Source organism: Rhinolophus sinicus, chromosome 18 (assembly GCF_057876585.1).
Source record: "Rhinolophus sinicus isolate RSI-liver-muscle chromosome 18, RSI-T2T, whole genome shotgun sequence".
In the NCBI taxonomy this organism is placed as follows: domain Eukaryota; kingdom Metazoa; phylum Chordata; class Mammalia; order Chiroptera; family Rhinolophidae; genus Rhinolophus; species Rhinolophus sinicus.
Window position 1 is genome coordinate 33,820,430 of NC_142518.1, and position 288,358 is coordinate 34,108,787.

General features: G+C 38.1%; 2 protein-coding genes and 1 pseudogene across 4 annotated transcripts; 1 reads left to right on the top strand and 2 right to left on the bottom strand.

The window, feature by feature from the left end:
* Positions 1-14,106: 14,106 nt before the first annotated feature.
* On the bottom strand, positions 14,107-151,091 carry MAOB (monoamine oxidase B). The gene is made up of 15 exons (XM_019717754.3): positions 150,935-151,091; positions 97,620-97,714; positions 96,281-96,418; positions 58,491-58,595; positions 57,527-57,618; positions 42,360-42,501; positions 40,978-41,127; positions 39,836-39,995; positions 34,124-34,220; positions 33,165-33,218; positions 32,119-32,176; positions 29,311-29,408; positions 16,645-16,756; positions 16,001-16,063; positions 14,107-14,650 (listed from the first exon to the last, which is right to left on the bottom strand). Exons 1-15 carry the CDS (start codon positions 150,978-150,980, stop codon positions 14,498-14,500), a joined length of 1,563 nt encoding a protein of 520 aa, XP_019573313.3. The 5' UTR covers positions 150,981-151,091; the 3' UTR covers positions 14,107-14,497.
* LOC109438129 (large ribosomal subunit protein eL32 pseudogene) lies at positions 125,977-126,426 on the top strand (annotated as a pseudogene).
* Positions 151,092-216,065: 64,974 nt separating the features above from the next.
* Positions 216,066-242,913, bottom strand: NDP (norrin cystine knot growth factor NDP). 3 transcript variants are annotated; one of them, XM_074323609.2, is made up of 5 exons: positions 242,560-242,913; positions 228,631-228,712; positions 228,092-228,133; positions 227,757-227,949; positions 216,066-217,332 (listed from the first exon to the last, which is right to left on the bottom strand). In XM_074323609.2, the coding sequence occupies exons 2-5, from the start codon at positions 228,687-228,689 to the stop codon at positions 217,105-217,107; spliced, it is 522 nt and encodes a 173-aa protein (XP_074179710.2). In that variant the 5' UTR covers positions 228,690-228,712; positions 242,560-242,913; the 3' UTR covers positions 216,066-217,104. The 3 variants fall into 3 exon arrangements, with proteins under 3 accessions (XP_074179710.2, XP_074179711.2, XP_019573756.1); XM_074323610.2 differs by lacking the exon at positions 228,631-228,712; XM_019718197.3 differs by lacking the exon at positions 228,631-228,712 and having other exon boundaries at positions 227,757-228,133; positions 242,560-242,885.
* Between the last annotated feature and the right edge of the window lie 45,445 nt (positions 242,914-288,358).

Here is a 288,358-nt window from a genome sequence, read left to right on the forward strand (position 1 = left end):
ACTTGTTCTTCTTTTTCTAGTTCTTTAAGGTGTAACATGAGGTTATTTATTTGGGAGTTTTCTTGTTTCTTGAGATAGGCCTGTAATGAGATAAATTTCCCTCTTAAAACTGCTTTCGCTGCATCCCAAAAATTGTGGTAGGATGTATTTTCATTGTCATTTGTTTCTATGTATCTTTTGATCTCTCCTCTAATTTCTTCTTTGACCCAGTCCTTCTTTAAAAGTATGTTATTTAATCTCCATGTATTTGTGTTTTTTCCCGCTTTCTTTTTACAGTTGATATCCAATTTCAAAGCCTTGTGATCAGAGAATATGCATGGTATGATTTCAATCTTCTTAATTTTGTTGAGACTGATTTTATGTCCCAATATATGGTCTATCCTTGAGAATGTTCCATGTACACTAGAAAAAAAATGTATAGGCTGATATTTTAGGATGAAGTGCTCTATATATGTCAGTTATGTCCATTTCATCTAAAGTATCATTTAAGGCTGGTATTTCATTATTTGTTTTCTGTTTGGATGATCTTTCCATAGCTGTCAATGATGTATTTAGATCCCCCAGTATAATTGTGTTTTGGTCAATTTCTCCCTTTAGTTCTATTAGTAGTTGCTTGGTATGTTTCGGTGCTCCCTGACTGGGGGCATAAATATTGATGACTGTTATGTCTTCTTGTTGTATAGTCCCCTTTACCATTTCGAAATGTCCATCTTTGTCTCTTGTTATCTTTTTCACCCTGAAGTCTGTTTCATCTGACATCATTATGGCTACACCTGATTTTCTCTGGGTACCATTTGCTTGGAGTGTCAATTTCCACCTTTTCACTTTGAGTCTATGCTTGTCCTTGTAGCTGAGATGTGTCTCTTGGAGACAGCCTTTGGTTGGGTTTAGTTTTTTGATCCAATCTGCTACTCTCAGCCTTTTTATTGGTGAGTTCAGTCCATTTACGTTTTGGGTGATTATTGATATGTGAAGATTTTGTATCATTCTATCTTTAGTTTCCTGGTAAGATTGTGTCTCCATGGTTTATTTGCCTTTTTGTTGTCTATTATTTCTGTGTGGTGGTATTCTGTGATGTTTCCCTCTGTTTCTTCTTTTGTTACAGTATGTACTTCAGTTCTGGATTATTTTTTTTTTTTTGAGTGGTTACCATTAAGTTTTTGTAAAAGAGAGTTTGATATTTAGAGTATTCCTTTTTCTTCAGCCTGCTTACTTTCTCCATTCCCATTTTCCGGTTCAGGCCTTTACTTTCCCCCTGTTTATGTTTTGGTTGCCATAAACTGTCCCTGTTGATGGTGGTTGAATAGCCTCCTTTAGTAATTCTTGTAATGCAGGTCGTGTATTAGAAAAATCCCTCAGCTTCTGTGTGTCTGGAAAAGTCTTTATTCTTCCTTCATATCTAAAGGATATCGTTGCTGGGTACATTATTCTTGGCGCATAATTTCTCTCTTTCAATAGTTTGAATATTTGGTTCCTCTCCCTCCTGGCTTGTAGAGTTTCTGCTGAAAAATCTGATGACATTCTAATGGGCTTTCCTTTGTAGGTTACTGTCTTCTTTTCCCTTGGTGCCTTGAGGATTCTTTTTTTTTTTTTTTTTATTTATTGGGGTGACAATTGTTGGTAAAATTACATAGATTTCAGGTGTACAATTCTGTATTACATCATCTATAAATTCCATTGTGTGTTCACCACCCAGAGTCAGTTCTCCTTCCATCACCATATATTTGATCCCCCTTATCCTCATCTCCCACCCCCCACCCCTCTTACCTCTGGTAACCACTAAACTATTGTCTGTGTCTATGAGTTTTTGTTTCTCATTTGTCTTGTTCTTTTGTTGTTTTTGGTTTATATACCACATGTCAGTGAAATCATAGGGATTCTTTGTCGTTAATTTTTGACAACTTCAATACAATGTCCCTTGGAGAAAGCCGGTTGGGGTTGAGGTAATTAGGTGTTCTATTTGCTTCTTGGATTCGAGGATTCAGTTCTTTCCACAAGTTTGGCAAGTTCTCATCGACTATTTGCTTGAATATACTCTCTGTTCCGTCTCTTTCTTCTCCTTCTGGTATACCCATTATTCTTATATTGCTCTTTTCTAATCGAGTCAGAAAGTTCTTGTAAAGTTCTTTCTATTTCTTTTAAGTCTCAAGTCTCTCTTCTTCCATTTGTGTCATTTCCAGGTTTCTATCTTCGATGTCACAGATTCTTTCCTCCATCTGGTCAGCTGTACTACCTAAACTGGCTATTTCATTCTTAATTTCTTCTATTGAGTTCTTAATCTCCAGAGATTCTATTTGGTTCTTTTTTAAAATTTCAGTCTCTTTGGTAAAATATTCATGTTGTTTTTTTATTGTGTTTCTGAGTTCATTAATCTGCCTTTCTGTGTTTTCTTGCATCTCGTTGAGTGTTTCAGAACTGCAGTCTTGAATTCTCTGTCATTTAAGTCACATACTCCCATATCTTTAAGTTCATTTTCTGAAAGCTTTTCACTTTCTTTCTGAGCTATCTTGTTTCCTTGGTTATTCATGGTAATTAATAATTTATTATTTCTCTTCATAGACACCCACAGGAATTTTGTTCTGCAATAGGTTGATAGGAAGCGGTCTTTCTTTTGTTTTCTAGTACGTGTTGGTAGAATGTTTTATTTTCTCTCCAACTGCAGCCTTTTTTTCTCTCTCACACTGTAGTGTTATGTCTTCTTTGCACTATTGCAGCTTCTCACACAATGGGGGGATTCTCTGGAAGGCGGGCTTCTCCTCTGTTAACAGTTTACCTGGGTCATAGGGTACCGCGTCCGTGTGGGGATGTGGAGAACTTTTGAAATTCCAAAGCTCTTCCTGCACCAGATTTAGAGCCCGTGTGTTTCAGCAGTTCTGTTTACTCCTGCAGGGATCCGTCCAGATAGGCGGGGACAGCGGTGGGGTGGGTTGTGAGCGGTGGCCCAGAGAAATGATGGAGACCAGCACCACAGCCGGTCCTGCTTCCACAGCTCCCTCCTCTTTGCGGGAACTATTTGGGCTGTGAATCTGTGTCTGTGGACCACAGTTCTCAGAACTGCGAATATTCTGTTGTTTTGATCTGACACTGTTACTGTTCCCATCTAGCACTGGGTAGGTGGGGGCGGGGTGAGCTCTGGGTGGGTAGGGAGGATGCGGCTAGGTTCAGTGCCTAAGGCTTCTGTTCTCTGCTGCACTGAGGGCTTAAACCACCGTTTTCAGCCTTCTTCCCTGAGTCTTTGCTCGGAGGTCTCTGCTGTGAGCATTGAGTTCAGCTGTGTTATATGATGTCCCCTCAGCCCTTTGGGCCATAAGCAGAGCCTTAGCAATCCAAATTCTTCCCTCTCCTGCAGCTGTGATAGTTCTGGGATATAGTGAGGCAGGAGCACTGAGCTAGGTCCACGTCCTGCATCCGTGCAGCCCCGTCTCTGCACTTCTCCCTTCCCTTGTCCCCCGCTCACACAATTTGCCTGCCTTTAGGTTATTTCTGTAGTGTACCTCTTAATCTTGCCTGTCTGCTTCACAGGGAGTGTTTTGTGGAGTTATAGTTGTTCAATTTGTTGTAAATTCCGCAGGAGATTTCAAGAGGCTCACCTCATTCCTCCATTTTTATGACTTCACCCCATGTATTTTCATTGGAGCATTTAATCAGATTACATATACAGTAATTGTTGATAGATATGTAGTTATCGTCATTTTATTATTCATTGATTCATTTTTGTTCTCCTTCTCTTCCTCCTCCTCCTCCTTAAAGAAGTCCCTCTAACATTTCCTGTAATACTGGTTTGGTGGTGATGAACTCCTTACCTTTTTCTTGTCTGACATCTTTATCTGCCCTTCAATTCTAAATGATAGGTTTGCTGGGTAGAATAATCCTGGTCATAGGTCCTTGCTTTTCATCACTTTGAATATTTCGTGCCAACCCCTTCTGGCTTGCAAGGTTTCTGTTGAGAAATCAGCTGACAGTTTTATGGGAGCTCTCCTGTAGGTCACTAAATGCTTTTCTCTTGCTGCTTTTAAGATTCTTTCTTTCTCTTTAACCTTTGGCAATTTAATTATAATGTGTCTTGGTGTGGGTCTCTTTGGTTCATCTTGTTTGAGACACTCTGTGCTCCTTGCATTTGTGTGTCTATTTCTTACACCAGGTTAAGGAAGTTTTCTGTCATTATTTCTTCAAACAGGTTTTCAATTCCTTTCTCTCTCTCTCTCTCTCTCTCTCTCTCTCTCTCTCTCTCTCTCTCTCTCTCTCTCCTACTTCTGGTACCCCAATGGTGCAAATGTTTGGTACGCTTTATGTTGTCTCAGAGTCCTCTTAAACTGTCTTCATTTTTTGGGATTCTTTTCTCGTTTTGCTGTTTGATTAGGTGTTTGTACTACTCTAACTTCTAAAATGCAGATTTGATCTTCTGCTCCATCTAATCTATGGTTGATCCCCTATAATGTATTCTTTATTTCAGTTATTGTATTCTTTATTTTTGACTGGTTCTTTTTTATGTTTTCTATCTTCGTTTTTATGTTTCCTATCTCTTTGTTACAGTTCTCACTGAGTTCATCTAATCTTCCCCTTAGTTTATTCATCATCTTTATAACCAGTGGTTTGAACTCTGCATCTGGTACATTGCTTTTCTCCATTTTGTTTAGTTCTTTTTCTGGAGCTTTTTTCTGTTCTTTCGTTTGAAACATATTTCTTTGTCTTCCTATTTTGACTGCATCCTTGTGTTTGTTTCTATGTATTAGGTATGGTTGCTATGTCTCCCAGTCTTAGTAGAGTGACCTTTAAGAGGAATGCCTGGGACTCCAGCAGCTCTGTCTTGCTCAACTGCAATCTCCATTGGTTTTCAAGTTATGGGGAGTTTGCTTCCCAGCACTGGAAACTTGGGCTGGGGAGCCTCGTGTGGGGCTTGGACTCCTCACTCTTCCAGGGAGGACCTCTGTAGTCAAGATATCTCTCCCGAATTTTAACCATCACATGTGGGTATGGGACCAGCTTGTTTCACATCTCTGCCCACCCTACTAGTCTTGAGGTAGCTTCTTCGATATGTCCTTAGTTGTAGAATTTCTGTTCAGTTAGACTTCAGGTGATTCTCCATGGTGCTTGTTCTGTAGTTTAGTTGTGATTTTGATGTAGTCTTGAGAGGAGGCAAGCACAGTGTTTACGTACTCCACCATCTTACCAGAAATCTTGTTACATTTTCTTGATAACATTTCTCTCCACCGATAGTATTTATGTATTTATGTATTTATGTATTTATTTATTTGCTGTCTATTGTTCTTTAATCTATGTAGTGGAATAGACAAAATAATATTATTAACAAGATGCTGTGGTTAAACTGAGTGGTAAGAGGGTAAGGAAAAACTCTTTTGAAAATAAGATACAGCTAACCCCCGTATAACACGGCACTTCTATAACACGGTTTTGCTCTAACACGGTTTGAGAATTGGGGAAAACCCTTGTACAACATGGCATCCTAGAACACAGTTTCACTCTAACACAGTTTGAGAATTAGAGAAATCCCCAAGAACATGGAGCGTAACAGGAGCTTTTAAGAGCAAAATATATCTCATTTGAAAGTTTTCATTCAAACGTGTATGCCATATCAGATTTGACTGCAGAATTTCCTAAATGAAGATCCTTCCACTGAAAGAAGCACAAAGGTTAAGAGAGAACTTCACAAGTACTTAGCACCGTATAATGAAATCTATAAAGATCTCTCAGCTAAAAGCAAGCAATCTAAAATGACAGATTTTTTTGCAAAAAGTACAGAATAGAAGTCAAGATAGTGCTGAAGAAAGTTCAGAGGATGAAGATATCTTGCCAAAAAGAAGACACTCTCGGTTAATGGTGCTTAGTAGTGATGACGAAGAAAACATTATTTAATACATATTAATATGTCATACTTTGGGTGAAATTGCTTTAATAAACATGTTTCTCTTAGTTATAAAAAATATTATGTTTTTATTTAACCTAACCCCATATTTTTGGTACTAGTTCTTTGTTTCGTATAACACAGATTTGCATAACACGTTTTTTTAGGAACCTGACAACTGTGTTATACGGGGGTTACCTGTAGCTTTGGTAATACCAGAATTCAGAAAAGTCAGGTTCTTGGTATTCTGAATAAGTGGCCCATGGAATAGAGACAGTGCAGAGAACACTCACAGGTTTAGAACAACTCCCAGGTGGGTTTGAAGTCCATGTACACCTCTCACTAGTTTTGAGACCTTTATCTCATAGCTTCTCTGAGATTCAGATTTCTCATCTGTAAAATGGAAATAATGGGAGTGATTTCAGGATAAAATGAGATGATGTACAGTGTCATGTAAATAATACATGTTTAATAAAAGGTAGCTATCATTATAATTAATAATAAACATGATACTAGCCAAAGACAGTCTTGTAAAGAGGTCTTAAATGTTGTCAAGTCAGGTGGGTTTTTTTGGATACTTTGGACTGTAAGTACCAGAAAACTCATATTTAAACTTGTTGAATTTCTCATATGACCAGCCATCCCAAGACAGGGTATGCTGTAAGCAGGGTGCATCAGGGCTGCAATTTGCTTTCTGTGACTTTTTTGGCCCTGACCTATTCTGTGTATGGACCTCATCCTTAGCCTGAAAGTTAGATGGCTGCAGTGATTACCAGTGTCATATCCAGGCATTTGTAATGTCCAGAGGAAGCATGGGATAGAACTCTTTATTTCATAGGCCTGTTTTTAAGAATGAGGGACCCTTTCCCAGAAGCTCCCTCCCGCACACCAAGAAGACTTCTCCTTTTGTGCTATTAGCCAGAATGCATAACATACCCAGGCTTAAGTCAATCATTGACAAAGGAAACAGGCCCACCATGACTGGCTTAGACTATCCAGTACCTGTCTCTTGGGACTGAGGGTGTGGCCAGCCTACCTATTCTGAAGCATAGAAGTAGATAAATAGCTGAACAAACTCAATACATTATCAAAGAGGTAGAAGGATGGAGATTGAGTAAGTCTAACACTCAACATCCTGTCCTCACTTGTATTTCAAAAAGAAATGACCAACCACTGGCAGTGGGAATGGCCTGTAAAACTTAGAGCCCTCTCTGTTAACGCTCTTCCTATACTGCTCCTCTCTATGGCAGGTTTCATTGCCTACATTGTCCTTTGCTTAAGTAGTGTCTGTGGCACTGGGCACCTAAAATAAAGGGGGCTGAAGGATGCATGGAATTGGCAGGGACACTCTTATATTACTTAAGGACACATAATTTATTTCCTGGTTTTAACATTTCAAGTAACATTTAGAAAATATTATTTTGAAGACAATCCTGTCCTTGCAGTGCTTCCACAACATAGAGATGCATTGTCCAAGGGGCCAATATCACCAGTCAATCTTGGGCTCCAAAAGGTATTATATTTATTCAAACCCAGCTTTGACCAGTGGACTAGGGCCCATGCATTTGGTAGCACTGGAGGTAGAGCAGCAGAAGAGGAGAAGAGTAGGTAGAGGACAACATGAGGTCAGAAAAGAGAGATGGGGAGACGGGTCATGGGGATGAAGGGCTTGTAGTCCATGCCAGCTCTATTTCCTGAAACAGCTGGTGGTCTTCCCACTGTTTCCACATAACTCCAGAACTTTCTCCTTGATTTTCTGTAACCTAGGGAAGATTCTGGTATTAAAAAGATTTTTACAGCAGGTTAGGAAAAGTAAAAATAGAATATAATGAAATAGCCTAGAAGTAAGACAGATATGTCAAACTCAAGAGCAAAAGCTCAGAGCCACTCAACATTTTGCCTTGCAGGAAATGGATTTTCAAGGAGAATAAACTGAACCAGAATAGTTAGGGAAGAAATTGTTGATGGTTAGAGATGTAAAGAAAGGTGAAACAAGAGGTCAAATAGATCATGGATGGAGGCCAGAGTTTGAAATGCCATTCTGCTAAAGTGGTATATTACTTTTCACTGACTCATTGCATAGTCTCAGCAGTAATGACAAGAGCAATCACACCAAAAAGTAGCAGCCCAAGATAAGTTAAGGGTTTAATTAGATCAGTTATTTCCGATACAGGAGCATGGCTTCTAGCATCCACAGGCTAAAATGTCAGTAAGATCACTCTCCAGGAGAATTTTCAACTTAGATGAGTCTTCAGCACTTAAAAATCAAACTTAGAGGAAATAAACAAACCAGAAAAGCAAACCCATGACAATATTACCCCAAGTTGTCTACACAGTCCCCAAGAATCCAGAGTATTCTGGACTATTCTACTTCATTATAAGGCTTACTCTACTGTTGAAATGAGGACTTGTCCTTCTTAGTTTTGAGCCAAGGCTAAGAAGGAAGTAAAAGGATCCTAACAGATTGTCCAAGAAACAAGATCCTGTAGGGTGTGCAGTGACAGAAGTCTTGATAATTGGAGATAAGCAGAGTTGAAGTTTGAAAGGAAGCAGATAAGAGGGAGGTGACTGTTAGCAGAGGAAAGACTTCTCTATCAGTTAACTAAACTCAGTTCCCATAGAAACACTAGGAGCAGTGAGGAAGTAGGGGAGATTAGCCTACTGTGGTTCAGTCAAGTCTCATGATGTCCTGGAATGTTGGTCACTGCTGTTGAGATGCCTCTGTAGGTCAAGTGACACAGCTGCCCTCTACTGTCACACCCACAAAATTGAGCATCATTATCCCATTCCAGTGACTTAGTCTGCCCTCTCTTTGTATCCACTTTGTCTTCACTACTGCCACAGAGATGTTTTGGGCCAGGTGAAATCTTTGACTACTGACCACTAATAGAAGGCTGTCCTTGACTCAGAAATCAACCCTAGTCCAATCAATTGTAACCAGGGTAACATATCAGAAAAGCAGATGATCTATCTGCAAGGATCCACTTCTAATCACTTTTTTACAAAGGAGACCACAGACATAGCAAGCACTCAATATTTCATAAATACCCTTCTTGCATGAGACCTTGCCAATAGATGGCAATTACCTCAGCTGTACAGCCTTGAAGATCTCAAATTGGGATGTACTTTGATAACTAAAATATCCACAAGGGTGTCACATGAACAGATCCCTCCCCCCAAGATTCAGAATTTCTCTCTTGAACAAAAACAAGCAAGCAAACAAAACAACCCCTTATCGTACAAAACAACCCCTTCTCTTTTAAGTTGTATATTGGCCCCTATATCTAGGACACCTCTTGGGCATGACCACATCCTCTCAGCCTATCTTTTCACTCCAGCCATTGCTGTAGTAACCAGCAACCAGATGTGCAACTTACTGACATCACCTTCCTTAGTGGCCATTCTGATACATGGGCAAACCTGGAAGTGTAAAGGAGTTGACATTCCAAGGAATACTTTGACTAATGGAAGATAAATACTACCTTCTTTAGTTACCTCAGGTGATATATTCTGAGATGCATTATGCACATCTCTTCAGAGGGCCCCTGGAAGGACTGAGCCCCAGTAGCCCACAGCAGTGACCAATTCGTTAACACACCCTTGGATTGTCTTTCCATCCTTCCTTGATTCACTCATTCCAGTTCCATTTCTTCTTTCTGAGCTCATTTCCCAAAGTGAACTATATACATAAGAGGCCTTGTTTCAAGCTCTGAGTTTGGGGAGGACCCAGCCTAAGACAGCCATGCCTTCCAATCAAGATAGTCTTCCTCCAGCCAATTAGTTCCTATGATCCAGGAAATATGTCTTACTTTTTAATTTGTTGAATTAATGCTTAAGTTTCAGAGAGCAACACTGTTTTCTTTTATTCCAGTTTTTTATAAGCATCTTTTTCTCACCCCAATATAGCTGGGTAACTGCAAAAGAATGGAGACGGAGCAGCAGTCCCGTGAATAAGGCTCAACTCCAGATGTCCAAGCCCTACTATACATTTGAACTAGTGATTCTTAGCCTTTGGCTGAGACCTTCATAGAGAAGGCCTATAAAGACACTTGCCCAACTTGCTAAATTAATCTCTCCAAGCTTAAGCATGTGGGTCTTTCCAAAGCACCCCAGTAATTCTGGAGTGCACTATCAGTTAAGAATCATTGCTTTAGACTCATCAGTCTACCCAAGAAGGAAACTGAATCCAACCAGTCATTAGTGCTACCTCAACTAAAATATAGTCAAGACAATTGATACTTTCAAAATGAGTGTGAAAATTATCTCTCTGCAAAAGATGGCACAGAAGCACTCACTTTACAAATAGTGGGTATGACAGGATTGTCAAACCCAGAATTACAATGAAAATTACAGGAATTAATTCATTTATATTTTTGAGACACTATGATGACTTAAGCACCATAGGAGATACAAAAGATGAAAAGATGAATAGAAAACAGTCTCTGCTCTAAAAAATAAATGAGAACATCAATGCATTGAATAGAATGTAAAGAAATCACAACTTTATCTTCCAATGTTCATTTAAGCCTGCTCAGTGAGGGAAGCTTCTCCCCTTTTTCTGTTTGAAAATCCTGGCAGGTTGATGACTCTACCAATCACTCTTAAATTAGAAGAAATTCTAAAGTTTCTTTAAGTCACAAACCAAAGTTTCAATTCAATAAATTGAATTTTGAAAATTGTGGAACGATCAAATCTCTGAACTTGATTTTGAGTTCAATTTTTCTCCCCTCTTCCACTTAGGACCAGCTTCAGTGGCTGGTGTGCCATCTTGAAGGAGCCTGTAGTCAAATTTCCCTCTCCTTCTCTATTCCTTGCTTAGCTTGTCAACTGTTGATTCTGGGTTGGGCATGGAAACAGAGGGGGGAAAGGGGCTTACTGAACATTCCTAGTTGACTGGTAGTCTTGTAAAAGTTTCATATGTTCGGGGTCTGGTTTTTATGAGAATTAACTCTTATAGGACCTCTTGTCGGTTTTTCTTTGTGTGTGAGTGTGTGTGTGTGTGTGTGTGTGTGTGAGTGTGTGTGTGTGTGTGTGTTTCAGAGACTTTTGAGATAGCTTTTTCTGACTTTGATAACCACAACACAGGCAGTACCTCTCCTTTGGTTAGTCAATTTTGATCTCCATTCAGCTTCTGTTTTCCTGAAGTATCTGTGGCTTTCCTTCACTCTGGTCAAAAGCATTTTAAGCAAGATCCAGGGCTTTACGCTATGGAAGGCAGTGTGAAGGTTCCTCAAAAAATTACAAATAGAATTACCGTATGACCCAGCAATTCCACTCCTGGGTATCTACCCAAAAAATCTGAAAACATTTATCCATAAAGACACGTGTGCTCCAATGTTCATTCTAGCTTTATTTACGGTGGCCAAGACATGGAAACAACCAAAATGTCCTTCGATAGATGAATGGATAAAGAAGTTGTGGTATATATGCACAATGGAATACTATTCGGCAGTAAGAAAAGGTGAAATAGGACCATTTGTGACAACATGGATGGATATTAAGATTATAATGCTAAGCGAAATAAGTCAGACAGAAAAAGCAGAGAACCATATGATTTCACTGATATGTGGTATATAAACCAAAAACAACAGAAGAACAAGACAAACAAATGAGTAACAAAAACTCATAGACACAGACAATAGTTTAGTAGTTACTAGAGGGTAAGGGGGGTGGGGGGTGGGAGACAAGGGTAAGGGGGATCAAATATATGGTGATGGAAGGAGAACTGACTCTGGGTAGTGAACACACAATGGGATTTATAGATGATGTAATACAGAATTGTACACCTGAAATCTATGGAAATTTACTAATAATTGTCATCCCAATAAACTTTACTTAAAAAAAAAAGAAGATCCAGGGCTTTAGTCTCTTCAGGGGTGTGTCAAGCTCTCAAATAGGTCTCCTTGCAACTCCTCTCACTAGACTTGAGATGAGAAGATAGCAAGCACTCTCTCCTTCTCCTTTGGGGTAGATTGGACCCTAAGCATGGCAGCTCTCTCTAAAGAGATTTTTTTCACAAATCTACCCCGTTTAGAAATACACTCTTTTTATACTCTCAAAACTGGTGAGGAGTTCCAACAAAAAAGAAACTGGTTTTGATATTTTTTTCCTTTAAAGTTTCCAATTTATGTCTATCTCAGCATTACCTTGGTAACTGATATCTAATGTGTCTTGGAACCTCAGTCAAATTATATGACTTAACAAGATGGCACAATTGCATTATAAAGTATAAGTGCAGGACATGAGATCTATGCATGTAGCACTGGGAAAACAAAAGGCCACCTCTCTCAACTGGGGGATGAATGGTCCAGATGATTCCCAGAGAAGGTAATTCCTTATTTGACCTTTTCTTTCACTCAATAAATCTTTTTTTTTAGTTGTATTGAGATATAATTGACATACAACATTGTATAAGCTGTACTACATAATGTTTTGACTTACACATATTGAGAATTGATTACCACAATAAGTTTGGTTAACATTCAATATCTCATATAGATTAAAAAAAATATATATATATATATATATATATATATATATATATATATATATATATATATATATATATATAATTTTCCTTGTGATGAGAACTCTTAGAATTTACTCCCTTAACAACTTTCATATGTACCATACAGCAGTAACTATAATCATCATGTTGTACATTACATCCTTAGTACTTATTTATTTTATAACTGGAAGTTTGTACTTTTTGACCATCTTCATCCAATTCCCCCTCCCCTATGTTGATAACTACAAATCTGATATTTTTTTCCAAGAGTTTTTTTTTTTTTTTTTAGATTACACATATAAGTGAGATTATACCATATTTGTCTTTCTCTGTCTGACTTATTTCACTTAGCATAATGCTCTCAAGTTCCATCCATGTTGTCACAAATGGCAAATTTCTCCCTTTTTATGGTTGAATATTCTGGTGTGTGTGTGTGTGTGTGTGTGTGTGTGTGTGTGTGTGTGTGTGTGTGTGAGAGAGAGAGAGAGCGAGAGAGAGAGAGAGAGAGAGAGCGAGAGAGAGAGAGAGAGAGAGAGAGAGAGAGAGAGAGAGAGAGAGAGAGAGAATAAATTACAACTTTTATCCATTGATTTGTTGATGGATACTATGGCTGCTTCCGTATCTTGGATATTATAAATAATGCTGTAATGAACATAGGGGTATAAATCATTTCTTAGACAGAGGGGTTTTGTTTCCTTTGGATAAATACCCAGAAGTAGAATTGCTGGATCATATGGTAGTTCTATTTTTAGTTTTTTGAGGGACTTCCATACTGTTTTCCATAGTGGCTGCACCAATTTACAATCCCACCAACAGTGCACAGTTTCTTTTTCTCCACATCTTTGCCAACATGTGTCTTCTTTTGTCTTTTGGATGCTAGCCATTCTAATAGGCATGAGTTATATCTCACTGTGGTTTTGATTTAATGGATGTCTCTACTAGAGGAAGGTATCTCTTTGGAGGGAACATGCTCAAGAAGACATTGTTATGTCAAGTACATTACATTTTTAGACAGATTCAAAGCACAAAATTTACAAAGAAAGTCTTAGTGGGTTCTCTAATTCCCTCATTTGGTGTCCAAAGTTCCTATAAATTCATAAATGTAAATGTCACAGTAAAATCAGAAATTCTATACTGTTATTGATTAATCCTAGGGGATTTCTTAAATTACATTTATGCTAAGAATAAGCTTCATTTTCTAAGGGAGCGTGTAAGAATGGTTATTTATGGATTTAAAATATATCCTGATAAAAAACTGACCTTAGGGGTTGAGAGGTATGAGTCCTTTGAAATGATGATACTATTTGAAGAGTAGTTCAAATAGAATTTAATGGACTGTGAAACTGTAGTTTTAAAGTAATTAGTGTACCTAATAAAAAGCTTTGCACTAGTAAGGAATATGAAAGGTCAGATGAAATATTGTAATTATCTTAATAGTTAAAGAATCTTGTTTATTAATATGTCAATTATTTTGACAGTATTTTTCAGGGGGTTAAAGCAAGGAGCTGTCTTTTAGCCTCCTTATCATATCATTATACATCGTTTACCAAGTGTTCACACACACAACACCCAGGATGGACAGCACAATCAAAATGCATGCATCACCTGTGTTTCAAGGAAATTTTGACTAAATGCTTTAAAGCCACAATTATATATATATACTCTAATGCTGGATCTTGAATTGATCTGTCAAAACCTTGAAAGTCATTACCCCCCCAAAAAAAAACAACAGACATCTGGTGAATCAACTTTATTGCATAACAACAGCAGAAGTACTATAGTTGTAGTACTTAACAACTTAGTACAGAATAAACTCATACAAAGAGACACCATCAGCAACCATGGCAGAGAGGAGAGGTGGATTATTGGGGCATATATCCCAGGAGTTGGGAAAAGCAATGGACCTGTGTTCTAGTCTCCAAAATATCGGTGGCTTATTGTGGACCTTGAACAATTAAGTTCTACCTCTCTCAGCTTTAGTTGGCTCAACCGTAAAACAGAAGATAAGGACTAGATGGTCTCTAAGGTCTTCCAGCTATAACAATACAGGATTCTAAGGACAAATGCAGAGAACTTGGAAGATTATAAGATAAGAGGAAGAGGGTGTGGTTACAGATGCCTTCTCTTTAGACCCGGACAAGTAGCCCCCTTTTGTGAGCCAGGAAGCCAAGAGCAGTTGCTGAAAAGATGGTAGTCAATCCAATCAGCCTCAGCAGGCCTGGCACAGAGGGCAAATGTCTCTCCAAGAAAGTCGTGGTAATGGGCTGCGCAGGGACATCCTGGGTTCAGAGAACATTTGGTGTCAGTATAAGGCTTGTGTACTTCACTCCAATAAGTCTGTATTTCCTCCAGTTCTCTGAACATGATCCCCTCTTGCCAAACTCTGGGCCATTAAACATAGCATTCCCTCTAGTCATAACACTCATCCCCATACCCGCCTGAGCCCTTTCCTTAACTAATTCTGACTCATCCTTCCAGTCTCAGTTTATATATCACCTCCTCAGGGAGCATTTCCTGTGCCTCCAGGCTAAGATGATCCCTCTTTTTACATTCTCAGCATGTCTTCTTCATCACACTTGCACAGTTTGGTTATCATCTGTTTTCCCAACTGCATGTTGAGCTCTGTGAAAGCACTGCTATTACCCTTATCACAGCAACTCGTGCAGAGTAGGTACACAATAAATAGCTGTTGAGTTGAATGAATCTATGGCCAACTCAGTCCTCAATTCCATCTCTGACAGAAGCACTAAGAGAATGACTTGGATTGGCAGGGCTATCCTTTTTGACTTCATACTTGATAGAGGAATAACTTTGACCTTTTTTGACCCTTGTCCTATACGATGCATTTCACTCTATCCTGTATGTGTCCTTCTGTCTATTCAGGAAGACTTCCTGTTGTTATATGCACTATTATTTTTGTAATAAATCAAAAATGCATTTTTAATCTAAATCTGCTCCATTTCATTTCATCCCTTTGCCGCTGGACAGGGTTATACTGACATATCTTCCTTTAATTTCCTACCTCCTGCTGAGAATCACCAGGTTACACATTTATTAAACAGGCATGTGTTGAGTTCTTAATATGTCTAGAGCTTAATATGTCTAGAGGCATATATATATATATATATATATATATATATATATATATATATATATACATATACCGGGGGTGCCAAAAAATGTATATGAGTGGACACTTTGGTCAACGTCACTCAAACAGTAGTTCACCATAATCAGAAGTGTCTGGACGCTAATGGTAACCACTTTGAAGCACCTCTTATAATTGCAGAAGTCAAACGTGACTTGCATTCATCTTTTGTTATCAGTATATATTGAGTATTAAGATTTTAATACAGTTTTCTTTTCTTAAAATATGTATACTTTTTTGGCACCGTGTGTGTGTGTGTGTGTGTGTGTGTGTGTGTGTATCTTAACAATCTGTAATGAATGTGACAGCTACAATTTTATGAAAATACTTCTAAATCTCTCACCTCTGCCCTAACTCTTTAAACATTCATGGGTTGAATCACTTAGGGAAAGGTATGTGAATATATACAAGTGTGTTATTTTTGCAAATAATTGCTTTTAGAGGAAAGAGATTTAAATTAATGAAATAAAATATAACCTACTACAAACTCTGGTTCAGACTGCCAGATTTCATCCTCTGGGATCTTCCTCATAGCATACAGAATCTGAAAAGAAAGAGTATCCTGATGAATACTCTTAAGAGAAAGTGGCACCATCTTTCTCTTAATCTGCTCTTTAAATAAAGGACTAACTGAGTCTCGGGACATCCATCAAAAATGCCACGGTAAAAGCTAACACAGTCCACTGAACCATTAAAAGACTCCAAAAAGTCTTTTATTGATGTCATAAGAGGCTCTGATCATTAGGCTCACCATAAATTATAATAGTTTGAACATGGCTTAATGGGATGATATCACAGGAATTGTCGGGAAATACATAAATGAATTCTGAGTCCCAATAGCAACATGTTTGGTTCTATAATGTTAGACCTAGGTTATCTTTCAAGTATAGCCATAGTGATCTTTTAGCCCCATGAGCTCTTTACCTTGGGTGACATGATAGATATTTTCATTGTTATTTTTGGGTTAAGGTGCTCGCTTTACCTAAGACTATTATTAAAATTGTGTTTCATGGGTCTTCAGATGGAAGTTATTGGTGAGTTGGCCTCCAGGATATCAGACATCTTTGACCTGTGTCAGGCCCATGAATTGTCACCTTCCCCACAGTCCATGACCCCACACCCTACCTCTCGGGCTGCTCTCTCTCCAGCTTCCACAGCCCCCTCCATGTAGCCACTCCAATGTGTCGCAGTCTCAGTGCCTGCAAAATAAATCCTGCCCACTGGCTGGCGTAGAACTCTTGAAACAAAAGCAGAGAGGTAAAGTGGTCAGTCTCAGAGAACCAGAGAAGAACCTTCCCACAAAGCTGGTCGGTTTCCTCAGATTCTAAACATCAGGAGTATGGTGTCAATTTTGAAATAATGTTCACAGGTTCCTCCAGTTCTTGCATGATCCTTGTCATAGACAAACTGGAATAAAAGTGTAAGTCTACTCCTGTACCAACAGCTTATATGTAAAGGGACTGACATCAATGGGACATGTATGTTTCACTTACATGAAGTGAGAGACTATAAGAGCCCAACCACGTGTAGCTCCTTCAATGGCTCACTAACTCTTTACAAGCTGACACAGGCGCCCAGTTCCCTACCTGATTATTCCACCAATGAACTTGGCAAATCACTTTCTCTCACTGAGCTCTGACTTCCTCATAGCTTAAAGGGCATGGTCCAATGATTTCTAAGTTCTTTTCCATCAGTGACATGTAACAAATCTGTAAGTCTGACTATGGCTCTGAAACTACCATTCATTCAGCACTTACCTCTACTAGTGTTAAGAGTTTTACTGCATTAAATTACAACAGTTAACATTTGTTGGGTGCCAAGCACTCTTCTAAGGGCATTAATCCTCAGCACAGCTCTATGAGGTTGTCACAATTATTATCTCTATTTTGCAGAAGAGAATATAGAGGTAGGGAGACTGTGGTGGACATTGTGATGCATTCCTCAAACCCCCTTCAAGAATGAAAGGCTTATTTTCAGCTGTTGGAAGTGCTGCCAGAAGATTGCCTTTTAATGTCAGCCCTGTTTGGAGATTGCCAGTGCTTAAGAAAATTGCGTTGCTTAAGGTCATGCCTCCTTCCAGCAGCAGCTGCATCCAGTGACTGATCATCATGGGGCCACAAAGACCTGACCCCCTTGTCTCACTTGGAACAACTCTTAAAAGCTCCAGAGCACCCTGTGGGGGACAGCTGAGGCCTTCACTGGAACTGCATCACAGCCCAACCTCTCCCTCTGCTCACCCTTGCGTCTTTCCTTTCTCACAGGTATTGATATCAAGGGATCTCCCTAGTACGTATCCTGTATGCTAATTTTTGTTTCAGAGTCTGCTTCCTGGGGAATCTAACCAGCAACAAAGACAAAGTAATTTACTGTACATCACAGCTAGTAAGTGGCAGAGGTGATATTTGAACCTAGGCCATCTGACTCCAAAAACCACAGACTTAACTTGGTTATACTTCTTCCCTCTATTGAATTACTTCTTAAATATTCTATTTATTTATTAAATTTATTGGGGTGACATCGATTACTAAAATTATATAGGTTTCAAGTGTTCATTTCCATAATACATCATCTATATATTGCATTCTGCGTTCACCACCCAGAGTCAGTTCTCCTTCCAGCACCATATATTTGATCCGTTACCTTCTTCTACCGCACCCACTCTGGTAACCACTTAAGTGTTGTCTGTGTCTATAAGTTTTTATTCCTTCATTTGTCTTGTTTCTTTGTTGCTTTCAGTCTTATATCTTACATATGAGTGAAGTCATATGGTTCTTGACTTTTTCTGTCTGACTTATTTTCCTTAGCATAATAATATCAAGATCCATCCATGTTGTCACAAATGGCAGTGTTTCCCTTTTTATTATTTATTTTTATTTATTTTTTAATTAAAGTCTTTTCTTAAGGCCAAGTACTATTCCACTGTGTATACAGAGGGTGCCAAACATATATATATATATATATATATATATATATATATATATATATATATATATATATATAAACATTTTAAGACAGGAAAAAACTATTAATATTGTAATACTCAATATATACTGATAACAAAAGATGAACACAAGTCACGTTTGACTTCTGTAATTACAAGAGGTGCTCAAAGCGGTTACCATCAGCGTCCAGACACTTCTGATTACAGAGAGTGACTGCTTGACCAAAGTGTCCAATTGTATACATTTCTTTGGCACCCCCCGGTATATACCACATCTTCTTTATCCAATCATTTATTGAAGGACACTTTGGTTGTTTCCATGTCTTGGCCACCGTGAACAATGCTGCAATGAACATGGTGGTACATATATCTTTATGGATAAATGTTTTCAGATATTTTGGGTAGATACTCAAAAGAGGGATTGCTGGGTCATATGGTAATTCTATTCTTAATTTATTGAAGAACCTCCATACTGTTTTCAATAGTGGCTATCCAATTTACAGTCCCACCAGCAGTGTATAAGCGTTGATTTTTCTCTACAGCATCTCCAATACTTGTTATTACTTGTCTTGTTGATCATAGCCATTCTAATAGGTGTGAGGTGTTATCTCATTATGGTTTTCATTTGTATTTCCCTAATAGCTAATGAAGTTGACCATTTTTTCATATATCTGTTGGCCGTTTGTATGTCTTCTTGGGAGAAGTGTCTGTTCAGGTCCTCTGCCCATTTTTAATGGGATTGTTTGTGGTTTTTGTTGTTGTTGAGTTGTATGAGTTCTTTATATATTTTAGATATTAGCCTCTTATCGGTGGCGTTGTTTGCAAATACCTTCTCCCATTCGGTTGGTTGCCTCTTTGTTTTGGTGATGGCTTCTTTTGCTGTGCAGAAGCTTTTTAGTTTGACATAGTCCCATTCATTTATTTTTGCTTTTACTTCCCTTGCCTTTGAGGTAAAATTCATGAAATCCTCACTGACCCCAAGGTCCATAACTTTAGTACTTATGCTTTCTTCAATGTAATTTATTATGTTAGGTCTTATGTTTAGGTTTTTGACCCATTTTGAGTTAATTTTGGTATATGATGACAGACAGTAGTCTAGTTTTATTGCTTTTCATGTGGGTTTCCAATTTTCCCAGCATCATTTATTAAAGAGGTTTTCTTTTTTTTTTTTTATTAAATTTACTGGGGTGACAATTGTTAGTAAAATTACATAGATTTCAGGTGTACAATTCTGTATTACACGACCAAGTGGGGTTCATCCCCGGGGCACAAGGATGGTTCAACATTCGCAAATCCATCAATGTGATACATCATATAAACAAAATAAAGGATATTAAAGAGGTTTTCTTTTCTCCATTGTATGTTTTTGGCTCCTTTGTCGAAATTATCTGACCATATATATGTGGGTTTATTTCTGGGCTCTCAATTCTATTCCATTGGTCTGTGTGTCTATTTTTCGGCCAATACCATGCTGTTTTGATTATTGTCACTTTGTAGTACAAACTGAAGTCTGGGAGTGTGATATCTCCAGCCTTGTTCTTTTTCTTAGGATTGCTTTTGCTATTCAGGATCTTTTGTGATTCCATACAAATCTGGTGCTTTCTTTTTCTATTTCTTGAAAAAAAAGCCACTGTCTATTTATAGGGATTGCATTAAATGTGTATATTGCTTTGGGTAATGTGGCCATTTTAACTCTGTTGATTCTTCCAATCCATGAACACAGAATATCTTTCCATTTCTTTGTGTCTTCAATTTTTTTAAATAATGTTTTAAAGCTTTCAGTGTATAGGTCCTTCATATCCTTTATTCCTAGGTATTTTATTATTTTTGTTGCAATTGCAAAAGGATTTTTTTTTCCATTTCTTTTTCTGAAATTTCATTGTTAGTATATAGGAATGCAATGGATTTTTGTACGTTGATTTTGTATCCTGCAACTATACTGTATTCGTTTATTGTTTCTAATATTATTTTTGGTGGTGTTTTTAGGGTTTTCTATATAAATAATCATGTCATCTGCAACAAGTGACAATTTAACCTTTTCATTCCCAATTTAGATGCCTTTTATTTGTTTTTCTTGCCTGACTGTTCTGGCTAGGACTTTCAATACTATGTTGAATAATAGTGGTGACAAGGGGTCTCCCTGTGTTGTTTGTGATTTTAGAGGAAAAGCTTTCAGTTTTTCATCATTAAGCAGGATATTAGTTTAGGGTTTGTCATGTATGGCCTTTGTTATGTTGCAGTATATCCTTTCTATACCAATTTTATTAAGTGTTTTAATCATAAATGGATGTTGTATCTTGTCAAATGCCTTTTCTGTATCTATTGATATAGTCATATGTTTTCATCCTCTATTTTGTTTATGTGGTGTATCACATTGATTGAGTTATGTATGTTGAACCATCCTTGTGCCCCTGGGATGAACCCCACCTGGTCGTGATGCATAATCTTTTTAATGTATTTTTGTATTCGATTTGCTAGTATTTTGCTTAGGATTTCTGCATCTGTATTCATTAGAGATACTGGTCTGTAGTTTTCTTTTTTGTGCTATTTTTTTTTTACCAGGTTTTGCTATCAGGGTAATATTGGCCCCATAACATGAGTTAGGAGGTTTCACCTCTTCTTTGGAATTTTTTGGAAGAGTTTGAGGAGGACAGGTATTAAATCATCTTTGAATGCTTGGTAGAATTCATTAGTGAGGCAATCTGGTCCTGGACTTTTGCTTTTGGGAAGGTTTTGGATGATTGTTTCAATTTCCTTACTGTTGATCAGTCTGTTTAGATTTCCAGCTCTTCATGATTCAGTCTAGGAAGGTTATGTATTTTTAAGAAATTGTCCAGTTCTTCTAGGCTATTGAATTTGGTGGCATATAGTGCTTCATATTATTCTCATATGATCCTTTGTATTTCTCTGGTATCCATGGTAACTTCTCCTCTTTCATTTCTGATTTTGCTTATTTGTATCTTTTCTTTTTTCCTTAGTGAGTCTAGTCAAAGGTTTTTCAATTTTATTAACCTTTTCAAAGAACCAGCTCTTTGTTGCATTAATGTTTTTCTAGTATTGTTTTTTTTCTGCTTCGTTTAATTTGCTCACATTTTTATTACTTACTTCCTTCTGCTGACTTTGAGTTTCATGTGTTCTTCTGTTTCTAATTCTTTAAGATGTAATGTTAGATTGTTTATTTGGATTTTTTTGTTGTTGTTGTTTCTTGAGATAGGCCTGTAATGAGATAAATTTCCCTCTTAAAACTGCTTTCGTCACATTCCAATAATTTTGACAAAATGTATTTTCATTCTCATTTGTTTCTATGCATCTTTTGATGTCTCCTTTTATCTCTTCTTTGACCCAGTCATTCTTTAATAGCATGGTGTTTAGTCTCCACGTTATCTGTGGTTTTTCCCACTTTCTTTTTTCAGTTGATCTTCAATTTGAAAGCTTTGTGTTTGGAGAATATGTTTGGTATGATTTCAATCTTCTTAAATTTTCTGAGGCTAATTTTATGTCCCGACATATGGTCTATCTTCAACAATGTTTCATGTGCATTAGAAAAGAACGTAGTCTGGTCGTCTAGGATGAAATGCTCTGTAAATGTCAATTATGTCCATTTGGTCTAATATGTCATTTAAGGCTGGTATTTCCTTACTGATTTGCTGTTTGGATGATCTATCCATAGCTGTCAATGGTGTATTTTGGTCCCCTACTATAATTGTGTTTTTGTTAGTTTCTCCCTTTAGTTCTGTTAGTAGTTGCTTTATATATTTAGGTGCTCCCTGATTGGGGGCTTATATATTGGTAAGTGTTACATCTTCTTGTTGTATTGTCCCCTTTATAATTATGAAATGTCCATCTTTCTTTCTTGTTACCTTTTTTATCCTGAAGTCTGTTTCATTTGATCTAAGTATGGTTACACCCACTTCTCTGCATAGCATTTGTTTGGAGGATCGATTTCCACCCTTTTACTTTGAGTCTATATTTGTCCTTGTAGCTGAGAAGTATCTCTTGGAGGCAGAATATGGTTGGGTTTTGTTTTTTGATGCAATCTGCTACTCTGTGTCTTTTTATTGGTGAGTTCAGTCCATTTACATTTAGGGTGATTACTGATATTTCCTATCACCATTCTATCTTGTTTTCTGGTAGCTTGGTGTCTCCATTGTTTCTTTGCCGCTGTGTTTCTCTCTGTTATTTTAGTTTGGTGGTATTCTATGATGTTTTTCCCTCTGTTTTCTCTTTTTTTATGTTATGTGTCTCAGTTCTGGATTTTGTTTTTGAGTGGTTACCATTTAGCTTATGTAAAAGAAAGTTTCATATGAGGTGTGATCACAAAATATGGTGACTGTTTAAATAAAAAAAAAATACTAAAAGATACATTGCCATTAACCCCCCTCGAAACACTCCCTCTTGGTTCAAACACACTTATCCCATCATTCTTGCCACTTTCTGAAGCAGTTCTGGAAGTTCGCTTTTGTGCATGTCTTTACGAGTGTTTAAGAAACAATGTGTGTAGGAAACAGCCTGAGAAATGGGCAAATGGTTTCATCCTCCGTCATGGCAATGCTCTGTGTCACACATTGCTTCTGGTATGGCAATTTCTGTCAAATAAAAACATTATCATGTGTCCTCATCCACCTTATTCACCAGATCTGACACTGTGAGACTTCTGGCTCTTCCCCGAAGTAAAAATGACAACGAAAGGTAAACATTTTGAATTGATTCAGGACATTGAGGCAGCCACAACAGCGCAACTAAAGACACTCATGAAAGAGGACTTCCAGAACTGCTTCAGAAAGTGGCAAGAACAATGGGACAAATGTGTTAAAAGCAAGGCGGCTTATTGGCAATGTGTCTTTTACTATAATGATTTCTTAATTTAAAAATTCACTGTACTTTTTATCATACCTCGTATATACAGTAGTCTTTGTTCTTCAGCATGCAACTTATCTCCATTCCTCTTTGCAAATTCAGACCTTTACTCCCTCCCCTTTTATGTTTTTGTTGTCACAAATTATCCCTATTTATGCTGTTAGTTCATTTCTGAGTTGCAGTACAAATTGCCTTCTTCTCTTTTTCTTTTTTTATCTTTTTATCTTCTTTACTTTTTATGTTATGTTTAAATGTATAATGCCATTTTCTGTGTGGGGGTTGCCATTTCCTGCTTCTATCTGTCTGTTAGTAATTTTGCTCATAGTTTTGTATCTTGTTGTCTTTTTGTTTCAGGTTGAATAGCCTCCTTCAGTATTTCCTGTCATGCAGGCCTTCTGGTGGAAAATTCTCTCAGTTTCTGTGTATCTGGAAAGGTCTTTATTCCTCCTTCATATCTAAAGGATAACTTTGTGGCATATATTATTCTTGGCTGGTAATTTTTCTCTTTCAATAGTTTGAATATTTGATTCTACTCCCTCCTGGCTTGTAGAGTTTCTACTGAAAAATCTGATGATAATCTAATGGGCTTTCCTCTGTAAGTTACCCTCTTCTTTTCCCTGGCTGCCTTGAGAATTCTTTATTTGTTGTTATTATTTTTTGTAATATACTGGGAAACTATTCTTTTTTAAAAAATTTTATTGGGGAATATTGGGGAACAGTGTATTTCTCCCCGGTCCATCAGCTCCAAGTCATTGTCCTTAAATCTAGTTGTGGAGGGCACAGCTCAGCTCCAAGTCCAGTCATCATTTTCAATCTTAGGTGCAGGGGGCACAGCCCACCATCCCATGCAGGAATTGAACCAGCAACCTTGTTGTTGGGAGCTCGCACTCTAACCAACTGAACCATCTGGCCATTGCTATTTGTTATTAATTTTTGATAGCTTCAATATAATGTGCTTTGGAGAAGGCCTTTTAAGATTGAGGTAATTAGGTGTTCTGTTTGCTTGTTGGATTCGAGGATCCAGTTTTTTCCATAGGTTTGGGAAGTTCTTATCAACTATTTGTTTGAATAGACTCTCTGTGCCCTTCTTCTTCTCTTCTCCTCTGGTATACCCATCATTCTTATATTGCTCTTTCTGATGGATTCAGTTAGTTCTTTTTTTTTTTTTTAATTAAATTTATTGGGGTGACAATTGTTAGTAAAATTACATAGATTTCAGGTGTACAATTCTGTATTACATCATCTATAAATCCCATTGTGTGTTCATCACCCAGAGTCAGTTCTTCCATCACCATATATTCAGTTAGTTCTTGTAGAGTTCTTTCATTTCTTGTAACTCTCATGTCTCTCTCTTGTTCTATCTGTGTCATTCCCAGATTTCTACGTTCAATCTCACTAATTCTTCCTTCCATCTGTTCAGTTCTATTTCCTAAGCTGGCTATTTGATTTTTCATCTCTTAATGAGTTTTTCAGCTCCAGAATTTCTATTTCTTTTTAATTTCAATCTCTTTGGTAAAATCTTTATTTTGTTCATTGATTTTATTTTTGAATTCATTAAATTGACTGAGTTTTCTTGCAGCTCAATGAGTTTTTCAGAGCTGCAATCTTGAATTTTCTGTCATTTAAGTCACATATTTCCATGTCTTTAAGTTTACAAGTATTTTCTGGAGATTTAAAGATTTTCTTTATGAGCTGCCTTGTTACCTTGGTTATTCATGGCCATTAATGGATTCTTTCTCTTCCTGGGCATCTATGGAAGTGAATTTTGCAGCGGGTTGATATGAAGAGACTTTCCCAATAGGTAGTGCAGGAGCATTTTATTTCCTCTTGTGCTGTTGTGGTTTCTCGCATGGTGGGAGATTTCCTGGGGGAGGTGGGCTTCTCCTCTGTGACCAGGTGGCCTTGGTTTCAGGGCACCACCCTCATGGGAGGATGTGGTGGGTGATTGGGTTCTGAGCCTCTGAAATCCCAGTGCTGCCCCTGTAGCTAGATGCAGAGCTGTGAGTCTCAGCATCCCTGAGTGTCCTTGCTGTGATCAGCTGGGAAAGGTGGGGGCAGGGTGGGCTGGGAAAGGCAGCAAGTGTGTTTGTGGCTTTGTACTCTTCCAAGTAATAGTGACTGCCAGACCACAACTGCCTCATCCCTATAGGTCCTCCCTTGTCACTGAAATTAGCCACACTGTGTATCTACCACTCAGGAACTATCTGTCCAGTTCTCAGGGCAATAGATATTCTGCTCTTTAATTTGACACTGCTACTGTTTTTCTGTGGCTCACTGCATACACTGGGAGGGTGTGGGGGAGGTGTGCTCTGAGAGGTTGAGTGGAGTTGGCCAGGCTCCGTGGCTTTGTTTTCTGCCTGGCAGTGAGGGCTGGAAGACTGCAGTTGTTCCACTTCTGTATTTGGTCTTTGCCCTAAGGTTTCTGCCCTGATCATAGGGTTCAGCCATATTATATGCCAGTCCTTCAGGCAGAATTTCTTGGGCCACAGAGAGTGCACCTTCAGTCTCAATTCTCCCCTCTCCCAGGATCGCAGTGAGATTCAGGCGGTGTCCCGCAGCCCCCGTCTCTGCACTTCATTCTTCCCTCATCCCCTGTTTGCCCTGATTCGCCCATTTCAGATGTTTGGATCTGATCTCTCAGATGTATTTGTGTGTTGCATAGGGAATCCTCTGTTGAATTATAGCTGTTCTATTTGTTGTAACTTCAAGGGGAGATATGAAGGAGCACCCCTCATGCTGCCATATTTCTGATATCACCTCTTTAATATTTTTAAAGAACTCTATGACATAGCTACTAACTATCATTATCTCATTTTATATATGAGGAAATGGAGGCTTGGAGAAATGTATGGTGACTGCAAGAGCGCATTGTTAGAAAATAGCAGAGCTAGGATTTGAACTAAGTCTATCATATGTCAAGACCTCTGTTTTTATCTTCTACGCTTTGCCCAATATATCATCATCACTAGTTAAGAAAGAGTTCTCATATGCTACACAAAGGGACAGAAGTGTCACTGCACTTGGCGTCTAAGAGGGGCATTTTGTTGTTACCCTGACAAAAATGCCATAAGGGAAGCACTGTCAACATGTCATTATTCATCTTATCCCAGGTTTCCATTATATTAAGGGATGGGAATGTCCAGAGCTAACACCCATGCCCTCTACCTTAGTCAACACTGTACACTACCAGGCTTTTTATCAGAAAGCCAAACGGGCTGGCTTGAATGTGTGTGTTTTCCTTCACAGGCCCTTACTGTAGCCATAATGTAGCAATAAAAAAGGAGTAGAAAAGAGTAGAGAAGATATTATAGAATATTATAATACTGATGATAATACATGGAATAATCTGGAGTGATCCATAGCCAGCATGGGCTGGAGAACATAAGGGTATTCAGGAAGGGTTCCCTGGAAAAGAAAGTAAATTTGCTTTTTCCATGTTCATCAAACAATGCTGTTTTCACCACAGGTTGACTTTTTTCAAACAAAGGGTACTAACTCCAAATTGGAAACCTCTTGCACTGAGACCTGGCCAAATCCTAGAATTAAATATTGGAAGAGCGAATAAAGGCTTAGAGAATTAATTGTGCTAACAATTAGAATGCAAAAATGTAAAAACCAAGAATTAATTTCAAACAGAGATATTTTTTCCTCCACTTTTCATTTGGAAATCTTCCATTGGGGGGGGGGGCGGAAGCCCAACAGCTAGAGCAGGAAAATCCCTACTCCTTCTTTTGCAGGTGAGTGAACAGATAATACTCATTCATGGAAAAACATATTTTCCATGTGTATTTCTCATGGCTTGGTAGAGTAAAGCATCACTTTATGTGTTTTTCTGCTTTACTGCTGCAATCCGTTTTTCAGTGTATCCAGAAGTAAAATTCTTTAAGAAATGTGTTTATTCTATACTAAAGTTGTACTGTCAATACTGCTCTCTGTCTTCCATCTGGAAGTGGAACATTTTCTGTATATTTCCAGGGCCATGATGATAAAATTCTTTTCAGTATCCCAAATGTAATAGATCTGAAGGGTCAAGGGAAGCATTGTGGGCAGGTAGTCCTTGCACAGGCTGGGAGTTATGTCACTAAGATATGCTGTGCCTTAGTTTCTACCCTACAAATTATAGCTAATGATAAGAAGCTTGACACGTGTCCCTGGGAAAGAATAAAGATGAAAAAGGGTGTTACCATGTCACCACTAATGCCTGATACAATGAGGTTTATCTTGCTTTTCTCATGTGGTCAGGGGCAGGTGAGTGAGTGTCCTTTTCCTCCCCACACTCCATTGCCTAAAGGCATTTTCCTGACACACCTTATGGCATTGAGCATGAAATTTACCACTCTGTGGTCAGAAATCTAATCACATCACAAACCAAAAACAAAAGTAATCCTCTGATAAGCTTTACTCTGTTGAAAAGTTAAGTTTTATATTCCTGAATGTGCTATATGAGGCAAAGAATCCTATCTACCATTCTGATTCTCCATTCCTTCTTCAATATCACCCAGAGCCCAGCCATGCAGAACTTTTCCCAGACATTCCATGAACTTGTAGGATTTCAAGCATTTACTCATATAGTTCCATCTGCCTGGAGTGCATCCCCCAATAGCGTTTCTCTGCCTCTACAATCCTCAGGTGGTATTGGTATTATGAAACCTTTTCGGATTTCTTTCTAGGTAAGGATAGCCTGTCCCTCCCTGGGTGCCCATGGCATTTGTATGCCCCTTTATTAGAGTACTCACCATAGCGCAGTACAGTCAGTGTTTGATATTCTCTTCTCTCTCCATTCCCACCCCAACTCCCAACACTATCAGCTCTTTCACATCAGAGAGGGCTTTTCTCATATCAAAGTTTTCAGCACAAGGCTTGGCAAATGGTTGGCACTTAGCCAAAATACGCTGAATGAAACCATTACTATTGACATATTCTACCCTCACCACATCCAAAAATTAACTTAATGACCCAGTAGCTGATCAGGTGGTGCCCTTTGGCACCATAATGTTCTCATAGATGATATTTTGCTATCTTCAGGAATATGAGGAAAGTACTACCCAAAGTCGTTATGTATCTTCTCACAAGTAGGTTTTAACCCTTCTTTGACTAGCTTTCATGGACAGATTGATTGGTTATCTACATTTACTCACACCCTCTCTTAATTACTCTCAAAAGCCTTTTACTCACTACTCTACATTTCCTATTTTGTTTAGATTGAGCTCTTGGCATTAAATTATTGCTTGGTTTAGTATTACTTCCATAGTCATAATAATTACTGCTATACCATTAATTCACACCTTGCTGTTATCATCACATAGAATTAACTAAACACCAATGAGTCAGCCATACTTGGATGCAAAACACTGTTAATGCTAAAAATCATTGAAATATGCATTTTGAATGGGTGAATTAAAAGGTATGTGAATTATAACAATAAATATATTTAAAAATTACACACTGATTATTAACATACTGATTATTGTTGATTAAGTGCCATCTTGTGCTTTCTTATACACCTGCTAAGAAAACTGAGCTCCAGAGAGGTGAAATGACCTATCCAGGATGACAAAGTTAGTTATCGGTAGAATCAGGAGTGGAACCCAAGCCTCTTCACATTCAGTCTAGAACTCCCTTTGCTTTCTAATACTGTACCCATGTTGGCACTTACACAGATCCATTTGAGGAAGTTTTACTGAGCTCTAAACTCAGTATAAAGATACTTTTTCTGACAATATGAGTGAACCCTCTGACTAAATTCCTATTGTTATGCTGCAACCTTCTTTGGTTACATTGATTGGGATTGCTTCCTCAAAGGAATTAAGAGTGACAGGTACCCTCATGATGCAGAATTATGACTTCATTCATGAGATTCACAAGATAAAATGGAAAGTGGGGATTTTTTTTTTCTAGCATTTCCAAGAAACAGAAGTGCTACATGAACCTGTTTAGAGTTTGGATTCAGGTTCAGGGCATTTCAGTCAGAGCTTAGCACACTTTTACTATACCTTCCATATTGAGTCATGATCCCAGGGGGGAAGTAGGTCGTGTAGCAGCCTCCTGAGTACTGCTCCTCACACCAGTTCATCTCTTCATAGTGCACCGGCTGCAAGGCAGAGTGACAAAAGCCTGAAGGAAACTATCTATTCTAGAATAAATCAAACACAGTCCAGTAAGCTTCTGGATGAAGTAGAGCCTTATCATCCAGATGTTTTTAGAGATATGTCTTTGGGCAGATAAATGCCCTGGTAATACACTTTTAAGAAATTCTGACTTCAGAAAGTTTTCTCAGTTGGTTCATTCATGTCTCAGGTACTGTCCATAAACTGCAACTGTTTAGTTCCATTTTTAAATTGGTTTTAACTATTAATAAGTTTTAGTGCCTAATGGTTTCAAGACAAGTTTAAAAAAGAATTTATGCTTCTGGAGTGGTTGGAGCAGGAAAAAGCAGAAAAACATGTCTGTCAAGGAAAAGGGACGAGAAGATTCATGTTTTTGGTGGAATTGAGCTTTGTTGAAGGAAGCTAAACAGACAAATTAATGTTTTCATGAGATTAAGACAATTCTGTTGGTATTACTGGTAAACAACTATTGATCTGAAAAATATGTTTTTTGCCATGAACAGACAAAGCATTATATGAGATTTTTATAAACTTGAGCTCTTTGTTAAAATAACTAAACATAAGCATTATCATTACACATGATTTTGAAAAGATAAAATCAACATGACAAGTTTTGAGAGGAAAAAATATTAGTTTAAAAATAGATTTTGAAAAAATGTTTTGTTTAAAAAACTTGCAGTCACATAGGACTTTTGGATAGTCACTTGTAATATGTCCTATTTACAAAGCACTAGGCCCTGCCTGAGGGATGTAAGTTGCTCCAGGCCTCTAGTATTCCCAAATCTCATAGCTAGCCGTCTTCCCTCTTTGCATCTGAGGGGACAACCACCTCATGAGCACTCTTTTCTGGTTGTTTCCTGCTAATCAGAAGGTTGGACTTCATCTTTCACCTTTTCTTGCTCCCAGGACTTGCTTCTTTTCAGACAATAGGTAACAAAGCAGGAGTACAGCAAGTGTCCCTCTCTATGCCAAAAGCAAACAAGGATAGGAGCAGCTCATTTTTATCATCAGCAATTAATAATCCACATCCTTCTTAGGAAAAAGAGACTTTCCCAAATTAAAATGATCAACTTCTTTGGAAGTTTGAGAACAACTTCTTTCCTCTCCAACTAAGGTTCAACAAACAACTACCTTACAGGTTGTCAGAAGAATTTCTATTATAAATTGCTTCAGCCTGAGAGTATCTCAGAACATAACTTCAAAAAAGCTGAAGTATCTACCAGGGTAAAATTGCTTGAACAGCATTTTTAAACAGAAAACCCAGTAATTTTTAACAGATGTTAAATAAGTTTCCTTAGTGTATATATAAATTTGGTTTTGCTACTTCACTCACACTACTCTTGAACTTAGAGGCTATACTTATATTTAAACTTGCTAAATGGTATATGAATGCAAAAAAAAGAAACAAAACACCTTTCTCATTATTATTATTTTTCTCCAAACCAATAAATTACTTATTCTTGTTCATTTGCTGAGAAAGAACTTCAAAAATCCTTAAAAGCATATATTTCACCTATATCAATGAGTAGCAACAAATTTTTACTTGAAAAGAATGAACAAAAATGACAAATTCAAAAGCCACAACTTGACTAGGAGAAAGCAAGTCACTGCAAAGTTGAGCAAGATAAGTGTTAGAATAAAGATTAAGCCATGTAGCTGCTCAACTAGGTCATGGTGCACACTGCAGAAATTTGGATTTAAGAAGCTTAACAAGTTAAACATTCTTAGACCCCTCATTAGATTTTTCTCACACTTTAACTGCTCATTTGTACAGCAGTCTCCATTGCCTTCAAATACTTCATGGACAACTGGATTTAATAATCACTTTCCAAAGATGATTTAATCCATGTCAAAACATAAAAACCCCAGCAATCTGGTAAATGTAATGAGAACACCAATTTATGGCTTTAAATATTGATGAGGGAGGCAGTTATGGCTACTGGTCATGAGCACATTGGGCCCTCTACCATCAAACGTCTTAACTCACTGCCTCCCTACTCCACCTTCACCCCTCCTTTGACCATCTGTGGGGTACTACTAGTTTAACTTGAAGATCAGTTTCCTTAGGCTGCTTCCAATGATGTCTACGATACTCAGCTGACAGGGCTCACTTTGAGTCAATCAGCATGTCTTCCCTGTACCCCTAATGTTCAAGGGTAAAGCAAGGCAAAAAGGGATGTGCAGAAGTGGGGCAGGCCACCCTGTTTTTACTCTCAATGGAATGGGGAGTGGGATGGGTGTTAGGAAATGCTTGTATGCTAGTTTATAAATACAAATGAGACTCTGGTTTGTACAAGGTCAACAGAGAAGTAGAAAACTCTTTTCATCCCCATCCTGGCTGCTAGGATATAGAATCTCACTATGGGTAGCAGAAGCTCCCCTCTTTTTCCACCTGACAGAGCTGAGAGCAAAATGGTCCAATGCCTTGCTCCAGGAAGAGTTGTGAACTCAGAGACAAGCAGGGTACCACCTGAAACACAGCAGTGTTGCAGGGTTCCTGAGCTGCCACCAGCACATCTGGGGCCCATACTCTTTGGGACAACTTATAAGTTGACCAACCCTGTGCAGACCCCTCCGAGAATATATCAGGGGAAACATGAGCTCTAGGGCCCTACTTATGAGCCTATTCCTGCTAGCCCTTGAGGACAAAGCAAGATCTCTCTCTCTTAGGAAAGGGTTGTGAAACAGTCTTACCTGCAAAGCTTCTTTGGAGCCTAAAACTTTTGCGTAGAGCTCACAAAGTTTATTCAACCTATGGAAGAAGGGGGCGGGGAACAAAAGTAAATATGAAGGAAGTGAAAGAAAAAGTGAAAGAGGCACTTATCCTCTCATTCACAAACACTCTGTGAGCCATTGCTTCCACTGGACATTTCATTTCAGTTTTTCAAAACAAGCCACTTTGTTCTATTTCAAATGTCTTAAATCTATGGGGTCATAAATAAATTTAAAGAAAATAAAGTGATGCATTTCTTGAATCACTGGGGTCACCCGGCAATTTATCCATTTACTCAAAAACAATTGTGTATCTCTTAAGTGTCAGTCAATCTGCTCAGTACTGGAGATTTGGGGAGGGTTAAGACCTAATTATAGCTCACCCCTTTCCTCCTCCTACCCCACTACAAAGCAATGGCCAGAGTGAAAAGAGGAAGGAGCAGGAAGAGCTTTGAATTGTGCTTCTGCCTCTTAACTACTGTAAGGTTTTGAGCAGGTTACTTAAGCTCTCAGAGCTTTAGTTTTATCAACAAACTCACATGATTTTTTTCATTAATGATGTAAAACTGTGTGGTCCCAGGAGCACACTGGAACTTGTTATAATTGCACCCGTCCCCAAGTAAATTGTCAGCTCCTGAGCTATATCCATTTTTGTGTTCTCAGGTGGTATGTGTATTATGTATTCTCCCATAGCCCCTTGCATGGTATCTTCTGTACAATAAACTCAATAAATATTAATTTGAATATTTGGTTCTTAAGTTATAAGCACTGTGCCTTTATACAAGACACTTATAATTAATATAACAGACACGTATTATTGGGAACACTCATATTATTAGGCAATATCTATCTTAAAAAGTTAAGTAAAATTGAAAGACAGGCAAGTAGGCAGAAAATTTTAAAAAAGGAGAAAAGAAGAGAAGGAGGGGAAAGGGTTTGGGAGGGAACAGGAAGGAGGACAGAAGTAGAGGACGGAATTAAGGGAGGATGGGAGGGAGGGAAGAAAGAAGAGGGACTTTTTGTCTTACCTTTCCTCTTTGGTAAGACGTGCCAGTTTTCTGGCTTTGTTGGCAAGGATAAATCTAAAATATACAAACACGAAAAAGAGGGGAAATTAGTTACTGCTTTCATCTTGGCTTTATTTCTATAGCTGCATTTGTGCACAAGTTAAAAGTCAACCCAAAGAAACAAATTATGCACTAGCTTATTTTATGTTCAATGTTTTACTATTTACATGTTACATTCCTGACACTAAAAGGCATCTTCTACCTTTAGAGATTCAAGGGACTAAAGACAGAAGACTGGCCATAATTTCTGCCTAGGGCGATACTATGACTGGCCCACCTTCCCCTACATGGCTGGTGGCTGATAGGAATGAACCCTGAGCCTTTCAAATTTCATCCATCCCCTGCCCTTTGGTTGTATTTCCAGAATGGCATCTCCCTAGTGCTCAGCCTTCTAGAATCCACCTCCATTCCTAGCCCTATGATTGCCTTCAACTTCACAAAACTGTCTTTGATCTCCTCCAAGACATTCCCCCTCTGTGCTGGTCTTCCTTGCCAAGCTGAGGATTGGGCTGGTCTTTGCTCCTCTCTAGTGGAACTTGGAAAATCTCAACATCCCACATAAATACCATTGATGTCCACACAAGCCTCCACAAGAAGCCCTCTCACTAAAACACTCTAAGTTAATTCTTCATATATTGCTGTCACAAAAGACAGCTTACCAAAATTGTTCAATCCATAGCACTAAATATAAAGCAAAAACTTAATATAACAAATTATAAAATGTTATTGGCGTTCTAATTCCTTTCTAAATATTTATTCATTGAAAGACACTATTTAAAAGAATTTTCCTACTATTGGATTTAAAGAATAATGCCATTGGGTAAAAAATATTTTCAAAAAGTTTGGGGCACATTTATTAATAGTTTGGGAATACATTGCCAACACCAAATAGCATTCATGCCACTATAACTGTGCTTTACCCCATTATGGCGGCATAGCGGCCATCAGGTTTAGTATCATCCAATGTGTAGGCAACTGGAGCTTCCTCTTCTTCAATAATCATGGTTCCACAGTAATCTGGAGAACAGCAAAATGGGAGAAGATATTCATCACCTTACCAAGCTATCCATAGTGGTTACAATGAGCACACATTTTTCAACTTGAGAAGCTCAAAGGCCAAATATATGATATTATATTCTAAATATATGGAGGCAAAACAAACTGATGTCAAAAGGAAGGCTAAGTAGCCAATATTTTGTGGAAAAAATCAAACTTTAAGCTCCTCTCTGCAAAAAAATAAAGCAACGTGATACTATGCATTAATCTAGGCCACCCTTTAATGAAATCTTGTTTCCTTTGCCGTTAATAGTTGCCTCTTCTATTTCCTCTTTTATAAAAAAAAATCAGATAAAACCAAAAATGTGTCAAAGAAATACGAGTTCATAACTGTAAAATAGAAGAAAATGAACGTTCACATTTTATGGGGAGCCACCTAGTCTATATTAACTAGCTCTTGATTATCTGGAGACATGGGCAGAGAGGACATGGTGCTATTGGGTAAAAAAATATTTTAAAATCTACAGAGTTCCAAACCCTCATTTCAAACATGACCTCCAGAAAACTTGGGAAACAATTTCAGCACTTACATCTGTCTCTCCTCCCACGCTCCTCCCCACTGCACATCCACGAGAATCAAAGTCCCAGTAAGCCACTGGGTTGAGGGGTGCTTGCTTGCCCCTCAGCTGTGTTGGGGCAGGAAAAACATTGAGAAAAACTGAAATGTGGGAAGGAGAAATGTTTAAAGTTCATCCAAGAACTCAAGAAGATTTAATAATATAAGAGAAACAGCTAAGGAATCACCTGTTAGAAGAGAAGAAAGAGAGGAGACAAACAGGACAGGATGTGATAAGAGAAAAGAGAAAGTGCACACTAATCATGTGGGGGTCAGCTGGATTGGATGGAGAGATAGCAGAGGACACCAGGCTGTCCAGGGCAGAGGCCCTGCTTTTTGGGTAGCGGGATTCCTTGGACACATCTTTCCCAATGCAAAGCTGGCCTCTGAGCCAGGCAGGTGCACTGGGCAAAAGTGAAAGCGCAAGTGGCAGAGAGGAGTCATGTTCATGCTAGGACAAACCATGTGGCACCAGTGGCATTTCTATTATTTGTAGGTAGAGAGCTCAGGAGCCCCGCCTATGCACACAGGACTTCTGGGACCTCCAGTTAGCTTGGTCCTGCCTCACTCTTAAAAAGGAAGGAGCATTCAAGGACATCTAGACATTTAACAAAGTCCTTAACAAGGACAGCAAAGACAAAAACAGTAACAAACAAGAAGGAGCTCTCAGGAAAAAAAGACAAGGAGTAGAAGAAGTTTCCCTCAAAGTGGCAAGCAACATCCTCAGGGAGAAAAGAGAAGGCATTGTAGCTATGGGAGGTGATAAAGAGGAATATTAAGAATATTATTTGGTGAGAATGCAGATTGGTGCAGCTGCTATGGAAGGCAGTGTGGAGGTTCCTCAAAAAATTAAGAATAGAATTACCATATGACCCAGCAATCCCTGTCCTGTGTATCTACGCAAAAAATCTGAAAACATTTATCCATAAAGCTATATGTGCTCCGATGTTCATTGTAGCTTTATTTATGGTGGCCAACACATGGAAACAACCAAAGTGTCCTTTGGTAGATGATTGGATAAAGAAGTTGTGGTATATATACACAACAGAATACTATCCTGCCATAAGAAAAGACAAAATAGTGCCATTTGTGACAACATGAATGGATCTTGAGATGATTATGCTAAGTGAAATAAGTCAGAAAAAGTCAAGAACCATATGATTTCACTGATATGTGGTATATAAAACTGAAAACAACAAAAGAACAAGACAAACAAATGAAAAAACAAAACTCATAGACACAGACAATAGTTTAGTGGTTACCAGATGGTAAGGGGGAAAAGGGGTGGTAGATGAGGGTAGAGGCAATCAAATATATGGTGATGGAAGGAGAACTGACTCTGGGTGGTGAACACACAATGTGATATATAGATGATGTATTACAGAATTGTACACCTGAAATCTATGTAACTTTGCTAACAATTGTCACCCTAATACACATTATATATATATATATATATATATATATATATATATATATATATATATATATATATATATATTTGAAGCCCAATGACAAAGACCAGTGGAATAGAATTGCTCCAGAAGAACCCCATGTACATATGAGAATTTAGTAGGGTGAAACCATCATAAACCCATTTTTTTTTAATTAAAGTTTATTTGAGGTGACAATTGTTAGTAAAGTTACATAGATTTCAGGTTTACAATTCTGTATTACATCATCTGTACATCCCATTGTGTGTTCACCACCCAGAGTCAGTTCTCCTTCCATCACCATATATTTGATCCCCTTTACCCTCATCTACCACCCCGCTCCCCCTTTACCCTCTGGTCATAAATGCATTTTTAAAAACTGATACACCAGGAGAAAATATTTGCAACATGTACAGAAAAAAATTAACAAGCAAGAGATAAACAGGTAGTTTACAAAATGATTTCATATAGTCCCTATGCTTTGCTAATGATAAAACTTACAAATTACAGATAAATGAAATATTTTTCCCTACTGATTGGAATAGTTAAACATATTATTAGCTGGGTTTACACAAGTCAATTGACTTCATAATTCCACTTTTATAAATTTAACAAAAAGAAATGTTCCTATACAAATCAGAACTATATGAAGTCAGTGGTTTATTGCAGCATAGTGTGTAATAGCAAAAACGTGGAAATAATCAAAATACCTATCAACAGCATACCTATTGGGTATATTTTGATAGAGCCATAAAGTGAAATTCTGTTTATTCAGTTGTTGAAATGAGGTAGATTTCAATGTACTGATGTGGAGAAATGTCTATGGCATACTGGTAACAGCAGAATGCACATTTCAGTATAATATGTATCATGTTTTTTAAAAATAATGTTTTTGGGGAAATATGTAACATTTATTAATATATATGTCTTTAAGTACGTATTAAAGTATATGTATAACATTTATATCCAAATATAATTTTTATAAAAATGTTATATATGTCGAACTACTATGCTATACACCCGAAACTAATCTAAAATAATATTGAATGTCAACTGTAATTGAAAAATAAAAAAAAGTATATATATATATATATATATATATATATATATATATATATATATGTCGGTATACATGTACACATATATTTAAAGTATTAGCTATATATACAATAACTCTCTAAGGATAAACAAATTTTTAACAGTGGTTCCCTAAAGGTAGGGACAATAAGAGAGGGACATTTTTCTTACACTTTTATTTTTTTGAAAGTTTTATAGTGAACAAGTTTACTTCTGTAATTTTTGTAAAAAGCAGGTATTGCTTCTGTCATTTTAAACAGAAATTTATATAAACTAGATTTAAGAGAAAGTATAAGCGGTATAGATGAGCAAAAGCAAGGGAGACTGAAAGGATTCAAGACATTGGTCACAGCCTGCTCTCTCCAAGTAAGTGGGGAAGGGAGAAAGGGCTATGGTGGACATGATGCTCCCCCCATCCCTGCAGGGACCCCAGGAGGGTGGTATACAGATGGTGAAAGTGCTGGACTTAGGATGGCTTGGTGAAAGGCCAGCAAAGAAGAGGGGTCCCTCTTTGCAAATTCACAAAAATGTTACACACCAAGAGACTGGGAAGCATTTCCTGGGATAATCAATCTACAAGCAATTAAGAACTGGCTAGGGCTGTCTGTATGAAAATGCAAAAAGTTACCTTCTCTTTAATAACCCAAACCATACTGCACTTATAAAACAAAGCAAACAAACAAACAAACAAAAATATTGAATGATTGGCTGCTGAGTGCCCAATATATGCTAGTCACTGTGCTAGGCTGTTTGGGCTGCAAAATTTACTCCCTTTTATCTGGTTAGCTCAATATCCCCTGAGCTTTTGTGTTACTCGTTAATCACAGTGTCTTCAGTAGTGGCATTGAAAGTCTGACACGATACAAAGACCCTGTTATAAGAGTCAGCTTCATTAGATTTTATTCCCTTATTGAATCCTTCAAGATATTGTTATTGAATCAACTATCAATGTAATAGGAATCACTGGATATGAGTTTTGCTACAAGCTATACAAGCTGTAGCCTCCCTCGTGTTGCTACAAGAGCCTCGGGAACCCCAATACTGAACTGAATACACTGTCATGCAATTATCAGTTTACATGACTGTCTTCCTCCTGAATCTGAGTTTTCTGGGCAAGGAAATGTGCCTTTGAATTCCCAGTGCCTCGCATGGCACCTGTCATACAATAGGTGTCCAATAGTGATCAGTTACTGAAATACATTTAGATAGTAACTCAGAGAAATTGAAAATGCTTTAGTGAGGCTTTCATGTCTACAATTATTTTTTAAAAGTTTAACTCGAGTCAGACCCAGCCTCTTCTTAAAGGTGGAGAACTTGGGTTTTCCTTTTGACACTAGTACCCAAGAATGAACTTGCCTAGCACATAGCAGGCCTAAGAAAAATGTTTGCAGACACAAATGGAAAGTTACAGATTCTGTCCACAAATAAAGGCATTCAAGTAATTAGTAGAAAATTCTCTATTCCATGGTCCTAAACACTATCTACTTGCCATCAGCCAGCTACCTAAAATGGATCACCTGGGTCATGAGAGGAAACAGTTTAGCAACAGCAGGCTCTTTATGGTGGGTCACTACACTCATTACACTGTCCTTTGCAAAAGGTCGATTACTTGTTCAACTGATGCAACAATCCAATAATAGTTCTAAATAGCATTTCTTGCAAAGGTAGAGAATTAGGAGGCTGAGGTGTGACTGAAAAAGCGTAGCTACAGAAAGAACTGCCCTAAGGTAAAACTATGAAACTTTCCCCCCTTTGCCTCCAGTATAACCTCTTCTCTTTTCTGCAGTCTAGTTCCTCATTTCAGTCCATCCATCCTTTGGCCCTCAGTCCCAGGTACTGATTTTTCATACATAGCCTCCTCTTGGAAGAGAAGTAGATGTGAGAAGAGTAAATGTGGTAAGACTCTAGCATTGTGCTATCCAATACAGTAGCTACTAGTTGCATGTGGCTTTTTACATTTGAATTTGAAGCAATTAAAACAAAATAAAATAGAAAAAATTTGTTTCTCAGTTTCACTAGCTACATTTCAAGTGTTCAACATTCCGGAATCTAGCACTTTAGTGAGTATCCCTGTAATGTTCTACTCAGTACAGTAACACACTTGTTGAATATATACAAATTAACAAATTGATTTAATTTAATATAGTAGAATCTTGACATAAATAAGAAATAGTCTGAACATTTTCAGAATACTCACCTTTGTGAATAGCTTTATAAACTCATACTTTTAAAAACTGTAATAGAAAATATTAATAAACTATGTTCACAAGATTTTGTGGAAGGATTAAATAAACTTCGTGTTGAATTATAAAATGAGTTGGTCATATTCCAAGGGAAGTCAATTCCATGAGCTTCTGCCAATATATTTTATTTGATAGAATTGTACTTGGAACTTGGACTAATGTTTTATTTCCAGTACTCTAATAAAAACAGTTACATGTAAATGCATGTCTTTACACCAAGTTTCTTTGACCTTCTCCCAAAGATCTTTATTTAAGGAGAGTACTTACTCTTTTTCCTCCAGAAGGGCTCTTTATAATAAACGATACACTTGATGACTGAACCCAAAGGCACACGAGTGATCAGCTGGTTTCTCATCATTGGCAGAGGGGGATTGAAATGAATCTTCATGCCCAGAGTAGGAGGAACAGCACTAATTACATACTTAGCCTGAAAGAAAACAATGTGGTTAAACATTGTTCATGGCTTGTTTTTGCGTATTTCCTAATGTTGTTCCTTCATTTTACCCTTGTCACCTCCTTCAGTCTCTTCTTAACAGAAAAAGTGGAAGGATCTTGTTAAAACCAAAATAAGCCCTTATTGTTCCCTAGTTCAAAACCTCCAATGACTTCCCATCACACATAGAATCAAAACCAAGTTCCACAGTCACTTCCAAGTCCATACATGAAATGGATCCCTGTTATATCTTTGATCTTACCTCTTATTATTCTTCCCCTCAATCCTTAGTTCTGCCACTTTGACCATCTTGCTGTTCTTTCATCATGTCAGGATTGCTTCAACCTCAGGGTTTTTGCACTGGCTATTCTGTCTACCTGGAATATTCTTCCCTCAGATAGCCACATGGATAAATTCCTCATCTCTTTTGGTGCTGTGCTCAAACATCAGTGAGACCTTCCTTGATGACCAATTTAAAAGTTCATGACCAGTTGTCTCACCCTGCCTTCTGGCACACCCTCTCCCCCTCCCCTGCTTGATTTTTTCCATGGTACTTATCACTATCTGGCATACTCTATATTTTAACTATATATTTGGTTATGGCCTTTCTCCTTCACTAGAATGTAAGTCACATAAAGGCAGAGGATTTTATCTGTTTTGTTCACTGTTATATTCCCAACTCCTAGAATAATGCCAGGCAAATAGGAGGCTCTTGATATTTATTATTAAATAAATATTTTCTTTGTTTTTCTAATTATGTAGGAGTCCAATACAGAAGATTAATAATATGTTTTTATAGCCCTCCCCCTCCCAAATATTCTGGCTCTCTTTTTTTTTTTTTTTTTTCAGATAGAGTTGGCCTTTTCACTTTTGGCAAAGGGATTGTCTATGAAGTCTGGAATATTCTTGGCTTTATTTGAGCTTTGGTTATTATGGGACTCTAGTCTCTTCCCTCTAGTTTCAGGCTCTTGGTTACCTCATACACCTCATGATTTAGGGTCTCCACAAGGACATTTTCTCCTGTCTGGTCAATGTGGGTCACAGGCCTCTCCAGCTTCACTCGGTCCCCAAGGAGGTCCATTATCCGCTCACACACTTGACCAGATCCTCCCACAAATTTCCTCTCCTGAAAAAGAAAAAAGGACTCAAGAGCTAGGTAGGAAATATAGGAATGCGTATAAATTATTAAATTAGTAGTTTTCCTTGTAAATCTTCACGTGAGATACACAAAATTTCATTTTGCTGTTGTGAATAGTGTCTTTCACCATTGTTTTCTAACTAGTTATTGCTGGCTTTTGACAAAGTTATAGGTTTTCTAACAGTCACCTTCTAGGCTATGCTCTTGAAGATTTCCAGTCTCCAACCTCAGCTCAACAACCTCAGCCTGACCTCATACCCCACCTGTCTGGTCACTACCCCTGCTCTGTGTCATATCTGTCTCCTTTTGTTGGATTGCTGGATCTGGTGAAGTTCTAACTACAGCTGGGCCACCAGTTGCCTAAGCTTGTTTTCCCCATCCTTGTTACTCAGGCTCAGAACCTCTCTGGCCGGCCCATCCCCAGGCCAGCCTACTGCCTGTGGCCGGCTGCCCATCTCATCCTGGGTCAGGTGCCTGCTGCTTCTGTGGTCAGTGAGGTCATTTTACCTCACTGCACCCACCTGCCCAAGCCCTGCTAAAGCTTCCAAAGGTTCTTCATGATCATGCATACACTCACTGTCTCCTCCTAAATTTTCAGTCCAGTTAATTTTTGAAAGACTATTTCAAATGGGTTTAGGAAGGAGAAAGAGAAGGAGAAGAAGAAGAAAAGGAGGAGAGGAGAAGGACAAAAGAGGGAAATGAGGAGAATTGGGGGAGGAAGAAGAAAGAGAGGAAAGGAAAATGACTATCAAGCTGACTATATAAGAACTCTAATCCACTTCCTACTGTGCCTACCGTAGTGCCTTACATAATGTTGGGGGTCAGGAAACAGGCAATGAATGAATGAATGAATTCCATTTGCTGTGTGTGCTTTAAATTGAAAATGTGTTTCTTACTTTCTAAAAAGTGCTCAAGTTATGTTCATCAGATGATCTACAAACCTATGAAATAATAACCAAATGTATACCTAATTGGAAAATTGCAAAACTACATGTAAAGAGACAAGTCTAATCTTAAAATGACATTGGCTGATGGGTTCTCACATTGAATACCTAACAACAGACTGTTCCTCACAAAAGCCACTTTGAGCTCTCAAGAGAAAATTCTAAAAGCCACAAGCCTGCCTCCTGTTTCATCTGTTCATGATTGAAGGATGATGCCAATCTTTTATATAGGCAGTGGTAGTTTTCTGTTGGAATGGTGGGGGTATGGATGGGTACCTGCCCTCCATTGGTTGTTGAGATGATCCTGGTCGTGCCCCCACACTGCTTCACATACCACAGGAACCAGAGAGCAGAGACTTCATGGGTCTCTGCAGTGACACACAGGTTCACAAAGAGAGTAGCAAACTTCTTTGCAGATCTGCTCAGGAAGAAACAAGAGTAAAATTGCCAAATGCAAGAGAACATCATGGTAATTCTCTGGAAATTATTCAAGCAATAATTTTACTTGGCTAAATTTGGCACAATTTGACAAGTCACAGAAAATTGTCACTAGAATCCTGTATTATAAAAAAAGGCAGCAGAGATTTGGGGAGTATGAGATTTATTTTGCCCTTAACCAAAATACCTTACTCAGATTCAGCTTGCACTCCATATTCTGTGCTGTCATGATTTCTCCCCACATACTTGCTACTCTTCCAGTGACCCCTACCTCACTAAAAGGCATCACCATTCATCCAATTGCTAAGGCCAACACTCTAGAAATCAACCTTAATTTCTCTCTTTCCATCACTCTCCCCCATCCAATCTATCAGTAAGTCCTGTTGTCTTTCAGCACATGACTCCACCTTCATCATCACCAATTTAGCATAATCTCTTGCCAGGAGCATTGCAATTATCTACTACAGACTGGTGTCTACCCCCACTTTCTTCACTTGGTATCTATTCAGTAGACTCAAATTCAGCTTTTTACCTCCCTCTCCTCAATGGTGCTTTTTCTAAAATGTAAATCAAATCCTGTCATTCCTGCTTAAAACGCTCCAGTGGCACCCTATCAAAACTAGAATAAGATTCAGAGACTTCAACATCATCACAATGGTGGCATGAGGTGAGCCTCTATAAATCTTCCCTGGAATTTACAACTAATCGAACGACTATAACTCCAAAAAGGACTCCCTGCACAGCAGACAGGCAGGACGAAGAGGCCCACTACTGAATTCACCTAAAGGAGGGCAAATCACGTGAGCAGGGGAGGAGGGAAGGGAGAAGTGCAGAGACGGAGCCGCCTGGGCGCAGGACGCAGACCTAGCTCAGTGGCCCGAACTCACTGCATCCCGGAACTACCTCAGCGGCTGGAGACGGAAGAACTCAGACTGCTAGGGCTCTGTTCATGGACCACAGGGCTGAGGGGACAGCATATAACACGGCTGGGCCCAACGTTCAAGGCAGAGAAGGGACTGAGGGAAGAGGGCTGAAAATGGTGGTTTAAACCCTCACTGCCAAGCAGAGAATGGAAGCCTTAGGCACAGAGACTAGCCGCCCCCTCCCTACCCACCCAGAGCTCGCTCTGCCCCCACCAGCACGGTGCTAGAAGCAGAACAGTAGCAGTGTCAGATCAAAGAACAGAATATATACATAGAAACAAATGACAATGAAAATACTTCCTACCAAAATTTTTGGGATGCAGCAAAAGCAGTTTGAAGAGGGAAATTTATCTCATTACAGGCCTATCTCAAGAAACAAGAAAAATCCCAAAATAAACAACCTCACGTTACACCTTAAAGAACTAGAAAAAGAAGAACAAGTGAAACCCAAGGTCAACAGAAGAAAGGAAATAACAAAAATCAGAGCAGAACTAAATGAAATAGAGAACAAAAAGACAATAGAAAAAATTAATGTGACAAAGAGATGGTTCTTTGAAAAGATTAATAAAATTGAAAAACCCTTGGCTAGACTCACTAAGAGAAAAAGAGAGAAGACACTAATTAACAAAATCAGAAATGAAAAAGGGAAGTTATCACAGACACCACAGAAATACAAAGGATCATCCAAGAATACTATGAAGGACTATATGCCACCAAATTCAATAACCTAGAAGAAATGGACAAGTTCTTAGAAACATATAGCCTTCAAAGGCTGAACCATGAAGAACTGGAAAATCTAAACAGACCGATCACCAGTAACGAAATTGAATCAGTCATCTAAAATCTTCCCAAAAGCAAAAGTCCAGGACCAGATGGCGTCACTAGTGAATTCTACCAAACCTTCAAAGAGGATCTAATACCAATCCTGCTCAAACTCTTCCAAAAGGTTGAAGAAGAGACAGTACTCCCTAACTCATTTTAAGAGGCCAACAATACCCTGATACCAAAACCTGGTAAGGACAACACAAAAAAAGAAAACTAAAGACCAATATCTCTGATGAACACAGATGCAAAAATCCTAAACAAAATTCTAGTAAATCGAATACAACAATGCATTAAAAAGATTATTCATCACGACCAAGTGGGGTTCATCCCTGAGGCACAAAGATGGTTCAACATCCGCAAATGCATCAATGTGATACATCACATAAACAAAATAAAGGACAAAATTCATATGATTATATCAATCAATGCAGAAAAAGCATTTGACAAGATACAACATCCATTTATGATTAAAACACTTAATAAAATAGGCATAGAAGGGAAATACCTTAACATAGTAAAGGCCATATATGATAAGTGCTCAGCTAATCTAATAATTAATGGTGAAAAACTGAAGACCTTTGCTCTACGTTCAGGAACATGACAGGGCTGTCCCCTATCACCTCTGCTTTTCAACATCGTGTTGGAAGTCCTAGCCAGAGCAATCAGGCAAGAGAAAGAAACAAAAGGCATCCAAATTGGGAATGAAGAAGTTAAAATATCACTCTTTGCAGATGACATGATGCTATATATAGAAAACCCTAAGACTCCACCGAAAAGCTACTAGAAACAATCAACGAATACAGCAAAGTTGCTGGCTACAATATGAGCGTACAAAAGTCCATTGCATTCCTATACACTAACAATGAAATCTCAGACAAAGAAATAATAAAAAAACAATTTCTTTTGCAATTGCAGCAAAAAGAGTAAAATACCTAGGAATAAACTTAACCAAGGATGTGAAGGACCTATATGCTGAAAACTATAAGACATTTTTGAAAGAAATTGAACAAGACACAAAGAAATGGAAAGACTTTACGTGATCATGGATTTGAAAAATCAACATAGTTAAAATGGCCATATTACCTAAAGCAATATACAGATTTAATGCAATCCCCATCAAAATCCCAATGTCATTTTTTAAAGAAATAGAGAAAAAACACATCAGATTTGTTTGGAACCACAAAAGACCCCGAATAGCCAAAGCAATCTTAAGAAAAAAGAACAATACTGGAGGTATCACACTCCCTGACTTTAGCTTGTACTACAGGGCTACAATAATCAAAACAGCATGGTAGTGGCCGAAAAACAGACACGTAGACCAATGGAATAGAATTGTGAACCCAGAAATAAAACCACATAAATATGGACAGATAATTTTTGACAAAGAAGCTAAAAACATACAATGGAGGAAAGACAGCCTCTTCAATAAATGGTGCTGGGAGAATTGGATAGCCACGTGCAAAAGAATGAAACTGGACTTCTATCTGTCACCATGTACCAAAATTAATTCAAAATGGATGAAAGACTTAAGAATAAGACCTGACACAATAAACTGCATGGAAGAAAACATAGGTACTAAACTTATGGACCTTGGGTTCAAAGAGCATTTTATGAATTTGACTCCAAAGGCAAGGGAAGTAAAAGCTAAAATAAACGAATGGGACTATATGAAACTTAAAAGCTTCTGCACAGCAAAAAAAAACCATCGACAAAATAAAGAGGCAACCAACTGAATGGGAGAAGATTTTTGCAAACAGTTCCTTGGATAAGGGGCTAATATCCAAAATATACAAGGAACCCATGCAACTCAACAACAAAAAAACAAACAACCCAACTGAAAAATGGGCAGAGGCCCTGAAGAGACATTTCTCCAAAGAGGACATACAAATGGCAAATAGACATATGAAAAAATGCTCAACATCACTAATCATCAGAGAAATGCAAATAAAAACCACCATGAGATATCACCTCACCCCAGTCAGAATGGCTATCATCAACAAGACAAATAGTAACAAGTGTTGGAGAGGCTGTGGAGAAAAAGGAACCTTCGTACACTGTTGGTGGGAATGCAGACTGGTGCAGCCATTATGGAAAGCTGTGTGGACGTTCCTCAAAAAATTACGAATAGAATTACCATATGACCTAGCAATCCCTCTCCCGTGTAGCTACCCAAAAAATCTAAAAACGTTTATACATAAAGACACGTGTGCTCCAATGTTCATTGCAGCTTTGTTTACGGTGGCCAAGACATGGAAACAACCAAAATGTCCTTCAATAGATGAATGGATAAAGAAGTTGTGGTATATATACAGAATGGAATACTGTTTGGCGGTAAGAAAAGATGATATAGGAACATTTGTGACAACATGGATGGATCTTGAGAGTGTAACGCTGAGCGAAATAAGTCAGACAGAAAAAGCAGAGAACCATGTGATTTCACTGATATGTGGTATATAAACCAAAAACAACAAAAGAACAAGACAAACAAATGAGAAACAGAAATAAATTTAATTTAAAAAAACCCTCATAGACACAGACAATAGTTTAGTGGTTACGAGAGGGTAAGGGGGGCGGGTGGTGGGAGGTGAGCATAAGGGGGATCAAATATATGGTGATGGAAGGAGAACTGACTCTGGGTGGTCAACACTCAATGGGATTTATAGATGATGTAATACGGAATTGTACACCTGAAATCTATGTAATTTTACTAACAATTTTCACCCCCATAAAGTAAAAAAAAAAGATTCAGAGACTTTACTGTGGCCTCCAAAGTTCTAAGTCATAAAGGCCATTCCTATCTTCTCTATATCATCCTAGAGCCTCTCTACTAATTGTAATGTCTCCTCAGAGGTGAACTCTTATATGTATATGAAAATGAACACTGGCTTTCACAGTCACAGCACTTTGTCATTCTCTATCATTTTCCCATAGTATCGTATCTTTAGAAATTTTTTTACTGTCTGAAATTTTCTTAATTATTATTATTTTTATTGCTGTCTCCCCCTCTAGAATATCAACAAATGAGAACAGGAATCTTAACTTTCTTTCTTACCATAGTGTCCTCTTTAATAAAAGTGCCTGGGACATAGTAAGCACTCAATAATTACTTTTTGGAAAATTAATGAATGGTTGATGAGAAATATCAATTAAATATTTTTTAAATTATCTATAATGCACAAAGAATATACTAGGTACTGTACCAAACACAGAATTAGTCAGTTATCTATTCAGATATTTTACTGCCTAATGGGGGACAAGCGCAAAGGATGGATGAGGGGAAAGCAATTAATAGAGCATAGATAGGTGAACTTTTACTTGGAGTTGTCAGGTAAATGGTGAGAGGTTATATCCTACCTACAGGCACACCAAAAAGTGAATGATTTCATGCAATTCAAATGACTCAGTTATATCTAACACACCCGAAAATTCACCAGTAGTAATGTGTACTCTGGAATATATTTAATAAGCACCAATCCCCCTTCTGACTTTGACATGAAGTTTGTGTGTTCTTAACATGGTTATGTCTGAGGCAGAATTTGACACCAGGTAGTGCTGACAATAAGTGAAATAAATAATACTGTCTTCCATTTATTGAACTCTTTCACACTCTTTGTTTTTTCCCCCCACATTCTATGGTTTTTAAATCTATTGTCTTATTGAACTGTTATAATAACTATAAGACAGCAATTATTTTTCCCCAGTTCACAAGCCCCAAAACAATCTCAAAGAGATTAGTAATATGTAATACGCAGCTCACTCAATGGTACAACTTCAAACTACATCATATCTGATTCAAACCTCATGTTTTTAATACCTCGAAATGCTTTATTATTAGTCTACTGACAAGTTGAATCAGGGCATCTCTCTACTCTAGTGTACCTTGACTCTGGAAGTTTGTAGAATCACACTGACACACATACCAGTTACTGACAGTGTTTGCATTAGATTTTCAAACTGTATTAGATTTTCAGCCATAATAACCTCACAAAACTTTTATGACAGCCCCATAATTTAGCCAGCAAATAGTGTAATATATATGTTCAAGTGATTTAGAGTTAGTTTTATAAGGTTCCTCATGATAACTGCAGGGATGGAAATTGCTGACTCAAAATTTCTTTGCAGAAGCAATTTGTGGCATCTAACGAAAGCAAATATCCAAACATTGGTTTAAAACGGTTTCACTTCTAAGTGAACACATCCTTTGCTGTTCCCTGATGTCTTATTTCTTTTATTCCTTCTTTTATAGGTGAATTGGGGCAGCAAAAGGTAAAGGGAGTAATAAATAACTAAAACTTAACGTTGCCCTAGCCAGACAGCCAATATTAAACAAAAATATTGCTGCGATTGCAGTTGTTATTGCTGCTGATTTAGTGAGAAAGATATAATCCTGGTTTGAAATGGAGGGAGATCTAAAGGCAATTTTCTCTGGAGGACCAGTCCATTCCTAATCCATTATTTGATTTACTCTGGGAGCTTCAGCGAGAAAAGAAATGAGAAGAACAATATCTGAGGGAAGGACGGTCAAGGAAGATAGTGCAATGATATTTTTGTACTCTTTGCCCCATTGACTTTTTAAAAGATAAATGTCATTATATTTTCTACATGAAAAATAGATACACATATAAAATTTGGAAAGTTCATAAAATAAAAAGGTAAGACAATGAGTGTCTTCCATATTTCTGCTCCCCAAAAGATAGTCACTAGTATCATTTTGATGCAGTTTTTTTAATTATAGGTTTTAAAAAGGGTATTTACAAAGCTATGACAACATTCTGAATTTAATTTGTGTTTCTGTAAAGTATTTTATAAATAATAACTGAAAGAGTAATCAACATTAGTCTTTGAATGTATGATTATGCTTTAGTTTGAATTATGATTGATTGAATACTCTGGGATTACTTCCTCTAAAACCAGGAAATATACATCTTACCTAGAAAAAGTTACAACATTACATTGTGTTCATATATTCCTAATGTCTCAGAATGCTTTATTTTGTCAGCTAACAACTAGAATTTCACTAAGGCGAGGACTAGGCCAAGGACTATGATAGAAAAATTCAGATTTCTATGACCCCAAAAGTAATATAATTAGTCCTATCTTCAAGGAGCTCTAAAGTTCTCTGGTGAGAAAAGACTTAACTCAATTTATTAAAAGCTTTTCATGATCAAAATGGCGGCGTGAGGTGAGCCTCTGTAAAGCTCCCCTGGAATTTACAACTAACTGAACAACTATAACTCCATGAAGGACGCATTGCACAGCAGACAGGCAAGACGAAGAGGCCACTACTGAATTCACCTAAAGGTGGGCGAATCACGCCAGCGGGGGAGGAGGGAAGGGAGAAGTGCAGAGACGGAGCCGCGGGCGCAGGACGCAGACCTAGCTCAGTGCTCTGAGCTCGCTGCATCCCGTAAGTACTGCAGCTGTGGGAGAGGGAAGAACTCAGATGGCTAGGGCTCCGCTTGTGGCCCACAGTGCTGAGGGGACAGCATATAACACAGCTGAACCCAATGCTCACGGCAGAGACCTCAGAGAAAAGACTGAGGGAAGAAGGCTGAAAGCGGTGGTTTCAGCCCTTACTGCCAAGCAGAGAATGGAAGCCTTAGGCACTGAGACTAGCCGCCCCCTCCCTACCCTCCCAGAGCTCCCCCTGCCATCACAGGCCCGGTGCTAGAAGCGGAACAGTAGCAGTGTCAGATCAAAAGAACAGAATATTTGCTGTTCTGAGAACTGTGGACAGCAGACACAGATTCACAGCCCAACTACTTCTGGCAAAGAGGAGGGAGCTGAGGAAGAAGGACCGGCAGTGGTGGTGGTCGCCGCCATTGTTCTGGGCCACTTCTTACAACTCAACCCGCCCCTGGCCCCACCTGTCTGGGTGGATCCCTGCAGCAGTAAACAGAACTGCTAAAACATATGGGCTCTGAATCTGGTGCAGGAAGAGCTTTGGAATTTCAAAAGCACTCTGCATACCCACACAGACACTGCGCCCTGTGACCCAGGCAAACTATTAACAGAGGAGAAGCCCGTCTCCGAGCGAACCCTCCATTGTGTGAGAAGCCGGAATAGTGCAGAGAAAACATAGCACAACCATGTGAGACAGAGAAAAGGGCTGCTTTGGAGAGAAAATAAACATTCTACCAACAAGTACTGGAAAACAAAAGAAAGACCTCTTCCTATCAACCTGTTGCAGAAGCCACTCCTGTAGATATCTAGGAAGAGAAATAATAAATCAGTAATTGCCATGAATAACCAAGGCAACAAGACAGCTCAGAAAGGAAGTGAAAAGTCTCCAGGAAAGGAACTTAAACATATGGAAATATGTGACTTAATTGACAGAGAATTCAAGATTGCAGTTCTGAAAAAACTCAACGAGATGAAAGAAAACACAGAAAGACAGTTTAATGAACTCAAACGCACAATCAAAGAACAACATGTGCATTTTACGAAAGAGATTGAAATTTTTAAAAAGAACCAAATAGACTTTCTGGAGATTAAGAACTCAATAGAAGAAATAAATAACCAGCATAGGTAGTAGAGTTGACCACATAGAGGAAAGAATCTGTGACATCGAAGATAGAAACCTGGAAATGACACGGATGGAAGAAGAAAGAGAATTGACACTTAAAAGAAATGAAAGAACTCTACAAGAACTTTCTGACTCCATCAGAAAGAGCAATATAAGAATAATGGGCATACCAGAAGGAGAAGAAAGAGAAAGGAACAGAGAATATATTCAAACAAATTGTTGATGACAACTTCCCAAACTTGTGGACAGAACAGGATCCCAGAATCCAAGAAGCAAATCGAACACCTAATAACCTCAAACCCAACAGGCCTTCTCCAAGGCACATTGTATTGAAGCTGTCTAAAATCAATGACAAAGAAAGAATCCTCAAGGCAGCCAGGGAAAAGCAGACAGTAACCTACAAAGGAAAGCCCATTTGATTATCATCAGATTTTTCAGCAGAAACTCTACAAGCCAGGAGGGAGTGGAACCAAATATTCAAACTACTGAAAGAGAGAAATTATGAGCCAAGAATAATATATCCAGCAAAGATATCTTTTAGATATGAAGGAGGAATAAAGACCTTTCCAGACATACAGAAGCTGAGGGAATTTTCTAATACATGACCTGCACTACAAGAAATACTAAAGGAGGCTATTCGACGACCATCAACAGGGACAATTTGTGGCAAACAAAACATAAAAGGGGGAGAGTAAAGGCCTGAACCGGAGTATAGGAATGGAGAAAGTAAGCGTGCTGAAGAAAATGGAATATTCTAAATATCAAACTTTCTTTACGTAAATTCAAGGGATTCAAGGGTAACCATTCAAAGAAAATCCAGAACTGAAATATATACTGTAATAAAACAAGAAACAAAGGGAAACATCATAGAATACCATCTCTCAGAAATAATAGACAACAAAAAGGCAAAGAAACAATGGAGACGCAGACTTACCAGAAAACTAAAGATAGAATGATAAGAAATCCTCACATATCAATAATCACCCTAAATGTAAATGGACTGAACTCACCAATAAAAAGGCACAGAGTAGCAGATTGGATCAAAAAACTAAACCCAACCATATGCTGTCTCCAGAAGACACATCTCAGCTACAAGGACAAGCATAGACTCAAAGTGAAAGGGTGGAAAATGACACTCCAAGCAAATGGTATCCAGAGAAAATGAGGTGTAGCCATACTGATATCAGATGAAACAGACTTCAGGGTGAAAAAGGTAACAAGAGACAAAGATGGGCATTGCATAATGGTAAAGGGGACTGTACAACAAGAAGACATAACAGTCATCAATATTTATGCCCCCAATCAGGGAGCACCGAAATACACCAAGCAACTACTAACAGAACTAAAGGGAGAAATTGACCAAAACACAATTATACTGGGGGACTTCAATACATCATTCACAGCTATGGATAGATCATCCAAACAGAAAATAAATAACAAAATAGCAGCCCTAAATGACACATTAGATGAAATGGACATAATTGACATATATAGAGCACTTCATCCTAAAACATCAGACTATACATTTTTTTCTAGTGTGCATGGAACATTCTCAAGGATAGACCATATATTGGGACATAAAATTAGCCTCAGCAAATTTAAGAAGATTGAAATGATACCAAGCATATTCTCTGATCACAAGGCTTTGAAATTGGATATCAACTGCCAAAAGAAAGCAGGGAAAAACACAAATACATGGAGATGAAACAATATACTTTTAAAGAACGACCAGGTCAAAGAAAACATTAGAGGAGAGATCAGAAGATACATAGAAACAAATGACAATGAAAATACTTCCTACCAAAATTTTGGGGATGCAGTGAAAGCAGTTTTAAGAGGGAAATTTATCTCATTACAGGCCTATCTCAAGAAACAAGAAAAATCCCAAATAAATAACCTCACGTTACACCTTAAAGAACTAGAAAAGGAAGAACAAGTGAAACCCAAGGTCAGCAGAAGAAAGGAAATAACAAAATTCAGAGCAGAACTAAATGAAATAGAAACAAAAAGACAATACACAAAATTAATGTGACAAAGAGCTGGTTCTTTGAAAAGATTAACAAAATTGAAAAACCCTTAGCTAGACTCGCTAAGATAAATAGAGAGCAGACACTAATTAACAAAATCAGAAATGAAAAAGGGGAAGTTATCACACACACCACAGAAATACAAAGGATCATCCAAGAATACTATGAATGACTATATGCCACCAAATTTAACAACCTAGAAGAAATGGACAAGTTCTTAGAAACATGTAGCCTTCCAAGCCTGAACCATGAAGGTCATCCAAAACATTCCCAAAAGCAAAAGTCCGGGACCAGATGGCTTCACTAGTGAATTCTATCAAACCTTCAAAGAGGATGCTGCTCAAACACTGCCAAAAAATTGAAGAAGAGACAGTACTCCCTAACTCATTTTATGAGGCCAACATTACCCTGATACCAAAACCTGGTAAGGACAACACAAAAAAAGAAAACTACAGACCACTATCTCTGATGAACACAGATGCAAAAATCCTAAACAAAATTCTAGCAAATCGAATACAATGATGCATTAAAAAGATTATTCATCACGACCAAGTGGGGTTCATCCCCGGGGCACAAGGATGGTTCAACATCCGCAAATCCATCAATGTGGTACACCACATAAACAAAATAAAGGACAAAAATCATATGATTATATCAATTAATGCAGAAAAAGCATTTGACAAGGTACAACATCCATTTATGATTAAAACACTTAATATAGTAGGTATAGAAAGAAAACACCTTAAGATAGTAAAGGCCATATATGACTAATCCTCAGCTAATCTCATAATTAATGCTGAAAAACTGAAGCCCTTTGCTCTATGTTCAGGAGCACGACAGGGCTGTTCCCTATCACCTCTGCTTTTCAACATTGTGTTGGAAGTCCTTGCCAGAGCAATCAGGCAAGAGAAAGAAATGAAAGGCATCCAGATTGGGAATGAAGAAGTTAAATTGTCACTCTTTGCAGATGACATGATGCTATACATAAAAAACCCTAAAGACTCCACCAAAAAGCTACGAGAAACAGTCAACGAATACAGTCAAGTTGCCGGCTACAAAATCAATGTACGGTAGTCCATTGCTTTCCTATATACTAACAATGAAATCTCCGAAAAATAAACAGAAAAACATTTCCTTTTACAATTGCAGCAAAAAAGAATAAAATATCTAGGAACAAACTTAACCAAAGATGTGAAAGACCTATATGCTGAACTATAAGACATTTTTAAAAGAAACTGAAGAAGAAACAAAGAAATGGAAAGATATTCCATGCTCATGGATTGGAAGAATGAACATAGTTAAAATGGCCATATTACCCACAGCAGTATACAGATTTAATGCAATCCCCATCAAAATCCCAAAGGCATTTTTTAAAGAAATAGAACAAAAATCATCAGATTTGTTTGGAACCACAAAAGACCCCGAATAGCCAAAGCAATCTTAAGAAAAAAGAACAATAATGGAGGTATCACACTCCCTCACTTCAGCTGGTACTACAGGGCTACAAAAATCAAAACAGCATGTTATTGGCAGAAAAACAGACACATAGACCAATGGGATAGAATTGAGAACTCAAGAATTAAACCACATAAATATGGACAGATAATTTTTGACAAAGAAGCAAAAAACATACAACGGAGAAAAGACAGCCTCTTCAATAAATGGTGCTGGGAGAATTGGATAGCCACGTGCAAAAGAATGAAACTAGACTGCTATCTGTCACCATGTACCAAAATTAATTTAAAATGGATCAAAGACTTAAGCATGAGACCTGACACAGTAAACTGCATTGAAGAAAACATAGGTACTAAACTTATGGACCTTGGTTCAAAGAGCATTTTATGAATTTGACTCCAAAGGCAAGGGAAGTAAAAGCTAAAATTAACGAATGGGACTATATGAAACTTAAAAGCTTCTGCAGAGCAAAAGAAACCATCGACAAAATAAAGAGGCCACCAACTGAATGGGTGAAGATTTTTGCAAACAGTGCCTCCGATAAGGGGCTAATATCCAAAATATACAAGGAACTCATGAAACTCAACAACAAAAAAACCAACAACCCAATTGAAAAATGGGCAGAGGACCTGAAGAGACATTTCTCCAAAGAGGACATACAAATGGCAAATAGACATATGAAAAAATGCTCAACATCACTAATCGTCAGAGAAATGCAAATAAAAACCACCATGAGATATCACCTCACCACAGTCAGAATGCCTATCATCAACAAGACAAATAGTAACAAATGTTGGAGAGGCTGTGGAGAAAAAGTAACCCTTATACACTGTTGGTGGGAATGCAGACTGGTGCAGCCGTTATGGACGGCAGTGTGGAGGTTCCTCAAAAAATTACGAATAGAATTACCATATGACCCAGCAATCCCTCTACTGGGTATGTACCCAAATAATCTGAAAACGTTTATACATAAAGACACGTGTGCTCCAATGTTCATTGCAGCTTTGTTTACGGTGGCCAAGACATGGAAACAACCAAAATGTCCTTCGATGGATGAATGGATAAAGAAGTTGTGGTATATATACAGAATGGAATACTATTTTGCGGTAAGAAAAGATGGTATAGGAACATTTGTGACAACATGGATGGATCTTGAGAGTATAATGCTAAGCGAAATAAGTGAGACAGAAAAAGCAGAGAACCATATGATTTCACTGATATGGGGTATATAAACGAAAAACAACAAAAGAACAAGACAAACAAATGAGAAACAGAAACTCATAGACACGGACAATAGTTTAGTGGTTACCAGAGGGTAAGGGGGGTGGGAGATGAGGGTAAGGGGGATCAAATATATGGTGATGGAAGGAGAACTGACTCTGGGTGGTGAACACACAATGGTATTTATAGATGATGTAATACAGAATTGTACACCTGAAATCTATGTAATTTTACTAATAATTGTCACCCCAGTAAATTAATAAAAAGCTTTTCATAACATAAGTTAAAAAACAAATGCAGCTAATTAAATACTGAGTATATTTTGAAAATCTAATGTATAGAATTAAAAAGTAAATTCTGTGCCTTTGTTATAATCAAAATAAATTATATTACAAATTACATTCTCAAAAGAGTGGTGAATAGCATTAGATAAGTATTAAAAAGTATATAATTAATAGGCATTGATTTCATGATAATAAATGGATTTTATTACTCTAGAATTGGTTCCTTTTAACGGTTGAAGACATAGTAGAAGCACAAAGATGCTTATGACAGATAACTCTCTATTAATAATAATAATAATAATAATGAAAAACTAGAAGTAACCAAAATGACCAATAAGATATTAATGGATAAATGCATTATGGTATTCACTTTCTATGGAATATTCTGCAACCATAAAATATTATGTTTGGTGAATTATTTTTAAAGACGTGGATAAATTTTGTATTGTAATATTAGGGGTTAAAAACATTTTGATGGATGACCATTGCTTTTGTAGTGCACATAGTTTCCTTTTTAGAAATGAGAATGTGTATCACACTGTATATACTCAATGCCAGCTTGCTTTTCTATGTGTTTAATACAGTTTTTAAAGCCCTTAAATATTCTTGTATGTTGTTTTGTTCATCTGAAACTAGTAATAAAAACCTTAGAAAATATTCTTCTACAACATGATTTTTAAAAACTGTAGAGTATTCCATTTTTCAGATGTCCAGTAATTAATTTAACCAATCTTGTATTATTAGACATTTACATTTTCCCTTTTAAAAATAGTAATTTGAATCTCTCTCTCTCCCTTTCTCTCTCTCCTTTTCTCCTTTCCGGTGTGTCTTTCTCCCTGTCTTCTTTTCTCTCTCCTTCTTTAAGCTATATTGTAAGAAGTTGAATTTATACTGGGGGTGCCAAAAAAAATGTATGCACATGACTTGTATTCATCTTTTGTTTTCGGTATATATTCAGTATAACAATTTTAATAGTTTTTTCCTGTCTTAAATTGTGTATAGATTTTTTGCCACCCTCTGTATATCAAGTAGTATATAAATTTTATGTCTTTTGATTATTTCCATATCTTAGATTGAGATATTCCTAAAAACTTGTTTTTTATTTTTAGTTGTCAGTGCTCCAGCTTCCCTCCCCAGTGCACAGGAAACGAAGACATCAACCCCTGAGCCAAACATATTCCCAACTCATGCTATTTAGCATGAAAGGACAATCTCCTGGAAGTTACCATCCATTTCTCTTACTTTGTTTACCACAAATTCACCATGTTCTTCTTCCCTCTACAGTTGTGAATTATCCAGAGAACTTTTCTAGAAGTTCCTCTTCAAATCCTTGAAGAGTTGTACCCATAAGGTGTTTCAAATGTATATGGTAATGCACCATCTCTACACTTGACCACCAGTGAAGTTCACAAAAGTATTCCTACATTAACAACTTGGTAAGTTAGATCTTTAAGCAAATGGTCTTTAAGCTGTTCTAAGTTAAGGAGTTGGCACATTCTGGTCTGTTCTGAGGACTTCATGGGATAATACCAGCTTTGTGGTGCAAAACTATTCCAAAGATGTAGGTTCGATGTGTAGATACCTTTAGGGCAGGACCCATTTCCAATATTTTTCAGCATTTTACCTGGCCAAATGGCATGGGTTTAGACACAAAGCAGCTACTTGCCCAATCCATCTTGAATAATATTGCTAAATAAACCTAAAAGAGTCACAATACATGTCTGTGTGTAATGGAGAGTCTTACTCAGTCCAGCAGATCTTGTCTAGCAGCTCCTTCATCGTCATGTGGTCCCAGTCTTCTGCAAGGGGTGCCTTCCACGGAGCATCACTGGGAATCTACATTCAGATAAGGATTTGGAGTGGGGGGAATGTAATTTTCTACTTAAAAAAAAAAAAAACTATTTCAAAAGTACATATTAAAAACTCTAACTTAAAGACGGAAAGTGTAAGTTTTCCAAATCCTCCAATGGTGACTTACTGCACAGCCAATGCTGTCTGTGTAGCTTTCCTATTATAGACCTATAGCACGTGATCAATATTTAATTGATGATAACACTTCCTGCACAATAAATGGAGGCTATATTGTAATTGGTCTGTTCCCAAATATCAATTACTAAGTTACCGTGTTTCCCCGAAAATAAGACCTAACCGAAAAATAAGCCCTAGCATGATTTTTCAGGATGACATACCCTGAACATAAGCCCTAATGTGTCTTTTGGAGCAAAAATTAACATAAGACCCAGTCTTATTTTCGGGGAAACATGGTACTTACTTAGAGAGAATATTTATAAATTCAACTCCTTAACACAGATCAGACAGCTGTACCAAATCATGTCTAAATTGGGGTTTCAGGTCAGGTTCTGTGTGTTTTTACTTATGAGTTGCAGGTTTGGGCATGGTGGTGACTCAAAGACCCAGAAGTCTTAATTTATTATGTCCTGAGGATTTTCTAGATTAGAAACATCATCCCAGGAAGGCTGAGTAACATATGATCTTCTCCCCCTTCATTAGTAGTATACAGCAGTCTGTTGGACCTCTCATTCTCTTAGGAGTTAGAAACAAGTTCATTCATTCATTTCATAAATCATTACTGAAAGTTACTCTGTGCTACACAATGTGCTACACATTGGTGATATGTTGCATCTTCTTTCTTTTAAACGTATTATGAAAAATGCAAATGTAGTCAAAGAAGCTTTAGGAAGCTTTACCTCTTGTCCCATTTCATCCATTGTCCTCCAAAGGTTGTTATGATCTAGGTAGGTAATTGGATTCCACACAGATGGGAATGGGCCCCTGAACGGGTATGATTTGCCCTGTGAGATACAAAATATTTTTAAAAGGAAACATTTACTACAGTGTAAAAGTACTTAAATATGCCAAGTAGGTAAATGCCTGCAAGCAAAATCATGTTAGTCATCAATATGTAATATACACTCAAGTGTTTCAGTTCCTTGTGGCCTCAGAGCCCTACTTAACTTTTCGGAATAGATATTTCAAACAAAATTCTGTTACCTAAATAAATTTGGTGCTATAACAAACACAATTAAAAAATTTCTTTCTGAATTGAAACCCTTACCATGTAAAATTTAAATGCAAGTACAGAAGTGAGTTTACCTAAATTAATCTCATTTGCCAACAATGCTTGCTAATATCTCAGTGTCAGGAGACCCTGTATACCTGGAGCGTCAGAAAATTACAAACTATAAACATTACACAAGGTAGAAGTAGACGAAAAATCAATTGCAGAAATGCAACCATCTGTAGAAAGAGCCACAAAACAGGGCCTAGGAAGCTTTCCCAAGGAATCAGAAGCCCTACATCAACTAAGGAGTTCTCAGAGATCAGCAAGGTCAAAGCAGAAAGAAGAGACTGCTTCCCATCTCTCCTTGGGACATGTTTATTCTACCTGGCTCTCCCAGCAGGGCAGGGACACCTTGACACAGAGATGAAGGAAACACATTTCTCCAAGGGTAAATAATAAGACAACCTTTAAGTCATCTCTGGGAGGCTTAATTCATTGATGACAGTTAAGGGACATGCACAAAAACCACTTTGGGTCCATTTGAAAACCTGAGTCAGAAACCAGGCTGTGCATTCTGACATCAACTTTCAACTGAATTGAAAAAACTCAAGGTCCACAGTTAACCAATCTCACAACTCTCAGTCATTCAGCAAAGATTTATCTCATGTTGATTTTGCAGGAAGAGAAACTAGAGTTGTGAATGAGATATCATGTTTCTTTGTTTTTTTTGAGGGAAAACCATATTTCTTTCTTTATTTTAAAATTTATTTTCAATTACAGTTGATATACAATATTTTATTAGTTTCAGGTGTACAACATAGTGACTAGACATTTATATACCTTATGAAGTAATCTCGATAAGTCTATACCCATCTGACACCATACATAGTTATTACAATATTTTTGACTGTATTCTCTTCTCTATGCTGTACTTTATATCCCCAAGACTATTTTTATAACTGGAAATTTGTACTTCTTAATCATGTTCATTCTTGTAGTAATTCTGTGATCTTGTTCCTCTCTCTCCAACAAGGCCATAAGATTCTCAGGGAAGAGTTATTACACAGGCTTCCATTTATTCTTGCATTAGGGTTCTCCAGAGAAACAAAACCAATAAGATGTGTGTGGTGGGGGGAGTGGGGAAAGGAAGGTTAATTTTAAGGAATTGGTTCAGGCAATTGTGGAGGTTTGGCAAGTCTAAAATCTGTAGGATAGGCTGGCAGACTAGAGACCCGGGGAATAGTTGCCATTCAAGTTCAAAGGCAGTCTGCTGTCAGAATTCCCTTGGGTGAAACCCACTCACATTATGGAGGGTAATCTGCTTTATTCAAAGTCTACTGATTTAAATGTTAATCTCATCTAAAAAATACCTCACAGAAACAACTAGAATGGTGTTTGACGAAATGTCTAATTATTGTGGCCTAGTCAATTGACACATAAAATTAACCATCACACCACTTAATAAACTTTATTGAGGTGTAATTTACACACAATGAAATTATTTTAAATGCATGATTTGGGGAGTTTTGACTCATGCAAGCACCTGTGTAACCATCATCACAACCAACACATAAAACAATCCCATCACCCCAGAAAGTTCTCTCTTGCCCCTTCCCAGTCAATCCCTGCCTGCTTTCTAGCCCCAGATAACCACTAATTAGTGTTCTGTCATTATAGATTGGTTTTGCCTGTTCTAGTTTTTTCTTAAAAACAGAATCATGCAATATGTATGATTCTAGGTTTATCTGTCTTCTTTTGCTTGGCATAACATAATGTTCTTGATGTCTGTCCATGTTGCAGTTTGTTCCCTTTTATTGCTGAGTAGTATTCCATTATATGTACGTACCATGGTTTGTTTATCCATTCCCCTGTTGATAACTCTTTCTAGTTTTGATCTACTGTGAATAAGCTGCTATGAACATTCTTGTACAGGTCATTTTGTGTACATGTTTTCCTTTCTGTTGGGTAAATGCCTAGGAATGGAATGGCAGAGCTGTATTGTATGTGTAACTTTTTAAGTTTCCCAAGGTGGTTGTACCACTTCACATTCTCACCAACAATGTATGTGTTCTACTTGCTCCACATCCTGACCAACACTGTGGACTTTTCTTTTATGCTTTATGTTTTAAATACACTTTTTATGTTAAATAATATTAGATTTACCAGAGAAGTTGCAGAGACAGTATAGAAAGTGTCTGTATATCTCTCAACTAATTTTCTCTAATGTTAACATCGTATATTACCATTGTATATTTATCAAAACCAGGAGATTGACACTGGTACATCACTATTTATGAAACTTCAGACTTCATTTGGACTTCACCAGTTTGTGGACTAGTGTACTTCTTGTGTTCCAAGATCCCATGCAAGATAGCACATTACATTTAGTCGTCAAGTCTCCTTGGTCTCCTCGGGTCTGTGACAGTTTCTCAGTCTTTCCTTGTTTTTCATGACCTTGACACTGGTCAGGTATTTTGTAGAATGTCCCTCTATTTGGATATTTGAAGGTTTTTCTCATTTTTAGATGGGGGTTTGGAGTTTGGAGGAAGAACAGAACAGGGCCAAAGTGCCCTTCTCATCACATCATGATAGCCTCTTGACATCATTAGGGATGTTAATTTGATTCCTTGGTTAAGGTAGTGCGTATCAGGTTTCTCCACTGTAAAGTTACTATTTTCCCCTTTCCATGCTTGGTGCTTTGGAAAAGAGTCACTAAGTTCAGCCCATCCTCAAGAGGAGATAGTGGGAAGTTCTACTTCCTAGAGGGAGAGTATCCACATATTTTTAAAAAATTCTTCTCTAAGGAAGATTTGCCTCTTTCCCCTATTATCTATTTATTCACTTATTTATATCAGTATGGACTTACATATATTTACTTTATATTTTGGGTTATAATCCAATACTAGAATTATTTAATTTTTTGCTCAAGTTGTTCCACCAGTGGCCATTGTGAACTCCTGTGTCCTTTTGACATTCTCCCATCCTTTTGTTTCTTGAGCACTTCCTTCATTTTTGGCACTAGAAGACTCCTCAGGCTCATCTCTGCCCCAGCCCTAGGAACTGCCATTTCTCCAAGAAGTCTTTGTTCCTTTTATCAAAAGAATAGTATTTGGAAGCAACTTCTGGCTGCTAGGTGTATGTTAGCTTAAAAAAAAAAGCTTTATTAATATATAATTCACATAACATGCTACACAATTTGCATGCTGATTTTTATAAACCTCTATGTATGAGGTCAGACAACTAAGTTCATAAACTTATCCTAGAAAAAGCGATACATACCTCATTGCTGAATATCACTATGGTCACCTTCAAAGTTCTCCTTTTGGGAAGCTATGAACTGACGCCAGTGCCTAGTCCACCCTTCAAAGCAATTTTGGAACTCTTTTTCTGGAATGGCCATCAGAACTGTTGTTATATTACCCTTGGTGCCCTGAATGTCATCAAAATGTCTTCCTTTCAATATTTCCTTTATCTTCAGGTAAAGAAAGAAGTCATTGAGGGCCAGGTCAGGTGAGTAGGGAGGGTGTTCCAATAGTTATTTGTTTACTGGCTAAAAGCTCCCTCACAGACAGTGCTGTGTGAGCTGGTGCATTGTCGTGATGCAAGAGCCATGAATTGTTGGCAAAAAGTTCAGGTCATCTAACTTGTCATGCAGCCTTTTCAGCACTTCCAAATAGTAAACTTGGTGAACTGTTTGTCCAGTTGGTACAAATTCATAATGAATAATCCCTCTGATATCTAAAAAGGTTAGCAACATCATTGCAACAAATTCACAAACTTAATTGTCAGACCTCGTATGACTCCATCAGAGCTCAGCACAGAGAACTTATTCAGCAGAAACCTATGGATTGATCCATGGGTCACTCTCAATAAAGAACATGTGGAAACCAGTCCAGCTCTGCCTCTACTAAGCTGATTGACACAGAGCAAGTGAGTTGCATAATGTCGTTGGGCCCAGATAGCAATCTTACCAATTAAATGTCTCTTGGCCCCATTATCCTCCTCCAAGAAGTATGTTGAGATTACTGTGAACAGCTGGGTTAGGTGGCCTTCTCAGTGACCCAGAGCTTTCCATTTACCTTTTACCTGCCAGTAACTTCACTGCACCAGCATCATGTATTTACCATTGTGTGTCATCCATTGGATTCTAAGCTGCAAGAACATGGGCTCTGAAGCCAGTTTACCTGGGTCAAGTCATGGATCTGCCACTCACTAGCTGTGTTAAGTTGCTTAACCTCTTTGTGCTTCAGTTTAATAATATGTCAAATGGGATGACAGTAACTACTTCACAGATGTACTGGAAAGATGAAGTGAATTGAGCCATGTAAGTTACTTTGAACAGTGGCTGTCATGTTGTATGTTCTCAATAAATGTTGTTATTACTGCAGCTTCTACTGTTATAATCTTTCCATGCCTAGGGCCTGTTGGCACAGATTGCTGGCACACAGTAATTTCACAATAAATATTTGATATTATCTTAGCTGTGTGACCTTGAACTTGTTATCTAACACACAGTGTTCTGAATTCTAAAATGATCTTTTATATTTAGGTTTTCTCTTAGTCCATTCAGACTGCTATAACAAAATACCATTGACTGAGTGCCTTATAAACAAAAGAAATGTATTCTGTTTTTGAGGTTGAGAAGTCCAAGGTCAAGGCACCAACAGATTTAATGTCTGGTGAAGACCAACTTCCTGGTTCATAGATGGCCATCTTCTCACTGTGTCCTCACATATTGGAAGAGACAAGGGAGCATTCTGGAGTCTCTTATATAATGGCACTGATCTCATTTAGGAGGACTCTGCCCTCATGACCTAATCATCTCCCAAAGGTCCCATCTCCTAATATAATCTCATTGTCATTATATGCAGATGACATGATACTATATATAGAGAACACCAAAGATTCCACCAAAAAACCTATTATAACCGATAAATGAATTAAGTAAAGTAGCAGGATATACCATGATGAAGAAGAAGAAGAAGACAACATTTACCCTTTTATGTACTTATTTACTGACAGTGCTTGAGGTAACAGCTTACTCAAATTTATAAAAGAGATTATTCTTTTATAAGATTAGGGAAAGCTTCTGATAAACACAGGAAAGAGCTATTGTTAGACCCATAAAAACTCAAATCTTCAAGCTTCGGGGAATAAGTAGAGTAAGGAGGGAATATCTAAATTTATTTTACACAACCAAAGGCACTGTAAGAGTTCTGTGCCTCAGATTTGGCACTTGTAGAAAAACAGTCCAGTGATTGTTACTATTTAGAACACTGTCCAAGGAGGCCTGTTTTCCTGAAGAAATCATCAGAAGACATTAGAGTAAGTCCCCAGTTCAGGGCGCTCCTGTGTTACAAAGTCTAAATACATACAGCATTTTTGTTTTAACTTCACAACAGAGCCCTTTGAGGTAGGCCCAGCAGAAGTTATTTCTTCCTTTTATAGGAAAAAATAAATAAAGCTCACATAAATTTAAAGGACTGGTTCGTGATCTTACAGCTCATGAGTGGAAACTACTAGAGGTTCAATTTTATTTACAGTAGTTGTCAAGGTCACAAGTGGGTGGGTGGGGGATGGGAATGTCTGGCAAATCAGCACAAACCATTCATTAGAGTTGTTAAGCATATACTGGTAACTAATATTAAAATCTCTGTGATATAAATTAAGTGTCCATAGCAAGCACCATGAGAAAGAGATACCAACACAGGGATTCTGGGATTTGAGAGCAAGGTACATTGTCCTATGGGCTCTCTAAAAGAAATAGTGGAAGGAATTTAGGGGCAAACAGGTAGTACAGAGGAGTTCAAAGCAGCTCCAAGCTCTTCAGGGCTCACTTCAGGGAGGGTGGGCACTTGTGGAGAGCCAAGGATGAAAGGCATACATCCCTGCTGGTGGGGAGAAAGCAAAACCTGGAAGTTATTCTTCATGTAAATGTTATATATCATATCATACATATATACATATACACATGTATGTATGTGTTTTATCCTTACAGAAATTTTAGATGACAAAGAAAACTATAAAGAAACAGTAAGCATTCATAATCCCACCAAGTAGAACTGTATCATGGCCATTAACATTTCAGCATGTTTCGTTCATCTTTTCATATGTTTTATACATTGTACAGTTGAGGTCTTATTGTATACACTATTATTGTCCTACTAGTTTCCAGTGAATGTTGCATCCTAAACATTTCCCATGTCATTCATTTATTCATTAGGGATACTTTCCTTATTATTATATACAATTCCATAATGTGCACAGAACAGTAGTTCTCCAACTGTGGTCCGAGGACCCCTTAAGTTACCCTAAACACATTCACGGTGTTTATGAGGGTCTCCCCTTTCCAACCACACATGAGGGAAGGTTTTCTTCATGTATTTCAACCAAAACAACACTTTGCAACACCTTGAAGGCCAATGCAGATATGAGAATCGAGCTGTGTCCTATCAAGCCAGATGTGAAAGAGATATGCAGAAATGTAAATCAATGACACTCACTAATTATTTTTTTATAAACTTTTTTTTCATAAAAATATGTTAACTTGCAATAGGGTTTCTGTTATTTTAGGAGAATTAATAGATATTGTTAACAATTCTCAGTTCCAATTCCTAATAAGGGAAATACAATGAGCAAAAGCTCATTGAGGTTCTCAATCATTTTTTTTTTAATTTATTGGGGTGACAATTGTTAGTAAAATTACATAGATTTCAGGTGTACAATTCTGTATTACATCACCTATAAATCCCATTGTGTGTTCACCACCCAGAGTCAGTTCTCCTTCCATCACCATATATTTGATCCCCCTTACCCTCATCTCCCACCCCCCACCCCCTTACCCTCTGGTAACCACTAAACTATTGTCTGTGTCTATGAGTTTTTGTTTCTCATTTGTTTGTCTTGTTCTTTTGTTGTTTTTGGTTTATATACCCCATATCAGTGAAATCATATGGTTCTCTGATTTTTCTGTCTGACTTATTTCGCTTAGCGTTATACTCTCCAGATCCATCCATGTTGTCACAAATGTTCCTATATCATCTTTTCTTACCGTCGAATAGTATTCCATTGTGTATATATACCACAACTTCTTTATCCATTCATCTATCAAAGGACATTTTGGTTGTTTCCATGTCTTGGCCACCGTAAACAAAGCTGCAATGAACATTGGAGCACACGTGTCTTTATGTATAAATGTTTTCAGATTTTTTGGGTAGATACCCAGGAGAGGGATTGCTAGGTCATATGGTCAGGATGGCTTTTAAGAGGCCAACAGAACTGATTCAAACGGGCTCTGAAAATTGATAGCTGTGTGAGTACTGGCAAGTTGCTCAACATCTATGTATTCTTATATTTAGATTTGGAATAATGGTACCCATCTCACAAGGCTATTGTAGAAATTAACTGAGATTATACCGGGCAAACAGGATGTGCTCACTAAATGGATGTTGCTGACGGTTCTGTAATCATGACGAATGTCCCATCATTTATATACAACTTATTACCCATAAACCATGTCCACATTTTTTATTAATCCTCTTTGGATACATTCCTAGAATCAGAATTCCTGCCATGAAGATTTATGATTGATTTTTTAAAGCAGACTTGCTGAAAACAGCAACCAACTTGATTATCACACAGCCTTAATTTATACCTCGTGAGCCTCAGCAGGCTCAGTAAAAAAAAATCTGAAATCTGCCTTCTGGATTCCCCACCTAGTAAGTGGGCAAGCAGCCCTCAGAAACAGGCTGGCTTGGCGACATGCACATCACTAATGTCAACTTCAATGCTCCAGATTTCCTGCTCTTCTCCTAACCCTTGTTCTCTGGAGCCAGGCCCCACACACTAATTTATGTCCCATATGGTAAGCCCCTTTGCCAACTTAGTCCCAATACTGACCCTTGTCTCTACCAGTATGAAAAAGTAGCCTGGCCCTTCTTAGATCTGATTCCTCAATAGTGGCCTTTGCCTCTCAGGTTTTTCCTCTGCTATTCAAGGAAATCATGCTTTCCTCACTGTGTGGGGCTGGAGTAGGCCGTCCAGAGCTCTAGAACACAATCATTTTTACAGCTATCAGCAAGGACTATGCTTGGGCCATAAAGATTTACTTTTGATCTCTATTTCTAGTTTGGAAGACAAGAAACTTAGTCCTCCCCATGGATGAGGATGGAAGGCAGTCCAGCAAGATGTACTTAAGCAAATGGTTTTCTTCCTCTGTGTTCACATTTCTAAACACCCGGAGCTGGCACTGATACTGCCTTCTGTTTGCATCATCACATGGGTGAAGATGGAGGGAGGGTCAGGCAACAATGGCAATGTTTTTGGAACTGGCCAGTAGCACTGAAGCACATGAAAGACCTGGAATTGTCCATGTAAGAAGAAATGGGCAAAATGGGGGTGGTAGTGACAAAGAAACTAGGCAAAGCCCTGCAGGAATAATAATAACAAACAAAACAACAACAGCTCACACTGAGTGTTTAGTCTGTTCAGGCCTTGTTCTGTGCACTCTACCTGTATTGATTAATCTTCACAACAACTTTTTCAGATGGAAAAATTGAGGCATAGAGAGATGAAATAAGTATTTGCCCAACTAATAAGTGGCAGGAGGATTTAAATTCAGACAGTCAAAGGCCTATGCTCTTGATAATGAAGCTTCCCAGCTTCTGAATTATAATTATCAGTACTGAACATCATTTGTTGAATACTATGCTAAAAGTTTTAATTATTTAATTTTTACAACAACCCAGTCAGTAAACCGCTAATTGTGTGTTTCATTTTACAGATGAGTTCTGAAGCACAGAGAGGTTGAGTAACTTATTCAAGGTCACACAGCTCGTATGTGGTGGAAACAGAATTTGACCTCATGTTTGTGTATTCAGAGTTCAAGTTCTTACTTAGGTCTCTGCTCTATGAGCCACTGATCGGTTGGTTTAAAGACGATCTCTGGAAGGTATTTAAGATCAAGTAACCACTTGAGATTCTTAAAAAACAGGTAGAAGCTAAGGATGGGTTTAATGACCAGCCAGATATTTTCTGTGGCTGTCCCTCCTATTCCCAGGCAAGGACCAGTCCAGCTCATCTTCAGATGGCTGCCACATCAGTTCATTCACTCATTCATTCATTCAACAAATATTTCTTGAGCATCTCCTATGTACCTGTCACTGTTCCAGGCTCTGGAGACACAGTAGTGAATGACAACAGACAAAAGTGTCTGCTGTTAGGTGTAAAACAAAATACACTAACAAAACAAGCACTACACAAAATAAATAAGGAAATCATGTAGTATATTAGAAAGTGATAAGTGCTATTAAAAAAAGAGAGAGTAGGGAAGGCAAAGTAGTGTTGGCGGTTTAGAGTTGATTGCAATTTTTAGTAAGTGGTCAGAGAAGACCTCACTCAGAGGTGATATTTGAGTGAAAAGATAAAAGAGGAGAGGAAACAAACCATGTGACTATCTAGGGGGAGAGCCTTCAGGCAAAGGCCCCAGCAAGTGTGCTGAGATGGGAGTATAAATAGACTGTACAAGGCATGGGAAGGAGGCAGGTTCATCCTATTTCTCCTTCTACAGTAATGCCCCCTTGCTCACTGGAACACATCTAGGCTCTGACCCTGGTTCTCAAGGTTTCCAGAGAAGGTGGTTGCCAAGAGATGGCCTCTGTGCTCTGGTCAGGCAGTGTCCCTGATCTCAGCAAGTCAACTTCACCACTGCATTATTGCTGCATATTCCCTCGAAGGCCCTTTGCCTTTTAATTTCCATCAGTGCAAAGCTTAAACCACTTCCTATGCCCAGCTCAAGACTCAGCTTCTTCAAGAAGCCTTCCAAAATTCACCTCACCCTTGGTCAGTGCTCTAAACATAAAGTTCACTCATTTTGAGTCCCTACCATATTAGCTTGTACTTGCCCAGGTTATCTTGATACTATTCTCTATGTATTCCACTCGTGTTTCTCTTCTCTCTCCAGCTCTTCAGGAAAGAAACCAATCATGTGCATCCTTCCATAATGCTTTAGAGTGTTATATATTTGATTGGTGTTTGACAAGTATTGGATAACTGGATGACTGGATGGATGGACAGATAGATGGATGATTGAATGAACAGTGCTGTATACTAAATGTTTGTGTCCCCCCCAAAAGTCATATGTTGAAACCCAACACCTAGTGTGATGGTATTTGGAGGTGGGGTCTTCGGGAAGTGATTAGGTCATGAGAGCTTCCTCATGAATGAGATCAGTGCCCTTATAAAAGAGACTCTAAAGAGCTTCCATCATATGAGGACACAGCAAGAAGACGGCAACACCAAATCTATTGGCACCTTGATCTTGGACTTCCCAGCCTCCAGAACTGTGACGAATAAATGTCTGCTGTCTATAAGCCACCCAGTCTATGGTATTCTGTTATAGCACTCCAAACCGACTAAGGAAAATAGTATTTAAATAAGAAGAGGAATTCTTCTGGGCCTGAAACAGAGTCTCACTTAATGATTTCTAAACACAATCAAAATAAATTTCTTCTGAAAAAATTTAAATACGTGTTTAAACTAGGAAGCTGAAAATTGTAACTCTTCCCCCAAAAGACCTCATCAATGTTGTTGTCCTCTTTATTATCATAATATGTTGTAAATACACCTGCCATGAGAGATAGGCCTGAATTTCACAGGGGAAAGTCTCCAAAATTAGCCCATACAGTTTCTTCAAAGAATAAGAGTGTGTTGAAAAGGATGCAGGGTTCTGTGTCCCTAATCCTCTGCTGCTCACATCAGCCATTTCCAGTCATACCACATTGCAAGCCATCAGGATACACCATTGATGCCAAGATGTTGTTTTCAAAGCCAAATAATGCCCACAGCTAAAATCCATTTTCCTGTGCCAATTTTTTCATTCTTTCAATTTGTAGACACATCAGTGTTTATTTGATCAAATAGCACAGGCATCTAAAGTATCCCAATAAATATCATCTCTTTATTTAGAGGAGGTAACTTTGAACACCCCCAACATATTGCCCAACATGCACCAGCACTAGTAAAATTCCAGAGAGCTCTGGCCTTGAATAACGCACTTTTCAAAAATAGAGACAGCTACCCGGCAGCTATAGCTTTTCCAAGAGAAATCTTGGCTCAAACAGAAGGCTGTACTATCACAATGCTAGGAATTATAAGAAAGCCGAAACCTTAAAGCGGTGGTTTTTGCCCTTCTCTGGTACAAGCACCCCTCTGATAATCTGTTGAAAACCACGGAATCTCTCCAATAAAGTGCACACATACAAACAACTCTGTACATAAAACCGGGGAGTGTACCTGAAGTTTATCTTGGGCCCTTACCTAAGAGTCCAGGGATTTGAGGATGGGAAAGTTTGATGACAATACCAAGCGTTGGTGATATTAAAGAGCAAACAGTACTCTCATACCCCACTAATGGGAGCATAATGCAGTATAACCACTTTGAGAAACTGTCAGTATCTACCAAAGCTGCGCATGCACATAGCTTATGACCAACTTCTAAGTACGTGCCCAAGAAAATGTTCTCCAAACACATACACAAGAGTGTGAAATGTTCATTAACGTCAGTATGGATAAATAGAGTTATAGTCCCACAATGGAACATTATACAGCAATGAGAGTGATCTGAAACCACCCATAAATAAAAATTTGATACTGTGTTCATCTGAAACCATGTTTAGAGGCCAGAGGAGATTCATAGCAGAGTAATGATGCCAAGAGGGTAGCTATGCCTTAATCACATATCTGGAAGATGTTCGCTGTGAATTCTTTATTTGTGAAGTCACTGTCCCATGGTGATTAACTGAAACACCAGCAAGTGTTTCTTGACAACACTTATCACTGACCACATGGAGTTTCAGGCTAGTGAGAGGGAAGGGACCAGTGTAAAACAGGTGCTTTTTTTCTTTTAGGGTAGGTCCAGGTGCCATGGGGCAGCATAAATGTCCTGGGAAAGGACTGCGCTCACCTAAGTGTGTATACAGATGATTATTAGATTATTAGAGAAGACTCTTGCACCCATGTAGAGCCAGAGAAAGAACTTAAGCATCAGTGCCTTTAAGAATTATGGGGTCTTTGGCATAAAGCAACTGCTGCTTAATTTCTAGGCCATGCCTAATACAACTACATTTTAGTAAGCACTGACCATGTGCATTGTACTTCTCATATATCATACTTAACCCTCACAAGTCTTTTGTGGGATAGGTGCTGTTATTAACCCTATCTTATAATAACAGCTTTATTGAGATATAATTCATATACCATAAACTTAATCTGCTTTTTTATTGCAGCAAAATATACATAACATAAAATTACCATTTTAACCATCTTTAAGTGTATAATTCAGTGCTATTAAGTACATTCATAATGTTGTACAACCATCACTACTATCCATTTTCAGAACTTTTCATGATCCTAAATAGAAACTTCGTACCCATTAAACACTAACTCCCCATTTCCCCCTCCCATTAGCCCCTGGTAACCTCTATTCTATTTTCTGTCTTTATGAATTTGCCTATTCTAGTACCTCATCTAAGTGAATTTTGTGTCTTATTACACTTAGAATAATGTTTTCCAGGTTCATCTATGTTGTAGCACATACCAGAATTTCATTTTTAGGGCTGAATAATATTTCATTTTATGGGTAGACCACATTTTATTTATCCATCCATCTGTTCATGAACATTTGGGTTTCTTCACTTTTTAGCTATTAGAATAATGGTACATGAACATTTGTGCTTTAATTCATTTTACAGATGAGGAGAGTGAGTCTTAGGATAACAACTTTTCCAGGATCACACAGCTAATAAGGGGGGTTCAAATTCACCCCTGCTTAAAGTCAAGCTAGTTCCCCAGCTCATGTCACCTTTCATGCAGCAGGAGATCCAAGATCTGAATAGTCACTGGTGCATGGGCATTAACATGGCCACCTGATAGCCATTCTACTCTGTCTGCTTAAATGTAATTGTGACTTTAAAATCCGTAGACAGAGAGACAAAGCAAAAGATAACTATCGAATTAGCACCAACACTGTATTTAGCTAAACAATGAAGAGAATCAAAATGGTCTTACTGATAGGCTTGGATAGGCCCAGGAAAAAATCTCTAGGCATCATGCTACTAGCACTTGGACAATTATTTCTTTCATTCAGTAAAACTGTATAAACCACAAGGTATGAAACAGGTACCATGCAATGCTCTTAGTTACAACAATAAAATAAGACAGTCCCAGGTTCAAAGAGCTCCAAAGTCTAGTTGGAGAGGCAGGTCCATAGAAACAGACAATTATAGCACCATAATTATAACATGGAACATGGCTGGTTTCATGGCATCACCTGGCTACATGGCTGTGTATTGCAAAGCCCCTTAATAGAACCCCCCCATCTTTGGGTATAAGGGAGCTATTTCATGGAGAGCACAGTCAGCAAGATCCATGACTGCATCTATCTTATCCCAGACACCCCTACACTTCTCTATCCAGAGCCATTCTGTTAGGCGGGTGGCAAGGTCTACAGAAACCTCAATAAGTAAAACTTGGTCTAAAACCACTAAAGAGTGGACTATCCAAGTGGTCAATGTGGTGGACGCTGTGATAAGCTTGCCCATGTCCCCATTCAGAAATAAAGGAGTTATTTCTTCAGCTGCTAGGAGTGTTCCTGGCAGTCATCCCTTGGTTCTTAGCTCCCTTCAGGAATTACCCCAGCAGCAGAAAAACCATTTTGCCCAAGGTTAGGTTGCCTTCTCCCAGCAACCCACTTCCAATGACTGATTGATGTGAGGGGACATTCCATCTTCAGAATCCCTTGCAACGTTGTCTGAGGCTACCAATGAAATTACATTACAGTTTGACTACTCCCTCTGTTGGCTCCTCCCCTTTTCCCCTCCTATCCACAGCTGTTGATCCTCAGAGCACCCCCTAATAACCCTCTTGAATGGTAATCTCCATCTCAGAGTCAGCTTCCTGGGGAATTCCACCACAATAGCCCTTCATTGGAACGGGCACAACAAACTGTAGCAATGTCTAAAGAATCTCAATCCCAGGGCTCTGGAGTGGTCCAAACCTCATGAAAATCTTGCAGACCCAGGCATAATAGGACCTCACATGAAAATAGGGTGTTTTCTTTTGGGAGGACTAGTGGGGAGTTCCCAATCTTCTTCTTCTCCACAATCTTCACCAGCAACTTGCTAAAGGAAATGAGAAATACAGCAATAGCTGCTACAAATATACTCAGACTGAAAGGGAGAAATTGAGAGAAAAATGTTTTGTAATCAAATCTAAGGCCTAAAAGGCAAAGCTCATTTTTACATCATAGGTGATAATTTAAAAATCCCATTAATGTTCATAAAAAGGTTTCTACCAGGAGCAAAAGTGAATTTACCATCTTAAAAATGTCTCCAGGGACCTTAAAAAATAAAAACAACACCAACAAAAAAACCTCATATTATATGTTTTTGAGTTATTTAGGAAAGGACCTTGGATTTCAAATTCACATGATTTCCAAATTCTGATGAATTTTAAATAAGTCTAAATATTGAAATCTTCTCCTCCATGCATTTAAACAAGCTCTGCTAGCTACATTAGCTTACATGTAATTTTAAATTAGAGAAAAGAACACTTTAGTCTCACTAAAACACTTCATAAAATCCTCCATAATTTACACAAAAGATAGTTTCCCTAGTTCTAATATTCCAGCTTAATTAATAAATTTGATGTGGTTTTTCACACACAAAAATATAAAGTGCTTGTTAAAATACCCATTATTAAAAAGTTGTAAAATTTCATGCTCCTATAGATATGTTACAGTTTGGAAAATTTTACTACAGAAGTGTGATACTGTGATAATATATATAATTAATCTTTGTCCCCAGTTCCTGGCACAAGATTTTCTAAAACCTTTACAATTTCCTCAGTGATAGGGGTGGGAGGAGTATCTTTTATTATTTATAACAAGCCCCTTTCAACCCTACCTGAGTTTATAATAAAGTGACTCTTTTTGGGCCCCTAGATGACTTCACATTGGGAGTTGATTGCCAGAGGAACCAACCATGTGATTAGAAGCTTGGAACTTTCAGCCCTACCCCTGTACCTATTTATGCCAACATAATGAAACCTCAATAAAAACCCCTAAACAGGAGAGTTCAGAGAGCTTCCAAACTGGTGACCAAGAATACATCCACATGCCTGGAGGGTAGTACACCCCAAACTCCATGGGGATAGAAGCTCCTGTGCTCAGGACGCTTCTGAAGCTTGTGTTATGTACCTCTTCATCTGGTTGTTCATCTGTCTCCTTTATGACAAAGCAGTAGTAGTAAGTAAACTGTTTTCTCTGAGTTCTGTAAGCTGTTTTAGAAAATTTTCTAACCTGAGGAGGGTGTCCTGGAAACATCCGATTTATAGCCTGTCAGTCAGAAGAACAGGAGACCTGAAATTTGCTACTGGTATCTGAAGTGGGGGAAGTTTTGTGAGACTGAGTCCTTAACCTGTGGGGTCTACACTAACTTTGGGTAGTTAGTGTCAGAATTCAATTGAATTGTAGGATACCTAGTTGGTGTCCAGAGGGTTAATGAATTAGTAGATTGTTGTGGGGGGAAAAAACTACACATTTGGTGTCAGAAGTGTTGTAAGTAAGAAATAGATCATGTTAAGATGTAAAGCGGATGGATGAAAAGGGGGAAGGGATTAATTAAGATGTGCAAATTGCCAGTTATAAAAACAATCATGGGGATGTAAAGTACAACACGGGGAATACAGTCAATAATATTGTAATAACTAAGCATGCTGTCAGAAGGGCACTACACTTATCTAGGTGACCACTTCCAAAGTTACATAAATGTATAATAATCACTATGTTGTACACCTGAAACTAATATAATGTTGTACGTCAACAGTAAAAAGAAGATGTAAAGTGATATTTAGGTGATTGAATTGTGGGGAAGTAAAGAAATAAAACCAAACACAATAGTCTTAGCAAAAACTGGACACTCGGCTTAACCATAACATTGCAAATCGTTATTTTGGATTATTCAAACATCAGGAAATACTTATAAATGATACATTTTTATGCTGACATGCATACTATTAGAGGTAAGAGCACAGCTTGTCATGTTCAACACACCACTAGGTAATCATGTGAACTCAGGCAAACAACTTCAACTCCTGGGCCTCTGTATAAGGTAGATGTAAATAGAATCACTATCATGGTGTTATTGCTGGCAATCAGTGAGATGATACATATATATCTCCTAACAGAGTGCCTTGCACATAGTAAATGTGTAAATACTGACTAATATCATTACTCTTCCTATACTTTTTTTTCTACAAAAGGTATTGCCAACTGTCATTGAGAGGTTGAGAGCATTGGCTCAAGACGCAGACTAAGTGTATGAGCTTAGGTAAGTTACTTTACATCTCTGACACTTTCATTATCTGTAAAGTCTGGGGGAAGGCACAGGGCTGAAGTGAGGATTAATTAAGATAATATATATAAAGTGCTTAGAAAGATTCTATTGTTATTATTTTAACAGATACCACAAAGCCCCTTTATAAACACATCGAGAGCTCTCTGAGTCCTCGGGAAATTCCACTGTATGAGCCCAAGGATGACTGTAGCAGAAGGTGCAAAGCTTTAGCCCTGACAGCATCACTCGGCATGCTGGTATTTACCAGCAGAAAACTCAATCTCCAACTGCTCACCCCTGCATCCCCTTGGCAGGGAAGGTGTTCATCCAGTCACCTTGATCAAGCCCTCTCTGAACCTCCAGGCCTGGACCCTGAACTCCAGCCTCGGAGAGCAGCTCAGCTAATCCCAAACAACTGCACTACTTTCCTAGCCCAACTGTAGTTTCACTGGGGTCACAGGTGCCAGACGACACGTGTTCCCTAGTCTTTAAAATATATTATACAAATACTTTTGATGTCCCTAAACTACATAGAGTAATGAGAAGATGAAAAAGTTTTGTGTAACCTGGGTATAAACATAGTACAATATAAAAGAGGAGAAGGGGATATTAAGACTTCTAAAATAAATGACTTTTCTCAAAATGGGTTTCTCCTCAGCTGTCAATTATTATCATCTTTGGGTTACCAGCCTATCACTTTGAAATTTGAGAATATGTGATGATCTGAGTCTGGAACAATTGTATCTAAAAAGTAATTTATCAAAAAAAAAAATCCGTTCCTAAGGGGTTTCTCTACCACATAAGATTTTTTAAAATGGTGAAAGTACTTGATATTTATAAAGTCATTTTTATATATTGTCATATTTAATTTCCATGGCAACACTAAGAGATAAAAACTAATCATCCCACTTTACAGACTAGGAATTGAGGCTTACAAGAAGCAGTAAATTACATGCCCAGGGTCCACACTGAATGTATCGAAAGCCCAGGACTTCAACAGAGACCTGTGACTCCAGAGTTCGTCTGCCTATCTCTACAGAGAGGTCCTCACAAGATGAAAATTCATGTCCTTGAATGTATCCAACACAATATGTATTCTACTCTGCACTGAATAACTCACCCAGTTCCAAAGTTGGCCTCTGATTAATGCTGGTACAGATACCAACTTTTCACTCCATAAATTGTTTGGGGAAAATATTTACTTTCTCTAATGGTACAAATCAAAATGATAATTCACTTGAATGAGTCAGAAGATTCCTCCCAAAGAAATTCAATACTTTGAAATAAGAACTCCACTTTGAAATAAATCAAAGGAGACTTTATGCATAAATAGAAAGGTTTCCTTGACCTCAGAAGGAGCTTTGCTGCTATGATCATTAATCCTTAGTGGTGAAATTGTGTTGATTTAGGGACAGTCACTCGGTGAGTGGGTGCTGGGTGGATTTTGATTGGAAGAATATTCTGGGGTCTAGTAGAGAAATGACATGGCAGGAGAAATCTGGAGTGAGATTCAGATAAAGGAAAAGGCAAGTCTGGCAAAGAGGAAACTTGTGAGTTTTACATGCTAGGCCCCCTGGAGACACATTAAGAGAATTAAAACTTTGCCAACTGGACTAAGATAAAAGGGATATCCCAGAGGCATCTGCATATTTGAAACAATTATTTTCATGAAAAAAGAATTTTCAAAGAAAGTCAATTAAGGTGTACTTTTCCTGTTTTTAAATTTATTGGGGTGACAATTATTGGTAAAGTTACATAGATTTCAGGTGTACAATTCTGTAATACATCATCTATATATATCACATTGTGTGTTCACCACCCAGAGTCAATTCTCCTTCCATCACCATATATTTGATCCCCCTTACCCTCATCTCCCACCACCTTCCCCTTACTCTCTGGTAACCACTAAACTATTGTCTGTGTCTATGAGTTTTTGTTTCTTCATTTGTTTGTCTTGTTCTTTTGTTGCTTTCAGTTTTATACACCACATATTAGTGACATTATATGGTTCTTGATTTTTTCTGTCTGACTTATTTCACTCAGCATAATCATCTCAAGAACCATCCATGTTGTCGCAAATGGTACTATTTCATCTTTTCTTATGGCAGGATAGTATTCCATTGTGTATATATACCACAACTTCTTTATCCAATCATCTGTTGAAGGACACTTTAGTTGTTTCCATGTCATGGCCACCGTAAATAAAACTGCAATGAACATTGGAGCACATATGTCTTTACGGATAAATGTTTTGAGATTTTTTGGGTAGATACACAGGACAGGGATTGCTGGGTCGTATGGTAATTCTATTCCTGGTAATTCTATTCTTAATTTCTTGAAGAACCTCCACACTGCCTTCCATAGCGGCTGCACCAGTCTGCTTTCCCACCAACAGTGTATGAGGGTTCCTTTTTCTCCACAGCCTCTCCAACACTTGTTACTATTTGTCTTGTTGATGATAGCCATTCTAACTGTTGTGAGGTGATATCTCATTGTGGTTTTTATTTGCATTTTTCTGATGATTAGTGATGTTGAGCATTTTTTCATATGTCTATTGGCCATTTGTGTCTTCTTTGGAGAAATGTCTATTCAGCTCCTCTGCCCATTTTTCAATTGAATTGTTTGTTTGTTTTTGTTGTTGAGTTGTATGCGTTCCTTAGATATTTTGGATATTAGCCACTTATTGGAGGCGTTGTTTGCAAAAATCTTCTCCCATTTGGTTGGTTGCCTCTTTATTTTGTTGATGGCTTCTTTTGCCGTGCAGAAGCTTTTTAGTTTGATATAGTCCCATTCATTTATTTTAGCTTTTACTTCTCTTGCCTTTGAAGTCAAATTTATAAAATGCTCTTTGAACCCAAGGTCCATAAGTTTAGTACCTATGTTTTCTTCTATGCAGTTTATTGTTTCAGGTCTTATGTCTAGGTCTTTGATCCATTTTGAATTAATTTTGGTACATGGTGACAGATAGCAGTCCAGTTTCATTCTTTTGCATGTGGCTATCCAATTCTCCCAGTACCATTTATTGAAGAGGCTGTCTTTTCTCCATTGTATGTTTTTGTCGAAAATTATCTGTCCATATTTATGTGGTTTTATTTCTGGGTTCTCACTTCTATTCCATTGGTCTGTGTGACTGTTTTTCTGCCAATACCATGCTGTTTTGATTATTGTAGCCCTGTAGTACAAGCCAAAGTCAGGGAGTGTGATACCTCCATTATTGTTCTTTTTTCTTAAGAGTGCTTTGGCTATTCGGGGTCTTTTGTGGTTCCAAACAAATCTGATGATTTTTTAGTCTATTTCTTTAAAATATGCCATTGGGATTTTGATGGGGATTGCATTGAATCTGTATATTGCTTTGAGTAATATGGGCATTTTAACTATGTTGATTCTTCCAATCCATGAGCACAAATGTCTTTCCATTTCTTTGTGTCTTCTTCAATTTCTTTTAAAAATGTTTTATAGTTTTCAGTGTATAGGTCTTTCACATCCTAAGTTAAGTTTTTTCCTAGGTAGTTTATTATTTTTGTTGCAATTTCAAAAGGAATTGTTTTCTTTTTTATTTCTTTTTCTGAGATTTCATTGTTAGTATATAGGAATGCAATGGACTTTTGTATTTTGATTTTTGTAGCCGGATAACTTTTTTTTTTTTCTTTTTCTTTTCTTTTTTTTTTCTTTTATTAAATTTATTGGGGTGACAATTGTTAGTAAAATTACATAGATTTCAGGTGTACAATTATGTATAACATCATCTATAAATCCCATTGTGTGTTCATCACCCAGAGTCAGTTCTCCTTCCATCACCATATATTCGATCTCCCTTACCCTCATCTCCCACCCCCCACCCCCCACCCCCCTTACCCTCTGGCAACCACTAAACTTTTACTGTATTCATTTATTGTTTCTAATAGCTTTTTGGTGGAGTCTTCAGGGTTTTCTATATATAGCATCATGTCATCGGCAAAAAGTGACAATTTAACTTCTTCATTCTAAAGGGTATCTTTGATTGATATCCATATGCTAAAAATATTTTTTAAAAAACACCACTGCAAAGGAGAAGTCATGATCAAGAAGAAAGTAGGTAAGAGAAATAAGGACTGTGATAAGCAAGCATCGTAATTACCATCACCACCACTACTCTCTCCCTACCACAATCATCATCATCATCATTTTCATCATCATCATTGTTAACAGTTTCTGAACATTTGCTCTGAATCAAGGACTCTTTCAAAGATTTTACAAATTTAATTCATTTATCTCTATCAACACACAATGGGGAAGGTTTATTATTATCTTCATTTTTCTGATTAAGAAATAGAAGTCCAGATTGGTTAAGAAATGTGCTCGAATCACACAGCTAATAAGTAGAAAGTTGGAAATTCAAATCTAGGCCTGCTAGGTTCTAAGCCTATGATCCCAATTTCTATAATACTACAGATGGACCGGTCATTTTATCTTTTGACTTTACCCCCAAAATACACTTGATAATATATATTTTTCAAGAGGAACTTTGATATGATAATGCCAACATGTCTTCTAGCTGTTGGAAGATATTAGCAAAAGACCATTGGGACAAAGGCTATTTCTGTCATAGCGAGGAGAGACAGTCTTTAAGATGTACTATTAAATTTATAAGCATTTACTTCTTTCTCCTTCTTGACGTTATTTTCAACTCTCTCACCTTTTCCATTTTCAAGCCTATTATTTATGCCCAGGAAGTCTGTCACTGTACAAGCATTTTCTTTTTCTTTGAGCTGTTTCATTTTAGACTCATTTGAAATTAATCTAATTAACTTAGAAGGTTCTTAAAATACCTCCAACACCATTCTTATGCATAGCTTGAATTTTAAAATTCCATTCAGGGATATTGTTTCTTATGGTTAATTTAAATTCCAAAGCAGGCCACAAGGTGCTATCTAACTTATACTGAGCTAATGTAGGTTTAAACAATGACCATGGTAATATGAAACGCAGGGTGGTCTTAAGTGTAATTTCAAAATGTTCCTCTTCAAAATTATTGAATGTCTGCTGACATCCCTTATGTTTCTCATAGGTACATACATCAGTTTGAATAGAATGCTATGATCTTCAGAGTTAGAGAACAAAGCAGGGCTCTAACAATACTGTCATCACCAATTAACGAAATGAAGTAATATAACTAATTGTAATGACAACTTAAGGCTTAACAACGTGTGCTGAATTTCACTTTTATGAGAAGCTCTAGGGTTGAATGAGCCACGGATTCTTAAAAATCATGATAATATATGGCATTTGTATTTCAAAAGGTTCTTGGTTAAATGCCTGAATGAAGAAAGAGGATTAGCCCTTCACAGGAATAGATGTGTATTCTTCTTTTGTATCTGCCCAAAAGAAAGAGCAGAGTGGTAGCTGGGGTGACATGACTTCTATGAAGAAGAAATATACACATATCCAAGCATTTGTGTGCACATATGCGTGCACATGTGCAGAGTATTTATTTGTTCATTAGCAAACTTCTGTAGAATATTACTTTTAAAACATAAGTCAGATCATGTTACTTCTCTACTTAAAATCTTCCAATGGCTTCCCATATCACCCAGAGTGAAAACCAATGGTATAACTGCCTATAGACCCTCTGCCATCTGGTGGTGGATGTTACCTCTCTGACCTTCCAGTGTTGTGCTGGGGCTCATGCATACTGGCTTACAAGACCAACTGATTGTGCTCATCTCTTCTCGTCTCTGCATTAACTGATAAGTTAGTAGGTTGACATGAGCCATGCTGAAGTATTTACACCATACAAACCCTTTAAATGAGAGTTAGGATTTGGATGAAATCTAACCCTCTTCAGTGAGGCCCTACTTGCCTATTCTATTTGAATTCAGATCCCACTCTCTCACACCACCACTCTACCCCCACTTTCCATAGCACTCAGGACTTTTGATAATTGCTTCTCTTTTTTCAAATATTGCTGAGCAGATGTTTTACTGTACATTGCTTTAATGTATATCGGTGATTTAATAGATGTGGTTCAAATAGTCAAACCCTTTGCAGGTGTGGAAAAGTAATAGATTTTGAAAGCCAAAGCTTTTTGCACAATTCACCAAATTGGTGGTTAATGAAATTATAACTCCAAAATATATTTGAACATCAACTCATATACCCATTAGAGTTGAGAGTGTTAAATTAAAAATTAACATTTTAAAAATTTTCAGACAAAGCAGTATATGGATTTTTGGTATATCTGAATTAACCTCATTTTAAGAAAATCCATATTTCATACCATTTTTATTTTGCAGTTTATATATTTCTTGATTGTGCTTGTTACTGCAAGGCAAAGCAACATGAAATCAAACATGGTCAATTCCAATTTTATTTTAGGTATACAAATTGTTTTTTCCTATATATTTTATTTGTTTGTTTATTGCCCATCCTCCCCAGCTACCACATAAGCTCTATAAAGACAAGGATTTTTATATGTTTTGTTTGCTTCTATATTTGTAAGTTGATTTGTAACTTAACTGTGAACAAAGAAAATAGACTTCAGTTGTAGAATCTTAGTGGGAGCTGGTGGTGCATGTGTTGAAATGGGGCAGGGCGGGGGGGGGTTCCTGGTTTCTTGACATCATATGAGGTAGGCACTTGTTTTCCTGTAGTACTAGATTACTTGTAATGAAAATATTTCAGTTTGCTCCTAAAAGCAATACCAAATCAAGGTCTGCCCAATTGTGCTCTAAACGGGACAGGCTAATATAGGGGCACCCATTATTTCAGTCATTAATGCAAGAGACATTTACCCAAAGCCTACTATATGCCAGGTCATTATCCAAATGCTGGAGATACCACAGTGGACAAAACAGAAAAAAATTCTGCCCTCATGGAGTTTACATTGTACCAGTAGAAGGCAGAAAACAAATACATATATGATATGATGTTAGGCATTTGTAAATGCTATGAAAAAACAATGAAGCAGGGAAGGGATAAATTAGGGCTAGAGAATACCAGGTTGTAGGGGTGGAGGGCTACTCCTTAAGATATCAGGTTATCAGGGAAGGCCTCTCTGAGGAGGAGATATTTGAGCTGAAACCCAAGAAAGAACATTCCAAGAGGAGGGAATAGCAAGCATACGTTGGTTATCTCTATTGCTACGTAAAGAAATAACCCTATGTCTTAAAATATTAATCTATTATTATCCCTTATAGTTCTATGGGTTGACTGGGCTCAGCTGGGCAGTTCTTACTTGAGGTCATTTGTGTGGCTGCATCAGAGAGTGGCTAGAGCTGGAGTCACTTGAAGTCTTTACTGTGCTGGAGGTCCAAGACAACTTTCCCAAGTCTAGTGTCCTGGTAGGGATGGCTGGAAGGCTAGATTTAGTTGGGACAGGTGACCAGAGTGCCTCCTACATGTAGCCTCTCCAGTATGGTGGTCTCAGGGTATTTGGACTTCTTACATAGTGGAACTCAAGGCTCCAAGTGTGATTGTTTCAAGAGAGAAATGGAGCCTGCCTGTTTCTTAAGGCCTGTGCCCGCAAACTGAAATAGCATCACTTCTGTCATAGTCTACTGGTCAAAGCAGTGACAGATACCTCCTAGATTCAGAGGAAGGAGGCATAGAACCAACCTCTTCTTTATAGAAAGAGCGTCAAAAGTAAGTGGCTATCTTTAATCTACCTCAAAGTGCAAAAGCCCTGGGGTAGGAATAAACTTGGCATACTAGAAGTCAGAGTGGCTGGACTAGAGTAAGCTGGGTCAAGAGGTCGGTAGGAGTATATCACATAGATACTGGTGGGCCACAATAAAAATTTAATTTCATTCATTTTTCTAAGTTATTTTGTATTGCTTTTTCCTCCAGGGTTCTCTAGTCAAGAAACCTTAGCTCCAGCCTGGATACATAGACAAGATGTCAACAATGATCTGGGAGAAATGCCTGAAAGCAATAACGGAGAAATATAAGGCCCCTAAAACAGCAGCAATACAACTATCTTGGCCTTAGAAAGACAGGTAGCAGCTTAAAAACAACCTGTTGCTTTTAGATGGACTCTCATCCTTTCTAATCCAAAGGATTGATGTCATTAGGTATCATAATGATAGCCTTCAACTGCCAAAACATCTACTCTACATAGGTCACTCTTAAATATATGGTTTTGTCTTCTCTAAGAAGGAAGTTGTACACAACAGCAATGCTTCCTCTAACCTTCTTATGTTTACAACTTGCAATGGAAAAATGAAATGAATATGAGATACATGTATGGGTGTCTACTCATATTTATCTAATATGACCAAGTTCTAGCAGTCTTACCAGAATAAGCAGCTTTAATACTTTTTAAAATTCTTGGATTAAGAATGAAATGAGATTTTTTTTTAAAACAAAAGAATAAAATGAGGCATTTCAATGTCTCTCCATAGCCCTTGATTTAACCAAATAGAGACAGTTCATGTCAGTGTCCTCCATGGGCTCCTAATGCCACTAGGAAATCAGGTGGGTCTCAGGAGGTCAAATGGGGATTTAAAAAAATCAGCAATGGGGCATAAGACAGAAAAAGGTAGCATTAGGGAGTAAGTACCTGAGCAAAAAAGAGAGAGTTGAGTCCCTGCCCCACAGTTTAATCTTCAACACCTCACCCTTTTCCTTGTCTTTCTTGAGACTTCCCCCACTTTTAAGTACAATTTCTGTGTAGGTCAGCACCTCAGCTGAGGATCCAAGTACATGAATTCTGGAGTGAGATGAATCAGTGTTGGAGTCCCCACTCCATCACTTACCAACTGGGGGATCTTGGGCAAATCACCCAGATGCTTTGTGCTTCAATGCCCTCATTTGTAAATAAGGGATAATGATAACCATCAGGCTTTCTGAGTATTAATGAGATAATCCATATCAAATGCATAGAATGGTGCTTTACATATACTGAAATCTCAAAAGGTGTTGGCTGTTTACTATTAATTCGATTTTGAACTGAATCCCCAGTGGCCACAATGCACATGGATGTTTGGTTCAACGTGAGAGCCTAAATTATAGGTTATTATGAGTTGAGATTTTTTTCTTTCTTTGCACGTGACTGACTAGACGCTGTCTGTAGCAGCTGCCCTTAACATTTGCCAACTTAACAAAGGGGAAACAGTAAATGTCAGCAGTAAAAGGCTCCAGATCACTCTGCAGCCCTTTTGTTCAGGGTTCTGCATGGAGCGTGTGTGCTGAAAAGATGAAATGAGTAAATAAATTTCTTCCACTGAACTATAGGCTTATCTTCTCTACAGATCATTACTGTGGGACTTTTCCCAAACTATATTTTAAGACAATCATAATTTATAGCACTTTGAGCCAATTTCTATCGTTTCCCTTAAGTGAAGTCATCATAGTCAGGGACAATTTAGTAACTTTAATGATGCTATATGAGAAGTATTTACCATCTCCATAAAGTTATCCCCTTAAATTTACTTAGCAATGCCATTCAAGGTTTTGAGAAGTGTTCAAAGCATTCTCCATGGGAGCATCTCTAACCATCTCAACCTCATTTAATTCCAACTTGCTGGCTGCCTCATTCATGAAAATCTTAAGGACATGGAATCTCCCTGTAAACTTAGGAGAGTTTTTTTTTTTTTTTTAATTTTTATTTATTTATTTATTTTTTTAATTAGTTTCAGGTGCACAAGACAAAGCAAAACTTAGACGTTTATCATTTATATCCCTCACACTGTGTGAACCCCCCTCCCCCCATCCACTATCCCTCTGTACGTTCCCAAAACCTCTCACCTTCCCCTTATCCCCACCCCCCCGCCCCTCTAGCAACCCTCTGTTTTTTATTTTATTTTTTTTATTAGTTTCAGGTGTACAAAACAATGTAATAGTTAAATATTTATCATTTATATCCCTTACACAGTGATAACCCCTCTCCCCCCATCTACTACCCCTATGACATCGCACACAGCCATTACATTTCCACTGCCTCTATTCCTAATGCTGTACTCCACTTCTTGTAAATATATATATATATATATATTGTTGTTGACATTCATTATTGTTCAGCTTCAGCTTCAGGTGTACAGGAGAGTGTGGAGGTTCCTCAAAAAATTACGAATAGAATTACCATATGACCCAGCAATCCCTCTCCTGGGTATCTACCCCAAAATTCTGAAAACATTTATACATAAAGACACGTGTGCTCCAATGTCATTGCAGCTTTGTTTACGGTGGCCAAGATATGGAAACAACCAAAATATCCTTCGATAGATGAATGGATAAAGAAGTAGTGGTATATATACACAATGGAATACTATTCGGTGGTAAGAAAAGATGATATGGGAACATTTGTGACAACATGGATGGATCTTGAGAGTATACTGCTAAGCGAAATAAGTGAGACAGAAAAAGCAGAGAACCATATGATTTCACTGATATGTGGTATATAAATGAAAAACAACAAAAGAACAAGACAAACAAATGAGAAACAAAAACTCATAGACACAGACAATAGTTTAGTGGTTACCAGAGGGTAAGGGGGGTGGGGGGTGGGAGATGAGGGTAAGGGGGATCGAATATATGGTGATGGAAGGAGAACTGACTCTGGGTGATGAACACACAATGGGATTTATAGATGATGTAATACAGAATTGTACACCTGAAATCTATGTAATTTTACTAACAATTGTCACCCCAATAAATTAAAAAAAAATTCTTAAAACAAATTGTTTCAAATTAAATTATTAAGCCCGGAGTCTTGCATAGTAGTAACCTATATTAGATGTACAACACATGCTGAATGACTGGAATAGAGGGTAGATGCTTAATTAATAGTAACTAATTGGCAAAATATCCACTATATTACAGAGTGTTCTTATGACAGAATATTATTTATCCATTTAAAATGGTACCTACAAAGAACTTTTAATGATATTGAAAAACATTTGTGAAATATTTATAAGTGAAAAAGCAGACCTAAAAACTTGCTTTATGTGAAAGTATAAAAATGGAAATCCAAGAATGTGAAATATAAAAAAATATGCTGTATATGTATATGTATATATAATGTTGAAGTACAAATAACAGAATATTATTCATTTTACTTCCAAACAGGTTTTTACTAAGTATAATTAGGAAAATGAGGAAGATACAGGGCTTGGGAAAGAGCCAGTGGAATAACTGTAGTCAATTATGGAAAATTTTAAAGAAAGGAGAATCTTAAACTGGATTTTTCCAAGATGTGATAGTGTAAGTTTGGCAGGAAGATAGGGAGGCAAGCCAATTGCTGGGGCTCAGAAGGAAATGACAGAAAGCCTCCCATCCAAGGGACATTAGCTCTTTATGGTAATTTCTTGGAACCCGAAGACCTCAATTCATGCTCTGACCCCATCGCTTCCTGCCATATACAATTAATCTGTGTATAGCCTTTATGTTCTCATCTGTTAAATGGGGATAAAACTTCTAATTCACAACCAAATAACTTTCAGTTACTTGGGACTTACATTTGTGAGGCCCAAATAAGATACCATGTGTGAAAGCATTTGGTAGGTTCTAGATATCCATACCAGACTGATGTTACCATTGTTATTATTTTCTGGTTGCAGCAGAAGCCAAGAGAAAGGCATGGGCTCTGTGGTCAACAGACTAGAAATCATGTCTAAGCCTTTCTGTAGGCAGCGGGTGGAAAGGGGGGTTAACACAGTTCAGGCCATCTTGTACCTCCTACCAATCCCTCGGTACTGCAGGCCGCTGAAGTTATTTGACCTGTTACATGGTCGCCTTTATTAGTCACCATCCTTTGGTGAGCTGGGCCCTTCTCATTGCATCTCCTTTGGACTACTTGGCAATACCCCATGATAACACAGTATAGATGCTGTAAAATGTTGCACAAGATTTAACAGGCCTATTTCCTTTAGTGAGTTTTACCATTGTAACTGAATTCTATACATTCTTTCTCTACCCTCCACTTCCAGCGTAATTTAAAATTAACTCTGTGTTACCTACAACTCTATTCACTGTTAAGTTTATCCAGATGTGTGCATATATTTGTACAGAAGATATGTTTACAGATTTTATCATATTTAAAGTTTCAAATGGAAACCTTGGAGACTTAGAATAAGTTTATCTCATATCCCAAAATATTGTTCCAAATCCAGCTGTTGAAGGCATAATTTTCAGCAAATTATTACATGCCAAAAATCTGCCTTATTTTCTAAAGAACACAAATGAGTACTTTGGTTTCCAGAATAACTTAACATAAGTTTCAGAATGATTACTAGACAAATGGGTTTCACTTTTTAAAGAGGAAATTACTGTCCTCCATATTTTTTGGAAAACAAAAATCTCCCATGATAATAAGACATATTTGTTTCCAACAAATAAGAAATGAAATGGGTGGGGGTGGAAGAGAAGGTTCATGAAGCTCACTTATCTCAACTAGGGCAGACTGTTGGAGCTAGTGAGCTCTGTGTGGCTTGTGTGAAGTTCATGTGAAATGGGCAGCTGTTTCTGGGTGCAATACAAGCATTTGTCTAACCTGTTCCTGGAGATTTCTGTCATCATGAAGGAAGCAAGTGCACCCTAGACTTTGAGCCAGGCTTCCCTGGATTAATAACATTGGAGGTAGAGTCATGGAAAAGGGGTTTAGAGCCTTAAGAAGACTGGACATTCTGGTCTGCTGATTTCAGGAGATGTTGGGGTCCTGCATGACAGGACAGTTTCCATTTAATGCAATGATAGTTCTAATATTTTATTTCTCAATATTTTGGCTCTAATTTTGTTGCTGTTCCCCAATACTGAGAAACACTTTAATGCCTGTGATCTCTTCCAAGAAATTCACTGAACTGATCTTGTAGATGGAGATCTAATTTCCACCACTCTCTGCCTCTATGCGCTCCTTCCTTTCTTTTCTTTCTTTCATTTGTTTTTTTAAGATTTTTATTAAAAATATAGCTAACACACAATGTTATATTATACTCAGGGGGTACACCACAGTTATTCAACATTTATATACCTAAAGAAGTGATCACCATGATAAGTCCAGCAACCATCTGACTCTATACAAGGCTATCACAATATCATTGATTATATTCCTTATTTGTTTTATACTGGAAATTTGGACTTCTTATTCCCCTTCACCGTTTCTTCCCTTTTTAATTATTTTCAATTACAGTTGGCATTCAATATTATTTATATTAATTTCAGGTGTACAGAATAGTGGTTAGACATTTATATAATTTAAGAAGTGATTCCCCCGACAAGTCTAGTAATAACTACGTATAGTTCTAGGTGGGTAACATATCATTGACTATATTCCCTATGCTTTATTTTACATCCCCATGACTATTCTGTAACTACCAATTTGTAATTCTTAATCCCTTCACCATTTTCACCGTGCCTCCAACCCCCTCCCATCTATCATCCAAAAAAATCTAGTATCCATCTAACACCATACATAGTTATTACAATATTATTGACTATATTCCTTATGCTATACCCCACATCCCCATAACTACTTTGTAACAACTAATTTGTACTTCTTAATCTCTTCCCCTTTTTTCACCCATACTCCCAACCCCCCCACCCCCATCTGTCAACTATCAAAATGTTCTCTGTATCTATGAGTTTGTTCCTGTTTTGTTTGTTAATTTTGTTCTGGGATTCTACATATAAGCAAAATCACATTGCATATGTCTTTGTCTGATATACGCCACTCAATACAATAACCTCCAGGTCCATCCATGTCACTGCAGATGGCAAGAACCTATTCCCTTCCATGGCTGAGCGTTATTCCTTGTATATATATACCACCTCTTCTTTATCCATTCATCCATTGATGGACACCCAGGCTGCCTCCAAATCTTGGCCATTGTAAACAATGCTGCAATAAACATATGGATGCACACGACCCCTCGAAGTAGCATTGTGGGTTTCTTCAGATAAATATCCAGAAGTGGGATTACTGGGTCCTTCATTGTCTCTTCTTACAGCCTTTGTTTTAAAGTCTATTTTGTCTGTATAAGTATTGCTATTCCAGGTTTTTAGTTTTTGTTTCCATTATCATGAAATATCTTTTTCTATCCCTTTACTTTCTGTCTGTGTGTGTGTCTTTCAATCTGAAGTGAGTCTCTTACAGGCAGCACATGTAAGGGTTTTGCTTTCTTATCCATCCAGCCATCCTATGTCTTCTGATTGGAGCATTTAATCCATTTACATTGAAAGGAATTGTTGATAGATATGTAGCTATTGCCATTTTATTCATAATTTTGATTTTTTTTCATCTTAAAGAAGTCCCTTTAACATTCCTTGTAATACTGGTTTGGTGGTGATTAACTCTTTTAGCTTTTTCTTGCCAGGGAAGGTCTTTATCTATCCTTCAATTTTAAATGACAGCTTTGCTGGGTAGAGTGGTCTTGGTTGTAGGTCCTTGCTTTTCATCACATTGAATGTTTTGCGCCAATCCCTTCTGGCCTGCAAAGTTTCTGTTGAGAAATCAGCTAACATTCTGTGGGAGCTCCCTTGTAGGTAACTAACCACTTTTCTCTTGCTGCTTTTAGAATTCTTTGTCTTTAACCTTTGCCATTTTAATTATAATGTGTCTAGGTGTGGGCCTGTTTGGGTTCATCTTGTTTGGGACTCTCTGCACTTCCTGGACTTGTATGTCTATTTCCTTCACCAGGTTAGGAAAGTTGTCAGTCAGTTCTTCAAATAGCTTCTCAATCATTTGCTTTCTCTCTTCTCCTTCTGTCACCCTATGATGTGAATGCTGTTACACTTGATGTTGTCCCAGAGGTCTCTTAAACTATCCTCATTTTGGGGGGAATTTTTTATTTTTACTGATCTACTTGGGTGTTTTCGACTACCTTGTCCTCCAAATTGCTGATTTGATCCTCTGCTTCATCTAGTCTGCTGGTGATTCCTTCTACCTTCTAGTGCATTCTTCATTTCAGTTATTGTCTTCTTCACTTCTGACTGGTTCTTTTTTGTGGTTTCTGTGTCCTTTTTTATGCTTGCAATCTCTTTGTTGAAGTTCTCACTAAGTTCCCTGAGCATCCTTATAACCATTGTTTTGAACTCTGTCTCTGGTAGGTTGCTTACCTCCATTTTATTTAGTTCTTTTTCTGGAGTTTTTTCCTGTTCTTTCATTTGGAACACATTTCTTTGAGTCCTCATTTTGGCTGCCTCTCTGTGCTTGTTTCTATGTATTAGGTAGCTCAGCTCTGTCTCCCAGTATTGGCTGGGTGGCCTTATGTAGTAGATTTCCTGTGGGGCCCAGTGGCACAGTCTCCTTGGTCACCTGCTCCGGTATTCCAGGAATGTCCCTTGTGTGAGTTGTGGGTGCCCTCCTGTTATAGTTGAGTCTCGATTGCTATTGGCATGTCAATGGGTGGGATTCATGCTCAGGCTTACTGGCTGTGGGGTTTGGCCCCATCTACAGCTTACAGGCTGCTGTGCGGGTGGCTTACCCCACTGAGCAGGATTCATCCCAGCAGGCTCTGGTGCCTATTGAGACCACCCTTTGTGTGTGCCACTTATGGGGCTAATTGGGCAGTGTTCTGATGTGGTCTGAAGCCAAGTTCCAAGTATGTTGATTTGGGGCCCTCTTTGGAGGGTCTCCAGTGTAGGCCCAGGTGACCCACCACCTGTGACTATTCAGGGACTGCCTGATAGGAGCTACAAAGTGATCCATGGTTGTTTGCTGACTGTGCTAAACATGGAGGGGTGTGGGAGAGTCCACGCTATGAACCAAGGATGTCAGCCACCACTACTGATCCTGGGGTAGCTCTGCAAAAACCCAGGATACCCCTAGGCCAGCTGCCACCTGCTGGCTCCCTTTAGGTTCAGCTGCTGATAAAGCCTTGTGGAGTGTGTGAGTTGGGTGAGACAATGTCCCAGGCAGTCACTAGAGTGGGAAGAGTTGTGGTCACCAGTTTATTCTGGTTTGGTGCCAGTTCTGAAGCTGGAGTCACTCAGTAAAAGTCTCAGAACACACCAAGGCCAGTTGCTCTCCACTGGTGGCCTGCCAGACTTTGACAGATTTCCAAGAAAGAGTGCAATGTGGGCAGGGCTGGCTGCTCATGCAGAAAGTGTCTCTGGCATTGGGGGAGTTCGGTGGTGTGGGGTCCCAGTGAGTCAGCAGGGCAGAGCCCCAGAGCTCACCAGGCCAATCAGATTCAGATTTGGCTGTGGTGGGGATGGGTTCAACACAAGAAAGAGGGCGCCTGCCTGCCAGCTGCATGGGGGGAGGACCTCACACAGGGAAAATACCAACTGTCCTCCAGTCCTCTCCAGAAGCCACACACCTGTCTGCTACCCTGTGTGTCTCTGATGCCTTCTGATTCACCATCCCTTCACTAGAGCCCAAGATGAGTGCCTGCGAGTGAGTGAGTCTGTGCATGGGCCATTTAAGAGAACATCTGAGTTTCCCACAGCCTTCTGTGTCACCGGCATGGTCAGAATCCCCACTGTTTCTCACAGTCAGATGTTGTTGTGGCTCCTCTTCCCAGCACCAGTATTCCCAGCTGGGGAGCTTGGAGTAGGGGGGTTGGGGGTCCCTCACTCCTCAGGGGGGTATTTCCATGCCTGAGATATCCCTCCTGATTCTCAACCACCACAGGGAGGTTTTGGGCCCCTTCTGTGTCTCTGCCCCTTCTACAAGTTTCCACGTGGCTTCTTCTTTATATTTTTAGTATTAGGACTTCTGTTCGGCTAGACTTCAGATGGTTCTCCAGGTTGACTGTTCTGTTTTAGTTGTAATTTTAATGTGTTCATGGAAGGATGCAGGCACAATGTTTATCTACTCTGCTATCTTGGATCTGTCTCTTTATGTGCTTTCTGTGTACTGTTTTTTTTTTTTTTACTGGATTTCAGAGTTCTCAACAAATTTAGGGGCAGTACCAAATGCTGCCTCTTCCATGAGGTTGTTTGAGTAATAGCAGTAACAGTGGCAATAAGTAGGCAATATATTTGAGATGTCTCCTTACTCAGATGCCTCTTGAAGCATTGAGGCTGACCACATACAACACAAAAATGACTTTGACAATGAGCTTGGCTTCTGCCCAATGGGAAGCAGACTAATACCAGAGCATCTTTTTTTTTTCTCAGTTTCTCCAGATAACTGAAGTTTGGAAATTATTATCAGCATGAAATTCTTAATATTTCGTCACACTACTTAGTCACACTACAGCGTGAACTCTTAATATTTAGTCACACTACATTTTTAAATTTACCAACCTCTTAACAGTTCAGCCTTCAGGCCTAAAGCAGTTTCACGCATACTTTGACTAGATTTAGTTCCAAATTTAGACTGATAAAAGCTTCTGAGACAGAGAAACTTTATTTGCCAATAGTCTAAATTGTACCAAACTTCAGAATTTTATCCAACTTTTTCAAAGTAAAAACCCCAAAGAACAAAAACCAAACAACAAAACAGCCACACACATGTGTGCATGTATGTATACACACAAGCACACATTAGATAAAAGAGGCATAAGTCAACACATAGCAAAGTTCCTTAAGACGTTTTTACTTTTTGTCTTTTTAATTATGAGATAGTCTCTAAAAAAGGAACAATTTTAGCAAGTTTCTTCCAAGGCATCTAAATAGCTACCTTCTGAATTATACTAGCAGAAATTAGCATGACTATTTGTAAAACAGATTAAAAACTTCAGTAGCTGCTTAACAAATTGTTAAGCACTAATGGCTGTATCACTGTTTCAGAAGTGAGGAAAACACCTTCTAAATTATACAGATTTGAGCTGCAGTGATAATTTTTTCCCACTGATAATTAAATCTCAATATAGCCTGGTATCAAATCTTGTATTCACCAACAAGGTTTATTCACATTTTAGCAACATAAGACAGATCTATAGTAGCACTAAAAATGAATGCCAGTCAGTAGATATAAACATTCCTAACAGATCAGAGACAGACAGTAAAGAAGATTACACATCACAGCACACCAAGGGTTTTCTGTTATGTATCTGGCATGAACACACCTATCTATCAGCAGACCATTTCCCCGACAACTACCAGGGAACTGGACATGTGGGGAGTCATCATTTCTTGAGAAAGATACCCTTCCTTTGGGGTAATCATCAGAGAAATGCAAATAAAAACCACAATGAGATATCACCTCACCCCAGTCAGAATGGCTATCATCAACAAGACAAATAGTAACAAGTGTTGGAGAGGCTGTGGAGAAAAAGGAACCCTCATACACTGTTGGTGGGAATGCAGACTGGTGCAGCCGTTATGGAAGGCAGTGTGGACATTCCTCAAAAAATTACGAATAGAATTGCCATATGACCCAGCAATCCCTCTCCTGGGTATCTACCCAAAATATCTGAAAACATTTATTCATAAAGACACGTGTGCTCCAATGTTCATTGTAGCTTTGCTTATGGTGGCCAAGACATGGAAACAACCAAAATGTCCTTCGATAGATGAATGGATAAAGAAGTTGTGGTATATATACACAATGTAATACTATTCGGCGGTAAGAAAAGATGATTTAGGAACATTTGTGACACCATGGATGGATCTTGAGAGTATGATGCTAAGTGAAATAAGTCAGACAGGAAAAGCAGAGAACCATATGATTTCACTGATATGTGGTATATAAACCAAAAACAACAAATGAACAAGACAAACAAATGAGAAACAAAAACTCATAGACACAGACAATAGTTTAGTGGTTACCAGAGGGTAAGGGGGGTGGGGGATGGGAGACGAGGGTAAAGGGGGATCAAATATATGGTGATGGAAGGAGAACTGACTCTGGGTGGTGAACACACAATGGGATTTATAGGTGATGTAATACAGAATTGTACACCTGAAATCTATGTAATTTTACTAACAATTGTCACCCCAATAAATTTAAAAAATAATAATAAAATAATAATAATAAAAAAAGATTGAAAAAAACCTTTGTTTCATATCCTCATTAGTGTTACAATTGTGTCATTAGTGAGAATTCATTAGAGTTAGCAAGTTAGTATATCAAACATGTATACATATACATATGCATATGAATGCAGTATTTTTAAGTGCATGATATGCCTCATTTCCTCCAGCAGAGGTCAGAAGATAGCAATACAGGAATATGGAAAAAATCTATGAACCAAGAGAATGTTTTAGAGTGATTTTCCCTAGATAGGATTATGGAGGGTTTTTTCAGTTTGTCCTTACCCACATTTTGTAATTATCTTTTTACAATAAATATGCTTTACTTTTGTAATAATTAAAAAGCAATAACATATATTTTAAGTTTTATGAAGAGCACTGTTGGCACCAAGTTAGAGATACTGCTTAATTACCTGTATTTTTGTAACTGCACATACATTATTTGAAATAATCTAAAAAAGCAGCACATTTGGCCATAACTCTGAAAACATATTGTGTAACATCATTTTCATAATTGATGACTGTAAGCGATCTCTTTTAAACAAGGAACTTAATGTCAGCCGTAAGATTACCAGAAAAACAAACATCCTGAACATAGCTCCTGACTGCCAAGAAACGCTGCACACACAAAGATAGAAAAATGAACATAATCTCTAGTCATCTCCTTTGTCTGGAAAAATGAAAAAGGATCCCAGTGTTCAGGGAATTAAGTCTCTGTAAGTCTTAACACATTAGGACAAGGAAGACAGAAGAAATCAGTCAATGTGACCTACATTTAAGTGCAAGGAACCCAATGAAGGATGTTTATTAAGTGCTGCTGATTGATGTTCAACAAATTGCACTACCACCATGCTACATTTTCATTTCTAAATGAGGTGTCTCTTTTTCTGCTAGACACATGTGGAAGCAAAGTGAAAAGTCTTATAAAACAACATCTGAAGTTCAACCAAAACATCTATGTATTAATTAAGAAAATCTTTCACCTGAATTATGCCAAATTAGATAGATGTTTATTTCCTGTTTTATTATATGATTCATAATGTACTGTCTGTTATTTATCCTTCTTGATATTATCACTCACAAATATGTGTGTCAACATTGTTATGTGAATCAAACTGACTGTTCCTAGTTTCTTCTGTCTTCTAAGGGGATGACTTCTACCAGTGAGGAATATGTCTTTATATTGCTTACTTCAACCTAAGAAGGCAAGTGAGGAAGAGAGAAAAGACGGAAATTCAAAACTTCCACCAGTTCTTCTGTGGGACTCCAGGGGGGAGGGTGCGAGAGTAGGTGACTCTACTTGTCAGAGAACATCAGTGACTTCTGGACCAAGATAACAATGTTGGAAAAACAGGATCAGGTAGATGTGACAGGAATCTGAAGGCCAGCAACATGGTGGGAGACTGGAATCCACAGAGAAATGTGGCCAGTGAGAAGTCCCCAGGGACGCACAGGTCTAAGGGCCTATTAGAATTAGAATGCCCAATACTCAATTCGACTGTTTGTGTTTCTGCAATTAACTTCCCTTCCTCTTCCCCGCTCTCCCCATTGCTCAAAATTTCAGTCAAGTCTGTTGCACACAAATGCTTGGGGTGGTCTGAGGAAAATCACGACAAAGAGGTGAGTTTGAACCCGGGTTGGCATAGAGAAAAAGAAAGAAGAGTCACAGGCCATGAGACACGAATGAGCATAGGTGTTGTGGAATCAGGAACTATAAACCACAAGTGATCATGGGAATGTGAAAGACCTAATAAACTCACAGAAATCTTGTGGAGATCAATGGAGCTTCCTCAAAAAACAATGAAATTTGGGGTTTGAACCACTTTTATGTAAATCTCTAAAGGAGAGTAACATTAACTGATATATAGAACACAACGATACAAGTTCAAAATAGTACATTAGACATATTGCAAATACTTTGTATAATGTGATGTCTAGGACAGCATTTATAAAACTATACACAGCTTTCGTATCACATGAAATAGCCAGAGGTATTTAATAAATTAATCACAAGTGTTTTTGCTCTATTAGTTTTGTTTAACTTTTTACTCAATGGCCAACACTACTTCATCAATTACCTTCCCGAATAGGATTAGAATTCTCACCTAATTCCACTTGATAACAGTGAAAAAAATTCTCAGAGTGGCTGAAATACACTTATAAAATACATAGGCATCATTCACATGAGAGAATGATCTGGGAATACTCATGGAGTAGCCTTCAAATCCTTCAAAGGCTGGCCCAGGCTTACCTTTACGTGGTGGATCAAGCACTCTACTTCATTCACTTTGTAGGTCTCCAATCCTAGCTCCTTAGCTAATCTTAAGATACGATTCTGGGTTGGTCCAACATAGGATCCTCCAAGGTCCACATATTTAACCATTTGGTTCTGTTTTTCCATGGAAAAAAATAAAAATAAATAGCTGTGAAAATGTTATTCCTAAATTAAAAAAGAGAATCCTAAAATAAGCAAATTGGCATTTCACAGATTGTAGACACATCTTGAGGTGTATCCATGTAAAACTGGATTCTGTTCTCAACTCCATTTATGCAACTTAACAGTTATTAAATCATTTCTTAATTTAAGGCCAAATTGATTGAACTTTGTATAAGCAGGAGATTTCTGAACCCCATCATTCACCATGTACCACAACATGGTTTGTTTTTTAGTGCCTTGAGTTTATAAGCTATGAATTATTGGTGAATTTCTCTTTACTTAGTACTTAAGGCTAATTTTTAGGCACCTAATGCTAGAAGAAAGGCAAGAAAGGAAATGATCACTTCTTATGTGGTTTGCTAATCCATGTTTAAAAGATAACATCAGGGAATATTTGATCATAATTTGAAACTCTGAAATTGTTCTTATGTTCAATAGCAAGTTTTCTATATGGTTTTTTAATTAAATTCACTGGGGTGACATTGGTTGGTAAAATTACATAGGTTTCAAGTGCAGAATTCTATAATACATCATCTATATATTGTGTGTTCATCACCCAAAGGCAATTCTCCTTCCATCACCATATACAAGTATTTGATGCTTTATCCTCTTCTACCATCTCCCCTTACCCTCTGGTAATCATTAAACTGTTGTCTGTGACTGAATTTTTGTTTGTTTGTTTGTCTTGAATTACCACATCATCTATATGGTTTTGAATCAGCATCACATCCAGTGACTAAGGACCAACCTTTGACCAAGAAGTGAGTAGAAAAGCCTCCCGATGTCTGAACGTGTCCAAGCATAACTGGGTATCTATTAGAGATGCCAGAGAAGGCCCTTTTTTCTGTTTTTTTGTTTGTTTGTTTTTGTTTTTTTATTGTCTAGCTCTCCCACCTCCAAAAAGAACGTAAGTTTCACAAGGGCGGAGATCTTTGTTTTATTCACTTGGCAAGTGCCAAGTGTCATACAGTTAGAAGAGAAAAGGAACAGAAGAAAGAGTTGAAAAGGAAAAAAATTAGGAAAGAGGTTGCAGAAAATGTTTCAGAGTAATTTTCTTTCAGGAAGAGTCTAATGAAATTCAAGACTTTCGGCAAGAAAAAGGAAAAACTCAGCTTTAGTCCCATGTTTCTCCACCTTATCCTTAATGTCTTACCCTAATGGTGTAAGTCCTGCCTCCCACACGGTCCCGGGCTTCCAGAACAGCCACATTCAGGCCATTATCATGCAGAAGTTTGGCTGCTGCCATACCTGGGAGAAAATACAATAGGAAATCAGAATCTAACACCTTATAGGGACTCCAGGTAAGCTCCTCATGCTGACAGCCAATGAGAAAAGTCCATGTTGGCTCACACACATGGTCTACTGTTATGTTTAACTTACAGTGGCTAGGGTTTTTGAACAGAGGTCCAAATTCCAAGTCTAAGAAACCAGCTACTGTTTGTAGAAAGAACAAAAGGGATTTTATTTTTGGTAAATATCTCAAATCTTAAAAAACAGCTTTGGTCACTATATAAAAATGTCTATCTTTAAGGACTAAATTGCATGATTATACATCAGACAACACAGATGAAGGCCACATTTAAGAGAAATGTATAAGCTCCAACAGACACAAGACCAGGTATAACCACTGACTTCATTAACAAGGTAAATCTGAAAAACAAGTAAATTGGGGGGAGAGTGGTCCATCAAAGCATGTGAGAGGACCTAGGATTTATAGTTATAGTGGACTTTTAGAGGTTGATGGAAAGTTTCAAAACCAAGGACATACAATTTGACCCCCTTCTAAGTCCTAATTCTGCATGTGACCCATCGCTGAAGAATGAAATGACTCCATTCATTCATCCATTTAATTATTAATGTAGTCAAAAATACCTAATGAATGCCTACTACATGCTTACCACCATAAATTTAGCTTTCTAAAAAACAGCTTTATTGAGATAAATTTACATACAATAAACTTTACCCATTGAGTTTTGACAAGGTACAAAGCTTAGTATAGAGGTCATGTATGGCCTAAGTTCATCCTCGATGTAGTTTTTGATCTTAGAGGTCTTAAAAGCCTGCATCTTTAAAACCACTCTTACAGGGTTTAGTAAGAGTTTTCTCAGACAACAGAACTCTGACGCTCTGAATGATAAACTGAATTTTCTCAGTTCCAATCACCTTACTCATTTGCTTTTATGAGACCAAACAAAATCAAGGAAATGCCAAGATGTGCCTTACAGATAAATGAAACAGCTTCTATCTTGTCTTTCAAAAATAATAGTTCTGGGACTTTTAGAGCCCACTAATGTGAAAAAAAAGATTCCTATAAAAGTGGTCACATAGTGCTTACTACATTTGAGAAGCTGTTCTAAAGATTTTAATATATTAATTCAGTGAATCTCACAGCAACCCACTGAGGAAAGGTACTATTGATATTCCTACTTTATGGCTGAGGAAATGAAGCAGAGAGCTGTCTAAGGTCATATAAGGTCTTCAAAGCCTGAACATTTTCCTCCAGTGTCATTATTTATAACCACTATGAGTATTGCTTTCCAATGGTCTCTCAGAGCCATTCTCTTTGTAGACCACATATCTCAATTTTTGCTTCAGGGAGAAATTACATTTCAAAAGATATTTTTCACTTTATTTGATCAATGTGTTTTTAAAACATACTTGTATCTTGTGGATTGATAACAATTCATGGAACATAAGACATGAACCCACTGTAAAAGCCATAATGGAAAGCCGAGGCTGCATTTACCACCTATCAGCTAACCTAAAAGAAGAAACCCATTTTTTAAAGAGACTGATTTGACATTTCTTTATTTAAGTTAATCCATAATCTGCTCCCTGTCCTTGAGGGTGGGGCCAGAGCTTTTCAGTTAGTGGCAGGGTAAGGGTCCCAAAGTCCACAGTCCCCGACACAGTGTGCACGAGCATTGCATAACCCTTACTTAGGAATACAGGGCTTGGAATTTTAACTCCAGTTTCCTAATTTTACCTCCAGAAGGAAAAAAAAGGAGAGAAAACACTTCTATTTAGATTCAAAATTGCAGACAATTCAAAGACATTTCTCTTATCAAGCATCGGTTCAACAAATGAAAAATGAAATAAGATGCAGCCATGGCAACAGCTGTTATCAGGGACTTCAGACAGACACGCTGCAATGCTGAGCCTTAAACAAAAGGTTTCAGAATGAAATACAACATCACTCATATACACTACCATTTTATATTTCACAAAGGGTACTGTCTTTTAGTAAGGGCAGTTACCCAATAGTATTTGATACTAAACATAAACAGCTATTAAAACAAGCCAGGGTTTCATCGAACCATTAAATAGAGTTGTACATGCTCATGTGCCTTAAAAAATCATAAACAGAAAAATAGCAAAAATACCTTTAAATAGAGAAATATTGGAAATATCTCACAATTTGTCTCACTAACGTTCACAGGGGGGTATTTAAAATGCTTGTTAGACATCAACTGACAAAAACTGATTTGAAAAATAATTGGCCAAATATCAGTGGCTTAGGGAAGTCACTGCAATTTAGGAGGGGATTTTAGAGTACCCGAGAATCTGAGGAGTTCTGGTATGGTTATGACATGATTAACATTGTTAAGAAGTAGCTCTCAAGGGATTCCTCAGTGATAACTGGTGAAAGGACTAATGGTTTGACTGAGAGCCACCCCAAGAGTTTATTTCTATGTCGGTTGTTTGGAAGTTTTAACACATTTTGCCATAAAACATAAATATGAGAGATAGTGCATTCTCTAGGAAGTCTGGGAACTTTAAAATACGATACTATTGCCAAAAAAATCATAAAGTAGCAGAAATACATTTGCCCTAAAACACTAGACAATGTTATCGGCACTGTTTAAACATTTAAGCAATCATTTCCTGACACGATGCAATAATAGTTAAAAGAAAAAAAAAGAAAAGAAAATATCCACAATAATAATAGCTACCATCAGAAAGCATTGAGCACTTGCTTTGCTCTGTGTGAAGTGCTTTACACACAAAGCACTTCCGATCTTCACCATAATGCTGACAGGTATGATTATCCTCATTTTAAAACGAAAGAAAGGGAGGATTAGAGACATTCACTGATCTCCCATGGATTACATAATTAGTAAATGGCTGAGTCAGAGTTCAGCCCCAAACCTGAACTCTTAGCCACCACCCTGGTACCAAAAAGGGAAAATTAAAAATACAGTAACTAGATACACTGATGCAAAGTGCCTTAAAACATTCTGCTCTCCAAATAAATATAGGAATCTTAAAATATCAGTTCTTCTCTTAAATGGATATTTAACTTTTGCAACCAGTTTAGGATCAAACTTAAAATCACTTTGTACTTTTAAAAAGCTAGTTAAACTTGAGTTTAACATGCAGGATCAATTAATATTTCACAAACGAAGTATCATTTGTCACTTTCAGAAGCAGCCCCTATTTGCCCCTGACAGGCCGCTGATAAGAGTCTCTCATTTGTTGCTTCCAAATGGTACAGGGTCCATAGGATTTTGGCTCAGGGAGTCTGCCTTGGATGAATAATCATAGCATGGCACACAGGAATAAGAGTAGACTAATGCTTAATGCCATAAAATTATAAAAATATTGCATCTCTCTTCCTGAGCTGTTTACTTAGAAAATGTTTCATCAAAGTGATGACTATTTCAATTATTAGGATACCTCAATTGAGATTACACACCCAAATTATTTTAAAGATTGGAAATCAGTGGTGTGTAGCATTATTAGCCGTCTATGCTTCCAATTTTGTGCCATGGAAAATGGCCAAGAGTTAGATGCTGTAGGAGACTGTAAAATACACAGTGCAGGTAATGGAGGGGCCTCCTCAAAGTATCTTAAGAGCAGTTAGGATTTGGAGGGAAGGGAAAAATCAAAATCATCATCTGCCTCATTCTTTGCTTTGTCATTCTGTTTCATATCCTTCATATCAAAAATCTGCTTTTTAACAAAATGTTTTAAAATGAAAAGTTAATTGTCTTGAAAACATGCAACATCTGTACTTCGGTATTACATAAGGACTTCGTCCCAATTAAAAAAAAAAAAAAGTTAACTAAAATTGACAGTGAAATTCACTGTACCTCAAAGCATCTCTAACCCTATCACCCTGGTAAGCTATATAGGCCTTCCCAGAAAGGTGAAAAAGACAAAACTATGCAAATAGCCCTCATTACCTTCTGGTCACTTCTGAGAAAGCAATGGTTTTATGAGGAAATTCTAGAACAACCTAGTGACCTTCTGATCAAACAACTGGAATTCTTTTATGTCTCTAAAGAGAATGCTTTTCAGTTCTTTAACACAAACACACGCCAAAAAAAAGGCTTGGAGCAAAAAGAAAAATATCCTCAATGTAAAATTTAATTCATTAAAGGAAAGTGGTATTTGTAGGCGGAATTCAGATATTAATTATTGAGCTTTCAACACAGAGTAGAGAGGCAGGTAAAGAAATCAGTAAAAACAGCTAACATAGTATGGAGCACTGCCTGCATTCCAGCTTCTATTCTAAGTGTTTCTTATATAAGAATTTATTTCTCCTCCCAACAACTCTGTGAAGTGGTCAGATGCAGAAAGTGAGGCACAGAGAGGCAAAGTCATGTGCCCAAGGTTACACAGCTAACAAGTGACAGAGCCAGTATTCGAATCCAGACAGTCTGACTCCAGATAATAAGCATGCCCAGCAGCCGTCTTCATTACTAAATACTGAAACACTGAAGCCTTCCACTGAACATCACATACCATACAAGCAAGCATCAGGGCCACAGCTAGCACATTCCATGCGTTTGTGTAAATTACAAGAAGGCCACACTCCTGGCAGGTAAATTTTAAAAAGACATCCTTCCTTCAGATAAATGCAGCCTACCTGGTGCAAACGGCTTGGCTGGCAGAGTGTGGACTGGATTGTACCCTTTCTTTCATCAATTCAGCTGGGCACCCTTGTGCAGGGTACTGCCTAAACGGCTTCTGCTGTGGCCTTGAAATTCAGAAACTTATTTCCTGAATGATAAGAATTTAATTAGCTATTCTGTGTCTCCTCAATGCTAACACACAGTTGGCACTTATATGTTTGTTGAATGGATTCATTTAATACACTTCAACAAAGATGGCATTTAATTACTCAGTTGATAAATAAATAAATGGCTGCAATGCTGTTCATATAAACATAATATATTTAATATAGTATAAGAAACTAAAATATTTACACAATCTGGAACTGATTTCCTCTGATAAAGAATACCCTTTTCAAGAGCAAAAGCTGGAAAGAAAGCCAGCCAACCAATAATCATAACCACCTTACATTCATATGGCACTACAGTTTCCAATATTCACACACATTCAGTCCTTAACAATAACCCTGTGAAGCTGAAATTGTTATTCCTATTTTTCATAGTAGAAAATGGAAACTCAGACAGATTCAAGGGCTTGCTTATTACACAGCTAGCGATGGCAGAGTTAAAGCTAAAACCCAGTTCTGTTTCTGTGTCCTTATGTGTTTTTCATGACTCACATTACTTTCTATAACACACAAAAACCTAAGTTGTTAAAAAAAAATTCTCAAAGTGTACCAAGTTTAAAAATTAGAATATTTATTGATTAACTTTCTTGGAAAGAATATATTCATTAAAAAACCACCTGGGCTCAAAGCCCTGAGACCATATCATTACAGGAAAATCTGAAAGCATTTGGAGCAATACTAGGCCCTCTAGGACAGCTCCACTGAACTATTATTCATTAAGAGGTGCTTTGGCCAAACATTTCTTCTTCCTAAGTACAAACTGACTTGTCTTTCCTGAGAACGCACCAATCACAACTTTTTGGAAAATCAAAACAATACATGATATAAACCAAACATACCAGTGTGTACCATCATTTTGATCATTGAGAAGTAAAGTCTAGAATTATGTTATTCACATCTTGCCCCCAAATATGAAAAAGATAGATGCCACGCCTCCTTGGACAGTCGAACTATATAACACACAAACAAATGGCAAAGCTTCTAAAATAAAGGAAAAAAGCCTTAGGCCACAGGATGATTTATGCTCTTGAAAAGGATAAAAACATCAAGCTTTCATGAGTTGCCATAGAAACCTTTCTCCAGATGCGGCTGCTTTGACATACTAGAATGAGATTGCTTTCCAGGGCCTTTCAGAATACATCTAAAACCATAAAAAATTGTTTCTTCATCATGCTTTACATGCAAATTATTGCATTTTCCAAAAATGTCAGCAATCATAATGAGTTTTGTTCCATATCCAAGCTTTTGTCTTTACCCTTTGTTGTTTGAAAGGGGTGGAATATCTTTTGTGTATTGTAATCATGGTAGACAAAATTTGTTTTTGCTTTACCTCAACATGGTCTCCCATGAAAAAAGGGTGCAAGTCCAGAAATGAAAACTTTGTCTTTCTCGAGTTTGTGTGCTCTATTCCCCATTTTTAAACTGTTACACAAAATTAAACTTTTAAACTAAATCTGCCTTGAATCCTTTTGGGAATTTAATGGAATCTGTATAAATAAATAAAAACAAACTCTTTTTAAGAATGCTGTTGGTTAAGTATAGAACATAATCATGATGGTTTCCTTGACTGTGATCTGAGGATGCAATATCTCATTCCCATGATAGTAGCCCTCCTATGGATTACCAACACGATTTTTAGAATCACAAACATCTTCAAGGTAGAATATAAAATTGGAGAGATACTATACTCCCTTTGGCTCACCCACTTCCTAGATCTTAGTTTCTGAAAGAGCTGGGTGTTACAAACGGCCTGAAGAGGGTCAGAAGCCTACTGTAAAATACTTTGAATATTTCTCCATTTAAACATTTCCTTTTACCAAAAGTGAAATGATGAATTAGAAATTCTAGGAGAGGATAAAATGTGGGTGTTGCCAAGGAAAAGAAATCTGCATGAGATGTAACAAGTAGCTGGAAGAAATGAAGATAAAAAGGAGTCATTTGGTGATGCCCTCCATCTTCTGGGAGACCTGTGCAGAGCCTGGCCCAGGAGCTCTACTTTGCCCCTGAAACACCCCTGTGAACAAAAGACTAAGGCAATCAGCAGTGTACAAGGACCAGAGTAGAAGGGAAACACAGCCTGGTTCAAGGACAAGGCAGAACACTGCTGTTCTGTAGAAAAAGTTCTATGCCTAATAAGCCACTGCCTGGTTGTATGACCTTAAGCAAGAGTCCTCACCTTTCTGGGCCTCACTTTCCCCATCTATAAATTGAGGTGATAATGCAACTAATCTAAACGAGACAGGACAATGATTTTAAGTAAGCTGAGATTTCATTACATAGGTGGTATCTTTATAACTCCAAAGCATCTGATCCGAAGTCTGCCCTCTGGAGCATGAAATATGGGTGACATCAATAAGTGTTAATGAAAACTAGTTTTTGTGCTCACGCAGGACAATGAAATGCTGATTTAAACAAAGCTGGTTAAAGATAGGTATGCTGAGGTAATTAGAGGCAAAAGGTCCTGATGTCTGTGATTTACTTTGAAATGCATCAAAAAAAAAAAAAAAAAAAAAAGAGGAAATGATAGATGGAGAGAGGGATGGATACAATGGAACAAAGCAAATAGAGAAAATCTTTAATGGTAGAATCTACTTGGTAGGTATATATGTTGACTGCACAATCTTTTGAAATTTTTCATTAGAAAATTATGGAAAAAACCGTTAAGCCAGATTCCATTCTGCTGGACTTGTCAGAACCTTTAATTAATATATTGAATACCTCCATTAGGGCATATTATGTATACCATTTGCATAATTTCTTAGTCTCTATATCTTGCTCAAGGACTGGGGATGGAAGTGATTTTTTTGAAGACAGAAATGGCTCCTTACACATTTTGGGAAACACTACTTAAAGAAACAGGGACATTTGATCAGTGTGGCTACAACTGGTGGTGGGTTTGTCACAGAACTTGCCTCTCAAGAAAAAAATTCCTCTTCTCTTTCCCCCAACAAATTAAACATTCTCAACAGCACTACACTACCATTGTCCTTAGGTTGTACATTATCAAGGAGTTGATGTCCAAGACAGAACCTGCTCCTGGAAGAGAACAAAGCCTAACAGGAGAGGCACCATGTGGGTAGGAAGAAGGAGACCATAATGTATTTGAAGAGGGAGTTTCCTGGGAGGCTGGAAATGTACTAAGCTCAGTCGAGTTATAGAAAAGTGGGAAATGGTGAAATGAAAAGGAAAAAGAGAGTGTCCCACCAAGAAAAGGACTGGAAGATGCTCTTTCTTCTTTTAGGACATGCAGAGGGATTGCCCAGGGAAAGGCAGGCTGAAGATAGAAGTCCAGGGATCTGGAAAGCCTTGCGGGCAACACCACAGCTGGAGCCCAAAGAAGGGGAAAAGTTGGTTGCCACCTCTGATGTGCTATAAATTAGCCAAAGGAAAACCAAATGAGTACTTTTGGGAAGCATGGTATTATGGGTTGAATTATGCCCTCTCAAATTCTCAGTATGTTGAAGTCCTAACACCCAAAACCTCAGAATGAGACCTTATTGGGAGATAGGGTTTTTCCAGAGGTAAGTAAGTTAAAATAGGGTCATTCAGGTGGGCCCTAATCCAGTAAGACTGGTCTACTTATACAAAGGGGAAATTTGGAGACAAACATGCACACAGGGAGAACATCAAGTGAAGATGAAAGCATAGATCAGGGTGATGCTTCTACAAACCAAGGAAGGCCAAAGACTGCAATAAACTACCAGAAGCTAGGAGAGACGCATGATACAGGTTGTCCCTCACACTGTCAGAAGGAACCAACCCTGCCCACACCTTGATCTTGGAGTTCTGGACTATAGGCAATATGTTTCTGTTGTTTTAAGCCACAAAATTTGTTGTTCTTTGTTATCGCAGCTCCAGCAAACCAATACACATAGGAAATTTTATTTTTTTAATATTTTATTAAAAATATAGTTAGCATACAATATTATATTAATTTCAGGTGTACACAATAGTTATTCAACATTTATATACCTAAAGAAGTGATCACCATAAGTCCAGCAACCATCTGACACTGTACCACGCTATTACAATATTATTGACTATATTCCCTATGCTGTACATTACAACCCCATGACTTATTTTTTTATACCTGGAAATTTGAACCTCTTATTCCCCTTCACCTTCCCCTCCTTTTTAATTTTCCAGTTACAGTAGACATTCAATATTATTTTACATTAATTTCAGGTGTACAGAATATCATTAGACATTTATATAATTTAAGAAGTGACCCCCCTATCTAGTCTAGCACCCACCTGGCACTATACATAGTTATTACAATATTATTGACTATATTCCCTATGCTTTATTTTACACGCCCATGATTATTTTGTAACAACCAATTTGTACTTCTGAATCCCTTCACCTTTTTCACCATGCCCCCCAATCCCCTGCCATCTATCACCCCGATAAATCTAGTAGATGCAGATGGCAAGAACCCATTCCCTTCCCTGGATGAGCAATATTCCACTGTACATATTATCACCTCCTCTTTATCCATTTTTTTATCAATGGACACCCAGTCTACCTCCACATCTTGGCCATTGTAAACAATGCTGCAATAAACATATGGATGCACAGTCCCCTCAAAGTAGTATTTTGGGTTTCTTCGGGTAAATTCCAGAAAGTGAGATTAGTGGGGGTTTCTTTGTCTCTTGTTATAACCTTTGCTTTAAAATCTATTTCATCTGGTATAAGTATTGCTACCCCAACTTTTTTCGTTGTTGTTTCTTTGCTTGTTTCCATTTTCATGAAATAACTTTTTCCATCCCTTTACTTTCAGTCTGTATGTGTCTTTCAATCTGAAGGGAGTTTCTTGTAGACAACATAAATAAGGGCTTTGTTTTCTTGTCCATTCAGTCACTCTATGTTTTTTAATTAAATTTATTGGGGTGACAATGGTTAATAAATTACATAGGTTTCAAGTGTACAATTCTTTTTTTATATAATTTATTTTTTTAATTTATTGGGGTGACAATTGTTAGTAAAATTACATAGATTTCAGGTGTACAATTCTGTATTACATCATCTATAAATCCCATTGTGTGTTCACCACCCAGAGCCAGTTCTCCTTCCATCACCATATATTTGATCCCCCTTACCCTCATCTCCCACCCCCCACTACCCTTACAATTCTATAATACATCATCTATATATCACATTGTGTGCTCACCACCTATGTTTTTTATTGGAGCATTTCATCCACTTACATTGAAAGCAATTATTCATAGATATGTAGTTACTGCCATTTTATTATTCATATTTTTTATCTTTTTTTTTCCATCTTGAAGAAGTCCCTCCCTGTAATACTGCTTTGGTGGTGATGAACTCCTTTAGCTTTTTCTTGTCTGGGAAGCTCTTTATCCGTACTTCAATTTTAAATGATAGCCTTGCTGGGTAGAGTACCCAGGGTTGTAGGTCCTTGCTTTACATCACTATGACTATTTCCTGCCAATCCCTTCTGGCCTTCAAAGTTTCTGTTGAGAAATCAGCTAACAGTTTTGGGAGCTCCCTTGTAGGTAACTAACTGATTTTCTCTTGCTGCTTTTAGGATTCTCTCTTTGTCTTTATTTAACCTTTGCACTTTAATTATGTGTCTAGGTGTGGGCCTGTTTGGGTTCATCTCGTTTGGGACTCTCTGCACTTCCTGGACTTGTATGTCTATTTACTGCACTAGGTTAGGAAAGTTTCCAGTCATTATTTCTTCACACAGATTCTTAATCCTGTGGTTTCTGTCTTCTTCTGGCACCCATATGACATGAATGTTGTTATGCTTGATGTTGTCCCAGAGGTCTTTTCAACTATCCTCATTTTTTTTTATTCTTTTTTCTTTTTGCAGTACCAAGTGAGTGTTCTCTGCTACCTTCTCTTCCAAATTGCTGATTTGATACTCTGCTTCATCTAGTCTGCTGGTGATTCCATCTCGTGCATTTTTCATTTCAGTTACTGTATTCTTCACTTCTAACTGGTTCTTTTTTATGCTTTCTATGTCCTTTTTTATGCTTGCTATCTCTTTGTTGAAGTTCTCACTAAGTTCCTTGAGCATCCTTATAACCACTGTTATGCAGGCTCTCAATGAGTCATCAGGGTGGAGCAGCAGAGGTCACCAGACCAATCAGATTCAGATTTGGCCTGTGGGGGTAAGCTCAACACAGGAAAGATGCCACACACCTGCCGGCTGCACAGAAGGAGGGCCCCACACAGGGAAAATGGGAACTGTTCCTCTAGTCCTCACCCCAAAGTTATATAACTCAGTCTCTCACAATATGTCTCTGACACCCCAAGAACCACGGTCCCTCTGCTGGAGCCCAGGGTGAGTGCCTGCACAGGTCCTCTAAGAGGATACCTGGGTTTCTGGCAGCCTTCCATCCCACCCAGACAGTCAGAATCCCCACTGTTTTTCACAGCCAGAAGTTGTGGGCACTCTTCTTCCTGGCACCATTCCCCTTGGCTAGGGAGCCTGTTGTGGGGGGCTGGAGTCCCTCACTCCTTTGTAAGGAACCTCTGTGGCCGAGATAGCTCTCCCAATTTTCAACCACCACACATTAATGTGGGACCAGCCTATTTCACGTCTCTGCCCCTCCTACCAGTCTCGACATGGCTTCTTTATATCCTTAGTTATAAAATTTCTGTTCAGCTAGACTTCAGATAGTTCTCCAGGTTGATTGTTCTATAATTTAGTTATGATTTTGATGGGTTTATGGGATGAGGCAAGCACAGCACTTTTCTACTCTGCCACCTTGGATCTCGGGAAATTTTACTTTGTATATTAAGGTAATTTCACTGTTAATTGAACTTTGGGATAACATGGTGATGAAACTCCTAGTTGGCCAGGCTGCCTTGGCATTCATGTTGTCAGCAGTGCTAGTAGGTGGGAAGAGGGGTGAGATGGCAGAGACAGAGCAAAGTTTGCAAGAGGTACTCTTTCTGGACATGGGGAATGAGGCACTAGCCCAAGCAGGTGTTGCATGAGCAGTTGGGTGATTCTCATGGTAACAAAACTTAAGGATCTGAGTTTCAGCCTTGGGACTGGAAGCAACATAATAAAAGAGAGGCCTTTTCTGATTCAACAGAGAACTAAATAATAAAGACAGTGAGTGAATGATCTAGAACCTAGTTGAGGAATGAAATCTTCTGAAATTGGCATTACTTTGCTTCATACAAATTCCATAGTATTTTTAGAATGTCTGATGTTTAAGTGTGTCATTAAACTCTACTCAAAAATTAAATGATAGTCAATGCCATTTATGAAACTATTTAACTTATTGAGAAAAACTCTGGCTTCAGTCTCATTGCTTTTCTCAGTGCCAAGGAAAAGCTGTGACACATCCAGATATGAGAGGTTTCATTTTTCCAGCTCAGGTGCTCCAGGTCTCTGGGCACCAAGACCTGGTAGGATAGAAATGGTGGCAATTCAAGGGTGTGAACTTGGCCGGGAATGAGCTATTTGGAAATGTGTGCATAGGAAAATCTGTCCTTTAAGGTTTTAACCACTTTTAATCAGAAGTCAAAAGAGGTGGAGGAAGCAGGTCTGGCATTAAAATATTAGCCCCAATAATCATGGCCATGCACAACCTGTGTTTTTTTTTAATCTAACCTGAAAGTGCCACTTGAAGAGTGTGTAGACTTAGTCACACATAGGAGTACATGTATAGGTCTGACAACAAAGTTCATGAACTTGTTGCATTGATGTTGCTAACCTTTTTTGATATCAGAAGCATTATTCATTATGAATTTGTACCAAGTGGACAAACAGTTAACCAAGTTTACTATTTGGAAGTGCTGAAAATGCTGCATGAAAAAGTTAGACAAAAATGACATGAACTTTCCTCCAACAATTCATGGCTCTTGCATCACGACAATGCACCAGCTCACATGGCACTGTCTGTGAGGGAGTTTTTAGCCAGTAAACAAATAACTGTATTGGAACACTCTCCTGATCTGGCCCCCAATGACTTCTTTCTTTACTCAAACATAAAGGAAATATTGAAAAGACATTTTGATGACATTTAGGACATCAAGGGTAATATGACAACAGCTCTGATGGCCATTCCAGAAAAAGAGTTCCAAAATTGCTTTGAAGGGTGGACTAGGCACTGGTGTCTGTGCATAGTTTCCCAAGGGAAGTACTTTGAAGGTGACCATAGTGATATTCAGCAATGAGTTATGTAGCAGTTTTTCTAGGATGAGTTCACAAACTTAATTGTCCTACCATGTTTCCCAGAAAATAAGACCGGGTCTTATATTAAGGTTTGCTCCAAAAGACGCATTAGGGCTTATGTTCAGGGGATGTCATCCTGAAAAATCATGCTAGAGCTTATTTTCTGGTTAGGTGTTATTTTCGGGGAAACACGGTATCTCACATGTGTGTTCAGTGTCTAGCATATGAATGTGTATGTGTGCGTGTATGTGTGTGTGCACACTGAAGCTCTGCATAGTTAATATACATAACCAGTACAATTACCCAGGGATGGCAGTGGGATGGCAGCAGCAATGCACAAGCTGCCACTGTTCCTGCACTGTCAAAGGTTGTCACCCTTCCTGCTAAAGTAGGGAGAAAACACAAAACCACTATGATAAGTAACTGGAGTTGGAGAAAGAGAACAAGGATTGTGTAAATTCATAACACCAAAGATTAGAATTGTTCTGCATGTTTTTTTTTTATTGACTAAACTAGAACAGATCTTGTATCCTAGATCAGAATTCTAAACAGGTGAAAAAGGGCAATGAAGAAAAAGAGAAGGTATGGCTCTCTTGGCAAACACCATTAAGGTAAGTGTCCTGCAAGGAGTGTGAGATAAGGAAGGAGTGCTGCCAGGAGGGGACAGGGGCAAAGGTGTGCTTTCTGAGAAGCTGCTTTCACATGTTAGCCTTGAAGCAAACCATCCCCGCTTTATCAGCCCCATGCCTAAGGTCAGCGTCTCTGGCAGCAGCCTAGATCTGAGGCGACAAAATATCTCCTCTATCACCAGAGAAATATATTAATTCCATCCAGGGTTCAAGAACTTGCCCTCAGGGAAAAAAACCCCTACATTATATTTTAAGAAGTGTTCATCTATTTCACTTCTTATAAAACAAACTGCTGAAATCCTAGTTTTAAAAATTCAATTATACCAGCTTTAACATCATGTTTATATTTACTTTTATTTTATTTTCTCTTATTTGTACCATTTTGCTAAATTTTTGATTGTGTATTTTTTCCTTTTAAAATAGAAAGCAGTGGACCCCAGGCCTTCCCCACACACACACTAGCATCCCACTATCAACAACATTTACTAGAAAGTGTTCTCTAGCACCTCAATACAGACTGCACATTTTGTGACCATCTTGACATAAAATCAGAACTCAGGACAAGGCTGATAGCCCAAAAGCACTTTCCCAAAAGTGCGGTGTGTCTTTTTCTGGGCTCTGCCTTCCTAAGAAAGAAAAAGCACCTGTCAATCTGGCTACAAAGAATTTTCATCCAATTTCTAGCTGCTCTGGCAAACTACTTCCATCTCACATCTCCCAAGTGCTAGCTGTTGGAAGTGACATTGCCTGGGTTTATCTCTCAGTTACGGATATTGAGGTTCTGGCAAGATCTTGCCTTCACTTTTCATTCCAAGTAAGGGACTGAAAATCCAAAAGCACTGGGGAGCAGGGCAGAGTAGGTAAAGTGTGAAGTGGGCAGGTATAAAACAACAGCCAGGGCAAAGGGCTGTGGAGTACTAAAGACTATGTACCTTGAACAAAAGCACTAAAATAAAATTTTAAACACTGGAAAGCCATTCGCAAATTATGAGAGACTTGGCCTGTGGACCATCAGTTTAGAATACCTGCTCTAAACCTAATCTGGGCCTAATCTCACTAACAGGGCACCATTTTCCTGTGGCTTCATTGATTCGTCAGCTCTCTGCATGGCTTCAAAGATGGTAGCTCTTCCTGTTCCAAAGCAGGGCTCTTCATCAAACCACTAAGGAAATCCCTAGTTTTTGTCATATTTAAATGTAGGGATAATTGACAAACTTAAAACCAATTAATGACAAAATCATAGCCATTTTCCCAGATTTTTGTCCCAGTCATTTATCCAGGAGCTCATTAGGGTCATTAGGGTGGGCCCTAATCCAGAATGACTGGTCTATACCTTGGGCTTCATCGAGTCTTCCTGGTCCCTTGTCCCATCTTACCATAATGTCTTGCAAGATCCAGAATGCCCTGGCCCCTGCCAACTTCACTAGCCCCTTATCCATCTGCTTCCCACCTTGCACCCTATACTCTAGCAATACTGAACGCCCACACCCCTGTGGTTCTTTCCATACCCCATACTAGTTAGTATTTCTAGGCCTTTGCTCTGCCAGTAAGATTTCACCTAATTACACCTCATCCCTCAAAATGTACCTTAATTTCTAGACAACTTGATCTAACCAAACCCCATGGTGTGTTAGAAGCCCCCAAGTTGGAGTTTCCTTATTAGATCACCTACAATAAAAATCAAAAGACCATGGTGGGCCAGGAGAAGGGAGGCTGAGGCAGAGTTTGCACCTAAATCCACAAGCATCTTTTGGGAGCTCCATATGAGGTGTGATCAAAATACACTGTGAATGCTTAAATTTTAAAAAATGTATTACAGTAAGACACATTGCCATTAATGCCCCTCAAAATACCACCCCCCTCACTTCAAACACACTTATCCCATTATTCTTGCCACTTTCTGAAGCAGTTCTGGAAGTCTTCTTTTGTGTCTTTAGTTGCACTTTTGTGGCTGCCTTGATGTCCTGAATCAATTCAAAACGTTTACCTTTCAAGGTCATTTTTACTTTGGGGAAGAGCCAGAAGTCGCATGGTGCCAGATCTGGTGAATAAGGTGGATGAGGACACACCGTAATGTTTTTATTTGACAGAATTGACGTACCAGAAGTGATGTGTGACACAGAGCCTTTCTGTTGTGATCATAAAATATGGTGAATGCTGCCGCTGAGTGCCACAACAGAAAGGCAGGGATCTTCAATATGGGAAGCGGCGTGATGAACCTTAGCAACAGTGTATGACAAGTTTCAACTTGTTCAGTGCAGTCAGTCGGGTGTGAGCTACGGTTGTGAGAAGGTGTGTTTTAAAGTGTGCCATAAATCATCCTCCGTCATGACAATGCTCCGTGTCACACATCGCTTCTGGTATATGGCAATTTCTGTCAAATAAAACATGGTGTGTCCTTATCCACCTTATTCACTGGATCTGGCACTGTGCAACTTCTGGCTCTTCCCCAAAGTCAAAATGATTCAGAACATTGAGCCAGACATGAAAGCACAACTAAAGACACTCATGAAAGAGGACTTCCAGAACTGCTTCAAAAAATGGCAAGAACAATGGGACAAGTGTGTTTGAAGTGAGGGGCGGGGGTATTTTGACGGGGATTAATGGCAATGTGTCTTTAATAATTTTTTTATTTAAACATTCACTGTATTGTTTGATCACACCTCATAATTTCAAACTTTTCACTCAAATTATTTTTGGAAAGAGGCTTTTCCTGTTATTTCTTTTTACTCCCCCTTCTTCCTGTTATTCTATAGCAACAGATTGGAGATATGTTGAAACCTCTCCATGTCTGGCCAAAACCCAGTTTGTAGTTTGATAAAAGATTTAACAGAAAGCCAAAACAAGCCATCAATGTTTGCGAAGACAAGTCCTCAAATGAAACTCAGATGAAATTACTTATATGTTTATTAAATTCAATGCTTTTTATGGAAAATAATACTTTCAAAAAAAATATCATTCTAAATCAGTGAGAGGCACTGGATTCAGTTGTCAAGGTAAATATCAGAAGAGAACCTGCCACACATAAAGTAACACTAGTGCAAAGAGTTCCAGAAAAACAAAATAACTATTGCTGTCTGGGCAAATTATTTCAGAGGTGTCTGCAGCTGGGATACAGTCTCCCCATTCAATTTAGGACAACTGCTCAGTTACCGAAGTCAAAAACTAATTCAGGCACTTTTAGCCAGAATATGTATATTTCACGCTTAGTGGTGGGCTCCAACCTTTGCCAATCCAATTGTCTTAATTCCTTATGTTAAATTGACTTTGTATTACTTCAAGAAGAAAATTTTCTTAAAAGTTAGACATCTTTCATATTCTGAGCCCGTCATTGGTTGGGTAATCAAATTTATCCCCTTTGTTATACCTCAATTTCCTGACCTGTAAAAGAGTGAAAATATTTACCCCTGCCTTCATCGAATAGCTGTGAAAAGAAATTGAGGCAAAATATATAAATACTGAGCACATTGCCTGTTGCATGGTAAATACCCAACAAATATCTGTTCCATGAATAAACAAGTCCAACTCCTTAGGAAGTATTTAGCTTTGAAATTGGAAGAATTAGGTTCGGACCCCACTTTGTCTCTTAAGCACTGTAGAATCCTGGGCTAGTAACTTCTGAATTCCTCATTTCAGTTTCTAAAACAGGGATGATACCTTGCAGGCAGAGTTGATGCAAAGATTATGTGCACAAAATTACTTGCATATATTGAGCCTGCTCTTGCTATCTGGTGATAGGTAGGCCAGGCTTGGGAATTATTCAGGCCTTTACTTCTCCTTCACTTCCATCTCCCTACAAACACTAACAACTTAAGGATTTTTACAGCATCTCTCATCATCCTTTGATTCAGTGTAGGTAATTTTTTTATAGATGTCTTACTATATTGGCATAACCTCCCAGGTTTTAATATTTCTTTAAGCTGTGCATCACACACACAAAAAATGACTGGATCTTAAACTACCTTCTTTTTAACCTATAACAAAACAAATGGATAAATTGTATCATGGATCGGACAAATGCCCACCGACCATAGCAGAGAAGGGTAAAGCAATTTTTTCTCTGTTGGTAACATTTTTATGGACTTGGAGCAATCTATAAAGCACTATCTTTTGATTAATCATCATCAAAAAGAATATTTTAACATCTCTTTACTAAAGTTAAGAACATTGTATTTGACAGATAACTTCATGCAATTAAATGAATGACATTTTTGAACCTTAGTGTGTCATTTCCCATTGTCCAAATGGCTATTTCATACCTTTTCTTCTCAAACTTCCTACATGATATCACCCCCCAGTCCTCTTCAGCTGATGATTCTGCTTCATTTTTTTTAATTTATTTTTTAAATTTATTGGGGTGACAATTGTTAGTAAAATTACACAGATTTCAGGTGTACAGTTCTGTATTACATCATCTATAAATCCCATTGTGATTCTGCTTCATTTTTTATTGAGAAAAACGAAATAACTCATTCATCTTTCCACAATAAATCTACCTATATACCTTCACCTGTGCCTGCATGTGCTGTTTTATTTCCTACGAATTAAATGAAGTGGCTTGTTTAATGAAGCCAACCCTCCCCCACTCTTTTTGGGTCTTATTCCTCCCAGGGCTTTGATCCTCTAATCATATACTTTTTCTTCTGCATCATCAATTTCTCCCTCTCTCCTGGTTCACTGTCATCAGAGCATAATCCTGCTCTTCTATCTCCCATCTTCAAAAAACCGAACTGTGGCTCAACATCTCCTTTTAGTTACAACTGCTTCCCTCTACATCTCTTTATAGCACTTCTTCAAAGAGTTATCTATACACGTTGCCTCTATTTACCCACCTTACTCCAGTCAGGCTTTCATCCCTACTATTCCACTTAGACGGCTCTTGTCAAGGATGCCAGTGATTTTTATATTGCCAAATGCAAAGGTCAAGACTTTGTCTTTAAATTACTTGATCTCTTAGCAGCTTTTAGTCTTTTCCTCCTTGTCCCACTGTCTTCACTTTGTTTCTGGGCCACACACCTCCTTTGGTTTCTTCCTAATTCATTCCTCCTTCTCAGATTCCTGTGCTGGATACTTCTCTTCCCAATCTCTAACTGTTGGAAAGCCCCGGAACTCAGTTCTTGTACCTCTTTTATTTAATCATTCCAAGATTATCTCACCAAATCCCATAGCCCTGAAGCTTCAAGCTTGATATTAATTGTCTACTTATTTGTGCATTCAGCTATTTAATAATCATCTCAAACTTAACATATCCCAAACAGAGCTCACAAGTCCCTCCCTCAAATCAGTTCTTTTCCCATCTTTTCCATCTCAGTAATGGTACCACAGTTCACCCAGTTATTCAGGCCAAAGTCCAGGAATCATCCTTGATTCTTTTTTCCCCCTGACCACTCTGTCCTCCATCAGTAAGTCAACTCTACCTGCATACAACCATTTCTTAGCACCATTACTACTACCTTCAAGGTCTAAGATGATATCTCTCCTTTGGACTTTTGCATAGTCTTGCAACTACTTCCACTCTTCCTTCTCTTAAGTTTTCAATTTGCACAGCAAAGAATGTCTTTTGAAACAAAATCAAATTCACAACAGTTCCCTGTTTTAAATCTTCCAATGACTTACATTAGAAAGAGGCAATTCCAGCACATTACTTAACTAACGAGGCCCCATATGACCTCATTCTTGCCTACTTACCTTGCCTTCCTACCCTTTGCTCATTCCACTCTAGCCATATTGATTTTCTTTCTGTTCCTTGAACATATGAAAGTTGTTCCCAAAATAGGGGCTTTGCACCAACTGTTCCCATTTCTTGTAATACTCTTCCTCCTGATATTTACACGTTCAACATCTCAGATCTGAGCGTACACCTCATCTCTAAGAAAGAGGCATTTCCTGACTCTGTTCCATCTCCTCATCTATTTTATTTTTCATGTGTTACCTACCACTGGCAGTACTTTGTATATATGTATTCATGTATACAGGTAAGTAGGTATTTATTTGGTTGATTCATTGGTTATTTATTGTGTGACACTCCTCACCAGATTATAAATTCTGTGAGGGCAGGGATATTACTTGTTTTGTTTTCTGTTTTATCCCCAATACCTGGGAGAATATCTGACACATCTTCAATAAATGTTTGCTGCTGGCATGAAAGAAATCAGACAAGTGAATTAATTTAGCTGTGAAGGAAGAAGAGAGGCTCATTTTTTTTTCTGTGTATCTTTTTTTTTAAATTAAATTTATTGAGGTGACAATTGTTAGTAAAATTTTAATGGGTTTATCACAATGCAGTTCTACTCAAAATCTGATGAATCACAAAATTTATTTTAATGTCAATGTGAACATTTAGTCACAAATACCCTTTAAAATTTTGAACCACAACTTTTCTGTTCCAAGTATGTTTTTAATTACAAATTTAGTACAAAATTTTTGCAAGGGAAAAATGTACCAATATAAAAATGGAGTCTCCCAACTGGACAAGGATTCAAACAGGTCTCCAAATATTGACAGTACATGTCAGCTCCATAACCTGTCTGCTTCACATCTAGAGTCTACAGAGATTTCTTTAATCAATAACACCATCTTGGCACTGGTTAGAAAATTAAACTGCTTCTTCTGCCAAGCATCTGATGTTTTAAAGGTATTTTAAGGGTTTTGTTAAATATTAATTACTCTATGAAATTTAAATTCTACACTTGTAGCATTGGATTAAAGAACAGAAAGGTATCTGGTCTATGTTGTACTAGCTACTTACAGAAATTTCTTTTTTTTTTTTTTTTATAAAGAACCCAGAGGTTGATTACAATCTTTTTTTTCCTTTTTTCTTTTTTTAAACTGGTTTCAGGTGTACAAAACAACATAGGATTAGACATTTATATACCTCACAAAGTGATATTTCTTATATATTAAATGTCTTAATATTATGCTCTAGCTGAAACCGTGTGTGTGTGTGTGTGTGTGTGTGTGTGTGTGTGTGTGTGTTTAAATACCTTAAACAAACTCTCTGTACTCCCAAGCTGTGGGCATAACCCAAAACTATAATATCAATCAGCATTCCAAGTTGAAAGATGAAGCCATCTCTAACGAGAGAGGGTAATTCCATCTTATTGAAAGGAGGTGTAATCCAGACCTGGGGATCCCGTGAGCCTTCACAAATTCTTCTTAGACAAAGGAGCAAACATAACTGAAAATGCCAATGTCACCATTTACACCAGTGGTTGCAAAAATACATTTAAAAGCCTTTAGTAGCAAAATTCTAAATCTGGAAAATTATGCTGTGATGTTATGTTCTTCTGTGCCCGTTTGTCTTTCTGGATTTCTGTTTGATTCCACAAGGTTTTATTTCTGGGGGTCCTTTACTATGTGTGTATCTTTGTGTATGTGTGTGTAGGGGGAGTTCGTCTCCATGTACATTCTTAGCTCTGTGTCTTACTACATCCATCCCACACTCCCCCAGTTCCTTTTGTTTCTCTTCATTGACCCAAACACAAAGCCAATAATTATTTATTTCCCATTTGTTGACTTTGCTGAAAATATACAGAGATTTGGGACTCATTTTAGTACAAGCAAGTTTTCAAACCACTGAGTTTCCCTGAAGGCTTGTAAAAGTAGTAGAATCACAACACAAACTTTACATAGAATAATACCACAAGGAAAATATGTTCCAGGAAGTCAGTGCTTGAATTAGGCCATTTTAATTGCAATATCAGAATCATCCTATGTCTATGGTCCATACATCTGGGTGTGAAATCTGTACACTGAAAGTGGTAGAGAGGCTCACAGAAGACTACATGCATTACAAGGACATAATGGTTCTCAAAGACAGAGAATTTAAATATCTTGGCTAAAATGTTTCTAGTATGAGTTACCTATCAGTTCAGAAACATAAACTTAAACACTGGTTTATTTAAAAAGAAGAATGGCTTCTACTCATATTCTAGCCACAAGTCAAGGAAAAAAGTAAAATAAACATAGCCCTACCAGAAAATGTAATTGAATAATAGATACAAGAAAAATGTTCAACTTTACTAGTAATTAAAAATGGAAAAAAAAAGATTTTCACCTCTCAGTTTGAGAAACTGAGAAATACCATGTTCACTCTCAATTTGAGATAGATTAAGAAAAGGATGATATTAAATGCTGCTAACAATGTGATGTAACAAAGCTGGCTAGAATAGTAATTGGTAAGATGCTTGAGAAAAGCAATTTGGCAGTAACTATCAGAAACTTTAAACTGTCCATATCTTTAAATTGGAAATTATTACTTCATGATTCAATTCTAAGAAATAATACCAAAATGGAAAAAAATGATTATTCCTAAAGATCTTTAGTGAAATATTAATTATAATAACAACACACACGTGAAACATAAATGCCTAATAATCTGGTATTAGTTAAGTAAGCTATGGTACACCTATTTGATATTAATTAAATTATGTTCATAAAGACTGTAATGTGGAAAATATTTAATTTTTAATTTCAGGTGAAAAGATATAACATTTTTCTGTAATATGACTATAAATACATGTGTGGTGCATGCACGCGCGCACACACACACACACACACACACACACAGAGAGAGAAAAACAAATGCAAGAAAAAAGGCTGGAAGAAAATATATGTTAAGAGTGTTTGTCTTTAGATGACAAGATTTAAAATTAAACTTACAAAAATAGTTAATTCAGACTTAGTAACAAAAAAAAGCTGATTTACTCATGATACCATGTGAGTAATTTCATTTACTGGACTATATCCAGGATTCGCTGTATAAGTGATTGACTTTTTGGTATAAATTTATACTTTCTAGAGACCAAAAATTAAGCACTTAGAGTCACATAAGCACAAAACTTCTCTATAAATCACAGTCTATCTCCCTTTATATTGTCACTAACCCTTCCTATTTCAGAAAAAAATTGTATGCAAGTGAATTGATAGAAGTGTTTTCCCAAAGGTCAACTCTATATCAAATCAAATAAAAATAAACTCAACCACTTGATATTTTATGAAATTTACTTCAATTACAACCTAATGATCAGATTGGGGAAAAGAGAGAAAGATGTACCTTATGTTTTCAAGGCTCAGGAGCTGTTTACCTTAATGGCTTTTTCTTTGAAAACCATCTTTATTAGATTACCTTGTAAATTTTGGAACTTAATAACATTGTTTATATTGTGCTTTCTAAACTGATGAATACAGTGTAATTATTGTTCACCAATTAAGGGATTGAATTTGGCATCATGATCTGTAACTTCAGGCTCATGGACCAACTAAAATGCCCCAACATTTGTATGAAAACTGTGACTAAGGAAAATGCTTATTACATGTTAAATATAATACATAAATATATTCATGTAAATATACACATTTTATGTATACGTATATACTTAAATATGCATATAAGTATTTTCTTTTGTCAGGGTTTTCCTGTAAACATTGGAACATTTTGCCTAAAGGATCTCTTCCAGCCCTAACCATCTGGGAAAAGCATATGGAAGAAGCAGGCAGCTCAGCTACTCAGGCACGTATACTCACATGCCTTTACTATAACTGGAGGCCTCTCCTGTCTCATTCCAGTCTCCTCCACTAATGCAGTCAGTTCCTTCTCTTTCCAGAAAGCAACACAAAATAATGACTTTCTACGTGTACCCAAACCATGTTGTATATAGAAAATCACTGAAAATCACATTTTAAAATCTTAACAAAGTGATTCTCAGGTTAAGCATAGAGTTACCATCTGACCCAGTAGTTCCACTCTGAGGTATATATATATATATATATATATATATATATATATATATATATATATATATATTCAAGAGAAATGAAAACATATGTCCACACAAAAACTTGTACACGAATGTTCATAGTAGCGTGATTCACAATAGCCAAAAAGTGGAAACAACCCAAATGTTTATCAACTAATGAAAAGATAAACAAAATGTGGTATATCCATACAATGGAACATTATTCAGCCATAAAAAGGACATGCTACAACATGGATGAACACTGAAAACATTATGCTGAGTGAAAGAAGCCAGACACAAAAAGTCATATATGGTATGATTCCATTTATATGAAATGTCTAGGATATGCAAATATGTAGAGAAAGAAACTAGATTAGTGGTTGCCAGAGGCTGGGTGATGGTGGTGGTGGTGGTGGTGGTGAATGAAGAATGCCTGCTAATGGGTGTGGATTTCCTTTGGGGAGATGAAAATGTTCAAAAGTTACAAGAAGGTCATGATTACACAACCCTGTGAATTTGGTAAAAACCATTAAATTGTATCCTTTAAATTAGTGAAGTGTAGGATATGTGAAATATACTGGAGGTGCCAAAAAATGTATACAAGTAAACACTTGGGTCAACATTGCTCAAGCAGCAGTTCACCGTAATCAGAAGTGTCTGGATGCTGATGGTAACCACTTTGAGCACCTCTTGAAATCAAAGGTGACTTGTATTCATCTTTTGTTATTGGTATATATTATTATAATTTTTATACAGTTTTCCTTTCTTAAAATGTATATAGATTTTTTTGGCACTGTGTGTGTGTGTATCAATAAAGACTTTATTTAAAAATTTTAAGATGAAATTTTAGAACTTCATAAGGTTTATCATTACTTTTTAAAGTTATTTTGAGGTTTTAGTGAAAGATGTAGCAGGTGTTGTCAATGTACCACCCATATTCTCTCTTCATTCACTTGTACTTGAGCCTATGACTGACTCTGCCTAAGGGCTTATTTCTGTCTGCAGATGCCACCTAACACATTAAGTACCTCATCTGCCTCACACCTCAGTGGGGACAACTGAGAAGTATCCTACACTGTCTCCCTGAGGTCCCCAGCAGGACTGAGCTCTGGTCACCCACAGTGGAAACAGGCTTGATTGAATATGCACCCTCTCTTGACTTCCTTCCCTCTTCTACTGGTGTTTGCTGAGATCACTTCCCAAATAAATGACTTGCAGTCATATCCTGTCTCAGGGTCAGCTTCTAAGGGAAGCCAAGACAAGATATAAGTTACTCTTTCTTTCCTTCTCAAATAATATCCTTATCTTGCTCCACTAGAACAAGCTGAAATGATAAGTTAAGTAATTAAAAGAAAATTTATTTGGTTATATGTTCAGCCAACACAGAGAGATAGATTTAGAATTAGATTTTTTTGACTTGTGTTTACAAATAATGCCCAATTTCCATATATTTCTGTAATAGCTGCAGCCAATATTTACACACTAAGCTGCATGGAAAATCTGGTGGTGTCTGAAGCAGGGGTCTCTGGAGCCACTGCCTTCCCTGAGGGGTCAGAGCAGAAGACTCTGAGGCCTCAGCCTCAGAGATGCTGTAGGAGCAGCATCTCCCAGTGCAATGCTGTGGAAGAGGCAACTACCGCGTCTCCAGCCCATGGGAACAGCAACAAGGGCTTTAGGATAGCACAGCAGGGACACTGGAGCTGGCAGACACTAGCACATGGAAAGTTCCAGAATCAGCCAAGTTTTGGTGAGTTGGGACCACTCCTTGTCCTCTGGGGTTCAGTTTGCATGACAGCCCTACTCAGAGGGACAGAAAAGAAGACACCATGAAAGCATTGTCATAAAGGTATTAAAAGTATAAAATTGGGAAAATTTGTTGGGACTCCTACATATTAAATTTTTGCTGAAAAGTTTGGTGAAAATATCAGGTCTTTTCTGAAAACAACGAACCCTATGAATTAGCAAAAAGACACCAACTAACAAACAAGAAACTCTTAATGCACATAACAAGTGTATGACTGTTTCATTTCAGGTATTATATTTTCCAATATATGCCACCCTCCTAGCTTATATTTTATGATATTTCCCTAACCTGAAGCCGTTGGAGCCAAATGAATTTCAGAACTTTGAATTTTTCAGATTTTAGAGAGACAAAGTAGTACATAGGTATATATTATATAATAGTCCTAGTGACAACTGGAACAACCACACTGACATCATCTGCATTATTATGTCTGCAATAAAACATATGACTAATAGCAAAGTAGACACATCAGTTCTAGTCAGGTTTTGCTGAAAGCTCCAGAAAATACTTTCAATTTTCATAGCTCTGGGTGTTGGGAAATGCAGATAATGGACTGTGGCCTGTATTATGGTAGATTAGAACCATAGCTGCAATGACATAAATGCTGAGGACATGGGTGTTGCAAGTGGAACAGGAAAATTTAGGTACTTTATAATTTTAACTTAAGCTAATATTTACCACTCACACGTGTCTGGAGACCAATTTCTATTAAAAACTATCCCAAAATTCCAGCTAAGCACTAAATGTCAAGACAGTTTGTAGTAAAAAAAGTAATTTGATAAATTTCAAAATGGAGAAATCTGTATGTACGATTGTAATCTAGATCTCTGCATATATGCTCTCCGAACAAAATATGCTCTGGAATAATTCTTCCTGGGAATCTCTAAGATGAGAAATTTGTCTAAGTCCAGGGTAGAAGTTTCAAGGACATTTTGTGTACCTGTGAAGGTATACAATTACGTGAAAAGCCTTCTCCAAAGTCACCCATAGAATATTTTAGAGGTAATCTACTGGTTTTAGCCCTCCATGGTTTTGAAAATGTCAATAAAAATGACTTAAATTAATAATAATAATAATAGAAGAAAATGGGACAGGAAGACTCAGTGAAAATGAAATAACCCTCTTCATTAAAAATATAATTTTCCTAGCCAACGAGGTGGTTTAATAATTATTAACCCATCATACAACTATATTCAAGTACCAATAACCCCTGTATAACCCAGCACTTCTATAACATGGTTTCGCTCTAACTCGGTTCAAGCATTGGGAGGAAACCCTCATACAACACAGCATCCTAGAACATGGTTTCAGTCTAACACAGTTTGAGAATTAGAGAAATCCCCGAACAACACAGAGCATAATAAGAGCTGTTTAAGAGCAAAAAATATCTCATTCGAAATTAGGGAAATCCCCGAACAACACGAAGCGTAATAAGAGCTTTTAAGAGCAAAAAATATCTCATTCGAAATTAGGGAAATCCCCGAATAATATGGAACGTAATAAAAGCTTTTAAGAGCAGAAGATAACTCATTTGAAACTTTTCATTTGAGCATGGATGTCGTATCAGATTTGACTGCAGAATTTTAAAATTTATTAGAATTTTAAACCTATTTTGTTCATGGGGTATTAAGTTCAGAGGATGAAGATACCTTGTCAAAAAGAAAATGCCTTCAGTTAAAGGTGTTTAGTAGTGATGACAAAGAAAACACTATTTAATACATATTAATATGTTATACTTTGGGTGAAAATTGCTTTAATAAAGATATTTCTCTTAATTATAAAAATATAATTCTATGCTTTTTTTTTTAAAGAGAAATTTTTTTAACCTATTTTTTAAATTTATTGGGGTGACAATTGTTAGTAAAATTACATAGATTTCAGGTGTACAATTCTGTATTACATCATCTATAAATCCCACTGTGTGTTTACCACCCAGAGTCAGTTCTCCTTCCATCACCATACATTTGATACCGAATAGCCAAAGCAATCTTAAGAAAAAGGAACAATAAGGGAGGTATCACACTTCCTGACTTTGGCTTGTACTACAGGGCCACAATCATCAAAACAGCATGGTATTGGCAGAAAAACAGACACATAGACCAATGGAATAGAATTGAGAACCCAGAAATAAAACCACAAAAATATGGACAGATAATTTTTGACAAAGAAGCTAAAAACATACAATGGAGGAAAGACAGCCTCTTCAATAAATGGTGCTGGGAGAATTGGATAGCCACGTGCAAAGGAATGAAACTGGACTGCTATTTGTCACCATGTACCAAAGTTAATTCAAAATGGATCAAAGACTTAAGCATAAGACCTGACACAATAAACTGCATGGAAGAAAACATAGGTACTAAACTTATGGACCTTGGGTTCAAAGAGCATTTTATGAATTTGACTCCAAAGGCAAGGGAAGTAAAAGCTAAAATAAACGAATGGGACTATATGAAACTTAAAAGCTTCTGCACAGCAAAAGAAACCATCGACAAAATAAAGAGGCCACCAAATGAATGGGAGAAGATTTTTGCAAATAGTGCCTCCGATAAGGGGCTAATATCCAGAATATACAAGGAACTCATGAAACTCAACAACAACAAAACAAACAACCCAATTGAAAAATGGGCAGATGACCTGAAGAGACATTTCTCCAAAGAAGACATACAAATGGCAAATAGACATATGAAAAAATGCTCAACGTCACTAATCATCAGAGAAATGCAAATAAAAACCACAATGAGAAATCACCTCACCCCAGTCAGACAAGTCAGAATGGCTGTCATCAACAAGGCAAATAGTAACAAGTGTTGGAGAGGCTGTGGAGAAAAAGGAACCCTCATACACTGTTGGTGGGAATGCAGACTGGTGCAGCCGTTATGGAAGGCAGTGTGGAGGTTCCTCAAAAAATTACGAATAGAATTGCCCTATGACCCAGCAATCCCTCTCCTGGGTATCTATGTGGGTTTTTTTTTTTTTTAATTTTTGGAACCTAGCTCCCTTTTTTGTACTAGTTCTTTGCTTCGTATAACACGGATTTGCATAACACGGCATTTTAGAAACCTAACAGCCGTGTTATACGGAAGTTATCTGTTACTCAGAAAAGAGGGCAACACAGAAGGGTCCAAATGCAATTTAAAATCCAAAATTCTAGCTCTTCCTCGGCACTGCCTACGGTGGTGGCAGCCATCTCCTACTTGGCATCATGGCTGCCCTCAGACCACTGGTGAAGCTCAAGATCTTCAAAAAGAGGATCAAGAAGTTCAACCTGCACCAATCAGACAGACATATCAAAATTAAGCATAACTGGTGGAAACTCAGAGGCACTGACAATAGGGTGTGCAGAAGATTCAAGGGCCAGATCGTGATGCTCAGCACTGGTTATGGGAGTAAGAAGAAAACAGAGCACATGCTGCCCAGTGGCTTTCGGATGTTCCTGGTCCACTACATCAAGGAGCTTGAAGTGCTGCTGATGTGCAACACATCTTACTGTGCTGAGATTGCTCACAACATCTCCTTAAAGAACTGCAAAGCCATTGTGGAAAGAGCAGCCCAGCTGGCCATCGTCACCAATCCTAACACCAGGCTGCACAGCAAAGAAAATGAATAAATAGCTTGTGTGCACATTGTATTTCTGTTAATAAAACCATAAAATTCTGCCCAAAGAAATCCAAAGTTCTAAATTTAGTTCTCAAAGACTCAATAAGCCAAACAATATTTACTGTGAACCTACCAGGTGTAGGCACTGTGACAGGTGGAGAAGGACACAGAGTGTCCATTGCCCCCGGAGCTTATAATAGGGGCGGGCAGAAAAGGTATAAAACCAGGTGCCACAGAAAGGTATAACTGGGAAGAGCAGTGTAGCTTGCAAAAGGCAATCAGATAAGGAGACCACAAAAAAGTGAGTTTTAAAATAAATTCTAGAAGATGGTCAAGAATTACCAAAGTGGTCGATGGGAGAGAGGGGAGCTAGGCAGAGATTCCACACGACGAAGAGCAAGTACAAAGGCCAGAGACTGTGGTAGATTATTCAAGGACTTGAAAGTGGGCCAGTATGGCTGCAGAGCAAATGGAAGATAGTGATGGGGGGTGAGGCTTCCAAGGCAGGCAGGGCTCAGGCCTGGGCAGCGTGCTTGGGCCACAGTCTTCACTTCAGACTTTACCTTGGAGTTAATGGGAAACCCCTAAAGGGTTTAAAGCAGAAGAGTTACCTCATTAGCTTTATATTTAAGAAAGATTGCCCTGCCAGGAGAAAAGTCTGGAAGGATACATGCCAGGCTGTTATCACGGGTCACCTCAAGACGGTTAGGATGGGGTGAAGGCCAACTGATAATCAGCTTTGTCTTTGAACAACTTCATTTCCTTCACTTCTGACAATAAACACTTTTTTATATCTTAAAAATATCAAAGTTAACTTTGTTTTCCCATTAAAAACAACCTATTCTTCCTTCAGTGTAAGAAAGAACTGGGTGGATGAAACCTTGAAGACATTATGCTAAATGAAATAAGCCAGACACAAAAGGACAAATCCTATATGATTCCACCTATATGAAGTTACCAAAGTAGTTAAATTCACAGAGACAGAAAGCAGAATGGGGGATGCCAGGGGGTGAAGAGAACAAGGAATGGGGAGTTAGTGTTTAATGAACACAGAGTTTCAGTTTAAGATGATGACAAAATTCTCGAGATAGGTGGTGCTGATGGTTGCACAACAATGTGAATGTATTTAATGCTGCGGAATTGTATGCTTAAAAATGGCTCAAATGGTATATTTTGTACTATATATATTTTATCACAATAAAAAAGGAAAAAAGCAGACTGTAGAATGGCTGGATAGAATGGTGAGATGTAAATGAGCAGACTCTGGGAAGTACAGTGGTCCACATGAGAAACCCCAGATCAGGAGGGGTACGAAAACAATGAGGTGGACAGGTCTGAGCTATATTTTGAAAGGGAGGACATGGAGACAAGGGAACCCTTATATACTGTTGGTGGAATTGTAAATTAGTGCAGCTATGATGAAAAACAGAATGGAGATTCCTCAAAAAATTAAAAATAGAACTGCCATACAATCCAGTAATTTCACTTCGGGGTATTCAAAGAAAACAAAAACACTAATTCAAAAAGATATCTATACCCCTATGTTCATTGCAGCATTACTAGTGATAGCGAAGATATGGAAACAACCTAAATGTCCATCAATAGATGAATGGATAAAGAAGATGTGGTGTGTGTGTACGCATTTTAAGTAAGGAAAACTGTATAAAAATTGTAATACTCAACATATACCCATAAAAAAAGGGTTACCATCAGCATCCAGACATTTCTGATTATGGCAAACTACTGCTTCAACAACATTAACCAAAGTGTCCACTTGTATACATTTGTTTGACACCCCCGGTATATATGCAATGCAATATTTTTTAGAATATTATTTAGCAATAAAAAGAATGAAACCTTGCTGTTTACAACCACAAAGATTGACCTAGAGGATATTGTGATAAGTGAAATAAGCAGGACAGAGAAAGACAAATACCGTATGAATTCAATTATATGTGGAATAAAAACAAAAAACAAAATAAACGAATAAACAAAAGAAAAGAGAAATAGACTCATAGCTATAGAAAACAAGCAAGCTGATGGTTGCCAAAGGAGATGGTTGCCAAAAAAAAAAAAAGAATTTATAAGTAAATAGATGAATACTAATCAAAAACCACTTGAGGAATTTGCATCATAAATCACTTGTATATATATTTTAAATATTAATAAATCTCATATTATTAATTTTTACCTGACTTACCCTGCCAGAACATATAAGAATAATTTACAAGTAGACATGTGCTTTGTATGGTTATTGTGAAAAAAATGTATGTCTTACAGTAATCCATACCATTTTCTAAGATTTTAAAGCAGTAAATTTCTATGCAGAAATATATAAAGCAGGGATTTTGCGAACACCTTGTCTACAGATATTTTGCGAAAGGTTCAGCAATTCCTTGGGGAAAATATTGAGAAATCTTAAAGCAAATGCCAGGTCTTTTACATTCAATGCTAAAGGCTTCAGGATGAAATGTGAATAATATGATCTAAAACATATTCACAGATACATATAACAGCTGTGGGGGGTGGTAGATGAGGGTAAATGGGATCAAATATATGGTGATGGAAGGAGAACTGCCTGGGTGGTGAACACACAATGTGATATACAGATGATGTATTATACACTTGCACACTTGCAATTTATGTAACTTTACTAATCAATGTTACCCCAAGAAACTTTAATTAACTAAAAAAGAAAAAAAGAATATATATATATATATAATGCATGATTTGAAGACTGGCTTAAATTCTAAGTGCTAATATTTTTTTGTCTTGTTCTTTTGTTGTTTTTGGTTTATATACCACACATCAGTGAAATTATATGGTTCTCTGCGTTTTCTGTCTGACTTATTTCGCTTAGCATCATACTCTCAAGATCCATCCATGTTGTCACAAATGTTCCTATATCATCTTTTCTTACCACCGAATAGTATTACAATGTGTATATATACCACAACTTCTTTATCCATTCATCTAACGAAGGACATTTTGGTTGTTTCCATGTCTTGGCCACTGAAAACAAAGCTGCAATGAACATTGGAGCACACGTGTCTTAATGGATAAATGTTTTTAGATTTTTTGGGTAGATACCCAGGAGAGGGATTGCTGGGTCATATGGCAATTCTATTCATAATTTTTTGAGGAACCTCCACACTGCCTTCCATAACAGCTGCACCAGTCTGCATTCCCACCAACAGTATATGAGGGTTCCTTTTTTTCCACAGCCTCTCCAACACTTGTTACTATTTGTCTTGTTGATGATAGCCATTCTGATTGGGGTGAGGTGATATCTCATTGTGGTTTTTATTTGCATTTCTCTGATGATTAGTGACGTTGAGCATTTTTTCGTATGTCTATTTGCCATTTGTATGTCCTCTTCGGAGAAATGTCTCTTCAGGTCGTCTGCCCATTTTTCAATTGGGTTGCTTGTGTTTTTGTTGTTGGAGTTTCATGAGTTCCTTTTATATTTTGGATATTAGTCCCTTAACGGAGGCACTGTTTGCAAAAATCTTCTCCCATTCAGTTGGTGGCCTCTTTATTTTGTCGATGGTTTCTTTTGCTGTGCAGAAGCTTTTAAGTTTCATATAGTCCCATTCGTTTATTTTAGCTTTTACTTCCCTTGCCTTTGGAGTCAAATTCATAAAATGCTCTTTGAACCCAAGGTCCATAAGTTTAGTACCTATGTTTTCTTCTATGCAGTTTATTGTGTCAGGTCTTATGCTTAAGTCTTTGATCCATTTTGAATTAATTTTGGTACATGGTGACAGACAGCAGTCCAGTTTCATTCTTTTGCACGTGGCTATCCAATTCTCCCAGCACCATTTATTGAAGAGGCTGTCTTTCCTCCATTGTATGTTTTTAGCTTCTTTGTCAAAAATTATCTGTCCCTATTTACGTGGTTTTATTTCTGGGTTCTCAATTCTATTCCATTGGACTATGTGTCTGCTTTTCTGCCAATGCCATGCTGTTTTGATTATTGTAGCCCTGTAGTACAAGCTAAAGTCAGGGAGTGTGACACCTCCAGCATTGTTCTTTTTTCTTAAGATTGCTTTGGCTATTCGGAGTCTTTTGTGGTTCCAAACAAATCTGATGATTTTTTGTTCTATTTCTTTTAAAAATGCCATTGGGATTTTGCTGGGGATTGCATTAATTCTGTATATTGCTTTGGGCAATACGGCTGTTTTAACTATGTTGATTCTTTCAATCCATGAGTACGGAATGTCTTTCCATTTCTTTGTGTCTTCTTCAATTTCTTTTAAAAATGTCTTATAGTTTTCAGCATATAGGTCCTTCACATCCTTGGTTAAGTTTATTCCTAGGTATTTTATTATTTGTGCTGCAATTGCAAAATGAATTGTTTTTTGTATTTCTTTAGAAAAAGACATTTTTCTGGACCTTAAATCATGTGTTGAATTACACAGAGGATCATATCTCTGGACATGCCAATTCAAAATGTTGTAACTCATTTAAATGCTATCAATGGTCATTTCCAAGAAGCACAATCAAAAGCTTACCTGTCAAAACTCCACAGCATATTCCCTCACAATCACCTATCCTTTTATTTAAGTTGCTCAAATCCCTTTAATATGAATGTCCTTTAACCAAAGACTCCCAATCTATTAAGCCCTGTACTCAAACACTACCAACCAGATCCCTCACAGTCTTATTTTCTTCTGTGTCTTCAGGATTCAATTGCCCATGTTTACAATCACTTTTACTATCTTCAATTCCCTGTGAAAAATCCTACAGAATGCTGGATAAAATAGTAGTAGGATTAGGGAAAGAATAGAGGTACACATCAACAGCACTATTTTGCCAAAAACCCAGAATCTGAGCTGGACCCAAAATGGTAGCCTGGGATAGATGGACAGCCCATGACCTTCTTTATCTAGTAGTCACAGATCAGGGTTGTCTGTTTCATAATTTATCCATTGCCTGCACTATCACAAATTTTTCCAATAAAGGAAGAAATTCATATTTGTAGCAATTCCAGATCAGAGGCTATGAATTTCAGCTTTAAATCTGCCTGCAGAGTGGTGAAAAAAGAATTAGATTCCCTGGAGCTTGTTTGGGCCAGTGTAGCAGTCAGCCTCCACCCTCCACCCCTGTTCCAAGGGCTCAGGGCACCTAAAAGAGGTTATCCAAAACTGATGAGGCTCGGCACTTTCCCTAGGCCCTTTCGGTTTCTTGAATCCTAAAAGAGGTCAAGTCTTTTAATGGCCTTCACCTCCAACTGACTAAAGTTTCATGGTTAGAACACCTTGTGACATGCAGAACAAAAATGTTCAATTATTATCTGTCTAGATTAGGGTCCATGGTAAGCAGCCTCTAAGACAGATTTGCATGTAGAAGCTTTATTAGGGTTCGACACGTGTAAATCAGTAAGGCTAGCAGTACTGAGCAGAGGAAGGACTTGAACTGAGATGCAGTCAGTCACAACAGAGGCCTCAGCAGTACTGAGCAGAGGAAGGACTTGAACTGAGATGCAGTCAGTCACAACAGAGCTACTATAGGTAGCTCCAAAGCTGAGATGACCCTTCAGAGTCGTCCTGAATCAAGGCAAGGGTCTATGCCTCTACACCCGCACACCTGTTGCAGGGTACTCCAAGGGAAGAGGCATGCCCTTAGGTGAGTCAGATCCCCAAAGTCAAGGGCAATTTCCAAAGAGGGGCTCAGTTGTGAACCAACAGCACCCAACACAGGGGAATAACTTCTGAAGGGTGCTGGGGCAGCCCACTACAGCATCTACTACACAGCCACTTTAGGGCCAACAGTAAAAAGAGTGAAACTGAAATTTCAACACCCTGTGTATATTACAGCATAGATTTCAGTTTCAACTGCTTAAAGCTACATTTTAAGGAAGAATATTTTAATTGGCTGATTATCTCTCCAATAAATCCTATCACCAAATCTTCCTTCAGGTCCTTTGAGGCTCTGAGGTGAAGGTGCCATCCTCTTCTCCTCTGTCATCTGAATCAAATGAACTTTATCAGGTTTCTTTCCCACCACCCTTCAGAGCATTTACCTGTATGCAGTTGTATATGCCTCCCTCTGCTTGGTGTACCCCTCCCATTTGTATATCTCCACACCTAGCCCAATGTTTGGTAAATAGGGCATTTACAAAGGTTCATTGAATGAATGAACAAATGAGCAAATTTGACTTCTTTTTCTCCCTGGCAGAAACAACAAGATAGAAAAACACATTTGATGAACAAGGATAACTCATTTCAGTGTACCCCTTTGTGTGTGCTTATCATCAGTATTTAAAAAGGGCTGTTTGATTTTGACTAACTGGCATAGATTAAAAGAGCTATTCAAGACTGAGGCAGTCAACTGTATCTTACAGGACTCCTAAATAAACTAAAATCTATCATAGGATTTGAATGCAAACAAGAGAGGAAATTAAAATGTAAAACAGGAAACAGCTGTTTGATCAGCTGTTACAATAGACTGTGGACAAAGGCTATATTCATGTCTTATCTTGATGGGTAAAAATAATTAACCATAGAAAATGATTTGTTACAGAGCTATTTTATTTTATTTTCTGCACTGAAACAACAGAATTATCTAATTAATGATGGTAAACTTCTAGAATCACAGGATAAATGGTATCCAAAATTTTTTAAAATACTATAAAAAATATATGATATGTGTTCCTAGTAAACAATGGTAGGCATAAAACATTAATTACAAAAAACCTGTTTGCCTATATACTGTAAAAAGCAGAACTTACTTGCCACCAGTGAAATTTTACAAAACTAAAGATATTTGTAATTTATAGTACCTAAAACTTCACGAAATTACAACTATAAACTGGGAAGAACTATGGTTTTCTCTGTATTGTGCCAGGGTGGGGGTTGCTGGTTTCCTATTGAAGTAATTAAGAAATCCATTTTTTTAAATTTTTATTAAATTTATTGGAGTGACATGGGTTAGTAAAATTATATAGGTTTCAAGTATACATTTGTACAATACATCATCTGTACATTGCATTGTGTGTTCACCACCCAAAGTCACTTCTCCTTCTGTCACCATATATTTGACCCCTTTTGCCTCTTCTACTTCCCTTCTCCCCCCTTACCCTCTGGTAACGACTACACTGTTGTCTGTGTATATCAGTTTTTGTTTCTTTGTTTCTTTGTCTTGTTTGTTTGTTGCTTTCAGTTTTATATCCCACATATTCTGCCATAAAGTAAATTGGTAAAACTTTCTGGGGATAACAATTTTGCAATAATTATCAAATGCCTTCAAAGGATTACCAACATTTGTTTTTAGGAATTTCCTAAAGAAATAATCACAATTATGCACAATGGCTTCGATATAAGGATATTCATAATAGCTTTGTTTAAAATAGCAGAAATTTAGAAATACAGGTGTTCAGTGATGGGAGATTGGTTAAACTAAATATAATCATATGAAGTATTATAAAGTTATCAAGATTGTATGAAAGAAGAACATTTAAGACATGATTAAACATACATTCAAAATATGCTATTATTTATTTTAAAAGGGCTATCAATGTATGCAGTAAATACGATAGATAATTTGCAAAAAGAAAATGTAGGTGGCAATAGTAACAGTGGTTAGTTCTTTTGTAAGATTAATTATGCATAATTTTCATTTTCTTTTTGCTTTTTTCTCTAATGTACAGATTTTTCACAATAAATATGTACTATTCCTGCAATTTACACTATTAAAAAAATGATTCCACCTCTCCAAAAAAAAATCACCAAGAAGGAATATGATTTCATCTTTCATTTACATCAGTGGCCTTTCTTAAAAATTTTTTAGGGAATCTTGGTTATTAATTAATTTGGTTATTAATTCTTCACTGTATCTTAAGTTATCTGAAAAAGAGGCCCTGTTGGATAACAAAACCTCCTCTAAAGAGCTTATTGCTCTTTCCAGTAAAAAACTGGAAAATAACCCACAAAAGTGAGATATAATTAAAGACATATTTATAAAGACACAATTTAAGATAAAAACACAACTGGGGTCACTAGAATAAAAAGTAGCTCCAACTCCAAAAGATGAGGACAGGATTCCAAATTCAATATGAAAGAATCATTGAAGTGTTTTTGAGGTAAACCAAAAGGGGGGATTATTTAGGCTGGAAGGACAGCAAATAAAACTAAGGACCCTAATAGGTCACCTTCACCATTGTGCAATCCTAATAAATGTTCGTAATGATGATGAGGTCAGAGTGGGAAAAGGGCCTTGGTGAGAGATGACATTAACATAAGATGAAGAGCTTAAACTTCTGACATGATGGGGAAATTAATTAGAGTATGACATGTAAGGTGACATAAAAGGAGACTATGGTAACATGGCTAACATTTGAAAGGTCAGGCCTACCCAAAGATGGATTCTGATTATGCCCCCTCTCTCACAAAAAAATAGGTTTCAATGACAACTTTTATATAAAAAATAGGATAAACCATTTACTTTGTGTTTGAGATTGCCCAAAATGTGTGTTTTTCGTTTAGTAAACTGGGTCAAAGCCCTTGGGAGGAAAATCTCTTTGAGGTTTTTTTTAAGCAAAAATTTGAATATAGTCAAGTTCTTCAATTTCAATGATAAAGCTTCAGAGGAAAAACAATATATGTTTTTGGATACTTGTTTTCTGGAAAGGCTCTCAGCAAAATAGAAGAAAGCAACGTGTGCTTTTGAAGACCTTCTCCTTCCCATTCTTGCCTCCCCTCTCCCTTTTCCTTTTGCAACTTACCTAGAGGGTTGAAATAAACCAATTCATTATAAACAGCTGATCACCTCTCAACCTGTTCCTGAAGTTCTACCCGTCTCTTGGCTTCCTTGGCTCTAGGGTTGCCCTTTTCTACCTATCAGGCACATAACTGCACACCTTATTTTTATAGCATAAATTTTCAATGACTCCCTATTTCCAACTCCAGAAAAATCTAACTACTCACTTTGCTTTCCAGTGTCTCATTGTTTGATCCTCCTTCTGTTAACTTTATTACCAGTATTTCCCCATCCCATTATTCTGTGCTGGGTTTTCTACCTTCCTATAAATAGAAATATCAGCTGTGACCTGGAGCCTGTGGCTCTATGACTTATATTATCCTTCTGATCTTTAAAGCCTCTCTATTGTCTACCTACCCAAACCCTGACTATTCTTCAGGACCTGTTCGAATTCCACTCCCTTAATGAGACTTTTTCCAACTCCTTGGGTTTTCATTGATTTCTTTTATCTAACTTAGCCCGTGAGTCCCACAGTACAGAACTCAAGTATATATTATTATGAATCATCCCTTATAGCTTGAATGTGCTGGTCTTGTATCTCCAGCTGCATTTTAAGTTTCCTGAGGGTGGGAATTCGGTCTTACCCTTTTTCTGACCTCCCTTCAGTAAATAAATACATGCTGGCTTTAGAAACATTACCTACTAGGACTTGGTTTTCTATAGTGCCTTTGTTTACTTAGTTAACTGAGGGGGGCTGAAGATGGATCCATTTTGTGAACATGAAAGTAGAAAGTAGAAACACTGCTTTCGAAGTAATAGTGATTTTTACTTTGCACTCAGCACCATTTGGTCATGTTCTTGTTTCAAATTGCATTTACTCATAAAGCTGGGGTTCATCCCCCAGGACAGTAATTTTATTCAAAGGACGTGGCTGTGAGGCCTGGAGCCAACCCTTTGGCCTCTCTTGGTCTGCTTTTCCTTGGACGGAAAACCAGGTGCTCTCACTAGTAGCTAAGAACACTAAAGATGCTTCCATATTCAGTCACCAATGATTCTATTACAGTAAATATTTTTTAGCTGGGAAGAGCTATTTGTGATTTGAATGTTCAAACTCAGGAATGACTTTTATACTATTATGTCCCCTCTCTTAAAGGAAATAATGACTTTTATACAAACATGTTACTAAAAACCTAAGCCTAACAAACTTAGGGCCCTTGAATAATGGTAATGTTGCCCATTTAACATGAGTAAATCTCGAAAGCATTCTGTTACGGGGATAAAAACAGTCATTCTGAACACAGCCTTTCAATTTGGCTCATTTTTGGACTTAGAAGAAAATTAAATCTTGTATATTTCCAGGATCCCCTCAGTTAAGAATTGCCAGTTGACTGGTAAAAATAGCAGACTTAAAATGTATTGAGCTTTCTAAGAATTAGCCCCAGGACCATCACTCTACTTTATAAGTGGGGATCTGGAGACTGAGGAAATAGTCCATGTAGGGACACTGTAGGATTTGAACCATTTAACTCCTATGTTACCTGGCTTCCTCCAGAAGGTGAAAGGTTCGCTCCATTCTTTCAGTACATTTCTGGTTATGGAGTTTACCTTCTCTAAGTCCAAAACCTGAGAAGACCCATGATCCTGATCAAGGGATTCTACCAATTTATTTCAATTTCTAGGGGCTATGTGGATGGGTACCTTGCTAAACACCAGAGATAGATAAATCATACAAAGTCCCAGAATTTGGGCAGCCTATGGTTGGGTGAGGGTTCACAGATGCTTAAAAAGGTAGTTTAAATTAAACATGATAAATGACATGTAGTAATAGAGATATTGAGATATGGAGCACTGCTAAGACTATATGTATAATGCCATCAAATCTAGAGCTGCAACTGAAGTTAGTGGCAGTTCTGACACAGGATCAAATGCAACTCTACAGATGTCATTTGTCCCAGGTGCTGACTGACATCTGCCATTATCGTATGATCTTGTCACCTGTAATAGCTTATAATTTGCTAATTTTAAATGTTATTTAAATAAACTATAGAAGTTCTAAATCAATGTACATCAGTCAAGTGTATATGCCTCCACAGTTTGAATCTTGACAGGAATAAAGAAATGCACTAACATATTAGAATTTTGTGATAACATACTAGTTAACATTTTTGATACCTGGAAAAAATAATACTTGACACTGAATCATTACATGGACTTTACTATGTCAATGAAACATGAAAATGCTAGAAGTCCAAATGCTAGAAGTCCAAAATGCTAGAGGTCCAAAATGTTAGAAAAGCAAGTTAGAAACCAAATTATCTCTTTAAATTCATAGGATAAATTTTTGCTCAGAGGCTATCTATGTATTTATTGTCAAAAATACAGGAATCATTAAAACAGTTGATTTTCAGTTATAAGCTGCAGTATATTTTAAAACAAACTTTGATGACATGCATATCAGTTGCATAAGGTAAACACTTTACAAAAATCTTCTCAGTCTGTGCCTTTGCGGCCATGTGAGTGTGAACAAATGATATCAAAAAAAATTCTTGGAAAGACATCCCATGTTCATGGATTGGAAAAATCAAAATAGTTAAAATGGCCATATTAATCAAAGCAATATACAGATTTAATGCAATCCCCATGAAAATCCCAATGATATTTTTTAAAGAAATAGAACAAAAAAATCTTCATATTTGTATGGAATCACTAAGGACCCTGAATAGCCAAAGCAATCCTAAGAAAAAAGAATAATGCTGGAGGTATCATTCTCCCTTACTTCAGCTTGTACTATGGAGCAACAATGATCAAAACAGCATGGTATTAGCAGAAAAACAGACACACAGACCAATGGAATAGAATTGAAAACTCAGAAAAGAAAACCACATAAATAAGGACAGATAATTTTGGACAAAAGAGCCAAAAACATACAATGGAGAAAAGAAAGCCTCTAATAAATGATGTTGGGAACATTGGAAAGCCATGTGCAAAAGAACGAACAAGAGATCAAAATGGCGGCGTGAGGTGAACCTCTGTAAATCTCCCCTGGAATTTACAACTAACAGAACGACTGTAACTCCACGAAGGACTCCCTGCACAGGAGACAGGCAAGACGAAGAGGCACACTACTGAATTTATCTAAAGGTGAGCGAATCACGCGAGTGGGGGAGGAGGGAAGGGAGAAGTACAAAGATGGTGCCGCACGGGTGCAGGACGCAGACCTACCTAGGTGCTCCGAGCTCGCTGAATCCCGGAACTACCGCACCTGCGGGAGAGGGAAGAACTCGGACTGCTAGGGCTCCGCTTATGGCCCACAGGGCTGAGGGGGCAGCATATAACACGGATGAATCCAACGCTCACGGCAGAGACTTCGGAGAAAAGACTGAGGGAAGAAGGCTGAAAACAGTGGTTTAAGCCCTCACTACCGAGCAGAGAACAGAAGCCTTAGGCACTGAGACTAGCCGCCCCCTCCCTACCCTCCCAGAGCTCGCCACGCACCCACCTGCCCAGAGCTAGAAGCGGAACAGTAGCAGTGTGAGATCAAAAGAACAGAATATTTGCTGTTCTGAGAACTGTGGACTGCAGACACAGATTCGCAGCCCAACTAGTTCTGGCAAAGGGGAGGGAGCTGTGAAAGCAGGACCAGCTGTGGTGGTGGTCGCCAACATTGCTCTGGGCCACCTCTCACAACTCACCCCGCCCCTGGCCCCACCTATCTGGGCGGATCCCTGCAGGAGTAAACAGAACTGCTGAAACATACAGTCTCTGAATCTGGTGCAGGAAGAGCTTTGGAACTTCAAAAGCTCTCCGCATACCCACACAGACACTGTGCCCTGTGATCTACGCGAACTATTAACAGAGGAGAAACCCATATCCCAGGGAAATCCCCCATTGAGTGAGAAGCTGGAATAGTGCAGAGAAAACATAGCACTACCATTTGAGAGAGAAAAAAAGGCTGCAGTCAGAGAGGAAATAAACATTGTACCAACAAGTACTGGAAAACAAAAGAAAGACCTCTTCCTATCAACCTGTTGCAGAAGAGACTACTGGAAATGTCTGGGAAGAGAAATGATAAATCAGTAATTGCCATGAATAACAAAGGCAACAAGACAGCTCAGAAAGCAAGTAAGAAGTCTCCAGGAAAGGAACTTAAAGATATGGAATATGTGATTTAAATGACAGACAATTCAAGATGCAGTTCTGAAAAAACTCAATGGGATGCAAGAAAACACAGAAAGGCAGTTTAATGAACTCAGAAACACAATCAAAGAACAACATGAGCATTTTACGAAAGAGATTGAAATTTTAAAACGAACCAAATAGAATTTCTGGAGATTAAGAACTCAGTAGAAGAAATTAAGAATGAAATAGCCAGCTTAGGTACCAGAGTTGACCAGAGGGAGGAAAGAATCAGTAACATCGAAGATAGAAACCTGGAAATGACATGGATGGAAGAAGAAAGAGACTTGAGACTTAAAAGAAATGAAAGAACTCTACGAGAACTTTCCAACTCCATCAGAAAGAGCAATATAAGAATAATGGGCATACCAGAAGGAGAAGAAAGAGAAGGGAACAGAGAATATATTCAAACAAATTGTCAATCACAACTTCCCAAACTTGTGGACAGAACTGGATCACTGAATCCAAGAAGCAAATACAACACCTAATTACCTCAATCCCAACAGGCCTTCTCCAAGGCACATTGTATTGAAGCTGTCTAAAATCAAAGACAAAGAAAGAATGCTCGAGGCAGCCAGCGAAAAGAAGACGGTAACCTACAAAGGAAAGCCCATTAGATTATCATCAGATTTTTCAGCAGAAACTCTACAAACCAGGAGGGAGTGGAAACAAATATTCAAACTATCGAAAGAGAGAAATTATGAGCCAAGAATAATATATCCAGCAAAGATATCCTTTAGATATGAAGGAGGAATAAAGACCTTTCCAGACAAAGAGAAGCTGAGGGAATTTTCTAATACACGACCTGCACTACAAGAAATACTAAAAGAGGCTATTTGACTACCATCAACAGGGACAATCTGTGGCAACCAAAACATGAAAAGGGGGAGAGTAAAGGTGTGAACAGAATATGGGAATGAAGAAAGTAAGCGTAATGAAGGAAATGGAATACTCTAAATACCAAACTTTCTTTTACATAAACTTAAGGGTAACCACTCAAAAAAAATCCAGACCTGAAATATATACTGTAATAAAAGAAGAAACAGAGGGAAACATCATAGAATACCACCACACAGAAATAATAGACAACAACAAAAACGCAAAAAACCATGGAGACACAGCCTTAACAGAAAACTAAAGATAGAATGACAGGAAATCCTCACATATCAATAATCACCCTAAATGTAAATGGACTGAACTCACCAATAAAAAGGCATAGAGTAGCAGATTGGATCAAACAACTGAACCCAACCATATGCTGTCTCCAAGAGACGCATCTCAGCTAGAAAGACAACCATAGACTCAAAGTGGAAGGGTAGAAATTGACATTCAAAGCAAATGGTGTCCAGAGAAAACCAGGTGTACCCATACTGATATCAGTTGAAACAGACTTCAGGGTGAAAAAGATAACAAGAGACAAAGAGGGACATTGCATAATGGTAAAGGGGACTATACAACAAGAAGACATAACAGTCATCAATATTTATGACCCCAATCAGGGAGCACTGAAATATACCAAACAACTACTAATGGAATTAAAGGGAGAAGTTGACCAAACCACAATTATACTAGGGGTTTAAACACATCATGGACAGCTATGGATACATCATCCAAACAGAAAATAAATAACGAAATAGCACCCCTAAATGACACATTAGATGAAATGGACATAATTGACATATATAGAGCACTTCATCCTAAAAAATCTTTTACATTCTTTTCTAGTGTACATGGAACATTCTCAGGGATAGACCATATATTGGGACATAAAATCAGCCTCAGCAAATTTAAGAAGATTGAAATCATACCAAGCATATTCTCTGATCACAAGTCTTTGAAATTGGATATCAACTGCAAAAAAAAAGCACTAAAAAACACAAACACATGGAGATTAAACAACATACTTTTAAAGAATGACCGGGTCAAAGAAGAAATTAGAGGAGAGATCAAAAGATACATAGAAACAAATGACAATGAAAATACAACCTACCAAAATTTTTGAGATGCAGCGAAAGCAGTTTTAAGAGGGAAATTTATATCATTACAGGCCTATCACAACAAACAAGAAAAATCCCAAATAAGTAACCTCATGTTACACCTTAAAGAACTAGAAAAAGAAGAACAAGTGAAACCCAAGGTCAGCAGAAGAAAGGAAATAACCAAATTCAGAGCAGAACTAAATGAAATAGAGAACAAAAAGACAATAGAAAAAATTAATGTGACAAAGAGCTGGTTCTTTGAAAAGATTAACAAAATTGAAAAACCCTTGGCTAGACTCACTAAGTTAAAAAGAGAGAAGACACTAATTAACCAAATCAGAAATGAAAAAGGGGAAAGTTATCACGGACACCACAGAAATATAAAGGATGATCCAAGAATACTATGAAGGACTATATGCAACCAAATTCAATAACCTAGAAGAAATGGACAAGTTCTTAGAAACATATAGCCTTCCAAGGCTGAACCATGAAGAACTGGAAAATCTAAACAGACTGATCACCAGTAACGAAATTGAATTAGTCATCCAAAACCTTCCCAAAAGAAAAGTCCTGGACCAGATGGCTTCACTAGTGAATTCTACCAAACCTTCAAAGAGGATCTGATAGCAATCCTGCTCAACTCTTCCAAAAAATTGAAGAAGAGACAGTACTCCCTAACTCATTTTATGAGGCCAACATTACCCTGATACCAAAATCTGGCAAGGACAACACAAAAAAAGGAAACTACAGACCAATATCTCTGATGATTAGGGATGCAAAAATCCTAAACAAAATTCTAGCAAATCGAATACAACAATGCATTAAAAAGATTGTTCATCACGACCAAGTGGGGTTCATCCCTGCGGCACAAGGATGGTTCAACATCCGCAAATGCATCAATGTGATACATCACATAAACAAAATAAAGGACAAAAATCATATGATTATATCAACTGATGCAGAAAAGGCATTGACAAGATACAACATCCATTTATGATTAAAACACTTAATAATATAGGTATAGAAGGAAAATACCTTAACATAATAAAGGCCATATATGACGAACCCTCAGCTAATCTCATAATTAATGGTGAAAAACTGAAGCCCTTTGCTCTACGTTGAGGAACACGACAGGGCTGTCCCCTATAACCTCTGCTTTCAACATAGTGTTGGAGCACTCAGGCAAGAGAAAGAAATAAAAGGCATTCAAATTGGGAATTAAGATTTTAAATTGTCACTCTTTGCAGATGACATGATGCTATATATAGAAAACCCTAAAGACTCCACCAAAAAGCTAATAGAAACAATCAACGAATACAGTAAAGTTGCTGGCTACAAAATCAACGTACAAAAGTCCATTGCATTTCTATATACTAACAATGAAATCTCAGAAATACAAATACAAAGAACAATTCCTTTTGCAATTGCAGCAAAAACAATAAAATACCTAGGAATAAACTTAACCAAGGATGTGAAGGACCTATATGCTGAAAGTATAAGACATTTTTGAAAGAAACTGAAGAAGACACAAAGAAATGGAAAGACATTCCGTGCCCATGGATTGGAAGAATCAACATAGTTAAAATGACCATATTACCCAAAGCAACATACAGATTTAATGCAATCCCCATCAAAATCCCTATGGCATTTTTTAAAGAAATAGAGCTAAAAATCATCAGATTTGTTTGGAACCACAAAAGACCCCGAATAGCGAAAGCATTCTTAAGAAAAAAGAACAATACTGGAAGTATCACACTCCCTGACTCTAGCTTGTATTGTACTACAGGGCTACAATAATCAAAACAGCATGGTACTGGCAGAAAAACAGACAAATAGACCAATGGAATAGAACTGAGAACGCAGAAATAAAGCCACATAAATATGGACAGATAATTTTGGACAAAGAAGCTAAAAACATACCATGGAGGAAAGACAGCCTCTTCAATAAATGGTGCTGGGAGAATTGGATAGCCATGTGCAAAAAAAATGAAACTGGAGTGCTGTCACCATGTACCAAAATTAATTCAAAATGAATCAATGACTTAAGCATAAGACCTGACACAATAAACTGCATATAGGAAAACATAGGTACTAAACTTATGGACCTTGGGTTCAAAGAGCATTTTATGAATTTGACTCCAAAGGCAATGGAAGTAAAAGCTAACATAAACAAATGGGAGTATATGAAACTTAAAAGCTTCTGCACAGCAAAAGAAACCATCGACAAAATAAAGAGGCAACCAACTGAATGGGAGAAGGTTTTTGCGAACAGTGCCTCCGATAATGGGCTAATATCCAAAATATACAAGGAACTCATGAAACTCAACAACAAAAAAACCAACAACCCAATTGAAAAATGGGCAGAGGACCTGAAGAGACATTTCTCCAAAGAGGACATACAAATGGCAAATAGACATATGAAAAAATGCTCAACGTCACTAATCATCAGAGAAATGCAAATCAAAACCACAATGAGATATCACCTCACCCCAGTCAGAATGGCTATCATCAACAAGACAAATAGTAACAAGTGTTGGAGAGCCTGTGGAGTAAAAGGACCCCTCATACACTGTTGGTGGGAATGCAGACTGGTGCAGCCGTTATGGAAGGCAGTGTGGAGGTTCCTCAAAAAATTTCGAATAGGTTTCCCATATGACCCAGTAATCCCTCTCCTGGGTATCTACCCCAAAAATCTGAAAACATTTATCCATAAAGACACGTGTGCTCCAATGTTCATTGCAGCTTTGTTTACAGTGACCAAGACATAGAAACAACCAAAATGTCCTTCGATAGATGAATGGATAAAGAAGTTGTGGTATATATACACAACGGAATACTATTCGGCGGTAAGAAAAGATGATACAGGAACATTTGTGACAACATGGATGGATCTTGAAAGTATGATGCTAAGCGAAATAAGTCAGACAGAAAAAGCAGAGAACCATATGATTTCACTGATATGTGGTATATAAACCAAAAACAACAAAAGAACAAGACAAACAAATGAGAAACAAAAACTCATAGACACAGACAATAGTTTAGTGGTTACCAGAGGGTAAGGGGGTGGGGGGTGGGAGATGAGGGTAAGGGGGATCAAATATATGGTGATGGAAGGAGAACTGACTCTGGTAGGTGAACACACAATGGGATTTATAGATGATGTATTACAAAATTGTACACCTGAAATCTATATAATTTTACTAACAATTGTCACCCCAATAAATTTAATAAAATAAAATTTAAAAAAAAATAACTAGACCTTAAGCTTTTTCTTTAAGTTTAGCTGCTGGGTTTCTTACATCATCTACGTTAGCAAATCATATGGAATCAAGAAATTAGGGCTGGGAAGCAGCGTCCCTGTTACTTCATGTGCATACACAGCCAATAACCACTTCCTTAAGCCAACGTTTGACAGTCGAGTCCAGTCAGCTGGCACAGTGGCACTTCAGACCCATTAATGTTTAGTGGCCATTCTGTCAGCCCACTTAACAATAAAGCCAACATGTACTGTGTGCTTGCCAAATGCCAAGCACCATCCCAAGCACTTTACATGCATTTTCTCTTTTAATTCTCTCAACCATGTTTTGAAGTAGATATCATTATTATCTCTGTTTTCCAGATGAGAGAACTAAGGCATGAAATGGTCATCAATATTGCTTAAGGTAACATAGGTACTTAGTAGTGGAACCAGGGTAGACACCAAGATCTTAACCTTCTATGCTGTACCACTGCCCCCGGATGACAGGGAGCCTAGACCTCAATACCGAGCCAGAGGAGAAGACATTGTTGCTAATTGATAATAAACAAGTCAAGCCTTAAACGTGCTCTGGTGACTTCTGAGAATATACAAAGACCTAGAAATTATGGCTTTAGTGGCACCTGGTCTGCCCACATGGCCCGCCAAGCAGGCCCCTCCTATCAATGTGCTCCAGGTAATAGAATCAAGCAGAAGAAACAGGGCTTTGTCATTCTACACCCAGAAAAGTCAAGCTCCTAATGCCTTGCCCAGCATGTAAACAATACTCAGTACACTAGTTTTTATTATTATTTATAATTATTAAATAGTTAATATTAATAAATAGCATTATCATGTATTATTAATACATTTATTTATTATAATTAAGACAGGAGTCAGGTTGCTGAAGCGAGGACCAGGTCAGAATTGGAATAACAGCAAGGCTGGAGTGATGCTGAAATACAGATCTAGGGCTTCCAAAATTTCTCCTGATCAGGAACACAGTAGACCACAGAGCCAGTGTGAGTCTGAGCTCCTCAGGCCCCTTGTAATAAAGGGAAGGGGTTGTGGCAAGGTAAGGCTGGAACCAGGCAGGCTCCTGCTGAAGCCTGCACATATACCTCGCATCCTGTTACCACCTTATAAATGCCTCACAGCAAGAAAAATCACTAGTTGGTGAAAAGGAAGAAGTGGTTACACTAAAATGTCTGCTTCTGCTCCCATAGATAGAAAAACCCTAGAAGCTAAACAAGGATGGATTTTCCAGAATGTACAGCTGAAGCCATAATGTCCACCATGTGCATTTTTTCTAATCCTAGCACTGTGTACAGTCCATAATGTGCATCATTGCTAATCCTCTGCCATAAAGGCATTAGGAGCCTCATCTTAAAGCAAATGCAACTGCAAAACAGGGAAGTAATAGAACTTTTAAGGTGACACAATAGGTAATATGGGAAATGGGATTGACAACACGTCTGTTTGACGCTAAAGTATATGCTCTTTTAACATTACCATACTGCTTCTCCATATCCTCTTCTTTACTGGGATATACAAATTTCCAAGCACTTCTACACGATTATTATTTTTTAAACATTCGGGTGGGTCATAGGAGCCCAGGGATGTTCTCCATCTTTCTTCATCAAAGATGATGAGGCGACTTGGACAATAACACACGGGCCATATCTGCCTATTGCATCCCTCAACTCATCATCCCTTGAAAGCTATCTCTGACACTCCCTGACCAAGCCAGTCCCACCAGCCTGCAGCAGGCTTGCTCTCCTGGCCACACAGTTCACCTGCTTGGTGTTGGTTACAATTTGGAAGGCCAGCTCCAACTCTTCCAGGATCTCAGCCAAGTGTGTGCCACCCTCAGACGGGTGAATCTCCTCTCAAGTCTGGCAGAAACTTTCTCCTTTCTGTTTCAAGTTTCCCTTTTTTTCACTTCTATTTTGAGGATTAAGAAAGAGCCATTCCAGAACTACAAAAGATAGTTTCCATGGTTCCACAAATCCAACACTAAAACCAAGCCTCAGGACAGAAACAATGTGCTGCAGCCCAGTTCCATGTGGAAAATGCGACTGCTCTGGCAAGTTTCCAGATATGACTTTCCTTTGGGTGAAAAGGTATCAATAGGCATGCATATAGATACCACACACATTTCCAAAAAACTGTTTCACAATCGCCTTGGAACTTTTCAAACATCAAAAAAGGAAGTTATATTTTAACCAGTTATACCCCAGTATATCTCTATTTATCTCAATGGGAGTGACTAAAATTTGCTGACAGCTTTAAAAACTATCAGGGAATTACCAGAATGTATCAAGTTTAATAATTAACAAAATTTAAAAATCAGAGTCAAATTCAGATACTTTTAAATGTAAATCATTGGGTCAGTCACCTAACTAATTCTAAAATTCTGATTTTACCATGTTTCCCATTCTCAAAATGATTTAGGAGGAAATACAAATGGGTTGGTAGTAAATGGATGTGAATTTCAGATCCAATCAATTGCTACTTTGTTGGTATAAAATTAATGTTCACTAATTCAACACATTTATTAAGTGCCAACTGGGCCAGGCAGAGCTATGGAGCTGGAGATTGGAGGTTCTCTGGGAAGGAAAAGAGACACCTTTTTGGGCTCTAGAGGCTTACAGCCTAGTGGAGAAGAAAGATATTGAACAAATACAGGAATACCTCAGATGTGTTGTGTGTTTGGTTCCAGACCAGCACAATAAAGCAAATATCACAATAAAGCAAGCCATACGATTTTTAAAATTTTTTTTGGTTTCCCAGTGCTCATAAAAGTTATATTTATGCTATACTGTAGTCTATTAAGTGTGCAATAGCATTGTCTTTTAAAAAACAATGTATATACCTTAATTAAAAAATACTTTATTGCTAAAAAATACTAACCATCATCTGAACCTGTTGAAAAAATGGCACGTATAGACTTGCTTGATGGAGGACTGCCACAAACCTTCAATTTGTATAAAAAACACGCTATCTGTGAAGCTCAATAAAGCAAAGTGCAACAACACAATGTATGCCTGTAATTACACTAATAAGTGAACAATTAAAAACTCATGGAAAAGAACAAGCTGGCAGAGGGGAGTTAAACAGAGGCATCTAATCCCACCTGGGGGGATTCGGGAAGACCACCCTGGGAAATGACTTCTGAGCTAAGATCTAAGGTTAACGAAGTGTTTTTCAATTTCTCGGTTTCTTCATCTCTCTTATCAAACTATGGAGAAAGACTGAAATATCTGCTTCCTCCCGGTAGTGGAGGTAAGCACCCTCTTTTCCAATTCTGTCCTAGGGCTCCTCTCTTCTCTCTACAGTCTTGGTTTGGGTCATTTCATTTACTTCAGTGGCTTCAACTAAAACTTCTTTGTCACACACATCTGTAAGCCCAACTTCTTCCCTGCATTTCCAACTGCTAGACACCTCTCCTTGGATGTTCTTCCAGCACCTCCGACTCCAGATGGCCCATCTTTCCCCTAAACCTGCTCTTCCTCTTCCTCATGTCCCTCTTTTTGCCAACACTGTCACTTGACACATGTCACTCTGTGAATGAAAAATCCTCAGTTGTCTTTCAATGACCATGGAAGGAACTAAACCTTTTAGGGATGACATACAAGACACCCTATAATTCATCCCAACTGACGTTTGTAGCTTGGTCTCTCATCAGACCCCCCCAAATCCCCACACTGAAGTTCTTAAGGTTTCTAAGCATGCTACCATGTTCTTTCACATATATGTGATTTTTTCCTTTTTCAATTAACTAATTTTTTAAAAAATTGTAGTTGACATACAATATTATATTGATTTTAGGTGTACAATATATTGGTTGACATTTATATACCCTCCAAAGTGATCCACAATAAATCTAGTAACCATCTGCTACCACACAAAGTTGTTACAGTATTATTAACTATATTCCCTATGCTGTATATTACATCCCTGTGACATTTATAACTGGAAATTTGTGCCTCTTAATCCCTTCCACTTTTTTTTGCCTACCCCTCCACCCTCTTGCCCTCTGAAGCTGTTCCTTAGCTTAAAATGCTTTCTTCATCTAGTCACCTGGTGGATTCATAGTCATTCTTTAAGACCTACTTCAAATGTCATCTCCTCTGTGAAGTATGCCCAGATTGTCTCAGGCAGAGTTAGACATTCTCTCCAATCACCTTCTCTAAAACTTTTTGCATATGCTACTAAAGCATCTATCATAGGTCATTAGTACTAATTGCTCATGACTCTGCCTCCCACAATAGCTTGTGAGAACCCCAGGGGCAACAGCCCTGTATAATTCACCCTTCATTCTTTTTGGCATAAGATGTGGGACAGGAAGTAAATGTTCATTGAATGAATGAATAATGAATTAATGAATGGATTCTTTTTGTGGCACATACCACTTTACACCTTGTATAGTCTTTATTCGGGTATCTCATCTCCCTTCCTGTATTGACAAATCTTCCATGACAATAACAATGTGATCTATTTTTGCATCGCCTACCACAGCCTACCCTAGTGCCTATTGTCTGAATAAAGCAGCAAAACTCTTGTAGGACCTTGTGTCATATGTTACAATTATAAAGCTATTTTTACACACTGCTTCACTTGCCCTTCACAATGACCCTGTAATCTAGCCATGACAAATTGGTGTTATCCTTATGTAGCAGATGAAGCAATTAAATAAGGCCTTGGAACTCTGCTTTCTTGGTTTTTAGAACAATGCCTATTCCATGTGATGTTCATGAGAAAAGGCAGGTCTACTCCTCAGTTCCTTGTTTGGAGAGTTTGGAATGAATGTAGAGATTCACCACTGCTTGTGAAAACAGCTAAACCCGTATCTGTGCTTCCCATATAAGTCTAACATGAATGATTTGAGTAAACTTGAAGATTTGGAATATGAACCAGAAAGGGCAAAATAAGGGGAGAATAGAAGAATCTGAACCCTTTAGACATACTTTGGGCAAGAAAAAGACTTTGGGGGCCTGGAAAGAGAACCGTAAGATGGGGTGCTATGCAAGGCAGCATCGAGAAGCACTTAGTAATATTTCCTAAAACACCTAGGTAAATCTGCTTTTAAATTCAAGTTCCTCCAGGAAAAAAGATATCAAAAACGCTAAAAGAAAACTAAATCTGTATAGCCTTGACCCACCTCAGCATGCTGTTGTGTTTATATCTATGTATTTGCGGCACTGGGCACAAAACCTAGCACAGGTGAGCTCAGGAGGGCCAGGCAGACAGAAGTGGTAGCCTGAGATCTGACTGAAAAAGGTGAGGAGGGCTGGAGTGGAGTAAGTTGCCCAGGATCAGGTTCAGCACCCAACATCCAACGCCCTGGTTTCCATCCAGGCACAGCAGAGTCAAAGCACCTCTGCCCTGCCTGCTTTACAGGGGGTAAGGCAGACCCATGCTCCTCAGAGCTGGTTAGGGCAAGTCTTAGCCAACATATCCATGGGTGTCAGAATTATTGCTCAAGCACCAGGAGGCCCTGGAAGTTTGGCCAAAACATCGCCAGGCTATTTTGGGAGCATTGCTGATTCCTACTGACCCCACCCCATATAATCCACCTGACCCTCCTCAGAGGATGGGTCCCCCCACTGACCCTATCCTTCCTTCTGATTTCTGTCTTCGGGGGCCCTGCTGTGCGGAACGGGCCCCCACCCCACTTTACCCCTCCCCTCGTCTGAGAAGGTAGTCTATGTCACCATAACTGCCCAATATGGGCTGGGCCAGAGAGCCAAGTTTTTTCCGCCCGCGGCTGGTGATCCTGCGCTGGAAGGTGGGGAGGAGAGGATGAGAAGAGAAGAGGCATTTGCCAAGAAGATCCTGTAGCCTCAGGTAGACCCATGACAATCACGGAACCACAGAGAATCGGGGTCAGGAGGGGCTTTGGCAACCGACTGCCCAGGAGTCCAACCCCTTCTTTGTGAACTGGGAGCTGTTCAAGGTCGTCTTCCTGGTGTCAGTATAACAGCAATATATTGTGGTGCACGCCTGCTCCAAGCGAGGGTGAGGAATGCCCAGGTCAAGTTGGAGCAAATAACTGACCTATGCTTGAGGCAAATGACAGACCTTTGCGGTACCCTCTAGGAGTTTCTCGCCTGCCCACCCTCCTTTCCCGTCGCTTCGAAAATGCCAGCAAGCGGAGGCTTGGCAGCCTTTCAGGGGAATAGTTCAAAGTCTGGTCCCAGACCTTCAACAGACTTCCAGCTCCCTGCTTCTGTGCAGGGGCACACCAAATCCTTCCTCCGAGGAAGGGTTCTGTGCTCGGAACTTGGGAACTTCTAGATCCCGGCCGGTGCACGGGTTGTCTAGGGGCTCCTGTGGGCAGCCCCCTCCTACGGCGCGCCTCCCCAGGCCGCCACTTCTCCGAGCGAGCGCCGGAGGAAAAAGAAGGGCGCACAGCCGCAACTGACCTGAGATGCCGCCCCCCACCACGACAACGTCGTATTTGCTGCTCATGGCGCTCGTCCCTCTCCAGGCCGCCCTTGTGCCTGCTGCTCTGGTCTCCGGTGTCGGCCCCCGCCTGCTGCGCTGCCCCCGCCCACTTCCACCTCAGTGGAGCAGCTATATAGCTCGCCCAGGGCGCGGGTAAACCGAGCCCCGCCCGCCGCCCAAGCGCTGGCTGGACAGAGCTCTGGACTACCGCCCCCACCGGCAGCTCGGCAGCTCAGACCTGACGCCTGGGGGAAGAGGCCGCCTGGGGCCTGCAAAAGTCCCTCCCTGGGACCACCACCCCTTGACCTTCTTCTGCACAGTATTTTTCCATCAGCCTTCCTAGTGTGCCATTGAGCTTGGGGAGTGGGAGGGTGGCAGATTGGGGTGTCTTCCTCCAGCACCCCAATTACTCCCCAGATTGGAGCAATACAGATAATAGCAAATATTAATTAAGCTCTTTCCAGGTCCAGGCATCTTACTAAACGCTTAACATTGTATGATTCCAACTAAACCCTACAATAACCCATTGTACAAATGAGGGAAATGAGATAAAGTAGTTAGAGAGGGGTGAAGGCAAGATAAAAGGCCAGAAAGAAAAAAAAAAAGCCGCCAGTAAGATTCTCCCAGTCTATGTATCTACCTGCAACCAACATATCCTGAGCTTATGCTGTCCTCAGAATAGAACAGAGTTTGGACATGTCTGTGACTGAGAAGTCATTAGTGACAGGGAAAATTTTGATCCAGCTCTGACTTGGATTCTAGAAACTTCCATCTCCTCTGCTTTGGTGTAAAACAGCCCCAGAGCCTGAACCTTGAGCCCATGTCTCCACTGTCTCACCCTGCAGACAGCCTATGCTGGCCTCCTCCGTGATAATCCCTACCTATCCACCTCTATTGACAGGACCCTGAAGCTGTATGAGTTCCTTAGCTGTGGACGCTCTGTCCCCTCACCTAGCCTGCAAGTCAATCACATGTCCAGTGGGATGGGTGGAAATGATACTTGTAAGATCTGCTTGGGTTCTGTTTTGCTTGGCTCCAGCAACACCAAGTCAGCCGAGGGCCTGGATATCTAAAACTTTGAGTCCAATGCAGGCTATTTCTTCTTGATGTTCAACTGGCATCTAGGCCAGGAAAAAAAAATGCAGTTTCATGGTGTCTATGGAGAAAACTCACTAACAAACAGCATTTTCCCCAGACAAAGGTAATCAGTTACCTTGTATTCCATGAGGTCACAAATTTGTTGAATTAGAAATCCAGCCTTGGTCATAAGGAAAATAGGAGCCTTTAGAGGGTCTCCGAGGCCCCCCTTATCCCCACATCCAGGCAGTAGTCCAGGCCTGTTCAGGGTTCTAAGTCTCTTAGATGGAGTAATTCCCAAAGTCTGTCTTCTCCCTCAGCATTGTGTGGCAAGATGAGGCCCCTAGAAGCAGTGCTTCTCAAATTTGAACATGTGTACAGATCACTCAGGTCTGGGTTGGCATCTGAGAAGCTGCATTTTTTATTAAGCTCTAGGTGATGCTAGTGCTGCTGGTCCATGGATCACACACTTTGAGCACATTCTTTTCTATTCCAGGCCTCTGTTCTCCATTAATTCTAGAACTAGCTCCATGCTCCAGAGCCCTTTATCTCAAGATGATCATAATGAGACGAAGTCTATTCATTATACAAGCATTTATGGGACACCTGCTATGCTGAGCCCTGCAGAAGAGACAAACAAGATGGAGGCTTCCCCTGCCCTCTTGAGGCTCACACTCTTGTCAGGGAATACATCCAGGAAGAGTGATCACGAATATAAATCTGAATGTTGCTCTGGAACATGCATCAGGGCCTGATAATGTAGCCCAGGCAATCACAGAGGACCCCCAGAAGAAAATGACTTTCCTGCTGGGACATGAAAGACAAATCAGGGCTACTCAACTACTGAGGAAGAGTTGGGAGGTAAGCCTGAGGCTGGAATATTGGGAAAAACTGGACACAGTCCAGGGTACAAAGAACATCTTTGAACACCTTTAGGACTTATTACAAACACCACAAAACTAATACTGATTAATTGGATAATAACAATGAAAAAATAACAATGAATAAAATGATAGGGAGCACCATTATTGTTGTGTGTATTTGTGTCTTCTCTTCCCAGTCCATAATAAAGTCCCACAGGAAGGGATCATGCACTATCTTGTACTCATCCATTCAAGAACAATTTATTGAGCACCAACACTGTGTCAGGCACTTATAATTGGAAATAAGCCCTTACAAATAAGAAATGATGTTAATCCCAGGAAAACCAAATATGAAAACAGACAATTACAATAAACCTAATTTATGTTCCAATGGAGCAATGCTCAACACCTCTAAACAAGAAGCACAGAGGAATGCTGTTTGCCCTGAGCAGTGTTTATTTGCCTTTTCAACTTGATGAAATCCATGTTTCTCAATTAAAATAAACTTACTTTCCTTTCATTTTTTTATTAGAAGACTGCCAAAGAGATAAAATGTCCTTATTACTTCTTTCGTGCTGTCCAGCTTTTCATTAACGGATGTTTCAGTGAGTTTCTTATGATGCCACAGGAGGTTTCAATAAAGAGGCAGGCTGTGCAGAACAGAGTTCACCTGATATTATCTAAGTTGTGCATTTCATCTTTTTTTTTTTTAATACTGGAAGCTTGACAGGGGATGGAAATCAAAAAAAAAAAAAATTCTCTAGAGCTTATCAGTTTCTTTTTTCCCAACTTCTCTGCTAATCTTTTTTTAAGCATACACAGGGGGATCAAATGATGAAACGGTCAGCCATTGAAGCCAGGACAGCTCTTTAACAATGTTAAATTGGAATTTTAACAATTTAACAATTGTTAAATAATAAGGCCTCTGATTCTGCGCAGTAAAGTATCCATCATCAGCTTGGATCTTAATATGAGAGTGTCCAAATCTCCAAGAAGACAATAGGGGAACTTTCAATGGGCCAAGGCCTTGCTTTTGACCTCAAGGACTTTTTAATAGGGGAATCACATCCTCAAGCAACCTAAGAGTTGAGGGCACCCAGCTTCAATCCAAGCAAAGCTCTTCATGGGACATCAGGCTAGAGACTTGAGATCCAACTTAAATGTCCATAGGCTGGTTTAAGATGCCAAAAGAAACACATCCCCCAGGACCAGGAAACTGGTCAGGAACTGGATCAAAGTAGAGTTGACAGGGAACAAGCCAGGTGACAAGTGGCTGTTCATGACTCACCTTAATAAGCTGACAGCTATGTGGATGCATTAAACTGGCTTAAAGAGACAAGGTTGACATGGTAGAAAAACAACTCTTCCTGCCTAAAGAAGCAGAGTTTATATAGCTCATGCCCCAATGACCAAATTGCCATAGCATGAGGAAGACAGGGACAAAGGGGCACAACACAGAGGGGTGAGCCCCAGAATATATGAATCAGTCAGAGACACCAAGCAACAAAGCTTCAGAAAGATAGAGGTCATACCTAGACATGTTGCATAGCATGCTGAAGAAAAACAAACCCTATTTGCAATGTAAGTGCTAAACAAACTGTACCCAAAGTGACATTTTTACAATGACTGATGTCAAGACTTAAAATATTTCCACAAATCATAAGATTTTCTAAACAAGGAGTGACATATCAGAACAAATAACATGACAAGGACTGTGTTGGACACACAGAAGAAGAGCAAACAACAAATATACAGCTCAGGTAGAAGAGAAGATCAGAACAGACATTTCTTAAGAACAACAAGTTAAGGGTTTTCACCAATTCTTTTGGGAGAGGAAATTAGAAATTAATATTAGAGGTCCATTGTACTCTAATTATTGGTTGTTGAACAGAGTTATTTTCAATTAATTATTCTTATTTATATTATCCTAATTTCATAGTGTAACATCACTGATGCAAAATCAATCCTTTGGTTATTTTTATGTAGTCCTGAGTTAAATAATCTCTCCGTGTTTTCTTATAAATAGAAATTTATATCATATAGAATCCAGATAACAATTGCAATCAATAGTCTGGTAACTATGATAATCAGATGAGAAAAAAGAGCTTCATTTATAGATGGCTACCACAACAACGCATGTTACAGGTGGGGAGAATTACACAATACAAAATGATGCTAGTAGCTGGCCCTTGAGTTGACTTGAACTCTTCTAAATAATACAAATCCAGTTTATATGCAATGAAGGTGTTTAAGAACAAAAATTATTCTTCACACTATGGATGTTGTGACTGTTAGGAGTTTAAACAATGAACAATTATAAAAGTAAGTGAGGTAGAAAATGGGCAATATACTGCAAAAACTTGAAATGTATTACAAAAGGTAGAAAACGTGAACATACCTCTGATATATAATAATATTAAATATAATAATGCAAATATATTACATAAATTAATGTATTGCATATTAATTATAATGTTATAATATATAATGATATATTAAATATGTATTATAATTATGTTATAATGATAATATATAATAATACATATTAAATATATGTAGCATATTACATAATTAGGGTGTTTAGAAGCTCTCACCAAGACCCATTTGTCTGTGGCAGTACAACCAAGATTGTGGATCAGCAGCTGAGTATGGCTAGTGGTACAGGGCCTCTTCAGAATAGGCAGCATCATCATGTTTTGTAAGCCAGGCATCTACAAGGGAAGAAAAATACTCTACAAGAGAGGGAAAACTGGAGGCACTACAGGAAGTTATCACTCCTCAGGAGTGTAGTGGTTTCAAAATTGGACTGAGGTGATTCTCTCCAGTGGTAGACAATAGCCTTGTGCCTAAAGCACGAGGTTGAGGGCACCTGGATTACCCAGGAAGCACATACAAGTGTTAAAAGACAAACTGAGGCACATTAAAATATTGAGAAGTTTATTTGAGCAAACATCTATTTGAATGGGACAGCGCCAAACAGGAAGTGGGTAGGAGTACTCCATGAAAGGAGCTGAGAGGCAAGGCTTTTATAGGGCAGATGTGAAAGCAAGGAGATCATTTGATTGGCTAGAGCTTAAGGCTGCCTTATTTGGGAAAGCCTAGATGACTGTTTGTAATTGGTTGTTCTTCAATTTTGATTTCTCAGATACAAGCGCATTGACTCTGGCTTAGGTTCTGGTATGCTTGTGTAGGCTTACAAGGCATCAGAGCCACCACAGTCTAATGGATTCCTTGTTTAACTACTTTAAGAGAGGTTAGTGAGCTGGAGATTTATTAGGAAGTGCTCTCAGGATCCATGCCTGCACAAGGGAAAGGAAAGAAACAGGAAATTGAAGAAGTTGAGCTGGATAGAGTCCCAATGGAAGCCTCAGCCAAGCTCTGGCACTGGAGCAGCCCTGCAGAGTTGTTTCCCCTTGGAACAGAGGACAGGCCTTTGTACTCTTGCCTCGATCCTTCATTGGATGTGGGCTGCCTGGGGATGGTAATGTGGCTCTCGGAAGCTGAGACAATCCCCCAAGAAGGCTGACATGAATTTATTGAGATCTGTTTATAAAATTAACTTAGGGAGAACCAGTATCTTTAAGATGTTCACTCTTTTTTATCCACCAACATGGAATGTTTTTCCACTTGTTCAAGTATGATCTTGTGTATTGCAAACTGTTTTGTAACTTTCCTCATATAGATTTTGGATCTATCTTGTTAAGTTTATGCCTACGTATTTTCTTTTTTAAAAACGATTTTTGTTTTAAAAAATATAGCTAACATGCAACATTATACCAGTTTCAGGTGTACACCATAGTTGTTCAACATTTATATACCTAAAGAAGTGATCACCATAAGTCTAGGAACCACCTCACACCATACTATGCTATCACAATATTATTGAAAATATTTCCCATGTTGTACATTACATACCCATAACTTATTTGTTTTACATCTGGAATTTTGAACCACTTATTCTCCTTCACCTTCCCCCCTTTTTAATTTTTCAATTACATTTAACATTGAATATTATTTTATATTCATTTCAGGTGTACAGCATTGTGGTTAGACATTTGTATAACTTGAGAAGTGATCCTGACTAGTCTATTACCCACCTGGCCCTATACATAGTTATTATCATATTATTGACTATATTCCCTATGCTTTACATCCCCATACCTATTATAGAACTACCAATTTGTACTTCTTAACCCCTTCACCTTTTTCACCCTGTTCCCCAACACCCCTCCAATCTATCACCCAAATAAATCTAGTACTTATCTGACACCATAGATAGTTATTACAATATTATAGACTATATTCCTTGTGGTATATTCTACATCCCCATGACTACATTGTAACAACCAATTTGTACTTCTTAATCCCTTCCTCTTTTTTCACCCAACCCCACAATCCCCCTCTCATCTGTCAAACATCAAAATGTTCTCTGTATCTATGAGTGTGTTTCTGTTTTTGTTGTTTGTTTATATTGTTCTTTAGATTCCACATATAAGTGAAATCACAGTATATCTGTCTTTCTCTGTTTGATGTACTCCACTCAGCATTGTACCCTCCAGGTCCATCTACGCCACCGCAGATAGATAGCAAACACACAATCTCCTCCATGGATGAGCAATATTCTTCTGAATATATGTACCATCTCTTCTTTATCCATTTATCCATTGATGGATACCCAGGCAGCTTCCACATCTTGACTATTTTAAATAATGCTGCAATGATCATATGGATGCACATGTCCCCTCGACATAGCGTTTTGGGTTTCTCTGGATAAACACCTAGAAATGGGATTACTGGGTCCTTCTTTGTCTGTTGTTATAGCCTATGTTTTAAATTCTATTTTGTCTGGTATAATTATTGCTATCCCAGCTTTTTTTCCCCCACTTTCTTTTTTTTTTTTTTTTTTTTTTTTTATTTCCCACCTTTTTATTATAAGTTTTATAAATATTTTCTCAAGGCATTTGGATTACCTATTCATTTTCTTAATGGTATCTTTTGATAGACAGAAGTTCTTCATTCTCCTTAAGCCTAGTTGACAAATATGTTTCCTTTTCTATGTATTTCTTTCTGCGTAGTATCTGGAAAATAACATTGTCTACACCCAGATTAAAAAGATACTCATTTAAGTTTCCTTCTAGAAGCTTTGTAGTTTATGCATTATTTTTATATCTATGATTCATTTTGAATTACATTTTTTTTTTAATTAGTTTCAGGTGCACAAGACAAAGCAAAACTTAGACATTTATCATTTATATCCCTCACACTGTGTGAACCCCCCTCCCCCCATCCACTATCCCTCTGTACGTTCCCAAAACCTCTCACCTTCCCCTTATCCCCACTTTCATTTTCATTAATTAACTTTTTCCATCCTTTTATTTGAAGTCTGTGTGTGTCTTCCAATCTGAACTGAGTCTCTTGTAGGCAGCATATGTAAGGGTTTTTGTTTGTTTGATTGTTTGTTTGTTTGTTTGTTTAATCCATTTAGTCCTCGTATGTCTTTTGATTGGAGCATTTAATGCATTTACATTGAAAGGAATTGTTGATAGATATGTAGCTATTGCCATTTTATTATTCATAATTTTGATTATTTTCTGTCTTAAAGAAGTCTCTCTAACATTCCTTGTAATACCGGTTTGGTGGTGATGAACTCCTTTAGCTTTTTATTGTCTGAGAAGCTCTTTACCTGTCCTTCAATTTTAAATGATAATCTTGCTGGGTAGAGTACCCTTGGTTGCAGGTCCTTAATTTTCATCACATTGAATATTTTGTGTCAATCCCTTCTGGCCTGCAAAGTTTATGTTGAGAAATCTGACAGTCTTATGGGAGCTCTCTTATTTGCTTTTCTCTTGCTGCTTTTAGGAGTCTCTCTTTGTCTTTAACCTTTGCCATTTTAATTATAATGTGTCTAGGTATGGACCTGTTTGGGTTCATCTTGTTTGGGACTCTTTGCACTCTATGGACTGGTATGTCTATTTCCTTTGCCAGGTTAGGAATGTTTTCAGTTATTTCTTCAAATAGGTTCTCAATCCCTTGATTTCTCTCTTTTCCTTGTACTGCTATGATGTGAATGTTGTTACACTTGATGTTGTCCCAGAGGTCTTTTAAACTACCCTTATTTCTTTTTGGATTCTTTTTTCTATTTGCTGTTCCAATTGGGTGTTTTATGCTACCTTGTACTACAAATTCCTGATTGGATCCTCTGCTTCATCTAGTCTGCTGGTGATTTCTTCTAGTGCCTTCTTCATTTCAGTTGTTATATTCTTCACTTCTGACTGGTTCTTTTTTATGGTTTCTCTGTCTTTTTTTATGCTTGCAATCTCTTTGTTGAAGTCCTCACTATGTTCCTTGAACATCCTTTTAACAATTGTTTAGAATTCTGTCTCTGGTAGGTTGTTTGCCTCCATTTTGTTTAGTTCTTTTTCTGGATTCACTTCTTGTTATTTCCTTTGGGACACATTTCTTTGTTTCCTCATTTTGGCTACCTCTCTGTGTTTGTTTCTACGTATTAGGTAGATCTGCTATGTCTCCCTGTCTTGGCCAAGTGGCGTTGTGTGGTAGGTGCCCTGTGGGGTTCAGTGGCACAGTCTCTTTTGTCACCTGAGCCAGGTGCTCCAGGAGTGTCTCTTGTGTGAGTTGTGTGTGCTCACCTGTTATAATTGAGCCTTGATTGCTATTGGCATGTCAGTGGGTGGGATTAACCTTGAGGCTGACTGGCTGTGGGGTTTGACCACATCCACAGCTTATGTGCTGTTATTCAGGAGGCTTACCCCACTGAGTGGGATTCTTCGCCTCAGTGGGATCTGGTGCCTGTTGAGGCCACCCTTTGAGTGTGCCACTTGTAGGGCTGATTGGTCAGTGCTTTGCTATAGTCTAAAGCCATCTTCCAAGTATATTGGTTTGGTGCCTCTCCAGAGGGGCTCTGGTTCAGGCCCAGGTCAGTCACAGCCTGTAACTGTCCAGGGGCTACATGGTAGGAGCTACAAACAATCCATAGTTCTTCGCTGCCTGTGTTAAAACTGGAGGCCATACTGCAAGAGGCCATGCTGCAAACCAAGGATGGCTACAACCAGTACCAGGCCTGGGGTAACTACAAAATGCCAGGACACCCAGAGGCTTGCTGCCATCTGCTGGCTCCCATAAGATTCAGCCATTGATAAAGCTTTGTGCAATACATGAGTTCTGTGAGGCAGTATCTCAGGGAGTCACTAGAGTGGGAAGAGTTGTGGTCACCAGATTAATGTAGACTCTGGTTTGGTGCCAGTGCTGAGCCTGGAGCAATGCAGAAAAAGTCACAGAGCACACTGACACCAGTCATTGCCCACCTGGGGCTTATGGACTCCAATAGTTTTCCAAGAAAGAGTGCAATGTAGGAGGGGCTGGCTGCTCGCAGAGAAAGCGCCTCCAGCTGTGTGCAAGTTGGGTGGGGCAGGGTTCCAGATGAGTCCGCTGGGCAGAGCAGCAGAGCTCACAAGGCCAATCAGATTCATATTTGGCCATGGTAGGGGCAGGCTCAACATAAGAAATATGGCACCCACCTGCCAGCTGCACAGGAGAAAGACCCCCTCACCAGGAAAATGCTTACTCTCCTCCAGTCCTCCCCAAAACCACACACCTCAGTCTGCAACCTGTATGTCTCTGAAGCTCCCCGAGTCACCAACCCTCTGCTGGAGCCCAAGGTGAGTGCCTGGGAGTGAGTGAGACCGTTTGCAGGCTATTTAGGAGGACGTCTGGGTTTCCCACAGCCTCTGTCCGATCTGCATGGTCAGAATTCCCACTGTTTTTCACAGCCAGGTGTTGTGGGTGTGAAAACTCCTCTTCCCAGCACCAGTACTCTGGCTGGTGAGCCTGGTGTGGGAAGCCATGGTCCCTCGCTTTTCTGGGGGGAATCTCCACAGGGAGGTTTGGGACCCCTTCTGAATCTCCACCCCCTTACCAGTCTCAACGTGGCTTCTTCTTTATATTTTTAGTTATAGGACTTCTGTTCAGTTAAACTTCAGATGGTTCTCCAGGTTGCTTGTTCTATAATTTAGTTGTAATTTTAATGTGTTCATGGAAGGATGCAGGCACGGTGTTTATCTACTCTGTCATCATGGATCTCCCTGTTATTGTTGAGCCTTGATTACTATTAACACATCAGTGGGTAGGATTGACCCTCAGGCTGACTGGCTGTGGAACACAGCTTATGGGCTTCTGTGGGGGGGGGGGGGGGCTTACCACATGAAGCAGTTTTCCTAGCCACCCCCACTTCACCCCCGTGGGCTCTGGTGTCTTTTGAGACTACCTTTTGTGTGCTACTTGTGGGGTTAAATGAGTGGTGCTCTGCAGTGGTCTAATGCCAACCTGCAAGTACGTTGGTTCTGGGGACTCTTGGGAGGGACTCCAGTGCAGGCCCAGGTCACCACTGCCTGTGCCCAGTCAGGGACTACCTGGTAGGAGTTATAAATTTATCCATAGTTTGTCATTGACTATGCTGGACCTTGAGGAGCATGGGAGAGGCCAAATTGTGAATCAAGAACATCTGGGTCTGGGATATCGCTACGAAAAGCCAGGACACACTGAGGCCTGCTGCCAGTTGCCAACTCCTGTAAGTTTCAGCTGCTGATAAAGCCTTATGCAGTATGGAGTTGGGTGGGATGAGGTCTCAGTGAGGCACCAGGGTGAAGCAATAGTAGCTAACCAGACCAATTTAGATGCTGATTTGGCCATGAGCATAGGGGATGCCTCAACACAGGAACAGTGGTACAACTGCTGGCTGCATGGGAGAAGGACCCCATACAGGGAAAATGGTGACTATCTTCCAGCCCTCACCTGCAGCCACAAACCTCAGTCTGCCCCTCTGTTTGTCTGTGAGGCCCCCTGAGTCACTGTCCCTCCTCCAGAGCCCAGTGTGAGTGCCTGCAGGCACATCTGTGCTGGCCTTTTAAGAGGACATCTGGGTTTCCTGAAGCATTCTATCCCACCTAGATGGTTGGAATCCCCACTTTTTTTTCACAGACAGATGTTGTGGGGGCTCCTCTTCCCAACACCAGTACTCAAGGCTGGGGAGCTAGTGTTGGGCTGTGGTCACTTGTTCCTCCTTGGGGAACATCTGTGGCCAAAATATCCTTCCCAAGTTTCATCTGCTACACAGAGGTTTTGGGCCAGCCCGTTTCATGTCTCTGCTCCTCCTACCAGTCTTGATGTGGCTTCTTCTATATATCCTTAGTTATAAAACTATAAAACTTCTGTTCAGCTAGACTTGAGATGGTTCTCCAGGTTGATTGTCCTATAATTTAGTTGTAATTTTGAGGTGTTCACGCAATGAGGCAAGCACAGTATTTATCTATGCTTCCATCTTGGATCTTGTCCCTTAGGTATTTTCTTTTATTTATTTTGTTCTATTGTGAATGAGACCTTTTGTTTCATTATATCTTTGAATATAATACTCCTTTTTTTAAAATGGAGGACTTTCATTTTTGTAGAATTAATTTATAACCTATTACTTTATTAAAATCTCTTGTCACTTGCAGTAGTTTTTCCATTAATTTGAGTTTTACATAAAAGATAATGCAAATAAAGACAATTTTACCTTAGCATAACTAAGAAAATCCTGAAAAAGAGGAGGAAAAATAAAGGGAAGCAGAAAGCTTCCCTTTAGTTTTATACTAACTAGGTATAAAAACATATTTAAAAAGCCTCTATGACTGAAACAGAGTGGCATTAACTCATGAATAGACAAACCAATGGAATGGAATTCATAAATTGACTCAATTACACATGGAAATTTGCTATGTGACAAAAGGTGAATTTCAAATCAGTGAGGAAATGATGTAGGTTGTTTTTCTCCATAACTACGTTATTTTAAACAGTTTCAAACTTACAGAAAAGTGAAAGTACAGCACAAAGAACCTTTATTTCCCTGAAGCATTTGAGAATAAGTTGTTCACATGATGTCCCATCATCACCTCCACAAAATACTTTAGTGTGTACTTCCTATGAACAAAGTCATTCTCCTACAGAACCACAATATGACATGCAAAATGGGAAAATTAACGTTCACTCATAATTACCACCTAGTCTTCAGACCCCATTCAAGTTTTGCCAGTTGTGCCAATAATGTCTTTTCTATCAAAAGGACCCAGTCCTGAATCATGTTGCATTTAGTTGTGCTATTTCCTTGACTCCTTTAATTTGAAACAGTTCCCAGTCTTGCCTTGACTTTCATGACCTTGACACTTCAGAAGACTTTAGTCAAGGAATTTTGTAGAATGTCCCTCAGTTTGGGTTTGTGTGATGTTTCCTTGTGTTTAGATTTGTATCATACATCTTTGGTAGAAATATCACAGAACTGTATCTCTCTTCTTCTAATTGCATCCTTTCGGGTACAATTTAAATTGGTCTGATTACTAGTGATGTTAATTTTGATATCTTGGTTATGATGCCATCTTCCAGGCTTCTACTATAAAGGTACTTTTTTTTCTTTTGTAGTTAATAACTATTTTCTGAAGAAGTACTTTGAAACTAAATAATCTTATTCTTCATCAAACCTTCATTGTATTCACTTATTGTTTATAGCAGTATGGACTGCTATATTATTCAATGGTTTATAATCCATTATTATCTTTATTTATTTTGATGTTCAAATTGCCCTATTTTATTAAATGGTTTATAATCCATTATTATCTTTATTTATTTTGATGTTCAAATTGCCTTTGAATCGGCCAATGGATGCCCCTTCAAGCTGACTTCTCTGTCTTCTTGACATATCCCTCCAAAGATGGAATTGTTAATAAATGGTATTGAAATAACTAGATAGCTGTAAGGTAAAGGAGAAAATTGGATCCGTGCCTCACATCACATACCAGGATACATTCTATATAGGTCAGGAATTTAAATGTAAAATGAACAAAAATTAAACTATACAAGTGCTAAAAGAAAACATGGGTGAAATCCTTATAAAATGGGAGTGGGAAATTTTTCCTAACAATGACTTAAATTCAGAAATATTGAGAGAAAAGATGAATAAATGTGATCAACCTTGCCCTATGGGGTCTGCATGACATCTAAGAACTTCTCTACCTGGCTTCACGGCATCCCTTGAGCTGACGTTCATCCCCCTGCTTTTAGCAGCCCTCCCCACAATTCCAAATGCACAGCCTTTTAAGCAAGCCTCTTTGCCATCACCCAGACCAATTATAGCCTCTGCATCTTTGCTTTTTCCCCGTTCTCTGTCTTTGTCAACCCATCACCAGACTACTCTCTCTTCCCTCTGCCTCCCCCAATTCCTTGCCTCTCCTGCAAGGTCTAGATCAATCTCTCTGTTCCCATGAAGTTTCCCAGGTGTTCATGCCCACTTCATCTCCCCTTACCCCAAATCCCTAAACACCAGTAGTATCACTCAGTTTAAACTGTATTTGTTGAATACATGTCTTTCTTGAGGACGGGGAACACACATTCACATCCTCACAGCTCCTGATATAACCAGAGTGGCTGACAGGTGCACAATAACAATTGCACATGTGTCGTCACTTTAATTCCATGAGGATTAAATACTTCACATATTCATGTATTAATTGAATACCCATCACAGGGCAGACACTCTGCTAAGTGCTAGAAACAGTAACAATGTAGAGACACAGACCCTACCCTTACAGAGCTTTCAGTCTAGTTTTTAACAACTTGCTAAGTCCAGCTATCCATTAGCTTTATCTGAACCCTAAATTAGTGGAAAATCCAAAGAGCTGCCTGCCTTTCGAGCCTTGCTTTCTTATACTCTATATAAGTTGGCATCATGCTTCTTACATTATCACTTTTATTTTTTCCTCTTCCATCCAAGGCATGCATAGGTTGCATTTCCTACTTAGGGACTAGAAAAACTGTTAAATATGCTTTCTGCCTTTGCGTTTCCCAGGAGAATAGTGCCACTCATGTCTTGAGACAATTGGTGCTATGTTGGGGTTTACAGAACTATGCTTTTCATTCCCTTTCACAGTTCTCATATGCTATGAACTGAATTGTGCCCCCCAAAAAAAGTCATATATTGAAGCCCTAGCCCCAGTGTAATGGTATTTGGAGATGGGGCCTTTGAGAGGTGTTTAAGTTTAAATGAGGGTGGGGCCCTAATGATGGGGTTAGTACCCTTATTAAGAAGAGACACCAGAGAGCACTCACTCCTTCTCTCTTTCCCTCACTTCTTCCTTCCCCCTCATTCTCTCCCTCTGCCATGTGAGGATATAGTGAGAAAGTGGCCATCTACACACCAGGAAGCCTCACTAGAACCCAACTTTGTGAACATTCTGATGTCAGGCTTCCTGCCTCCAAAACTGTTACTTTAAGCCACCCAGTCTATGGTACTTGGTTATGGCAGGTTAATGCACAATGGCAGGACTTTTTTGTCTTCTACTGTTAGCCTTCCTCAGGCTACCCCTTTTTTAATTTTTATGCTAACATACCTTTACTGAGTCACTTTGCAGAATCATCTTGTAACTTCTATATTATGCCTGCTTGATTTTTTTCCTTCTTGGTTCCCTGTCCACAAGATTTCTCCATTTTCCCAAGCCTAGCTACTCAGCCACTTTGGTAAAGGCTCTTATTTTACTGGAAATGTTGTGTTTTCTCTCTCAATAAATCAAATGATCCATGAGCCTTTCCTTGAAATATCTTGCACCTATAAAAATCCTGCAGTAGAAATGTCTTCAAATTTTACAGTGATTTTTCTAATAGACAGTCTTGATTTTAGGTAGTGTTTTGTAGGTATTTGTTTGTTTGTTTTTTTTAATTAAATTTATTGGGGTGACAATTGTTAGTAAAATTACATAGATTTCAGGTGTACAATTCTGTATTACATCATCTATAAATCCCATTGTGTGTTCATCACCCAGAGTCACTTCTTCCATCACCATATATTCGATCCCCCTTACCCTCATCTCCCACCCCACACCCCCCGCCCCCCTTACCCTCTGGTATTTGTTTTAAGTTGGAAAATTTTGGCTATAGCATTTGCACAACAAAGCCAACAAAGTTCACCTAAGCCTTTTACACATTTTATGAAAAAGGCAAAATAACAAAGGCTATGGTCTCACTTTGGTTCTTTGTGTATCACATGGAAGAAGTTCTCTATCCCAAAGTTCTAAACTACAGTCTGATGTTCTTATAATATAACCACTTACGGAATCTGGCCAAGGATTCCAAGAGCCTCTGAAATCTTGGCCTGTTTCCTAAATTAACCAACAAAACAGATTGAATATACTCACTATAAAAGTAACAAGAGACCAAATCAAATGCAATGTGTAGACTTGTTTGAGTCTTGACAGAGTAAACCAACTATATTTTGGGGACAAATGGAGAAATTTGACTACAGACTGGCTGCTAGATGGTAGTAAGCAATTATTTTTCATTTTGATATATGCGGTAAGGGTATGGTAGTTATATGAAAATATCCTTATCAGTTAGTGATGTATACTAAATATTCGAGGGTGAAAAACATGTTTGAGAGTTGGTATAAAACATACTAGGAAAAAATAATGGCGGCTGTAAATAAACCAAGACTGGCAAAATAGTGATAGATATTGAAGCTGGATGGTAGGTACATGAGGAATACAATATACTATTCTTTCTACTTGTGTTCATTTATGAAGATTTCCAGAATAAAATATTTTTAATCTATTCACTATAATTTTATTAAGCATATTTCATTATGTTCAAATGATTTGAAAGTTGATAATGGAATGATAAAATTGTGTTAATTTGGAAAATATTGTTCAACTATGTTGGGTAATAGAGGATTTGCTAAACAAATGAACTTTTCCCATGTCCTTTACTTCCTACTTTAGCAAATTGTTCAGATTCTTTCTTCTCCACATGAAATTACCCAGAACAAATACAAATAAACTTTCCATCTCCTCAAAACATATGAGAAGTTAATACCTTTCAATCTTAAAAGAACTGATAATGTGAACCACTGAGCTGGAAAAGACCTTTGGAGCTATTTGGTCTACATCTCTGCCGTCACTTCCTTACAGTGGCCCTTCTAAAGACTTGGGGACAAGGAGTAAGGTCAGCATCAAGCAGGCCCTAACAGTGAGGCAGTAGAACAGCCAGAAGGCTCTAAATAAGAACAGGAAGTAATTTCATCTCTGAAAACCCTTTCTACTGCAAACCACAACACCAATTATATGGCCCAGATTAGAATACAGGATTCCTGGCTATGAAAAACAAGTACGAAAAAGCTGAAATATTGTGAAATTGTCATAGCATTTTCTGTGACTGTAGTCATATAATACTCTGCTGTATGTGAGACATTGGCCAACAAATTCCAGCTAACAGGGCATTATCAAGCTTCAGAAAATAATAGTTGTAGTTGTTGCAAATAGAAACTCTAACCTGCTGGGCTCAGAACAAATGCATTTGGCAATTGTTTTTTGTGCTGATGGGGCATTTTTCTTTTTAATTAAAATTTATTGGGGTGACAATTGTTAGTAAAGTTGCATAGATCTCAGGTGTTCAATTCTGTATTACATCATCTATAAATACCATTGTGTGTTCACCGCCCAGAGTCAGTTCTCCTTCCATCACCATATATTTGATCCCCTTTACCTTCATTTACCACTCCCCTCCCCCCTTACCCTCTGGTAACCACTAAACTATGGTCTGTGTCTATGAGTTTTTGTTTCTCATTTGTTTGTCTTGTTCTTTTGTTGTTTTGGGTTTACATGCCACATATCAGTGAAATCATATGGTTCTCTGCTTTTTCTGTCTGACTTATTTCGCTTAGCATTATAATCTCAAGATCTATCCATGTTGTCACAAATGGTTCTATTTCATCTTTTCTTACTGCCGAATAGTATTCCATTATGTATATATACCACAATTTCTTTATCCATTCATCTATCAAAGGACATTTCGGTTGTTTCCATGTCTTTGTCACCGTCAATAAAGCTGCAATGAACATTGGAGCACACGTATCTTTATGGATAAATGTTTTCAGATTTTTTGGGTAGATACCCAGGAGGGGGATTGCTGGATCATATGGTAATTCTATTTTTAATTTTTTGAGGCACCTCCACACTGCCTTCCATAATGGCTGCACCAGTCTGCATTCCCACCAACAGTGTATGAGGGTTCCTTTTTCTCCACAGCCTCTCCAACACTTGTTACTATTTGTCTTCTTGATGATAGCCATTCTGACTGGGGTGAGGTGATATCCCATGGTGGTTTTGATTTGCATTTCTCTGATGATTGGGGATGTTGAGCATTTTTTCATATGTCTATTTGCCATTTGTATGTCCTCTTTGGAGAAAGGTCTCTTCAAGTCCTCTGCCCATTTTTCAATTGGGTTGTTTGTTTTTTTGTTGTTGAGTTGCATGAGTTCCTTGTATATTCTGGATACTAGCCCCTTATCGGAGGCACTGTTTGCAAAAATCTTCTCCCATTCAGTTGGTTGCCTCTTTATTTTGTCGATGGTTTCTTTTGCTGTGCAGAAGCTTTTAAGTTTCATATAGTCCCATTCGTTTATTTTAGCTTTTACTACCCTTACCTTTGGAGTCAAATTCATAAAAAGCTCTTTGAACCCAAGGTCCATAAGTTTAGTACCTATGTTTCCTTCTACGTAATTTATTGTGTCAGGTCTTATGCTTAAGTCCTTGATCCATTTTGAATTCATTTTGGTACATGGTGACAAATAGCAGTCCAGTTTCATTCTTTTGCACGTGGCTATCCAATTCTCCCAGCACCATTTATTGAAGAGGCTGTCTTTCCTCCATTGTATGTTTTTAGCTTCTTTGTCAAAAACTATCTGTCCATATTTATGTGGCTTTATTTCTGAGTTCTCAATTCTATTCCATTGGTTTATGTGTCTGCTTTTCTGCCAAACCATGCTGTTTTGATTATTGTTGCCCTGTAGTACAAGCTAAAGTCAGGGAGTGTGATACTTCCAGTATTGTTCTTTTTTCTTAAGATTGCTTTGGCTATTCGGGGTCTTTTGTGGTTCCAAACAAATCTGATGATTTTTTGTTCTATTTCTTTAAAAAATGCCATTGGGATTTTGATGGGGATTGAATTAAATCTGTATATTGCTTTGGGTAATATGACCATTTTAACTACGTTGATTCTTCCAATCCATGAGCATGGAATGTCTTTCCATTTCTTTGTGTCTTCTTCAATTTTTTAAAAAATGTCTTGTAGTTTTCAGCATATAGGTCTTTCACATCCTTGGTTAAGTTTATTCCTAGGTATTTTATTTTTTTTTGCTGCAATTGCAAAAGAAATTGTTCTTTTTAATTTCTTTTTCTGCGATTTCATTGGTAGTATACAGGAATTCAATGGACTTTTTACGTTGATTTTGTAGCCGGCATCTTTACTGTATTCGTTGAATTTTTCTAATAGCTTTTTGGTGGAGTCTTTAGGGTTTTCTATATGTAGCATCATGTCATCTGCATAGAGTAACAATTTAACTTCTTCATTCCCAATTTGGATGGCTTTTATTTCTTTCTCTTGCCTGATTGCTCTGGCGAGGACTTCCAACACTATGTTGAAAAGCAGAGGTGATAGGGGACATCCCTGTCGTGTTCCTGAATGTAGAGCAAATGGCTTCAGTGTTTCACCGTTAATTATGAAATTAGCTGAGGGTTTTTCATATGTGGCCTTTATTATGTTGAGGTAATTTCCTTCTATGCCTAAAATAAATTAAGTGTTTTAAACAAAAATGGATATTGTATCTTGTCAAATGCTTTTTCTGCATCAATTGATATAATCATATGATCTTTGTCCTTTATTTTGTTTATGTGGTGTATCACATTGAGTGATTTGTGTGTGTTGAACCATCCTTGTGCTTCTGGGATGAACCCCACTTGATTATGACAAATAATCTTTCTAATGCATTGTTGTACTCTATTTGCTAGAATTTTGTTTAGGATTTCTGCATCTGTATTCATCAAAGATATTGGTCTGTAGTTCTCTTTTTTTGTGTTGTCCTTACCAGGTTTTGGTATCATGGTAATGTTGGCCTCATAAAATGAGTTAGGGACTACTGTCTCTTCTTCAAATTTTTGGAAGAGTTTGAGCAGGATTGGAATTAGATCCTCTTTGAAGGTTTGGTAGAATTCACTAGTGACGCCATCTGGTCCCGGACTTTTGCTTTTGGGAAGGTTTTGGATGACTGATTCAATTTCGTTACTGGTCATCGGTCTGTTTAGATTTTCCACTTCTTCATGGTTCAGCCTACGAAGGCTATCTGTTTCTAAGAACTTGTCCATTTCTCCTAGGTTATTGAATTTGGTGGCATATAGTCCTTCATAGTATTCTTGGATGGTCCTTTTTATTTCTGTGGCATCCATGATAACTTCCCCTTTTTCATTTCTGATTTTTTAAATTAGTGTCTTCTCTCTTTTCATCTTAGTGAGCCTAGCCAAGGGTTTGTCAATTTTGTTAATCTTTTCAAAGGACCAGCTCTTTGTCACATTAAGTTTTTCTGTTGTCTTTTTGTTCTCTGTTTCATTTAGTTCTGGTATGATTTTTTTTACTTCTATAATGATTTATAAAATAGTTCATTTATTTTCAGTTTGATCCATAACAAATGATTTCTGTAATTAAAATCTCCCAAGTTCAGAGTTGAAAGAAGCATTAGTGTTCTTATTTATTCTGCTTGGAATTTACTGAGCTTCCTGAATCTCTGAGTTTTTCTATGATGAAATTTAGAAAACTTTTTGTCATCATTTTTTTATTAGTTTCAAGTGCACAAGACAGAATAATACTTAGACGTTTATCATTTATGTCCCTCACACTGTGTCACCCCCCTCCCCCCATCCACTATCCCTCTGACATCGCTCAGAGCCATTACATTTCCACTGTCTCTATTCTTAATGCTGTACTCCGTTTCTTGTAAGTACATACATACATATATATACATATATGTATATATATAAAATTATAGTTGGCATTCATTATTGTTTAGCCTCAGCTTCAGGTGTACAGTGCAGAGATCAGACATCTACATCATCCCTGAGGTGGTCTCCCAAATGAGACAAGTGTCCATCTGATACCCTACAAAATCTTTACAACATTATTGATTGCATTCCCCAAATTAATTATCAAACCCTGTGGCCATCTTGTGGTTACTGACTGTGCTTTCTAATCCCCTCAGCTTTCCCTTTATCCCCACCCTCCCTCCCATCTAGCAACACTCAGTTTTTCCTCTATATCTCCAAAACTGTTTCTGATTAGTTCATTCACTTATTCTTTTCTTTAGATTCCACATATAAGTGAGATCATATTGTATTTGTCTTTCTCTGTCTGACTTATTTCACTTAACATAATGTTCTCTAGGTCCATCCATGTTGTTGCAAATGGTAAGATTTCATTCTTCTCTATGGCTGTGTAATACTCCATTGTATAAATGTACCACAGTTTCTTAATCCAGTCATCTACTAATGGGTGTTTCAGTTGTTTCCATGTCTTGGCTATTGTGTATAGTGCTGCAATAAATATAGGAGTGTATAAAGTTTTTTTAATTAGAGTTTTGGATTTCTCCAGATAGATACCTAGGAGTGGAATTGCTGGATCATAAGGTAGTTCCATTTTCAGATTTTTGAAATACCTCCATACTGTTTTCCATAGTGCCTGAACCAATCTGCAATCCCACCAACAGTAGTTCTGCTCTGATTTTTATTATTTCCTTTCTTCTGCTGACAGTGGGTTTCATTTGTTCTTCTTTTACTAGTTCTTTAAGGTGTAACATGAGGTTATTTATTTGGGATTTTTCTTGTTTCTTGAGATAGGCCTGTAATGATATAAATTTCCCTCTCAAAACTGCTTTCACTGCATCCCAAAAATTTTGGTAGGATGTATTTTCATTGCCATTTGTTTCTATGTATCTTTTTTTATTAGTTTCAGGTGCATAAAACAAAGACATTTTAGACATTTATATTAAGAAACTGTGGTACATTTATACAATGGAGTATTACACAGCCATAAAGAAGAAATAAATTTTACCATTTGCAACAACATGGATGGACCTAGAGAATATTATGTTAAGTGAAATCTATGTATCATTTCATCTCTCCTTTAATTTCTTCTTTGACTTGGTCATTCTTTAAAAGTATGTTGTTTAATCTCCATGTATTTGTGGTTTTTCCTGCTTTCTTTTTGCAGTTGATATCCAATTTCAAAGCCTTGTGATCAGAGAATATGCTTGGTATGATTTCAATCTTATTAAATTTGCTGAGGTTAGTTTTAGATCCCAATATATGGTCTATCTTTGAGAATGTTCCAAGTACACTAGAAAAAAAGGTATAGTCTGATGTTTTAGGATGAAGTGCTCTATAAATGTCAATTATGTCCATTTCATGTAATGTGTCATTTAGGGCTGCTATTTCTCCCTTTAATTCTGTTAGTAGTTGCTTGGTATATTTTGGTGCTCCCTGATTGGGGACATACATATTCATGACTGTTATGTCTTATTGTGTAGTCCCGTTTACCATTATGAAATGTCCATCTTTGTGTCTTGTTGAAGTCTGTTTAATCTGATATCATTATGGCTACACCTGATTTTCTCTGGATACCATTTGCTTGGAGTGTCAATTTCCACGCTTTCACTTTGAGTCTACGCTTGTCCTTGTAGCTGAGATTCGTCTCTTGGAGGCAGCATATGGTTGGGTTTAGTTTTTTGATCCAATCTGCTACTCTGCGCCTTTTATTGGTGAGTTCAGTCCATTTACATTTAGTGTGATTATTGATATGTGAGGATTTCCTGTCATTCTATCTTTAGTTTTCTGGTAAGACTGTGTCTCCATTGTTTCTTTGCCTTTTTGTTGTTGTCTATTATTTCTGTGTGGTGGTATTCTATGATGTTTCCCTTTGTTTCTTCTTTTATTACAGTATATGTTTCAGTTCTGGATTTTTTTTTTTTTTTTGAGTGGTTACCCTTAAGTTTATGTAAAAGCTGCCGGGGCATTTAAGTCAAGTCATTTCATCAGTGCTGAGATTTTAGAAGCAGTTCCAGGTATTTTCAGTCATGTTATTCACTATAGAAATAGTATAACTTACTGATAGCCAAGTGCTAGAGATAAAAATTACTATTTGGGGTTAAATTTAATTATTCTAATAGCTGAGACTGAAACAAGTTGTTTTCCTGGTTTGTCAAGATGCCAATGTCCTATATGAAACTCAGGCTTGGAATGAATGGGACTAAAAGACAAACTCTCACCCACTGTATTTTTCTGGGGAAAAAATCCCTAGGGCCTGGATACGAACCTCTCCTAACTTGTCATTTCTGAAGTTATATCCTAAGCTCCATCATTCCCTGGAAGCCTGCTCCTAGTTCAGATCACAACTGATTTTGCTATGATATGAGTATAATTAGGACAAATTACTCACTGTCCCTGCCTTTAGAGGAAGAATATTTTAACTTTCTGTCTACCCGAAAAGAAGACAACTGCTTATTTATGTACTTATTTGAGTATTGACTGCACAGCCAGTTCTCTTTCATATGTTCTTGAAGATGTAGAGAAAATATTAGAGAACAGTTGTCCTAAACTGGGTTGCAAGATTTAGCCAATAAAATTACAGGATGCCCAGTTACATTTCAATTTCAGTAAATTATATTTTTTAGTATAAATGTTTCAAGGAGAACTGAGTCTGGGTGGTGAACACACAATGTGATTTATAGATGATTTAATACAGAATTGTGCACCTGAAATCTATGTAACTACTAACAATTGTCAGCCTAGTAAACTTTAATTGAAAACAAATGTTTCCCATGCAACGTTTACAACATAATCATACTAAAAAAATATATTCATTGTTCATCTGAAATTCAAATTTAACTGGATGTCCTATACTTTGGCAACCCTAACCCCACCCCACCCCCAAAAAAAATTTGTTCTGGTTCAGAAGGAGAAATCAACACAAAGAAATCAATTTGAGACTAATCAGTAGCAGGATATGATCCAGTATTAAATTGTGGGGTATAAGGAAAGGGAAGTGTTAACAGAGGTCAGAATTGTTCCAATGAGCTATTCAAGGAACTCTGTCTTAGCAGGTTTGTCCTATGTCCCCAGCCTTTAGCATAGTGGGCATGGTGTTTACTAGATTCTCAATGTGTCTAATGAATGAACAAATAAATAAATACATCAATTACTGTGAGGGGACTTGAAGTGAGTCATGAAGGAAAACCAAGATCCGCAGGTAAAGAGTAGCAGAGAGAAGGAATGGACATATCCTTCTTGGCAGGAGTAGCTGTTACAAAGAATTTCGATAGCAAAAAAGTTCTCGAACTTTTTTGGTTTTTAACTGAGAATGACTTGGGCAGAGCAAAAGATTCCACAGCTGCTGAATCTATGCATTGTCCTTTCCAGTAGAACTTAAAGTCTACGGAATTGCATGTGATACTCCTAGAAACAGGGATATGACATAAAGATTTGTATGTTTAGGTCTGTTTATAGCTCTTCAGGAAAACCCCTGTCACCCAGTAGTGGTATAAGGATTGTATTTTGAGAAACATTCAACTAGAATATAGGTACGTATTAAGATTCTTGAGCTGGAAAAATGAAAAGCAAGAGACTAAATATTAGACTTTTAACATTTTGATACGAAAGTGTTAATACGAACAGCGTATTCTTTGTCCTGGAAGACTTTAAATGCATTTTTAACAGTTAATTAAAATAATCTGAAACCAAAAGGGAGCAAGATTTAAATTCTAGAATTGCTTCAGGCTAGATCAGGGTTTCTCAGTTTCTGCACAATTGCCATTTTGGACAGGAAAAGTCTTTGTTATGGGGGCTGTTCTGTGCAATGTAGGATGGTTAGTAGCACTCTTGGTGTCATGTCAACTTGACGGCCCACAGAGTGCCCACACTAAACATTATTTCTGGATATACTCATATGTGTCTGTGAGTATTTCCAGATGAGATTAGCATTTGAATGAGTGGACTTACTAAAGCAGATTGCCATCCCCAATGTAGGTGGGCATCATCCTATCTGTTGAGGGCTTAAATAGAACAAAAGGTGGAGAAAGGAGTAATTTTCCCCTTTTCCTTCTTGCCTGCAGGCTTGACTTGGCACATCTCATCTCATCTTCTCCAGCTCTCAGACTTGAATTTAAATTACTGACTCCCCTTGTTCTCAGGCTTTCAAATTTGGACTGAATTACACCATTGGCTTTCCTGGCTCTCCAGTTTGCAGATGGCAAATTGTGAAACTTCTCAGCCTACATAATCATGTAATCCAATTTCTCTCTCTCTCTCTCTCTCTCTCTCTCTCTCTCTCTCCATATATATATATATATATATATATATATATATATATATATATATATATATATATACATATACATATACATATACATATATCCATACACATCTATATCCATCCTACTGGTTCTGTTGTTCTGTTTCTCTGGAGAACACTAATACATACCAGGCATCTACCCACTGGATACTAGTAACACCACCACTGCCCCCTAATTTATTTGTGGCAAACAAAAATTTCTCCAAACATTATCAAATGACCTCTGGGTGGGGGATGGAATCATGCCCTGTTGAAAACCATCGGTCTAGATGAAAGCATCCTGTACCAGTTGAATTAGATATCTAAGAAGTCACTAATGTAATTTTTTCCTATCCAACTGAGACAAATAAGGGACAATTTAAACAAATAAAGCCTATTCCTTTGAAAAGCTTGTGTCTAAGATGAATGAAAGTGCTGGCAGACATGAATACTGGATGATGAAAAGACAAATGATGAACTTTATCTATTAAGACCACATACATTCACTTCAAAGCTCCTGACTTCAGTGGTTCTGGGCCAACCTCAGTTATTTCACTCATTGAAATAAGTGTACCTGACAAAGGCAAGTTGTTACTGGCTAATTACAAGGATTACTACATTTAATAAACTTTATTTATGTACAATTTGGGGCAGAAGAAAAATTGCCCATGATAAAGGAAAAAAAAGACTTTGAAAATCAGGAGTCCCTCTTGAGAGGCATTTCTCCTCAGGTGGTAAACACTGTGTTCTGTCAGTTCAAAATCCCTTAAGAAATTTGCACATTCAAAATCATTCTAGCAAATCAGATAGATCCCATATTGTTTGCCTTTGGTCATCCTATGCTAGAGACATTATTTCATCACTTTGAGAAACAATTACTACTTCCAATTACTATTTGGAAGCTCATTAAGAATTGATCCCTATGGAAGAGATAAGCAAGGACATATATTCACAATGTATTTTTTTCTTGTTTCAAGAAATTAATTTTTCTTATGGTGAAATTAGAAAGAATTTTTTTCTGGTAATTTATTAAGTTAAATTTAGTATGAGATTCAAAATATGAATAAAATGGATTTATATTTTGAATGCCCACTGTTTTTATGGAATTATGGACCAAATATTAGAGGAAACTCTCTTATCCTTGTTTTTTAAAAAACGTAAAGCACTGAGTGAAAGTTTCAGAACTCTGACAGATAAATATCAGTCCAAATGGATTTTCAATAAAGTCTGTTAATTTCCTACTCACAGTAACATTAAATAATAATGTGATGTAGTATTTCTGTTTCCAGCAATATGATATATATATACTAGATGTCCTGAAAATTCTCTCAATGCAAAACAGCTAAAAATTCTAGATAAAAACACAACAAACATCACATTATGCTAAATAAAAGAAGCCAGACACAAAAGGTCACATATTTTATGATACCATTTATATGAAATGTCCAGAATAGGTAAATCCAAAAGACAGAAAGAAGAGCTGTGATTGCCAGGAGCTGGGGGAAGGGGGCATGGGGGATTAACTGCTTAACAACTGCAGGGTTTCCCTTTGGGATTATGAAAATACTTCGAAAGTAGATAAAGGTGGTGGCTGCACAACATTGTGAATGCACTAAATGTCACTGAAATGTTCACTTCAAAATGGTAATAGCATGTTGCATGAGTGTGACCACAATAAAAAAATATAGACATAACAAACATTTAAAAACGTATAACCAATTTAATAAGAAAGTGATAGAAATCAAAAGGGGCCAAAACTTAGGAGGCAGATGGAAACACAAGTGATCATCTGAAACTACAGCTATCTGGGGCCTTTGATGATTTTCCTAATGAAAGGAACTGGTTTTTGAGGGCAGCACAGGAAAGGAAGCAATGCTTTGGATTCATGCTGCATGAGATGTTGGAATTGAGACCCTTGAATGAAGCCCAAACACTAGAAGGAATGAGTCAATGAAAGGGCTCATTGGACACAAGCCACTTGCCTGAAAGGTAGAAGAAAAAGAACATAGCTTGGGATATGCATATAAAAAAAAAAGTTTCTGCCTAAAAAACTGTAACAGAATGTTACAATGAATGATGGAAATAATGGGAAAAAGTAACAGTTAAAGACTTATAATTTAAAAAAGATATTTATCATATTAAACTATTAAATAAAATTAAACAAAATGATAAAATGGAAGGAGTTGAAATCAAAAGGTTTGTTAGTGCATTGAAAGTAAAAAGGAAAAGAATGGAAATACATAAAGGTGATTTTAAAAATAAAAGGTCGTATAAAGTGAAAGCTACTCAAAGGGAAGAGTTTTTTAAAAGCATGAATCTTAGAGAATCAAAGAATAAAAAATAGGGTACTAATTCACATAAAAATAATTTCAAATAAGCTACATCAAGTAAGAGTATACGAAACCAACACAAAAACAACAAGCTATGAATACTTTTAGAATAAAGTAAATGTATACCCAAGCACTGTGAGGAAAAATAACAGCCACATAGCTAATAACAGAGTTGGTGAGAACTCCTAAGGGAGAGTCACCACGTCAGGGCCTGGGCAGAGGTCATCAATGTCAGAGGGGCAAGGGTAGCAGAGTCCAAATGCCAGAGGTCACAGCCCTACCCTTTGTCTATTTACAAGATGACTTGAAACCCAAGGAACCCCCTTGGTAAACACATACACACACACACACACACACACACACACACACACACGCACCCACGCAAGTACACTATGTCTACTAGGGATGGGGGCTTTTCCAACATCACACAACTGATAAATGACAGAGCTATTACTTCACCTCTGGTCTTCTGACATCAAGAACATAGATTTCTATCATTTCCCTGAATTTTCATCTTAAAAAAATAGTGAAGCAATTAAGCACAAAATATCCTTGTTGTTCTGTTTTTGTTTTTGACTTATTTTCTTGGTTTTGGAATTTCAGAAATGTTATGTCTAGTTAGGAAAAAGAATTTGATGGGACAGATGCAAATCCTTTTGCACATAGTGAACGCAACAGAGTTGGGTGGCAGCATTGGAAGGGAGTGGGGGGGGGAGGAGTCACAGGGGCCGAAGAGTGTGAGAGAGGAATAGCAGAGTGCACGTAGGACCCCAGAGGAAACAGGTAATCCCTGTACTCAACAAGTATTATCAATCCTTCTCAAAATGGGAAGACAAAGAACACTGCAGTGAAATAGAAAGCAAAAACTATGCTAATTTGGGGACCATCACCTAGTCTGAGATTACATCCTTCCAGCTTTTTTGGCGTTAACATGTCCTTTATTTTATAAAATAATGACAAAAGAAGATATTCTCTAGAATATCTGTATTTTCAGAATTAAAATTTGACAACCTTACACCAGTCAACCAATTTGTTATTACTATTATTATTAGGTAAATTATATCAATCTGTGAAATCTCCAAGTCTGAGTATTCTGCATTTTTGAGACAAAAAATGACTGATCTTAATAAAAGAGTGCCAAAATCTGTGGTGTGCATGTGTAAGTGTACGTGAAAGAGGAAAGAGAAAGACACACAAAAAGTAAAAGAGAGAAATAGGGAAAGCCAGTGTGGAATATGGGGATTTTAGAGGGGAATTCTGGGAACAAGGAAAGGAGAGACTAGGATGGATAAGCCTGGAGACCATTAATTTCTTGTCTCAGCTTTGTATAAATATGGTGCTTTCTTTAGCCTGGTTTGCCATGAAAAGCAGCCTGAGGCAAGAGTGTTCATGCAGATAGTTTAATTAGGGAAGTGAATCCAGAGAATGGTGATGTGGACTGGGGAAAGGGAAATAAGGAAGGAGGAACACAACATGGGCACCTGGGAATTAATTTCACTGAGACCTTCATTGGGAGCTATATAGAATGTGCCTCACAATCATCTGCCAATGGTGCGGAAGAAGGGAACATTTATCCATTGACTCCCATCCTTCATTAGCCATGAGTTGATCGTGGGCTGCTAAGTGTCCCACACTTCCAGTTTATGCATATATGAGTACTAAGAGGGTTTCTGCAGGTATCCCATACAGTGGTGCCAGAGGAACCCTGGGGCAGGAGAAGTGCAAGACGCAGTTGAGATGAGGAGCTGTGATCTTATACCTGTGCAAAACTGGTTGCCACTTCAATGGCTGGGGCAAAAGATGTGCTAGGAGGATGTGAGGCAAGGCATCTGAGGGGTCTGGTATAATGCTTTTGTTAAGTAGAAGAAGAATCCAGAAATAGTTGCCTTATCATAAAAAACAAGGTTCCAGGTGACTTCAATTGGATGTGACGCTATTCCCACTAGTTTATAGCGATTCTGGCTTCATCCCAGTGACAGCTGGGATGGGCAAGCAGGTGTTCCTTTATCACACCATGCACCCAAGCCCACTGAAACTATAGCTGATGTCTTAGGGTTTCTCCCTTCCCAAGGTTCCTCATCTCCACTCACATTTACATAGCAGCTGCAGCAACATGCTTTTTGCATAATTACTTAATAAGTCACTGCAATGGGACTCCTCAAATTCTCCATGACCTAGATTGGCTCAGTTCTAGCCTGAGTCAGGTATGAACAGGCACATTTGTACAGCTTTGATAAAGTTACAGAACGTTTTCACATGATGTTTCTTATTTGACCTTCATACCAACCCTGGAGGAATATGTTTCAAATAGTAGAAGTAGCAGCTATATTCCAGAAGTAGCCTAATTACCGAGGCATAGAATGTTAGAATTTCCAACAATGTTCTTTCTTCCGGGACATTCTACTTCTTGTCCATAATAATTTGGTAACAGGTATTAAGCCAAAATGACTCTTTTCTTACAAAGTGAAACTAGGACATTGCAATCACCAGCTTTTGTCAGTTGTCCATGTACTCCTAGTGGGCCACTTGATATTCTTGGTAGTAAACAACTGAAATTAATCCTATCTATCTTAAGAAAGAAAGAACTTGTTGAAAGGTTACAGGTTGGCTCACAGAATCAGTGGGAAGACTAAAGAACTAGGCTAATAAATAAACTGGAACCAGTTACAGGATTGACTAGGTTATGTCAATAAAGGCTTATTTCTTGCTCAATGCACATGTCTATCTTAGGTTAACAGAGACTTTCTGCTCAATATTGTCACTTTGAGCCCCAGGCTGATAAGGCAGCCACAGTCTCAAACTTTTGCAGTAGCCATGTCAGAAGGAAAAGATAATTCTGAAGGGTCTCACTAAACCAATTAGATTCTCAGCCCTGAAGTAACATTCATCATTTCTAGCCCAATTTATTGTCCATAATTGGTCATATGGCTCCACTCAATCACAAGGCAGCCAGGAAATGAAATTGTGCCATATACCCAGAAGGAGGAAATAACTGGAAATGTTTGACAAACAGCTTTTAGAACTATCACAGTCATGAAGAAGGAAAATTCCCTGGTTACAGTGCCACCACTGGACACTGTTATCCACCATTAGTACCACCAGAATAAAGGCTAAACTGCCCTGATCATTCATGCTGATTTCAAAGCCCTGAATGCATTCTGAATTTGAAGTTCACATTAATTGACTGGACTTGGGTCACTTGATCATGTCCCAGCTACCACTACCTGTTTCCCATGTCATTGTGTAAATTTCATGGCAGATTTCCCAAATGCAAGAGACTCTAGACCCTGGGTAATCAAAAGGGAGAAAAATGTCCACTACATGATAAATGCCCAATACACTTAACTTGCAGAAGAAAATAGAAAAAATACATATATATGGTCTTGTTCAAAATGTCATTTCTATTTGTCCTCCGATTACTGTGGAAATCAGTGCTGCATGGACCATTCACTCATACCTACATCCATATATTCACTTAGTCAACATATGAAAAGTTAGACAATTAAGTTCACGAACTTATCACTATGCACTTACATGGTGGAAAGTTCGCAAACTTAATTGTCTGACCCCGTATGTTCATGGAGATCTTGTCTGCTTCCATGTATTTTGAACATACCAAGTTAAGTAATATATGGTCTTCCAGATATTTGTGTTCTCATAGCAAGATAAACATTAAGTAAATAATTGCAATATAGTGCAATAAGTCTTGATAGAGATTTTAATGTTAAGAGATGGTGTTGGCACAAAGTAGAGAGTAATTAACTTTAATGGAGGTGAGGCACACTAGTCAGGGATGGCCATTCTAAGAAGAAGCTATAGAAGGGAGGGATGAAGCTGTGTAGTACTCACCTTGGAGAGAGACAAGTAATGTAGTGTGTCAGGGGCATAGAAGAGCAGATGGAGCTAAGGCTGGAATTAGGGTTGCCAAGTTTAGCAAATAAAAATACACAATGCCCAGTATAATTTGAATTTCAGATGAACAGTAAATATTTTTTTAGAGTGAGTGTGAGCCATACAATATTTCAGACATATTGACACTAAAAATTATACTAAAATTTTGTTTTTTTATGTAAAATTCAAATTTAACTGTGTGCCCTGTATTGTATCTGGCCACCCTAACTGGAATGCTTTCTTACTCATTCTCTGAGACACATTTCAAATGTCCTTTTCCCCAGGAAGCCTACCCCAAACCCTTGGGTTGTCTGAATATCTTCTAGACCTATGTGTGTGCCTCCATCATAGCATATAGCACATCTTTGTGAAATTGTCGTTTGAGGCAGTATTGTCCTCCATTAGTCTCTAAGTTTTTCCAGGACCTAATGGAACTCTGTATTCCCAGCATGAAGCCTGCTCAATGAATATTGGTTGACCTTAATATCTGTAGCCTTACAAATAAACATCCCGAACATACCAATCCAAAGAGGCTTAAAAGGAAAGATTGCCATTATTCTTTCTGTTTCTCCAGTGATAAAAGAAAAGAAATACAAGACTCTGATACTGAGCCCACACGCTATTCAAACATAAAGAGCAGTTGTAAAGAGCTTCAAGAAATCACATAGTATTCTTTGCAAAACATCAAAATTCAAACAACCTACAAGTTTAGCTTGTCTGTGTAAATATATGTTTGATATGAAACATTTTAAAAAGATGTTTTGCATTTTTCTATGTCAGAGTGTTGCTGAAATGATAAGAAATGTGAAGGAATTAGCGCTTTAAAAGGAAAAGCATTGGAAATAATAAAGACCAGAGTGGAAATAAATGAAATAGAGACCAGAAAACAAAATACAAAAGATGAAATCAAGAACTGGTTTTTTGGTTGTTTCCATGTCTTGGCCACCATAAACAAAGCTGCAATGAACATTGGAGCACACGTGTCTTTATCTCTAAATGTTTTCAGATTTTTTGGGTAGATACCAAGGAGAGCGATTGCTGGGTCATATGGCAATTCTATTCGTAATTTTTTTTAGGAACCTCCACACCGCCTTCCATAACGGCTGCACCAGTCTGCATTCCCACCAACAGTGTATAAGGGTTCCTTTTTCTCCACAGCCTCTCCAACATTTGTTACGATTTGTCTTGTTGCAATTGTCACCTCAATAAATTAAAAAAAAAAAAATTGCAATAAAAAAAAAAGAACTGTTTTTTTGAAAAGATAAACAAAATCAACAAACCTTTAGCCAGACTCACCAAGAAAAAGAGAGACAGGACCCAAATTAATAAAATCAAAAATGAAAGAGCAGAAGTAACAACAGATACCACAGGAATACCAAAAAAAAAAATTATCTTAAACTAAAGTTTATTGGGGTGACAATTGTTAGCAAAGCTACATAGATTTCAGGTGTGCAATTCTATGTATCACATTATGTGTTCACTACGAGCAACTATATGACAACAAATTAGACAATCTGGAAGAAATGGATAAATTTCTAGAAACATACAGTGTTCCAAAAATGAATCAAGTAGAAACAGAAAATCTGAACAGACTGATTACTACCAATAAAATCGAATCAATAATCAACAAGCTCCCAACAAACAAAATTTCTGGACCAGATGGCTTCACATGTGAATTTTATCAAACATTCAAAAAAGAAATAACACCTATTCTCCTCAAACTATTGAAAAAAAAAGAAGGAAGGAAGGCTCCCATGCACATTCTACATGGCCACTATTACTCCGATCCCAAAACCAGACAAAGACATTACAAAACAAAAAAACAAAAAAACAAAAACAAACAAACAACAACAAAAAAACTAAAGGCCGATATCCCTAATGAACACAGATGTAAAAATCCTTAACAAATTATTAGCAAATAGAATTCAGCAATACATTAAAAAGATCATATACCACAATCAAGTGGGATTCATTCCTTGTCTGCAAGCTTGGTTCAATATCTGCAAATAAATTAACATGATACACCACATTAACAAAATGAAAAAAAATCATGTGGTCATAACAATAGATGCAGAAAAAGCATTTGACAAAATCCAGCAGCATTTATGATTAAAAAAAAACACAAGACAAACAAATGAGAAACAGAAACTCATAGACACAGACAATAGTTTAGTGGTTACCAGAGGGTAAGGGGGGTGGGGGGTGGGAGATGAAGGTAAGGGGGATCAAATATATGGTGATGGAAGGAGAACTGACTCTGGGTGATGAACACACAATGGGATTTATAGATGATGTAATACAGAATTGTACACCTGAAATCTATGTAATTTTACTAACAATTGTCACCCCAACAAATTTAATAAAATAAAATAAATAAAAAATAAAAAAAGGATAAAAAAAAAACTTTTTGCAAAGTGGGACTAGAGGGATCATATATCAACATAATAAAGGCCATATATGATAAACCCATAGCTAACATCATACTCAATGGGGAAAGGCTAAAACCATTTCCCTTAAGATCAGGAACAAAACAAGGTTGCCTACTTTCACCACTTTTATTCAACATAGTTCTGGAAGTTCCAGCTACAGCAATCAGACAAGATAAAGAAATAAAAGGCATCCAAATTGGAAAGGAGGAAGTAAAATTGTCATTGTATGCAGATGACATGATACAATATATACAGAACCCCAAAGACTCCACCAAAACACTATTAGAACTAATAAACGAATTCAGTAAAGTAGCAGGACACAAAAGTAATATTCAGAAATCAGTTGCATTTGTATACACCAATAATAAACTATCAGAAGGAGAAACTAAGAAAACAATCCCATTTACAATTGCTTCAAAACAATAAAATACTTAGGAATAAATTTAACCAAAGAAATAAAAGACCTGCACTCATAAAATTATAAGACACTGAAGAGAGAAATCAAAGAACTTACAAATAAATGGAAAACACACACCATGCTCATGGATAGGAAGAATTAATATAGTTAAAATGTCAATGTTACCTAAGGCAAATATAGATTCAAAGCAATTCCTATCAAACTACCAATGACATTTTTCATAGAAATAGAACATATAATCTTAAAATTTATATGGAACCATAAAAGAACCCGAATAGCCAGGGAAATCTTGAGAAATAAGAACAAAATGGGTGGTATCACATCACTTGACATCAAATCATACTACAAGGCTATAGTAATCAAAACAGTATGGTACTGGCATAAAAACAGACATATAGGTCACTGGAACTGAATAGAGAACCCAGACAAAAGTCCATTTTTATATAGTCATTTAATCTATGACAATGGAAGCAAGAACTTACATTGGGGTAAAGACAGTATATTCAATAAATGATGCTGGGAAAACTGGACTGACACATGCAAAAAAAAAATGAAGCTGGACCACCTCCTTACGCCATTTACAATAAATTCAAAATGGATTAAGACTTAAATGTAAGAACTGAAACCATAAAACTCCTAGAAGAAAATACAGGAAGTAAATTTTCAGACATTACCCTTTGTAATATTTTTACTGATATATCCCCTCGGGCAAGAGAAGTAAAAGAAAAAATAAACATATGGGATTACATCAAACTTTAAAGTTTTTTCACACCAAAGGAAACCATCAATAAGACAAAAAGGCATCCTACTGAATGGGAGAAGATATTTGTCAATGATGCATCTGATAAGGGGTTAATACCCAAAATGTATAAAACACTCATTCAACTCAACACCAAAAAAAAAAAAAAAACAATTAAAAATGGATTAAAGTTTTAAATGTAAGATTTTAAGAGGCAGAGGACATGAAGAGACATTTCTCTAAAGAGGACATACAGATGGTGAACAGACATATGAAAAAATACTCAACCTCAGTAATCATTAGAGAAATACAAATAAAAACCACAATGAGATATCACCTCACCCCAGTCAGAATGGGTATCATCAATAAATCAACAAACAACAAGTGCTGGCGAGGATGTGGAGTAAAGGGAACCCTCGTACACTGTTGGTGGGATTGCAGACTGGTGCAGCCACTATGGAAATCAGTATGAAGGTACCTCAAAAAACTGAAAATGTAACTATCTTATGACCCAGCAATTCCACTCGTAGGTATCTGTCCATGTTAGGCACGGCCGGAGGAATGAGGCACGGGAGACCAAAATTGGTCTATTAGAATTTATTTGGCATGTTTGAGCTGCAGGAGGTCAGACTAGAAAAGACCATAACCTCTTCGAGCAAAGAGGGGTATGGAGTTTTATAAGAGGGGGTAAACGAGGCTGTTTCCCCTTCAATGCTTCAGGGGGTTTTCGTTGACAAAGGGTTTCAGGACATGACCAAGCCCTCCAGCTCCCCCCGGCCCTAGGTTGCCGTCTAGACCACCCGAGCCCACTGATCAAAGGCCCCTAGTAGATAAAGAAAGACAGGACCAAGATAAGATGGCTTTTAAGATAAAGTTTCTGCTCCTGGCCTAAATATGGTAAAAATCCAGAGAAATCCAAGATGTTAATTTGAAAAAATATATGCAGCCCTATGTTTATTGCAGCACTATACACAATAGCCAAGACATGGAAACAAGCAAAATGCCCATCGGTAGACGACTGGATGAAGAAACTGTGGTACATTTATGCAATGGAGTGTTACTCAGCTATAAAGAAGAAGGAAATTTTACCATTCACAACAATATGGATGGACCTAGGGAACATTATGCTAAGTGAAATAAGTCAGGTGGAGAAAGGCAAATACCATATGATCGCACTTATATGTGGAATCTAAAGAACAGAATAAATGAGCAAACTAAACAGAAATAGTCGCAGAGATATAGAGGAAAAACTGACCATTGCTAGTTGGGAGGGGGTGGGGATGAGGGAGAAGGTGAGAGGATTAGAAAGCACAAATTGGAAGTCACAATATTGCCACGGGGATATGAAAGAGAGTTTGGGAAATATAATCAATAATGATGTAAAGATTTTGCAGGGTATCAGATGGGCATTTGTCTTATTAGGGAAGCCACTTCATGGATGGTGTAGATGCCTGACCACTGTGCTGTACACCTGAAATTGAAGCTGAATAATATTGAATGTCAACTATAATTTAATATCTATCTATCTATATATACATATATATGTATATATGTATATATACATATATATGTATATATATGCATATATGCATATATGCATATATATATATATATATGAAATCACGGGATATGAAGTACAGCATAGGGAATAAAGTCAATGGAACTGTAGCAGTTATATATGATGTCAGAGGGGTAGTAGATTGGGGGAGGGTTTATCACTTTGTGAAGGGTGTGAATGTCTAACTGTTACATTGTTTCCTACACCTGAAACTAATAAAACAAAGTTCACAGCAAAAAAAGAAAGAAACAGAAAAGCATTATTGTAAGCCATTAAATAGCCTAATGACGAACTCTAGCTCATTTCCTTGATTTGAAATTAGAATCATCCCAGCAAGATGAGAATCTAACTAAGAGTGAAAAGTGTTCTTTATTAATCCAAAACTGTCATTTTGCAGAAAAAGAAATTAAGACACAGAGAGGCTAAGTAACTTGCCCAAGGTTATGGAACTAATTATCTACTAAGGTTAAAGTTCTTCTGATCTCCAGCCCAGTGCTCTTGTAATTGTCTACATAAGATTTTGATGGAAGTTTTCCAAGATCACGGAGTAATCCATTCAAGTGTTTGTCAGAAGATCTTTATTATCAAAAAATCCTTCTTTCCTTTCATACTATCTAAGTTCTTCATTCTGTTAAACATTTCACTTTGCTTCTTCTTTCAATGAAAAGGAAAAATAAGCCTCACTCTCATCAACCTGTGCTTTGTTTATTTAAAGCACTATTAAGTTTACTCCTAAGTCATTTCATTTTCAGACAAAAATAAAAACAGTTTTTTATGGAGCTTGTTCTACTGGGCAAAGTGACTGTCCTTTGAACTTTTACCTAGGTCTTTAGATTCTTCCTACATTAGATCATGTAGAATGGATATGGCATTTTAGTATGGACCTGCCCAGTTTGAGAATAAAGGAAGGACTGTTTTCATCTGTTTATTTTCAAACATCCCTATACATCTTACGATTATATTTCTATTAAAGACAAAAGCAGGTGGAAAAAATGGCTTTTATTTGCTGAATCACGATAATGCCACTCACTTCAAATTTTGACATAGTTTTACTATTATCAGTAGTAAGTTCACTGGGATCCCAAGACCTCTGCCCTGTCAGTAGGCATTAATACCTCATGTGCCCTACACCTTAAAGGGCTTCCTTTGCCGAATATTGGGCTTAAATTCATTCTCTTTGCTGTCCTTGTGCTCTGCCTTAGATGTATTTCACTAAGAATGCAAAACCACTGCATGCAGGCCATAAATCTTATCCAGGGCAAAGTATATTAAATTTCAAAGAATTTAAATCTAAAATTCTTTCTTGGCCAATCTCATTGAATTTCCAATATCCATTTTACTTAATCTCGCTCTTAGCTCTTTACTGTGTATTGTCCTTATTCTTAATCTACAAAGTCTCTAATTGCCCTGTAATAATACAAGCTTATCTTCTTAGAGATATTTCCTTAAGATAGTTTACTTAATAATCTTTAAAGGTACATGATGCTTATATTTTAACTTAAAAAGGATAAGCACAAACATCTACTCATAAACTGTAATATTTAGGAACAATAAATATCAAAATCATTCTGTTTAAAAAAAATCATTCTGTTTATAATCTGGCATAAAAATCTTTGTCTCAACCTTTCCTTCTTGCTTAAGATGTTTGCTTCTTCTCTCATAACTATCCAAATCCTCCCTGTTCTTAAAGCTAGGCTAAGTACAGAGTCCTTGAGCTCCCTGCTGGATACACCTGGTTGACATCAATTCATCATCCTTTGGGTAAAACTGTTCAAATAGCTACTAATCCAACAATTTTTCCCACAAAGATGTAATGAAAAGTCTCATCAAATACCTTGCTGAATGTAAGATTTACTACCGTGTTTGTTTCCCCGAAAATAAGACCTAGCCTGACCATCAGCTCTAATGCGTCTTTTGGAGCAAAAATAAATATAAGACCTGGTCTTATTTTACTATAACATAAGACCCGGTCTAATATAACATGTACAATATATAATATAATATAATATAATATAATATAATATAATATAATATAATATAATATAATACAGTATAATTTAATATAATACTGGGTCTTTCCCCGAGCAACGTTGCTTGAGCAATGTTGACTAAAGTGTCCACTTGTATACAATATTTTTGGCACCCCTGGTATTGTAAATTGTGTAGTTTCCTTCATATTTCTCATGCTTGTAGTTCATAGAGCTTCTTGAATTGTGGGATTATAGTTTTCATCAAAATTGAACTTTATTTTTTACTGTAATTATTTTCTGTTCCCTTCTCTCTCTTTTCTTTTGGAGATCCCAAATACACATATGTCACTTGACATTGTCCCACAGCTTATGTAAGACACTCCCTTGTCAGTCTTTTTTGTGACTCTTTCATTCTGGATACTTACTATTGCTGTGTCTTCAAGTTCACCAGTCTTTCCTTCTGTAAAGTTCAATGTGCTGTTAGTCTTGCCAAGATAATTTTCCATCTCAAATATTGTCATTTTTAGCTCTAGCATTCCATTTCAGTCTTTTCTGTTTCATCATATTTCTACTTAATATGTTTAATCATCTACCTTCTACAACACATGGAATATAATTATCAGTTATAATATCCTTGTCTACGAATTCTGTCTTCTTTGTCATTTATGCATATGGTTTGATCGATTGATTTTTCTCCTAATTTTGGCTCACAATTGCCTGCATTTTTGCTTACCTGATAATTTTTTGACTAGTTATTGGACATTATGAATTTTACCTTGTCAGTAGTTGGATATTTTAGTGTTTCTAAAAATTCTCGAGCTCTATTCTACAATGTAGTTAAGATACTTGGAAACAGTTTGATTATTTTGAGGCTCTGTTTTAAGCTTTGGTACTATGTTTCTCTGAAACTAAGACTTACCCTGAAAATAAGTCCCCATTAAGATCATCAGCCAGATGGATGCATTTAGTACATTATGATGTTCCAGAAGAAGATGACATAACTGTATTTGAATAAATGTACATTGTTGTACATGAAAAATGAGACATCCCCTGAAAATATGCCCTAATGTGTCTTTTGGAACAAAAATTAATATAAGACCCAGTCTTATTTTCAGGGAAACATGGTAGGTGAGACCTGAGTAACTTTTGGTGTAGGTCTGATTTTGTTTCACAATTCAGTCAATATCCATGTGGTTACTCTATCTGATGCCCTGTGAATTATGAGGTTTTCTTCTCTGTCTAGTGGGAATACAAACTATTCTTGATTCTGAGTGACTTCTGGGTATTTTATCTTCTGTTATTTTTTGTTTGTTCTTTCCCCGAGATTCTGGGAATTTCCTTATGCACATGCATGTGTCAGCTCACAGCGAAAGAGTCAAGGGGACCCTATGTGGAGCTCTGGAAAACTCTCTTTGGACATTCTCTTCTTAGGTACTCTGTCCTGCAACTCAACTCATGGAGATCACTAGGCTTCATTGGGGTTCCCCCTCCCAGCATTGTTGCCAGGAAATCCTCTTTGAGTAGCAACCTGGGGCAGTATTAGGGCTCAACTCATTTGTTTATACTCTTTCAGGGATCACTGTCCTGCACTGCCTGAGGTCCAATCTTTGAAAATTTTTGTTTCATATATTTTCTTCCATTAAAAAAATTGCATTATACCACATATCAGTGAAATCACATGGTTCTCTGCTTTTTCTGTCTGACTTATTTCGCTCAGCATTACACTCTCAAGATCCATCCATGTTGTCACAAATGTTCCTATATTATCTTTTCTTACCGCCGAAAACAACAAAAGAACAAGACAAACAAATGAGAAACCGAAACTCATAGACACAGACAATAGTTCAGTGGTTACGAGAGGGTAAGGGAGGTGGGGGTGGGAGGTGAGGGTAAGGGGGATCAAATATATGGTGATGGAAGAACTGACTTTGGGTGGTGAACACACAATGGGATTTATAGATGATGTAACACAGAATTGTACACCTGAAATCTATGTAATTTTACTAACAATTGTCACCCCAATAAATTTTTTAAAAATTGCATTAGGTCCCTGTTATTCAATAAACTGACTCTGGGTGGCGAACACACAATGCAGTATATACATGGTGTATTATAGAAATGTACATTTGAAAACTATGAAGTTCTGACAATTAAGTTCATGGACTTGTTGCAACAATGTTGCTACCCTTCTTTTGATATCAGAAGGATTATTCATTATAAATTTATACCAACTGGACAAATAGTTAAGCAAGTTTACTATTTGGAAGTGCTGAAAAAGCTGTGTGAAAAAGTTAGAAGACCTGAACATTTTGCCAACAATTCATGGCTCTTGTATCACGACAATGCAACAACTCACACGGCACTATCTGTGAGGGAGTTTCTAGCCAGTAAACAAATAACTGTATTTTGTTATGACAGCCCTAGCAAACTAATATATGTCACATTTCATTCCTTTTATGAAAGTAATTAACCTGTTGTTTGCATTGATCCTTCTTGTTGATCAGAGCTGGACCTGGCCACTTTTGCCCTTCTCATGGGGAATTTTTTTTAATAAGAAAAGGAATGGTAGAAATGAAAGATGTGGAAAGAAAGATTAATAAACAAAGGGATTAAACCCTTAAAAAGTAGAAAACAACAGAGAATAAAGTTTAAAAACAGACAGAGAACATAGGGGAAAATATCACCATAGTGAGTGAACTTCTTGAGTTTATGAAAATTTCCTTCTGTTCTTAGAGATGTCAATGCTGGTCTAAAGAGTTTCATCCCTTTAAGCCTTCCTGTCACCCCTATTTTCTTAATCATGGCATTTAATTACATAACAACTCTATATTTTATGCTGATGTTGCAAGTGGAAGAACAGGGCTGTCATGATTCACTGACTATGAAATTGCCAAAAATTCTCATCATGCTTTCACATGTCAACTGAAATATATCAAGGTATTTATTTTGATCCACACTGACATGTCACATCTAGAACAGATAAGCTTGTTCCACCTTTGTATATACAAACAGCTTTAGCCTGCAAATAAGTATGTGCCCATTGTGGAAGCAGGCCACTATCAGATGGCTCCATTTTACCAGTTAACTGGATGTCTGCCCACTTATTATTTACCTCAAAGACAAGATTTATTCCTCTAGATCAAATCTTTTTTTGATATTAGAAGGATTATTCATTATGAATTTGTACCAACAGCACAAACAGTTAACCAAGTTTACTATTTGGAAGTGCTGAAAAGGCTGCATGAAAAAGTTTAGATAACCTGAACTCTTTGCCAACAATCCAGCTCACAGGGCACTATCTATGCGAGAGCTTTTAGCCAGATAAACAAATAATTATTGGAACACCCTCCCTACTCACCTGGTCTGGTCCCCAGTGACTTCTTTCTTTACCCGAAGATAAAGGAAATACTGAAAGGAAGACATTTTGATGACATTCAGGACATCAGGGGTAATACGACGACAGCTCTCATGGCCATTCCAGAAAAAGAGTTCCAAAATTGCTTTGAAGGAGGGTGGACTAGGCACTGTCATCAGTGCATAGCTTCCCAAGGGGAATACTTCAAATGTGACCGTAGTGATAATCAACAATGAGGTATGTAGCACTTTTTCTAACATGAGTTTGCGAACTTAATTGTCAGACCTTGTATCTTATTTTACTAACCAATGTCACCCCCAATAAATTTAATAAATAAAAAGGGAATAAAACTAAAATTTTTAATCTTGAGAAAATAAGAACAAAGTGGGAGATATAACAATATCTGACATCAAATTATACTACAAGGCTACAGTAATTAAAACAGCATGGAACTGGCATAAAAACACATAGATCAATGGAACAGAATAGAGAGCCCGGAAATAAATCCATGCCTATATCGTCATTTAATCTCCAACAATGGAAGCAAGAATTTACGGGGGGTAAAGACAGTTTATTCAATAAATGGTGTTGGGAAACCTGGACAGACACATGCAAAAAATGAAGCTGGACCACCTTCTTACACCATATACAAGAATAAATTCAAAATGGCTTAAAGACTTAAATGTAAGATCCGAAACCATAAAATTCCTAGAAGCAAATATAGGAAGAAACTTTACAGACATTACCCAGAGTAAGATTTTTACTGATATATCCCCTCAGGCAAGGGAAGTAAGAGAAAAAATAAACATGTGGGATTACATCAAACTAAAAAGTTTTTTTACAGCAAAGGAAACTGTCAATAAAATAAAAAGAGATCCTACTGAATGGGAAAAGATGTTTGCCAATGATATATCCAATCAAATTTGGGTTAATATCCCAAATTTATAAAAAACTCACTCAACTCAACTCCAAAAGAACAAGCAACCCAATTAAAAAATGGGCAGAGGACATGAAGAGACATTTTTCTAAAAAGGACATACAGATGGCAGACATATGAAAAACTGCTAAACCTAACCATTAGAGAAATGCAAATAAAAACCACAATGAGAGACCACCTCACACCAGTCAAAATGGCTATCATCTATAAATCAACAAACAAGTGCTGGCAGGGATGTGGAGAAAAGGGAACCCTGGTGCACTCTTGGTGGGATTGCGGATTGGTGTAGCCACAATGGGAAACAGTATGGAGGTATCTCAAAAATGTGAAAATGGAACTACCTTATGATCCAGCATTTCCACTCCTAGGTATCTATCCAGAGAAATCCAAAATTCTAATTCAAAAAAATTTATGCACCCCTATGTTTATTGCAGCACTATACACAACAGCCAAGACATGGAAACAACCGAAATGCCCATCAGTAGATGACTGGATTAAGAAATTGTGGTACATTTATACAATGGAATATTACGCAACCATAGAGAAGAACAAAATCTTACCATTTGCAACAACATGGATGGACCTAGAGAACATTATGTTAAGTGAAATAAGTCAGACAGAGAAAGACAAATACCATATGATCTCACTTATACGTGGAATCTAAAGAAAAGAATAAATGAATGAACCAATCAGAAACAGTTTCAGAGACATAGAGGAAAAACTGAGGGTTGCTAGATGGAAGGGGGTTGGGGATAAAGGGGAAGGTGAGGGGATTAGAAAGCACAGTCAGTAACCACAAGATTGCCACGGGCTTACGAAAGTAAATTTGGGGAATGTAATCAATAATGTTGTAAAGATTTTGTAGGGTATCCGATGGACACTTGTCTCGTTAGGGAGACCACCTCAGAGAAGATGTAGATGCCTGTACACTTAAAGCTGAACAATAATGAATGTCAACTACAAGTTTATATGTATATAGGGATTTGAGGTTGGGAAAGTTTGATGACAATACCAAGTACTGGTGATATTAAAGAGCAAACAGTACTCTCATGCCCCACTAATGGGTATGAGTTTTTATATACATATATGTATAAAAACTTGTAGTTGACATTCATTATTGACATGTATGTATGTATATAGTTACAAGAAGTGGAGTACAGCCTTAGGAATAGAGACAGTGGAAATGTAATGGCTCTGTGCGATGTCAGAGAGATAGTGGATGGGGGGAGGGGGGCTGACACAGTGTGAGGTATATAAATGATAAATATCTAACTATTACATTGTTTTGTGCACCTGAAACTAATAAAAAATATTTAATTATGTAAATGGATGTTAATTTTGATGAAGAATCTGTTCTGTTATTAAAAATTTCCAGCTTACTTCCAAAAAAAAGAATAAAGTTTTTTGTTCAAGAAAATAATAATAAAATAAAAAATTTTAATGTACATCACAATGATGCAATTATTAAAAGCTTTTTGAAAAAACACATGCAAAATTTCTTTGACAGATCAATAAATATGTATATCATTGACACATAGTCATGCAATGTATAATGAAGGTGGCACCATAAATCAGTTGCAAAACAGAGGACTTAGTCAGTAAAATGAGTTGGAAAATTACTTAACTGTTTGGGAACAAAATTAATCTATATCCTCACCACACAAAATACTTGAAATAAATTTCAGTTGGAATAAAGAATAACTGTAAATCAAAAATAAGCAAGTACAAAAAGCAAATACAAAAAAAAAAATAGACATGAATATTTATTTTATCTCTCCATGCAGAGTTTCTAAGTTTAAATTAAAAACTGTTAGGAAACACAGAATAATAGACAGATCTGACTGACAAAAATAAAAAACTGCATGTCAAGAATTATTAAATACTAATGAGAAACGTTGAGTAAACTATTTTCAATAAACATTTATACATTGTGTTAATAATTTTTTGTAAATTAAAGAGAAATTATAATTAACACAAAAATGAGTATGACTCCCAAACACAAATGAGCCCATGTTATGAATATTATTCTTTTCCACCAACACTTCCTAGAGAGGGAAGACAAGACCCAGTAAACTGAAGGAATCTCCCCAAAGTACAGTGTCAGAGGCAGGTCTAGAAGCCAGATCAGGCTTTCTGGTTCCCAGTCTAACCTTCCCTGATGCTATATTTCATGACAAGAGATGGTCCAGAAAGAAGAGAAGGAGAAGGGAAATGGTGACAATGGTGGTGGTGATGCTGCTAAAGAAGAAATACTACAGGCGTAAAGTCTTCTCTTCACCTTGATCTACAGATGGACACTGATTTACAGTAGCATGGGGTTATGGGCTGAATTATATCCCCCAAAATTTATATGTTGAAGTACCTCAGAATGTAACATTTGGAGATAACATCTTTAAGGAGGTAATTTAAGTTAAAATGGGATCATTAGTGTAGGCTCTAATGTAATATGACTGGTGTCCTTATAAGAAGAGGAGTTTAAGACCCAGACAACATAGACAGTGGGCGGACCATATGAAGACACAGTGAGAAGGCAGCCATCTGCAAACCAAGGAGAGAGGCCTCTGAAGAAACCAAACCTGCCGACACCTTGACCTTGAACTTCCAGCCTCCAGAACTGTGAGAAAATAAAATTCTGTTTTAAGCCACCCAGTCTACAGTATTTTGTTAGGACAGCCCTAGCAAACTAATATATGTGACATTTCATTCCTTTTATGAAAGCAATTAGCCTGTTGTTTGCATTGATTCTTCTTGTTGATCAGAACTGGACCTGGCCACTTGTGCCCTTCTCATGGGGAATTTTTTTTAATGAGAAAAGGGATGGGAGAAATGAAAGACGTGGAAAGAAAGATTAATAAACAAAGGGATTAAACCCTAAAAAAGTAGAAAAGAATAGAGAATAAAGTTTAAAAACAGACAGAGAACATAGGGGAAAATATCACTGTTGTGAGTGAACTTTTTCTTTTTTCTTATTTTCTTTTTTTTTTAAATTTATTTTTTAAATTTATTGGGGTGATAATTGTTAGTAAAATTACATAGATTTCAGGTGTACAATTCTGTATTACATCATCTATAAATCCCATTGTGTGTTCACCACTCAGAGTCAGTTCTCCTTCCATCACCATATATTTGATCCCCCTTACCCTCATCTCCCACCCCCCACCCCCCTTACCCTCTGGTGAACTTTTTCTTGAGTTTACAAAAATTTCCTTCTGTTCTTAGAGATGTCAATGCTGGTCTAAAGAGTTTCATCCCTTTAAGCCTTCCTGTCACCCCTATTTTCGTAATCATTGCATTTAATTACATAACAATTCTATATTTTATGCTGATGTTGCAAGTGGAAGAACAGGGCTGTCATGATTCACTGACTATGAAATTGCCAAAAATTCTCATCATACTTTCACATGCCAACTGAAATATATCAAGGTATTTATTTTGATCCACACTGACATGTCACATCTAGAACAGATAAGCTTGTTCCACCTTTGTATATACAAACAGCTTTAGCCTGCAAATAAGTACGTGCCCATTGTGGAAGCAGGCCACTAACAGATGGCTCCATTTTACCGGTTAACTGGATGTCTGCCCACTTATTATTTACCTCAAAGACAAGATTTATTCCTCTAGATCAAATCTTTTTTTGATATTAGAAGGATTATTCATTATGAATTTGTACCAACAGCACAAACAGTTAACCAAGTTTACTATTTGGAAGTGCTGAAAAGGCTGCATGAAAAAGTTTAGATAACCTGAACTCTTTGCCAACAATCCAGCTCACAGGGCACTATCTATGCAAGAGCTTTTAGCCAGATAAACAAATAATTATTGGAACACCCTCCCTACTCACCTGGTCTGGCCCCCAGTGACTTCTTTCTTTACCCGAAGATAAAGGAAATACTGAAAGGAAGACATTTTGATGACATTCAGAACATCAAGGGTAATACGACGACAGCTCTCATGGCCATTCCAGAAAAAGAGTTCCAAAATTGCTCTGAAGCTTGGACTAAGTGCTGGCATTGGTGATTAGCTTACCAAGGGGAGTACTTCAAATGTGACCATAGTGATGTTCAGCAGTGAGGTATATAGCACTTTTTCTAGGATGAGTTCACGAACTTAATTGTCAAACCGCTTATATAACAGTCAGTAAACCCATCCTATTATCTATGTGCTCTTTCCTTTCTCATTCAATGTTTTCAGTTAAACACTTGGCATTCAGAAAGGCAGTTGATATTTTCATACTGATACTTTCTAAAGTAGTTTTTTGAATACTTTACTGTATTTACATTGTCAGAGATAACCATTACAAGCTACTTACTTCTTACCACGATTTTAGTTTTAGATTCTATATTGGTTTTCTGAAGTTTATTGTCTACTAGATTTTTCAGAAAGACCTCATGGGAATAATATTCCCCAAGTTCTTATAGACTCAGAGCAGTTTGCCCATAGCCTTATAATTTACAGTTAACCTCGCTGCTTATAAAAACCTTGGCTCACATTTTCTTTCCTTTAATGTCATATATGAATATGCTAATCCATTGCCTCTGTGCATAAATTGACTAATGTCAATCTGATTTGTGTTCCTTATCAATGACATGGTCTTCTGGCCTGAAAACCCGCGCGTGCGTGTGTGTGTGTGTGTGCGTGTGTGTACTTTAAAATCTGTGGGCAATTTTTGTATTATCTGTTTCTTGGGGTCACTGAAAGTTCCTATTCCTTTCCTCCACTTCCTCCTTCACAGTGGCTGATTCTTCACAGTGGCTGAATCTTGTTGCTATTGGTGTTTTGTACCAAATCTGTTTATTTATCAGGGTTTGTGAAGACCCCTTGCCATTTAGTTTTGTTGTAGATGTTTCTAGTGTTACTATCTTAGTTGCTCTATATTTTCTTTATGTGAGAAGATTCAAAAGCAATGCTGAATACCAGCAGCAGTGTCTTTCCCAAATTCTTTTCAGTAAAACAACATTGATAAATAATAATAAAACCTACCTTCCTAAGCCAGAAAGTTATCATAGAAATCAAATGAGATAATGTCTATGAGAACATGCATAACCACAGAACATGTTACTTTGTGTTGCTGTGGAAGAGAGGGACTAAAGCCCCTTCATTGCTTGGACCACATTGAATGCAACATCCACACACTAGACGTTGACAAGCTCATTTTCATAATCATTGATTGCTCAGTGTCACGGGGAGGTAGGATGCAATCAGACACCATGCAATCAGACACCATGCACTGAAATCAAAATACCTGTATTTCCAGATGATTATTGCTGTTATTAAACTACACACTGGAAACAGATGGAAAGTACGTACTTAACACCTTTTATTCTAATCCTCAATGCAACATTCCAGAAGCAGAACCTGATCAAAAAAGAGAAAAAAAAGGTCTAAGTGAAATAAACTGGTTGAATAAAAGGTGTCCATCGGAAAATGGAAATTCATGTTGCCACAGGTGGATTTTCTCAGAAATGTTCCCAGGTGAAAACTATAGCTGTAAACCCCTATAGTTATTAAGAGCAATTTACTTTAAAACTGATCAAAATAAGTCTTAACAGAGATCGCTAAAAGGAGAAAGATAGAAGTGAATTCACTTAATAACAATTTGAAACTATATTTTAAAGATGCCAGAGGCAAGATTTAAATGCTGGAAAGTGAAAAAAAAATGCTGGAAAGTAATCACCAAAGTGTGCAGTCATATCATAGAACAAGAGAACTCTTATCACTTTCCTGCTTCCTTGTGGTAATGACCCTGAGGGTCAGAGGAGAGTTTTCTTGACTATACAGACTAATGTAAGGCAACAAGTTCTGTTTAAAAGGAAATTGAGGTGGTGGAGAATAATAGGTATGAGTTAATAGGTCCTGGACAGGACAGAGCAGGCCACAGGAGCTCACCACATAGGACTTTTCCATTTCCCCGCCCAGGAATCTGCAAAACACACAGTAGACTTGTCTTGTTGGCTCCATTTATGTAACCTCCAGTCACTGAAGCCCAACTTCCTTGACAATCTATCCTCTTTCCTGTGTACTTTGATGAAACATCTCTGGCCAAAGTCACCAAAGACTCCCCATAATGCCACCAAACCCTCCCACTCCTCACGCAGTCCTTGGTAAGTGATGCACTATTGACCACTCCCTGGATCTTCTCCAACCTCTGCTTCCTCAACTCCCTCTTTTCTGGTCCTGCCTCAGCATCTCTGGCTGAAACCTCTCAGGTGTCTCCATCAGTTCCCCCTTTTCTACCTTCCCCTTAAATGTGGGTCCCTTTTAAGTTTGTTCATTCTCATGGCTTCCACTACTGTTTCTGGACTGAAGACTGCTATACTTGTGTCTGTGTCTGACCCCTATCTTATCCAGGCCAGCACAGCACTTCTAAGGTCCTAGCACCCCATTCCCTCCAGAATGTACAGGGCAACTCACAAAAGGGCTATCCTAGTTCAGCCTTCAACATCTAAATACATCATCTCATCTTTAAGTCACATGTTCCTTTTTTCTGTACTCTTCTTATTATGTCCTCATCTAACCTTTAGGGGATGACAGATATAGCCAATGGAACCTCAGCATTGATCTTTATATATGACTGCATCACTCTACTAGTAAATGTGAAGCCTTTATTCAGATTCTCCCTTCTCTGTGAGGTCTACACTTCCCACTCTATTTCAAACTTCTCTCACACCCTTGCCAACATTTGCAATCCCTCTTACCCTGCCCTACTTTTTTCCTATGACACCACCTTCTGATATATTGTACAATTAACTTATTTATTATCGGCATTATTTGTTGTCTGTCTCCCTGTTAGAATAAAAGCTCCACAGCACAGGAATATTTGTCTGTTTTGTTCTCTGGTGTGTCCCAGCACTTACAACAGTGCCAGGTGCAAAATGGAACCTCAATAATTGGTTGTTGCACAAATAAATGAATAAAACAGTAACAGAAGAACAATTCATGAAGCATATGAGAACTAGAAAAAGAAACAAGAAAAAAGATGCAATTGAAGCCAGAGTACAACATTCAAAATTCCATCCACGTATAGTGTAATAGGTCCTAATGTATGTAGGGCATTTCCAGTGATTATACAAAAGGGAATTACAATCAGAGGGCCAAAAAGGGCCCCAGCTAATAAAATAAATGAATGATTTCAGATCACAAATATTATGCTATGTTATATTATTAGAAAATGAAATTTGTGTAATTGGTTCAGCCCCAGATGACAGGTAAAACGGTAGAAAAAAAGCTGACTACAAAAAAAGAGTCCTTCCCCCCCAAAAAAAAAAAAATTTAAAAAAAAAAAGAGTCCTTCCCAACAGTTGCCTGCTTGATCATGGGTAGGACTCCCAGGGTGTATTAATCATGTTTTTTATATTTTATATTTTATGATGTTTTGACATCTTGGGGTCTTGAGGACTCAGGGAGGAACTTCCCCTTTTCAGGTTAGCTAATTCAGGTTAGCAAACAACTTTCTGAAAACCAACCAATTCTGAGTCTATATCCACTATCTACATCCTTTTATCAGTCTCCTGTAGTCCAGGGCACTATTCCCCTGTCCTAAATCACTCCAAGGCCAGATACCAGACAACTAAGGACCACCTTATAGCCCAGAGCCTGCTAAAATTATTCAAACTATTCAATCCTAAACATGCTTTGTTTTGCCTACCCTACCTCACCCATTCCTTGTGCTACTCCAAGGAGGCTCATTTTTCTTTTTTTAATATCCTTGAAATGCTTAAGATAATTTGATCTATTAAATTTTACGAAGGTTTTTCATGCTAAATTTGTGAGTCTGCCTTTGTAAATGTGGGGAAATCAAATACACTACATTTGTAAGTGCAGTTTGAAATATCTAAAGTAATTTGATTAATTAAACATGGAACTGGTGTTAAATATTTAGGAGAATTTGATCCGTCAAACTTATGAAATAAGTGCACATTAATCAAATAACCAATTAAATTGATGGTTCTTTTCCTTATACAAAAATCACTAAGGTTATAAACATAACTTATAAGTTGAGCTTAAAAGCTTAAAATAGAGGTTTTATGTATATTACTTTGATAAATTAAATAGTAAGATACAAGTAACTGTAAGAATATTTTTGTGTGCATGAAAGCTCCTTGGACAGAAAAGACACTAGCACTTAAAATTTTTCAAAGAGCTAAAATCAAGTCTAAAATTCCTAGCGCAATGAAAAGTCCCTGGAGGGGCAAGTCAGCTACTGCCTGCCTTTCCATATCATCTCCCCACATGGGCTGGTGTCATCTTAACCCTCCTCAACCCTGGCTTTTTCTTGCTCTTCCTTCAATTTTCAGCTTCAATGTCTCTTCTGACTAAGCCCCCCCCCCCCCCACCAAATGAACTCGTATGGTATTCCATTTACTTTGCAGGTAAAATCCATCTCAGAATTCCCACCTATTAATTGCTTTTGTATTAATTGTATTTTGTATTAAAGCAATTGCACTGCTGGACTCTCAGGGCCTGCTTCATTTTTTAAAAAAATTCTTAATTTTCAATTACAGTTGAGAAGCAATATTATATTAGTTTCAGGTGTGCAGCAAAGTGATTAGACATTTCTGTAACTTACGAAGTGATTGCCCTGATAAATTTGGTTGAGGCAGACACAACAGCACAACTAAAAACATTCACTAAAGAGGACTTCCAGAACTGCTTCAGAAAGTGTCAAAAATGATGGGATAAGTGTGTTTGAAGTGAGTGGGAGTATTTTAAGGGGGATTAATGGCAATGTGTCTTTTACTGTAATGGATATTTTTCATTTAAACATTTACTGTATGTTTTTATCACACATCATAGTTATTGCCATTTTATTACTCATATTTTTTTTTAATCTCTTTCTTCTTCTTAAAGAAGTCCCTTTAACATTTCTTGTAGTATTGGTTTGGTGGAGATGGACTCCTTCAGCTTTTTCTTGTATGGGTAGCTGTTTATCTAGCCTTCAATTTTAAATGATAGCCTTGCTGGGTAAAGTAATCTTGGTTGTAGGTCCTGGCTTTTTATCACTTTGAATATTTCGTGCCAATCCCTTCTGGCCTGCAAAGTTTCTGTCAAGAATCAGCTGACAGTCTTATGGGAGTTCCCTTGTAGGTAACTAACTGCTTTTCTCTTGCTGCTTTTAAGATTCTTTCTTTGTTCTTAACCTTTGGTATTTTAATTATGATGTGTCTTGGTGTGGGCCTCTCTGGATTCATCTTGTTTGGGACTCTGCAATTCCAGGGCTTGTATGTCTATTTCCTTTGCCAGGTTAGGAACTTCTCTGTCATTATTTCTTCAAAGAGTTTTTCAATTCTTCTCCTTCTGGTACTCCTATGATGAAAATTTTGGTATGCTTGATGTTGTTGCAGAGGCCCTTTGAACTATCTTTACTTTTTCTTTTTTCTTTTTGCTGTTGTGATTGGGTGTTTTCTCCTATCTTTTCTGCCGAATTGCTGATTCGACCCTCTGCTTCATTCAGTCTGGTGGTGATTCCTTCCAGTGCATTCTTCATTTCATTTATTATATTCTCCAATTCTGACTGGTTCTTTATTTACGTTTTATGTTTCCTATCACTTTGTTGAAGTTCTCACTGAGATCATTGAGCATTCTTATAACTAGTATTTTTAACTCTGCATCTGGTTATTTGCTTTTCTCCAATTCATTTTTTGGAGCCTTGTTCTGATCTTACATTTGGAACATGTTTCTTTGTCTCCCCATTTTGGTGGCTTCCCTGTATTTATTTCTGTGTATTAGGTAGAGATGCCATGTCTCCTGGTCTTAGTGGAGCAGCCTTATGCCCAGTGGTGCAGTCTCTCTGGTCACCTAAGCCACACACTCCAAGTTTGTCCCTTGTGTGAGTTGTGTGTGCTTTCCTGTTATAGTTGAGCCTTGCCTGTTGTTGGCACGTCAATGGGAGGGATTGACCCTCAGGCCGATTGGCTATGAGGACTGGCCATGACTACAGTGGAGGAGCTGTTATGCAGGGGGGGCTGACCCCACAGAGCAGGATTTGCTTTACCAGGCTTCTGGTGCCTGCCTAGTCTGCAGCTTGGGTGCATTGTTTGTGGAGGTTATTGGGTGGTCCTCTAGTGTGGTCTGAAGCTGGCCACACTTTGTGTTGGTTCTGGGTCCTCTTTGGATGGACTCTGGTGCAAGCAAAGTTCAGCTACTTCCTGTGCCCTGCCTGGGACTACTTGGTATGAGCTACAACGTGATCTGCAGATGGTTGTTGTGTTTGTGCTGTGTTTGGAGTAGAGGTGCTTCTTGGGGAAGCATGACCTTCCTGAGTGGTAACTTACCATTTGGCCAGGCCACTGACAGGTGTTTTCTGAAACAACAAGCAAGTCTCTTGTTTTCTTCTGAAATTTAGCACAAATACATCTCAGACTTCCAGGACTAATCCTCAACCACTGAAGTTCAAGGCAAAGGAATGCAATCCCTCTGTCCCTCATATGACCACACCGCCCCAATGCAATGCCCTCTCTTCCCAGATCTAGATCTGGGTACAGCCCTTTGGCCAAATCTCTTCATCTATGAAAGAGACCTGATGATTAGCATGACTATACTTCACTCCATTCACAAAAAATTTTGTTTGAGATGTATTATAAACCCAAATGTAAAACCTGAAATTATAACTCTTCTAGAAGGCATACAATTATATTTCCATGATTTGGGGGCAGGCAAATTTTATACACAGGACACCAAAAGCATTAGCTATAAGAGTTTTTTGCTATTTAGGTTATTTATGTGAATAGGTGATTTATTCTGCCACACATTTATGTTGGTAAGCTCTATGTGATATACTTACCAAGCTGATATTTGAAATTTGATATCTGAGACAGTCCCTTTCATTTCTGAAAATCATAAATATTAAAAAGTTCATACTTATTAACATCACCAGTAATGTATCCTAGTGGATCTTGGATTAGAGGAAAAAATATTGTTGTAAAGGACATCACTGGGGCGATTGCTGAAATTTGGGTATGGAGTGTATATTTTTACTCTGATTATTTAAGAGAACATTCTTATTCTTAGGAAATGCATAGTGAAATATTTAGGAATCTAGGAATACTATAATGCCATTTACTCTCAAGTGGTTCAGGAAAATATATATTCATATATGGAGATAAAGCAAATGTGACAAAATAGTAACAATTGAGGAATCTAGGTAAACAGCATATGGGCATTCTTTGTACTTTTCTTGCAGCTCTCCTGTAAATTAGAAATATTTTTTAACCAAAAAATGTTCTTGCTGAAATTGAACTGAAATCTATCTCCCAAAGATTTCCATCCTTTTGGCTATAATTCTGCCCCTTACATTATCTTTCTGGACAAACTGACTTTTCCCCCATGATAATAGAATTTCTAACATTAAAGAAATGGTATCGTGACTCTCCCAATCTTTGTCTCACCAGATGATCTGGATGAGAACTTCATGTCCCTGCTGACCTTCACCCCTCTTTGCTCCTCATTCCTTCTTCTCTACTCAGGGCAGGTACACACACTCACACACACACACGTACCCACAAGCACCACATACATACACTAAGTGTGATATTATACTTTGGGAACCTCTGTCGGCTCCCACATGTGCAGAGCCATCCATGTAAATGGATAAGGACTTATTTTCTTCCCTGCATAAAAAACCTCAACAATGTCCAGGGCTTCTCAATGTGACTGTGACACAGCCTGTAACCTGCTACAATGCCAAAGAAAAACTGGACAGCGAAGTATTGTCTCTTTTGGCAAGACTATGAGACAAATGGAGCCTCAGGAACTCACAATGTGTGGAAAAGAGAAGAAACAAGACACAAAAGCCTGCTGCAGAAACATTGCTGTGGTGTGATATGTTTTTCTCCACCCCTCTTTTCAGAGCTAGGAAGAAAAATGAATGATTGTAAGTTTCACCAATTCTTTCTTAAGTGAATGAGTGAGGCTTTCCTGAAGAACACTGTCACACAAAATAAATGGCTCCATCACATCACACAATTTAACAACATTATGAACCAAAATTGCCATAAGCTCTAGTCAATGCATAGACACAATCTGAACTCTGAGGATATGTATTCACATTTAAAGTATTGACAGATGGCATAGATTGTATGAGACCTGCCTAGAGTAGGCTGGTACATTTAGTATTACCAAACCTTGCTGTAGCAACAAAAGCACCAGAAATGTATTTTTTATCAAGATCCCTCCAGACATGTTTGTGGGTATGTTCCCAGTGCTTAGCACAGGAGGTTTGAAATATAGTTAGCTGTTTGGGTTCTTTCCACCAATTTGATTCTGAGTATAAAGAGTTCTTACAGATTCTGTGTTATAATAGAACATTAGCACCATCTAAAGGCTACATATCAAATGTCTTGCCAGTGTGAATGATGCTCAAAATGCTGTTTGCTGTGATGACATGATTCTTTGGGAGACTGACTTTGTGAAAAATTTTGCCCACCTATATTGAAGCAGACACATGCTGTGTGTCTGTGACCATTATATTCCTAGAGAGGTTGGTGTTTGAAAGAAGAGGCCATGTTTATCATAAGCTGTGCTGTCTTGCTTTCTTGTGTAGGTATCTGTTATTCTTTAACTCAGAAAGTTCACTCTGCCAGTAGGCCTAGTCTGAACCTGGCCATGAGCATGGAAGTGGGGTGGTACAGGAAATGGTATTAGGAGGATGGGATAGTCATCCAATACCCATTAGCCTTGGCAGCAGAGATGGAAGCTCCAGTCCTGTGTTGCTGTTCACTAGGTTTGTGACATTAATTTTTCTGAGCCTCTCATGCATGAAACAAGGCCATTCAACTAAATTATCTCTAGGGGTGTCTCCTGTTCTTCCATCAGTGTGGCCTCGGGTTCTGGGAAGGCAATGTAAATGGCGTGGTCCCATAACTCTACTTCATATCGTTGCAGGGGGGAAAATAAAATGATCTAGGCAGATTTCTGTTAAGGAGTTTTTAAGCACAGCTGAGTTTCACCCAAATCCTTTGGATTTAAGCCCAAGGAAAGTCTGACTTAAAGTTTCCCTGGGAAGTTTACAGGGCCCTATTGGCTAGCTGGAGTCCCCACATTTTCTAGAAGTTCCCAAGGACCTTTTAGAAATAGGGCCTGATCTTTAAAAAGGCTTGAGTGGTAGGAGGTTTTTAGAAAAGATTGACCTTTGATCCTGACCCAGGCCCTCTGATGCCATAATCCAGTGGAAAAGCATTTTGTCTGAGGGTAAACCTAAGTGGGTGCAACAAAGGATGGATGGAGCAAAAAGAAAAAGAATCTTAAATTTAGCAGACATCTTAATCTCACTACCTTACTGGTAGTGAGACTCTGGGCAAATCATGGGAACTGCTTTGGTTTCCCAGTCTTCAAAATGCCTCTAACAACAAAGTTGTTGAGAGGATTAAATGGGATATTATACCCATCATGCCTAGCACACTGCTCAATGCAGAGCAAATATTCTATGAGTGATGTCATTGGCTTATTACTTTAAAATCACTCCTCTGCTTGAGGCCACACAGTATCCAAAGAAAGGCTTGCATTTATTGCACATCAGCACAGGCCCCAGTGATAGATTGCAGTCTCAGACCTAACAAATGCTTGCCAGGTTCCTCGGACACACAGCTCAGGCTTTTGCTTTTGTCTTTCAAAATGTCTTCTCTGCTCAGTGCTTCCTCAGTATCTGCCATTGGCCCCATGTTTCCCCTGCATGATCCTGCTTCTGCTTTTAGCACAGGTGGCTTTGCTGTCAGGATATTTGAAGTTTTCCTCTGATGGCCCTGCCACTAAGCAACTTAATTATGAATAAGCACTCTGCCTAAAAGCCTGTACTGCAGTCTTTTTAAAAAACCTCAAAGACCCCTGGCATATATCCAGTGTATCAATACACAAAAGCAAAGATATGACTGACCCACCCACCCACCACTGAACGTCCCTTCTCATCAACCTGCTGCTTGCCACTTTTGTTAAAAGGGAAGAGAGGAAGAGTGAGCTAGGAGGAAAAGCAAAGGGAATACATAACATATTTTTTAAATGAAATATACCCTATTTAAATTTTTCAATTCTCAAAATGAATGATTCATTATCAGCAATTCACTATGTTCTGAGATTAGTCAAAGCAATATTTTAATGAGCTTACTCCCGTTTTTTTAATCACTTATATAAGACATCACTCATGCACAACTCTTGTAAGGAGAAAAAAGAAAAATGGAGAAACTTAATAAGTAAAAGTATAAGATTTCTTAGTAGTGAAAACACAACAGAAACAGATTTTTTAAAGCTCATTTACCTTGAGAATAAGTGTTAGAGCAAGTGTGTGTGTGTGTGTGTGTGTGTGTGTGTGTGTGTGTGTGTGTGTAGAAAGAACATTCGTGATATGGGAAGAGATCTTTGCAATCTAGTCTAAGAAATTGAGACATGGAAAGCATAAGGGATTTGCTCTGGATCACACAGCTGGTTAATGGTACAGGCAGGAGTGCATTTGGGTTTCCTGACTATTAGGGTATTGTTGGGCAAAGCCACATTGGTAATAAAGTCTCTGAAATGTCCAAGTAACTATTGCTTTCCCAGGTTCTAAGCTGGTTCACGCATAATTTACAGGCTTACCTGCTTTGCTCTTGTTCTTAAACTTCTCTACCATATTTGCTTTTTTTCTCAGGGATTTCAGTGCATCCATGAAATCTCAAAAATAATATATAGTTCAAATTGATACGCAGTATAAAATAAACACCAGGTTTCAAAGACTTGGTATGACAAAAATAATGTAAAATATCTCATTAATAACTTTTAATATTGATTACACATTGAAATAATATTTGGGATATATTGAATAAAGTAAAATATGTTGATAAAATTAATTTTACCTGTTTTTTATTTTTTTAATGAGGCCACTAAGGAAGTTAACAATAATTTATATGGCTCACATTTAATTTCTATTAGGCAGCATGGATTTAGGGAATACAGAATAGTAATTTTCAAATTATAATTTGATATTCCACCTTTTGTTCAAATCCAAGACTTGCTACAAAGTTTTCTGGCTTTGGGTAAGAGACAACTGCTGTTTTGAAAATAGGAAGTAATGTAAGAGATAAATGATTTGCATGTATTAAACTACGCTAATCAATAATTGTGCTGTTTTGATCGCACTTATATGCAGAATTTAAAGAACAAAATAAATAAACAAACAAAACAGAAACAGATTCATAAATACAGAGAATAAGTTGATAGTTACTAGATGGAAGGGCAGTTTGGGGGCTGGATGAGAAAGGTGAAGGGATTAAGAAGTACAAAATGATAGTTACAAAATAGTCATGGGGAATGTAAAGTACCGTATGGGGAATATAGTCAATAATATTATAAAAACTATGCACAGATACCCAGGAGAGGGATTGCTGGGTCATATGGTAATTATGTTCTTAATTTTTTGAGGAACCTCCACACTGCCTTCCATATTGGCTGCACCAATCTGCATTCCCACCAACAGTGTATGAGGGTTCCTTTTTCTCCACAGCCTCCAACACTTGTTATTATTTGTCTTGTTGATGATAGCCATTCTGACTGGTGTGAAGTGATATCTCATTGTAGTTTTTATTTGCATTTCTCTGATGATTAGTGATGCTGAACATTTTTTCATATATCTATTGGCCATCTCTACGTCCTCTTCGGACAGTTCCTCTGCCCATTTTTTAATTGGATTGTTTGGTTTTCTGTTGTTGAGTTGTATGAGTTCCTTATATATTTTGGATATTAGCCCCTTATCGGAGGTGTTATTTGCAAAAATCTTCTCCCATTCAGTTGGTGGTCTCTTTATTTTGTCGATGGTTTCTTTTGCTGTGCAGAAGCTTTTAAGTTTGATATAGTTCCATTCATTTATTTTAGCTTTTACTTCCCGTGCCTTTGAAGTCAAATTCATAAAATGCTGTTTGAACCCAAGGTCCATAAGTTTAGTACCTATGTTTTCTTCTATGCAGTTTATTGTTTCAGGTCTTATGGTTAGGTCTTTGATCCATTTTGAGTTAATTTTGGTACACAGACCCAGCAATCCCTCTCCTGGGTAGCTACCCAAAAAATCCAAAAACATTTATCCATAAAGATATATGTGCTCCAATGTTCATTGCAGCTTTATTTATGGTGGCCAAGACATGGAAACAACCAAAGTGTCCTTCGATAGATGAATGGATAAAGAAGATGTGGTATATCTACACAGTGGAATACTATTTGGCCATAAGAAAAGATGAAATAGTGCCATTTGCTAAAACATGGATGGATCTTGAGGTTATTATGTTTAAGTCAGACAGAAAAAGTCAAGAACCATATGATTTGACTGACATGTGGTATATAAAACTGAAAACAACAAAAGAACAAGACAAACAAATGAAGAAACAAAAACTCATAGACACAGACAATTGTTTAGTGGCTACCATAGGGTAAGGAGGGAGGTGGGTGATAGATGAGGGTAAACGGGATCAAATATATGGTGATGGAACTGACTCTGGGTGGTGAACGCAGATACATAGATGATGTATTACAGAATTGTACACCTGAAATCTATGTAACTTTACTAACAATTGTCACCCCAATAAACTTAAAAAATATATATGTATAGTGTTAGATGGGTACTAGACTTATCAGGGGTATCACTTCATAAATTGTATAAATGTCTAACCAATATGCTGTACACCTAAAACTAATATAAAATAATATTGAATGTCAACTATAAAAATAGGGATATAAAGTACAGCATAGGGAATATACTCAATAATATTGTAATAACTATGTACAGTGTCAGATGGATAATAGTCTTATTGGGGTCATCACTTTGTGAGCTATATAAATGTCTAATCACTGGGTTGTTTTGTACACCTGAACCTAATTTAGAAAACAATAATTGTGCTGTTTTGGAAAAAATGCATAAATTGTGCTAATCAATAGTTGCACTCTTCTGGAAAAATAGAAATTAAAGTAAACAATAAATGATTTACATGAATTAATTTGTACTATACTATAATCTTCCCTTCCTTGGGGTGAAACATATAGCCCCTGACCCTTTGCTGCTCTTAAATTTAAATTTAACTAAAAATTTGCCTTCATGAGGTTCTTTCAGCAGGCCACTACTCAGAATATATTTCAGATTAGGCTTGTTAATTTACAACTGTAAGAGGAATTATTAAAGGGGCAGGGGTAGAGAAGACAATGTTTCTGAGAATAATTGGATGATGGGAGGAAGAGAAGGCTATACACTTATTTCAGAATAAATTTCCCAGAAAAACTATTGAGAAACTTGCACATTTCATTGCTTTAGTTGTTTCCATCTAATTCTTATTCAGTCATGTAGGAGTGCTAATAAAATGATCTAAAAGGTGTCTTCTGCCACTAGTGTGAATTTAGTTTTAAGGCAGAATATACAAGTTAAAAATTAAGCTATAAAATAAACAGCACTGATTTATTTATATCAATTTAGTACTAAAAACTTAAAAATTAAAACTTTATTGTAGAATAATAAAACAAGAAATCTTAAGAATACATAATTTTTGCTTGGGAAAAATAAAGATAAGAATAATGTTTAGTGTAACTAAAGCTGTATTTGAGAAGTTACAACTTGTTTGAGCAATGAATGCATAATGCAAATGGTAGCTAGTACTTATGAGTGCTACTTGGTGTCAGGCATTGTTCTAGGTTTCTACACATCATACATTAACTCATTTAATGCTCATAATAGCACCATGAAGTCTATACATAAACTCATCCTATGTTACTGAGGTACAAAAAGGTAAAAAAATCCAAGGTACAAAAAGACCAAATAACTTTCCTGAAAGTCACATGGCTAACAAACCTCAGAGCAGGGATGTGAGCTCAGGCAGTCTCGCCCCAGTCTTCATGCTCTTATCATATAATGATGGTATGTGTGCTGAGCACTATAAGTCAGTAGGTAAAAGTGGGGAAATAGCCAAAGAAAGTCTTAGAATGTTGGTTTCGACAATAGGGAAGAATCCTGCTGTGTTGATCATGGGAAGCTGTCGTGCAAAAAGAATCAAGAACACAGCATTGGCTGATAGTATGAACACTGATTGAGAAGTCAGGAGACACAGGATTAAAATCCTCTACAAAATGAGAGTTGAATTGCATACCTTCCATGTTTCTTCTCAGACCAGTGATTTTTTTAGTACTGTGATTTTTCATGGCTCTTCAAACAACAGGTACCTAAAAAGCCATGAATCACAAATGGAGTTGTAGAATCTAATGAAGAAAAGAGAAGGAGACCATCCCAATGTGAAAGAGGAAAGAATCGGATGTTAGGATTATGAGAAAAACACACTCCTGGTATAGACCAAACTTGAAGAGAAGACATTGTTAAGAATTTAGTTACCTAAAAACATAAGTAGGGTTTAGAACGTCAGCTCTTACAGGAAACATCTTACCAGTTTAAAATTTATTTCCATAGCACATGGACATGTGTAGATACTTTGTGATGATGATGACAATATTAGTTTTGGTGATCATTTTGAAGATAATGAATAAGAACTCTGGGATACCAAAAAAAAAAAAAAAAAAGTCTAAGTGATTAGAAACCATAAGCCCTTCTGCGAAGTGGGGATAATATTAACCTCAAGGTCAGTTGGGAGGATTAAATGAGATAAAGCAAAGAAAGTGTTAAGCACAGTGTCTGCTTCATTATATACTGTTAACAATGATGATGATAATGGTGATGACGACATGACTCACAAATCAAACTGATACTGGGGAGCCATGTCTAATTCTCAATAATTTTAAAATAAAACATTCAAGTTAACATGTATGTATAACAGTAGGATATTAAAGCTATTCAAAAGATGACAGCCAAATACAATAAGGTGTTAAACTCATAAGCACAGCAACAATTTCATATATAATTTGTAATGCATTTATTTTCTCCAGAAGTTTATATTAGAATAGCATATCCTTGCCATAAGAAAAGATGAAATACTGCCAATTGCGACCATATGGATGGATCTTGAGATTATCATGCTAAGTAAATAAGTCAGACAGAAAAAGCAGAGAACCATATGATTTCACTGATATGTGGTATATAAAACTGAAAGCAACAAAGGAATAAGACAAAGAAACAAAATCTCATAAACACAAGCAATAGTTTAGTGGTTACCACAGGGTAAGGGGGGAGAGGTGGTAGAAGAAGAAAAAGGGGGTCAAATATGTGGTGATAGAAGGAGACCTGACTCTGGGTGGTGAGCACACAATACAATATATAGATGACGTATTATAGAATTGTACACTTGAAACCTATGTAATTTTACAAACCAATGTAACCCCAATAAATTTAATAAATAAATATTTTTTTAGAAATAAGAATAACATGTCCTCTAAAGTTCTATGGGGCCAATGTCCTGTATGCTTTGTGTACATTCTGGGATGATAGTTTGCTAATGAGACCTAACATACCAACAAAATAGTTTTGTGGGTACTTCTGTCCCCAAGCTTTAGAAAAAACGAAAAAGAAGGTGTTTTGGAATAGCAAAAAAAGTACAGAGTTTAAGGTCAGAAGACAGCCTCCAGTTCCTTATTTGCGAGATTTTTATAATAATTAACTTAACTCATAAGGATATTTGAAAACCAAATGAGATACAACTATGCCAGTGCTCTACAAATGCTAATGTTATTATTGAAAGTCATAGCTCATTACTTTTAAAATGGCTGCTTTAAAACCAAGTACACAAGATCATCTGCTTTGTGAATTATCTCTGCATGTCATCAGTGCACTTATTATAGTTATATCTCGCCTTCTGGAGCCTGTGCACATAAGAAAGCCAGGCTATGACTTTTTTACCTCAGTATCTCCAGCATTTAGCATTCTAGCTGACACATAGTAGATGCTGGCACCTATATTTAAACTGTGCAAAGGAAGCAGAAATATTGATTTGAACCCTACCTATCATGGGCCACATAATGAGAGTAGACAGCTTTGATGTACTTGTTTCCTTTAACAGGCCAATAAAACATGTAAAAGTTAGTGTTTCAGGCTTGGTTCCCAAAAGTCAGACGCTGAAATGGAGACTGTGGTGTAGGGTATTTATTAGGGATCAGCACCCGTAGAATGCCAGGGGAAAGCGAGTTTGGGCAGAAAGATAAGCAGAGCTGGCATGCCTCAGTCAGCCCAGTGGACAGCTCTGCAACCAGGTTTGGCCACCAGAGTTGTCTTTCATAAGTACAAGATAGCCAGGCTCTTATACCTGCACCTCTATCACTCATTGGATATCAACCACCACTGGGAGAGCATGCCCTTGGGCAAGGTGATTCTGCAGCTGAAGGGATTGACAGCTGAGGTGCTTGTACATGTTCACCATAGTCACCAAATTTAAAATGTCTGTCTACTACATGAGAAGGTGGCATTCATATTTGGGAGCACTGAATGACTTTAATCAATGAGAAATTTGGAATTATATTCACAATCAATTTAAAGAAAAGGCCTATGCTCTCATAAATTTTGGTAGAATATGCAAAAATATTTCATTAATGTAGTGAAGACTGACAGAAAGACATTGATTTGTTGGCATGTGATGTCATTTTTCTTACAAAATACTGCCCTTTAATAAGTAGTTGCTGGTATCTGTCCACTGAAACAGGCATTACTAAGCAAAGCCCTCCTCTGGGAGTGTAATAATATATCTATGCAAGGAACCACTTTTCCCAAATCCAAGCTTCTCCGCTGTTCTAGCTCCTGAAGGGAATGAGTATGTCTGTTCACCAGGAAGTGGCTGCACATGGGGTCAGGAAGAAGGCAGCATCAGCAGGATGACTTCCCTTTCTGATCTAAGTCTTCTTAACCCCATGATCCCCAAGCATCTGGTGTTCCATCTTGGGCAGTGCTCTCGCACAAATGTGTATGTTTTGACAGGGCCTGAAGAAGTGACCAAAAACAGACCGTATTTTTTTTCCAAGGTCACAAGGAAAAAATCAACTTCCTCAGACAGTTCCCCGGTCATAATGTGTATGCAACCTGCTGTACCTAATATAAAATAATGTGTTGGGTGGATAAGGAAATACTTGAGTTTAGTAGAAAGTTAACCATTACTTCCTTAGGACCTAAAGGGTCAATCTGTCCTTCATTCTAAGATTTTGGAAAAAGTTCAGGAGCATACATAAAAAAAACTTAAGAGATTTGTCTGGGAAATTGAGATCCCAAGAAAATCAATTCAGTCCATAAACCCTGCTGTCTTCCAGTGCAGTGTTAACTCATTATTATAAAATGCTTAAAAATGATGAGGGTAAAATCAATTTACAAGAGGCTTGCCCTCCACCATTTGGATTATCATACAGATTTTTGTGATGTAAACTACTAAGATTATAACATATTTTTTTTTATTTTATTTTATTAAATTTATTGGGGTGACAATTGTTAGTAAAATTACATAGATTTCAGGTGTACAATTCTGTATTACATCATCTATAAATCCAATTGTGTGTTCATCACCCAGAGTGAGTTCTCCTTCCATCACCATATATTTGATCCCCCTTACCCTCATCTCACCCCCCCACCCCCCTTACCCTCTGGCAACCACTAAACTATTGTCTGTGTCTATAAGTTTCTGTTTTAATCTGCCTTTATTTATGCATAGCAAATGGGGAAGAAGGGTGAACATTCCTTAGGCATTCCAGCAGTAATGTTTTTAACTGATTAATGTTTTCATTTCGTTCTCTCTCAGTCCTTAAGGGTAGACATTAAAATAAGGCTAAATAAGTTTAATTTTTAAAAAGATATAATACAAATTCCATAGTAACTTAATATCCAATAATGTCTAAATTCTCTCATTTCCCAGGGCTATTTTTAGGTCTTTAGGGAAAATATAGCTTTTTTCTTCTTTCTCAGCCCTGATGTGCCCCGTTTTAACTTTACTGTCTCGCTGCACTCTTTTCAAATCCATTCACCATATTCAGCAATCAAGATCCTAAAAAGAGTGAGGCTCCTTTCACTGGTGGGGGGAAGGGAAGCACCTATGGCTGTAAAGCAGGAAGTCTGGGTTCTAGTTCCAAATCCAAGACTAAGTGTGAGACTTTGGGCAAGTTCCTAGGTTTCTGAAGGCCTCCATTTGCTCATTTATTTATGGAGAGAAGAGGATGGATGCTTTTTATGGCCCTCCCTATGCCACTGTTCTGTGGTTCTCTAATGTTCCAAGCATATTCTGCTAATTTCCATGGGGGAAGCTTTTGACAATAGACCATGTAATGGGATTTGAAGGGAATATTTTCTGTGGCTTCCAGGGAATTTAGAAAATATGAGTCATGTAACTACCCACACCAGTCCCAAATCCGTAGTGAGGAAATAAAGGCTGGAGTTTGGGGCATGTGACTTTCAAAGCAAATTGAGTTTTCAAAGCCAGGAAGAGATATTTTAAGGCCAGAAGTATTATTTCCACTTTTTGATTAGTGACATGAAAGAATAGCTATAAATGTGACCAGTGGTTAATACTTTCATTATCAGTTAAGAATTATGACCATTAACTTTAGGTATTAAATTTAATTCTTTTTTATGACAAAATTTCTCTTCGTGTAATGGTCCAAATTACCATTTCACATTTGCCTTCAGAATGAGACAACCTCCAATTTAGTGGACTGGCTGGCTCCGTCATGATGAAGGTTAAGATTAAGGTCAAGGCTTAATAGCGTTAGTTTCTTTCTATTCCAAAGCCACAAATACACATTTAACCCTGCTGGCTTTCTAAAAAATGTGTGAAAGCTAAGCCAAAGAGTTTATAAAACTATCATCTCTACAGAAAAAGTAATTCACAGGTTGACTGTACTAATAGTGGGGTGCACCACCAACTCTGGTGAACCAAGACAGCAGGGTGTCAGGGTTGCCCTGGAAACTCAGTTTCCAGTCTGGGTTAGTGTTGAGATGCCTAAAGTAGACATAGCACTATGCTAGCACTGTGAATATTCTCTTAATGCTCTGGAGTATCTTTGGACCTGGAGCACTGCATGGTCAATGACACATAAACCATTGTTAGTGAACTATCTGTCTTCCTTCTGGTTCTTCAGACTTCATTTATGGATATGTATCCTCTTTTGAAAAAAGTGAAGAGACTAAAAAGGGGACAGCTTTTCTATTTCATTCTGTAGTGCCTATGGAAGCCAGAATGCATTAGGTTGTGTGCTTGCTTATTCAATAAACTAAATTATGAGACTAAAAGTACAATTTCATAAACCCCAACCTCCCACTTACGTTGGTTGCAAAAAATGCCCCCACCATGCATTCTAGAAGCTTATTTCTCTCTTTTCCTGGAACCCCCTCCACATAGGGATACATCATAGTAGAATATTTAATAGGAAAAAACACACTCACACAGTCAAAATTTTGACAACAGTCTCTTTTTATTTCACAATATGGGAATAACTCAAATTTTAGTCTCAAAGACCAAAATATACTTGAACCAAATGTTCAGAAGATGAGCCAGGCCACCATTTTGGCAGCAAGTTTCACATGGACAAGTGGATGTTGGAGAACGATGCCCGCCACATGGCTAAAGCTATAGCACACCCACATATAGATTCATACTTGGTTGTTTAATTTGCATGCATGAGTATAGTGCATTCTCCATGCCACTAGTACATATATGCCTTTTTCAAAGTCAGTGCAGGATCCATATTTGTGCAGGTCTTTAAAAGTCTGCTCCCTTACAAAATTTTACAATAATTTTAATCCAAGAGAACCTTCAGGTGACAAATTCTTTATGCCGTCTTTACTTCCCAAAAGTCATTTCTGAGTAATAATTACAGCTATCAGGAGTTCCAGCATCACATAAAATAATCTGTTTGTTAGTTATTTGAACATCAGTTAGCTGGCTGTGAGTGAACCTGGCTAAACATATCCACATGCTTGGTGCTTGGAATTTGAAACTGGTAACCTTTAGCAGCAATGGCAACTTTAGATCAAATGAAAAGATAAACAAAAACCAGACGATATCCCAGAAAGAGTCACAATGTCCCAGAAAGAGTCGGGCTTTCCTGCTTTCCAAAGCGAATGCTTCCCTAATCTGCACCAAACAGTGAGAGCCTGACCCACTCTTGCCTGGGGGCCCATTTTTCCCACTAGTGCTGAATTGTTGGAAACCCAAACAACATTCAGCGCCAAGGGGAAAAAATGCCTGAATCTGAAAAGGAACTAAAAGAAATTTTACCAGGGAAAGGAGACAGGAATGGAAAACAAGTTCCCAGAGTATCTCTGTCAACAAGCATGTAGTCTTTATTACTAGAATATGCAGAATCCTGTGGGAATTGCTGCATCTTTTTTTTTTGCTTTAACTCTTTTCTTGCCAGTCCTTCCCTGGTTGGTTGAACTGCCTGGGCAAAGGGAGGAGGTTGTCCCATCCAGAAGCCACTCAGCAGCAGGTCTCAGGAGCCACACTCCTCACAGTGACATGAGAGGATGTACCGGTAGGTGGCTGTGAGTCTCATGCCCCCTGAGCAGCGCAGCCGCAATGCCTTCAGCTTGGAAGTCTGGGGCCGGCAGCAGTGACAGGAGGAGCGGAAGGGTTGCTTGAGGACAGTGCTGAAGGACACCAAGGGCTCGGAGCGTGATGCCTGGCTGCAGTGCCCCTCGCACCTGGCCAGAAGCACCATCTGGGGAGAGAAGAGAGGTGGTTACCATGTGGGGATGCTAAAACCTCAGCCAGGACCCACAACTTCCTTTAAAATGCACTAACATTCTTTGCCAATTCCTGCTGGATTAGACCAGTCACTCTCAACTCTGGGTGAACATTGGAACCACCTGGCAAAACTTGTTTTTAAAATGTCAGCAGCCAGGCCCCATCTTAGACCAACTGAGTTAAAATCTTTGAAGATAGGGCCAGGCTTTTGTTGTTTTCAAGGCTCCTTAGGTGATTCTGATCTGCACTGAGAGTTTAGAACAACTGGATGAAGCCCATCACCATGATGTGCAAAGAAGAACCAAAGGACAAAAGAAATTTCTTCACACAGGTGGCAGTCTACCATTGGCCCAATGCCCATTCTACCAGTCTCAAAATGCAGAAAGTCATTCCAAATTAAAATGAGGGAATAAAGAATAACTACAGAAACAAAAATGAATTCGTTATGTGCAAGAACTTGCTAAACAACAGGAATATGGTTTCTAAAGAAAAAAAAAGGGTAACCAGAGTGATACTTAGGAAACAATATTGCAGACACTATAACTTATAACAAGAGCATGAAATAGAAACAGGGTACATTTGGGGCCTTAGAATGACACTTCTTGGCTGATACATTGATGGATCCTGAGATTTGTACAATCACGTCTTCAGAGTCATTTAACTCATTCTAACCATCTCCATTTCCAAACATAGGTTAAGATGATAATAAAGCTTGAGCTGAAGTAACAGAGGCTATGTTCTTTGCAGTGGCTCTTAATGTGGCATTAGTAAACAGACTTCTTTAAGAATCTAATACAAACTACCAAAGTTAACCCCAGAACAATGGATACAAGCACATACTCAACATTTTGCACACAGCTTTAGGGGATGGAGCAGAGGCTCATTTATGTACCTCACACATAAATCTTGGTCTCCTGGGAATGGCAGTCATGGATGGGATAAGATGTGTAGCTTGATTCATTAAGCTATACAACCCTATGTGGTGGGTCACCGAGGGTAAGGGGAACCTGAGATTATTGGTCCATGTTTATGTGAGAGGGTCTTGCTAGGTGAATTTCATATTAAGTGATGGAGAAAAAGTTGCCCTATAATTCCAGAACCAACAATAAGAACATAAAAAGTGGAACTATTCGAATGAAAGACACACACACACACACAACCATTTGACATTTACTTCATGATATTTTAGGAATTAGCAGTTGTTATTAAAAACTCACCAGCTATTAGCTGACATTATCCTATAGGACAGAATTAAACACCTAAGGATTAAAAGAAGGAAATGGCCTTCCCGACTTGCCAAAATGAAGAGAACGTGACTTCTGGTAATTATAGATCATTAACATCACTACCTGAGAAGATACTGGGATGAATCCAACAATCTCTTAGCAACCAACAAAAGAATATGAGATACTAGGAAAAAACCAGCAGGGCTTGGTGAAGATAAGCTGAACTAGACCTACTGATTTATTTTCCCTGATAGATCACAGAGGCAGAGAGAAAACGGTAACTGTAAGGTGTTCTGATGTCATTATAGCTTTGATTCTATCCTGCATGCTCTTCACATTGATAGGTGAAGCAAACATGATCTGAAATAGGTTTTGAGATTATGCCATAGGTCAGTAGTACATGGGCCAGTCGTCAGTGTCCACCCCATCCTTCTAATAAGAGAGAGAGTCCAAGGTCTTCTGAAGTCCCTTCTCTACATACCTACCAGTACATAGGAAGAGCTCCTTGACATCTCGCTTTGGAATAGTGTTCAATTTGCTCATCTCTAATGTGGATCATCGATTAGGCAGATTAACAAATTATTCAAAGAATCACCTCCCAAAATGGACTCTTTAGAGATCCAGCTTCAGTCTGGATGGATATAGCCAATCTGTGCCAGCAGACTTAATTAAGCAGAGCGAAGACATGGTGGTACGTCATCCCCAAATGATACACGTACATGTGCACCAAATATCAGCACTGTCTGTAAAATGACCAAGTAGTAATGTAGGGCAATTTGTACAAGAACTAACCTGATAGTGATTTCACCAAAAGTTTTCAGAGTTTCAATGTCCACCTTCAGCTCATTCTGAAGGACAACAACTCCAGCACTGAAGACTCTGGGGCCACCTCCCATCGGCCCCTCTCCCTCAGGAGCTGGACTTTATGGGCAAGGAGAATGTACTGATATGTACAATAAACACCTTCAGTGACTGTCCCCAGCCTTCAGAATAAAACCCCAAATACTGAACAGGCATTAAGTCGCTCCATGACCTGGATTTCACATGTCTTTCCAGTCTTTCTTACAGCTGTTCTCATTCTTATCACCCATTCCCTATTCTGACCAAACTTAATTAATTACTAGTCCATTGAACTATCCTGAATTTCCCTGCCCCTTGCCATTGCTCATGTCTTTCTTCTCTCTGGAATGCTCTTTAAATCCTCCTTAATGAAATCCCAGCTATCCTCCTTTGTCAGATTCAAATGCTCTCTCCTTGAAGAAGAGACTATGAAACAATTATCAGGCCCTTGATGTTCTCAACACACACATGCAAATCCCCTCTCTGGAAGATTCCCAGTATATAGATCTCACCTCAAGGCTTAAAACTATATTAAAATCTGGCTGTGTGTTTTTTATGTATGTTGGATACATAAAAGTGGGGAGTTTGGAAGATAAGATCCATAAATGAGTGTCGTTACGGAAAGGAAGGGATTAATAGTTGCTCTCCAGGTTCACTCTTAATATTCCACATTTTAGTCTCTGCCATGCCTCACTTGTGCTACAGATTTAATGAACATTTTCTGACCTCTTCCAGACCAGAGCTTCTCAAACTATAATATCCATGTAAATCATCTAAGGAATCTTGTTAAAATGTAGAATGTGATTGAGCAGTTCTAAATGAGGCCAGAGGTTCTGCATTTCTCATAAGATTCTGGTTGATGGTACTACTGGGCTAACATCCACACTTTGACTAGCAGGCTCTGGACCTGTTAAAGTTTGAGAGACTCTGCTCCAGATGAATCACTAGATAGTGATCATTAAGCTAATAATAATAATGGCAGCTAAAATTTATTGAGTGCTTACATTTAATCTCATTTAATCTTCCACAATTTTTTGCTAAAGGTGCTGCATATTATTATCTGTACTATTGTTACAGAAGAGAAAACTGAGGCTTAAAGTGTTTAAGTAACTTGCTCAGACTCATATCTGGTAAAAGACAGAGCAGGAATCAAACCCATGTCTGTCTAAAACCAAACCCCTGTTCTAAATTACTTTAATATCCTGCCTACTGAGATAAGATGTTTTCCTGAGGCATGTGCCAACTCATACCCTTCTTTAATGTACTTTGATCTGCCTCTGGGAGCTGTAACTATAGCATAACAATACAAGTCTGATCTTTTTCTTATGGGCTTCTTGGGACACATTACCACCACCTCCAAGCTTATGCAGGGCTAAATCTTCCATGGGCCATGGCAATCCTAAATAATAACTCCTCCACTGTCAAGACCCTCATTCACCTCCATCTTCCAGTGATTTGGGGACTCCCAAGGACTCCCAGCAATTCACTGGACAGTACCACACACTCTCTAACTCCTAACCAATTTATCAAATTAGGAATGGAGCTTCTTTTGTCAAAGAACCCACATGGGGCTCCGCTGTTAGACAGTGGGTTCAACAGTTAGTTATAACTCATAAGACCTTCTATTGACACCACACAGCCTAGGAGGGTGACATATACATGTTATCTGCTTTACATCCAGTTAAATTTTTGCTATCTTATGTCTCCCAAACAAGTGGTCTGATGCTAGGAAGCTAGGCAACTCCTACAGCAGCCCCTTTGTATCCTCCCCACCTTGGAGTCACTTGGCTCCACCTGGATGTGAAAGCCAATTTCTTCCAATAGGAACAGAGCTGCCAGGTTCAGCGTGTTTGCTCAAGGATGGGCACCTTCATGTGCTAGTCTGATTTCTATATGCTGAGGCTAAAAGTAATAAAAAGATCTTTGGATAATAATAAATAGTAAAGATGATGATATATAACATGTATTGAATGTTTATTAGGTTCCAGGCACTGCCAAGCCCTTCATATGCAACTTAATTCTTAATAACCATTTCAAAAGGGAAAGTCTCCCCATTTTACAAATTAAGAAATTAAAATGTAGAGGGTAAGTTACTAGCCTGAAGTCACATAGCTGTACAATTCAGGGTCAAGCTTCCAAACTGAGACAGCCTGATTCCTGAACCTTTCCTCCTAACCAACGTGCTGTACTATAGGCCATGACAATCAGCCTGTTAAGCCTTCAGTTTTCATAAGATGCTCAAGTTCATCAAGGGTAAGTTCAGGCTATATTGTGAGGGTTGTAGCCAGCTGTGACTTCTGGGTCCAGACCAAAGATTGCACTGGAGTCTTCAGGCCCCTGCTCTCTCTCGTGACCTACCATAGTTCTTGGACAGTTATGTCTTTTCTGCAATACACAACTATTTTCTGAATAACAGATGGTTTTCATCACCCTTTGTTGAAAGACTCTTACCATCACCAAAGTCACTTTCCTCTCCTGTCATGTGGAACCCCCATGAATTCCTGACTCAGGCCATGACTAACTAGATGTCTCCATCAGTATCAGAATAATATTTTGCCTTTTTCTCAGCAGTGAGCACTGTGAGGTTCTTATTCCATGACAACCCTTGAAGCACTCCCTTTCTCCTTAGCAACAAGATTTATCTATGATTCTCGCATTTCTTCCCTCACCAACACCCTCAACAAACGACTGTTTAACTCTCATCTCCAGGGATCCAGATCAACCTCCAAAGGGTCCATGCCAGGCTGAGGGCATCAGTAAAATTGCAACCAGGGGAATGAAGCAGTGTGTTGGGGGAAGGGGCATGGTGATGGCGAGAGCTTTGATAGGGTGGTTGGCAACTCTGCAAACTCCAACTGGAATCTGGTCCCTTCACTCTGGCCACAACTCAAACGGACATTAAGAGGCATTTGCACACAGAACACTTCCCTTATCTCTCTCCCCCATGTACTCGTAAGCATTATAAGGGCCAAAACTTTGACTTTTTTTGTGCCTCCAGTACTTACCACAGTGTCTACACATAGTAGGCATTCAGTACACATTTGTCCCTTTTTTAAAAATTAAGTCATATTTGCAACAACATAGATGGACCTAGAGGGTATTGTGCTAAATGCAATAAGTCAGACAGAGAAAGACAAATGCCATATAATTTCACTTATATGTGGAATCTAAATAACAAAATAAATGAACAAATAAAGCAGAAACAAACTCACAGATAAAGATAATATTTTGATGGTTGCCAGATGGGAGGGGGTGGGGGGATGGGTGAGAAAGGTGAAAGGATTAAGAAGCACAAATTGGTAGTTACAAGATAGTCATGAGGATGTAAAGTACAGTATGGGGAATATAGTCAATAATATTGTAAAAACTATGTATAGTGTCAGGTGGGTACTAGACTTATCAGGGGGATCACTTCATAAATTATATAAATGCCTAGCCACTATGCTGTACACCTGAAAATAATATAAAGTAAACATTGAATGTCAACTATAATTTTTAAAAAATAGTCACAGGGATATAAATACAGCATAGGGAATATACTCAATAATATTGTAATAACTATGTACAATGTTAGATAGGTAATAGACTTATTGGTGTTATCACTTTATGAGGTATATAAATGTCTAATTACTATGTTGTCTTGTACACCTGAAACTAATAAAAAAAGAAAAGAACCATCGAAAAATATATATCATCAATAATATTGTATTAACTATGTATGGTGTCAAATGGGTACTAGATTTATTGTGGTGATCATTTCGTATGTTTTATAAATGTCTAATCACTAGGTTGTACACCTGAAATTAATATAACATTGTATGTCCATTGTAATTAAAAAATTTTAAAATTATTTTAAAAATTAAGTCATATGTCCCCAGTAGTTAATTGTGCTATAAACTTAATGTTACCGACTCCCTCATTTCCGCTACCAGGTTGGTGCAAAAGCAATTGCGGTTTTTGCAATTGTTTGTAACCTTTTAAACCACAATGATTTTTGCACCAGCCCAATACCACAATCTGAGCTTCATGGGCAGAAGAAGGAGATGGCTTGGAGATCCTAACCACTCCTTCCCAAGCCCGAGGCTCAGCCCTTGACATACCAAGTCGCTTTTCCTCTGGAAATATTCCCAGATTCATCCTCCAAACCCTCTTCCTCCTTCTCTTTTGTTGCAGCTCCTGTGGCCCTTCACAGTTCAGACAACCATGTCATGGTTCCACGCCCCTGGCCTGGGGCCACCATCTCCCACTCCTCACCTGCCCCACCAACTCACTTTCTCAACCCCGGTTCCTGAAAACCTCTCCCTGGCCTTAATCCAGAAGTCACCCCTTTCCAGTCCTTCTTTCCTCTGCTCACCTGGGAAGGGAGGTCAGACAGCAGGATCTATTTCTCTTTGACTTTTATCCCCCTTCTTAGCACCCAGCACAGTGGCTTACATTTTCTTTGCTCTTCTGCACGCTCCCCCCACACTTGCCAAGTTTCTGTGTTCAACAAGAACCTCAATGAGGTTCATTTTCCTAATCCGTTAAGGCTATAGGAGATCCCAACAGTTATTGAGATCACAGTAGTGACTAAAATAGAAAAGTGAGTCTGAACACCTGTCCAGTTTATAACTTCATCATCAAGATCATAGTATCACTTATTAATGTCTATTATATGTTGGATACTATGCTGGATGCCTTACAAATATTATCATCAATACCCATGCCCACACCTTTAGATAGACATCAATAGCTCTATTTTACATGGGAAGAAATTGAGGCACCAAAGAATTACTTCACTTCCCCCAAAGTCACCCGTTTGGCAAACTGCTGAGCTAGAAGTTGAAACCAGATCTCTCCCACTTCAAAGTCTGGAATGCTTCAGTTCCCTTAAAGATTCCTCAGACAGCTCATTTACACGAATCACTGACATTTTGCCTATTTGTTCTACAGCCTTTACTCACTTAGAATTTCAGGGAAGATTGTAAATGAACCTGCCACTACCAAAATCTTTTGTACCTAATCCTAGGAGATGTCACCAACGAAAGCCACCAGGCATATCCTAATCAGTGGCAACACTGACCTCCTTGGTGGACCGCTGTTGTCAGTCTTTTCTGCCTAACTCCATCTCAGTTCTTTCCTGAATTGCTAAGAGATGGGTGACAGGCCCCGAGGGCTGGTCAGCTGCAAGTTAAGGGGCTAGGGAGAACAGGCAGTTTCATGGAAGGCTCCCAGAGTAGAAATCATACTTTCCAACACATCAGAAGTTGGAGCCTAAACTTCAAAGTAGTGGCTTCTGCATTGTACTTGCATTCCTCCAATATGAAAATCCAAGTAAACAGTTGAAAGATGAATGCTCCAAGGCAGATATTGCCACTCCTGGGCTACATGACATTGGGCAATCTACGTAATATTTCTTTCAGGTTTCAGTTTTCCTTGCCAGTAAAATGGGAATGATAATGCCTTCAATCACAGGTTTGTTAGCAATGATTAGATTATATAGTATGAGTTGCCTAACACATACTAGGTGCTCAAGCAGGTGGCCTCCCTTCCCTGAGCCTGGATCACAAGTCCCCTTCATCTGACTTCCTAAGGCCAGCCACTGGATAAATGCAAGTCAGGAAACATTAGCAATTGAAAGGTAAACAGTAGGCATGTGTCTAGTAAATAACAGCTTTTGAACATGTTGGGGGAAAATTTTTGCAGAGAGGAAAAATCAACCCTAGTCTCCTCTTTGTAAAAACCCCCATTGTGTGTTTTCTAGACAGAGGCTAAATGCTTTACCACAAGTCTAGAAAGACAAACAATTTTGTTAAATGAGACCTATTAGGGAGAATAACAGTTTGAATCTGTGAAAGTTAAGAACTATACAATGATTCAAAATGAAAAACAGTTTTTGTTCCTGGATAAAGAAAATTTAATCCAGGAAAGGTCTGGATAGTTGAGATTCTGCCAGGCATGTTTTATGGCCAAAGAAGAAAGATTCATAATTACAAGCACCGTGTACATTAAAACTATTGCTATATTTGGAATACTTTGGGATGTTTGAAAACAGATTATTCCCATGGAATTACAAACATTTCCCTTACTATAACAATTTTGCCCTATTTACCATGGCATTCTGGAAGAAACAGAGGTGGACAAAGGTAGACTAAAGGTTATTTCCTTCATGCTCAAGCACTGTGCGTTTGTGGGGTTTGAGCTCATGCCATCTCTTCTTTGACCTTCGCTTAATTAATGTGATAATTGCTAAGTGCTCCTCCATCATTTCACCAAATCTTTCCAGATTTTTCTTTCATTTTTGGAGATGCTCCTGTTCCTCTGTTCTTTCTTATTATAACAATGACACTTTCTTTGAAATAATTTTAATTCTTTTTTTTTTTAAAGAATCATGATTATGAAAGACAACTCAACAGAGGGAGAAATCATCCATGGAATAAGAAATACTAAATCGTAGCTAGTGTTATCTGGGGGTGGGTGGGGGAGGAGATGCTAATAATTGCTCCAGTCAATTTTTAAGCAATCACAGTTGTAAAAACATGTCCCACCTTTTTTCTCAATTTGTTTTAGCTTTTTTTTTCCTAAGAAGGGATTGCAGTTTTGTAAAAATTTAAGTTTATCTCTTTACTCTTTTTTTAGGTCTACAAGTACAAATAAGAGACAGAAAGTTTTTCTTAAGTACAAGCAGGACTTTGGGACAAATATCATTTGTGCTGTTTGGTAACACTTAACTCTCTACTTGTCGCAATCTTTCTCCTTAGGTCTATTTTTTCCCACAGTCATAGATCTTACTAATACAATGGTTACAGTGGTTTCACTCAAATTCTGATCCTCTTAAACTAAAACAAGCCATCATCATTGAGCTATAATCAGAGAAATTATGGAAATTTTAAAGGCAGACAGAAGTTGTAATGTTTTTAAATAGAGGGTAGAGAGATTAACTTATATGGTCTTAATTCTAGTGGTTGGTATTACAAAAACTTCTTATACTGGTAATTTAAAAAATACTTACCAGGTGAGAATGTTTAGGTGGTTTTAGTCTCAGGACTAAAAGTGAAAATCTCTGAGGTTGGCCTAAATAAATTCTTATTTACCAAATGTGAGCAAATTTCATTCATGTGACTGTTTGGGAGCAGTGACAGTCATGAGAATTCTCAGTCTGAGTCTGTTGTTCCCTACTATGTATGTCTCTTCTGAGTGGTCCATGTGGCTGGTCACTCTTGGTGGCCTTTTAAGCATGTGTGGGGACAGAGCCCCAGAGAGCAGTTTCCAGGCTCTCGGCCTCCCATAGAAAGGTGCTGGCTCAGGTAGTAGATGGCCATCAGCTGTGACTAGTTGGCCATCGGCTGTTACCGGTTAGCCATTAGCCACTGATATAACTGCCGCGGCTAAGCTAGCAAGGTGGTGTAGTGGCGTGGCATGGTGGAGTGTGGATAACGGATTGCAGAGAGGTGGATTACAGCTAGCAAGTGAGATTGGTTGGCAGAGACAAGTGGATGGCGGGTTGCGAATAGTGTGGCTCCTGCCTCCTGTGTCTCCAACCCAGCCGCAAGGGAGACTATAGTGGTATAACTCCCCTACCTATGGCTCCGTGGGTGTTCCTTTTTGGCCTCACCATATGCTGCATTCTTATGTGGGGAGCGGGACTAGAGATCCTGCATGACACCCTGCATGACAGCATGGTATTCCTTCCTACACCTTGTCACAACACTGAAACATCACTTACATCAGTTGCCTGTGCAAAAAAATACAACCTATTACAAACAAGAATGATTTGGATAATCAATGTAAAAATGATCAAATTGCCATTTACCTTTTCAAATTATTTTAGCATAAACATGGAAGGTAAAGAAACGCTTGGACTACGAGGCCAATGACCATCTCTTTCATCAGGAAACTCTTTGAAGAGCCCTGCAAGAAGTACGTTTCACTGCCCAACCGTATTTCTTGCATTCCCTTCCTCTTTACTGTTGATGGAGGTAGAAGGCCTTACGATAACTTGTAGACTCCATTCTGCTCATAAATTTCACAACCAGGAATGAAATACACCCCTCCAACCTGTGTTTAGCATCAATTTTATTGTAAGAAACTTCCAGCCTTTCCTACTGACTTTGAGCAACCTGAAAAGAGAGAAGCTGACAGCGTGTGTACATGGTCAACTAGGCAGCTTTGCTGACAAAAGTGCAAAGCATGGTGGGAAACCCTAAAAGCATGATTCTCCCACAAGCCCTATGGGACAGCCGTGTAGCTCAAGTTTGGGCTATCATCATAGTTCTCCATCCCCTGACAAAGGAATACAGCTTCTCTCCTGTTTCTAGAAGTAATGCTACCCTCACAGAGATCTTGGTCTTACCTTTGAGCTACACTTGTACAATGGGTGACTGATAGAATCGACATAGTGGTGCCTCATGCAGCGTCGAGGGTCCGAGTCCATCATGAACGAGCTGTCTGTTTTGCTGTCTGTATCTCCCATTAGTGCCAGCAGGGAGAGCATAGAAAAGGATGCAGCTAGTACATGATTTCTCATTGTTGTAAGGAAAAACTTCCTAAGAGGAACAGCAGAGGGAGGCAGAGGACTAAAAATCGGAATGCCTTCACCTAGGATCCAGTTCCTTTCAAGGAAAGGGCAGGATCTGGCTGAAGCTCTCTGTTTGTCATTGTCCTTTGTATGTCGGAGTTTTGTCTTACTTTTTGTATTTGCAATCCATCATCACTGTATCTTCTGCACAGCTGGAACGAAAACAGAAATTATTTTCCCCAGAAACATTTACCCAGAAAAACTAATGGAACCCAGGAGATATTGAGTAGAATTTTTCCGTGTCATTTCCACTAGAGAATATTGGTTTCTAGAGTGTCATTAGCATAAACTGTCATCCATTCTACCCACCCCTCCATAGCTTATGCTGCATATTTATAACCGTTTAGATGTGGAAACAGTGGTTTAATGGAAGCACATGTTGATTTTAATTGCTGGAGTCCATGTTGCTGGGAGCAAGAATAATTTGAACCCATGGTGAAGATTAAACATGTGGTTCTGGCCACAGCATAGCTGAATTGGGTGGCCTCATCCTTATCCCTGGCTGGTTGTGGTCTATTCAGTTCCTCAGTAAGCTTTGGTGTCAACATCATCTTATAGGGATAGAGAGGAGAAAGGTTAGCACTAATGAACACAGGCAATGTCCCATGGGAAGGAAATACATTTTCCAAGTCCATACCCACCCACTTACCTAGTTTTCCACTTCTGTGCTCTGGGTTCATCCTGTTTTTGTTTTAAGCCCCATGCCATCCAGCATCAGTGACAAACTACATCTGAAATACACATTATGCTAACCAGCCTCTGGTGTGATGAAGGCAATACATGTATTTGCCAACACAGTCACGCATATCTGCAGTCTTTATAGCCTGAACACATGGTATAATTTGAAAAAGTAAGTGATCATTAGAGCAGAGACTTACCATTAACATGGGATCGTGCTATAGTGGTTTTCCTGAAATTTGCTTTGTTCTTTTAACCATATATCTCTTAAACAAAGGACTGAGTCCAGAGATCTCCCCAAATCACCTCACTAACCCCCCAGGCATGGCCAATACTCATGCTTTTTATCATGGTGGAAGACAGAAAGTATAAAAATATTTTCAAACATTTAGGAAAATTAGAAGGAACCCAATATTATATCCAAAACAAAAGGAACATAATAATTAAAGCTTCAGAAAAACTTTCAAAGGTATTTCAGATAAAAGTTTGATTTTTGTTCACAGTACAACATTGTTTTTTAAACTTCCTACTCATGGACAATCTGAATAAACAGAGCAAAGTATTGATAAGATCAAGATTAGAAGTTCAAGACCATACAAGTTAATTAGTTTTGCTCTAACAGAGTGGCCCTAGACCAACTTAGCCTCAGTTAGCTGTCTTATGAGTGTGGGGCAGGGGATCCCAAGTGGAAGAGCATGTGTGACATAGGGCTGTTTCAGAGCACAGCATCCCTGGCAACGGCAAAACTTCAGCATGTGTGTTTCAGGGAAGTCCTGTAAATCAAAGAAAGGGCAGGGACCAGTAATGAGGGGACCCACCTAGACTCCAACACTGCAATTAATTAGCTGGAGGACCTTGAACAGATCATCTAAACTGTTCCAGCCCCAATTTCCTCATCTGTAGAGTAGGGGAGTTGGAAAAGATGGCATCTATGGTTCCCTCTTGCTCTAAAATGCCACCATCTAATAAGATCATCTTTTCATACAAATTTGCACCACTTTCTTTTATGTGCATGCTAATGGCAACACCTCATTAAAATTTATCAAACCTGAGCCTAAAGCTCCAATTCGGCAAAGGATGCAGAGAGCATTTTTTGGTTTTCTTTTCAGCTGCATATTCTAGGTTTTTCTATACACATTACACTGAAACTCATCAACTTCAAAGAGCTTCATAAGGGTTCCATGTTCAGAGAATGCAATATTACTGACCATTTCCTGAGTTTCAATATGACTATATTATCCCAAGTGGTTATTTGTATCTTTGAAGCCTTAATTAGTCTCAGAAAGAGAATTTATTAAATTTCTCCTTTCACCACTCCAGTCTGCAGATATTCCCCTCAGGAGTCAATAGCAAAAGGATGAAGGGAAAAGCAGACATTTCAGTCCTGGCCTTCCCTCCCCACTGCCAGCAACTTCTCTTTAGAGCCATGATCAGGAGGTATGGTTAAATGAGCAGAGCAAATGACAGAAAAACATGTATAGCATAATGGTAAAAAAACAAGCAACAACATTAACAACAAAGCCTTACATATGTGTATAGATGGTTGTATCTGTTGGCATTTGCATTTTCTCCACAGGAAAGGAAATATAAAAATACAAAGAGCCCTTAAACATAAAAGACGGGCATCCTTGGTCATCTAAGAGAAGTGAAAATTAAAGTTCTTTGATATACTTTGTTCAACCAATCAGATCTACAAAAATTCCAAAGTCATGCACCATGTTGGCAAGGCTGTGAGAAACAGACCCATTTTGGAGACAGTACAGTATAAATTGGTACAAATTCTGTAGAGGCCAGTTTGTCAATATCTATTAAAATTGCAAATGTATATAACTTAGACCCAGCAATTCCACTCTGAGAATTATCTTACATGTAAGATCATGCAAGCATATGGTTATTCACTATAGCATTGGTTGTCATAGCATAAAATACAGCACAAAATATCCATCAGTAGGTGGACTTGTTAAATATATTATACTACATTCATACAATGGAATACTATGCCACCATATAAAGAAAAATACAGAAACTACTGATACAAATAGTTACCTGTGGGGCATGGTACGGAGGACAAACATGGGAGAAAAACTTTTCACTGTATACCTTTTTGTATTTGTAGATTTTTGAGCTAGTGAATGTATATGTATCCAAATTTTAATTTAAAAAAATAATTATTTCTTTCTTCAAAGCTTGGTTTAAAAATTGCAATTACATTAATGGATATTTAATGTCTGTGCTTGTTTGAGTAGTTTAATAGTATTATATTTTTATTTCTTATAAATGTGGGAAAATGTGCATTCTTTTCTTGGTCAAATATTCTTCCAGATGGACCATTTACTTCTTATGCACTACTGCCACCTCATAGCAATATCCTGAATTGCAAGCTCAGTTCTTTTTTTTTCTTGAAAGGTGAATAAAATACTTCTGCAAGCAAATATTATGAGGTTCATACTGATGAAGACCAACCAACAAACAAGACAAACAAACACATAAACAACAACTCATAGACACAGACAACAGTATAGGGGTTACCAGATGGAAAGGGGGGTGGGAGGAGATAGGAAAGCGTTAAGGGATCAACTATATATTAGTGACAGGAGTTGTTAGGCTTTGGGAAGTGAACACACAAGGCAATATACAGATGATATATTATAGAATTGTATACTTGAAACCTATATAATTTTATTAACCAATGTCACCCCAATAAATTTAATTTAAAAAATGCTAACCATAAAAAAAGACGTAGTTGCTCTCACACAAAATGTAACTTTATTACCTGATTTTCTCTTTAAAGATGGTAAGCTGAACCCAGAAGTAATAGTAAAGGTAAAGTAGAAAAGAACAACAGAGGAAATGTTGCTTCACCACTAACAAGATATAGATTTTTCATTTGAACACACTCACAAAGCATGATACCTTTTTTCAGTTTTTATGTCGAACTCTGAAATTAGAATGCAAGCAACAATGTAAATATGCCACAGAACTCACAGAACCTCAAGACATAAAGGTAAGATTCTTACAACATAACATTAGGATTTTTGCCTTAAGTGTTCAAATTGAATGATTCGACACTGTTGTGTTGAAGAAGAAATAAACATAATGCTCAAGAAAAGTGATGTTCAGTCAAGTTGTCCTGACTTTGTGTTGCTTGGGGTATGCATATGGGAGAATGTGCCCAGGGAAGTGCTCACAAAGAAGAAAATCAGGACTGAAGGAAATTTACATCACTTGAGATCCCAGCTTTATGGCAGCCTGGGGTTATCTATGTCTGTCTGTCTTATAGGAGCTTCTGTCATTTTTCTCAAAATTAAATTAATTTGTTTGCTTTCATTTTTTTAAAGCCTCATAGCATAAAACCAAGTGCTGCCTATCAAGACTTAGAACCCCAGCCTAGCCAATGATGGATTGAATGGGAGAATGATTCTCTTGCTGAACTCAGTAGAACCCAGAGGCTGCTCTGTGCTCTGGGTACAGTCTCTGAGACATGGACTTGGCTAGTGTACAGAGCCCACATTCTAATAGCTCCAATGTGGAGCCTCTGCCGAGAGGAGAGGCACGTAGGCTGGCGTGCCCGACTTTGGAGCTACCCTCCAAACGATACCAGTGGAAAAGAACAACTGGTGCCCAGATTTCCCCACCTGTCATCCTAAGCGAAATAATATAGCAGAGCTTACAGTGGGCCCAGCCTCCTGGGTGAGAGATGGTGTTGTGTCCACAGATCAGTTCATTCTTGGGCTGACCTTCTGCCTGGCAGAGGGTAAAGTGCTGGTTTCATGCAAAGTTAGTCCAATAACAGGCTAAGACAAATGACATACGCCAAGAATGGCCTTATTCTTGCCTTGCTTGCCAGGCAAGGGACGGCAGTGTTCCAGTATCCGTATTTACCTCCTGGTCTGTTTTCAGTACTAATATATATATATATATATATATATATATATATATATATATATATATATATATATATATTGCTTCCCGTGGCTTGTTTCAACAAGTATTTATTTAAAACACATTCATTGAGCACCTATGCGTCTCCTTTTGCTCTAGGAGATGAGTTAAGGGTCAGGGAAAATAATAGGTCTTATCCTAATTCATTCTTCCAGCTCACTGCATCCACCAGCAAAGAGTCTTGACCTGTTGTTTTCCTGGATCATTTTTTTTAACACATTGATAAACTCCCTTAACATCTAATTCATACCCGATATGCACTGCATCATTTCTAAAAATATTAAGTTAAGCAGATAGAATATACTGACTATGGAATGACATCAATTTAATGCAGAATTATTTGACATTTACTATAATTTTAAAAAATCATGTCAGAAAAAAAGTCATATCAGGCACCAGTAAGGTAAAGAGGGCAGAACATAGAGCCTCTCTCAAAGGAATTGCCAAAAGATATATATATATATATCTTAAATCCTTGATTATATATATACATATATATGTATATATATTTATATATATTCTATATATTATATATAAATATAAAATATACATATTATCTATATTTATATATAAAATCAAGGATTTAAGTGTGGAAGAATGCTTGCTACTAGATAACACTTCATACTAGGATTAGAAAAGCAAGAGACTCAAGGTCTAATCAGAGAGTGTAAAGTGCTAAGTAGCCCCTTCCCAGGAACTCAAAGAATTCCAATTGTATCTAGTCAACTAGATGCCTTGGGGAATAAGTCAGATGCCTCTTCCCAAGGCACTTAATTTATAAACTGTAAACAGCATGTTGGATTTTATAAGGCATCCTGTGCGCTCAATGAATAGGTTTTGACATTATTCCTATCTGGCAGCACATCAGTAGCAGTCAAGAAGCCAAGCCTGGGCTGACCCAGAGGCAGTGGTACTGGCTACAAATGCTGCCAGGCCTCCACCCTGCTAGCCCCAGGTATCTCCAAGGATGGAGAACGATAAGGCCAGTGGGGAAGGAACAGCTCCTGCCCTGTCATCTCGCAGTGTCTATACTACAATCAGGTGCAGGAGCATGTGAGATAGTGCCTGCTCCCATTATGCCACCTTACAAGAGAGAAGATGACATCCTTGTGGATAAACAACAGTCCTCAGGTCTGGGATAGGGCTCTGTGTTCTCCCAACCTGCATTACTAGCCAAAAATGGCCACACTCGACAGTGGGGGCGATAGAAGGAGAAAAGAGATGGGATATGCAAAAGGAAAGGAGAAATATAGCTCAGGAAAGAAGCAATAAATCACAATCCTGGGGTAAACAGGGGTGCAAAAAAGGGCTGGGACTAGAAGTAATTTCTGGGGATGAGCCAACTCTCAAGTGGACTCACCTGTGTGTGCATGTGCCTGTCCTTGAATTAAATAAATTTATTATCTGGGAGGAACTAGTGTGGGAGGAATCAACCTTGAGACTGGCTGAAACTTAAAATCCGGATTTTCAGGAAATCCAGAGGAGCCTCTCATTGTTATCCAAACTCTCATTTACCTACTGCCTTCATCTTTTCCTCTCCAAACCTATTTCTAGCCTATGTTGTTAGTGTCTCATGTCCCAGCGTTTTGCATTCATTTGTCAGAAATATTGGATAACTATTCCACTACATTCTGAAACCTAAAGAGCGTTCTATTGTTGCCTGATCTGAGGAGCCTCAAGTTCTGAGTCCTACCTTCCCATCATCGGCTGTGCAATCTTGAACAAGTCAATTACCTTCTCTGAGACTCAGTTTCCTCATCTACAAAATGAATGGATTGGTCTAGATGCTTCTGTGGTTCTACCTATTCCTAACATTCTCTAACTATATCCAAACTTCTCAAAGTATAGCACCTGCTTTGGGGCTACATAGTCCCTAAAGCAATCCGAAAGAAAGAGTTCCTTCCTTACTCAAGAAGTTAATGATTGTAGAAAAGTCCAAACAAGTTCTAATGTGATGTCTGAGGCAACACTGAAGGCCAAGCTACAAGAATTTGTCCCTTGATGAGACCATATTGGTGGCCTGAAATAAAAATAGCCCTTAATACTCAATGTGGTTTATAAATTAATAATGTTGTTAATAATGGGAAGCAGTTAGTGAGGATATTTCACAAGTTTCTATTTCTCTTAAAGCTGTCTTAAAATTTGCAGTGTTTTTTTTTTTTTTCCAGTCTCCACCAAATGGGGAGATAAGAAATGCAAATAATTGTCAGTCATGCTAGAATTAAACTTATTTTGTGTGATGATGATATAGGCTGAGTTCAACCCTCTTGCACCTTTCCTACAAATTACTCATTTCTAAACTGAGCTTGAGCCACAGATCCTCATGCCTTAATGGTTCCATCTGTGACACTCTGGATCAGGATAGAAGAGGAAAATTGGTCAGAAGAGTTGTCTTCTCTGCAGATGTAAAATGAATAAGGTCCTAGTGGTCAAGAACAAGGCACTCTGCTAAGTAAAGTATCTATGGAAACTTTGTGCTAGGGGAGGTACGTTTCTGAAGTCCTGGGCTGGGACTTGGGTAATAAAAGAATTGCTCATTGTGTATGGCTGGGCTTCTATAGTTTCTATGGAAAGACTCATTCTGAGTTCTTAAGAGTTGACATCACTAACTGACTTTTAGAATGCAAACCTTGCATAAATTGGAAACGACCAGGTCTAATTATCTACGTGTCAAAAATCATGAAGCTTTTTCCTCCAGGAGTCTGGATTATTTCTGTAAATCTAGCAAGCCCACTAAAAGCTGTGACTGACATGGTGATGAGTTGTCAGAAATGCTTAAGTGTGGCCTTTATGTGGTGCCACAAATCAACAATAACCCCAAACATGGAGTCCTTTTCCATCCCTTCATCAATAAGGAATAAAAATAGGTCGGGGGGGGGGGGAGGAAGCTACAGAAGAAGTAGCAGAAGAGGAGGAAAGATTTTTTTTTTGATGTTCAAAATCTGCCACTGCCCTTTCAATGATTTCGAATAGCACAATTTCAGAAACGGAAGGTTCTCTTCATTTCATGTGAAGAATGAGACACATTCTAACCACTCAGCTTGAGTAAAAAACTTTGGAGAGAAAACAGGAGAGTTCTAAGATACCCAACTCAGGGGACTCATGAATGCACTCTCTCCCTGTAGAAAAGGAAAGGTGGCCAGGTGTTCTGGGGACTGTGGTGCTGACGTAATTTGACACCTGTTCTGCCACTGGACTGCTAGTTGTGGTATGGCCTTAGGAGAAGAGAGAGGACCAATGTTAGCTCAGGGTACAGGCTCCTGTTTACCCTGGAGCCAAATAAGTATGTTGGCTTTTCTTCAAAGTGTCCAGCAAAGTGTTTCCAAAACTGCATTTGAATCTCCTCACCCGCAACAACATTTTGAAATGGTGAGTGGTGATCTCACCTAACAGCTGTAGAGCCCTTAGTTAGAAATGGGGCATAAACAATAGGAGCAGCTCAGTCTTTCCATTCCCCATTCAATTTGCCTTTTCTGCCCAATGATGAGATTTGAATTCTGAATTCAATCCTATTGCAATCTGTAACACTTGTGGATGCAGACCTATGTCAAAGGGGCAAGGTTAAAATAATATCACTTAAAACTATGTTTCACTATATTGCTAATAGTGCTGAATTTCTTGGGCTGTTGGTTTTTTGTTTGTATTTTTTAATATAATTAATTTTTTACTTGTGACAAAATATACATAACATAAAATTTACTATTTTAACCACTTTGTAAGTATACAGTTCAGTGTCATTAAATACATTCATATTGGGATGCAAACACTGCCACCATCCATCTCCAGAACTTTTTTAATCTTCCCAAACGGAAACTCTGTACCCATTAAGCACATTTTGTTTGTATTTTGCTTTGTTTAAACCACACACACTACAGCTACATCTTATGCTTGCCAGTTCTCCTGTAACAATTCTGTTTTGCTGCCTTTAGATTTCAAACCTCAAAAGAAAAAATTTAAATTCTGAAAAGGAGTAATGTCTCATAATTTGGAGGAAAATCACAGAAACGTATCAAATCTTAAAATATCACCTTGTGTTCAAAAGAAAAATTGGACTTTGATTAAGGATTGGATTTGTTTTATTCTTCCCATCCATTATAGGCATGTGTGCCTACATTTTACTTAGAGTTGAAGATGGGGGATTTTTTTTTCCACTTAAAAAGTTGACCTCCTTTTCCAATGTCACATAAAGAAGGCATCTTCAGGGTTCAAACCCCTCTTCTTAGGAGGGAGTAAATAAAATTAAGGGAAGCTTTCCTTTCTGAAATTGGGCAATTTGAAAATCTTCAGTGGCAGATTTTGAACATCAAAAATCATCCTTTTTCCTCTCTTTTGTTACTTCTCCTGTGACCTGCTCTCTTCTTATTTTTATTCCCTATTTATGAAAGAATGGAAAGAGACTCCATGTTTAGGGCTATTGTTGGTTTGTGGCACCACAGAAAGGTCACCCCTGAACATTTTCTGACAACTCATCAACTTTCTTGAATGTATTAACCTGTTGCCCTTTCATTTTTAAAGGATATTGCAATTGGTTGGATCACAGCTTAAAAGAAAAAGTTGGGATTGAGCCAGGCCTTGGAAGAGAGAAAATTGTCTGAAAAATTCTTAGCTTTTGTAGAAAAACAAAAAGGAAAACATATCTACTGAAAATTTTATAGAACCCAGTTTAAAGCGACAAGTCGATGTTCATGTGCAGATTTTGACATGAGGCTGAAATGGACCCCAAGTGGATGAATTCCTGATTATAAGCACTGGGATATATCGCCAACTGGAGTTACCCATTCTTTGAATTTTCTGAGTCAGCACTCTTTCTAACAAGAAAGTAGTTGTTCCAGACTCTGAACCCTACCCAGGGTGTGACATTCTGACTATTGAAAATGGGTCTAGGGGTATGACTCTCAGCGATATATGCTCACCCATCAGACTCTGAGACCCTCTGATGAAGGGGACAGTAAGCATGAATGACACCAAGAAAACTATTGCCAGGCACACGCAAAAAAGCTTTGCAGATGTGAGGGCAGCTGGCACCAGAAATAATGCCATCGGCACAATCTTCGTCAAAAACTCAAATGTGTGGGCATGTGAATTTGCAGCATGCAACCTGCACAGACAAGCCAGCAGTCATTTCAGTACCAGCTTATCCCACCCCGCTGCACACACATAGGGGTTTCAAAAGGATTCCCCACTTCTTTGTTTTCTCTTGGAATCAAACACAGAGCTTCATGGTTGCTGATCTGACGGGTGAGGAGTGGGTACTACCAGCTGGAATGTTGCCACTGGCAGGGGCAGACAGGAAAATAGGAATGCTCTTAATGTCCTCCCAAAGAAAACCTTTGATGGACAAAAGAGTGGTTGTATTTTTACCCTCTCCCTTCATGCTGCCAGGCGTCTTTAAATAGATCCTCTAGCCTAGGGACTTGTATGGAATAATTCATATTAAATCCCAAGAAGTGGCAGAGGAGGGGAGTTGGTTCTTTCTTCTTTCTTTTCTTTTCTTTTCTTCTTATTTTCTTTTTGTTGTTTTTGTTTGTTTGTTTCCTTCTTGTCGAGCTAACAGGAAAAGACTAGTTTTAATTCAGCTGTGTTATTTTTGTTGCTTTTGGGTTTCTTAATGAATTTTAGCTAATTTGGAAAATACTACCAAAGCCCAAGGAAAATAAAAGGAATAGGAAGCTGCATTGTAGATTGCTCTTTAATACCTTTTGGTCCCAAGGACATTAGCGGCATCTTTTAAGGATTCTGCACAGAGGGGTTACATGAGTCTCTTAAATGGGAATGTCTAATTTAAAAGTCCAGTTCCTTCTATTTGCAACTCATAAACCAATCTGTTATTCTGTTTTTAAGAGAAAGAAAAAGGAAAAGTCCTCCCCATCTCCCCAGCCCCATGCATTTTTAGTTCAACTCAACCCAGGATCCATTTCTCCCCTATCCCTTTTGTCAAAGGGGTTTCATAAAGACATTCAGGCCTATGCTAGCCAAATTAAAAGTCCTGTCTCTCCTTCTTTTTCCTTGGGAAGAGAAGGATGTGAGAAAGACAGAGAAAGGGGGTGGAACAAGGCTCAAGGATCCAGGGAGCTTTGTTTCAAGTCACTTGCCCCTCCCTCTGAAAGAGAGAATAACCACATTTCTCATAATGTAGGCCGAAGTGCATCCAGGCGTTCCCATAGCACTCCTACCCCCAAGCCTTTGCCGGAGATGTGCACGTTACTGTGATGGTATGCTCGTCCCTGCCAGTCCAAGTCACTCCTGCTCCCGGCAGCCTAAAGGGCAGCAGAGCCATGTGGCTGCTCCTCTCTATGAGTGGGTTCAGGCTCAAGGCTCCAAAAAGCCCCCCAATCCTATCAGCCCAGCAGAGCTGCTGCCAAGAATGACATCCTGGGAATACTATGGAGACGGGGAGACCTCATGGGCTGTTGGCCCTGGATGGAACAGGACCCAGGCTGTCTGGAAAACAGGCAGAGCAAAGGGCAAGCTCACAATGGAAGGAGCTCAGGCGAAGAGAAAAGAGGCGGGGTGGGAGTGGTGGAGAGCAAAAGAAAAGAAAGGCCACATGCCACCCAGGAAGATTCCAGGGAGGGCGGGAGGAGGTGGTGGAGGAAGGACTTGCAGGAAACAAGTACCCAGACATGGCACTGCCAGTCTATCTAGATTCTTTTCTGAATTAGATTATGCGAAAGAAAGAGGGGAAATATATAGCCTGCCAGCTGTTCAAAGGCTTACAACCTTGCTTTTATTGTCCGGGTAAGTTGGTGAGGTGGGGCATCAGAGGAATTCCAAACATACCATCCCAGAGAAATTTTAATATGTTCCACAGTGTCATACACGAAGAGGAAATGACAGCTGATCAAGGCTAGCACAGGCCACAGCAATCTGGGCTCTGGAGCTCACCCACCCTGACATGGCCTAGCTTCCCTCTGCTTTTCGTACTTCTCAGTCCTTCCACCTGCCTCTCCATCCCTTCTCCTCCTACTGGCCCAGTTAGAGAGTCTGGACAAAGTAGCAGTAACTGACTGTCATGGGAAGAGGTGAGGATGAACTGGAAGGCTGCTGGCCAAGAAGCTGAGGGCTGGCTAGGGTGAGTCAGGCACCCCAGGGAGTCAGAGGCATTTTAATCCAACCACGGGTATTATCTGCTGATAAGGACCAAATCAAGGACCCTGGTGATCCTGTCTTCAGGATTTTGTATTCTTTTTTTCTTTTTCCAGTAACCTACCCATGTCAGAAAGCAGGAGACTGGATTATCTGAAAGCAACAATGTGTGTGGCTCTGACAGAGACCTGGGTATGAGGAACAACTTCCAGCAACTTTTTCCCAGAGGCCTCTTGAATTTAGGCCAGACCCAGAGGTCATTGGTTTCGATCCTGGGGGTGGGATAAGCAAGAGAGGAAGATAGTGACTGCATCTTCCTCTGTACTTGTTTCTAATTCAATGATTCATGAAGAGGCCCTAATGTGAGCTGCTGACATCACGGGCAGCCATCCCTGATAAAGATAGCATGTGGTCCTTTCTAAAGGGTGTTCAAGGGACTAGAGAAAAGATGAACTGCCGTTTTTCCAGGTTTCTTCTACCCAGGCAGGAAAGATCCTGGCCATGTTAGCTATGCAAGTGACGTGTACCCAGGATCCAGTGATAAAGGCCTAAGGCGAACCCCTTAATCATAAATGGAAAGAAAATCCATTGATAAGTGACAATCATTTCAAGTAAATCTGGCTACTAGCAGATATTTTAAATAATGCCTTATAATAAGCAAGTCATTGCCCAGTTTACCCATTGGCAAAGTCCATTTCAGTTCCAAAATCTAACTGGAGATAGCATACACTGAGAATTAGGGCATGAGACAATGTCTCATTCACCATTGTATCCATCAGGACTAGCATAGTTTATTTAAAAAAAAAAGAATGATGGAATGAATAATTAACCAATAAGAATAATAGTACTTGAACTGTGAGTTCTGAAAATGGAGTAAAAATTGCCAGCCACCATTGATGGCTATAATTCTGAGAAACTCACCACATTTTTCAAGGTCCCAGGAAAATAAATGAGTTGGAAATTGTTAAATGTATTGAAAAATGATTTATTTTTCCCTTGACATTGTCATTGGAACTCATATTAAGATTGAAAACTCCACAGGCGTGTTTCCATCTGTGAGTGTCAGCTGCTTGGTACACAGTCATCCAAAAAGCCTCAACCAGTTCTCCCTTTACCTGAACCAAATGTGTTTTAAAATAAATGATGCAAAACATTACATTTTGTGTTCAGACAGTCTTATATAATAATCTGAATAACAGTTTAAGAAAACTGTTTTGATTCAGTTAAATGCCTTGTTGACAGCAGCAGTTTTTGAAAAAGAAAATCACTGTAAAATTGTATAGCAATAGAATCCATAGCATGATCTTAGGCTTTCTCAAAGAGTGAATATCCCAAAGTTGTAAATTAGCTCATCCAAAAGCTAGATTTTCTTTCAACAATGTTTGTTAGGCTAATTATTAGAGAAAATCAGAAAGGTTCCCACATAAACCATGTCTCCACTCCACAATAAAAACTGATCGATCGAACCCTAAAGTTACTTCCAGAAGCCAGATGGGTGAGAAGAAAATGGGCAGATATCTGCTTTTAGTCTAAACACACAATCGAGAAACATCTGCAGTCCCCGCTGTATTTGGTTGACACCCACAATTAACACTGCATTTTAGGCATCTCTATGTTTTCAAATGCACCTGGTATTTAGTATTATGTGTTGGAGCAATTTTCCCATGCCAGCTCATTGTAATTAAAATACACTAATATTAGAAATGAAAAGGACATGTTTCGCAGCATCCATATCTGTTATTAATGACAGTTGCAAAGAATAGAATGTGGGACTCCCATCTTGCCAAATAGATTCCTTTCCTGCACCTGAATCTCAGTAGAGAAAGGAGTCTGCCTCTTTCATGTAGGTTTTTCTGGGCTCCTTGATTACAATGAGCCTCAGTTACAGGGCATTCTGAGTCATTAATATTCTGCACACAGTCAAACTTCCAGTCCCCCAAGAAAGAGTTATGCTCAGGCCTCCTGCAGCCCAATTGTTCATTTAAAGAGAGAACTTATATTCAGGAGCTTGAAAGAATCCTCCAAATTTTCCTCAGGTAGGATTCATTCTTACACGTCCTGGTCCCTGTGCTGCTGAGAGCATCCTTTCCAGGTCTCTGCTTAGACAGCGTAGCATAGGTCCTGCTGCAGGAACAAGCTGACTACTAAAAATAACCCTTTGCAATAAGGCCAAGGCAAACAGCATGCATTTCCTCAGACTTTTTGCCCAATCAAAATCATATTGTCAACCCATCCTCCTCTCTCCCCAGTGCTCCTGACTGCATCTATGGAAGCAAAGTCCTTGCACGTTTGGAGAAGAGCGCAAAGGAACAAGATTCCTGCAAAGCATGACACAGAAAGCTAGAAATAAATGTTGCCTATTGTTTGAAGTCATCCTAAGCACTCCGACAGAGCCCTGGCAGCACATCAGCAGCATACATAAGTAGTAATAAAAGTAAACAGTGCGCTTTTAAACTCGCAGGCTTGCCCGCGTTAATAGTGCCCCCATTGTAAGAGGGATGAGGGCGGTGGGGAAGATACTGGGGTTTCGGGAATCCATGTCGGCTTCTCAGTCTCCTTTCACAGGGTCAAATATAAGAACCATTACAAAGTTACATCTAACTACACAGAGAGTTTGAAAATCAAATCTCTAAGTCAAACCAAAAGAGATTTTCCAGCCTCTCTGTAAGGCTCTCCTGCTCTGTCACAGACTTCAAAGACACGTTCATTTAAAAAACACAATGCTAGCATGCTACAGATTAATGCAAATTAAATTAATGCAAATTTAAGTGGTATTTAAAGGTTGTCTCTTTGTCTGAGAGGAGGATGAAACGCTCGGTTTGGAAAGAAGTAATTTCCTAGGCAAGCCGTCAGCGCTTGTTTTCCTGCTTACCTTGGGGGAAACGCAGGGCTCCTTTCAGACTTTTCTGAGAGCTAGAAAGAGGTCCTGTTACTTCCAAATGCTTTTGTTCTTCTGTCCCTCTGTCACATGGCTTGCCTTTTATATTTGCAACACACAAAAGTTAGGACTGTTGTTTAAGCGACACAGGGAGAGAGAGAGAGGGAGAGAGAGAGGAAGAGAGAGAGAGAGAGAGAATGTCAAATGGAAAAGTGCCATTGCAGTCATATATCAATCAGGCATGCGGCCGCAGCAGCGCACTAGCAAATGGGAATGCCACGGAAATGTGAGGCGCTCGTTATCGGGGACTCACAGCCGCTGCCCACTGCTCGGCTCCCTTCCATGGAGCATCTTGCGATGGGAGCAACATAGAAGAACAAGGGCAAGGAAGTCCCCCCATTTTTGTTTGGTATTATGGAAATAATAAGGAGCTGAATTAATATTTTGGATTTAATTCTTTGGCAAGCCTGTGGCTGCCATAAAGATGTGCAGTCCGCAATAAAGACATATAGTTTTAGAAATACAAAGACAGAGTGGCATTCTGTTTAACGATTCAGCAGCTGCCTGGGATAAAGTTAAAAATCTAAGTAAGAGAGGAGAAAGATGGGACTCAGAACTACTCAGGCTGTTGAAGCAAGTGCAAAACGCTGCCCCCCCCCTTTTTTTTTTATCACAATGTGTGTGGGTGGTGAGAGTTCTTTTCTAAGTTGTTCATCCATTAAATGATTTTTAGCAGTGTATCCATGATTAAATCCACAATGGCACTTTAATAAGTGCCTTCATCTGCATCATTTAGAATAAAACTTTAGATCTGATTTAGAAACAAGAAAGTGTAAGGCTTGACTCCTTGAGATATGTGAGTGTGAGACTAACAGGTAAGGCCAACCCACCACACCATAACTAGTAGAAAAATGGCAAGTGTGACTATGTGTGTGAGCTAAGCACTTATTAGCTGAATAATAGTTATGAGCTATGGGAATACAAAGGGAAATATTTCATAATTCTTGCCCTTAAAAAGCTTAAAATTAAGACAGAAAACTATCAGCAATTTTTGTGGAAAACATAAAGAACCATTGAACCATTTATAAAATTTTATGTCAGATGGACCCAGTCCCAGAATAATTTTTTTATTAACACTAATGAAGAATTAAACTGAGCATATTAAAAATGATATTTCACAGAACAATAAATGTATCATAACACTTAAGAAGAACTTTCTCTTGGGAGCTCCATATAATTGTTGATGCTGAAGCTGTCATGTTCAACTGTATCACATCACTTATTATTCATTAATAGATTGATAATCACATTGTTACTTTTCCACAGAACCTTTACTCCATTCACTGATGTTTATAGGGGATGTCTTGAAATTTACAGGTTTACATCTACCCTATGATAAGAAGTTCCTTTTCTTTTGCTCTACCAGGAAATCCCTGTCTACTTGGGACCAACCAGTCACAAACAGAATCCACCTACAAGGATAAAGGATAAATGACAAGTACAAAGCCTTGAAAAAAACAGCTGGCGCTTGGCTGATGATGATACTGGCTAACTATCTTAAAAGCAGAAGATCAAAAAGCAAGTGGAAGTTGGGCCTTAAAAATGGAAATAATCTGAAAGGGGAAATGACTTATAGCTGAGTAAGAGCCATAGAAACAGTCATGAACACATTTTCTGGCTCAATATTGTGAGTCAGATTGGGAGAGAGAATAAACTCTTTGGCTACCAACATTTTCAAATATCAGAACTTGATGTCCATCCACCTTTTCATTTCTCCTACTAAATAATTTGTGACTTTCTCAACATATGCTCACACTCTGCCCTGGTATCTTTTGCCTTTGGGTTCTCAGAGTCACTCTACCTGCTCTGAAGTAACATGAAAAGGTGTGGTTCTTCCTGGTTGGAATTTTCCAGCCTTCTATAATCTGTGCTTCTGGAAGAACACCACAGAAAGTGTAAAGATTGCAAACACATTGACTGCTTGGCCACAGACAAACTCTCTCCCAGATGGAGCCCCACTGCTGTCTCCAGCCATTATTCTATCAGAGGTGGCGAAGAATACCATCTGCTGCCCCTTTCAAGAGGGAAGCTTTGTCTCCACCAGTTGGGCTTCAGAGGACCAGTTCCTGAGCCTATCAATAGGTATCTGGCAACAGCAACTCTTTTTAGCACATCACCATGCTTTTTGGAAAGGTCACTGTGCCAAGTGTAGTTGCTTTACTGGTCGTTATTAATGTTGCTGAGAAATAAGGGTTCTCTTTAAATTTCTATCTACATGAAAAGTGATGAAAATACTCCTGCTGTTACTTCATATGCATTTGGGGTGGGAAGAATTTGGAGAAGGAGATGTCTGTTATCTGGATGGGAAATTCTTCCAGGGACCACGCCTGAGTATTTTATTTCTGGTACTGTTTCCAGGTTGCCTCTCTCTTTCTTGGTGGCTGTAGTGGATATTTATAAGAGTCATACAACATCCAAACACTCCTGGATGGATGTGTAATACCCAAGGCAGGTAGGAGGCAGGACCTGCCTCTTCCCTGCAGAACCTGAAGGGAGCAAATGTTTTCTCTCCCTTTCTCAGGGCAGCTGGAGGGCCAGGTTTGACCAAGCCTGGGTCACCAGATGTGCCAGCCAGGAGGAGTGGCCAACACATGAAGACAGTCAGAGGTTATTCACTATGGTCACACTGGAATAGAGAGCCCAGAGATTGTAGCACCCAGCACCGAGGTCAACAGAGCCCAGCCATGTGACAGCAGGTTATCTGGGGATACAGGGTCCATCCATGACAGCACTGTAACCAATCTGGTCTTTTTGACTGCATTCATGTTGGCCACCATTTTATGAGACTGGGTTTCCAGCTTTCCTGGTGGTTCTGTGGACTGCCCCCATCACCACACCCACCAAGATCCTGCCAATAAATTACTTTTTGCTTTAATTAGCTAGAGACAGTTTTTGAGGTTGGTAACCAGTAGTTCTGGCCAGAACATTGCATTTTCCAATGTTAGGCAAACTAACATCATTAACATGCAATTGGAAATGTAGCCTCTACTTCCTCTTAGTTACTTTCCCAAACAAACGGGTTTCAGATTCACTGTCACTCTGCTATAGTCTCTGCTATAACATTTTGAAAGTGGAGAATTTCCATGTGAATATATAACAAGATCCATTATATATATATATATATATATATCGAGGTGCCAAAAAATGTATACAAGCGGACACTTTGGTCAACGTTGCTCAAGTAGTAGTTCGCAGTAATCAGAAGTATCTGGACGCTGATGGTAACCACTCTGAGCACCTTTTGTAAATGCAGAAGTCAAATGTGACTAGTATTCATCTTTTGTTCTTGGTATATATTGAGTATTACAATTTTAATAGTTTTTTTTTCCTTTCTTAAAATGTGTATACATTTTTTGGGGCACCCTCTGTGTTTTATTTATCAAGATACTCACTAAAAGCAATAACATTTGATATTATATCTACATGGATACAGATAGGTGTGTGTGTGTGTGTGTGTGTGTGTGTGTGTGTGTGTGTGAAATCCCAACATACCAGAATAGTCTGCTAAGTATGGTTTATAATTATCTGTGAGAATACTAATCTTTACCATCTTCATGAATATGATAGTATTTATTAAAAATACCTACTAATGACAATAACAACTATTTAATGGGTGAGTACTCTCTGCTGGGCTCTGTGCCAAATATTGTATATGCATAATCTCTTTCAGAGGGATACACAATAATCCTATAAGGTAGATACTATTATTCTCTATTTTATAGGTGGAGAAACTGAGGCTCTGAAAGGATAAGTGATTTCCCTGTGGTTGACACAGAAAGCAAATAGATATGAGTTCTGTCTTTCCCATCTCCAAAAGGCCATGGCTTAGCCACTATACCATGCTGCCCTCATTCAACAAAAATTCACTGAGCAGTGCTTTTATAGTAATGCTCTGTTATTTGTAGAGAATACAAATAAAAGTAGTACATGGACATAGTTCTGAAGATGCTTGTGATTGTGTAATGAAGAGAGAAATGTTAACTTAAGAGAACACACAGCAAGATAGAATGTGATAGGGTCACAAGAAAAACAAAATTTACAATAAGATCAAAGGTGGTGCATTCAGGAGAACTCCACTGGGTCTGGGATTTAAAGCCATAGAGTGGGAACCTGAAGATGCATATGAGTTTTTTGGAGGGACACACAGTCAGACATTTGGCTGGGACTAAATGTATGCTATGGTGAGCCTGGAGGATGTGGTGAGCAGAGGAGGAGACAGGCTAGGAGCTGGGTCCAGATGAGGTTAAAAAGGAGAGTGGAAAGGCAGTCTGAGACTATGCAAGTGAAAGAATAAGACTGAGGCAGAGGAGCAAAGATAGGTACCATGGCAAGGATGCAAATAGATACTTTCACTCATCCGTACATTCATTCAACAAATATTCTTTCAGTGCCTCCTACCTGCCAGATATTCTTATCCCAGGGGTTCTAGCATTGGATAAGACAGACAATGGTAATGACGGAGGAAGAGATCAGTAAAGACACTTTCAAGGCAAATAACAAAAACTTGAGTATCAATGGCTTAAAACATGAGTACATTTATGGTGCTTCTTCAGGAAGTAAATAGCTCTAGGGTTGGTACAGTGGCCATGGTATTATTAAAAACTTAAATTCCTTCCACTTCCATCGTGCTCAACATTGTCGGCTTCTGTTTTTCTCTGGCAGGTCAATTCATGGACACAAGATAGCTGGTGGAACTCTAGAAATCACATCAAAATTCAGATGTCAAGAGGGAAGGAGACAAAAGCTTGCTTTTTATCTACTTCTATCAAGAGGAAAATCTTTTCAGAAACCCCAAGGGCTTCCCCTTGCATCCTATTGACCAGAACCATATTCCCACCTCAACAGTAATCTCTGCAAAGGGAAACATTTCTATGACTGGCCTGGCCTGATCATGACCCATGCCCTTGGGCTGGGTACATGGCAGACTAGACACAGTCAAATTTTTACTGGTAAAAGAGGATGAATAGTAATTGGTAGATAACTAGTATCTGCCTCAGTGAGAGAGATAATATATACATCAGAAGACTACAGAATGTGACAAATGCTATGATGAAAATGCAACATTAATGAGAAAGTGATTAATATAGTGTAGGAAGAGGGCTGAGTTAATAGGGTGACCAGAGTTAGTCTTTCTGTAGAGGTAACATCTGAATTTAAATGCTAAGAGCAAACTTCTTAAGCATGGATGCCAAGATGGCTGGAACAGAATGAAAGGGCAAGGGTGGTAGGAGATGTGGTCAGAGATGAAAACAGGGGCCTTATATACCACATAAAGCTTTATTGGCCAATGTAGGAAGTTTGGGGTTTTGTTACTGGTTGAATTGTATCCCTTTCAAGAAAGATATGTTGAGTCCTAATCTCCAGTACCTCAGAATGCAACCTTACTTGTAAATAGGTTCTTTACAGAGATAACCAAATTAAAATGAGGTCATTAGGCTGGGCCCTAGTCTGATATGACTGGTGTTCTTATAAAAAGGGGAATTTTAGAAACAGAGACAGACATTTGCTGAGGAAAGACAATGTGAAGACACAGAGAAGACAGTCATGTGACTGGAGTGATACATCAATAAGCCACAGAGTTTGCTGACAAACAACAAAAGCTAGAAGAGAACAGGAAGGATTCTCTCCTATAGTCATCAGAGAAAGCATGGCCTTGCTGATACCTTGATTTCAGACGTCTGGTCTCCAAAACTGTGAGGCAATAAATTTTTTAAACCATCCAGTTTTGGGTACTTTAATATCATAGCCCTAGGAAACTAATATAGTGTTGTTTACAATTGGATGGGAATTCATAGGTGGGTTTAAAGCAGTGATTTATATATTTAGAAGTTCACTCTGGCTCATGTGAAGAGATAGATCATGGGTAGATGAGGTGGTGGGAGGGGACAAAGTGTGGAAGGAGAGATGTTGCTGAAGTCTCCCAGGCAAGAGAAGGCAGTCGCTTGCTCTAAAGTTGTAGTGCAGTGGACAGATTTTGTTTGTATTTTGGGAATAGAATATACAAGACTTGCTTCTGAATTGGATATGGTAGATGACAAAAAGAGAAAAATTCAGGATGATTCCCCAAGTGGACTGAGAGAAACACAAGTTTGGTGAGGGGTGGGGCTGGAATCATTAAACTTAGTTTGGAACAAGTTAACTTTGACATTCTTTTTTTTTTTTTTTTTTTTAATTTTTATTTATTTATTTATTTTTTTAATTAGTTTGAGGTGCACAAGACAAAGCAAAACTTAGACGTTTATCATTTATATCCCTCACACTGTGTGAACCCCCCTCCCCCCATCCACTATCCCTCTGTACGTTCCCAAAACCTCTCACCTTCCCCTTATCCCCACCCCCCCGCCCCTCTAGCAACCGTCTGTTTTTCCTCCATGTTTCCAAAACTGTTTCTGATTAGTTCATTCACTTATTCTTTTCTTTGGATTCCGCATATAAGTGAAATCATATGGTATTTGTCTTTCTCTTTCTGACTTATTTCACTTAACATAATGTTCTCTAGGTCCATCCATGTTGTTGCAAATGGTAAGATTTCTTTCTTCTTTATGGCTGCGTAATACTCCATTGTATAAATGTACCACAGTTTCTTAACTTTGACATTCTTATAAGACATGCAAGATGAAATATAGAGAAGATGGGGTGATATACAAGCCTGAATTTCAGGGGCAATTTCAGACCAGGAGCTATACATTTGGAGGTTTTCAACCTGTGGAGGGTATTTAAAGCTATGTAGCTGATTAAGATCATCAAGAAAGAGAATTTGGCTAAAGATGAGAAACTAGGATGGAGCCCTGGAGCTCACCTATAATGAATAAGACTGAAAAGAAGAGCTCAGGGAGGTAGGAGGAAAATCAGAAGAATGGGTTGTCACCAGACATAGAAATAATAGTTTGTTTTTGCTTTTTAACCATAGAAAGCTGTTGCCTAAAACTAGAGACAGGGAATGATGGCATTAGACCTGTGCTCCTAAACTTTATAATTGACTAGAGAGCTTTAAAATGCTGATGGCCAGGCCTTGTTCAGGATAACTTAAACAGGTTCTTTAGGGGTGGACTACGCATTTGGTATTTTAAAAAACTCCCCTTGATCCCTCAAAAATTAAAAATAGGACTACAATATGATCCAGCAATCCCACTTCTGGATACTTATCCAAAGGAAATGAAAACAGGATTTCAAAGAGGTATCTTTACTCCCATGTTCATTGTAGCATTATTCATAATAGCCAAGATATGGAAACAATCTAAGTATCCATCAATGAAGGAATGGATAAATAAGATGTGGATAATGGATGAATGGATAATGGAATATTGGTCAGCTATGAGAAAGAAGGAAATCTTGTCTTTTGGGACAACATGGATGAAACTTGAGGGCATTATGCTAACTGAAATAAGTCAGATGGGAAAAGACAAATACTGTATGATCTCACTCATATGTGGAATCTAAAAAAGCTGAACTCTTAGAAACAGAAAGTAAAGTGTTTGTTACCAGGGGCTAGGCGTGGGGAAACTGGGAAGAAGTTGGTCAAATGGTACAAACTTCCAGTTATAAGATTAATTTCTGGTGATCTAATGCATAGCATGGTGATTATAGTTAATAATACTGTATTATATACTTGAAAGTTGCAAACAGAGTAGATCTTAAATGTTCTCCCTACAAAAAAATAAATGGTAATTATATGACATGGTGGAAGTGTTAGCTAATGCTATCATGGTAATCATTTTAAAATACATAAATGTATTGAATCAACACATTATATCCCAAAAACTTAAACAATGTTATATGACGTTCATATCTCAATAATGCTGAAAAATATGGGAAATATTAATTAGTTAATTGATAAAGCTTCCCTTACAGTATCAAAGACACAGTCCATTAAATAATTAATTGATAAGCTGGACTTCATTAAAATTAAAACTTTTGCTCCATGGAACAATGTTTAGAGAATGAAAAGAAAAACCACGAACTGGGGAAAAAAATATTTACAAAAGACACATCAGATAAAAGACTTTTTATTCAAAATATACAAAGAAGTCTTACATTCAGCAATAAGAAAATTAACAACCTGATTAAAAAATGGGCAAAAGACCTGAGCAGACACCTCACCAAAGAAGATACACAGGTGACAAATAAATATATGAAAAGATGCTCCCCATCATGTCATCAGGGAAATGCAAATTAAAACAATAATGGTATACCACTACACACCTATGAGAACGACACAATCCAGAGCACTGACAACACCAAATACTAGCAAGAATGTGGAACAACAGGAACTCTCATTTATTGTGGGCGAGAATGGTATAGACACTTGGGAAGACAAGTTGTCAATTTCTTACAAAACTAAGAGTATTCTAATCACATGATCCAGCAATTGTGCTCATTGGTATTTTCCTAAAGGAGTTAAAAACTTACATCCACACAAAAACCTGCAAATGAATGTTTATAGCAGCTTTATTCCAAAACTTGGAAACAACCAAAATGTCCTACACTAGACTAATGGATAACTAAACTGTGGCACAACCAGACAATGAAATATTATTCAGCACTAAAAATAAATGAGCTATCAAGCCATGAAAAGACATGGAGGAATCTTAAATGTATATTAATTTACAATCTTATATGTCAATTATACCTCAATAAAGCTGACTTTCTTACAAATGCCTATGATAAAGTGAAAGAAACCAATCTGAAAAGGCTATATACTATATGATTCCAGCTATATGACATTCTTGAAAAAGGCAAAACTATGGAGACAGTAAAAAGATCAGTGGTTGCCAAGTGTTAGGGGAGTGGAGAAGGGATGAATCAACAGAGCACAGAGGATTTTTAAGGCAGTGAAACTGCTCTATATGATACCATGAGGCGTGATCAAACAATACGGTGAATGTTTGAATTTTAAAAAATTATTACAGTAAGAAAACGTATTGCTATTAATCCCTCTCAAAATACTCACCTCGCTTCGAACACATCCCATCGCTCTTGACACTTTCTGAAGCAGTTCTGGAAGTCCTCCTTTGTGAGTGTCCTTAGTTGTGCTGTGATGACTGCTTCAATATCCTGAATCATGTCTGCTTTGGGGAAAAGCCAGAAGTAGCACAGTGCTAGGTCCGGTGAATAAGGTGGATGAGGACACACTGTAATGTTTTTATTTGACAGAAATGTCCTATACAAAAAGCGATGTGTGACACGGGAGCATGGTCATGATGGAGGAGGATTTACAGAACACTGTAAATACACCTTCTCTCAACCATGGCCCACACCCAACTGACTGCACTGAGCAAGTTGAAACTTGTCACACACTGTTACTAAGGTTTGATGCACTGATTCCCGTATTTTTCAATACCGATTCCTGCCTTTCCGTTGGATGGCACTAGGCAGCAGCATTCACCATATCTTTTGATCACAAAGGAAAGGCTCCGCGTCACACATTGCTCCTGGTGTGGCAATTTCTGTCCAGTAATAACATTATGGTGTGTCCTCATCCACCTTATTCACCAGATCTGGCTCTTCCCCAAAGTCAAAATGACCATGAAAGGTAAATGTTTTGAATCGATTCAGGACACCGAGGCAGCCATAACAGTGCAACTAAAGACACTCATGAAAGAGAACTTCCAGAACTGCTTCAGAAAGTGGGAAGAACAATGGGATAATTGTGTTCGAGGCGGGGGGAGTATTTTGACGGGGATTAATAGCAATGCGACTTTTATTGCAATATTTTTTTAAATGTAAACATTCACCGTAGTTTTTGATCACACCTCATATAATGATGGATACATGTTTATTATACATTTGTCCAAACCCATAGATGTACAACACCAAGAGTGTACTCTAATGTAAACTATGGAATTTGAATGAAAATGATGTCAATGTAGTTTCATTAATTATAACAAATGTACCACTCTGGTGCAGGATGTTGACACTGGGGGAGGCTATGCATGTGTGGGGACAGGGAAAATATGGGAACTCTCTGTACTTCCCATGCAATTTTGCTGTGAACTCAAACTAAAAAATAAAGTCCATTTTTAAAAACAACAACATAACAGGCTCTCTTCTCCCCACCATGAAAATATCACCTGATTAAGGAGACAGCTTCAGGAAAAAAATGAAAACAAAACCTCCCCCCCAGGCAATTCTAAAGAACATTTAGAGTTAACAATCAGCCTTTAGCCATTATAAAAGTACCCAGTTAATCAATTCAATAAATAATTTCATAATGTAAATTCAAGCTAATGAACTACTAGATATGTGCTAATTTTAGTGAATAATATTTTTTGGCATCTTTTCCACCATTTTATGAGCATCTTCAAAGCATTGAGAGGACATCTTTTTCTTGCAACACACTGTATATCTCATCAAAGGCATAAATCAGGACAATCTTTGGTTCATAAAAAGATGACAAAAGAAAAAAGGCTCTCAGCTATAAATTTAAGCACTTTTGAACTTTATAAAAACCACTTTAAGAGCAAAATTGTTAGTGTAATGTAATAGAAAAACTAAGATTTTTATCTAGCCCTTTTCTTTTAAAATACATTCTTCTGTCTGTGAGTTACTCCATAAAGATAATGAAAATTTATTTTATACACAAAATTAAAAATGCAAGGATTTAAAGCAGTCTGAAGAACTTATAGTTAAGGAGAAGCAAAATCCTCTAACAAAATGTGTCATCTTTTCTCATTACAGTTCTAAAATTAGCCCTTCCTTTTAAAAAAATTTTTATTAATTTTATTGGGGTGACATTGGTTAATGAAGTGATATAGGTTTCAAGTATACAATTCTATAATACATTATCTGTATATTGCATTGTGTATTCACCACCCAAAGTCAAATCACCAAATATTTGACTCCCTTTATCCTTTTCTACCTCCTCCCTACCTCCTTTTCCTTCTGGTAACCATCATACTGTTGTCTGTGTCTATGAGTTGTTATTTGTTTGTTTGTCTTTTTCGTTTGCTGCTTTCAGTTTTACATCCCACATATGACTAAAATCATATGGTTCTTGACTTTTTCCATCTGACTTATTTCGCTTAGCATAATCATCTCAAGATCCATCCATGTTGTTGCAAGAGGCAAGATTTAGTTTTTTCTCATGGCTGATAGTATTCCCTTATATATGTATGTACCACATCTTCTTTATCCAATCATCTGTTAAAGGACACTTCAGTTGTTTCCATGTCTTAGTCACCGTGAATAATGCTGCAATGAACGTAAGGGTACATATGTCTTTATGGAAAAATCTTTTCAAATTTTGGAGGTAGATACCCAGAAGACAGATTGCTGGGTCATATGATAATTCTATTCCTAATTTTTGGAGGAACTCCATACTGTTCTCCATAGCTGCTGTGCCAATTTACATTCCCACCAGCAGTGTATGAGGGTTCCTTTGTCTCCTGGGCCTCTCCAACACTTGTTATTATTTGTCTTGTTGATGATGGTCATTCTAACAGGTGTGAGGTGTTATCTTATTGTGGTTTTGATTTGCATTTCCCTAACAGTCTGTGAAATTGAGCATCTTTTCATATACCTGTTGGCCGTTTGTTTGTATTTTGGGGAGAAGTGTCTGTTCAGGTCCTCTGCCCATTTTTTAATTGGATTGCTTGTTTTCGAGTTGTATGAGTTATTTCTATATGCATATTTAATGTAAGCCCTTCCTTAGTTACATGAGGAATAGGGCTATTAAAATAATCACTTAGTACTCTGCCAAACTGTTGGAGGTGCTCCATGTTAGAGGTAAGGACCCCAGTGTTCATTTAATTTCAAAGGTCTTTTTCCTCACCCCACAGGACACCTCAGTAGTATCTGCCATAAATGAGTAAATCTTCCTTAAGAATCTTTCTTCCTTTAGTCTTCATCATGTTATAGACTCCACTCCTACCCTAGCATCCTTTTCTTTCATGGCCCCAATCTCTTCACTAACATCCACCTGAGTGATTTATCTAATTCATGGTTCAAATGTTACCTCAAGGTCAATTTCTGTTCTTAGCCTACTTTCCGAACTTCAAAGCAAGAGTTTCCACTTATTCCTGAGAAATCACCATTTAAATATCCCATTGGCACCTCTCACTAGGGTACCAAGTCCAACTGATTATCCGCTCCTCTAATGTTGCTCCATTTTTTTGCATCCTTAACTCCATTGCACCACAGTTGCCCCAGCCTGGAAAGTTCTTTTAGCTCTGCGATTTTGTGAAAGCTATTAACTTCTTACAACCTCAGTTACTTTATCTGTTTTATGGTTAATCATCATCATCATAATAATAATAATAACAATAATAATTTAAGAGGCTCAGTGTGAAGGTTATTTGAGACACTGAACTGACATTACTTTAAATTTCAAAGATTATTGCTCTGTGTTTTCAGACAAATCCTGGCTGGAGAACACCTAAGAAAATAGTGAACTTAGCCTCAGCTATAAACAGATCCAGGGTCTTTGATACTATGATAACTATAAAGAAAGTAATAATTTTCTCAATAAAATGAAACAGAACTGTTTCAGTTATATTTTAAATTCAATTTCTTATGTTCTTGCTATAAAATAATATACTCTACTGTCAAATCTCATTTTCTCAAAATTTTAAATTTCACAGTATTAAGAAATATTTACTTCCTTTAGTATAAAATGTGACATTCATTTAAAAATATTTTTCTAATTAACTTTGCATGTCTTAGCAATCATGTAGAAACTACATTCACTAGTAGCTCAACAAATTCGTGTTACATCAGTTTTAATCCTACTTAAGGTTAATTTCAAACAGAAACTATTATTGTAAGAGTTTGTACTGACAGCTTATAATTAATGTACACTTTTGAAAGGATGAAGAGTCATCGACTAGGTGTTCAAAGAAAGATTATATTTCTCAATCTTTCCCCATTCAAAAAAAAATGATACCACTTATCATATTTGACACTTCTTTATTTTTCCCAGAAGAATTTTTTCACGTATTTAACAGTTTGCCCCAAATTTATGACTTTTTCAATTAAAACTTAATTTTGAAAACACATTTGCTGATTTGACTCAAGAGAAAATAACAGGCTAGAGGAATTCCATATTTGTTCTATGTGATAAATAAAGGCAGCTTCATTTTATCCATTTACTTATTCAATCTGTATTTATTATACACTTATTGAATGCAGAAAACTCTGCCTTTTCTTACCAAGTTGAGGAATAACTGTATTTTCAGAAACATCCTCTGACTTTCCCAGCTATCTGAGAAATTACTTTCAGATTTTTCTTCAATCTCACTCATTCATTTATTCAACAAGTAATTTTTGAGCAGTGCCAAGGCCTTGGAGATAGAGTAGCAAACAAAACAGACAAGGTTCCAGTTCTCATGAAGCTGAAATCCATTAAGGAGACAAAGAATCTTATAAATAGACTTACAATATACTTTCAGATGATGATAAGTACAATGACAAAAATCAAAAAGCATAAGGTGATCCAGAATGAAGAAATGCTATTTTAGATTGGATGATCAGAAAATGTACCCAGCAGAAAGTGGCATATGAACAAAGATATGGGTGAAGTAAGAAAGAGTCACGCAATGTCTGGGTGAAGACCATTCTAGACAGAGGGAACAACCTTGAGGTGGGGGCTAGATTAGCATGTTCATGATGAAGAAAGGAGGCCACCGTGCTTGGAGCAGAGTGAATAAGAGCAAGAGTGGAAGAAAATGAGGCAAGGGCCAAATCATGTAAAGCCTTGTCGTTATAATAAGGCATTTAGAGTGAATTTTAAATGTGATAGGAAGTCACTGGGGAGTTTTGAACTATAGGGTGACATGACATAAATCATGTTTATAAAACATGACCTTGGGTCTTTTGATGAAATAGGGAGTCTGGTTAGGACGCCAATGCAGTGAAACATGGTTGAATTCTGACTATATTTTGAAAGTGGAGCTCTTGCAGAACATACTGATGTATTGAATTTATGGTTTGGATGAAGAAGAAGAATTGGCAATGACACTTAAGTGTTTTGGTATGAACAACTGGTGATTGGTGCTCCTATTTAATTGAAAGAAGGAAGATTAGAGGATGAGTAGAGTGGATAGGGGAGAGAGAACCTAGAGTTTTGATTTAAACATAATAGAACACCTATTGTGCAACAAGGACAAATGTTCTGCTAGCACAAAGACCAGATCTGCAGGAACATCAGTCATTGGGAGAAACTCATAGAGATAGGATCAGGGCACATATGTGAGTTCCCCATTGCCCCTCATACTCTGGGTTAGCTTCATCCCAAATGCCAGATGTGGAAGAGGGACATAACTTTTTGGATGTGGGACTTTTAAGCTGAATGGTTAAGGAAGAACCAGGCTCTCCCCTGATATAATGAGAGGCCAGGATGCAATAGCAATGTGATACAGTAGAACCACGCTGCATCCCCATCCTGCCAGTCCTTCCTCTGGGGTGATCAGGGACCAGGATATAATAATTGGATTTAACAGAACCTTGTTCAGTCTCTATCCTGTCAGCTCCTCCTCTAGTGTTATGGAAATGAGAGGAGGATCCAAGCTACATGTTGCAACTGTATGACAAAGAGAGCTAACAGCAGGATTTGCCATATAAATACTCATGACTGGAGAAAGCACCAGCCTCCATCTGAGCATGCTTGGAGAGCTGATGTCCAAGCCTAATGGTTGACCAGGATTGATTGCCTTAAGTACTAGCCTTAGCCAGTTTCTATGGAGATATTCAGGAGGCCAATTTCTTCTCGACGGTATAATTTATGGACAAATTAACATTTACCTCTTAGTAAAATCTTGGATTAAGTTGATAGTAGTGGAGTGGTGAAATGTGGTTGGATTTTAGAAATACTCCGAATGTAGATTTCCTAAAGAACTAGCTGGTAGATTGACTTTATGATTCAAGGGGGAAAAGAAGAATTAAGGAGTGTATATATAGGTTTATAGCCTGAAACAACTGATTTATTCATGTTGTCATTGACAGAAATAAGGAAGGTTGAAGGGATGTGTGGTGAGGATGAAAGTGGAATCAAGAGCTCTGATTTGGAAATGCCTAATAGATAACACAAGTAGAGAGGTGGATAGCACCTGTTGCTTAAGGGGAGAGATCTGCATGGTGGATATAAATTTTAGAGTCATCAGCCCACAGGTGCTTTGTAAAGTCATGGGACTGGATCAACTTACGACCAAATAGAATAGAGAAAAGGGCAACAAATTGAATCCTGCCTGAGTTATACCAATATGTACAAGCCTGAAGCAAGCTTAATGCCCACTACTCCACGCAGATTCTTGGTTGCTTATACCAGGAAAAGAAGGAACATTTAAGCACAAGGTAATCTCAAAACAATACCTGTGATTTACTGCATCAGGCAGGCCTGAGATAGACATGAAGCGTCATGTTCCAAGGTAATGGGTGAATACAAAACATGATAAACATACAAATATTAAAAGCACAGCTTTCTCCTCTCTCTGCTAAGGAGAATTACCTGCCAGCTCAACAGCAAATTCATAAAATTCTATACTTTGTTTACTCTTCCAGAGCTTTCGATTAAAATTATATAATTATTCTAAAGCTCTTTGAGCAGGGTTTGTTTTCCTTTTGAATAGGACACTTTATCCTATCTTTAATAAGGCTGTATTTCACTCTGTCCTCCCCCAAAACATAGAACTATTAAATTGTTGAATATTTCCCTCATGTGATGTGTCTGTTTTCTGTTTCAAGTCTAGGTTTCTCAGACCAATGTTTCAGTTACGAGCAATAATGCTTCAGATATGATTCTTATATTCTTTCTTACTCTGAGGAGAAATCATCAGGAAAATTTGAAAATGTCATTGACCTTTCCTCAACTTTTGGATTTAGAGGCAGGAATTTGTTATAGCCTAATCTAAATGAACTAAACATTAAATCATGATTAGTAATACTTAATCAGGAACCGAAAGAGTCTTGGTTGGTAGGAATGGAACAACAAATATAATTGTCAAACAATAAAAATTAGGGAACTATTCTGGTATTCTGGTCTTTCTTTGTCTTAGATTATTCCGCCTACTCCCCCCAAAATATCTGATTTTTATAAAAACAAATAAAATTAAATATATTGGATTTAAAATTTTGTCAGGAACAATGTATGTGTGACAATAGCCAAGAAATTTCTGGAAAAATAGACAATAATGAATGGTGTGGCAAAAACATCTATTACCTAATATCCATGTGCTTTTCCACATTTTGCAGCCCCTTTGTTGATCGGATGTTGGGACTAGTTCTGGCCAATGGGCAGTAAAGGTGTCATTTCTGGGTCAGACCATTTAAGATCCATGTGCACAAACTCTTCAGTTCTTTCTTCCCATGCTCCAGTGACCTGGAGGCCATATATTAAGATTGTGGCATCACAACAAGGAAGCAGCCCACATCACTGAATCTCCAATGGAAGACAACTGGCCTGGCAAGTCATCTGACCCATGGTGGAATTTGTGTGAGTATGAAATAAGTCTTTGTTGTATGAAACTACCGAGATTTGGGGGTTTGTGTTTTACCATAACATTACCTATGTATATACTGATACAAAAGGAAACTTTCCTCAACAGATACTATTATACTAAACAGATCAATGAAATATAAAAGGGTTCATAAATAGACCCATATCTATTTGGAAGTTTAGCATATGTCAGCGGTGTCTTAAATCAGTGTGGAAAGATGGATTACTGGTGCATGTCTCAGTTAACAAATTAACCCAAAACTTAGTGTTTCAAAACAACAATATCATTTATTATCTCCTGTAGATTCGGTGGGTCAGGAATTCAAACAGGTCACCATGGAAACAGCTTGTTTCTGCACCATGCACGATGTCTAAGGCCTCAGCTGTGGCAGCTCAAAGGCTGGAGGCTGGAATACTCTGAAGGCTCATTCACTTATATGTCTGAGGCTGATGCTGGCCCTTGGCTGAGGCTTAGTTGGGACTGTCAGCTGAATACCACCCACATGTGGCCTCTCCACATAGCCTAGACATCCTTATAACATGGTGACTGGGTTTTAAGGGTGAATGTAGTAAGAAAAGGAATTATATTTCCTATTGTGACCAAGCCTCAGAAGTCACACACCGTCACTTTTGCCATATTCTGTTGATCAAGACCTTTACAAAGGTTCACCCAGGTTTGAGAGAGGAAACCAGATGCTACCTCTTGATGGAGAAGTGTCAATGTCATATTGTAAGAAGGGCATGAAAAATGAGATATAGATGTAGAGATATAGATATATCCATATAGCAGCCATCTTTGGAAAATACAATTTTCCGTAGTGCAAATAAATAATTTGTTTGTTAAGGATCTGACACCACTTTTGGACAAGCTGAATGTGTGCTCTCTACTATAGAGAAGAGAATCACACATATTTTCTTATATACAGATGTTATGTTTTGAACAGTTTACTAAAACACTAGTTAATAATTGTATAAAAGAAAAGATGCAGCAGATAAACTTTTCTAAAATAAAAGACATTGTTTTTGGTAGACCTTCCTCAAATGACAAACTAATATACAGATAAAATTTCCATATACATCATTTTATTTAGTTATCTTACATTGTTGGAAATAACTTTATTTGGGTTCTTTACTGAGATACTTTAAATATTCAAAGCCTTGAAAGCTTCTAAACTAAAGATATATTTGTTATGTTATATGAAATGGAGGTTTTTATTTTCCGTGTTACTGTGGTAGATGAAAAACCTATTCTAAGAGAATCTTGGCCTTGCCCATGGTTTTCCCATGTCTCATCTTAAAGCGAAGGTAATATGGTTCCCCATTCAGGCACACACCCTTGTTAGATGGTTCTGGACTTTTCACAAAAGGATGTCAACCCTATTCCCAGGCAATTGATGTCTGCAAAAGTATTCCAACATAGAAGGGCTGACTGTCAGAACTTATCAGAGAGTGCAATCTTGAACTCTCTGTTGCCCTATTTTTAACATAATGTTCCTCTGAAATAAACAATGTCTAGGGAAGATTACTTGAGGGAAACAGGGTCTACCTTGTAGCCAGCACTCTCATTGCTCTGCCCAGATCCCTTTGGATCCCTTTTACTAGCATGTATTCCCCCACACACAACTTCTGCAATTCTTTTTTCAAGGACTGATCTCAGGCCACTGGAGTTACTTTGCCCACAGGCACTAAAGCAGCAATTACTGGGAGTTTACATCACTGCCACCATACTTCTGGACCCCCACAGTCCTTAGCCAATGACTGATGAGTGCAGAACAAAGCCCAGTTCCTTTGCCCCAAGTCAGAATAAACTTTGAATTGTAGTTTCTCCTACAGAGCTCCCTGCAGGATTAATCTGAAGCTGGAACATCACCTGAGCTCACACCCTTGCTCTGCTTGTTTCCCTTCTCTATCCTGCTCTCCCAACTCTCATGCCTGTTTTTCCTGGGAACACTTTTTAAATAAATCACACGTACATGAATTTTCAAATTAGTGTCTGTTTCTGGAGCACAAAACCTAAGAGATAATCCATCTCCTTAGATATTCTACTATTTTTCTTTTTTGTGACTTCAGGTTATTCACTAGAGAGTGGGACATTTGGACTACAGTTCTAACAAATCAGAATCTAAACACCAATGAGATCCCAAGAAGTTCTGTGTGCACATGAACTTTCCAGAAGCACTTTTCTTATGTACTGAGTCAAGAAGAAGTAAGACATTGGAATAAACCAGAAAACATGGAAGAAATCATACATCTTGGCAAAAAATGAATTCATTTTTATAATATTCCAATACTATTTAAAGAATTCCAAAGCAGAGTAAATGATGGAAAGCTTCCAATTCATTTTATGAAGCTAGCAAAACCACAATATTAAAACCTGATAAAAAGTAAACACTCAGAGGGAAAGCTTATTAAATAGTCTAGCGAATATATAGGAACAAAAACCCTAAACATAGCATTGACAAACTGAATCCAGCATAAAAATATAAGAATAGTACACCACAATGAAAAAGAATTTATACCAGGAATGCAAGGCTTATTTAATATTTACAGATCAACTAACATAATTTATCACATCAAGGGAGAAAAGCCTGAATTTCAATAAATATTCCCAAATTAATTAATAGATGATAAAATTAAATATCCATTACTTATATGTAGTAAACTGGGATTAGAAGAAAACTTTCTTAACATGATAAATGGCATATTTAGGCTTTTCAACTGAAGTCAAGAATGAGATAATGATGCTTAAAATCATCACGATTCTTTGCTTCTTGTAATTTCCAAACAATATAATAAAACAAGAAAAGAAATAAGAGGTATAAGTATTGGGAAGAAAATAAAACTAAAGCTATTTTCCTTTTTTTTTTTTTACCTACTTTGAAACTTCAAAAAAATCATCCATGAAAATGTTATAACTACTAGGAAGTAGTAGATAACAACATAAATATACAAGTATTAATAGCTATATTTAGAAATAAATATGATTTCATTCACAAAATGAACAAAAGTATAACATATTTACAAATGATCTTAAAAAGAAATGTGTACTACTATGTAAAGAAAATCAAAAATAATTTAAAAGGTTTTAATATGGAGAAAGACACCATATTTCTGGATAGGAAAGTCCAATTATTATTAAAATGTTAATTCTTCACAGTTTGCTTTATAAATATGATATGTTTCTAATCTAGTCCAATATCAACTGAACATTCTTGCAACTTGACAAAATGTTTTTAAAGTTCATCCAGAAGAATAAACATGCAAGGATAACCAAGAAAATTTTAAAAAGAAAAATGAGAAGGGACTTGTAACCAAATGTTGAAATATATTATAAAGCCACAATAATTTGAACAATGTGGTACGGGTGCAAGACTAGACAAACAATTCAAGGTAACAAAAATAGAAAATCCAGGACAGATGCAGGAATGTTTCAAAGTGTAATGTATGATAGTTGTGTCATATAAAATCATATTTATTATGTAATTTAACTAAATATTTGTGGAAAATTAAGTTAACTTCATCTATCCCAGAATAGATTTCAGCTGGACTGAAAATGTAAAGATTTAAGAAAAATACATGAAGATTCCAGAAGAGAATATAGATACACATTTATGTAATCTTGGGCAACAGTAGGCTTTTCTAATAAGACACTGAAAAAAACATCATAAACAAATTAATGATCTATTTGACTATATAAAAATGTTAACATGCTTATACATAAAAGAGTTAAACATTACATTTTGTGTATCAAACTGACAAGAATTAAAGAAAATTATGGTACACAAATTTCTGGTAAGTTTGCAAGCAACTAGTACCCTTGAACCCAGTTGGCCAGAGTGTAAATTTTATAACATTCTATACTGAAAAGTGATCATTTATATATATTTTTAAAAACCTTCCAAATTGGTCTTCTGGGAATTTGCCCTAAGGAAATAATTATACTTTTTTTGCAATGTTTTATCTAAAAATATGTCCTCGACATCATTTCTTATAGTGGCCAATCTTGGAAACCAACAAACTATCCAACAATAAAGGATTGGCTCAATAAATAAATGCCTTTATCTAATGAAATACATAGAAGTTATTAAAATATTTTAGAAGAATATTTACTGGCTTAGGAAAATGTGCATAATATATAGTTTAATTAAAAACAGAATGAAAAATAATATGCAGTTTGAACCTTTTGTTAAAAATTATATTCATGCATAACATAAGACAGGAAAAACACATACCAGAGTGTTAACAACAGTTTTTTACTAGATGCTGGGACTTTAGATTACCTATAGCATCTTTTTTCTGCTTACCTATAAGTTTCATATTTTCTTTAATGAACATGTGCTCTTTTATAATCAGAAATTATAAATACATTAAGATAAACTTTTTAAAAAATCAAAAAAAGAGAAACAAGCAGTTTTGAGGACCTCTTTGTGTGTCATACAGAAATCATGTTATCAGCATGTTTATCATGATACACAGTGTTTCCTTCAGGGGAACACACAGGAGAAATTTTTGTCCATTCTTGACACCAAGCAATGACAGTTGCTATGTCCTGAGCAGTTGATCTGTTTTTATCTGATGCACCCTAGGAACCATGTAAACTAGAAAGCTTGAAGCCAACCTATGTCCATCTCTGTAAATGAGGGTATGAGTCTATGTGACATGCAATTGTTCCATTGAAAACCTTGTCATCTTGTATTTTGTGTATTCTGGTAAGTCAGCTTAAGTCTTTCCAAGAAAGACACAGGATCTGTATAAAATAACAAGTGCTCCCACTAAGGGCCCTGAAGTAATAAGAGAATTCCCCAGCATGCAAGAACTACAGAGCCCAGCAGAGGAGGGTCAATGCTAAACCTGCAAAAGATCTCATCCCTTAAACAACTAGGAAGAAGTCATTCATCCACTCAACCAACATTAGTTGAGGGTCTATTATATTCCAGATACTTTCTAAGTGCTGAGCAGCTAAAGAATGGATGATGAGAAAATTCTACAATTCCTGCTGTTATGGACTGAATTGAATTTCCCCCCAAAAAATCATATGTTGAAATCCTAACCCTCAGTACCTCACAATGTGACTGCATTTAGAGATAAGGTCTTTACAGAGATATTCAAGTTAAAATTAGGTCATTGGTGTGGGCCCATCCACAATTCAACATGACCAGTGTCCTTATCAAAAGGGGAAATTTGTACATAGGTTCCCATAGAGAGAAGACAATGTGAAAACACAGAGAATGCCACCTACGAGCCAAGGAGAGAGGCCTGGAACAGATCCTTCCCTCACAGACCTCAGAAAGAACAAACCCTGACAACACTTTGATCTGGGAATTCCAGCTTCAAGAACTGTGAGACAATAAATTTTTCTTGCTTAAGTCATCCAGTCTGTGGTACTTTGTTACAGCAGCTCTAGGAAAAGAATACGCCTTCCATCAAGGGGATGAGGAACAAACAAAAAATAATTACAACTTGTGGACTGTTCAGACCAAGTAGCACAGATTAAGCTGCAACCTGAAGGTTCAGAAGGAAGTGACCTGCGAAGGAGAGAAAACATTCCAAGTAAAGGGGCAGCACACATGCAGGTCCAGAAGAGAGAAAAATTGAGCTGGTTCGAGAATCCAAAAGTCAAGTGAGGCTGAATGGGTCCTATGAGGAGGCACTGGCGATAGACATCAGAACCCACTCGCATTCTTCTGTCACTTGTGTTTGAGCAGGTGTGCTGGAGTGTATTTAGTCCTTATTCCCCAATATGGGCTCTGTCATTCATTACTAACTTGATTTCTTGATCAAGACCCTGCATTATAAAAAGTGTCTTCAATCACAGATACACGAATCCTGAAAGTCTGGTGATGAGAATAGAAAACCCTCTTTTCAGAATTCACTCATTTTGATACGAGCATCCTTCATGATACTCATTCTCTACTTTTCAAACTCTTCCCTTTCCTAAAACTTCCTGGTGCCCTTCAAACTTCTAGGTCCCTGCCTGATTCTGGTGAAATGCATGAAGGAGTGTGGCCACCAAGTCAGCACTTGGCATACAGAAAGTAAACAGAAAGACTGACCCCATGGTCATGTGTGGATGGAGGCTTGCACCTGGGAGCTTCTCTAAATAAATTTCATTCTCTTCATGCCCTCACAGTCATCCATCAATCATCTGAGTTCACTCATTCAATTACATACCCACCCTTTCTGTCACTGAGGACTTACCATCTCGTTTTGCTATGGGGTCTAACTCCCAGTCATTCCATGAAGCTGCTATCCAGCTGTTGGGCAGACAGACAATTTGGCTCTACTAGTGTTTTCTGACTCGGAGCAAGATTTTATTCTTACCACCAAGTTCCAAAAATGTTATTTGGTTAGCAGCAAATGTCCACCATGTAGTTACTTCAAAATTCATGCTATTTAAGGTTTCATCACGTATCAAACTGATCATTCAGTAAGTAATTAAAATAGGTTGACTCTTAAAAGCTACAGATTTTTTTGAGCAGATTTCTGTATTCACAGTAAAAAGCTGAGACTAAAATGGCTTCAAGACATTCATTCTAGTTAAACCAAAGCTCATTTTTTATAATCTAGTGAAGGTCTTTTTTCTTTTAAAATAAGTTAAACAAAACAGAATTCTTTAAAAAGAAGAAAGATCCAAGTATGTTATGAATATGCTATACAATTTAAAATGTAGTACTGTATCTTGATTTTCTGCTAATCCTTTTGTACATTTCTACTGTAGACATACGCCTTTGAGAGCCCATCTAGAATACTAATAAATAAATAAATTTTGACCTCGGCTGATAGAACTCCCAGTTATAAACAAAGATTAAAGTAAGATTGATTTTGAATATACTATCCTGCCAGTTTGCAATAGGATGCTAATATTATTAGATTGGTGCAAAAGTAATTGTGGTTTAGAAGGTTGAAAATAATTGCAAAGACCGCAATTACTTTTGCACCAACCTAATATTACTTCTCACTTTTCATTTGCATGCTTATTAAGAGTCAAATAACTCCCATCCCCAGGTATGTGGTTATGGGTACAGAGCTCTGGGGACCAATACCCGTGGAAGGTGGAAGTGTTCTCTAGTAGTTCTGGGTCAGTAACCATTTTCCAATATTTCTCCCCTTTCTTTGTTCACTCCTACTAGGTTTCCAGGTGGGAATTCCCACCCATTCTGAGGAATGTTTTTTGCTTTCCCGTTCCTGAATCCCAAGATATAAACTGTTTTCTGTTCTCCATGATGAATCGTTTCCACAAAGTGATGACCGATACTACCAACCACCTGGGTTCAAAGAGACGATTTTCCTGATTTCCTGACCAACTTTTCTTGGGATTCGGGAAGAGGAAAGTGAAAAAAATTCAGGAGAATGGGTGGGAATAACCCTAACTCCTACAATCTCCATTGTGCTATTATTATATGTCAAGTTGTATTGAGAACTGAATAACTTTGAAATATTAGGAAGTTACTTTGTGCACTCCCAACACATGAGAACTGTCCAACTAACACAATAGCTTTTTCTCAATAGGTATTTGCTTTTAGTTCCGTATAGCTTTAAATACAATTTCCACTTCCTTGAAAATCCTCTCCTCCCCCAGCTTCTGTAACACCACATTATTGCAGCAATCTTTGTACAACTACAAACATCACTTCCACAACTTCACCTTGTGTATTCCCATCTCTGTGGTTCAACATGGAATCCACTAGATGTTTCTTTCCACTGATTTATACATTATAAACCAATCAATGCCCCTCTCCTCTTTGAAAACTCCTGAGACCATCCCATATTGATTTGACTGCACAGTATTTATAGATACCATTTTGGTCAATGGCCAAATATGGCTCTGTGACATCTCTTGTAATGTAGCCATATATTTAGTTAATTCTTATATTCTTCTTTGAGAGACAAACACTACACTCTACCAAGAGATAGAGAAAGGGAGATAATGAAGTTAAAAATTTGACCTGAGTGAAGGTCCTCCTCCATGCTCTTCCTTGTACATACATTGTCAGTCTCCTACTTCCAGTTACAGGCATCATCTACTCAGGGAAGAAAGAATTTCTAGAGCAGAGTAAAGGGGAAAGTGCACTCAGTTTTGGTTTTGCTTTTTAAAAATAGGCTTTTGAAACTTGTGGCAGAGACAGTAGTTTAAGTACAGAGGATTTGAGTCCCAAGGGCATGATCTTTTTCAATTTTAAAAGCCGAGGAGATTCAGGACACAAAGTGTATGCTAAACAAAAGACATGGAGTGTAGGATTGGCCTGGGAAGGAGATTACAATGACCTAGGTTGGGCAAAGGCAAGACGAAGAAAGACCAGGGGAGAGGCTTTTATAGGGAGTGGGAGATAAGTATGGGAACCTGTGCTCCCTTTCCAGGTGGAAGAAACTACAGCAAGCAGACTCCCCATACCCTCTTCTGTGGAGTAAGGACAGGTAAGTGATAGTGGCTCTTGAGGATTGGGGATGTCCAGGCAACAGGACATAAGAAAGACATGGGAAGCCTGTATGCAGTCCAACAGGGCTCAAGAAGCCATCCCAGGTCTTCCCAAGCATAGGGGTAGCTGAGAGAACAATGGTTTGACTTAAGTATTCTGAGTTCAGATAAGAATGATACAAGTGATTGACAAAGACAATTGACCAAAGACCAGATGGAAATATCTGGGCAGGTGCCAGTGAGCACAAGTGCCAATGATGTCCAGGGACCAGTGGGAGAAAGTTCACACTGGCTTCTCTGCTAAAGCTCTTTCCCCAAAACTTTCCTTATACTGAGCCTGCTGGAACTTAGCTACTACCATAGAGACAAAGGCGGAAGGAGAAGCTTTGAATCGACCAAGAAAACCTTGGATTGACTAAATTTATGTGAAAGTAACTATAGTGAATTTCTTTTACCAAGCATTATGAAGCTAAAGATAACCAGTTACAGAAAGAGTTTTAGAAAACTATAGTAAACCAATAGTACTTGTATGTTTTAAGTACATAGGCTTAAGCCTAAGGAACTTTACCCACTACTAGGCATTATCTCCCAAACTAAGATAGGTATTTTTTTTTCCTTCTTGGTTTTCCTCCAAAGCATCTGTAAGACCTGAAGATGCCTGACAAATAATTGTTGAGTGACTGAAAGATCAATTAATTAATTTGAAAATTAAATTAGTGACTACTTTAGGATTAGAACAATGACCTGAAGTTTTGCATTTCACACAAAGATTAAGAGGACTGCATTTAAAAACTAGATGCTCTCCCTTCTTCTTATAATCCATCCATAATTGTGTTCAAGAAACAGACTTCTTGTTTCAGGGAGGTGAGGAGATGTAATGTATGCTTAACAATGTCTTCTACTTTCATGGAAGCTATAATGCCAACTTTGGACAGATGAAGGGACCCCATTCCAAAGGGTTATCTGAGCCCCTGTAAAGAAATATCTTTACAGTTCATTATCACAGTCATGAAGTAGAATGTTTTGACATAGGTAAGTAGGGGGGAAAAGCTCATGTAGACTTCATTTGGGGAAGAGAGGACAACAGCATTAAAAGTGGAACTATAGAACAATTCTGTAGAAATTTGCTATGGATATCTGTTTATATAAACTATTTGAGTTATGAAAACAAGAGTTTAAAGAACCATTAAAAATGTTCCATTAAAAAAGCCAACATATGATTGTAACAAATGTACCACTCTGGTGCAGGATGTTGATAGTGGGGAGGGCTGTACATGTGTGGGGCCAAGGGTATATGGGAACTCTCTGTATCTTCTGCTCAATTTTGCTGTTAACCTAAAACTGCTCTAAAAATAAAGTCTATTTTAAAAAGCCACCATGCTAAATCTGTAGAGACAGCAAATTGGTTGTTGCCAGAGGCTTAAAGGAGGCACGAATGGGAAAAGGGTACTTAATGGGTATGGGGTTTTCTTTTGGGTGATAAAAATGTTTTGGAACTAGATAGAAGTGGTGGTTGCTCAGCAATGTGAGTGTGCTAAGTGGCATTGAATTGTCCAGTTTAAAATGGTTTATTTTATGTTATGTGTATTTCACCATGCAATAGATTACTTCTTCAAAACTGCATTGCATGGTATTATAGTCTCCTAACATGGTCCTCAAAAAAGAACTTCTGTGTTCCAATTTGTTTTAAAGCAGTACACAAATGTCCTCTTCTTGGATATACCTACTCTGCATTAATGTTTTAAAGGCTCTGAGTGGTCCTGCAGTAAAGCTCTTGATGTTTGTTTGCACAAGGACACTCATCCCCCACTCTCTACATCATATCTGATAACATCACACAGACATGGCATTTGGGGAAAGGCCACTCTAGACCTTTCCAAGAAAAGAGCACCCCAACACATTCTTGTTTTAATTATTCTAGGAAAAAGATTTCTACACAACAATGTTTTCTCGATATTTGTTGAAAACAACCTATTCTTCAAGCAGAAATAACGTGACTTCTCTGATGAAGTCTTTTGACAATGCTCAAGACAAAAACAGGTGGCCTTAATAAACCCAATTTTAAAAGAATGATGGAATGTTAGAGTAATAAAGACATAATACCGCTCTTGACTACCATTTGGTTTGTAGGCAGGAGTGCCACACTAAGAAAACTTATTATCTCAGTCATGTATATAGCAGTTACCATAGAGTTTGAGATTTTATTCATTTGCACAAATTACATTTTATATATACTTCAGAAAGTATGACACAGTATGTGGGCACATCTAAAATAGCTGACTTTTTAATAGCAGATATAAAAATGTCCAATACAATGGCAATTTAATGAAATGAAATGGCCCAAGGCTATTTCTTCACTGCAAGTAAATGAATCCTCATGAACCTTTACTCTAAGGCCGTTTCTTAGATTCCAAAAGTGTTGATTTAACAATGATTACCACCAATATGAATAGCTGCAGAATGGAATTGATTATTTTATTGCTGAAATCATTTATTCTCAACCACAGGGGAGATGCAATTGGTGTGGGACAGGGGAGCGAACATTCCCTTCTCCCAAAGAGATCTATTGGAATCTCCTGGACAGATGTTTATTTGAAAAAGAATGATCAACATTATAATTACAGATTTTATTTTAGTAACGATAATTAATCCCCTTTGAAGATGTAATCACAATTAAGAGGGTGTGGGAATTTCAATTCCTCAAATGGAGACATGTGTTAGGAAAGGTGGAGAAACATAAAGGAGCATATTGTCTAGAAACAGACAAAATACAGACACACTGTCTATTTCTTCACCACCCACAACACATATTCAACTTCCTGAATGCCTGTGCCCCAAATGTCCCACTGGTCAGGATTTCCCCTATCTGAGTATAAGTGGGTGGGGTGTGAGAGTTCCAGGAAGCAGCATCTCAGAATCCCATGCTCTGACTCAGGCTTGCCCTGGATGAGCATCTGGCTCACTCTGTACTCCCAGAATTCCTGGCTTTGACATCTGGGACCACCTGTTCTGCTCTTCTGACTTTTCTCAAAGTCATATCACCAGGACCAAATAGATTACTATTGCTTAGGTGATCTGGGTTATAGGAATACCTCTAGAATGTCTGCCTGCCTCAAAATGTCATCATGCTCATGTGTGTGCACACATCCACACATATGCATATTCATGTGTGTATACATTCACACACATGTGTGCATGCACACACACACGTGCCCACCCAGTTGGCCATCTTTATGCTAGTTAAGTGCTAGTGGCCTCCTGGCCACTGCTGATTGGACCAGGACTGCATAATTGACCCACCTGGACCACTTTCTTTCTCCAAAGAATTTAGAATTGAGGCTCAGAGATACTGATCAGTGTACTAAGAGCTAAGATTGCAAACAAAGGAAAGATTGGGCTGGGAATATCCTGTTTTACCATGAATGCCTGAAAAAGCAGAGAAGGGAGAGAGAGAGAGAGAGAGAGAGAGAGAGAGAGAGAGAGAGAGAGAGAGAAGCAGATAGCGGAATAGAGCAAGTTTGAGAGATTGTGTAGCCCTGGAGGGACAGAGAAGCCTTGCTTGCTGTGTTTCTGATGACTTTTCAGGTCCTAGTTCAAGGCCCTCCTGTATTCTTCCTTAATTTCCTGGTTTCTGAGACACCTCTGTATTGTTATAATCAATCCTTCCCAAACATTTTTGTTTTTAACCTAAGATAGCTCATGTAATTTTCTGTTACTTACAATCAAGAAGTCTGTCACTAAAAATTAAAATTTTAACTTATTTAGTGTGATTTTTACCATTTATCTTCATATTGTGCAATACCAGTGTTTAATGCATGTATAAGAGTGTTTAACGCATATATGAAATCACCAATATTACTCAATTCATGTTTTGTAGTTTGTTACGTGGATACATATTTTGTTCTTACCAGAACAATGTAAATGCTGCACAAAATTAACATGTAACATATCATATCCCCAGGTTCCAAGGATTAGGACATGGACATCTTTGGGGAGCCATTATTCTGTTTAATACTGCCTGAGTACTTTGGCTACTCTTCATGGCTAACTTCAACTTCCCGACAACATAATGATCTCAGGATAGTCAGACTTCCTACACAGTGGTCAAGTTGGCTCTTAGAGTAAGTTTTCCAAGCAGAAAAACCTCAAGGTGCAAGCGTTTGTCAAGCCTCTGCTAGTGTGAGCTTAGCAATGTCCCATTGGCTAAAGCAAGTCATAGGCTGAAGCCCAGGGTCAATGTGAAAGGAACTACACACAGAGAAAATACATGGAGGTGTGGTTTATTCAGGGTCACTATTGCAACAGTTATCACAATCACAATTAGATTGTTCTTTCCAATAAGCTTTGCACATCTTCCTCAAATGTCCAAAGTTATGAAAGAGGAAGCATTATAAATGCATAGTACAAAATATTTGCTTATTCAAGAAATCATTGTTCCTTTGAAAAAAAATTTTTTTCAAGTGCTAGAAATCTTTTATTGTATTACTTTATGTAAATTCTTTTATAAAGTCATGCTCTTAACGTTCTGGCCTCTTCTGGACTTAGATTTCATACCAAGGAAGATTGAGGGCTAATAGTAACACTATAAGAAGAAGCATGAGTGAAACAGATGTGAAGAGAATCTGAATTCATGGCTCCACTTGGAATGCAAAGAGAAAATATATACGTGTCTTTGGGATACAAAGAGAAAATTCAAGAAATGATATTTCCTTTGAAATACAAATGAGAATAGACATATTCTGGTACCACTGACTTGTGCTCATAATACAAATTCCCTGAGCACCTCCTGTGTCCCAGGTCATTGGGATGCTAAGCACTTGACTAGCCCCTGAGGGCTTCAGTAAGAAAGGTTCTTAATAATCTACAGAGAGTGCTAACTATGTTATCACAGGCACTTGCACAGAGCTACAAATAGAAATTAATCCTGGATGCTATTTTTAAAGAACAATAAACAAAGATGCAACAGCCAGCCTGAAACATACCTAAAACAGGAACATCCTCATCCTTACTTTCATCACTCTTGCATTGCTTTTCTATTTGCTGTTATAACAAATTACTACATAATTAGGGGCTTAAAACAATACAAATTTATTATCTTATCGTTCTCTAGGTTAGAAGTCCAACACAGGTCTCACTGGGCTAAAATCAAGATGTGACCAAGGTTGCATTCATTATAGACGTTCTGGGAAAGAATATATTCTCTTGCCTTCTCCAGCTTCAAGAGGCCACCTGCCTTCCTTGGTTTATGGCCCCTTCCTCCATCTTCAAAGTCAGCAACAACAGGTAGAGTCCTTCTCACATTGCATCACTCTGACCTCTTCCATAGTCACATGTCCCTCTGACTTTACCCTTCTGCCTCCCTCTTCGAAGAAGAAGAAGAGGGAGGCAGAAGGGTAAAGTAATTACATTGGCCTGACCAGATAATCCAGAATAATCTCCCTATTTTAGGATCAGCTGATTAGCTACCTTAATTCCGCCTGCCACCTTAATTCCTCTTTGTTGTGTAACCTAACATATTCACAGATTTTAGAAATTAGAACATTTTTAGGAGTGACATTATTCTGCCTACCACAACCTCCGCATTTATTCCTCTTCCATTGTAGACAAAAACATAAACATAAATAAAAATATCCTTTTCCTCTCTCTCTGGGGTTCCTTCCATCCCTACTCCTAAATCAGGTCATTATTCAGCTCAAGGCTTGATACTTGAGAATCAAGCTTCCTACCAATTACCACCTTACTTTGTACATAATTACTAGTTCATTCTACCTCAGTTTATAAATGAATGAGTCATCCTTCAATGCTGTAAAAAAGATAGCAAAATCAGGAGGTAATCCTAACCAATACTTTTAAGCTGCCTTGTACTCAATTGCAAATTTTAACCACTCAACTTTGAGGTTTTGGCACTTTGTACAAAGTTAGTAGCAGCCCTTAAGGAATGGAACACAACCTCACACTGATTTCTCAAGCCTGTGAAATAGAAGCATTAACGTCATTTGTGCTTTTGGAAGTTATGTTTGAGGCCTCAAAGCTGTTCCTGAGCTGGGGAACAAGTTTGGAGAGTGGGGACAAAGTGAAAAGTTTCTTGAAAGTTTTTATATTCAAATCATTTTAATAGAATTAGCTAAATTGCAAAAGCATCTTCAAGGCCTAGAGCAGAGGTATTTGGTAGCAAGAATATGGGAAGAGGAGTAGAAGGACTGGCCTTCTACCCAGTTTTTATCACTAACTTATAGGCACTAACCATAATGCATTCAAGTTTTATCATCTTCAGACCAAGGAGGAAGACACTTGGCACCAACCACTTGTATACTAATCAAGGCCAGGAAAGCAATTCTTGGTCCTCCTAGAGTTGACAGATTTGAGAGAATGGTCTCTTGTTTGTAACTCTGTAATAGTTTACATCTTTAGAACTGAGTTATGAAGTGAGTTGGCCTGGATGATCTGTAAGGCCCCATTAAGCTGTGTCCGTCTGGGGTTCAGTGGCACAGTCTTATTCAACTGACAGCCACTGCTCTATCCTTGGATGGCCTCAACCTCTGCTGGGCTCTAGGACCAAGTTCTTTCTGTGGCCTGGGTTGTGGCTTTACACTGTACTTCCCACTTTCTTCCTGAGAGATGAATCAGACTGGCATGACTCTTGCCACTCTCTGAGGGAACTAAGCAAATGTGATTGTGTGTGAGTGTGTCTTTTTCTAAGAACTAGACAGTGGCATTCATGATGAATCAATCTTATCAGGTAAATATAGCCCTTTATTTTCTCAATTAGAAAATGACAAACCCCTATACTGTCTATTGACATTTTACTCTGTACGTTTTAATAATGTAACATGGTGTCTTAGTCTATTTGGGTTGCTGTAACAAAAATACCATAAACTGGATGGCTTATAAACAATAAACATTTATTTACCACAGATCTGGAAGGCAGGAAGTCCAAGATCAAGGCTCCAGTAGACTTGGTATTTGTTGAGGGCCTGCTTCCTCATAGATAGCACTTTCTCTCTGTGTCTTCACATGGCATAGGGGTAAGATAGCCCTCTGGGCTCTCTTTTATAAAGGCACTAATCCCATTCATGAGGGCTCCACTCTCATGAACTAGTCATCTCCCAAAGGCCCCACCTCAAAGTACCATCAGATTGAGGATGCTTCAACACGTGAATTTTGGGGGGATGCAAACACTCAATCTACAGTATATGGAATTTATGAATAACACATCTTCAAATAAGATTCAGGGATAAAAACCCTATGTACAATGTGTGTGTGTGTGTGTGTGTGTGTGTGTGTGTGTGTGTGTGTGTGTGTGTAGGTGTAGGTGTACATCTTTCTGATAAGAGGATCTATAACTCATCAGATTTTCAACAGACCCCATGAGCCAAAAAAAGGATAAGACTAAGTAGTGTAAAAGGATGTTCCATTGCCAGAGAGTCAGCATCAATTTTTGCCATCCTCTGACAGAGGCAGCTCAAAGAGCCAAAGGTAGTGCAGAAATAATATAATTAACAATTTAAAGCATTTTAAATCAAGCATCATGTAGTAAAAGTGCTCTTGATCAAGCACTCATTAAGAGACTTTCCTGCTGAACCAATGTTTTCTGTTTCATCTGTAAAATACACTCACTGCTGCCTCCAGCATATCATTGTCTCACACTTTTGGTCCCACCCATTGAGTCGATCCATACCAAGATCTGTTGATAGGTCTTGTCCATTCTGTTCATGCTAGAATATATTTCTGTGATTTTGGCTAAAAACATCAAAAATTGATTATATATGAGCATGAGAAGAAAGTTGCAAAGCTGAATTCTTTGCAAATTCTTAACTAGGGTGAATTGATTTTTTAAATAACTGTAGAAGTTTAAGAAAAACATGAAAAGGCTTCTGCACTCTGATTGCATGACAAGCATCTTTTAGTTTCTGCTTCACTTTAAAAAAACAAGTGGGAAAAAAATGGAGACTACAGAATAGTGTGGTTTTTGTAAGCAGAGTGATATTCAAGAAAAAGCTTTGGTCCTTCATCAAAGGATCAGGAAATTATTGCAAATTTACATATTTTGAGTTAAATAAAAAGTTTAAGAAATATATGAATCATTTTTATAATTCCCAGATCATAAAACTTTTTCTAGTAGCCAAACAACCATCAATCCCCATGGAACTAATTTAGAGCAATTATGCTTTATTGGGATCCCAGATAGGAGAAAAAATGGGTCCCAGGACTTGCAATTTTCAGGGATGTTAATATTAGTGTACTTTCACTGAAAAGAAAGTGAACAGATATTTTCAATTCTACAGATGCTTCCATACTCAGGATAAATATGTTCTTTACATAAGATTTGGGCTTTCTATGTCAGTTTGAGTCCTCCAGGAAGCAAATGCTAAGGTAGGATTAGATGTAGAAGAGATTTACTGAAGGAAATTTGTATGAAGGAGAAAATGGAAAGGAGGAATCAGAGTATGTGGGGAGAGGCTTAGGCCAAGATGCTGGTTTTACACCTATGAAGGGAGAGAGGGAAGGAAGGAAGATTGGGTAGAAGGAGCCATAGACTACAGTGCAGCTCTGAAAAAGTCTCAGCAGATGGGGAACATTAGAATAAAGATTGTCCATAAGAGAAGTCCCATGTTAGGCTGAAATGGCCCAGCTCTAATATCCGCACTGTGCTCGGTTATTCCAGAGTGTGAATGTGGCAGTAGATCCCAAAGGTGTGGTAGCTACAGCCTGTTAGTTAACTACACTCAGCTACATGACTGTGGACTTTTTTCTAGTACAAAGTATAGCCGTGGGAAATAAACAGCATTACCTAGGTAGGCTCAGACCAGTTGGGTATATGGAAGATGGAGAATCTAATCATGTCCAACCACCTTTTCAGAAGACTTCTGGAATGGACTCATTTTTCTTTATCTACCTGCATCAGAAACCTTGTAGCAAAAATTATTTGTCACAGATTCAATTATAAAGCTTGTGAAGTCTTTGGCCAGGCATATAAATAAATTGCTTCTTTGGTAGGCTGACTTTAAATGTAGCAAGTATTTACTGAGCACCTATTATGACTATGGCAGGCACTGTTATATAGGTATACAGTGGTGGCCGGTGCAGACAAGGCCTCCCAGAGCTTATACTTGGGCAGAGGGGACAGACAATAAACCAGTAAATCTATGGGTAAGATAGCAAAAATATCTGTGAAGCAAATCAAACAGTGTAACATGTTAGAAAGGGACTGGACAAGGGTGGTAGTGAGAGGATTATGGAGCGCTACCTCTCTAATAATGGGACATTTGAGGTGAAACCAAATTGGAAAAGGGGGATGAGAGTTTGTGGCAGGGGAAATAGCAAAGGCAGAGGTTGTTAGGTGGGAGGGAGTTTGGCACATTAGTGGAAGGGAACAAACACTACTTGGAGAGACAGGAGCCAGCTGAGGTGGGGCTTATGGGTCATGGTAAGGAACCTTGATTCTATTCCAAGTGTGATGAGAGGCCTTGAAGGGTTCCAAGTAGGGTCGCAACATGACTAGTTTTACATTTTATCTTTTGTGGTTCCAGAATTCCTATACAGAAGAAATTTGAAAGTGGTAAGATGTTTATAGGGGCTTTCTTTTCTTTTTCTTTCTCTCTCTCTCTCTCTCTTTTTTTTTTTTTTTTTTTTTTTTTTTTGGAAGAGGGTTTGTGAAGAGAGGGAGATATGGGAAGCAGTATAAAGCTGCATACCACTTTTCATATAATTGAGAAAATGTCCATTGGGCCTAACAAAAAATGGAGGGGGAGGTTAATGGTGATCAAAGTGTCTCCAACTCAACTCAACACACTCTCATCCTCAGGCATCATCACTGTGTGTTTTTTAAGCATCATGACTGCTGTGTAGCAAATGAATATAGGGGAACAAAAGTAGATGCCTGGCAGCTAGGTGTGATGCTTACTGCAGTGGTAGAAGTGAGAGATGATAACGGTTTGGATTAAGGAGGTAACAATGGGAATGGAGCAAAGTGGATTTGTTGAAGAACCTTGTTTTTCTGTAAGGACATAATTGACGTGGTCCACCAGTTCAGTAGCATCCTGAGCATTGTAGAAACCTCCCCCAAGCTATGCTCTTTCCCCTTTGCTGTATGGGGTGTTTCTGAATTCCCCTTTGCTTTATGGTTTGTAGCAGATACTGTCGATGATATGCTCTGATCCCCTTGATCCCTTTTTATTACTCCCATGCGCCCATCTCCTGGCTGCAGTGTACTTTTGCCATTAATGGCCTTCTTCACAGGACTGTCCCCCCAGCTACTGAAGGGCTTTGCCCAAATATGACTCTGGAAGTGTGTGCCTAGGATTTTCCATCCCCTTCACCCTCACCTCCCCATGCCTGACCAGCCCTTAGCCAATGGCTGATAGGTATGAAAATATGAAAGCCTAGCCCCCTGGAATATGAAAGCCTAGCCCCCTGGAATATGAAAGCCTAGCCCCCTGGAATATGAAAGCCTAGCCCCCTGGAATATGAAAGCCTAGCCCCTGGAATATGAAAGCCTAGCCCCCTGGAATATGAAGGCCTAGCCCCCTGGAATATGAAAGCCTAGCCCCCTTGTCCTGAGTTGAGAGGACTCTGAGATATAATTTACCCTCCAGTCCTCTCCACAAGATCAGGCAGGGCTGCCATCCATGGGACTCTTGTTCCAAACCCATTTCACTAGTCTTCTTCTCCTTCGCTGTCTTACCTCCTCCATCTCCATACTGGCTTCTTCTGGGAGCATTTTGTGAAAAATCCACTTGCACATGAATCCTTATCTCAGGGTCTACTTTTGGAAACTTCAATCTAAGACTGCTGCATTCCCATTGCTACCTCCTTAATCCAAGCCTCTATCACCACTTATACTGTACCACTGCAGCAAGCACCATACTACTTGTTTCCAAGATTTTTCTACCATGATCCTTATCATCAGAGTGTCATATATGACTCTCTCCACTGGGCATCATGCTCAGGTAGCCTTTTGTCCTCCACTCAAGAAAGCCCATTCTGTAATTGGTTGAGAGTATCATTACTACAGGCATAACCTCAGTTCTGCACTGGTTTACTTTTAATATGCTAAAATTCACAAATGTCAGCACTTTTATTATCAATAATAAATTATTTGCAACATATCCTACAACTCATCACTACACACCAAAATGGCCCAAAAAGATGGTACAGAACCATGTGAGATTTAAGATAAAACTACATAAGACAAACGGCTCATCTTCCCCCAAGCACAATTAACACGGGGGAAGCAGGAATACACTACAATCCAAATACGTTTTTTTTTCCAACATAAAAGTATCATTTTATGAAAATAAAAAAGTAGAAATATTTTAAGTATTAACTTGAACCATATGAAATCTCCATCAGTATTTTCATACGGTTCAACCTAACACTAATTATGAACATTGGCTTGGGATTTTATAGATTTTATAGGTACAATATAGATTTAAAAAGGCCCTGCCTCACTCTTAACCTTGGCCAGATACCTTCTTAAATAAACTGCACTTAATCTCAAACACACTTATCTGAAAACGTCTGCTCCGGGACTAAGTAAATGGATCTCAATCATTTTCATAGATCCAAAGCCTTCCTGGAAATTGCAGTGAGTCCCGGTCTTTCTTTAGTCGTTAGGCACCACCTCATTACTAATGTCTTACTGCTCACCTGGGAATGAGACTGCAGAGCATTTCTTAACATTCCCCTGGGAATATTAGCCTCTATTCGACCCCTTCCTTGTACTTACGTATTTTGGCACGGACCTTGTGAGACGAGCACTGGGCACAAGACAGAAGACCTGAGCGTGAATTGGGCTCCACCATGTTCCGACTCTATGATCACAGACTTCTTTTCTATTACAAACCCCTTCCAAATTTGAATGCACACGTTGTCTTATTCTTTTAATTAATGACTTCAATCTGCATTGTAATTCTCTTCTTTTATATTGAAAGAAATAGAAGCTACTACCTTTCTACATAATTGATTTTCATGTTATTTTTAATACTAAAAATAGAAACCAAAAAAGCAAGATACATCAAAGCTGTGGATGCCTATCCTCAAGATGGTATATTCAAATAACTATATATTTATTTATGATTGCTATGAAAACAGATAGCTACATGCATAGGTTGCATTCTCACTGTTGTATACAGCATTGTAATATTTGATCTCTCTCAGGAGTCACCAACTCATCCCGTACCTCAGTGACTGTAAACTAAGAAATAAATGTGTCCCCACTCACTTTCCTTCAGGGGATTTGCTCTGTTGCAGTTGCCCAACTTGAATCAAGTGATGTTTTGAGACGGGTTGCATTTTCCTTAACTGAAAAACCAAAGACAGACCACAGTTAACAATAGTCTTAAAAATAACATCTTGGGAATAATCATCACAAGTTTCTTTATTACAGGAAATGCATACCAAATGTCGCCTTGTATTTAAACCTGAAAAGTGGGCAGAATGTGGGCAGACAATTACACCAGAGGCTATTTAAGGAGGGCAGGTTTTCAATGACTGGCAACGGTTGGCCTTAGAACTCCATCTGTTCCTAACTTAACTGCACATGTAACTATTAGCATAGGTGCCATTAGTTAATATTATGGAAGCAAACATGATTTGCATGTAACCTTTAGGATGTGAGTGGCTCATTCAAATCCTTCTGGCCTGACCACACATCCAGTATGAATGAGGAGCAAAAATAAAGACCAAATTTGCAAGGGCTATGTCTCGTGGATTTAATCCTTGGAACCAGAGACATGAATTTAATTTCAAGGCCCCTTGATCACAGAGGCCCTTTGACAATTCTCCCCACTTCCCTGAAATGCATGCTAGCCAAATGTTGTAGGGGACATTAGAGCCAGCTACATATTAATAATTTGTGAGGGCCAGTGCAAAATGAAAATGCAGATCTCCTTGTTCACAAAGCGGGGAAAAGTCACCATTAAAGGTACTAAAATATAAAATTTTTTTCTTTCTTTCAGTTTCTCTCTTACTTTGTCATGATGTTTTTCATTTGCTATTTAATGTCATTCTAAGTAAAGAAAAATTAAAATTTTAAATTATTAGCATGAATTTACCATTCATTTACATTGCACAATGCCAGTTATAAATGCAAATATAAGAGTATTTAAACAACATATGGAATTACTGAAATTACACAATTCAGATTTCCTAACTCATACATTCATATGTATTTTGTTCATACCAGAAGATGCAAACACTGCACAAAACTAATTTAACTGTTTTTATTTCACTTCTTTTTTTGTTTGTTTCTTTTTCTTAACATTTTTTATTAGTTTCAGGTGTACAAAACAATGTAATAGTTAGACATTTATCATTTATAGCCCTCACACAGTGACAACCCTGCTCCCCTCATCCACTATCCCTCTGACATCACACACAGTCATTACATTTCCACTGTCACGTCTTCATATGCATACATTCTACCAACATTCTTTTTTTTAATTTTATTTTTTTGTATTAGTTTCAGGTGTACAAAACAACATTCTATCAACATTCTTAATCTTTGGCTTACAATGAGTAAGGAAGAACTGGAAGGAAAAGGAGCTCTGGGTTGCCCTATTTTTCTCTTTCTTTCTATGTCTTCTTTTTCTGTGTGAGTGGTTGGCTAATACAAGAAAGTGACACAAGTAAAAAAGAACATGATGGGGTTCTTTGTTCCTTCATGTTTCTTAGAACATCACTGCCTTCATTCTGCAATCGAAGCAAATTCTGGTTCAAATGGAGAGTATCACGTCAGGGCTTTCAGATACCCTACTTACTCAGTTGTAGATGAAATACACTTTGAGTCTCTCTGAACTCACTTTGTGGGTCCACTGGAATTCTGTACTCATGGGGCATCACAAATACTATACACTAATAGGATGGCAAAGAACAGTGGACACTTGTATCACTAATATATTCTTTACTAACATTCATGCTCCATTGTTCCATTAGATTTCACTAACAAAACACAAGTTTGAAGGTAAGATTGTTAAGAAGGTCAAAAAAGTGACACCAAGGCATTAGACCAAAGTGCAGGACATTTCTGAGTATGGTCCTCTGCACAACTATACGTACTTCACACTCTCAAAGCTGGCCCTGGGGAATATTTCTTTTCACACTTCAGCATTTATTGAGTGTTATATATGTTTGAAAACGTGAATAAGACACACAATGTGCCATTCTTTCAGTCTTTGAGGAGTTGTTTGGGTGATTGTTGTGTTCATGTTTCCAATAGAAGAGCTACTTGCTTAGCTCCTAAGATGATACCAAAAGTGGCAAGAGAATATCTAGCACCCCTGGGATATGTCTTAACCTCCAAATGGCAATCCCTTGAGATAAACAGGGAAAAATACAAGATCTATACAACCAAAACTTAACATCAAAATTATGAGCTCAACTTGACATTCAGAATATATTAACTGGGAAGCTTCTTGTAAACAGGCTACAGACAACAAGGTCACCAGACACAGCTCCCAGCAGCTTGCCTGAACATCAAACTAGTGAGCTTCTGTGGCAGAATTGTTGAACTTGAAGTAGTATAGAAAGCAAAGTTTTTAAGAATTTTATTTTATTTTTAATTGTGGTAAAATACACGAAACATAAAATTTGCCATCTTAACGATTTTTAAGTGTATAGTTTAGTATTGTTAACTATATTCACATTGTTGTGCAACCAATCTCCAGAACTTTAAACAATTTATAATTTCCCCTCTCCCAAGCCCTTGGCAACCTTGCAACCACCACTCTACTTTTCCTTTCTATGAGTCTGACTACTCTAGATACCATACAGAAATAAGTGGAATTATGCAATATTTGTCTTTTTGTGACTGGTTTATTTTGCTTAGTATAAAGTCCTCAAGGTTCATCCATGTTGTAGCATATGTCAGAATTTCCTTCCTTTTTAAGGCTGAATAACATTCCATTGTATGGATATACCACATTTTGTTTATCCATACATCCATCAATTAACATTTAGGTTACTTTTACCTCTTGGTTATTGTGAATAAAGCTTTTATAAACATGGGTGTACAATATCTCTTCAAGACCCTGCTGCCAATTCTTTTGGATGCATTCCCAGAAGTGGAATTACTGGTGAAAACAATTATCTTTAATCACACTTATAGGTGCATGATCCCTTTTGGGAGATAACATGATGTTTGAAGTTGTCATGAGACTACCTTGGTAGTTTGAGGGATAAGAGAGGTAACGTGGAAGTATCAAGTTTGAAAAACTATGAGTATATCCCATGTAGTTAGTTGTTCAATAGTGTGGCCTTCCCAACTGGACAGACAAAATCTCTGGCTCAAATAGCATCAAGACAAATACTTCAACTAAAAAACTTTGGATTGGAATCAAGTGAAGCTAAAATAAGTACACTGAAGATGTGTAGAAGAAATACTCACTGACCATCTGATTGTTCTTGGAAAGATAAAACTATTAAGACATTGTTTATGGGTTTGTAATGCAGCACTTGGAGCAATGCAAAAGAACTCTCTGTGGCAAGATACCAATCTTCAGGCAAAAAACAATGTCTGCAGTGAGTATTACCAAAACGCCCTGAAGTAACCTCACTGAAAATACCTCAGGGTTCAACACATAGACAGTCAACATCCTAGCAGGTTTTACCAGTGGATTCTAGAATTACAGAATTTTTAAGCTTGTAATGATGTTAGATATCATCTAGTCCATCTCTCCTGGTTACAGAAAGAAGAAACCAAGCCTCAGAGAGGTGAAGGGACTCTCATAGGACCACAAAGCTAATTGGTAACAGAGGTAGTGCTGAATTTCTCAATTCTAGTGGAGAATCTGTTAATATCCTCAAGGCCACCCTTAAAGCAGCAACCTCATAAGTATCTGACAGTATAAATAAAATAGTTCAAGCCTGGAAAGACAAGAGCTTCTGGATTATTTTCTGTAGCACAGCCAGGCTATCAATGATGTCCAGGCACACTATCCCAATCCAGGAATATAATAAATGCTTTTTCTAAGCATTTGTTATCAAGATGTGTGATGGTGAAGACAAACAGCATCATAAAGGCAATAGTAAGTGCTCCAAATGGATATACAAATATCTCTCCAATTAATCCATAAATTTGGATTAATTTATGACATCAAGACCTCAGAAAGTTCCTGTTAAAATGGATATATATTCCCAAAGAGTGATTATGCATGAATTCATTATGGACATTAACATACTAGCAGGAATTCATTGATTGGATTAGTTAGTTGTCACCTTGTCAAACAAGATACCTCCTGGCATTGAGGGACTGGGACTCAGAACCCAAACATTTTTATTGAGTGTAGAGAGAGGTTGGGGAGAGAAAGGCTAGCTAAGGGGTGGGGGTGTGTACAAGTGGGGGGGTATGTTTGAGGCCCCAAGAAGGAGGAAAGCATTGGGCAAGGAATAGAGAACACCTAAAAAGAAGTTATAGAAGTATCAAGGAAAATATTCACTTACCTAACAATTTTACCATGAAAAGCTGCTAAGAATGCCACAGTTGGGATATAAATGTCCACATGATACATACTGTGTGCAATGTGAGATAATTATTGAGCATCCAACAATCTTTAAGACAAAAAAGTAGGTATGTAATGTGGAGCTTTGAAAACTGGACTCCAAACTGTCTATGGAACCCACTGTAATATTCCTACTTGACAGAGCACAATCTAAACTTGACTAATATAGCAACCATGTTCCTATAAAAGGAAGGAAAGGGGAAATGTGATGGAAAAAACTCCTGATATTCCACCAATGATGAAGTCACCCAGTTTGAGGGAACAGTGTCCCCTGTGTTACTAGACAACTGAGACCAATGGCTATGTGAATAGACCCTTTGGGAATTGGCCAAGATTAAGGCAGATTGAATACTTGTTTTCTTTACCTTATCTTTATTTTTCCTATATCTCTGTACTGTGTGTTGATTCAGCCATTAGAGACTGTGAAGGTTCAGATAAGCTTGGGGAAACCCCACAGAAGTGGTAGTTATTTTCCATTCTCTGTTGTGTGTGTGTGTGTGTGTGTGTGTGTGTGTGTGTGTGTGTGTGTGTGTTTTGTAGCCAGCCATGCTGGGTTGCTGGTTTCCTGGACGCAACTCCTGGTACCCAGGAAATTCCAGAGATGCCAGAATCTTTGGGTTCAGTCACAGAGAAACCACACCTGATCTACATATTTGTGTGGGGAATTTGTTCCAGACAATTCTGAGGACATCTGGGAAGGGCAAATTGGTTCGTGGGAAGGTCCCAGGGGACTTACTCCCCGGAGAAACTTAGAAGTCATAAGAAACTTCGAATAAGAATACTGTGGCTAAAATGTTCACAAGGGCAGCTTCCTAGACAAACCAGTATTCCTTCTTGCCTTATAGGACTTCTGCTATCTTCTGGTTAACCACTCATCCTTTTTCTGCTCCCCATTCAATCACTAACTTAACAGACACCTTAACTAACATTAACAACAGATACCATTTTGAAGTGGTTACCTAATTTATCTCATTTTTTTCCACTGTGACCTTTTTAGCTAAGTGCTATTATCATCCCCATTTTTACAGAGGAGAAAGTTGAAATATAGATGACTAAAATGAGCATCCCAAGTCACAGAATGAAAGGAGGTAAGACTCAGGCCCAGTGCTGTAGAACCACAAAGTTCTTGGTCTTTACCACATGCTGTTTTGTCTCTTAAGTACCTTGCTTTCCCTGGGAAGTGGGGAGGCCCCTTACTCCTCCACTTCATACCCCATTTCCCCAACCCTGCACTTTGGAGCCTCAGAAATGAGGCTTCCCCCAGAAAGGGCTGGGCTTTGAGAAAAGAATCCTTTCCCATGTACTCACTAAAAACTTTTGAAGGTTAACAAGGCCCAGACCCTTCCACAGGCAACACTCTGCTCTGGACCCAAAGCGTGGAGTCTGGCTGCCTGCTAAAGAGTTTCCATTCCCAAGGGGAGACTGCCCAGGAGAGATGGCCATCTGGGAGCAACCTTCCTGATGTTCCTTTGGCTACGCATTTTGTTGATTTCCTTAAGTGTGTTTTCTTATGGGGTTTCTGTTTCTTTTCTGGCTTGGTTTGTGACTTTACTTCATTTCTGTTTATTTCTTATTATTTGGCCCAACACACTTGCTTTCATTTGATTTTTTTTCTCAGACTTCTGGCATATACAACCTGTAGCTCATTTTGCTGTATGATATGCCACCCTGTGTGTGTTTTTTGTCTGAAGTCCTTGGAAGTCAAAACTTAAACACCATGGGAATGAGATGGGGGATTATTCAAACACTTTGACTTAATTAAGCAAAAATCATCTTCTTAATGAAATATATATAGCTGCTATTTAGATCACAATTTAGATGAACTCAACTGTTCAGTACTTCCATCTATAAAACTGATGAAAGTTGCTATTGGATATGTGGCATCAATAGCCTTAAAGAGAAATAAAAATGTGAAGCATTTCTGACCATTTTCCTTTGGCGATCCAGGGATAGGGCAGGGAAGGCTGGGTGATAACTAGCTCAGAACCTTGGGAACAAGGAGAGACTTAACTCCCAACCACAAAAAAATGGAGTGGGCAAGCTAAGATGGGGTGAGGGAAAGCATAACAGGGCAGGGGCACTCACTCATTTCCCATAGAAAATCATCCGTCATGCTAAATAAAGCATATCATGTCTATGTGTCCAACCTCTAATCCCGGATGATGTTCTGAAATTTGTTTTAATTTTTTCCACTTTTCTTTTCTGAAAAATTTTAAAGCCTAGCTGATTTGTAGTCTGTCTGGGCCTAATTATTATCTTCACACATACAATAATGTGTTTGGGAGACTTCAATCAGAAAAGATGAGATGCAAAATAATACTTGATTTTATTAAAGTATTAATAAAATAAATACTTTTTTATTAAGACTCTGGGTTTAATGCTGCGTAGAGAGACAAGGAAAAGAGCCACATGATATGCTTCCTGGGTTATAATGAAATCTTCCAAATGTCACAGAATTCACAGAGGAGAAGACCCAGTCAAACAGATCCCAAGTATAACAAAAAACACAGGACAATGAAGAGCTTTATAACGGGTTGTATTGTTCTTGAATTTATTTAAAAGTGTTGACAATTTACTATGTCCTAAGGCTTTGGAGTCAATGAGGTTTCAGTTCAAATCCTGACTGTGCAACTTACTAGCTGGGTGAAAGTGGGCATTCAGTTACCTCATCTGTAAAATGGAAAAATAAGGTCTATCATGTATAATCCCTATAAGCTCAACTGAAATAATGCATATAAAGTGCTTAGTACAATGCTAACATATAGTAACATTTCAGTAAGTGGTGATTCTTATATATTTTTTAACACTGCATGTGTTAGGTTGGTGCAAAAGTACTTGTGGTTTTTGCAATTGTTTTTAACCTTTTAAACCACAATTACTTTTGCACCAACCTAATATTTCCTATTAGCATTTGTTGATCCCCTTATGCATACAGGATAGCACCACAGGGAATCACAAATACTGTTTCATGTATAGTTACAGGAAATCTTGGAGAAAAGTTGGCTTATTATTCAACTAATTTTATATTTATAGAAACTAGAATGAAGGCTAACATAGTCAATATCAAATGGCAAAGTATAGTGGAGAGAACAGGAAAAGATCACAAGATCTGAAATAGATAGATATGAAGACGGGAGAAGGAATAGAGAAAATGTTAGATCTGGAAGACAAAGGCAGGCAGATCTTCTCACATGGGCCTTTCCTCTTCCCTCTATCTTTTCCCCCAAAGAGTGTTTATGTCCAAGGTCTCATTGCAAAGTCCCCATGACCTCTTCAATTGGGGAGGTGGGCATGTGTGCTACTATGACCTTCAGGGACTAAAGAATGGGCCCAACAAAAAATAAGTCTATCTATACCAGTCACTTGTGTCAATACGTAATGGATATTTGTATGTTTATAGAGATCATAGAATAAGAATGTTCTATATAATTAATAACTGCACTTTGTGGTACTGAAATAACAAAAATGCTAAAATTCATGAATAGTGCTCAATTTTGCTGGGCATGACAATCAACAATTTTGCAAATTGCGGATACAGGGTCAACTTGAAACTTAATTCTAAGTATGGGTTCTTGCAGGCAACCCAGCTCTGCTGTACTCTCTTTTCTGCATCAGGAAGAAAAGATCATTGCCTCTGTCGGTTAAAATCATTACAGTGGTGGATCCTAGATGTATTTGTGGGGCCATCTCCCCCTTTTATTTCCTGCTAATAGTGTGACTCTTCCTTGGGGTCTGCTCCTCCCTGACCTCATCCATGTGATTCTTTATGGGCCACCTTTCATGATATCCCATCCTCTTAGTCAGAGACAAGAGCATGTAAGTGAATCCTGGACATCCATTGTATCACTTTCTCCTGGGCACAGTGATTACTCAAGGGGTAGGCACATGCTCCCAGTCAGTCTATCAGTCTTTCCCTTGGATTTTTCTAAATAGAACTGAGAAGGAAGAACTATCTTTCTTTCTCTGGCCCTAAGACAGTGAGGACATAAACCTAACACAGTTATGGTCAAGCTACTGCCAGATGGAAAAAACTCATCTGTAATGGAAGACAATGAAGTAGGCACACGGAGAGAAGATAAACCAGTGTCCTGATGGAGTTCAAGTTCTTGGTTCTAGGTATCCTGGGGCCAGCTCCACCTTTCCTGGGTTGTAAGCTGATATGAGTTGTGTTTCTATCATTTGCAACCAAAAGTCCTGACTAAAAGGGAAAGAAAATTCAGCCAGGTGCACACAGGACAAAATAACTGATAAAGCTAATGAGATAATAATAGAAATCATACATCCCGTATAAAAACTTTAGAGGAGGGACTCTGGGGACTATGAGTCAAACAATGAAAGCAAGAAGTGTGAAGTGTAGATTAGAGCCACCTTGACCCTTTGTCATATATCTAA

Coding starts and splice junctions, on each gene's coding strand:
- NDP (XM_074323609.2), bottom strand. CDS start 228,689: ATGGCATGGGGCTTAAAACAAAAACAGGATGAACCCAGAGCACAGAAG. Junction 228,134..228,630: donor GCACAGAAGTGGAAAACTAG/GTAAGTGGGTGG, acceptor TTTTCGTTCCAG/CTGTGCAGAAGATACAGTGA. Junction 227,950..228,091: donor ATGGATTGCAAATACAAAAA/GTAAGACAAAAC, acceptor TGTTCCTCTTAG/GAAGTTTTTCCTTACAACAA.
- MAOB (XM_019717754.3), bottom strand. CDS start 150,980: ATGAGCAGCAAATACGACGTTGTCGTGGTGGGGGGCGGCATCTCAG. Junction 58,596..96,280: donor GCTTGATCCACCACGTAAAG/GTAAGCCTGGGC, acceptor TGTATCTCACAG/GGCAAATCATACCCGTTCAG. Junction 41,128..42,359: donor CAACAACCAATGGAGGGCAG/GTACCCATCCAT, acceptor TTTCTTTTTCAG/GAGAGGAAATTTGTGGGAGG.